The sequence below is a fragment of the Gorilla gorilla genome, chromosome 17, assembly GCF_029281585.2.
Source record: "Gorilla gorilla gorilla isolate KB3781 chromosome 17, NHGRI_mGorGor1-v2.1_pri, whole genome shotgun sequence".
Taxonomy (NCBI): Eukaryota; Metazoa; Chordata; class Mammalia; order Primates; family Hominidae; genus Gorilla; species Gorilla gorilla.
This window is the reverse complement of record NC_073241.2, coordinates 62,751,536-62,995,328: the sequence shown is the minus strand read 5'-3', so window position 1 is coordinate 62,995,328 and position 243,793 is coordinate 62,751,536. Positions and strand designations below refer to the sequence as shown.

The following is a 243,793-nucleotide window of genomic DNA, read 5'->3' as shown; positions in this document are numbered from 1 at the left end:
ATTTTACTGATAAATTCTACCAATCACTTAAAGTAATTCCCATTCCCTGCAATATCTTTCAGAAAGTGAAAGCAGAGGAAACACTTTCTCATTTCAAGAGTCCAGAGTTATTCTAATAACAAAATCAGATAAATACATTATTAGAAAGAAAACTATAGACAAATATCTCTCATGAACATAAATGGAAAGTTCCTTAAGAAAATGATGGCAAATTTAATCCAACAGTATGTAAAAAGAACTATACATAGAGATCAAGTGGCATTTATTCCAGGTACACAAGTCTGGTTCAACATTTAAAAATTAATTAATATAATCCACTGTATCAGTAGGCTAAAGGAAAAAAAGCATACAATCACATTAATACACAAAAAGCACTTAACAAAATCCAGTACACATTCACAATATGAACACTCAAAAAACTAGGAATAAAGGGGAACTTCCTCAATTTTATTAAAAAGAAAATTCTACAAAAAACCTACAACTATATCATAGTTAGCATACAAGGTGACCATACAAAGCCGCTGCTTTCTTATATACCATCAATGAGCAACTGAAATGTAGAATTAAAAACACAAAAATCATTCACAATAGGAACAAAAAATGAAATACTTAAGTATAAGTCTAACAAAATATGAGCATTATCTATATGCAGATACCTGTACAACTCTGACTTTTCAAAAAATAAAAAAAACTACATAAATGGAGCTATTCCATGTTCATGGATTAGAAGTTTCAATAGTGTTATCAATTCTTAACTTGATTTATACAGTCAATGCAAGCCCAGTCAATATTCTAGCATACTATTTTGTAGCTATTGACAAACTAATACTAAAGTTTATATGGGAAGACAAAACAAAACAAAAAAAAACAAAACAAAACTGAAGAAACAATACAATACCGAGGTAGAAGAACAAAATTACAGGATTGATATGACGTGACTTTAAGACTGTCTGTAAAATTGCAGCAATCAAGGCAGCATGGTATCGGCAAAATAAGAGACATATTGATCAATGGAACAAAATAAAGGGCCCAGAAATTTACCGACACAAATATCTTCAATGATCTTCAACAAAGGAACAAAGGAAAGTCAATAGAGAAAGGATAGACTTCTCAACAAGTGGTACTGTAACAACTGGATGTTCATGTACAAAAATAAACTAAATATAGACTTCATTTCTTTCACAAAAATTAACTCAAAATTAATCAAAGCCTAAATGTAAAATGTAAAACTATAAAACTTCCAGGAAAAATCTGGAAGAAAATTTATGTGACCTTTGGTTTGCAGGTAAGTTTTCAGATACAGCATCAGGAGCATAGTCCATGAAGGAAAAAAAATGTTAAACTTTACTAAAATCAAAAATTTCCACCTTTGTAAAAACTCACTATAAGATAATTAAAATACAGGTGATGGTCTTGGAGAAAATATTTGCAAAACACAAATTTGATAAAGTATATATATCCAAAATATACGAACAACCCTTGTTTATCTTCAGATAACAGAAATCTTTCACCTTTTACAAAATATACAAACAACTTTCAAACCTCAACAATAAAAAAAAAAACAACTCAATTAAAAAATGGGCCAAAGATCTGAATAAAGGACTTGTCAAAGAAACATACAAATGGCAAAGAAACATAGGAAAATATACTAAACAGAAAATGTCATAAGAGAATTACAAATTTAAAGAACAATAAGATACCACTACAAATGTATTAGAATGGCTAAACTTTATACTAAATGCTGGTGAGGATGGAGAGCAACAAGAATACTCATTCATGCGAGTGGGAATGCAAAATGTCACAATCATCTTGGAATACAGTTTGGCAGTTTTTATAAAGGTAAACACGGTCTTACCATACAACCCAATAATCAGGTCCCAAGGTATTTACCTAATTGATTTTAAAGTTTAGGCCTCACAAAAACCTGAACATGAATGTTTATAGCAGCTTTATTCATAATTGCCAAAACCTGAATCACCCAAGATGATCTTCAATAGATAAACTGATAAATTGTAATACTTCCAAACAATGGAATATTATTGAATGATAAAAATAAATGAGCTATAATGCTAAGTGAAGACATGGATGACCCTGTATCTAGCTAAGTGAAAGAAGCCATTCTGGAAAGTCTACATACTCTGTTATTTCAATTATACAACATCTGGAAAAAGGCAAGACTCTGGAGACAGTAAAAACATTAGTAGTTGCCAGGAGTTTGGGGAGAGAAGGAAGGGTTCAATAGGTAAAGTACAGGATATATTTAGAACAGTGAAATTATTCTGTATGATACCATAACGGTAGTTACATGACATTATGTATTTGTCAAAACCCAAAGAACTTTCCAGCACAGAGGGTAACATTAATATAGGCAAATTTAAAAACAAATGTTTCGGAGGCCAGGAGATTGCAGGGTGGAATGCAGACGTATCAAGAGAATCTACCTGTATACAAATTTATAAATAATCTCAATGATGGGAGTTGTGGGAATATCTGCTGACTTAAGTAACTTTGGGAGTGGCTGAAATTCATTAAACTGAAAGCAAGAGGAACTCTACATTAGTACTGTACCCTAGTTGATACAAATTATTTCCCATTGTGGTATAGGTTGAACTTCTGATATTGCTACACATTTATATTGAAATTGAACACTTAAATAAATGGATGGTGGAAGCAAGCTTCTCACTATGGAGTGGGAATTTGGAGATAAGCAAGGGATGGACAGTTGGATGAGTTGTATATAGTAATGGATCAGAGTTGAAGACATCATTATGAATTCATGTTTAGCTTCCTAGAGACATAGATGCTTACTTATATAAATAGGTGTGAAAACATGAATAAGTAGGCCCACATATACTGCCTTATTCTCTCAACTGAAAAGGCCAAGAAGAAATGACAACCCAGTAACAAGAAACCCATCTAGTATCCGATGTTGATTTCTAATACCATTGGTTTCGAATACCATTTTCCAATTAAAAATATCTTGGAGAAATAGCTGATTTTAAAACCAGGGCAGAAATTATACAAGATGAACAAGATGCATCTCTGAAAATACCTCAAAAGTACTCCTCAAAACTTATACTCATCAATAACTAGAAAGTCTTGGAATTATACACTATGAAACTCGAGTATCCTGTGTTGTTATTATAGAAAGTTAAGAAAGTGCTCAAAAAATTTTTAAAAGACCAAAAATATTTTAAAATCGCCAAAACACTCTACATTGATGTAGATATTCCAAAGAAACACAAGAGCTAACTGAAGGAGATCCCAATGGCCAAAAGTGGAACAATTTGAGCAAGAAAATGAAGTATTGGATTATAATTTAAAATAAAGATAAATATCCACAAGTCCATACTGGTATAAATGAATTATTGAATAAATAATAAATGAGGGAGAAGAGAAAAAAATCTGTCTTGAAATAATTTATGTAGATACCCTGTTCTCAAGGAACATATAGTGAATTGAAATGTGGCTCTCCAAAAGATACGTCTACCTGGAACCTGTTCATTTGACTTTATTTTGAAAAAGGGTCTTTGCAGATGCAGTGATGTTAAGGATCTTAATATGCAATCATCCTGGATTATCCAAGTGGGCCCAAATCCAGTAGCAAGTGTTCTTATAGGAAGAGGGAAAGACATTTGGGTTGGTTCCATGTCTTTGCTATTGTGAATAGTGCCGCAATAAACATACATGTGCATGTGTCTTTATAGCAGCATGATTTATAATCCTTTGGGTATATACCCAGTAATGGGATGGCTGGGTCAAATGGTATTTCTAGTTCTAGATCCCTGAGGAATCGCCACACTGACTTCCACAATGGTTGAACTAGTTTACAGTCCCACCAACAGTGTAAAAGTGTTCCTATTTCTCCACATCCTCTCCAGCACCTGTTGTTTCCTGACTTTTTAATGATTGCCATTCTAACTGGTGTGACATGGTATCTCATTGTGGTTTTGATTTACATTTCTCTGATGGCCAGTGATGATGAGCATTTTTTCATGTGTCTTTTGGCTGCATAAATATCTTCTTTTGAGACGTGTCTGTTCATATACTTTGCCCACTTTTTGATGGGGTTGTTTGTTTTTTTCTTGTAAATTTGTTTGAGTTCATTGTAGATTCTGGATATTAGCCCTTTGTCAGATGAGTAGGTTGCGAAAGTTTTCTCCCATTTTGTAGGCTGCCTGTTCACTCTAATGGTAGTTTCTTTTGCTGTGCAGAAGCTCTTTAGTTTAATTAGATCCCATTTGTCAATTTTGGCTTTTGTTGCCATTGCTTTTGGTGTTTTAGACATGAAGTCCTTGCCCATGCCTATGTCCTGAATGGTAATACCTAGGCTTTCTTCTAGGGTTTTTATGGTTTTAGGTCTAACGTTTAAGTCTTTAATCCATCTTCAATTAATTTTTGTATAAGGTGTAAGGAAGGGATCCAGTTTCAGCTTTCTACATATGGCTAGCCAGTTTTCCCAGCACCATTTATTAAATAGGGAATCCTTTCCCCACTGCTATTCACAATAGCAAAGACTTGGAACCAACCCAAATGTCCAACAATGATAGACTGGATTAAGAAAATGTGGCACATATACACCATGGAACACTATGCAGCCATAAAAAATGATGAGTTCATGTCCTTTGTAGGGACATGGATGAAATTGGAACTCATCATTCTCAGTAAACTATCACAAGGACAAAAAACCAAACACCGCATGTTCTTACTCATAGATGGGAATTGAACAATGAGAACACATGGACACAGGAAGGGGAACATCACACTCTGGGGACTGTTGTGGGGTGGGGGGAGGGGGGAGGGATAGCATTAGGAGATATACCTAATGCTAAATGACGAGTTAATGGGTGCAGCACACCAGCATGGCACATGGATACATATGTAACTAAACTGCACATTGTGCACATGTACCCTAAAACTTAAAGTATAATAATAATTAAAAAAAAAAAAAGAAGAGGGAAAGACTGACAGGGGCCTTTTGAAAACAGCAGCAGAGAGAGTTATGCAGTCACAAGCCAAGGAATGCCTGAAGCTACCAGAAGCTGGAAGACACAAGAAAGGATTCTCCCTAGAACTTTCTGAGAGAGCATGATTCTACCGACCCCTTAATCCCAGACTTCTGGCCTACAGAGCTGTGAGAAAATACATTTCTGTCATTTTAAACCATAAAGTTTGTGGAAATTTGTTACAGTGGCCCTAAGAAACTGTTATGGAGAGGGAGTGCACATTCCCACTCCTTTAATGCGGAGTGTGCCTAGTGATACTCCTTTCAAAGAGTACAGGATGGAAGGGGGAAAATGGAGTACTTTGCAGTAGAAAAACCTGTTGTTAATAAATACCACTTCAGTCAGGTAATCCATGTCAGTATCAGCAGTGACAAATCATGTTGATGTGACGAGGATTTCACTTTATCTCCCTTCTTCCTCCCAAAGCCCCATATCTGCATTCTAATCATGAAAAAGACATCAGATAAATTCCAATAAAGATGCATCTGTGAAGATACCTCAAAAGTACTCCTCAAAACTTATAGTCATCAATAACTAGAAAGTCTTGGAAACTCCACAGCCAACAGGAGCCTATGAAGGACATGATTACTAAGATAATATAATACCCCAGATGGGATCCTGGAACAGAAAAAGACATTAGGTAACACTAAGTAAATCTGAATAAAATAGAGACTTTAATTAAAAATAATGCATCAATACTGTTTCATTAATTATACTAAATATACCATACTAATGCAATTTGTTAATGACAGGGAAAACTGCATACAGGGTATATGGAAGCTCTTTGTATTATCTCTTCAATTTTACTTAAATCTAAAGCTGTTCTAATATATATATATCTAATATATATTAGATATATAATATAAACTGCTCTAATATATATTAGAATATATATTAGAATATATATTAATATATTAGAATATATATTAGAATATATATTAATATATTAGAATATAATATATATTAGAGCAGTTTATATTATTATATTATAGATTATATTATATATAGAACAGTTTATATTATTTTATATAAAATATAATTTATATATATTACATATAAAATATAATTTATATATAACATATAAAATATAATTTATATATAATATATAAAATATAATTTATATATAATATATAAAATATAATTTATATATATTATATATAACATATAATTTATATATAATATATATATTTTTATATATAAAATATATGTTATATATAATTATATATATATATATAGGGGTGTTACTTTAAAGGTAACTTTAAGTTATTGGATCAGACTGAGGTTACCAGACTTGGCTAAATTTAATTTTTGAATTTCCCTCATGCTAGTGATCTTTAGCTAGAACATAAGGAAGCATTTTATTTGCACTTTTAGATGGCGTATGTGCAAATTAGCCAAGGAAATTAAGAATCAGAGACTTAAGAATCACAAAGCTACTAATGGTAGAGCTCTTACTTGAACCTCAGATCCCAGACTGTAAAGTCCAGATTATTTAAACTTTACCTGTGCAAAGCACCACAGGAGGTTAACCAAAAATAAAAGTCTTTCTTTCAAACAAGCTACATTATACTTATCACAGATCCATTTAAATATGTTAAGTAGTAAATTTCAGGTGATCTGAGAAACCCAGGCAGGATAGTACAGACAGAACCATATTATGGACATAGAATATGTTAGATGCATAGTGGAGAAAATGAGTCAAATTCCCTTCTGTAATGATTGAAAGATCCATACTTAGGAAATGAAAGAGAACACAGTGAACTCAATTATCCGCATTAAGAAAATATTGCTGTGTCTTTTATGAGCTTTGTCCAAGGTCTTCTGGTTGATGTGGATCAAAAGCTTAAAGGCCTCACCTGTCATCTAATTGTTTATGTTTTATTACTATTTGATAATCTAGAGGGTAAAAAATGTAAGTAGTTCACTTTACAACAGTCACATTTTAACACTGCAGTAGTTATTTATCCAATATCTGAAGTATCCTCTTTTAAAATTCTAACCATAAGTACTTATTTCCACACCATGATTAGGAAAAATACAGAAGAGAAACTTAATATTGTAAAATTGTATATTAGCAAAATATTCATGAAGGCAACTGTTACACAATTAGCCAAAGTCTTTAGTGATCAACTGTGTGAAAATTCAAAAGTTACTTTAAGAACATTAAGAATATAAATAGATTAATCCTATGAATGAAATGCAATAAAGTTAACTGCATATTAAATTTGTAATATATGATTTCACATATATATAACAAGTATGCTACAAGATATTTAGAATAACATATACTTCTTCAGTGACAGAAATTTCCTTCAAGAAGTGTACCCTTCTGGTTTTTGCAAGAAGAAATAAATAATTACATAACTAGTTGATTCAGCATAAGGGCTGATGACAGGTTAGAAAATAAATTAAAGCAAAAAGCTTTCATTTTAACCAGCAGGACGCATTTTCTTTTCAAGTGAAATGCTCTTTAGTGAAAAGGCTAATAGAATATAATTATTAAGTACATTAAAATTCATAGAGTGGATTTTAATTCATCAAAAACTTGCTTTTATCACCCTACTCAAATAGCCTGTGTGGAAAACAGTCAAATAAATTTAAAAGGTAAAATGGAAGAAACAGAAACCCTGGAGCTGACACTAAATTAAAAAGGCAAGGGAAAGGAGAAATATCGTTTGCCTTTGTGCTATACTGGACACTGAGCTCATTTTATGTGTTTACCAAGTCCCAGCTCATATCTTTTTCCCACAAAATGAATAAATTATTCTTCTCAATGTAAGGTCACCTCTCCAGAGGTATTCATAATATGACTTTCACTGTCCACTCTTCTCCAGGAAATATTAAGTTCTTAAGGGATTATTATAGTTACACCACATGTAAGGATACTGTAATGACAGATGGCAATCACATATTTTAATCTCTAGACTATGTATATCAGAATCACCTGAGTTGCCTATTACATATGTAGATTCTTGGTTCCCATTCCTGATATGCCAATTCTGATGGCAAAGACCCAGAATCTACATTTTTGACAAGTATCCACATGAATTCTTGGCACACTAATACTTGAGAATCTTTGCTCCAGACTAATAAAATTGATTACAGTATAAGATACATAATTACTGAATAGGAACTGAAAATGGAAACATAAGATATAAAAGTTTAATGAGCTAACACTTGAATTTGTTTATAAAGTTAAATAAGAATATTTTTAAGAATATCACAATATAAAATAATAGTAATATGGATACATCACAAATGGATTTCAGTACTGTTTGAAGATAATTTGTGTTGGAAAATAACACTTCTTTCCTTCTTTTCTTAAGAAAAAGTGAAACAATCACTTATTACTATGCTGACTTTGAGATTTGAAAAATATAAAAGTATCGTATCTATGCTGTTTAAATGATTACTGTGTTTTAATATTTATCCAAGTCATTCTTCAAGCTTTGTATTTAACAGTTATAATTTTACAGAGAAAAATGAAGCAGGAAAAGTGGAAGAGAGAGAAGTGAATAGGGAAGCCTACTGTATACCAGTGGTCACCAAGCACTTAATCTTTTAGAAACAAATACTTTAATGGGTCTTAATGTATTTCCTGTCTTCTTTACTCAATATTTACAGTTTCATCAGTAATATAAATGTATATCAACTGTTATTGTTCTGAAACTACAGAGATAAATTTTGATTGATTTTAATAAGAGTTCAGAAGCATAATTAGAACAAACATGTACCAAGTCATTTTACACATTATTAATTTAACAAAATATAAATCACTATGTTTCTAAATTAGTCAATAGAGTACAATCAAGAATTTATTCCTTTCAGGTTTATAAGGCACTAATTCTCCAAGAAGGGAGAAATAAATGACAGATGGCAATTTGCCATTCAGGTAACAATCTTCCAAAGTCAAAATCTGACACAGCAAGCCATACCAAAAGGGTGACATAAAGGTAAGATCCCCGTAACCAAAGCAAAAACAAACAAACAACAAAAAAGTGAAAATCATGCCTATCCCTCTAAGCTTAAAATGACAGGCTGGTCCCAAAGAAAGATCTCTGCAAAAATGAAAGACCCTGAGATCCAAGTCTGTTTAACTGACCTTTCTTTGCCCTACCTTCAAATCCTCCAAAACCTGCTTCCCTAGTTTAGAATTAATAACCTGTAAGGCAACGTTCATGAGTGCGATTTTCACAATTACTGAAGGGTTTTCCAGTCTTCTGTATTCAGAACAACCATAGTAGATCACCATGACTTAATCAAAATTTGAAATTTGCTATTGTTTTATACTAGTGCTTTTGCATTCATTTTCTTCAGCTCCAAAATTACTTTTTGACAGTGGCTTTCCAAAATTTTGATTTAAGATTGGCTTCAACTTTATGAGTTGTCTTTTCAATCAAAAGATGTCTCTGTTTTACATTTGTCTGACCTGGTTGCTCTTTGGGCCTCAAATTGCCTTGTTTTGTGTTGAGAAATCTCAATCTTCACCCCTTCTGAAATTAATGTCTTCTTTTGGAAAATTGACCCATATAGAGGCCTGCCCAAGACTATTCCAGGTTGTTGGTTTTTTGCCTTCTACCCAAAGGAATGCAAGAAGAAGCCACTAGCCCAGTGCTTAATTATCTTTTCCTTCTGTCTCACAATACATATTTCATAGGCTTTAAACATTACATTTATTGTTGTGTATGCTCTGTAACAATTCAAAAACTAGAGAGGCGCAGGAAGGTAGTTTTCCTGTCTATCCCACACATATCCCACCACCACTGATGATATTTGGTTGTGTATTTCTTCATTCTTATGTCAAGGCTTTTGCAAATCTATGCAAACACTGACTTACGTAGTTAATTTTTGTATTTCTCATTTGGTTTTCTAGATGTGGTTTGTTTTCTAAAATGTCTTAGTAAATTGGAGAATTTCTTAGAATTGGAACTTGTTCAGATATATATTTTCTTATTTTTCCTTCATGGTTTTATATATTTTCATTTAAATCAAACTCTGGGGGCCTTGCCTCAGCTATTAGAATACCTGAAAGACTTTGTGTAGCTGTGCTCCTGATGAACTGCAGCCGGCTGTCTTCTCTTGCTGGTCCTGAGGGATGTCCAACTCTAATTTGGCTTCATCCACAGCTTTTGTCTTCTCTGAGTTAAAGGTGATTGGATCTAATTCGGCAAGCAGGTGTTAGCGACTGCTACTGTGGGGCAACTGTCCTTTGCACAGGACTTATGAAAAATTAGCTTAAGAAGGACTCTGTTATAGCAAGAAAAAGATTCTATAATTTGTAGCACAAATAATGTCTGTTGGCAGATTAGTCATGTGGACTCAAAACATCTTACTGTTGTTCTGTGGAAAGATTTCTCTCTTACTTGATATGCTTTAATTGGTTATTCCTAGACCTAGAAAATCACTGCTGCTTCAGAGCAAGTTGATTCTACTTAAAAGAGTGCTCTTTGTGAGCAACTTTACTGGACAATTAGCTAGATGAGCAATATATATAAAACAGATGGAGCAGCCACTGGGTGGCAGCAGAAATGTAATAAATACCCTGTACCAATGTACTATCTTATTGTTTAATCTTATCATTTATCGTTTAGCATGCTAAAAGACTATTATTTTCAATAAAATATCATATGATAGATAATATTCATCTAATTAATCTCTGTAATATAAACTAGCATATTCAACTATGAGAAAAATAAACATTTAAAACAAACTTAACTACCTAATATTCTATGAATATAATTTTTAATATTACCCAGAATGGCTTTGTGAATTTGCATAGTTGCTTTCCCAATACTTAAAAGTTGCTATTACTTTTAATAGCCATAGAAACCTGCTAACAGAAGTCACACATATTGAGAGAAGAAATGAAGAATTTAGAAAAGACAAATAAATTTACTCACAATCTTCGCACCTAGAATTAAACATTAATAGTCACTTGCGATTATATATATTCTCTTTTTTGATGTAGAGTTGTTTTTTCAGCAATACCAATTGGCTGGGTGCCATGGCTCATGCCTGCAATCCCACACTTTTGGGAGGCTGAGGTGGGAGGATCACCTGGTGTCAGGAATTCGAGACCAGCCTGGCCAACATGTGAAACCCTGTCTCTACTAAAAATACAAAAATTAGCCAGGCATGGTGGTGGGCACCTGTAATCCCAGCTACTCGGGAGGCTAAAGCATGAGAATTGCTTGAACCCAGGAGGTGGAGGTTGCAGTGAGCCAGGATCTCACCACTGCACTCTATCCTGGGTGACAGAGCAAGAGTCCATCTCAAAAAAGAGAATAAATAAATAAAGAGGTCATTTTTACATAACATTTTTAAGTGTTATTTTTCACTCAACATAGTACAAGTTACATGTCATTGGTTATTTTTCTCAATATTCTATATGATGATTGCATAATATTCCCACATGGCTAGACCAATTTATATAATCAGTTCTCTTTTGTTAAATATTTGCCAATTTTTCTAATATTTACTTTTACAGATAACTGTTGTTAATTTTGAAGGCTAGGTAGCCAATAATTTTCAGCCTTCCAATGTTAAGTAGTAAATTAATAGTTTATATAGAGAAAGATTCTGGTACAATGAATTTGTTGCTTTCTGATTAGAATTTTCTGATTAGAATCACTTAAGAGTCATCCTACATCAAAACCTCAAGGGTGAGGGCCAGAATTCTGCATCTATTTCAATGCACTTTAAAGTTTCAGAACCACTGGCAATCTGAATAAAATTATATAGGCAGATGACCTCAACAATAACATTAATAGAAAATGCACAAACTTGGAAGAACATTTAGCTTTCATTTGTCTCAATTTCTTCCTTTATTAAGTGGAAATGATGATATATCCTAACATTAGGGTAATATTAAGGGAACAATGGTGTTTATCAAGAGTTCATTTCCAACTTCAAAATGCAGGCTTTGAAGACTCTGTTAGGAAGAGTATGACTCTTTGAATACTAGAGATCATATATTGTGATCATAACATACAACAAACATTATGCTAAGCAGTATATATGTATTCTACCCCTCACAACAATCTTGCCAGGTTACCATAATTCCATCTTATAGGTAAGCTTGGATGGTCAGTTGGGTTAAGTAACCCAGGTTACATTGTTTGTAAATGTCAAAATCTGAATTCAAACAAGACTTTCTGGTCCTATGGTGCGTGTTCTTTCAACTCTAGTATTCTGTCAGGCTATATGTAGAAAGGTAGAGGTATAGCCAGCCAGACGAAGTTTCTTCCTGGTTCAGTATAGAGTTATTGTATGCTTACTAGTCTCTCTCTTCCCCATGGTACTTAAATATGGCAAGGGAGTATTCAGAGCAGATGCTTTTATAGACTTTATTGAAAGGCAAACCTTGAATTTATGTTTTTTGGATTTTTTAAGCCTTTGCATTTTACAGGCTCTAATTGTCAAGTACAGGTCAAGTGGTGTATACAGTGTTCAGAAGTTTTGAAAAAAATATAACGAAATACTCCATTAAACAAAAGCATATCTCTACTGACAGTTTTCTTAAAATTTACAGCTAGCCAGGTGCAGTGGCTCATGCCTATAATCACAGCTACTCTGGAAGCTGAGGTGAGAGGATCAATTGAGCCCTGGAGTTTGAAGTTACAGTGAGCCATGATACACTACTGCATTCCAGCCTGAGTGACAGAGTGGGGCCCTGCCTCTAAAGAAAAGAAAAAAGTACAGCTACTCACAACAAAGAAGACTGGAGCAGTCCACGCACGCTGACATTTACCTAAAACTCATGGTTTATAAAGGGCAGGACCTTTGGAGAAAGTGGATTCCTTCAGTTGACTTAGTATCTTTGACTCTTACTTTATCTGAAAATGAGAAAACCAACTTCTTAGTTCTCAGAGGTGGCTTTAGATCTAGCAAAGCCTGAGATAAAATGATTAATACATAAGGCCCTTTATTATCTTGCTTGGTGAATAAATAATCCAACTTTTCCTTAGAAGTCTAATGACATGGGCAAAGGAAAAATAAATAATTTAAATCATTTACTGAAAAAGTTATACTTTTTGTCAAGTTAGGTCTTCGAAAATAGCTGATCTCATCACTCATGCAAGAACCTTGATAAACAGACAGCCTTACAAGTTCATGATCTTACCTTCTATAGGAGCCTCCTCTTCTTAGTAGGAGATTCTGAAAATAATTTTATTTTAATTACCTACCATAGTACACTGAGATCCAGAGCCTTACATTTGTTTCTGCCTCTGCATAGGAAGTCTCTCCACTTGTTGTCCACTTGACATGGTCCCACTTCACACTTTCTTCCATTCTCTACGCAAATATTCTTTCCCTCTCAGTTATCTTGGGCTGCACAACAGAATACCATGGACTGGCGGCTTCAACAATAGAAATTTATTTTCTCACAGTTCTGGATGCTGGAAGTCCAAAATCAAAGTGCCAGCAGGGTTGGTTTCTGGAGAGGTCTCTCTTTCTGGCTTGCAGATGGCAGCCTTCTTTCTGTGTCCTCACGTGGTCTTTCCTCCGTGCTCACATGGACAGAGAGATAGCTGGTGTCTCACTCTTCTTATAAGGACACCAATTTTCTTGGATTACAGCCCCGCCATTATGACCTTATTTAAGTTTAATTACCTCATTATAGGTCTTATATCCACATACAGTTACATTGGCTATAGAGGTTCAACTTATGAATTTGGTAGGGGGGCCACATTTCAGTTCATAGCACCTTTTCAGCCAGGCCTTCTCTGGGAACCCTTTATACATTACAACCTCCATACTTTGATTTTTTTTATGTACTTACAATGCTTTGTTTTCCTTTATAGCACTTATCACTTTCAAATATACTATACATGTTTTGTATTTCTTTGTTACCTGTCTCCATCCACTGGAATAAAAGCTCAAGAATGATGACAATTTGTTCATTGTGGTACCCATAGTATCTCTGTCATGCTCTAGCAAAGAGGAATCTATGATACAAACATTTCTTGTGTGTATTAATGAACTATCCCTTTGTTATGCACGATGGAAGCTACTACAGATACCAAAGCAGAAGAGATACTACAACTTCTCTTCAGTAACTTTTAGTCCAGAGATAGATAAGGCTCACCATAAATGAATTGTAGCTCCCTGTAACCATAAGATATAACTCAGAGAATGACCAAAAAGGAATATAGGGATCTGTATCGTGCACAGTCCAGAAAGACATTTGCTTTCCACACAGAAACTAACTTCATCAGATTTGCATAAATCTGTTTGCTAAACTATGAGTCAGGAAATCAGATTTTTCCATTATTAAAGTTAACATTCATTTTTTGTAATATTTATATGAGCCAACTATGAAACATAAAAACAGGTCAAATCCGTGTGTGGAAGGATGTTTTAAAATCCACCTTCACAGTCACAAACAGAAATGTCCCATGACCATATTTTAATAAACAACCATGTGTTAGAATAACTGATTACAGAGCCCAGTTTTTCCTTTCTGAGAAATTACTTTGATAGTCTTTTTCTTAAAAAAAAAAAAAAAAAAAAAAAAAAGAAGGAAATTACTTTTAGGTCTTGACCAAAGGGTGTTCCAAGTGAAGAGGTCCCAAATCTTAGTAAGCGGGCAAAGGTGGTTTTATTTTTTTCAGCATCGCTTCATTAATCTGAATGTAAAACTATAGAAAAAATAGTCTCTAATTTAGCTAGAAAATAACACTCATTTGCTTGCTAAGGTCTAGCAACAAAAGAATGTTAATGCACATTACTACCTATTACTACAACAGTGAACACAAAATGAAATGAGCAGATGCTGATTTACCTTCTCTGGTGAATCATGCATGGCACGAAACTGCAATCCTGAAGCAAGCTAGACCATCTGTGCTGTTTTCTCCAGATGAGCCAAATTTGATGACAAACCATTCTCCATATATAGGAGTTTTTCTTTCTTTCTCTCCATTTTATATTAGAAAGTATAGTTTCCCCAGTAGAAGATGCAGAAAACTATTTTGCATCTTCTACTATATTGCTAAATATTTTGACTCTAAGCCTGGATAAAGCAGTCTGGAAATTAAATATAACTTCAAAAGAGACATCTTTTCAGAACTTGCATTCCTCAATTATTCTCTCCATCCACATGCAAGCTGTTCTGGGAAATAGGATGGCCCAGAAAGGTACATTTGAATGGCATTTCTGATAAATTTCTTCCACTTTATGATAATGTTTTATGGTACAAATTTTCTTGAAAAATCAAGTCATGAGAAAAACCATGTATTCCCTGTAATTCAGGGCCTAGCATAGAGATGGTGATGAAAAAAATTTTTGCTTTTGAACGTTGGATGAATTTTGGCACTGAAAGTGCCTTCATCTTTAGAATCCCTTGACAAGTATTAAAGGTCAAGGAGTGAGGTCTTTTTATATTCAGTGAGATGACATGTTTTACTTAAGTAGAAAGGGAAGTTAAAGTATCTCTTTTTGAAAATAGGAAAATGCAATTTCTCACTGAATCTAAACTTAAAATTTCTTAGTTTCACAATATCTTCAAATAAATACTTATCAAGATACTTAAAACATTAGGTTGCCAGATGGCTTTAAGATAAATATTTGCAAGCAAGAGGTGATAAAAGATGGGTTTGGCCTGTGGGCAAGATGATGAGTCAGACACGGAGCAGGAATGTGAATCACCCAACATCATGCTCTCACAGCTGGGGCAGGATGACAATGCAGCGTGGACCACTTGGTGCTACAGAGGAGGCTTCTCTATGGAGTGACAGTCATCGCTTATGTCCTCAGTCACCAGTGTGGAATTAAGAGAGTGGCAGGATTCACTTAAACAGGCGAGCATTTCTTGGAAAAATACTGATACAGGTGAAGCTAATCTCTGGCACTATATATATCTTGGTGTTATCAGCTGGATGACTCTTGTATGCTTTTTCATTTTCTGCAGTGATCAAAATATTTTCCTTCTGTGATCACCAGCAGAGTGGGGAGCTTTTATTTCTCAAAAGTACTGCATGACACATTTATAAGTTCCCTGACTTCAATCCAAACTTGTAGCTTGCATGTGTAACTCTTTGTTTTCTTATTTGAAACCTATTAATATGAAGTCAGAAGCAATTTCTTCTCCTTTAAAAAAATTAATTGCTCACATTGCAATTTATATCAAGATACTCCATTTTTTGGCATTGGTTTCTGTAATAGTCTCTGTAACACTAGTTAACTTTTACATACAGGAATATGTTTTATATTTTTTAAAAAGTATTAAAGTCAATGACCACCAAGGACATCAGGCACCATAAATATTGTTTCAATATGTTAACTTTTAAAACGTCAATTATTAACATTACCAACATCTGAACAAATTCCTAGATTCATGAAAGAAGGCTTTGGGGACAGAGCTCTGAACTATGTAAAGGATCTGTGAGACAAAGTAGTAAATATAGAAAGCCATGTTTGCTCATTTCTGCCTGCCAGCATAATTTCACAAAGCCCCTGACTCTGTGACAAGATGCAGTTCTCTGGAAGAATGCTTTGAAGACAAAACTGGATAAAGCACACGGTTCCCACACCTCTTGAATGAGTCACCATATTCCTTAAAGGATAAATGACCCTAGACCTTGCCTTTTCCTATAATAAGATAATGTCTGACAGGGTCAGTGATTATGCCTCTGCAGTCTATAACCAGATGTACTCTTGCACCCAAAATTTGATATGATTTTGCACGTACTGAACCTTCACTGCCTGTATATAAGCGATGAGCCAAAACAGTTTTGGAATAGTCTGATGGAACCTCTCTGAAAGATCTCTCCAGGGCTATAGTGCTCAGTCTACAGTCCCCAGTAAGACTTCTGAATAAAACTAACTTTAATTCTTTACAAGCTTGATTTTTTTTTTTCTCTAGTGGACAGTCATAAAACTCAAAAAGATCATTATCAGAAACAAAGAGTCTCGTTATTGATGTACCCTGTTCCAGGAAAGTAATTGGTATACTGATGGGGAAGAACTTGCTCTCCTGCCCCGTGGTACTGCCCTTAAACCATGGCAGATGAGGGGAAATATGTGCCCTTCTAGAGGTCTCATTCTCAGCCACTGGCAACCCTAGTTTCACCCACTTGGTTGCTTCCTTCCTTATTGAACCTCGCACATGTCTTGGTTATATTTTTGTCACATTATTTTATTGTTTTTCCCACTAACCTATATTTTTTTCAAGGTCTGAGACCCTCTGATTTTTCTTGAAATCCCCAGGAGTTAGCAAAATCTGTGCAGCAGCCATTGCATCTTCTAGCAAGTAAGAGGATGGGCTTTTGTTTCTGATAAATCTTTATACCCCAAATCTTAGCTGAGTGTTCTTAACTTTAAGCTCTCTAAGCCTCAGATTCCTTATTTATTACATAGATATACTAATGGTGCTTCCTTTATAGTTTTAAGAATAAATGTGATAATACCTGTAAAATGCTTTGCGGCACTTGTTACACTGCATTTCACTAATATTATCAATTATTTTTAAATTATTTGTTAATGCCTTCAATGTTATCAACTATTACTTTTTAATCTTTTTAATAGACATTTTAAAATAATGTTAACTGTTAAATAATTTAATAAATTATTTTTAATGTTATCAATTATTTCTAAATGAGTATTTTTTAATAAAGCCTTTTTGGAACAGCTCTGGAAAATCGCTGTAGTATACACTTAAAACTCTTCAAAGTTTATCGATATGAAGGGAACTTGTAAAATCTCCTCCATATTCAGATCGTGACGTCTTCTTTAGGTTTATTTTTTAAGGTAATAATATTACTGAAAGTCACAATTATAAAACTGGAATTGTAAGGACTGGTAGCTTTGATTATTCCCAGTTGTTGCCAAGCAAATCTTTTTGGACAGGAAAGTTTCTACCAAAGACCTTTCCAGTATCAACATATGAAGAAGAAGAAAGAAACTGGCTGTTACTGATCTCACAGTCTTTCTGATGGACAAAAGGTGAGGACGTTCAGTGAGTATTTATCGAGGAGAGGTAACAGATTATCCATAGAGTCCTACTCTGAATATAGTTTTTAAAAGCTTTAAAATTTGTTGAGGTTTTCTAAGCTACCAGCTAATTTTTCATTGCTTTTACTTTTCTTCCTGGAGATGTAAAGATTTTATCAAAAATATGCACTGAAAGAAAAAACGAAATCTACCCTGAGCTTACAGGTTAAGGGAAGAAGACCACGGGTATAAAACGTGTTAGTGGCTTCCACTTAGAAGCCATTATAGAACACTGTCCCTACTCCTACGCCAACCCTTTCAAATCCTCAATTTAAGACAAACTGATTTGCAAATGATGTTTATATTACAGTAGGAAATGTTTCATTTCTATATAAATGGACACACATAAATGTTGTCACCTATAGGAGGAGAGAAAAACCCAGGAAAAGCTCACATTTTCTACGGTTACTGAGGTCAGTCACACTTTGCTATATCTAGACGACGCTGTAACATCCCAGAATTGTACATTGAAATCAATCAAAGAAAACAGAACCATAGTTCTGCACTCCTTTGAGGTCCCTCTGTGTTCCTTCTTCATTGAAGAATGAAGATTCTGGGCACAGTGTTTTCCTGAAATAAAATCACAATATGAAACTACAGATACAGGTTGAATCAAAAGTGAAATCTATTTTCCATTTACGAACTTTTGACAAATAAAGACTTTGTGATGACCCTACAGAAAATGAGATGGAATGTGTATAACTTCAAGTGTCCGAGACCTTGTTTTAAAGTAGCTGGTGCCCCTACTCTCGGGCCAAGTTGTTACTTACGAGGAGTGTCCATTTGCACAGCATGGTGAGTATAGTAAATAAGGCCCTGTACACTTCAAAACTGCTCAGTACATTTCAAATATTCTCACCACAAGAACAAGTATTTGAGATGAATACGTTCACTAGCTTGATTTAACTACTCCATATTGTATTCATAAATTGTAACATCACTTTTTACCCCATAAATATGTACAACTATAATTTGTGAATTACAATGAATAAAAATTTTTAAATGAGACTTTAGCTGGTAATTTTAGCTTAAAAAAGAAAGTACCTCCGAAACAGACTTTCCCATAAATGCAATGAAGGTACTACGTAAAAATCCAAACTACCGATAAAAGCAGACTCAGGGGGCTCCTTCATTCACAGAACTGACATTCAGCCAGTCTTCACTGATTTGTTTTTATAGGGCCACTTCTTTTGTGTAGCATGTGTTTAGATTGGTTGGTTGACCCTTACAAGATTGCTAAATATTTTTAGTACATGCTTTACTTATATTCAGGTAGCACAATGGGATATTTACTATAGTTGCAAAACTTAAAACTGGTTAAATAAAATGGTCAAAACTTCAACCTTTGTTTTGTTAACTCAGGTGATTTTCCTCTAAGTAGTGAGTCTATGGTAGTTACATTGGCAACTTGGTTAAAAGTTTCTATAGGGATGAGTACTGGGTTCATCACTCAATTTAGACTTCTAAATTAGTTGTGATATTTGATTATTTCAACTTTTCGTTTTTGCAGATCACTGTGAAGCACTGTGTGTGATCTTCACTTGAAATATTCAGTCTAGGCGATCTACAGTTAAAGACTTCAAATAATTTTATGGGATGTGAAACACTTTCTAGGATTTCTGTTCAATTCTCTTCTCTAGCAAGAAGCCCAAAACTGTTCTATCAACTACACTGCTAGCTGGGTTCCTTGTAAATAACATAATTATGTTTGATTACAATGAAGTATTTATGTGAATAAATACTGGATAAATCACTTGTTCTTTGATAAGTGCTATGATGGATACAAATAAATACTTTAGATCCTAACATAAATTATTATTCAAATTAGGCTACATTATTGTATTAAAAATAATGGCACATTTATACAAGAATTGTGTCATTGTACTTTTATGAAAATAAAAACACACAAGCATTCAGATAAGTTTCACTATGTGACAGCTTAGAGAATGCTGAGCTGTTCAGTTTTATCCTAATAGGTTTTGGACTAGATAATGCCTGTGGGGTAATGCAATGAGAAAAAATTTTTAAAACAAACTGCAATTCTAAATAAAATTAAGAAAGCATTTTGTAAATATGTTAGTAGAAAAAACAGTGGAACAAAAAAGCATCATCATTGTCGTGAAAATAATGTAATGAATGTAGAAACATCCATCCTCTACTGGCTTACCTGAATAAATTTGACTTTTAATATTATTAAATTTGGTTTTTGGAGGAGGAAAAAGTAGTTTCTTTTTTCCTACAAAAGTAAATATCGTCTTTCGCCATCTGGTGGCTAAACACAACATCTTCTGTGTAGATGAAAAACAGGAGATTTAACAGCCAACTGTGTTTAATGCTTTGATCCATCTTACTGAAAAGCTATGCATATTTCTTTAACCTATGTAAATATAACTGAAGCAATTTTGTTTTAATGGCTCACAGCATTTCATTCAAGTAACTCTAGTTACAATGTTTCATGTAGGATTTTAAAAAATTAACCAAAGCAATTCTTCTAAGGGATCATTTTCTGAATTATTCATTTTGAAAGTTAAAAATACATGTGATAGTAACAATTTGTTTACCTGAATGCTTTTTGGTATAAAAAATTAAGATCTTAATGAAAACAGAAAGTCCAAATATAGTCTTAAATGATAAGAGTAACAGCTACAATTTCTGAAGTTTCAGTTTTAGCTTTTCCTGTTTTAACCATAGTTATAACCATATGTTGACAAGTCACCATTAGCAAAAAGAAGCGTGGGTAATTTAAGAGTATATGGTTTAAGTTGTCCCTATAAATTTTAAATAGAATTTCCAATTATTAGTACATTTAACATATATAAATTCATTTCATTAAAAAATTAAAAATGACAATTATTTCATGTTTAATTTCTTTATTTTCTCCAGAATATCTTAATATTGAAACCCAAGTTGTTACTTTGAGAGAGGGAAAGACAGAGAAACATGAAGAGACAAACATTTCATTTCATTTAACTTATGGTATTGTGAGCAGTCACTTTTGTAGGCAACACTTGTTTTCTTTGTAGAAAAGAAATAAAAAACAAACAGCACCATTAAAGAATGCATGATCCCTGAATTCTAAACAAAACACTGTCTAAAAATTTTTTTAAATGCTTGTTGCACTCAGTCACATTTAGTCAGGTATCAAAGCAAGCGTAACAGTATTAAATTGTCGCAGTCTTACTGAATCAACTGCTCCCCCTTCTGAGGATTTTACACACCTTTTCTGAGTTTTTCCTGTGGGAATAATATATTCTTTGGTAGAGGACTGAAGGAGGATTTTACTTTTCTGTATGCTGATATAAAATGTCTATGTAGGTTCAGGGCCTTCGCCCCCAATCTGTGTTTGTCATGCATGTTATGTTTGGGTTGATTTCACATTTTGCTGTTACACTGTAGGAGTAATACCGCCTTTAAAAAAGGCATTAAATGGCTAATGTCAAACAGATGTAAACATTCAGAATACTGACCAAAAAAAAAAAAAATTGTACAAACGAACACACATTAAAAAAAAAAAGAAACTACTGAAAATATGTATCATATCAGGTTTCCATGAAGCAGGGGAAGGAGGGGAATACAGCAGTACAAGAAAATTATGGCAACCAAGTAAAGCACTTTCTTTGAAACATTCAAGAACAGTACAAATACAACAAAGTTTTTCTACAGTCTAAATTATTCTGCAACTATCAAATATAGTACAAAGCGAAATAGTATGTGCTATAAAAAAGCAGCTCCTTTAAATTATAGTAAAAATGCTTTTTGTTCTCTTTACAGTGACAAAGCATGAAGACTGAAGACGACAGGAATTTTATATTTAGTAACATTTTGGCTACATAGGCCCCTGACAGTCTGATTCAGAGTTCCTGTTCTAGGACTCTTCACAATTGTTCTCTGGGAACGCAGATGGACAGTGACTCTGGGCTCTGCATGCTCAGGGGGTCATTCCCACTAGGCAGCTACCGCTGTGCTGGGCCTCACCACCATACAGACGATGCTACCCTAGGCTTGGCTTCAGCTTCTAAAACCTGGGACTTCATTACACCACGGAGGAACTGGGAAACCAGAGGCCACGGTAACTTCCACTTTTGAAATTGTGCGGGGGTTTGTAAAGGAAATGGGGCTACAGCAACGTGTATTCTTACTCTCGACTGCATTATAAAGCACCATATGCACCAGCTTGTTTTTGTGTATTTTGAACCAAGTAAGAATATCCAAGGTCCAGCAGTCAACTAAACTTTCTATATAGCTCATCCCAGAAACACATACCACCCCAAAGTCTTTATAGCAACCAGGCTCAACCTCATAGGTTTGTTTTCAAGTTTTTTTTTTTTCTTCAAACTAGACCTTCGCAGGGAAATATTATATAACTATGGTGCTCAGTTCACCAAAATTTCTGCTATTCTCACTTTGGGGAAGAAAAAATTATTTTCCTTTTGAAAATGAATTTGCATCACAATGCTCTTATTAACATGCCCATTAACTAACCTAAATGTCTTTATACACCTCAGGCATATGCATATCTTATAGGAGGAGGATTAGGGAATAGCAGTTTTCTTCCTTCCCCTGCTCCAAAAGTGCTACTTAGGGAAATACATCCTTTGTGATTAAACACAAAAATTGTATGGTACATGTGCAAGTTCTATTCCTGATAAGAATAAAACTGTGTCCAGTAATCAGGATAATGCACACGCTAACATTTGCACACTACACCACAATAACCATGTAGTAAATAATATACTACATTTGCACATAGCAGACACATGTAGAAATCAGAAAACTAAGAACCTACTCAGAATATACTGGATTTTGTGTGTATATATATATTAAATGGAAACCTATAAAATATCTGACCCACATTTTACATCTAAATTTCTCTTCTTCCTTTCCCTTATATTTTAGCTTAAAGATATTAATTTTTCAGTAATATAAACCATATGAGAACACTAGGAATTTGAACTGGAGCAAAAAAAAAAAAAAAAGGGTGCAGAAAAATTATGCTAATCGGACCTGGATGATAGAATCCATGCACTATAAACAATTGATTCTCCAAGCCTGTTATGTGAAAAATCAAAACATACAGAAGGACACTTTTCCTTATTCCCAATAAGCAACTTGCAGGCAGTATTCAACAATGAAGGAACTGATAATGAGCTCAGTATCTCATCAGCCTCAATTGTACCTCACATACTGAGTGCAAAGTTTCTGTAGACTGGAGTTTCTTCCGACACCATGTCAGTTACTGATGTGATGGGTTTCAATTTGCTGGTGTAGACAGTATCTGACACTGGTATAGCAGTGACTGAATTTGGAAGGAGTTGGCATGCAAGTGTCTATATTATAGGGGTGCCCCGCTGTAAGACTAACAAACAGCATGATCTTCGAAATCAGGATGATATCAGAGCCAGGCAGACAAAGACACCACTGATAAGGATGCCACCCCAACACAACCTGGCGTGCAGTGAAGAGAAAACTAAGGATCCACTGGAACTTATGCTGCTTTCCTCGGGTAAGGCTGGTTAAGTGCATTGCTAACTTTCTCAGTCATTAGTTTTGCCAATTTTACTGTGAAAAACAGAAATGACAGTACTGAAGCACCAAAATCATGGCTACAGCAGCAGGCCTTTCTTTTCTTTCTTTCTAAGATAAAGTAAAGTACCTCTCACTATCAGCAATTTGTTATTCGAAATGATGTCTCTATCACCTAAAGAAAGAAATTTGGCAACATCACAATAAATACGGAGAAAAAAACATATTATATAGTTGGTTATTATAAAAAATCACAAGTGTTCTTGTTTTCAGGAATGTAATTTCTGCTCATTCCAGTCAACTTTTAAGACGTGTTTTACGGGAATGTCAAAAAGTTTACAGTGATTAGGATGATCCCATGTGAAAATATTGGTCATTCTTACCCTGGATACAGATGATTCCCCACCCGCCCCATGTTTGCTTTTTAAATTCTACAGCCACAATCAATCAATGGGTTAATGGCACTCCACATTTTGTGCTCTGTCATCTGAAGTTAAATGGGCATGGTTGGTTTTTGTTTTCTTTCATCTTCCCTCAATGTGCATGTGCTTTTGAACTTGCTTTTGAAAACAGAGCCTCCTGAACTACGGCTGTCCTCTGGTATGAGGGTGGCCAAAATATATGGAATGTAGCTCAAATACTCAACACGCAGACTTTACTGGATGCACACTGAAGATAACTGTTAAGATGCAGTATCCCTTTTTCAAAAGCAGTTCCCCCAAATATGAAGAATGTATTGAATATACCTGAGGGAAAAAACAAAACATGCCATACCTAGAACAGTTTTTTTCAAAATAAGGGTTATTTCAAAGTTGTAAATAATGAGAAAAGCAATTGTTCTGAAAAATGTTGACGCTTTAGCCTTGGGTAGTCCCTTTTATCATCAATGACACTTTTAAAAAGATATGGCCAACCTCTGCAAGGTCTGAAGCCAGAATGAATGGGTGTCATCAATAAAGGGCTACAATGATTTCCACCCCCCGCTTTTAATATCAGTAATTCATTAGCGTGAATAGGATATTTACATTATCAACGCATTTATGTGTGCATATACAGCATCTTATTTCCTTGCTTTGAAGTTTAGGGTCTTTTTTTTTTTTTTTTTTCAAACCTGCTCTTAAAAGCCACACGTGAAGCTCTAAAATCCTCTGGGCTTATGGCTATTGGCTGGCCAATTGCCCTCATATGATCAGGTGTCAAAGGCCTAGAACCAGATTGCTGGGCATGAGTCCCATGCAATTTCAGATGTAGGACACATTTCACTACAATATGTGTACAAAATCCAAGGAAGATCCAGATATTCTGCCATAGTCTCTGAGAAAGTACAACAGGAGGAAAGATAATACTCAGGACAGTGGATTTCATTAATGGCATACCTCCTTTAATACATCTTTTGTGATAGGAGCAAATACAAGGAATCACACATTTAAATCAGATTCCCCTTTCTAAATAGGATTTAATCACTGTGGTAAAGCTAGGTTCAGAAAAGTCAACTGTAAAATTCCTTGCTGTAATGGCTCATCTATAGAAAAATGCATAACCACTTTAAATCATTCCTCTCATTCTCCTTACACATCTGCATTTCCGGTTATTAAGTAATTAAAAATGTCCTTTTCCTATCTACACCTCGGTTAAAAGAAAAACAAAAATGGGGCATTGACTTGTATACACATGGACGGATAGAAACTTTCCAAAGCTAGGAATGGCAACTGAACACATAAAAGACATGCCAGTGAGCCATTCAGTTGGGATGCATCCTCCCCTTTATGAGAAATGCAAGAAAATAATGCCACAGAGAAAAGGTACCTGCTCCAAAGCAAAATAAATTAGCATGATAGAAACCACTGCATTATTCTATTTGTTGTTGCTAATGCTATTTGGCTTTTCCGTGTGGAAAAGGGATACTGCATCTTTCACTCAGCTCTTATCGTACAACCAGGCATGCTACACAAAGTTTTGAAGGACCTATGCAGTCGTCATGGCAGAAGGCCCCACAGCCTTTGCACACAATCATGGCTTTCAGCCGGCAAGAGCATTTCAGTTCCAATTCATCTGCATTGCTGCTGTCGGCAAAGTTCTGAACGGGCATCTGAGCGTTCTGACCAGACAAGCCTGTGGCAGGATTGGAGCCACTTCCCAAAATCCCAATGGACTTTTCAATTGCAGATGCTGCCCTTTTGAAACTCGTGCTACCAAAGTGTATTGTTGGATAATTTCCACAGAGCTGCTGTTGTTGCTGCACCTGCATTTTCTGAGCAGCTAATTGGGTAAAAGGCTTTTGTGGCTCAGAAAGCAAATAGGAAGAGAAATCTGCATTTTTTAGCGCGAATGCTTTTAACTGTTCTTTCATTTCATTCTGGTCATAGGAAACTTGTTTCATGCCCAGTTCACAGCTGCTGCTTAAACCTTCCTCAAAAGAAAGAGGTTCCGATTTTATATTGCTACATATGCCCGTGGACTGTGGCCAACTAAGTCTCTTAGTGGTTTCCATGGTAACTGGAGGTTGTTTTTGATCGGATGGGACTTCTGCATTAGGGAGAGGTGGAGGTAGTGGAGGTGGTGGGGGGGGAGGCGGGGGCAAAGCCAAGGGTGGAGGGGGAGGGGGAGGCGGTGGCGGCGGCGGATGTACTAGTGCTTTGTTTGGCATTGTGTGTGCAGTGCCTCCCACCTCATCACCTTCTTTCATGGGCATATTGGGGGATAACATGTTGGCTAACCTTAGCTGGTGAGGTGCTGAGGAAAGACTAACCTCTCCCAATCCCTTCTGTTCAAGATGCCTGTTGAAGGCAAATGCATTACACCCCACTGGGGTCTTGGAAGAGGCCTGTAACAGAGCTGCAGTAGGAATGGGGCCCCTGGCAGCCATAGGCATTTGGTAAAACTGCTGTCTGTGTGAGGTACCAGCGTCAGTGTGGAAGCCGCCATTCTTGTCAACGTGAAACAGGTTCTGCTGGAAGCTACACGAGGGGAGCAGCCGCTTTTGCTGTTTGACCTCAGGGCTGTGAACAATTCTGTTCTGCATGGAGTGCTTGTTTAGCCATTCTTGCTTAAATGGCTGGCTGTGTCCTAGCTGACTGATGCCGGAATTGATGACACAAGGCACCCCTTTAACATCTGGCTCCACCAACAATTTTCCTGGTTCACATTTAACTTGAGTGTGTTCTCCTACAGTCCTAGCTACTCTCTTCTTGGGGTGGTTTTCTCGCTTTCTCATTTGGAGTGGTGCCAGAGTCCCTGCCAAGTAGCCCTTACCATCTGGATTTGGAGAGCTGGGCGGAATTTCAACGTTTCTCTCTGGTGCTGTTTTACCCACTGAGGTAGTTTGAAGAGGCAATGGAAGCCTGTTGATTTCAAGCTTGGCTCCCAATCTGGGCTGCGGCAACACTTTTTCCAAAGGCAGGTTGCCCTGTAGTAACTGCGTCACCAGCGGATTGTTAGCCTCCACAGAGGACAGACGACAGCCTGAGCTCCCTGCACCAGGGACTCTCTTCAGGGTGTCGGTAGCCAAGGAAATAGCCTCTTCCATGGGACTTGAGGTGGAAGCTTTCACGTTCTGTGTTTGTTGTACACTAGAGGCACCCTCTGCAGCCGGAGGAGGCAGCTCAGGGCCAGGGAAGTCTTCAGCGTCCATTCTAAAGCCCTTGTCCGCTTCATGAAGTTCAGATTTCACAGGAAGAGCAACATTTGTTACGAGATTCCTGGGACGAAGTTCTGACACGTTCAAGTAGTTGGCATGTTCAGTTTTGATAGCCTTTGGACAGCTTTGCTCTAGATATTCTTTTTGTTTACTTGAACCCGAGTGAGTAACCAGAGGCTGTCCTGTGCTCCTCATCCCATCATCATTCCAGCAAATCCGGTTACTTGGGTTATACTGATTGCTACAGGTTGTGTCTGCTTCACTTTTGAAAGGAGCTGGGCCATGTGCCTGCTCAGCAAAGTTATGACTGGGAGCAGTCGGCTCATTTAATTTATCTGGAACAAGGGGTAATTCTCGGAGACTTGTGCAGGTGGCCGGCAATGTTTTACTGTCTTGTTTTGCTGCCGAAGCAGCAATGAAAGTGGAACTGTGATCTATACCTTCATTGGCAACTGGCTCAGGCCTGCTAATCACAGACACCTGAGGACACGCCACGGGCTGTACGGATGTCTCTGTCCTCACTGGTCTGCCCTGCAGGTCCAAGCTGGCTTCTGAGCTTTCAACGGAGACAGTCAGAGACAAACTGGAGGTCAGCGTGGTGCTGTGGTCAACGATGACTTTACACGGAATTGATCGGTTTATGGCTGCTGGTGCAAAGCCCCCTGATGGTTGCTGAGGTTTTCCAGAATTATCTGCCCTGTTTCGAGGCCCTGAATTTTTGTCCAAGCTTTCAGCACTTAACTTGGGAGGACTATCATAAGAGTTTATTGTCAGCATGTTTCCAGTAAACATTGCGACGGTCGGGTGTGCAACCAGAGAGTCTGTGACCGCTACGGAATCACTGCAGCTGAGGGCTGCTCTCACAGTGGTACCCATGGATACAGTGGCCTGTTCTTCACTCCCAGGTATGGCTATCTTCTCAGAAGGAAATCTGTTGTTAATTCCCGTTGGGGGAATCAAGACAGAGCTAGTGGAGAGGTGGTTTGGCAAATTGTTTCCGATGGAGGGAGTTGGCACAGAGGTGTACTGAGTGGAGACTAAGTTACTAGCACTGCTGCTTGATATTAGTAACTGCTTATCATCCATGGAGCTTGATATGCTGGAGCCCTCTGTAGTGGCTGAAATGGGAGTGCTTTCAATACATTTTGGTATAATGGCTATGCATGGAGTGTCAGTTCCCTGGATGGTTTTTAACATGCTTATATTACAAGCAGAAATTGTAGTGTTTGCACTGTCAACAGACATTAGGACAGAGGATTTATCAACAGAACTCACAAAGGGATGTTCTTTAATTGCTCCCGATATAGCAGTGCTGCAAACAGATACAGGGACAGAATTTTTATTAAAAAGCATGGGCACACTGCTATTTTCAGAAGAGGTAGATGAAACAATTTTCTCAGATAAATGTGACACAGGTATGTTTTCATCAGAACTATGCACAGATAAGTCAGTGGCAGTTTCTGGAAGTTTACTTGGGTTAAGAGACTGCTGTAGTACAGTGGTGGTCTCCCGGAGGTGGGCAGACTTGTTGCTAGGAGATCTACAGTTTGGATTGACAATAATGACACCAGTCGAACCTTCCATTTTTGTTTCAGGGGTAGAAGAGACTTCTAAGTTTGGAGGCCCTTCCTTTGAGCTGAGCGGAGGAGGCAGCCGGGTCTCTTTAGAGGTCTGGAAGAGATGGGCTCGAGCTTGATGCTTTGCAAAGAGCTTAGCCTTTGTCTGCTCTTTGATGTGTGCCAGAGTTCTCGCCTTTCCACCCTCTCCTGGACTTCCCATGGCTCCAGAGACAATGCTTGCTGCAGCAGCCACAGCAGCAGCTGCAGCAGCCTCTCTCTGGGCCCGAGCTTGTTGGGCCCGGGCCTTGATATCTGCGAGGGTCCTGGCTCCTGTGTTCCTCCCGCCACTGACAGATGTGCTAGTGGATACTCGAGACTCAGGTTTGGAGACTGGTTGGCTCTTGATTATAAAAGGTGGCCCAATTTTGGAAAGTTGAATCTAAAAGGAGGACAGAAAAAAAAATATAATGTGCTTCATACATGATCACAGAGGAGGCACGTAGAATGTGATAATGCAAGGGAAAAGACTAGCTGCATTCTCTCATAATATGCCATGAACTACACCTAAATCCCTGGATGCACCTTTAGGGCATAAAGCAACAAGAAATATAGTATGAATGGAAAAAATTAAGTTTTTAATCTGTTTTTTAATCTACAAAAACATCCACTGTAACTTCATTTGGCATGGAAATGAAGCATCTTCTTAATGCATCATACAAATGGATACAATATTCATGCTTCTAGAAGTGTGGTAGGCTAAAAAGACTTCGAGATATTTAATTTTGAAATATCTTTTTTAGTGGCATAAAAAAGTGGAACTTCAACTCTATTTGAGTTTGTCTGTCTTAATTTGACCCAAAGAAAAAAGCCCTGACTGAGATATTGACAACTAGAATTCTCATTTTGACTTTACACAAAGGAACTTTGTGATCCTAGGCTTATCGTTGTGTACCTCAGTTTCTCCAATAATCTCTCTGAGCCAAGAACTCTATGATTTTTATGCACTCCCATGCTACCTTGCATGCTGCTTTATACATACAAGAACACAAGAGAAGTTTGTAAACTCAGTTGTAAAATGAGACTAGTTATTTCTGATCTATTTCCTTCAAAGAGCTGTTTTAAAGATGGAATGAGACTACATTTGTCAGCGTGTTCTGTTTCCCAAAGGGATTGTATTATCATTACATTTGCATAAAACCAAGGGAAACTCTGATTTTCTGTCTCTAAAGGATTTATGCATTGGGCAGTTTCTTTTGATATTGGTAATCCACAATCTGCTGAATTCTGTAAATGTCCCAACCCATACTGTTTACCAATTCTTGGTAATTAAGAGACTCACAGAGTCATCACCAAATTCATGAGGCACAAGGTCTAACAGCCAGCATTCCATAGCAAGGCTGTGTTGCTCTAGTCACTAAAAGCATTCTTAGTCATGGCTGTGTAGAGCTGGAAAGACTCTAGTTGACGTCCCTCATTTCACAGTTGAGGAAACTGAGGCTGTGCAGGTAAAGTAGTTTGCCTTGGGATTATATAACTAGTGAGTGACTAGAGCCTTTGGACTTCCCATTTGGTGTTGTTTCCATGTACTCTGTTTCCTTTTTCTCCAGATTATACATATCAATTTAGAATTATGCTTTGGAACTTTGATGGATGAAATTATCTTCCTGAGCTATCTTGTTTCTCATTTTCAAACTGCTTGTGAAGTCTCTGTTCTATTCCAAAGGCCAAAAAAAGAAAAGATACTTTTGAGGAGAAGATTCAATTTGCTCTTTTAATATTTCTCCTATGTAAAAAATTAAACAAACATATTTTAAATAAACTTAAATATCTTTAAGCAAGAGCTCTTAAGACCAAACATCAAATATTCTTGTAGTATTTACCTTTTTTTCACATCAGTGCTTAATTAATTAATTAATGTGCTCAATAATATGGCAAGATAGTAACATCTTGCAAGATTCTAACATATCACAACCAGGATACTGACATTGATGCAATTAAGATACAGAACATTTCCATGACTACAAATTTACCTCATGTTGTTATCTATCTATCTTTACATAAAGTCCATATGACTTTGAAAATAAGCTTTTGACAGACTGGCATGTTTAAAAATATCTCCTATGGAAAGTTTATATTATTATTTCTATTGCTTCGGAAATTAAAATGCATAGTAAGTTTTTAATTGAACTTAATGCTCATCTTTTACACCTCTAGAATCTTGCTTACTAGAGACTGCTTTATTAAAAAGAGTAAGTACAACCATAATTTTAAAGTCAGCCTGTGGAGAACATGAGTCATACATAAAATGAAAATTTTGTAGATTTTATATCTACATATAGAGCATAATATTTTTAATTTAAAAAGCTTGAGATGTTTATAATTCTAGACCAATGCTATGATGGAATAATCCACTTTACTGTACAACAGTATAAATGCACTTAGATAAAAGCATCAAGTCAGTATAAATGACAGAGAGCAGAAACTTAGAAAAAATTACACTGGGTTTATGGTGTAAGTTCTCTAAAGAACTTTTATAGAAAACTAAATTATCTTTCACATTTTCCCAGGTTTACATTGGTCTCTGTCCTACACCTTGAAATCCCCATAAACCCAGGTGTCTCAGTGGCCTGGAGACATTTCCAGGCCCTATTCTCTCTCAATTCTTTTTCCTTTAATGCTGGGTCTAAACATATGCATGTATCTAAACTGCTTTTATGAATTCAGTACATAGTCATAAAGAGGATCATTTACTATTAGAGGATTAGATTATAAACTGCTGCATAAAACCTAGAAGGAAGAAAATCTAATTACTCTTGAAAAATTAGGCTTCTAAATAGGAAAAGCCTATCTACGGAATTGCCTTTTGTTTATTTAATACCATACCTTGAGAGGGGGAACCCTTGGTTCCTCTCTTGGAGGCTGTTCTTTCTCAGGTGGGCTGCTAGATGATATGTTCCGGGTTGACTGATCATCTTCTATCCTAGCTCTCTTTTCCTTACAGATTCCAAAGCTGTGTTGCTCTGCAGTTTTTCTCTTTGATATCTCTGAATCTCTACTTTCATTTCTTATCCCATCAGGTGACTTGGAGGGCTCTGACGACTTGGAAGCATGTGAGGTTTCTAACCGACTCTGTGTACTCCCTTGCTTATGTGTTTTATTTCTAGAGCCTTCTGAAAATGAAGCCTTATCCACTGATGAGATATATTGCTTGTCCTGTAATTTAGCAGATGGAAGCTCATTTCCCTTATTATCTGTCCCTTCAGAAAAGACAGATAATTCCAATGGTGAAGATAACACTTTTTTTTCTGTTCTTTGCAGGACGCTATGATTTTTAACTTTTATCATTTCAGTAGAAGCAAGTTCTGGAATTGAAGCAGGGTAGGGCTTCTCAGTGTCAACATGTGACTTACAAGTTTGCTGACTCAGGGTCTTATTGTGCAAATCTTCAGACGGAAATGCTTCAGGAGCAATGGAAGAAGAACTCATTATGATGGGTTCGGGAGTATTAGACAGATTCTTCTGCTGGGAGGTAAGGTTCTCTCCCAGAGGTTTGGCAGTGGCGGAAGACTCATCTTTCTGCGGGGAGAGCGGCTCTTCAGATACAGAAGGTGACTTTCTTTGCTGATGTGCCATTCTCTCATTTATGGAAGAGTTGGAAATTGGAGATGTTTCTGAAGGAAGTGGCAAACTGGATACAAAAGTGGTCTCAGAGGTGAGAAGCATGGAAGACACTGAAGAAGTTTCTGATGTTAAAGGTAAGTCAGACATCGGTGAGGTTTCTGATGTTAAAGGTAAGGTGGATACTGGTGATGCTTCAGATGTTAATGGTAAGTTGGACATAAGAGATGCTTCTGATATTTCAGGTGAAGTGGATATTGGAGATATTTCTGACATCAAAGATGCATGAAAGTTTTCATCAGTGGAATTTCTCTGGTTGTATTTGTCTGTATTTTCAGTGCTAGATACCTCAGAACAAAATGTTGTCTCAAGGGAGGCTGGAGTACATGATTCTTCTGATGTGGACTGTGTTTCCCCTCCTGGAGAAGGCAGGCTGGTACAGGCTCCCTCTGGGCTCTCAGAAGAAAAGGACGTTTCAGAGATGCAGGCATTTTCTGAAAGCTGTTCTTCAGGGTCACTCTGTAGCTCCATATCTATAGCAATTCCTTCATTTGGAAACTGGCCTTCTAGAGAAGATGACCCTGTTTTTATTTTGGGGGTACTGGTCTCTACTGCAGTTTCTGACTCCTTATGTTCTGTGTCACTGACATGAGTCATAGATGAAGTGGAAGGAATAAGAGAGTCACAGACTTCTAACTGATCGATAACAACGGTCATTTCTTCCTGGGGTGATTCTGACTTCTCTTCTATCTTAATTTCAATATGAGGCAAAGTTTCTAAAACATCATTCATCATAACACAGGATTCCAAGTTATCTTCAGGAGGTGCTATTTGGGGTTCTTCATGAGAATTGGTTAGACTTTCAGCCTCCTCAGAAAATTCAGGTATTGTCTTATGATTTTCATCCTGGCATTCACAGATACTAGTCTCTACCTCTTCTGCAATTTCCTCCTGAATTACAGATTCTTCAGGGATCAAGATATCCTCTGACTCCAATTCTGCCATTATATCTTTAGGTGGAATTTCTACCATAGGGCAAAGAGTAGCACAGAAACCAGGCTCTGGAGAAGCTGGGCTTTTCATGCTTTTTGGCTGTTGTTCTGCCAAGGCTGTCTGTGCAGAAACTGGAAGGCCAGAAGTCCCACATGAAGAACTACTTTGAGCTCCAGCATTGTTTGGTCCAGTAGTGAGCTTCACAGATTCCTCTCTTGACATGCCCAGCCTGTACAGAAATTAGAAATAAATTATTGCTCAACCACAAAACATAAAAGGTACAACTGGGATCTCTCATGAATGTAGTATTCAATAGAAGTAAATGCATCAAATTACATTTATAATCATTAACATGCTTAATTTATGTAAACCAGTTTATAATGATGATGTTTCTTTGCTGCTTTATAATCTCAACTAATACTCTGCTTTTGGTTAAGAACAGTCTAGATCTTTGTTTTGTAAAGCAAGGAGATAGGAGCCTTACCAAGTGTTAGTAAAGGAATATGAAAATTACATACAACAAACTATTAGAAAATATTTATAATCACTAACATGCTTAATTTATGTAAACCAGTTTATAATGATGATGCTTCTTTGCTGCTTTTATAATCTCAACTAAAACTCTACTGCTGGTTAAGAGCAGTCTAGATTTTTATTTTGTAAAGTAAGGAGATATGAGCCTTACCAAGTGTTAATAAAGGAATAAGAAAATTACATACAACAAAGTATTAGAAAATATGAGCAGAAAAGCAAAATAACGTATAAAATATATATTTTTTAAATCTGCAAGTAGAAAGATGCTCTTATAATAGAAAATTATATAGTTTTCAGAGGATGCAAGAAAACCAAGAAATTAAGATCAACGGAAGATGAATGAAATTCATCAAATTCTGAAATTGAAATGATTACTCAATCACCTTATTTTGGCATCTAACTGTCTAACCTAAGACAACATGTAAATTTCATTAAAGAATAACAGAACATATTTGGGGTTATCAAAGTTATTCTACCAGCTTACATTTGTGTGAAGCAAGACTTTTAAATTCTTTTATGCAGATCTCTTACTGTAAAGATATTCCATACATGATAGGTACAGAAAATCAAGAAAATCAAGAAATAATTGAGCATGATGTTCAGGTCTTAAGGCAAATCTAATCAGAGTTACAATCAAGGGTACTGTAAATCACTGTTTTCTATCATATAATTTACATTGTCAGCATCAGATGGTAGAGAAATATGCTGCTCTAAATGAAGTTAAGGCAATGAGAAAGATAAGCAGGAGAGAGAACATTTCTAGAGGAAAAAGCACATTTAAGTGAAGAAATATAGTCATGGTAACATTGATGCAAACAATACCTCAGTGAAAACCACTTTAACGTTTGCTTTTTAAAAATCCTCAATGTGAAAGGGAAATAACGTTGAATACAGTTTTTGGGTATTTGGCCATAGCCTTCTTTATTTAAATTCAGAAATCTCTGAAAAGGTAGAAAATACTGCCTTCATACATATTCTCTTTCCTTTCAATGTTCTCTAAGATGAATTCAAACTAAGCTACAATTTATAACTATACTATACTGAGAGTATCAGAAAAACAACATTACAGGTAAATTTAAAGCAGAATAATCTGCAAGAAATAAGGTTCCTTGGGACTAGGTCAAGCAGAGGTACCACTGATACTAGAATAAGTATGTAACACTCAGAAATCTATCCACTGGCAGCCAAATTTCTGCTAGTTGGTTAATAATATTATTAAATATACATATAGGTAAGTGTATATGTACAACAGCACTGTATAAAATATACCCATGTCAACATTTTCTTATTTTCACGGAAAAATAGATTTAAGATTGCATAAGGCATAGGAGGAAGATGTTCACAGTTCCCCATACTACGCAAAGGAAAACCCTGGCCTCCAGAAATCTAGACACAAGTTCACAAGCCAATCCCTGTAATACTTAGCATTTATACAAGTGATGTAAACCAAATATACAATAATATATTACAAACAGATTAGGCAAGTGAGAATCATAATAAATATCTAAAAAAATTGAAAACTAAATCAGACAGATCTTAACTGGACACTAGTATGAATGTTTAGACACATTTTTGAAAAAGCTTACAGCAATGAAAAGGCACGTGGTGTCAGTCAACTAAAAACTGTCTGGTGGTGGGGGAATAAAGTTAACCTGGGGGCAACAAAGAAGGGCAGTCAATGAAATGTTCAAAATATATCTGCCATGCAATATGTAATGAAAGATAAAAAAGATCAAGAGACAAGTCCAGTGATGTGAGAGGACAAAAGCTACTGATAAACTACAGCAAAAAAAGGGCTAAGTAGAAGCATGCTTTGTATTCAGAGCTTGGTGACGGCAATGAGGGGGGTCATGTTTATTTATAATATCATAGCTGTCATCTTCTAGGGAAGGGGCCCTAGATCTGATATCCAAGGGAATTTGGAAAGCCCCTAAATTTCATGCAAAAATTGTGCATGTATGTGAATTTTTCTGAGAAGGATTTGCAGGATTAAGACTCCAAGCAAGTTACTTAATAACCTCACTGTTGTTATAAACCTGGGAAAATTACTTAGCTTAACTTTCCCTCAGCTTCCTAAGTTAAAAAAATTATGAATAATGGTATCCATCTTATGGAATTGTTGGGAGGATTAAATGAAATATTTGCAAAGCTCTTAGAAACATATCAGAGCCAGTGTATACTCAATGTTATTTTTTGCATGAAAGAAAGCTCTCTGTAATGTAGGTCCCTTGAACTGAGGCTCTCTGGGAGCAGAGCTTAGGTAGTCCTACAAACAATTGCATCCCTGGCATCCAGGAGAGTGTCTGGCACAGAGGAGATGTTAGATAAATACATTAAATTAATAAAAGAATGGGTCTATCACTAAAAAATTAAGAACCAATGCTTTGGAGGTACTATCTCAGTTATGCTTCCGCCATTACTAAAAAGAGAGCTCCCCGCATTTTCTTTCACAGGCAAAAGGAGAGGGAAGAAGGCTCCTAAGTGGTCTTTAATCTTATCCTCCAGGGTTCTTAATCCTGCTGGGCATCAGCATGACCTGGAAAGCTTCCAAAACACAGACTCCTGGGCTCAACTCCTAGATTTTGATGCAGCCAGGCTTGAGTGATATTGTTGGTGACTTCATGTGAAGACATATAACTAGCTTGTCACATTTTTAGTCTTTGAGAAAAGACATTAATTATCTCTATTTGGTTTTGCTTAAAAATATATATATCCTGGCACAGCAATTAAAAACAGGCCTTCCTACTCAAGAGGACTGCCATTTAGGAGAATTCATGAAGGCTAGCATACTCTGAGCACCCTATTCCAAGCAGTCTGTTAATTATCTAATTTCTTTACATGAAGAGCTCTCACGTGAGACTCCTTCTGGCATGTCTTTCTTTTCCCCATTTACGAGTGTAATTTTGTGAAATGAGATCACATGACATAGGTCTTGTTACCTGCAACCATCTGTGTCCTTTACACAAAATAACAACTTTCAAGTATTGGTTTGTATGTGGGAGTTGGAGCATAAGTTCCTCTAAGGGGGATCTGAAGTGACCATCAACAGTAAGTTCTTAAACCCCTCTTTATTTAGGGATCTGATTGTCTGAGACACTAATATTGCCAAAGCAGAATGTGTCTCTGTTAAACATGAGGCAAAGGTGAAACTGCTTTCAGGGTTAGTTCATTTACTACCACACTATGATGTAAACGCTCATGTTACTTAAAAAAAAGAAGCACATATACAGATAATAAAGACAGATGACATTTGAAGAGGAAGATAAAGCAAAAGATAACATCTCAGGCTCTCCCCAAAAGAAGGACTAAACAAAGATTAAAATGCATTAGACACAGTCAATATTTTTAGAAAAGTGTGAGAATTAAATACATGCCTAAAATTATTTATCTATAAAGCATTATTTCATGAACATACTTGAAAACAGGATAATTTTACTCAAATCTATTAAGAAATTCAAAAGTGACTACTTTAAGATTTCATGTGCTATTTTCAGCCCAAAATAAAATTTCATGAACAAGTTATAAACCCTTGAAAATGCATTTTTTAAAAATTTAAGTGCTGATATCCCACTATAATTTCATCTGCAATTTCTTACACTGAGGGACTATTGCCTTTTATCACAGGTTTATTAAGTTTTACAGCATATGAGTGTGCTATGTGAAGCAGAGAATTACATTTTCATTTCTTTCTCAGAGAAATGAGAAAAAATACTCTAGTACTTACTTTTCTCCATAAAACCTCTCAAAGAATTTTTCTTTCCAAGGTTCTGTTTTCTTTTCCTTCTCAATTTCTTGCCTTATCCGCAACTGCATTTCTGGGGTAAACTCTCCTAAAAAGAAAATGCTAATGTATTGAATAAATGTGGTCACATCTTTTGCCAATTAATAAAGAAAACATGTAATTCATTTGAGTAAACTTTTATGGATCTTGAAAAGTACAAGGACAAATAATGATAACATTTCTACATTTTCTCTTTTTATGAACATCACTCAAGATGTTCATAAAAATGCTAAAGCTAAATGCTTTAGAAGAACGCTAAAGCATTTAGCAAATGTATTACCTGCTAGGGGCTACAAATAAAAGAGCGTATATTCACTGTCCTTAAGGAAATCAGTCTGCTGGAAATAGACTATAATACAATGTATGAAGCCCTGTATAGGCCATAATAATAAATGTAGTGAAATATGGAAAGTAAAGTGCTTAATTCTGCTTAGGTCGATTAAGGAGGACCACATATAGGAGCTGATTCTTGAGTTAGATTTTGAAGGTTGCTCAGGCTTTTATAAAGTAATTAAATCACAAGGCACAGAGATACAAATCCATATGTTTATGATCTTTTGAGTGGCCAATTGTGAGTAAAACATAGCAAGAAATAAAATGGGAAATAAAAGCTGAGGCCAATTACCCAATAGATGTTCTAAAGAAACTTCTTCATTTTTCTATGAGAGACAGAGGGAGGTTCTGGTGGCATTCAGTGTGGAGGGAATATGGCCAAATAAGCTGCGTAGAAAAACAGGTCTGACAACAGAGTGAAGAAATTGGAGGACTGCAGCTATAGGACTGCTGAATACCACACAGGAAAGGTGGAGATTACAGCTGGGCCAGTAGCAACAGGAATGCTGAAAGAGGGGTCAAGTACAAGTAACAGTTCATGACCAGACAGGTGTGGAGAAAAGGAAGAGGGTCAAAGACATCAGTAAGGTTTTAAGCTGAGGAACTATGAGGACGGTTGTGACATTACAGAAATAGAGGAAACAGAAGAAGGAGTTGAGAGGGAAGAGAAGCTCGTGAATTTAATATTGGGCATTTTGGTTTAAAGTGCCTGTTATTAGCTAGTGAGATCTGCTAAGCATTTGAAAATAAAACACTGGGGAAGGAGTAGGGGGATTAGGCAAGGGGGTGAAAGCCAGATTTGAAAATTCTTGGCACGCTGGCAATAGCTAAAACCAAGGTGGTGAATGAGGCAGCTTAGGGAATAGTATGATTAGAAAAGAAAATGCTGGAGGCATCAGATGGAAGAATAGGAGATCCTGATGAAAGCTGAGCAAGGGCTGGCAGAAACGTAGCCCCAGAAAAATAATTTATAATCTGTTTTTAAAATCTAAAGTAGATGGTTTCAAGTCAGATGGGGTGAAAAAACAAATGAGATATTGGTGAAGGAACTTGAAATGTAAGGGCTGAGAACAGAAAATTGGAATTTGCCATCAGTAATTTTTTTTTTTTTTTTTTTGAGACACGGTGTCACTCTGTTGCCTTGGCTAGAGTGCAGTAGCATGATCAGTAGGTCGATCACTGCAGCCTTGACCTCCTGAGCCCAGGTGATCCATCCACTTTAGACTCCCTAGTTGCTGAAGACTATAGGTATGCACCACCATGCCTGGCTGATTTTTGTATTTTTTGTAGACATGGAGTTTCACCATGTTGCTTAGGCTGGTCTTCACTCTTGAGCTCAAGCGATCTGCCTGCCTAGGCCTCCCAGAGTCCTGGGATAACAGGCTCAGTGAGCCACCACGCCTGGCTAGTATTCTTCTCTAGCAGGAATATTTCAGTTGTGTAGAGTGAGCCCATCCCTGACTATAAAGTTTGAGTGTGTAAAGAGGAAAAATACAGTAGCATTGGGCATTTTGTAGTCTTTCAAGAAACTTGGTGATTAAAGGAAGGATAAGGTGAAGCGGTAACTTCCAGGGAAGAGAGCGTTAAAAGAAGTTTCTTTAGGTGCCAGGATGCTTAAGAGAATGCATAATGGATCAAACAATGTCATTAAAATTACCATCCGCAAGAAAATGTTGCTGCATCAAAAATTTTATGATGTCCAAGATAAAATTATGCTTTCTTCAAAAATATCTGACATCAATAATGTCAAGTATAACAAAAGAATCAGTGAACTCATTTGGAAAGGGATATGAGTTTTTACTAAATTAAAGTGTACTGTGTCGGGGAAAAGACTGAGAAATCAGAGAAAGGTACAAGCTCAGTACAGTATGTGTACTCCAATATGTCACATAATAATAGAAAATACAAATTTACCTTCTGCCAGTCGCTGTTTCCACCCTTGTGCTGCATATGCAAAGAATTCATTATTTAGAGCTGAAGTACTGAGGCGTAAAATTCCATCACTTCCCATCTAGGAAAATAAGCCAACAAAAACAAGGTTCCATCAGGAATAAGTCGAAGCAAAAGTATGCAGGAAAGAAGCAAAAATTGAGTGGTGTTGGGCAGTGTATGTGTGAGGAGGAGGAAGGGGGAAGGAGACAGAGAAAGGAGAAGGGAGAGAGAGAGCAGGAGCTCCAGTGAGAGCATGTGCAGGGTAGGAGGCGGAGAGGAAAGGGACCCAACAAAAGATTGGTCTCCTGGGATGAATACTAGGAGATTAGATGTATGCATTCTGCTTGCTGATGTGTAGGAGATAGAAATAATTAGTGTTCTCCTTGGCTGGCTTCTTATGTAGTTGGTGAGTGAATTTAAAACATATAACAAGTTAAACAATGTCAAGCATTAGGTGAGTGAGAATTAAGAAGTTCAAAATGTAAAAGCTCGGAGAATATATGTATGTGGACATGAGAGTGTAGGAAGAACCTGATGCAGCCTCATGAGAGTCTCAGAGGATCCAGACAGAATGGTTAGAGATAAAAGCATAAGGTATACTGTCAACGAGCATGAGCATTACTGTAGAAGCAGAACATAATGAACTATCAGTAACTGGGGCATTTATGAAGGTGTGAAGATGCTTTCACCTGGTACTAAAAGGCCTGGCAAACTGTAACCCCAACTAGATCTTCAAAGATTTCCTGTTACTTCCACATATAGAATTAATATATCCTAAGCACTAATTATAATTACCTGAAAACACACTTTTAGAGATTTCTTATACTCATTTTTTTGTTTGTTTTTGATCTTCTCTACACTCCATTTTCACCTATTGAAATACTATCACTCTTCTAAAATTTAACTCAAATAATGCCTTCATGAATGTTTCAGTTCAATCATCATTCAGGAGCAAAGGAGAATATTGAACATAAAAAGCAAGTATATTATCTTAAGCTGGATAATGTCTAATCAAAGCCAGCAAAGAGAGACACTGAGAACAAATGCAAGATACGCTTATTATTGACGCTGTGACATCTATAGGGAGGCCACAGATTCGAGATCATGAGGGTCTTCATTTAAGATGGCACTGGTAACCACACTAAAATATTCAATACATTTGAAAATTTTCAGGCAGGATTTCATTTATTAATTGATTTATTGTTTACTCATGCTCAATTATTTCATCTTATTCAACAGATATTTGTTAAGCCACTCATATGAACCTATGTGCAGGGCACTTGTATGGGTGCTGGAAATTCACTGGCAATAAAGAAAAATCCTCTGTATTTATATTCTGAATATATTCTACATAGAACAGATACATTTGGTCCTTGTACGTGCTTTTCACCCGCCTGGGTTCAGCATGACTGATGTACAGTTACGTTACATCACCATGCCAATGTCCCACCTCATAGGTTTACCAAAGCCCTGATATATGAATGAATGTCTCAGCTTCCCCATCCTTTGACTGGATAACTCTAGGACACTATCCTCTGCAGTCTGGTTTACGCACTCAACCAAATGGATGCTGTTTGGTGCTATGTTCCCAATGGCTAGACTACATGGATCTGGGAACTAAGGGGCAGAATGAAAGAACCTTTGCACTATCATTCCCAAACAACCACTTGCAGACTGCATGCATTCTGTCCCCATAGCTCTAGTCTCTGTAGGATTAGAAGTCCAGGTTCCCAGCGGTGAATCACTTCTATTAGAGCAGGGTTTCTCAAGATTGGCACTCTTGTCATTTGGGGCCAGATAACTCTTTTTAGTGGGGGCATGTCCTGTGTAATGTCGGATGTTTGGCACCATCCCTGAACTCTACCCAGTAGATCCCAGGAGCAACTCCCTATCAATTTGACAACAAAAAACATCTCCAAACATGGCCAAATGTCCTGTGGGGGCAAAATCATCCCTAGTTGAGAACAACTGCACTAGTGGACAATGTAAGGGCCCCATTGTAGCCAAAGCTTTGTCTGGTTACTTTGTATTATTCATTCTGTTGGACCAGTAGGCAAAGAAAGGAGACAGATAGGATAATCAATCAGCCCTAACCATCATGAGGAAATAAGACTGCTGCAATAGGGAAGGGATGGACAGAAGGGTGCTGGGAACGCTGGGGATTCCCTGGGACATCTCTTGGTGTTATTCATGCCTGGTGATTGACATCCTGACAGGGCAAGACAACCAATGGCTCAAACTCCTCAGGGATGGCAGTCTGGGCCACTTCTAGTAGAAGTGCCGACTAAGAGTGAGAAAATCAGAAATGAGTAATGAAGGAGGGAGAGGATGAGCTACAACATCCTTAAAACCAGCTTGAGACTGGCACAGCCTATAGCTGATCCACTAAGCTTCTGGTCATAAGTCTTGTTATTTTCATTTTTTTCTTCTTTCCAATACATTAATATTATGACCAGTTACTTTTTAAAGAGTTAAAGACAGAGGGAGCTTAACGTGAAGCACAAGATCTGAGTGGTACAAGAGGAAGTCTACACCAAACATTTCTGATACTCCACTTTATATCATCTTGGCTACATGAGTACAGAGCAAACAGGGTAAACAGTTGAATCCACTTAGTTCCAACATAAGTCTATAACACTCTAAGACTTTCTCTGAAGCAAAAAGAGCTTCAAGTTCCCCTGCAGGTACAGCCTGGAGATGCAGAGTTTGGGCACAACTCCCAGTTCATGAGAGACAACAGACTGTAGAAAAATGCTTCACTCTCCTGCTGTCCTCCTGTGGAACAGTTCTGTGGCTCATTCTACACATTTTCTCCAATAAATGAGCGACAGTTGTCCAAAGGGCTTCTCTCCTCCCTGTCTCACCCTATTTAACCCCTGGCTTTGGCTTTAAAATGACCTGTCCTCCAGTTCTTGTTCCAGGCCCTGTTTCGGGAGGAAAGAGCTGAGGAGGTTCCTAAGTAAGACACCAAACCTAAAGAGCTTGGGCTTCATGCTCTACATGGGAGCAGCCCAGTAAATGTACCATAGGCCCCAGGTTAGTGGCCTCCAGGTCCAAGTTTCCCCCTCAGTTTACTCATGGATATGTATTACCTTTTTCAATATAAGCCATGATGGTGGAAAGTTGTGAAGCACCACTCTAGGTAGTGGGAAACGTATCAAATTTTTGAAGCCAAGGAAAAAACCTAAAAGGTATGTGCTTAAAAAGATGACTTTGGTAGCTGTGTAACAGAAGAGACAAGGAAAAATGAAACTGAGACATTGCTTAGAAAGGGTATCGGAGTATTTCAGTAAAAGGCAACAAAAGAAAGACAAATCTGAGATATATTTATGACTGGGTGAAGGTCTTCAGGATTAAGAAGGTAAAGTCATTGGGCGAACATTTCAGGAGACATTAAAGTTGCTCAGGATGATTCTGGGAGATGGGGGTGGATGAAATGATGGCCAACCTTGAGTGTAAGTCTTTAAGAAATGTTATTAAGGAGTTTTGGTAAAGACAATAAGGATGAGGACAAGATAGTCATATAAATGATATGCCTCTATGAAATCTGAAATTTTTCTACAAATATTAACTTTGAATATATGTCCTTGTGATTCCAGCAGCCTTGAGAAAATGGCAACTCAATTTAGAAAGATTAAAAGGGAAAAGGTATTCATATTGTACAGATAGATTTCAATTAGGACTAATAGGTGGAAGGCAAGTTCTCTGAAGAGGTAGAAAGAGTTACTCATTGTGGAGTACATGTATAGAAGACACAGTGGATTAGAATTATTGTGCATTTGAGGACTTAGATTTTGTCTTATGAACTTTTATAGTCGGTGTAACACGTAGCATCTTGCAGATGGTAAATAAAAGTTTATTGTACTGCCCTTGCTTTGAGTAGTGAAGGATTTAAAATTTAACTCCAGTAGCTGATATACAGAAGTTTAGTTCCATATATCCTACCAAGCCAGGGGCATGATTAGTTAGTAATTAAAATTTCAGCATAATTTTAAGACACAAATAAATACCAGATCCAGATTAGCTCTGACAGATTCTCGAGATCTCAGCACATGGAAATGCAAGGCAGTGTGACATAAACACATTCAAGAATATGAAAGCTAGCCCTGGAGGAAAATATTTTTATTTTAAAACAGAAAAATAATTTTAACTGCCAGATCCCCAGGCTGTAACAGACAGTAAAATTAAATACTAGTGCTGAATTTGATTTAGGAAATAAATGCCAATAAAGTGTTTTAAATACACGATTAATTTTATGGGTTTTAAGAAATACTGTACAAAAGATATATTTGAATGAACTGGAACAATAAACATTTCTGAAAGATTCATTTATTCCTAAGTTACAATGTGTTTTCCTGATTAGCCAAAATAGAAATGTTCATTCCCAAAATCACCTGTCTTATAATGAAGTATCTAACTATTGATAAGTTATAGTTCCTATTTCATTAGGAGGAGAAAAACTCTGATCATAATCTTTGTTCCAAAGGAAAATAAACACTAATAAAGAAAACTTACTCACATAGAGATACTTTTATAAAGGTTTATACTCTTTCTTGGTAAGTATATCATTTGTCTTTGGTATGGATACTATTAACATACATTTTAAGGAATGGGTGCCAACTGGAATTCAAAGGGTTAAATAAACTTTCCTCCTTGCATATCATACAATGTTTGAAGAAGAATGAATGTTAATTCAGTGCAAGAATATATTTACATTTACTAATAATCCTTTAAACCTCTATTTTCTAAACCACTTTTATTTTGTGTTTCTTACAAGTGATTCTAACTGCATGGTATGAGAGTTGCTGAGAACAGTGAGTGCTGGAGTTAGAAAGTGGCTAAATAATAACGGTGCACCGAGAAATACTAAGCAATCTAGATTTCATTCTACAGACAACGAGGAGTCATTCAAAGTAAAGCGAAAACATGAAGAAAATATTCACACTGAGTATGTGCAGGGAAGATGATTGCGGCTCTAAATAGGGTATCAGGATGAGCCTCTCTAATAGAATTAATAAGAGACATTTGAGCAGAAAGAAATGCAAAAGCAAGCCACACAGCTAGCTGGGAAACAGTTAGCCAAGCGAAGAGAATATAAATGCAAAGGCCCTCAGGTGGGGCTTGCACGGAGGCCCTTGGAGCTAGAGAGCAGAAAGTGGAAGGAAGAGGAGCGGAGGGGACAGGATCACACTGGGCCTTGTCACCCACTATACAGACTGCCTTCTCCCTTGAGGGGCCTGGAAAGCCTTTGGAGGGTGTTGGTCCAAAGAATGATAAGAGCTGACATTTCCAAAGGGTAGCTCTGACTGCTGTGTTTAGAAAAATATTTAGAGTACTGCTGTCTAATAGTATAAAGGTGAGTCACATATGTGATTTCAATTTTTCTACTAATCATGCTGGAAAAAATAAAAGAAACATGTAATTAATTTCAATAATGCATTTTCTTAATCCAAACTATCGAAAATATTATTTCAACATATATTCAATATAAAATATTGTTAATGAGATATTTTACATTCTCTTTGAACATGAATTCTTCAATATCCAGTGGATCTTTTTAATAGCACATCTCATTTCATATTCTAGTGAGCCGTATTTCTAGTTCTCAAAAGCCTCAAGTGGCTAGTGGCTATTGTACTAGACAGCATAGCTTTAGCAGATAAAGATCTACCAGGAACACTAGTATATAGGGTTTACAATAATCCAGGAAAAAAATGATAGCAGCTTGGACTGGGATAACAGCACTGCAGGCAGCGTGAAATGGTTAGGTTCTGATTACATCGTGAAGGTCGAGCCAGCATAATTTGATGATAGATTAAATGTGTGGTATGAAAGAGGGCAGGCAAGGCTGATATCAAGAATTTTTGGACTTAGGAATGAAACGTAGAAAACTGCTAATTAGTTTTTAAAAGACAAGACTATAGGCAGAGGAGGTTTGTTTTAGCACTACATCAGGTTGAGATGCTGATTATAATTCCCAGTAGATGTCTTCCATATGTTACTCCTACTACAGTGTAGAGGATGCCCTGGACAAAGGCAAGACTAAGACAGGGATTTCTGTTAACTAGCATCAAGAGCAAGCGGAACCAATGATGAAAAGTCTTAAGATTGTTCAGGTAGAGGAAACAGAGAGGAAGGAGAATATTCAAGATAAGTATACAAACCAGAATTGATGGCACTGAGTGATCACTGGGGCTGAGAAAGATGGAGACAAAGATGTGGAAGATGATTCCCAGGAATAAGGCTTGCTAACTGGGTACATGCTGGCACCAAACATCAGGACAGGAAAAGGCACAAGGGGGAAACAGTATTTAGAAACAAGAAATGAAGGCTTTGGATATGTTGATGTAAGGATATCTTGATGGCATCCAAATAAAGATGTCTAGTCAGTAACTGAGAATAGGGCAAGATGCTCAATGGTAAATATTGTTTTCAAATAGGAATGATTAGCAAATAAAGTGTAGTTGGAAACATGGGTATAGATGAGAACATTGGAAGAATATTTACCAAAAGAGAAGGTGGCTTAAAGCAGAGTCCTGAGGAATACTAATGTAACAGGAATGAGGAGGTAAAGTAGATCCTGTTAGGAAGACTAAGCAAAAGTAGAAAGAGGTAGGAAGAAAATCGGAGCAAGTGGCATCATATTGATAGGTGTAAGGGAAGAATGTGTTTGCAGAAGGTGATCTGTATTGTGGATGTGCTAATATCTATCAAGCCTTTTAGCATTACTAAGGTAAACAGTGTGTGCAGTACAGTACATTAGCTGTTGTGTCCAATACAAAAATCAATAGGATCTTTAGAGCAAAGACAACCCAGACAGTGAGACACTAATCAGGACTCTAATACAATACAAAAGAGTAATGAGCATATGAACCATCATATGCTGTTATCATTGAGCCACTTATACCCTGCATGATCAAGCACCCAGTGCCCTTGTAGTCTACATCCCAGTAAGAATAAAAGTCAGAGTATTGACTCTCTTTAAAAGGTAAATTTTAATTTTTTCCTTACCACTAAGTATAATTCAGATGGCCCAGGAGACTCTATAGACATGCTCAAGATTTATCCACAAGGGAAAATATTATTGTTCTTTAGAATAACATAAAGATAGGCATAAAAATGAAAGAAGGCTGTTAAGAGGGATGGATTCCCTAAAGGAGATAGATCAGCAATATGCCAAAGACAATTTTGCAAATAACTTTTCAAAGCTATTTCCAAAATTGCAGTAAGACAATATTACCAAAATTGTGTTTTGCAAAATAGGTATTTTAATAGGTAAATCCATCTAAAAGAAATGCATTCTTCCATACAATAAATATAGCCTGACTGTACTAAATATGGTTAAGTAGTTTCATTTACTGTATTATCTAATATGCTAAAATTTATTTTAAATTCTGAAGAATAAATTATACAGTATTTCCCAAACTTTTAAACTTTATAATCCTCTCACAGAACAACCATCAGTATCTCATAGAACAACTATTTCCCAGAATAGTTTGGGAACTGATGCATTAAGAGTTGTAAAAGTATCACTGACAGAAACAGCCACATGTGATAAGCATGAGACAATGAATTTCCCCATGCTAGAGACTATATCCCTCTTTAACAAATGAATATAAGTTTCTAAGATCTGAAAATGGGACAATTTTGAGAATATTGTGAGAACCAAGTATTCAGAATAAATAGTGAAAAAATATTAAAGATGATGTAATAAACTTTAACCTACAAGCTTGAACAACCTCAAGTTCAAAGCCACTGAAGGGAACAATTCTTTGCAACCACTGTCAAAAAAGTCCTAATATATATAATTTTTTAAATATTGTGATTATAATGCTGTAATCAAGACTCTATCTAGTTATATGAGGACTCAGTAAAAAATGTTACACAGGCATATCACAAAGACATTGCAAATTCAGTTCCAAGCTACGACAATAAAGTGAATGTTGCAAAAAAGTAAGTCACATAAACGTTTTGGTTTCCCAGTACATATAAAAGCTATCACTATACTGTAGTCTATTAACTGTACAATAGCATTATGCTAAAAATCAATTTATATACCTTAATTAAAAATACGTTATTACTTAAAATGATAACAGTAATCTGAGCTTTCAGTGAGTCATAATCTTTTTGCTGACGGAGGGTCTTGCATGGATGTTGATGGCTGCTGGACTGATCAGGGTGGCTGGTGGCTGCTGAAGGCTGGAATGGCTATGATAATTGCTTAAAATAAGCTGACAATAAAATCTGCTGCATTAGTTGACTCTTCCTTTCCCAAAAAACTTATCTGTAGCATGTGATGCTGTAGCATTTTGTAGCTTATCTGTAGCATTTTGCCCATAGCAGAACGTCTTTCAAAATTGGAGTCAATCCTCTTAAACCCTGCCGCTGCTTTATCAACTAAGCTTATGGAATATTTGAAGTCCTTTGTTTTTACTTCAACGATGTTCACAGCTATCTTAACCCAGAGTCAATTTCATCTCAAGAAACCACTTTCTTTGCACATAAGAAGCAACCCCTCACTTGTGAAAGTTTCATCCTAAGATCCCAACAACTCAGTCACATCTTCAGGCTCTACTTCTAATTCTAGTTCTCTTGCTATTTGCACCACATCTGCAGTGACTTCCTCCACTGAAGTCTTGAACTCCTCCAAGTCATCTATAAGTATCAGAATCAACTTCTTTCAAAGTCCTGTTAATGTTGCTATTTTGACCTCCTCCCATGAATCACAAATGTTCTTAATGGCATCCAGAATGGTGAATTCTTTCCAAAAGACTTTCAATTCACCTTGCTCAGAACCATCAGAGGAATCACTACCTATGGCAGCCGCAGCCTTAGAAAATGCATTTCTTAAATAATAAGACTTGAAAGTCAAAAGTACTCCTTGATCCATATGCTGCAGAATAGGTATTGCATTAGTAATATGAAAACATTATTCTCTTTTTACATCTCTGTCAGCTTCTTCAGTGACCCATTGCATTGTCAATGAGCAGTAATATTTTGAAAAGAGTATTTTTTCTGAGCAGTAAGTCTCAACAGCGGACTTAAAATATTCAGTAAGCCATGTTGTAAACAGATGTGCTGTCACTCAGGCTTTATTGTTCCATTTACAGAGCAAAGGCAGAATAGATTTAGCATAATTCTTAAGGGCCGTAGGATTTTTGGAATGGCAAATGAGCACTGGTTTCCACTTAAAGCCACCAGCTGCATTAGCACCTAACAGAAGGGTAAGCCTATCCTTTCAAGCCAGGCATTGACTTCTCCTCTCTAGCTATAAAAGCCAGATGGCATCTTTTTCCAATTTCATCTACATTGAAAATCTGTTGTTTAACATAGCCACCTTCATCAATAATCTTAGCTAGGTCTTCTGAATAACTTGCTATGGCTTCTACATCAGCCACTGCCGTTTCACCTTGCACTTTTAGGTTATAGAGATGGCTTCTTTCCTTAAACCTCATGAGCTAATCTCTGTTAGCTTCCAAGTTCCCTTCTAGCACATCTTCACCTCTCCAAGCTTTCAGAGAATAAAAAAGAGTTAGGGGCTTGCTCTATAGTAGGCTCTGGCTTAAAGGAATATTGTGGCTGATTTGATCTTCTATCCAGACCACTAAAACTTCCTCCATATCAACAATAAAGGTGTTTCACTTTCTCATCATTTGTGTGTTCAGTGCAGTAGCACTTTTAATTACCCTCAAGAACTTTTCCTTTCCATTCACAACTCGGCTAATTATTTGGTGCAAGAGGCCTAGCTTTTGGCCTATCTCAGCTTTCAACATGCCTTCCTCACTAAATGTAATCATTTCTAGTTTTTGATTGAAAAGTGAGACTTATGCCACTTTTTCTTTCACTTTAACTCTTAGAGGCCATTGGAGGGTTATTAATTGGCCTAATTTTAATATTGCTCTGTCTTAGGAAATAGGGAGGCCTGAAGAAAGGGAGAGAAATGGGAGACAGCTGGTCAGTAAACAGTCGGAACACATTTATGGATTAAGTTCACTCTCTTATGAGGGCATGGTTTGTGGTACCCCAAAACAAATGCAATAGTAAAAAATATCATTGGTCATATATCACCATATATAATAATATGCTATCATATTTTAATAATGAAATATATAATTATAATAAAAATGCTTGAAATATTATGAGAATTACCAAAATGTGACACAGACACACAAAATGAACACATGCTGTTGGAAGAATGGAATGATGCCCATAGACTTGCTCAGTGCAGGGTTGCCTCCAACTTTCAATTTATAAAAAAACAGTATTTGTGAAGTGCAATAAAGCAAAGTAAATTAAAACAAGGTAAGCCTGTATAGCTTTCATCCTTCCTCCAAATAAGTTTTAAAAGTATGCATGGAATCAAGCAAAAGTGAACACAAAGTAAATTTTAGAGAGAAAATATTACCGAACAAAGCAGCACTTAGATGGAAATGTGGAAGGCTTTTTGTCATTATTGTTATGATGGAGTTTTAAAGTAGATGTCATAATAAAAGCCTCTCTTCTTCTGAGCTGTCTTTTTCTACTACTTACTGCTTTTGTGATATGTGTATATATGTACATCTCTATATCCATCTAAACATATACACACGTACTTTAATATACACATACATGGAACATGCATACACATTTATGCAATTATATACACACATACATATATATATGTGTGTACATATAATTTTTTCTTTTTCCTTTGCAAATAGAATTTTTAGCCAATCCAACCACTTGGCCAAAATAATGGTCTCCTTTTAAATGGAACCTTTTGCTGTTATCAAGAGAACGAGAACTATCCTCCTGATCCCACCACATGACCTGTCTAAATTTCCAAATCAGCAGAGGAGATAATCAATCAGATGTTGGGGAGGCTATTACTTAGAATAAGACTGTAGGAAAGCAATTTCTTAGGCTCCAATTAACGAAAGAAAACAATTCTCTTGTTCTAAGAGAAAAAGGTTTCCTTACCACTGCTGCTAAGGATTTCAGAATATATAATCAGGAAAGCCATATTTCAGGGATGTATGCAATGTTAAAAGCAAATGAAACAAGGAGAATATTAATATTGATTATTGAAAGGTTTCAGGTATTCAGTTTCAACTATTGTGCTTACATGGGATTTCCCTTAAGCTTTCATTCAATATTAGTTAAAACAATAATTATTTTCCAATGATATTATTCTACAGTTTAAAATTCTGACACCCTTTCTAAGAATCAATCCGTTTTCAAATTCCAAAAACAGGAATTGCTCAGAAGAGATGTAGCCTGTGGCAAAATCAGTAAAAACAACTGAAATAAAGGCATCTAAAGGCAAAAATAAAGCCTTTGACAGATCACACTTTCACCAGCTTCTCCACAATTAGAGAAGGGTTTGATGTTCACAGTATATCTACTTCATGACAAACTTGTGGAGGACCTTTGGCCACATCTTGGGACATTCTGCTGGGCCTCGATGAGAAGTGATGTTTTCAAAATTGGAACAAGTTGTAGCAAATATGAGAATGTGTATGTTTTAAAAGACAACGTTTTATAATTGTATTTTCTTTAATGTTCCCTCTGTGTGTAGCAGAGGGAGAAGGGGGAAAAAATTTCCAATGTACCCAACCATGAATACTAATGTTTTATTTAGTGAAACTCAAGCTCATGTTCTTGTATAGATAAAATAAGGTTATGTTATAATGTAGCGGGAATCAATGAATCACTGTTTCCATTTGTAATACACTGAACAGCTGTGTTTAAGTGACTATCTATTAGTCATTCCTTTCTTTAACAAACATTTCACAGCATCTACTATGTGCCAGGAACTGTGAAACAGATAGACAGCTTCTGCTGATCCAAGAGCCTTGCACCTAGGGTAGTAAAGGGTAAAATGTCTTTTTTAATAGCATGGGGCGTGCCTGAGAAGGAAAGGATGCTAGGAGAGCCCCCAAGTCTGGGTATCTAACATATCTTTAATTCCCCCTTGTAGCCTGGTAATATCTATGCCCAAAGGTAACTGTCTTAGCCTCTCCTCCCCTTTAACAGTGGCCCTGATCTACTTCTTTTTCCATAAAAACAATAACTAACAACAATAATAATAGACTAACTGAGTGCTTTCAACAACCCTGAAGATGGGTGCCTTAGTCTGTCTGGTCTGCAATAACAAAGTACCATAGACTGGGCAGCTTATAAACAACAAAAATTTATTCCTCACTCCTCCAGAGGCCAGAAAATCCAAGATTAAGGTACCAGCAGATTCAGTGTCTGGGGAGGGCCCGTTTTTTGGTTCACAGATGATGTCTTCTTGCTGTTGCCTCCATGGTGGAAGGGACTAGCTAGATTTCTGGGGTTTCTTAGAACTAATCCCATTCATGAAGACTCTGTCCTCATGATCTAATCATCTCCCAAAGCTCCACCTTCTAATAACATCACTATGGGAGTTAGGATTTCAACATATAAATTATGAGGAAACACAAACCTTCAGACTCTAGCAGTAGGTAAGCAGCAAAGTAGGATTTGACTCCCTAAAATGATACCTTTTCCATTATACCACATGACTTTCTTTAGTTAACATGCAGGCATTCATTCTTCCACTGAAAAAGTTTATATGCTAGATGCTGGAAATACAACAATGAACAAAGAAAGGCATGGTCCCGTTTTATCAAGTTGTAACTATAAATTGTGTTAAGGCCTCTGAAGAAAACAGAAATACAAGAAGGGAAAATTCTGGGTGCATGCGTGTGGAGGTAGGACTCTCCAAGGCATTTATTTTTAAGCAGAGATGTATGTGAAGGAAAGGCAGGAAAGAGCCCTAGAGTAAGGGCAGAAGGAAAAGCAACCACAGCTCTGAAAAGGGAGGTAAGGAACCTTGTTATGAAGGGAAATGATGCAAGAGTGTGGTAGCTGAAGGACTGTGTGGCATCAAGATTGTTGCTGTTGTTTTCTCCTGTTTATTTATTGGATGGATATTCTTAGCTAACAAGAATCCACTCTCCATGGTTCAGTTTAATTTCTAAACTATGAAAAACAAACTACTTCCTAGAGTTTTTTGTGAGGATTAAATGAATAAATATATGTGAAATATTTTGAATAGTGCTGGCTTACACAAAGTTCTCAACAAGCTGAGATATAATATTTATATTTGGTAGGAGGTGTAGCAGACATACTCTAGGAGCCCCTGATGAGTCACACACTTGTAGAATTCTCTTTCATTGATTATGGGAAGGACCTATGACTTGCTTATAGCCAATAGAAAATGGAGGAGGTAATGGGCTATTACTCCCTTGATTTTTTCATATTATATAAAATGTCATCTTAGCCAAAAGGGGCAGAAATATTCTCCTGCTGGCCTTGAAGGAAAAAAATAAAAAAAGACTGTAAACTGTCTAAGGGGATAACCTTTAAGAGCTGCGGTCGGCTTGGCACGGTGGCTCACGCCTGTAATCCCAGCACTTTGGGAGGCCGAGACGGGTGGATCACAAGGTCAGGAGATCGAGACCATCTTGGCTAACACGGTGAAACCCCGTCTCTACTAAAAATACAAAAAATTAGCCGGGCGCGGTGGCGGGCGCCTGTAGTCCCAGCTACTCGGGAGGCTGAGGCAGGAGAATGGCGTGAACACGGGAGGCGGAGCTTGCAGTGAGCCTAGATTGTGCCACTGCAATCCGGCCTGGGCTAAAGAGCGGGACTCCGTCTCAAAAAAAAAAAAAAAAAAAAAGAGCTGTGGGGGTCTTCAGCCCCACCACTGTAAGAAAATGAATTCTGCCAGCAACCTGCATGAGCTAGGAAGAGGACCCCATGCTGCAGTTAAGAATAGAGATGTCAGTGCGCTGATTTCACCATGTTAAGATCCAGAGCAGAAGAATCAGCAAAGCTGTGCCCAGACTCCTGACCATGAAAACTAACCTCACTCACTCCCAACCGATGGAGATAATAACTGCATGCTACTTTAAGCTGATAGATTTGTGGTAATTTGTTACATAGCACAGAAAACTAATACAGGGAAGGTGAGAACAACTCATTTGGGTGCTGCTCCTTTCTTTATCAGTTGAGAGACAAAATTGTATGTGTACATGAGCTGGGTATGTTTGAGTGTGTGGGATATGGGTCTATGGGATACATAATAAGGGACTTCCCACAGTACTAAATGCCAAAGACGACAGATTAGAAAGAGCAGACTATAATCTCCATGAAGGCAGGGATTTGCATAGCATGACACAGTAGGAACTTAATTAATGTTGAAGGAACTCGTTTTGCCATGATTTAGTTGTATTTGATGCCTCTACTTAACCCTACCCAGTTTTGTGATACTTTCGTTAGGGAGTATAAACAACAGATTTTATAAGGAACATATAGGTAGTAGGAGCTACTTTTAATCTTTGATGTAAAGTGACAAAGAGATACAGAAAGAAGACAACAGATTTTAGCTTTTGCCTAGGGGTTATCAATACTACAGTTACGTTACTGTTACAAAACCTTCCAAAGTGCAGACAATTTATGGCTTCTTATTAAATGAATTAGCTGTGCACAAACCAGAAAATGGGAAGTAAATTCCTTCCATTTAATTTGGTATTATTTTAATTTCTGTATATCCTGGTTCCTCTATCATCCTCTAAGGCCAAAAAAACTAAACCAAAACAAAACAAAAACAATAAACCAACGCCCAGCCTCTCCCAACCCACAAAGCATCCTTCTGATGTATTCAAGACATTCCATGGTAGTCTCCTTAAGTAACCCAACAAGTCACAGTGGAAAGAGAGCTTGATTTAAAGTTAGAAAATTGGTCTACTAAGCCCAGCTCTGTTATCTTCACAGCTGTCTGAAGATGCTCCAATTTCTTAACAGCTTTGAGTGGCGGTTTGTCTCATTATTCAAATGAGGAAGTAAGCATACTTGCAATGCTGTTACATGAACTAGAAATAATAAATGCAAATAACCTAATATACTACCTAACATATGAGGAGTAAACATTTAAAAAATTAATATATAATAATACTAAGTGCTTAGCTTGTGATCCTTTAAATCATAGCATTCTCAAATATGCCCTTAAAATGGAACACAGATATCATGATATTTAAGAAGCAACAATCAGAAGTGACTCTCTACTTTGAAACTAGGTATCACAACTGGAGAGTTTAATGTTTTGTTGCTCTAGTGCTGGCTGGTCACCCGACCTCTACTGTCACTATTATTCTACTGAGAAATCAGCTCTTTAGCCTTGAGCAAAATCAGTCCTATTACTAAGGCTATAGCTGATTGACCTGGAGATCAGTGTCGGAGCCAAAGCTGTACCAGAGACATATTACATGACTTAATTAATTAATCACCTCCTTGATGTATAGGGAACGAGGATCTGGGATACCAGAAGAGACACTGTGAGATGAACAGATACCCTAGAAATATATAACAAAAGAACAGAGGTAAATATAAATGTATGTTTAACATCACCTCCCCACTCAATTACTTTTTTTTTTTTTAACCAGAAAATCTCCATCTCTTGCAATCTGAGCAAGGCCAAAGCAACACAACCAGAAAGTATTATACATTTTCCACCTTGAAGACAGTATACAGTTCACTGAAGAAAGAAATTCCATTTGCAAAGAAAGCCTAAGACCATGAAAAAAGTTGGACTGCAAAGTAATTACAGGCCAACAGTTCACTTTATAGAACACTATAAGGGTAGGGTTTCATAAAGACTGCAAACCAACCTTTAAATTTTCCTAACAAAATGCCAAACATGCCACCTAAATTACACCAATCCCAAACACTTACACAAAAATCCTAAAACATACAACTCTCCTATTTCATTAGTAATAGAGAAAGCCTGTCATCTGACTTTCGAAACACCTATGCCACAATTAGCAACATGTCAAACCTTCATGCTTTTACTTCCTTGTTTCCCAAAATAGATTCTATTATAGCAACTGATGAGAAGTTCCTAAGGAAATAAAGGATTTTAAGATCAATTAAGTTTGGGAAACACTATTTATACAAAGTTTAAATGTTTTCTTCACTGCAGAGCTCTGGGACTTTTACTATGCAAATGAATGTAGCATTTCCCAAACACATGACAGCTCAGAACACTGCTCTCTATATTCCACGGGTCTGCTTTTCTACAGATTGTGTTCACCGTAAGAAATGTTGCTGTACAGTATCTATAAGTCAGAGCACTGGAGAATTATAAACCTAGAATCTACTTTTGCACTCTATCCCTGAATTGACACATCTTGCTAAACTTCAGTTTAATGAACTCTCAACTTACCATTAAAGGCCAGAATAAGAATTGGCCTTTATGAACAAGGTCTTTGCCCTTTTAACAAAATTGCCATTGAGACTTTATTCAAATGCTGCTTGACATGACTGACACTCAAACCAATGATTCCTTTTACTAAAAAATGAGGTCTATGTGACTTACTGTGTTTGTCTTTTGCCTTTGCTGTCTGCAATCTCTGAAATAAGTGTGTGTTCACATCCAGGGCCCTCACTCAAGAGCATTTCTGACATAATGGCTACATTCTATCCCCTTCCCTTTATTACCTACCACTCGTCTCTTTACCTATGTCTCAAAGATTTTATTTTTTGATACGTACCCCCTCAATTTTTAAATGTAAAGAGATCATAAGTAATAAAAGCAAAGTTTAATACCCTCAGGTTTTCTGTAGATATTTGATTTAAAACATTATCCTTCCCAAAACTAAAGATAAAAATTAGAAACGTTATTGTTAGTAACAAAAATATTAGTCACACAAATATGATGTTTTAGACAGTAATCACATTGAGTTTTCCAATAATTACAAATCAGCATTGGGCCCATTCCTACAGCAAAATCACCCTTCCTTCCAGTTACTGTGGCTTGACGGATAATAGAAGGCTAAGCTGAATGTGTATAATGTGTAAGTGACATTTTAAAAGTCTAATGTGAAAAGCAAAGTGATAATATGGGGCAGAATGTGTAGCCTACTATTTTTTAATATGCTAACATATATAGTAGATCTGTATATGCCAGATTGGCTTTAGAGTGTAAAGAATGAATTTGCTGAATTTTTAGAGAACTTGCTAGTTTGGAAGCAGGTAAATGAACAAGATTCTCGAAGGAACAGGGAATCTGGGAAGTTTCAATAAGGTCAAGTAGACTCAAGATAAATTAACACATCCACACATGCACAACCTAGTCATAATATTCAGCCCCAGAGTGTGGACACAATGACACTTTGAGAAGCAAGAATAAAGTAAACTAGAAAGTAAAATGCAGAGGCCTCACGTGACCTTCACGTCCATTGTCCTGAGTCAGTTACTGAAGGGGGTGTACTGAGGGAGGAGCGGGGCCTTCTACTAGCTGGAAGAACCCTACGCCTTCGTTCACTCTCACTGTGATTTGAAGCTTTGCAATCAGCTGTCCTTGTTAGGTAACTTTACCAATTACAAATTGAATTAAACCAGTCCACAAGAAAAAGTGGACAAGGGGTATGAAAAGGTTCCTACCCCAAAATGGATTCAAGATAACACTAATAAGCCAATTTAAGCAAAAAGAAATAGAGGAGAGCAGGCACAGGTCCTTCCCCTAGTATGAATTCATGTGTGTCAGATGGAGAGAAAGACCGGGGGAGGAGAATGGGGGAAGAGTTGGGGACCTGGTGGAACATGTACCCCACAGGTCCAGAGAATGCCATCAACTCAAGACAGGAGTGGTGGTCTAAAGCTGAGTTGTTGGGGAAAACTTGGACAGAATGAAAAGGGAGCTTGCTTCTTATGGGAAATACGAGAGCAATAAGAAATACCCGTGGCCTGTTTTAGAGTTAGAACGAACCATGTGTTTTGGGGCAAGTTACTGTTAATGTGAAAGTGATTAAAATAGAAGATCTCTTAATGTTCCTTCAAGATCTAAAGTTCTATGGCATAGGTAGAGCAAAGGAAAAAATGACAATAACTAGGTTCAAAGAAGCAGCAGTTAATGGAAAGAGGGTGAAATGGAGTTAGGAAGGACCTAAGTGCTGCTGGATGAGTGGTGATTCCATGATCCCGGGACCTGCCTATATTGAATTCAATTTGAGCCGTTGGCAATGTGCTGTGCTGAAATGTAACAGAGAGACATTGTTGAGACGCAAAGGAACACAAAGTATGAACACACAGTTTAAATGTTTTCTTCACTACAGAAAAAGAAAAAGCAGTGATGACATCCAGGAGAAAAACTTTATAAAAATAAGAAATACCACTTGAAGTGTGTCTGAGAGGGAGGGCAGTTTCCACAATTAAGGTGGATTGCTGGCCTTTTGTGGGCAAAAAGGAAAGATACAGAGGCCTTGTCATGTGCACACACTCACCCACCAGCAGGAATTGCCAGCACCTCTTATGTCATACAAATGACTCCATGGACACACATGCAAGTCAAACACCCACTATGATGACTTGAGACCAGCATGTAACACTGAAGTTTTGCATGGGTTTTAACACATACAAAATTTTCTTTCTAGGAATGTACCTAACCTGAATTTTGGGAGAACACTGCACTTTGCTGTGTTAGAACTTTTATAACTGTTGTTCACGGAAAATTATGTTATGGAAGTTACCACTTGTGGTATTCCCATCAATATTCTACCATATGTGTTTCAGTCTCTAACTGCAGCTCTTGCAATCATGGTCAGGTGATGTATACATGCAGTTATCCAGATGGCCTACGCCCCGTTATGTCAACATGGATGCTCAGGCCTGACTGCTGACATCCTAGAACACATAAGGTTTGAATATTAAACATTTCCTTTTACATAATATATGACATATATTTGATGAAGACAATGAATGAAAGCTCAGGCCGGGCACGGTGGCTCACGCCTGTAATCCCAACACTTTGGGAGGCTGAGGCGGGGGTGGACCACTTGAGGTCAGGAGTTCAAGAGCAGCCTGGCCAACATGGTCCATCTCCATGAAGAATACAAAAAATTAGCCAGGCGTGGTGGCAGGTGCCTGTAATCTCAGCTACTCAGGAGGCTGAGGCAGGAGAATTGCTTGAACCTGGGGGGGTGGAGGTTGCAGTGAGCCAAGATTGTGCCACTGCACTCCAGCCTGGGTGACGGTAAGACCCTGTCTCCAAAAAAAAAAAAAAAAAAAAAAAACCTTCTTGTGGTAGATTGCTAACTGCCTCTCTGTATTCTCCCCTTCATTCTTGTATTGTAACAAACCCTGATTTTGTATAGTAACAAACCCTGATTTTGACCCACACTAGAGATGATCTTTCCCAGACTCCCTTGAGGTTACTGGTGGCTGTGTCCAACTTCTCAACAAAGGAATGTGAGCACATGTGATGTATGTAACTTGTGCACTCCTAGTGTATAGCCAGTCATTTAGCTAGAACGTGGATGAGCCAGCTTCAACCACTGGGAGGGAGTGCAATAGCCTGGCAGCAGATGGGACAAAAAGAAGAAACAGAAGTACTGCACAACTTGAAGGAGGAAAACTGCCAAACTCCCATGGATGCACTGGCTACTTGCAGACTGTTATTAGAGAGAAAAACCACTATCATGTCTAAGCTACCATTTTCTGGGACTCTTTCTTACAGCAACATAGCTTCTACCTTGACTAACACACCTTGAAAACCAACTAACAAATGCACACATACACACAAACATATACACATACATACATGCAAAATACTGCAGAAAGTTTCAGGAGTATCCTGGATCCTTGAAGTCTTTCTTGGTATTCTGAGCTAAATATTTTATAGAAATTGGGGTAGCTAAAAAGTATCAGGAAAACTAGCTTCAAAATCATCAGAGGAGCTTTTGTTTCAGAACAATCACAAGAACACTCGTCAGCTAGTATTGTAAACTACAGGTGAAATAAGAGAGCAGTCTGAAATACGAAACAGATTAAATGACTGGCTCCTTCCCCAATAACCTAAATTCTTTCATATCTCATCTTTATTTTCAGGCCTGCAAGCAAGTAATCTCAATGAATGTCAAAATCTATTTAAGTGTGTCAATGTTAATGCCAGGAGCAACAATCACTTAGACTCTAAAAGTATAATACAATTCTTTTTAAACGACAGAAAGCATTAAAATACCATCATTCATATTCTCCGTCAGTAATCAAAGCTGAAATTTTAAAACAAATATATTCTACAATAAATAAATAAATATACCAGGTGGAAAACAAACAGCCAAAATCATACTTTATGATTAACTACTATAAACAAATACAAAAGAATTTTTGCAAAATAATAGCAACTGGAGGATCAACAACAGTTCTCAAATTTTTGCCAATACATTATCCAGTTTCCCTTTAATCCTGTATCTCATCTTAAACGAATAACACCTAAAATATAATACATTGTCTGTAAACCAGAAATTGGAGGAGTACATGGAACTGTTTTCATATAGCATGAACATTTAAGAAATAAAGATTGCATATTTTATGACATTATCACCATTTTTTCCAGCAACTGCAGGAATGTCTAAAATTTCAATCTTTTTGACACAGTTTTTTATTGCTGAGTGATATATAAGTGATTAGACCAAAAATGTAAGAGTGTGAGCCCTGAGATAAATTAGCAGGGAGGCAACTGCTATGACAATACAGCCCTGGCTCTGCAAGGGATCCCCATAGCCTCTCCCAGACACAGAGTGATCTAATCACACCATATGGTCTCACCCACAGGACTCACAGGATCTGTGCACAAACAACTCACCATCTAATTTATTCAAATGATAAAGGGGAGGAATGGCTTTTAAAATTCCAAGCTGTTTAAAAATCAGTTACCAGTTATTCATTATCATAACTGAAAAATGTTTCCATTTAATTAAATAATAACCATACACTGACAAGTTAACAATTAGTCATTTGGGAATTCAGATTTTCCATAATATGATTCTTACCTCATAAAAAGAAATAAAATGCAGTTAATATAAATGTTGTAAAACTCTGGACAAGAGGAGTCCAACCAAATTTTGGAAGAAGATCACATATATTTTGAAAGCAACTTTAAGGCATACTGCACAAAATCAAATACAAAATTAAATGAGAAGAATATTCATCAAATTTGCATACAAATGCATAAAAAAGAGAAAGCAAATGTGAATTCCATGGACATTAAAAATAAAAAATTGTCTGTTTCCCCAAAAGGAAGAGAGAAATTATGACAATAAAACAAATACAAACATCTGTTTACAAAGGAAGATGTAATTTGGTTATTTAGAAATCAATGCAAGAATAACCATGATCTCTACATTCATTCTAAAATGACAAAATTGGACTCTGGGGCTAAAATATAGGAAATGAAATAGAAAATCTAAACGAAATAATTTATCTGGCAAAATAAAAAAGTGAGAACATTTTAAAATCAACCTTAGAGAAAAGAGTACAATTATATTCATAAGGCAACAGCATTTTGTATGCAAATTTATTTTATCATAACATTTTTCAAGCATTTTATAAAATAAAGGCTTTGTTCTCCCCCAAACAAAAACCCATAAAAAATTCAGTAAAGAAATAAAATTAGAAGTTTAATATGATCAAGTGAAATGAAAGTGCATATATTTTAACTGTATGTTTAAAGATGATAGCTTGATGTACACTTCTTTCTTGTTTGAAAGAGAAAGTGAAAACGGTTAACCTTCACCAATAGATCTACATCTAAATAAGTAGGAAATTCTAAATTAGATCATTAAGGACAAAAATTCAAGAAAAAATTGATATTGGTTGGAATTGATCCTATTTAAGAGTGCCTAGAAAGATAATATGTCTTTAATAAGATAAAAAGAAATGGTCTAATTTTGATGTCTTTGAGCATATTCAGAAGCACACATTCAGAAGAACAAGTTCAGAAAGCATTCCTTTACGTGAACTATGACCCACTGAAAGAGAAAACTCAAATGGAAAAATGAAGTTAATTATGGACAATTCTTTCTAGCCCATACATTCTGCTGTCATAGTTTCTTAAACTAAAACGATTGCCAATAACAGTTTCCTAGCTAGCCTTAGTGAAGTGCCAAAGATACAAGGTACAAGTGGGGGAAAAATAACACATTGATCAATGACCACCAGTCAGTTTTGTTTTGTTTTGTTTTTTTGAGACGGAGTTTTGCTCTTGTTGCCTAGGCTGGAGTGCAGTGGTGCGATCTGATCTTGGCTCACTGCAACCTCCATCTCCTGGGTTCAAGCAATTCTCCTGCCTCAGCCTCCTGAGTAGCTGGGATTACAGGCATGCGCCACCACGCCTGACTAATTTTTGTATTTTTAGTAGAGTCTGGGTTTCTCCACGTTGGTCAGGCTGGTCTCAAACTCCTAACCTCAGGTGATCCACCCGCCTCAGCCTCCCAAAGTGCTGGGATTACAGGCATGAGCCACCGCACCCGGCCCATCAGTCAGCTTTTAAGTCAGACTTACTGTACATCCTGACAAGGAGCTAGGGGTCATGGTGGGAGTGGAAGTGATTAGGAAGCAGTGGTCAGAGTGGGGAGAAACATAACTCCAGTTGCATGTGTGACAGAACAGACTGTTCATTGCAGAGCCAAACAAGTTAGGGCGGAAGAATAGTCATTTTCTTTAATTTTTGCACATTTGACATATTTTCCTTGAAGTGTAACATATATAGAAAGTGAATGAATCATAAGCATGGCTCGAATCACTTTTACAAAATGAATACTTTTTTGTTATCAGCAACAAGATTAAGAAACAGAACATTAACAGCACTTGGAAGTGCTCCCTCCCAGGTACTAATCCCTAAGAGTAATCTAACACCACAGATTAGTTTTGCTTTTTTTGACCTTTATAAAAATGGAATTACACAGTAGATACACTTTTGTATTGGGCAGTTATGCTCAACATTGTATTTGTGAGATTCATCCATGGTGTTGCATGTAGATGTCGTTTGTTCATTCTCATTGTAAATTCAAACACTGGAATACTATACAGCAATTTATTTATCCATTATGCTGTTGATAGGTATTTTGGTAGTTTCCAAGTTTTGGCCATTGTGAACACTATAGCTATAATTTTTCTGCTCATGTTTTTGTGTTTTTTTTTTTTTTTTTGGTAAACATATCAATGATTTCCATTAGGTATAAACCTAGGGAAGAGTTTAAATGCTAGGTCAACTTTAATAAATACTGTCAAACCATTTTTCAAAGAAGCAGTTCACTCCCACCAATAGAGTTCTATTTGCTTCACTTCTTCACCAACATTTGTTATTGCCAATATTTGCTTTTTATATTTATGTATGTTTGTTTTTCATCCTCCTGGTCAAGCAGTTGTATTGCGCTGTAGTTTCATTTATGTTTACTTGATGACTAATGAAGCTGAGCAAATTTTCATATGTTTATCGGCCATTTAGATATTATATCAAGAGCTACCTCATGTATGTTTTCCCAATTGATAGAAATTATTAGCATTAATGAGTGACTGTAGCAAAATTGTTCAATCATAATATAACTGATAGATTAAAGTCAATGTCATTGCTAAATGTTAGCACCAAATATAAAATTGAATTTTGGAAAATTATATATAACCACATGAAAAATACCTTGGAATAAATAAATTCAAACGAAAGATGTGTGAGATCTCTACGTAAGTGGTTCTTCAATCTCTTAGCCTTGGGGAATTTTTCCTCCTGGAACCATTTGGCAATTTCTAGAGAATACTTTTGATTGTTAGGGACTGGAGGCAGGGGATGCTACTTATGTCTAGTAGGTAGAGGCCAGGTATGCTGGTAAATATCCTATAAGGACAGGTAGCCATCCCCAAGTCCATCCCCCACCACAGAGGATTATCCAGTACAAAATCAGAAGATGGGAGAGGGTGTTATATAGCACCTATGGACTGGAAGACTCAATATTGTATACATGTCAGAGTGTACAAAGAAACTCTCTGGAGTGAAAGATATGTTCATTATTTTGATTTTGATAATGGTTCCATTGAGTGTGTTTATATGTCAAAGTTTATCAACATGTACACATTCAATATGCATGCTATTTTACATCAATAGAGCTGTTAATTTTTTTATTCCCAGAAACAATTTATGAAAACTGAGATGATAGAAAAGTTCTACAACTATTAAAGAAATTGAGTCGGTAATTAAAAGTTTTCCCAAAAAGATCTCTAGTCTAGCTAACTTTACAAGTATAGTTTTCCTAACATGTTGAAAAGATATAAATCTTACACAAACTTTGGCATCAGAAAGAATATTTACTAGCTAATTTTAAGAAAGCATCATTACTTGTATTACCAAAAACCATCAAAGACATTTTAAAAAAATGAATATTACAGGCCAATCTCCACTTGATCAAAACTGTAAAAATTTACAACAAAGTATTAGCAAATTGCATTTACATGTGCATGCATGGGCATGTGTATGTAAGTTCATTCTAGGAATAAAAGGATCATTTAATATCTAAAACAATTGGTCATTTATCACATTAATATAATAAAGAAGAAATCATCTTAATAGATACAGAAAGCACTGTTTGTGATTAAAACTGAGAAAACAAGGAATGGAAGGAAATTTCCTTAATATGACAAAAAGCATCTATAAAATATATCTGCTTTAAGCATCCTGCATAAAGATGAAATAATAAAATCTTTACACCGAAGTTTAAAAACAAGATATAGATGCCACCTATCACCACTTGTCTTCAACACTATACCAAAGATATTATCCAGTGAAATAAGGCAAGAAAGGTATAAGCATTTAAAAATAATACATAAAACTGTAATTATTATAAACAACATAACTCTGTGTATTGACTGAGAGGATAAAAAACCGTACACTGTTAAAATTAATAAGTGAATTAGCACATTCACTGGAAAAAATCAATATATAAAAATTGATTTGTATATCAACAAAAATAGCAACAATTTATAATACCAGCAAAAATCAGCAAAGACACAAGAACAAATTGATCAAATGATGTACTACCTTTCCTAAGGGAACTATGAAATATTGAGAGAAATTAAGGAAGACCTAAATAAATGGAAAGACAAGTTATGGTCATGGATTGGAAGATTCAATGTGGCAAAAGTTTCAATTCTTCCCTAAGTTGTTCTATATATTAGATGCAATCCATAACCAAAATTCCTGTGCTTTTAGGAACATTGATATTATTATTCTAAAATTTCTATGAAAATACAAAGGGCTTCTAATCAAAGAAAAAGAACAAAGATAGTGAGCTACCTCTACAAGATACCAAGCTACCAATAATCAAGATAACATTGTTTTGGTGTAAGGATAGACAAAAAGACCAATGCAAAGGAACAGTGTCTATAAATAGATGCTCACATATAAGGTCAATTGTTATGACAAATGTAACATTACACTGTGCGGGTGGGGGGAAGAATGGCCTTTTAAATAAGATATGTTTGGTCAACTGGATATGCATCTAAAACAAATTAATCTCTATCTCATGTCATACTCATGTCAGGTGGTTTGTAGATATAAATCTAAATGTAGCATAAGTACATCTCTTTACATGATGCAAATAGACAATATATTAAGACAAATAAGCAAATTGGAGTACATTAAAATTAAGAACTTCTCTTCATCAAATGACAACACTTAGAGAATCAAAAGACAAACCACAATGTAAGAAGATACCAACAATATATTTGACAAAGGACTTACACTCTGAATTTATAAGATCTGACACAAATCAACAAGAAAAAGATGACCCAATTAAAAAAATACACTAAAGACTGGAACTGGTAATATACAAATGGGGATATCCAAGTATCCAAAAATGTGTCAAGTGTTGCTTAACCTCATTAGTCATCAGATAAATGCAAATTAAAACCACTATGAACAATTGTAAAGTTTGATAATATCCAGTCCTCGTTAAGGATGCTGAATACCATAAATGTTCACATATCACTGGTGGCAATATGAACTGGTGTAATTATTTTGAGAAAGTATTTAAGATAGTTTAATACTATCTTCAAAAGCTGAATCTATGCATACTCTATGACCCAACAATTAGACTTGTAGGCATATATCTCAAAAAAATTTGTATTTAGGTGGACCAAAATCATAGCTACTGAAATGTCCATAGAAGCAAAACCATAAATACCAAAATGTCCATGTTATCTTGATTATTGGTAGCCTGATATCTTGTTGAGGTAGCTCTTTGATCTTTTTCCTTGGTTATTAGAAGCCCTTTGTATTTTCACAGAAATTTTAGAATAATAATATCAATATTCCTAAAAGTACAGCTACTAAAAGTACTCCAAAATGAAAAAAAAACAACAACAAAAAAGTCCATCAAGAGAATAAGGAATTATTATGTCACTCAATGGAAATACTACACAGCAATGAGAACTGTTGCTACACACAACAAAATTAGCTAAATACAACAGAGTACATACTGAATGATTCCAGTATATAAAGTTCAAAAACAGACAAAAGTAGTTGATGGTGAAAAGTCAGGATAGTAGGTTCTTTTGTGTGGGTATTAACTAAAATGGCAACGGGAGTTTCCAAAATGCTAGGGTATGTTCTCTCTTTTTAAAAAATCTGGATGCCAGTTATAAGGATATGCTACCATTTTAGAAAAAATCATTAAGCTGTACAGCTATCAGGTGGGCACTTATCTGTATGCATGCTGCATTCCAATAAAACTTTCACACAAAAATAAATGAATGATTATTTTTTCCTTCCATAATTTCTTCACTTTCATGAATAACTGATCTGTAGAACAACAAAGATCAATACAGTAGTTGAGGAACATTTGGCATTCATAATATCAGAAACGGACAGGGAAAATTTGGAGCTTGTTGAATATAATGTGGGTCTTACATTTTTCTGCAATTACCTGTAGTTTGGCATATATTAAAAAACAAAAAATATATAGAGTTCATACTTGATTTTACTGCTGAAAATGGCTCATTTTATATAAATTAGAAGTTTGTAGCAGTTAACTGATCATGCTTTAAAATTTAGTAAATTGTCACACACATTTGATATAAGGAAAATATTTTCAGTTAAATTTTAAAAAAAAATTTTTCCAAACACTCGTTTGGGAAATGGGTCTATATAAAGTTTGTGGGATGGTATCCCAATACTGATTCTTCCCCAGTGAAATAAATATGTAGTAGACATTAAAAACATAATAAATGGTAGCTTCATTGTTATCTTATGTTTATCTTCTGTATTATAAATTTTATGCATGCATATTTTAAGATATCCAGAAAACAAAAATATTCATCTCTTAAGAATCAACTGTATATTGAAGTATTAAAATATATTAATATGATAAATATACCTAAGCTATTAAACATGTCAAATAATATCTGAATATTAATAATAGCTTATTCAATCTTGTTTAACCAATTTTTCTTGGCTTCTTTCCTTTCCTGTCAATAGAATTTCTGAATGGATAAAACATTAAAAGAAAAATTTAACTAAGAACACAGATGACAGAAAGTAACACTCTGGAAACTATCCCAAAAGGAGATTAAAGAAACTGGGTAAACTGAACCACTTAAAACATTTCCTCAACCTTCCATCAAAACAGCCTTTCTATACTCACCATTTATTTAATGACAATTCTAATGTATAAAACACAATATTTAAATAATCAGGATCTTGGTACTAAAATATTAATGAATAAAAATGAATCTGTACAGGCTTAACACAACATTACTCTAGGCAAGAAAATCATATTCTAAATATCATTAACATCTTTGACTTCACACATTATCAATGGCAATGCTTGTGTTTTAAAATACTGTACCATTTTCTAAGTTTGCATATCTGACTGCTTCTAGATTATAAAATGTTGAGCACAGGCACTATATCTACTCATTAATTTTAATCCCCAATGGCTGTCAAAGAAATGGGACACTTATGAGTAGCAAAATGCATTTATATTATTGTGATCACTGAAAACCTACCATAATACATAATGATAAAATAAAGGTAAAAATCAAAAGAAATGGTCTTCTTTGAGGAAACAGTACTTTAAACAATTACTCATTAAAATAGGTATTTATAATGGAAACTGTCAACCTCCCTGTGTTAATGACAATCTATACTTTAATATAATTCTTTTTTCAGAGGCATCTGTAATATCAAAAAGCTTGACAAACTGCAACTTTTCTTGAATGTGAAATGTAACTTAATAGGAAAGAATATAAAGGAGTTTTTGTGAGGTGTTTTTACTCATAGAAATAAGACGTTAATATGAATTTCATTAAAAAATAGTTATTGAGTACCTACTACATTATAGCACATATTGAAATATGCATACACTACTAATATGTCACTTTTTGGAAAAGAGCAGTTTATTTAACAAATGCCTTTGGCATACTTGGAAATCTAGCAGAGGAAAACAAATTGAAACCAAAATTTATTACCATATAAAAAAGTTACATAAAAATTCTAAAGGTAGTAGAGTTATTCTTCCAGAATGGTGGTGTGGGAAGCTCTGTGGAACTGTTCCCTGGAGAATCAATCATAATGGTAAAAAATATTTTTTAAATTACCCAGTTAGAGTATCTGGAATTTGCCCTAAGAGCATATAACAAATGAAGAAACAGTTATTCAAAAATTCTGCTAAATCTTGGAAACTACTGCAAGAATCTGTGTCACTTAAGTTCTGACCCATCCATTCCACCCAATAGATTCATGTGAGGGAAGCTCCTCTCCAGGCAATTTTGGCCAAAAAGTGAGGAGAGGGATGGGGGTGGGGGTTGGGGGGGGAGTGATTTATCCTCCCTCAATTCCCAGTCAGTTGACACAGTAATTCAATGGGAGAGGCAGAGGCAGGTCCGCAGCATTTCTCATCCCTTCCAACTTCGAGTTCCAAAGGCTAAATACCTGGCAAGTACAACCAAGAGGTCAAGGGCTCCTTTCTTTTGGGCAGTGGGCCACTCTAGGGTGGTGGCTCCACCGCATGAGTGACAGGCCAAGAATACTAGGGCCTTTGCCCCAGCTCATTCATAGGGTGGATGTTTCATTCCAGAAGAGGTAAACTGAGCACCCCCACCCAATGCTCTGCTACTAAAGCAAAAATGTTACTTCTGTCCCCATCCGAAGCAGAGACTCTAGATTTTGTCCAGGTAGAGAGAAAGACCATAAGAACAGATTTCTACGGTCTCCCTAAAGCAACTATTTAATATAGAGTACAGGTATAGGGAAGTTTGTGCTTAAGAGTGATCTTGAAACCAACGGAGATTTTGGTCGTGAGCAATTAAGAGGAGACTGGTAGCTTTATGAATGTAACAAGCTAAAGAGTAAATCAAGTAATGTACCAGAGAGAACCAGGGAAAGAGATAACTAAGAAGAGCTCCCTTGGGACCTGAACCACCTCAAAAACTGGCCTAAAAAATACTCTGCAAAGGAACTGAAATTTAATTTTATCAGACTATGGAGCAATTTATGCCCAGCACATTGTTGAAAACAATAAAGCAATCAGGCAGCAATTAATGGACCTAAGGTCTGGGTGTGATGTCAAAGCAGATTATAAAATCTTGAGCAGTGATTATTATCTCTCTAATAATTTTATCCCCATTGCTTATCAAGGAAATAGTATACTTAGAAACAGGTTCACAATGGCAAATGTAATTTTACTGTGAATGGCAAATGTAATTTTGCTGTGACCATTGAAAACCTAATATAATTTATGAATGGCAAATGTAATTTTACTGTGACCACTGAAAACCTAATATAAATTAATTATCCCATTCCCCAAACCAAATATAAACAAACTCCTAAAAATTATAGTATATAATGATAAAATAAAAGTACAATTAAAAGAAATACTCTCCATCTCTGAGGAAAATATACTTTAAGTAATTACTACATTTCACTTAGCCATTCATAATAGTTTAACAGAGGGATCAGGGAAAAGGGGAGTTCCATGGTGACTGTGCTCATGGCCAAGGCTGTGCCCCTTCATGCTGCAGAGAAAGTAGCTTCACTAAAATAATACAGTCAAATCTCTAACAAAGTTAGTAAAAAGACAACAATAAAAACAATTCCTGAAGGAAAAGAGGAGTAGTATATATGGATGCTATAAGATATAGCCTACAATATCCACTTGCAAAAAAAAAGAGTAAGAGAGAGAGATGCAGATATGCAAAGAAACTGGAAAGAATGACAGTCTAGAAAACAATCAGACAAGAAAATCTTCTATGAAATGCTTGATGTTGGATTTAACAGAAAAGGTTTTCGAAGTAGGCATTTTAAATATCTTTAAATATCTAAAGTAAACCATGTTTACATAAATTAAGGAAGGTATAATGACAGTGTCTCACCAAATACGGAACATCAATAAAGAGAGAGCGACAATGAAAAAAGTGAGATGGAAATTCTGGGTTGAAAGGTAAAATAATGAAAATGAAAATTTCATTAAGAGGGGCACAATAGTAAATTTGAACTAGCAGATGAAGGTGTCAGCAAACTTGAAGATACAGTGATAGAGATTACGCACTCTAAAGAAGACAGGAAATAATTTAAATAAGGAACAGACATCACAGATATGTGGCGCACAAGTACTACTATGGGTAGTAGAAGTGGTGAGAGAGGAAAAGGAGAAGAAAATAATAAAAAAAAGTTTAACTTTCTATATTTGATGAAAAACAACCTACAAATTGAAGAAGTTCAACAAACGTTAAGTAGGATAAATGCAAAGTGATTCATACCCAGACACATTCTGGTAAAAATGCTGAAAGCCAAGGAGAAAATTCTGAAAACAGCAAGAGAAAAAGGACTTGTCGTGTACAAGAGAACTAGAATAATATTAACAGCTGGCTTCTCATCAACCCAAAAATCAGTGAAGAAAAAAACCCATATACAATAACACTAGAAGAACAAAATAGTAAGGAATAAATTTAATAAAAATGTAACACTTATACTCTGAAAACTAAAAAGCATTGTTGAAAGAAGTTAAAGATCTAAATAAGTGGAAATTCATCCTCTGTGGACAGATCAGAGGACTTGGTATTGTTAAGCAATGACAACACTCCCTAAAATGATTTATAGATTCAAGGCAATTCCTATCAAAATTCCATCTGGCTTCTTGATAGAAATTGGCACACTTATCTTAAAATTCTTATGGAAATTCAGGGACCCAGAATAGACAAAACCATCTTGAAAAAGAAAAGCAAAATTGCAGAACTCACACTTCTAAAAATCTAAAGGGAAAAAATTTTAAATATAAAAAGATTAGAATATTTTGGAGGATATTCATATATTATTAATGTAGGGAACATATTCTTTAACTAGACTGAAAAACCCAAATCATAAAGAAAAAGCTCACAATTTTTTGTATAGCTGCTAATAACTTTAAAAAAAAAGACAAAAAACAACAGATCTTTTGGAAAATACTGGGTAAAATGCCCCCAAACTGCTTTATTACTGTAAGTTTTAACCCCTATCGTGCTCTTCTCTCTGACCTCGCTAGCATGTTAACTTCCTCCTACCATGACCATTCTTGAACTTGTGACCCACTGTGTCGACTCATCCCTTTACTTTTACCCAGTTCATTGTTCTTTCTTCATTCCCCTAGTTTTCAAGTTCAGCTTTTCTGGTCCATCATGTCAACAAGATTCTTGCCCTTCCTGTCTTTTGGATACACCCACATGGCTAAAGCTCAATCTATAGTGGATGGTTCCATTCTATAGCCAACACTTTTGGAAAAATTTAAGCATAGAGGTTTGTTAATAAAGCCTTCAAATTCAGGGCCCTTATCGCTCTCTAAGGTAGCCTGATGTGCTGCTTTCAGTGAACTCACTTTCTCACTTTTCAGTTGCTATTTCAAACTTCATTCTCTTTTCAGTTGCTATTTCAAACTTCATTCTCTTCTGCTCAAGCTTCTTACCTTCCTCCCTACCCTCATCCTACCTATCACTACCAGTACATGATCCTGATATCTACCTTCCTGGGGAAAAAAAAAACGAACCTGTGGTGATCGGGCAGGAATGCCCTAGATTTTCCACTAGGAAACTTCAAATACATTGTATTTACCCACCATCTTCCTCTCTTCCAGTTTTTCTGGAAGCAGTCCTCTGTCTCCTTTCTATGAAAAAATATCTCCACCAGTGCCTCAATAACCACCTATTCCACCCCTGCCTTCAGGGATCATTACAGTAAGCCACCAATTTCTATTTTTATCTTGATTACTTAATTGCTCCCTCTCAAAGGGAACTCTATCACTTTGATCTCTAAACATATTAAATCCTCTGCCACATGAAAAAATAAACCAAACAAAACCCCATCTCTCTCCTTAACATGCTGTTCCAGTTACCCCTATGCCTGCTCCACTTTCAGGCAAATTTACTAAAAGACAAGTCTGCATTCTCAACTTCTTTCTTCTCTAACTTACATCTTATTTAACTCCAATCTGGATTTCTCCTGAACAAATAAATGAAATGGTTCTCAAAAAGTATGCTAATTATAAAGGAGATAAAATTATCATTCTTATAAGCGATATATTTATCTGAAAAACTCAATGATATAAATAAAAAATAATGTATAATTATCAAAAATTGAGTAAAATGGTCTAAGAAAAAAATAGCTTTCACATACACAAAACACAACTATATTATGAAATAAAATACCCCATGTATTACAGCAATTTTAAAAAGAACAGTGGCCTCAAAATACTCAGCAAGAAATTCGAAGATCTAATGCTCCATTTTGTTGTTCCATTTCACACGTTCCATTTTCATATTCTTTGTAGGGGAACATGAAAGAGTTCTATGCAAATATTCTCCTTCCAGTCTCTTCTGAAACCACTCCAAACTAGTTTTTCACCCCAAGAATGCTACTAAAATTGTGTCTGTCAAGATCACCAGTGAACCACATCGGTGAAATGCATGGTAAACTCTCAATCATCATCTTACTCAATACATGAGTAATACTCAATAATCTCTATCACCCCATCTTCAAATTTGCCCATTCTTTCATTTGCCAGTTCAAATTTATTACTGTGCCCCTCTAATGAAATTTTCATTTTATTCTACTCTTCAACTAATAATTTCATTATTTCTCATTGTCACTATTTCTTTATTGATGATGTGTATTTGGTGTGACACTGTCATTATACATTCCTTAATTTATGTAAGCATGGTTTCCTTTAGATATCTGAAGATACTTACAATGCCTGCTTTGAAGCCTTTTTCTGTTCAATCTAACATCAGAGCATTTCATAGAAGATTTTCTTGCCGGTTTTCTAGACTCTTGAGTCATTCTTTCTTATTTCTTGGCCTATATATGTATCTCTCCCTCTCTGTGTCTCTCTTTTGAAAAGTGGATATCTTAGACTATATTTTGTAGCATTTCTATATACTGTTACCCTCCCCTGCCTTCTTCAAGTCTTAGTTTTATTGTTGTCTTTTTATTAACTTGGTTAGAGATTTGGCTGTATGATTTTAGTGAAGCAACTTTCCCTATAGGACGAACGGGCACAGCCTTGGCCATGAGCACAGTCACCCTGGAACTCCCCTTTTCCCTGATCCCTCTGTTAAACTATTATGAATAGCTAAGTGAAATGAAGTAACTACTTAACACATATTTTCCCCAGAGACAGTGTTCCTTTCCCCTCTGAAAAAATAAATCATGGCCTCCTTCCTAAATATTCACTTTCTAAATATCATTGGAAGTGTATTCAATGATAGAATTCTGGTTTTATGCTACCCCACTTCACTGATGATTACTTTTCTGTCTCCTCTGTAAGCTCATTCTCTTTTATTCAGCCATTAACATTTGGAAATTTCAGACTTTCATCTTAAGCCCTCTTCTAAATCTATTCTATAGCCCTTTGTGTTTATATTCATGGTTTTAATTAACAGGCATACATCAATGGTTCCCAATTCCTTTTAAATCCACCTTGGAAGTTTAACCTCCAGACCTGTATAGCCAATTAGTTATTCACTACTTCCACACAGATTTCTCAAACGCACCTCAGATCCAACACGTCCAAAATGGAAAACATGCTGTCTTTTTCATTTGTGCTGCTAAAACAAAACACTCAAGGCTGGGTAATTTATAGAGAACAGAAATGTATTTTCTCACAGTTCTAGGGGCTGTGAGATCCAAGATCAAGGCACCAGTAGAGGTGATATGTGGTAAAGGATATTCTATGCTTCCAAAATGGCACCATGTTGCTGTGTCCTCACTTGGCATAAGAGAAAGAAAGTCCAGGCCGGCCTCTAAAATCTCTTTTATAAGGGTTTAATCCCATTCACAAGGGCAAAGTCCTCATGACTTAATCACTTCTCAAAAGGCCACACACCTCTTGATAACATCAGCTTGGAGTTGAAGTTCCAACATTTAAATTCAGGAGGGATACCTACATTCATACCATAGTACATATTCTTCCATCTTTACCTATCTCAGTTAATGGCGCCACTATCCATCTACTGGGCTAGCAATACACTGAAGCTGAGTCAGGGAAAACAATGTAGTTTTATAGTTTACAGGAAGAGAATAGGAGAAGATAGAGTATCATAGAGAGAAAATTCTGGAGTTCTTCAGCTGAATGTTTTCTAAAATTATTATGATTTTTTTGAGAGACAGAGTCTCATTATGTTGCCCAGGCTGGTCTCAAACTATGGGGCTCAAGTCATCCTTTCCCCTTGGCCTCCCAAAGTGCTAGGATTACAGGCAGGAGTCACTGTGCTGGGCCATCAGCTGAATGTTGATCAGCTGTGTGAGAAAATTGCCCAGAGGTTGGGCAACAACCACCTGAAATGTACAGAGGTAACAGTGTCCTGTGCTCATACAGGGCCAGGAACAGTGCTTGTTCTCACTAGTCAGATTGGAAAATCATATGCCTTAGTGGTAGGGAAGACTTCACTATAAACTGAGCACAAATCTGGTTCTGCCTAAGATATCATAAGATTCCAAAGTATCAAACCGTTTCCAAAAATTCAAATTCACTCATGTGCCAGCTCAGAAGCTCTCTTTTCTGTTCTTCAAATTTGTATTTCAGGGAGCTTAGTGCATGTTCACTACTTCTAATGTTGTTTCTCTTGCTAGACTATAAGCTCAATGAAGGCAGGACTCATGACAATCTCATGCAACATAGTATTTCCAATGTCTAGAACCTTGCATAGCTCACCATAAAATTTCAATTGATATTTGTAAAATAAGTATATTCTTTTGAATCAACTCAACTTTATTAATAGATACTGTTCAGATCATTTTCATCCTATTTCAGTAACACATAAAGGGTCTTGTTCTCTGAATTGTCACACAGGATCTCTTTATTTAAACTGCCAAATCTTTTCTATGTCTAGTTATTGATTTCTGTCCTTTCCTTCTAAGAGGGTGAGGTCAGTAGGTGTTAGATCAGTCATAGATATTGAGATGGTTTCCATCAGAAACTCTGTTGGACCCTGTACAAATATTTCATCTGCAAATAAACAATCAGGAAAAACTACATGTTTATGTTTATTTAGCTGATATTTGTCCAAGTTGAGGTTTGGCACTTGTGAGGAGCAGAGATTGATTCTTTAACAAATAACATTTTACCCATATGTTTGGTGATATATCATTGAGGCTGAGCCTTCCTTTGGCTAGCAGGTCAGTTAGGCTTTGGATAGAACACAGGACAACTCCATAGCAGGCACAGCCTGGAAACATTTTCTGCAATCGCATCTTGCTGTTATAGAGCATAAGTCCTGATGAACACTCCGAGAAAGCAAGAATGATATTGAGATGTGCTCCTCCTGACTGCTCCACCCTTGCCTCCAGCCCCCATCACTCAGAGCTAGTTCTGGACAGGACAAATCAGCAGTCCCTTCCAGTCACATCCCACAGAGTTTCCTCCTGAGGCAGTCACTCCCACCCATTATCCCTCTGGTTAATCTAATCTCACTTTCATTATCTCCTGCAGAAACTCCTCACAGTTTTTGGCATCTGGATGGCATTCTTCCCCTAGGTTCCATGACTGATAAAGAAATATATTAATGGGGAAAAGCCAGTGTCACTTTAATGAGGAATTAGAAGTGGTGAGGGGAATTAAATATGCATATTTATACTAACACTTTAATCCAGAAGTTCAAATGTCATTACACTGTTGATTTCCTGCTTAGAATTGATCCTTTATTCCTTTACAATGAACTTTAAAAAATTTTACAACTGGAATCAAGGTATTTTCTTGGGCAAGTATATTTTTAATAGGGTATAATAACTACTAGGAGTTGTAAAAATGACTGTATAAGTGAAATCAGTTTTCTTCTCTCTAACTTTGACCCTAATTTAGGGGAGACTCACTGTATGACACCTGTTCATAATGGTCAGTGGTGACCTTGGCCTTAGAATGCTCCTTACTAAAAGAACAGGCACTAATGTGCAATCTACCACATGCATGATTCTCCCCGTCAAACTGTCTCTTTTTCATATTTAGGACAAAGCTAATGTTAAGTCATTTACCATTCCTGCATAAACTGGCAGCTAAGAATTACACATACATATATTATTAAGTAAATTATGTAAGAGAACAAAAAGAGAATTATGTAAATATTAGAGGGCAATACTAAGTATTTAGTAATCCAATATGCTAGTGGTAGTGGATTATACATGGACAAAGATACCCTTCCAGGCTATGAAGCTGCCACTTAGTAGCCTGTACAAAAGAGAAAGAAAGTGGCTTAATGCACAGAATAGTATGTTATTCAGGTTAAGTGATTTTGTGTTTCTCTATTAACTGCCTTATGTGTGGACTAGAATCAGCTCTGTAAGTTAGATTGCCTATTATGTGCAATTACTTGAAAATCTGTAATTTAATTGAGTCTATAGTTATTTTACATACACTGAAGCAGATACCGATGAACAGGATTTGACGTTAAATATCAGTTAGCTAAGAAATGAATAATATATAGGTAAAATTACTTTCCTCCATAAAGAATTTCCATCTTATTAAATAAATTATATATACCTCCATACCCACCATAAAGCCCAAATGGTGAGAATGAAAATATCCAAGCATGATTGGCCAGAATATCTCTGGCTATGTATGATTTACTATCACCAGTAAGTGACTTAGGCAAGAAGAAATAATGGATCTTCTAAGTACTTTTAGATACGCTTTCAGACTCAGCGAAAAAGCCAAAGTGTCAGTTCCATTAAAATAATTACATTTCAAACACACACTTACTTTTACCTAAAGGCTTAAGATACTAGTATTTTTCATATATTTAATACTTTTGAATTTTATAATCTTTTAAGTAAATTGACATTTCATTATATACACTATTTGTAGAATAAAATAACAGTATAATTTTTAAATCAATATATTCAGTACATAGAGCAATCTCTAAGAGGAGCCTGAGTTATCGAAAATGTATGAGCTATTTCCACGGAGGGAAAAGACGGAAAGCCCTTTCGCATTTGCATTTATAAAGGCTGCGTGACTTCTTTAAATATATACACTGATGCCAACAGAGCCATCAGAAATCAATAAATCACATTCTCCTGTGCTGTAAAATGTCTGACAGACACATCCATTTTCCTAGTCCAAAATTCTCTGCAAAAGGGACTGTGTAAATGTTCCATGTTAGTTTAATGACATTCTCCACAGTTAAAATTATGTGCATTATTGCCAGTGAGTGCAGAACCGGAGGAACACAAAGACAGATAGGATTTTAAAGAGCCTACACAGTACCTACTCTTCAGTGACTAGTTATTTAACAGACCATAGACAACACAGATATAAATGCAAAAGAATTGAGAGTTTAGTAAAAATTGACTAAAATGCTGCAATTACCATTTGGACAAAAAAAAAAAGGTAGGCACAACTTATTTAGAAGCAGTTGGGGGATGGTCTTATAAACATTTGCAAAGATAGCCGCGTTAGCCCTGATAGCACCAAATAGAGGGAGTCAGAGAAGAACATCAAGTAAAAATGATATCGATGACAGAAATGACAACAACCTACTCATCAGTGAGGTTCAATTTGAAAGTGTAATAAAAACTTTAATAGGACTCCACTTTAGTTGACATTTATTCCACCAGCTGCCATATATTTTTAAAAGGTCACAAAATTGTTCTATGTAGACACACTTTATAAAGTACAAATTCTTAAAGAAAGGAGAGATCCGCTATGTATAATCAAGGAGGTTCTAAAAATTCTCCAAGCACATCTTGCAGAATGCTATGCACAAAGGCATGTCTGGCTACAAACCCAAGCAGTGAATTTATTAAGCCAATATTCCCATATGGGGGATTGAGGGAAGAACTAGTTATAATTCTACCTATCTGCTACCACTGACCAATCCTGCTCTGACTTCATGGTTTCTCTGTATGTCATCTCTGAGCCAAAATGCTGTGGTCAAGAAGATGACTTTGACCCATGTGTTTGCCTAAACCTGATCATATCCAAAGTGTGTTACTCTAGGACCCCATAACACTTCATTTATCAACATACTTTGCTTCCTTCCAACCTATATTTTCCTCTCCGCTCAATCAGCCCAGCTCCTCCAACCTTACTTTCCTCCCTATGCTGCCTGAACCTCATAATCAACCACATCTAATCAGTCAGCAAGAACCTTACAAGTCTCCTAAAATCCATCAACTCCTTCAAATTTGAGCCTTTGTAAATCTCTGACTTTTGCAAAATCTAACTTCTGGCACATGTGTTACCAAGATAAATGCATAAATATTTAGCATTGCTGGGGTGAAAAACACATAAATAGACCAACTGTGTCCACTGCCATCTCTTCTCAAATGTGCCCTCAATGATTCTCAGCAACTACTTTTTTCTGCAGGATGAATCTCTGAAAATACACCAAGCCGCTTTTCACGACCTTTTTACTCTCCTGAAATCCCTGATCCTCTAGTCTCTTAGCAGACACTTACATACACTACCATCCAGGAGAAAACTCTCACTTTCTACTGCATTTTTCAAATTTACTTATTTTTTGCTCTTTCTTTCCTGCTTCCCTATGATCTCAGAAATCAATACTTTTTTTCTTTGTTTTTCTAAATAAGCTTTGTCTCCAATTTAAGTCAATTCTTTCTTATGTACTCTAAAACTTTTGTCAGTAAATCAAATCCTCTCTCTTCCATCTTAAATTTCTCCAATTAACTGCCTCAATTTTAAGCCAAAAGTATGTTTAAGTCTACCCTAGCTTTAAAAACTTACCGATCTTTTGCTATTCTCAAATGCACAATAAACATAATACCAAAAACATGTATTCAGCACCTCCTTCTCCCCTAAATCCAACTACCAAGTTTCGGATGACTACTTCCAAAATGTTCAATATGGACTGAATTGCGCCTCCACAAAATTCACATATTGAAGCCTTAACCCCAACATGATTTTCTTCGGAGATAAGGCTCTTAAAGAGGTAATTAAGGTTAAATGAGGTCATAATAGCAAGGCCCTAGACCAACAGGCCAAGGAGAGAGGCCTCAGGAGAATCCCACCATGCTGGCACCTTTATCTTAAACTTCAAGCCTCAAGAACTGTGAGAAAATAAACTTCTGTTGTAAGCCACCCGGGCTGCAGAATTTTGCAATGGCAGCATGAGTAGACTAATGCAAAGTTCTTTTCCATTCTCTAATATCTGTGGCTAAGGCTTTTACATTTATTAGACAAGTTAAATTACCTTGCTAAGTCATTTCCCAGTCTATATTCACTCAATCACTCATTTGGAAAACCTTTACTGAGCACCTACTATGTGCTAGGCAAAATGAGGAGGAGAAACAAAGGACTGTCCTGAGGCCATTATTCCAATGAGGAAAACAAATACATGAATAAGTTAATCAGAGACTATAGTGAGTGCTAGGAAGGAAATAAACAGAAAAATAAGACAAGAAACAACTAAAGAAGGTGTTTTAGATGGGAGGGGAGGCAAGAAAAGCTTTTGTGAGGAGGACTTTGAGCCCTGGTGGATGAGAAGGAGCTGGTCTTGCCAAAAGCATCCCTGTCAGGAAAGCACCCCTGCAGAGCTAGCAGGAAGCACAGAAGCTGAGACACAGAAAAGGCTTGGGTTTGAGGAACAGAAAGGAGGGTATGGCTAACTCCCAGCAAGGTGGAGAGTCTGGGACTCCTCCTCCTCTGTTCTATGCTTCAGTCCCTCATCACAGCTCTTTTTTTAAAAAACATAATTATACGTATGTCCTGCTCCAGTGCAAAATCCTGGCATGCTCTACATAGCTTACTGACATTTGAAGCCTTTTTAAGAAATGCTTGTTCTAAGCTACCTTTGTGGCCTCAATTTACTCACATTATATCCCAACCATTTCAAATTATGTGTTGACAGACAAAATGTACTTTTCTGCCTTTGCATCTTGGGGACAAGGAACATCATGTGGAGAAAAAGCATAAGCTTGGAGTTGGACAAACCTGTGCTTCCATTCTCACTCCCATGGTTTTACTTGGAAAAAGTTGGGTTAGACCTTTTTCCTCCCTGACCCTCAGCTTCTACATATAGAAAGTGGGGTTGATAATACCGTTTAGAGCATTATGGTAAGAATTGCTGATAATATATGTAGAAGACCTAGCAGTATACATAATCATTATTACTGGCACATATTGTTTCCTCTATTGGAATGCCCTCCACATTTCTTTACCTGATAACCTTCCTGTATCTTTCCAGACCCGGCCCAAATGACACCTCCCCTTTCAAGCCTTCTCTAAATCTTACAGATAATGTAATTATCTCCTCTATGTTCCCATAGCATGATATATAAACTACAATCAGAGCACTGTTCTGTAATTACAGGCTTTTACATCTCTCTCTCTCCTCTAGAACAATTCTCTCTTTCAGGATAGGAACTGTAACTTATTAGCAGTTACATCATCAGAGCTAGCAGAGTCTGGTGAATTGTAGGCATTAAATATGTTTTGGTTGAATAAATGAATGAAATATACATTCCATTCCTACCCCAAACCAGTATAATTTTCTTACACCTCTATTACTCAACTTCCTCACAAGGTCTGCCAGTCAAGAGTCTTAGCAGCCACAGACAGCTCCTTCAAGTTAGGATCATTTGAGGAGAGTAAAGTGATGACTTAAAAAGGTATGGCCTAGGTGCTGCAACACCACAGAGAACAGTGAAGTAAACTAGAATTAACAATGGGAGTTAGTGTGTGACCTGAAGTGTGAGGGGACGCAGGGCTTATCAGACCATGGGCAGAGAGGGGACTGTATGGAGAGGACATCCTGATAGGAGCTGGCCAATGAATGAAGCCTGTGCTGTCATTGAAGGGAGGATATGATGCTCAATCTCACTTTTCTTTCTCCATTCAATCCATTGCTGTGACTACCCAACAGCTGAACCTAATCAGAATCCAGACAGCCTTCTCTTTCCTCTTCTGAACATTTAGGTATGACGCTTAAAGCATTGTAAGCGTGTAGAGAAGGGGAGAGGGGTACAGCCATGATCATGACAGTCCAGGAGGGAATCACAGAGCCAAGTGGGGTGAGGTAGCACAGAGAGGTGGCCTGGAGAGGAGTTTTAGAGTCCAACCATGGTGAGGAGGGCACCTGCACTGAGGAGTAGCCTGATGTGCAGTGTTAGAAGTCTAACAGGAAGAGGAAAATGCAAGGTGGGTGGCCTGTCATCAAGAATCACAGCCTGTGTGTGATAAGGAGACCATCTACATGGGGGAGGTATGGTGGCCAAGATGGAAGACTGGCTACCTACAAGGCAATAATCAAATATCTAGATATATTAAGAGTAAGAGGAGCTGGTTTCTCACTGTCAGAGAAGTAAGAGACATCTATGGAAAGACAGAAAACTAGAATGGACCATGGGGTATTAGATTAGCATTGGGGTTAGTAGATTAGGATTGGAGGTATCAGTGTGAACTCATGGCTTACAAGATAGAGATATCTGGAAACAAATGTAGATATAAATTGTGTTATGTTTATATATTACGTAAATAGGCCCACACACTTTCTTCTACATGATGTTCCTTGTCTCCAAGACAGAGAAGTTAAGGAAGCATTCACACACACAAATACAGGTGCATGTACATGGGTATTCATACATATACATAAGTGTAGTTTTCTGAGATCTCTCTTAGATCTAGGAACAGCAACATCCTAAGAAAAAAAGAGCACACCTTTCATGACATCTTGATTTCATGACATCCTCCACTAATGGGAACCATGGCTTCTTGAAGAAAGGGTTCATTCCTGGACTGGGGCAGAGAAAGTATACTATAAGATCAGAACACTTTAACGTGCTTCAAAATAAGGAAGTGATCAAAGAATGACTGAGGTTGAGCATGGTGGCTCACCCCTGTAATCCCAGTGCTTTGGGAGGTGAAGTTGGGGGGAGGGGGGGACCACATGAGGACAGGAGTTCAAGACCACCCTGGGCAACACAGTGAGACCCTATCTCTTAAAAAATAAATCAATAATAATGGAGACATGTCAGAGGGCACAGCAGCCAGCTTTAATGGGCTCTTATGGACCAAATGTGGGACAATTTAAGCATAATAGCCTAGTGAAAAGAAGGAAATAATGAAGGCATACATATAGATGCACACACATGTGTGTCTGTGTGTGTTTGTACATGAATTAATACATTGAAAATCTGAAGAGGAACAGGATATTTACACAGTTTAAAAGAACTTCCTCACAAAATACTATTTAATTACAAAAGGGAAAGGAGCAAGTTTACACTGGAAAAGCTTGACAAATACACTTTAATACAATGATCAAGTTAACAGCATCAGTACTGAGTCAAATCAAAGTTGTGTGCCACCTAACAGGATGCAAGAAGAACGCAACATCATTTACTGTATTTCTCCCAAAGGTACATAATCTGAATCTGAGTAGGAGACATTATGAAAACTCAAATTGGTTTATAACATTCAAAAGTGTCAAGGTCATGAACATCATGGAAAAACTAAAGAACTGATCCAAATGAAGGAGACTACAGAGACATGACAACTCAATGCAGTGACAGATTTAGTACTGGATGCTGTTGCTAAACGTGACATTACTGGGACAACTGGCTAAATTTGGATAGAATCTAAGAATTACATGATAATCATCACTGTTAATTTCCTGATTTTCACTGGTTACACTGTGCTTATGTAAGACAACACATCCTTGTTTATAGAAAATACACCTTTTGGCTGAGCGCAGTGGCTAATGCCTGTAATCCCAGCACTCTGGGAGGCTGAGGCGGGTGGATCACCTGAGGTCAGGAGTTCAAAACTAGTCTGGCCAACATGGCAAAACCCCATCTCTACTAAAAGTATAAAAAATTAGCCAGGTGTGGTGGCAGGCAGCCATAGTCTAGCTACTCAGGAGGCTGAGGCAGGAGAATTGCTTGAACCCGGGAGGCGGATGTTGCTGTGAGCGGAGATCACGCCACTGCACTCCAGCCTAGGTGAAAGGGTAAGACTCCATCAAACAAACAAAAAAAAAGATAAAAAGAAAATACACCTTTCAAGTCATCATATATTGGGGGAGAAAGTGACACTGGATCATCTGGCTGCAAACTTATTCTCAAATATGCCTTCACATTTTCTAAAAGTTTATGATTATTTCAACACTTTTTTCAAAAGACGATGGAGGGCACAGGCCCTCCTGATGCAGTAGTCCACATACAGGCTAGCCTTCTGGAGAAAAGCAGCACAAAGAAGACTGAAGTGTGGATGTGAAGGGATAAATGAAAGATATCTTACTTAGTCTCCAGTGACTTCCTATTGTACATTTGACACTATTGCCTATATATGATTGGCACATTGTACATTTGACACTATTGCCTATATATGATCGGCACATTGATTATCTCTCATGGATTTGTTATTTTCTATCTATTTTCTGGCTCTTTCCCATCCTCTTTTTTATCCACACTCTCCACAAATACATGTACTTCTCTGTGATGACTATGCTATCTCCCAATCTCATCAAATCCCATAGCAGACACAGTAATCTATGTATATGTTATCGTTAACTCCATCTTCTACTGTCTTAAAACCTGCACACATAATGATTGTCTGGACATTTCAAATAATGGAAAAATTTCAATCCAATATGTTAAAAATAAAACTCAATTTCGACTTGTCTTCAACAGGCGCTGTTAATTGCCTACCAAGCATCTACCCCAACTTGTGTATCCCCTGGTAAAACTTCCAAAAAACAGATTTTTACAGTATCTCTGACCTCTACCACAAGTGCACCATTTTACTTCAGGAGATGATGAACACACTCTCTGAGCTCCAAGGACAGGCGTATTGGGTTTAGGCCAATTTGTATATTCCATTCCCTTGGCTACAGTCATTGTTTAAGAAATGCTCATGTGATCTAAACGGTACTATTAGTGTGAATCTTAGGTCTTTTGCATGAAATACTAGTATTCTCCCCATGCACTGAGGCAAGTGCTCACATCTTGATTCAGGTAGCCATCCTACACAAAGGGATTAGGGTTTAGAAAACGTCAACAAGGCAGAAGATTTTATGAATTATTTATTTAAATAATGAAATGGTCCTTCAATAATAACTGAGACCTAGGACCAAGAACAAGAAGCCCACTCAAACTTCTGTCTTCTAATTAACTGAGCCAATAAATGTCCTTTTATGACTTAAAAATCTTTGAGTTGGACTTTCTTTTACTTGCAGTATGTGTGAAGAATAAACTTAAGTATAAAACTAGATGCAGCAATGTGATAAAACAACTAGGGGTAAATTAAAAATATAATCTAAGATAAACAGAACTCTAAAAAACAGAATGAGAAGTACAAATATAGGAAAACAAAACACCCAGAAAGATTGCCTTAACAGTTGGCATTGTCAAGATAAATGGGAAACTCAGCTCCCATATTTTGAGGATGTAATACTGGAATGAACCCGTTTCACTTGGGTCCAGAGTAGGAGGCCCTTTTAGGACTACTTCATACTAGAAAGCAGCAGAAACTTGGGGTAGTCAAAGGAGGAAAACAAGAAAGAGAGGAGTTTCAGATTTTGTAAAATATGTGAAGACGTAATTGAAATTTTAGGTATTTCACATAATTGTAGGACCTTCCACTGGCTCAAATAAATCTATGTAATCAAATTCACATTTCCATGCCATCTCCACTCATTATGGCCATGAAATAGTGGTATTCATCTTCATTTGGACATTTGCAATAAGCTAGACTAAAACAGCAGCAGTTTTGCTTGTTTGTTGCACCAAGTCACCCGTCCCTTTCTGCTAGAAAAGAGGGTTGAGCCCACCTTGAGCAGAAAGAGAGCATACTAGCTCTAAATTTCTTGCTATAAAATGCTGACAGGCCCACAAAGCTTCTCTTTCTTAAGTTACTCTAGAAAAAATCTCTAGTTGCCTTCTAGACCTTTAACAATCCCATTTCATAGCTGTCATTTATTCCTATTCATCCTGGGTAGAAAATATGTCTGGAATTCATTCCTTCCATTTCCAACTCCAATACCAAGGTCAAACATTTATCTCATATCTCAACTACTGCAACTGTCTCCTAACCAGCCTCTCTGTGTCTTATCTTTCTGCTGTCCAATCCATCATTCACAGAGATACCTGCTCCCAAAAAAGAAATTAAGGACTGCATTTTATTTATCCTTTGGATTCTCTTCCCTTCTTCTACGCCCAGGCACAAAAACATGTGTTTAAACTATTTCTTGCATGTCATTTCCCATCCGTCAAGTTTTTGATGGTACCTACTGGTTTCAGAAAAAGTTCAAAGAGTTTAGCCTACAATCAGGCCATCAAGGTTGTAGACCATATTCCCCCTCAGCAGAATAGCCCACCATTTTCACCTTTAGGTGGCTCCAGTCATACAGAGATACTAAGTCTTCTGGAACATATAAGCAATATGTCTTTGTAAATGGCATGCCTTTCCTTTGTAAAATTCACTTTTCTTTGGCTCTACTCAAGAAACACCTACCAGTCCTTTAATGTTCAACTTAAGCATCCTCTCTACTATAAAAATCTTCTCCAATACTACATTCAGATTAAACTTCTTCATCCTCTACATCTTCAAAAGACTTTCTTCATACTTCTATTATGACATTTATGTAATTCTAACTGGTTTTATACTAAACTTGGTAAAACACTTATCCATTTATTAAACTTGTTTGCTAGTAGTGAGCACAGAGTATTACACTTGCGTATGAAGTTGTTTTTCTCCCTTCTGTTATTCTTCCACAAGATTCATTCTTGTATCCTCCACAAGATCCATTCTTGCGTATAGTACGCAACACATGCTCAGTAAATATTTCTGAATAAAAAAAGTTTCTCAATGGACTAAGTGTTATTCAAGGATGAGCACTGTGCCTTATTCAATTATATTTCTCACAGTGACTACAAAATACTGAGTAACACAAACTGCTAGAGGTTGAAGAAAATATTAGGCTTAGATTCTGGCCATCAATATTCGACTAAAACTAAGACAATCTGTTATTTCTTCATTACAAAAATATTTATTGAGTACATTGTTGATATGTTTTGGGGGTTCTGTCCCCTCCAAACCTCATGTTGAAATGTGACCTCCAATACTGGGGGTGGGCCTAGTGGGAAGTGTTTGGCTCATGGGGGCAGATCTCTCGTGAATGTCTTGGTGCTGTTCTCATAGCAGTAAGTGAGTTCTCCCTCTGTGAGTTCAAGACAGATCTGGTTGTTTACAAGAGTCTGGCACTTCCTTCCTCTCTCTCTTGCTCCCTCCCCTGCCATGTGACATGACTTCACCTTCTACCAAGAGTATAAGCTTCCTGAGGCCCTCATCAGAAGCAAATGACAACAGTATGCTTTGTGTATAGCCTGAAAAACCATGAGCCAAATAAATCTCTTTTCTTCATAAATTACCCAGCCTCAGGCATTTCTTTATAGCAATGCAAATGGACTAATGCAGTTGTAGATGCCAAACCTTATTTCTGAAGCTGGAGACAGATTTGTAAACAAGATAAACTACACCTGTGTTGAAGTGGAAGAAATTGTTGTATAAGCTAATAAATCAGATCTTTCCCCTAAAAGTTTCTAACACCTAAATGCTAAGTCACACAAGCTTATAACTGAAGAATCATCAGTGGTTCCTCCCTATATCTGCTTCAAGTGTTATTTGACAAAATGTAAAATTGTGACTACTGGAGAACAAGGTCGTGAAGGAGAATGAGGATAAGGGTGATGACGGCTGCATTTTTCTTCTCCTCTTTAATTTCAATTCAATCCTCTAAAATCAAACCCTCATTATGCCTTTAGGGAAAAACTAAAATTCTTTTCTAACTATTCTTTCTACTTTCATGTTTCCCATGCCTATCATTCTCTTTCAGTACTGTCAGGATAATTTCCTTAAAAAGTAATGGTCTTATTACATCACAGCTCCATTCAAAATCCCTCAATGGCTTTGTATTACAGACACAGGGAGAACACCATTCAGACTCCTCAGCTTCATATTCAAGGAATCTTCCAAAGTCAACTTCCAATCTGTCCTTCCAAAATCATTTGCACCATTCTTCCTACAATCCAGACTTCCACCAAATTAGCTTTTGATTTTGTACCCCTGGACTCTCACTTGGCACTTTTCCATTCATTTTGTTCAAATTCTACCTCTATATCTCAAGGCCCAATTCAAGAATTTTAAATTTGACTCTGATATTTCCCTTCTGCATATAAAAGTACAATATACTTTGTACTTTTCCCCTCAAGCTTACCTGTTTCTAACTCATATTTTGGTTATTTACAAACACAGTTTATGTATCCAACTACAGTGCATTTAATCACTCATTCAATAAGCATTCACTGTCTTGCTATTACTCCAAAGCACCCAGAACATATCATATTCAGGGTAAATATTAAGTAAATGTTATTGAAAGAGAAAAAACTCCTATTGAAATGAAAATGTACCCAAAATCAAAATAATCTCTTTCTAAATATGAACAATAATCACCACCAAAGAGATACATATAAATTGTAGCAAACTGTTGCTTATCATATTTAAATATGTATGAAAGAAGATGGGTAAGTCAATAGAAAACAGAAGCAAATAAAAAGCTAAGAAAACTTATTCAAAGTAATATGGAAATATTGAATGAATTTTGTCCACTTCAATTCATGGATGTACCTATCATCTCAAGACACAAATTCATAAATATACATGCATGAAGTCCATCAATTGAAAATGATGCACAGTTTCAGAATTTACTGAAATAAGAATCATAAGGGAATGTTTCCTAGACAGCACTTAATAAATTTTGTGAAATTTAATAAAAGTTTATGTGATAAAATTTTTTTCCTTTTCTTTCCTAAGCAAACAGCTTTAAAAGATGATTGATGCCTGCCATTATGGGTCTATATTTGTATTTCCTCATTTTAGAAGCTTTTCAAAAATATAAAAATGCACTTAAAGCATTTCCAGTTATATTTTAAAAATGGTAAAAGGTGATTATTTATAGGCAATCATATTCATACTGATAGACTCTCAGAGAGCAATTGCAAACATAAATTTTAAATGCCTTTTGGAAGTAGTTGAGGATGAAAACATTTACATAATTTCTTAGAAACCCTGGCTTTTTACTGCTGCATTTCAGTATTCCCTCTGGGCAAAGGAGCAGCTACTCTAAAGATTTATTTGATAATGGAATGCTTGATTTCTTTGTTTTCCCTTTCCAATGTAAGTTTATAGTTTTCACTCTACCACAATGTACCGTATTTTAAAATTTGAATTGGCTCACTATTAAGAATAAAAATGGTTGTGTTTTAGAGGATTAAATAAGCTAATGACAGCAATAAATAGATATGCATAAATTACAGAAATTACTATATCCATATATAAGTCATCTTTGATAATAGACCTTCCACTTCATCATAATATAACTAGTGGCTGGTATCAAATGTCTAAAACTTCTACTTACCTGCCTATCCACTTCTGGGAGCAAAAGCAGGAGGTATTGTTGAAAATGCTGAGGTAAGGAAGCAAACGTATGTTTATTTATTAATGCCCTCAAGTTAGTGTTGACAAGAATAGATCCTGGGGTTTCTATGTCAATGTCCTCAGCTTTGGTCCATTTCAAGTGCCCTGTGATGAACAAGCAAGAGGCATGAATTTACTACAGGTAGAGGGAAATGTGTACGTACGTACACACAAACACAGCCACATATATCTAGTGAACATGTATATTCAATTATATGTTTACTTCTACCCCTTTTACAAATGGTATTTCACAAAAGAAATTCCCAAAGCTTCTTCCATTATGTGTCTGTCTGTCTTCAGTTATCTTTAGTTTTCATAATGTATACTTCACTCAATATCTTCTCTATTTTTAGCTCAAAGTAGCACCAGGTTCCAATAAAAAAATTTTAATTGTGAGCTTCCAATTAATCAGCATTTTCAAAAACTCTAAATGCCTGAATAGTAGCAACTACAATTTATGTAAGTTCTATAAGACCTAAGGCTAATGATAACAGAAACAACAGTACTGTTAATTTTAATAGAGATACTGATAGCAAAAATAGCTGTGTGTTCCTCATGTGTCAGGCAGTGCACTAAGCACTGGATTATTTCAGAAGGTTCCTATTCAGGGCATTTCTGAGGGTGATAATTTAAAAAGCATTGTTTTAAAAAAACATTAGGTTGGGCACAGTGGCTCATGCTTGTAATCCCATCACTTTCGGAGGCTGAGGCAGAAGGACTGCTTGACCTCAGGAGTTTAAGGCCCGTTTGGGCAACATGGTGAGACTACATCTGCACAAAAAAAAAAATTTTTTTTAATTAGGTAGGTGTGGTGGCATGCACCTGTGTTCCCAGCTACCCCAGAGTCTGAGGTGGGATGATCACTTAAGCCCGGGAGGTAGGGGTGCAGCGAGCCATGACTGCGCCACTGCACTCAGCCTCAGCAACAGAGTGAAACTCTGTCTCAAAAAATAAAAAATACAAATAAATTAGCCACTAGGTCTGAAATGCAAATATGCTCTGCAGGATGATTCCACAACTCAAGGCACACTGACCTCCAACAGAAGGCTGTATGTAGAGTTCACATCTCAAAATCATGAGACCCAAGAAAATAACATACCATAAGGGACAGTCAACTGATGCATCAAACACAGACAGAATTACCATTCTGTTACTTGAGCTACGATAATGACTTGAATGTGATTTTATATAAAGAGTATGTTTTAAATCAGAGGTCAGAAAATTATGGCTCATGATTTATATCTGGTCCAATGCCTGTTTTAGCAAATAAAATTTTACTAGAACACCATCATGTCCAATTGTTTATATGTTGTGTATGTCTGCTTTTGCACTACGATGTGGAGCTGAAGAGTTGTCACAGAAATCACCTGGCCTGTAAAGCCTATAGTATTTACTCACTGGCCCTTGACAGAAAGAGTTTGCCAATCCTTGTTTTAAATAACTAAAGACAAAAGAGTGACTTTTTTTAATTATGAAAATATAGGATACCATGATAAAAGAACAGTCAAATTTTAAGGAGAACCAGATAATACTTCTAGAAATACAAATTAAGAAATTTAAAATTTTTTCAGTGGACATAGCAGGGGAAAAATTATTGAGTAATTAAGATACCAACTTAAGGAAAATATATAGAGGGCAGTATAAAAATGATGAGTCAAAATGTGATAGGGAATAAATACAAAGAATGTAATAAGTCAAAATGCATATTTATAGAAGTTTCTGAATTTAAAAAAAAAACAGATTGCAGAGAGGCAATATTTGAATAGCTAATGACTGAAATATTTTTCAGAACTGAAATAATGATTAAAGTTCTTAAATAAAGCTACATACCAAATCTCAAGAAAAATACCCATTCCTCCACCTAGTGTGTTGAAATCTCCAAACATCAATAATAAAAGGAGTATCTTAAAACCATTTTTAATAAAAAATCGATTATCTCCAAGAAATTACAATGTGATGGATAGAAATATTATCAATAAATCAATAAAGACAGTGACATCTCTTCAAAAGGGCAAGAGAAACTCTGTCAATTTAGAATTTCATTTGTAACTATGTCTCTAAAAAATGACAATTATAGCAATTATAAGAATGTTTTTGGTATCCTAAATCGAAACTCTATCCCTTAGAGAATCTTGCTGAAATAACCACTAGTGTATGTTCTTAACAAATAAAGCAATTATATCAAAGAAGAAATGCAATGGCTGCAGAGGCAATGATAAGCAAAGTGACTAATAATAGACATGAGTAAATCCAAACAAACATTCATTGTAAAAAATAATACTAATGACCTACGGAGGAATCAAACAAAGTGGAAATAAAATAATTCACAATAACTGTATGCAACATGGTAAGATGTAATTGAAATGAGAGCACTATAAAACTCTGGTATGCTCTGGGAACAAGAGAGATATGAACTAGTTCTTTATTTCATTAAAGCTCTGTAAGTAGCTATTGGAAGAAAAGAAAAAGAATTATAATTTCCAAATAAATGGATAGATGGAAAAACTCAATCAAAAGGAAGGCACAAAAGGAGGAAAAAAATTAAAATAAAATTAAGCACAAAACAATCACAATAAAGGTAACTGGATTTTCACATTAGATTTTAAAAGTAACAACATCCATTTACTTGCTGCTTAGAAGAAATACACATAAAATAAAAATTATATGGAAAGAATAAAAATTTAGAAAATGAACAATAAACTAAAAACTACTAATCAGAAATTCAAAACAACAAAAAAGTCATACTGCAATATTAACATCAGACCACATAAACAAAGGTAAAAAAATATATATTATTAGGGATGAGAAAGATCATTCCTTAAGTGTATAAGGAATAATTTACTGGAAATATATAGTGACCTTGAACCTACATTCATTTAAATAGCACAGCCTCAAAATGTCAAATTCAGGTAATAAAAAAGAAATTGACATCACATAATGTTATCAGAAAGTCTTAACATACATTACCAAAACCTGATAGATTGGATCAAAATAATTGTCTTAAGGCTACAGAGTACTTTTACAACTCAATAATCAATCTTGAACCAATGACTTTAACACAGGGCATTGTACTGAACCATTAGAGAAAGCATGTTTTTCCCCCAGGATTCAAAAGCAGCAAGAAAACAAAACACAACACAACTGTCCAGTGAGTCTCAACAGACACTGAAGAATAATATACAGCCTCATCTTTCTGTCCCAAATTAAATACAGTACCATATTAGAAACGTATCAATTATCTAATACCCTACATATCCATTATATGTTTAGATGTTCAAAAGCACACTTGCATGTGCTTTACACGTTACAGAAAAAAAAAATTGTAACGGAAATTATAAAGTATTTGAATTTTTAATGATACCGAAATTTTTGAAATGCCACTCAATTGGTTTTAAAGGTAAACTGCATATATTAGAGGGTAGAAAAAAACTGAAAATTAAAGGCTTATGTGTAAAAATAATGAAATTAATAAATGAACTAAAGAATAAGAAAGAAGGAAAGATGAGAAGATAAAAGCAGACATTCGTTAAACAGAAAAGAATAATGAAAACCACCAACAATAAAAATGTATTTTTTATTAAGCTATTAAAAGACATCTCTGGCCTGAGATGGTATAAACAAATGTGAAGAGGAATGAAAGGTAAGGACACAATACTTGACAGAGTACATATCTAAAGGCAGATGTAATTGAAAGTAGATTTTAAAAAGCATACTATTATGACTCTTTGCAATGTCATTGAATACAAATATTTTAAGCTTTATACATTTCCAAATTTAACCTGAAAAGAGAATGATAAATGTGTAAAAACTTTTTAAAAAAATGAATCAGTACGCAATGCCCTCTTTCCCACATACACACAAAGCACAAATTATAAATGGCTCTAAAGATAAACTTTATGTGAGGTGGGAGACTTACTTTCTTGACCTAGTCTCTGGAACTCCCTATTTCATTATACACATATTTCAGAAAAAAAGAAAAAACTTCTTCAATTGACTTTATAAAAGTAATACAATCTTTATTACAAAAGAAAGAGCAACAAGACAATATGAGAGAGACTGTATTAGCCAATCTTACTTATAAATACATAAAATTTTACAAGTTGTTTCTATTAAAAAATCTAATATTTGCTGAGTTGAGATGTTGGGTATGTAGGTGTCTGTTCTACTAGCATCTGTATTTTTCCATATCTTTGAAATACTTCACAATAAAAAACTTAGACCAGAATTAGGAAGAAGCTTCTTTTCTCAGAAGTAGAGGCAAAGGCCAAACCTAGAGGCAAAAATGTTAAAAATATATATAGAGAAAAAAATTTGCTTAATTCTTATTAAATGGCATAAATATTCTCATGTAACAGAGTTGAGGTCATTTATTGAGAGTAACTCTGATTGGAGGAAATGTTAGAAAACTGAGAAAAATGTAAAACGTTTTATTTTCTACTTCCGAAACATGTTATGAGCAATGTGAGAAATAGGAACTTACACTGCTATTATTTAGCACGGTTCAAAATGTTTAAGAGTATCATAGAATAAAGACACTTCAGAGAGGCACACAGTCTTTTATGACAAAGTCAAAAGAAGATCTATTTCAAAGATGTCCACCTAAGCAAAAATGTGTTTTATGATTTTGGAACAAAGACAGAGAATATGAACTAAATTTGTTGCCACAGAGGATGTTTAATTCCATTTTAATTATCCTTACACGTGTACTCTTAATTGGCTTAAGAACAATCCAATTATATATGATTGTCTTATCTCATTAAAGTTGGTACCTCATATCTCCCTATAGTACCCAGAGAAGGAAAAAAGATGTAGTCATTTTAGCATTTAATTCCCAGACACTTAGCCTAGAGGGTCTGAGGTAGGGCAAAGGGGAAAAGAACCAACAACTGCTACGTTGCCACAGTCTATGCTACACAAGAAGACACCTGACTGATCTCATGATAAAAATCATGGGGAATGTGTTCCATTAGGGTCAGGGAAATTCTCTATTATCTTGGCCACAAGGAATTTGAAGACCACAATTTGTGAAAGTTGCAGGCTCCAGAACACTTATTGATCACTGGGTAGTCTGCTGGCTTCAGGACTCACATTTCCCAGAAGGGAACCCACACAAGGATTATGCATGAAGTGTGCACACACAGAGATGCAGACACACTCACATAGAGAAGCAAACACAAAAGGCAGACCAGGCAGACAAGAAGCACTGCTCAAACAAACACAGAGTTCAAAACCAAAGAGTTCTTCATGATCTCAAGGAATTAGAGAGGAATGATTCTGAAAAACAGCTCTGCTAGGTGTAGTGGCTCATTCCTGTAATCTCAGCTACTCAAAAGTCTGAGGTGGGAGGATTGTTTGAGGCCAGGAGATCCAGACTAGCCTAGAAAACAGCAAGATCCTGTATCCTAAATAAATAAATAATAAATACATAAATAATAAAATTAACATTGGCATAATGGCGCATGCCTGTAGTCCCAGTTACTTGGGAAGATGAGGCAGAAGGGTTTCCTGAGCTCACGAGTTTGAGGCTGCAGTGAGCTATGATGGTATCACTGCACTTCAGCTTACACATTAGAGCGAGACTACGTCTCTAAAATGAAATTAAATTAAATGGCGCTCAGAGAAGAAAAATTGGCTTTCAAAGAATAAAGTCTAATGGGAAAAATATCTATCAGAAGGCAAAATCTAATCAGTACACAACATGACTCCACGTAGTCTTCACAAATGAAGAAATTGTGTAAAAAGTCTACATGGAGCACTGAGTCCATTAAAATATAGTACCAGGGTTAATGAACTATAGGAATTATGGTTAAACAAACAGAACATGAATGTTATCAACTTCGATATTCAAAAAGTATTGTAACAAAAACATGCAGGTAGGAAGGTCTGTAGTGTAATTATTTCCCTATCTTTTTATAATACGTTGTCCAAAGTTGAAATGAGTAGTTAAAAAGGTAATCACTCTTATTTCAGTTTCTCATATTTGTAATAACTCTGGAGAAAACTTTTAGATATAAATATATCTTGTGGCAATATTTAACAATTTTGTTTTTTAGTTTTACTTTTTTATTATTTAATCTAAAATTAATTAAATTTTGTACTTTTAATTAAAATGGTATAATACAGGTTTTCTAATATCTCTGGCTATAGATACCCAGTAAGAAATGTCAAATAATGTTTATAATGCACTGGAGATAATTATTTTGTATGAAAAGATGTGGGGTTATTATTCAAACTTTATTTTTATATTTATGCTTTGATTTATTTAAAGAGTATGTACCATTTTATAAAACCAACAAAGCTATAATTCTTCACTCCAAAAACATTAAACCAAATAAAATACATTGGAATGAATCCCAGAAGTTAAGCCCACCAAGGACATTTATTAAAACCCCCTTGGAGACATCCATTAGAAGCTTAGATTTGTTTAGCAAGCACTTTTTAAACTCTTACTATGTGACTGGGTAGGAAGAAGTATAATTAAAACTAGTTTAGGTCAATGACCTTGAATTCAAGGAACTTACGTTTTAGTTAGAGAAAATTGTAAGATATCAAGATGTAGAAAACAAATGGTAAGAGTATATTACTAAAGAATTTTTAAAGCATTCACAAATCTATGTTCTAAGTGCCATGAAGACAGCGAGATGATAATGTATTAGGGTTGTCTCAGAAAACTTCATGGGGGAGGGTTTTAAGTGGTTTATCCTTTGCTAAGACAAGGAGAGAGGGTATTATTAAAACAACTGATTAGGCAAGAAAAACATATGCTTCAAACCGCATTTGCAGCAGGCACCTACCCTTCATCCCAGCAGATAAAGTTTCTACTGCCTGGTTATTTGGTAGTCTAACATTTACTGTTAAAATAATTTTCAAGGTCTATAATAAAGGAGTCCTTGTAGACATTGTTAGCATTTGTTTTATGCATATCAGAACAGTGTTTTCTATTGTACTTGATTAAGAAATAGGAAAGGGACCACCAAAGTTTTGTTTTGTTTCATTATAACCTCATCAGAGAAATACATACCATTTTAGAAGCACTATATTTTTCAACTGCACTCACCCCGTGACCAAGTCTATTCAATCAGTGGGCTACTCAGAGAAATATCATCATAGTTTTCATACACAACCCTGGCCATGGGCAAACAAACAGAACAAAACAAAAAACCTACATCAACAGTCGTAGCTTCCTAAGCTGGGTGGTATATTTCTTAGGAGAACTTCGAGGTTACCATCAGAATTAGAATGACTGAAGAATTTTTTTTTTTTTTTGAGACGGAGTCTCGCTCGTCACCCAGGCTGGAGTGCAGTGGTGCCATCTCAGCTCACTGCAAGCTCCACCTCCCGGGTTCACGCCATTCTCCTTCCTCACCCTCCCGAGTAGCTGGGACTACAGGTGCCCGCCACCATACCCGGCTAATTTTTTGTAGTTTTAGTAGAGACGGGGTTTCACTGTGTTAGCCAGGATGGTCTCGATCGCCTGACCTCGTGATCCGCCTGCCTCGGCCTCTCAAAGTGCTGGATTACAGGCGTGAGCCACCGCACCCAGCCAACTGAGGAATTTTTTTCTTTTATTTTCAACTTAAGAATTAAAATTGAGATTGAGGAATTTTGAAGCTTCTTCTTATTATAGTTGTTTTATTGTGTGCTTTAACCCTCTCTAGGGAAGCTGAGCATGAAAGGGTCTGAGGGGGTCCATGGTGCCTCCTATACTGAAGAGTGTTGAGAGAACATACTGGGGTCCATTGTCTCTTAGGCTACACTCCTTAGATGCTAAGGCCCAAGTGAAACTCAGGCCTTGCACAGGGTGAATATCTTGCAATCTGATAAAGCAACTAATTGCTAGAAATCAAGAGGAAGCACTTAGGGGACAATCAGAAGAACTTTCTATCCTTTTAGGAAAATATCACAATGAGAAAAAAATTGTAGACTAACACCCTGAACTCTGGTTTTCACTGGACTTTGTTTCAGAATTATTAACTTAAATTAGAACTGACTTACAGTATTTGTTTTAATTCAGCATGGTTTCAACAGGTTAGGACTTATACATACCTACCACTACCTAGAGAAGGCAAGGACAGTAAAAAACCTCATTTCCAAGACCATATGGATTAGATGTCTAACTCAGGTGGAAAAAATAGAATAGGGAATACAGGCTGTCTCTACCTGGCTGGCTAAAGGATATGAGGTGGGATCACTCCTTTGCATTGATTCTGCTACATGCTGGTATGCAAAGAATGACCTTCTCCACAAACACAGGATCATTTTTATTCAAGAAGATAGGAGGAGCTTCACTATGGACATTCATCCAAACTTCTAGGCCATTCAGTTAATTAGAATCAGTCATTCATTCCAAATTCATTGAGAACCTACTAAACAGAAGGGCTATGATGGTTGTAGTAAGGACTACAGATGTAGACAGAAAGGCCACTGTTCCAAGGAGTTAACAACTTAATGGCAAAGAGCAGAATGTATGTAAATAACCCTTACAGAGTATTAAATATCAGTCTGATTCTAACAGGGCATTAAAAACATCATTGTCTAAAAAAGACATGGGTGGCTGGGTGCGGTGGCTCACGCCTGTAATCTCAGCACTTTGGGAAGCCGAGGCAGGTGGATCATGAGGTCAGGAGATCGAGACCATCCTGGCTAACATGGTGAAACCCCGTCTCTACTAAAAATACAAAAAATTAGCCGGGTGTGGTGGTGGGCGCCTGTAGTCCCAGCTGCTCAGGGGGTTGAGGCAGGAGAACGGGGTGAACCCGAGAGGCAGAGCTTGCAGTGGGCCGAGATCGCACCACTGCACTCCAGTCTGGAGCGACAGAGCGAGACTCAGTCTCAAAAAAAAAAAAAAAAAAAAAAGACATGGGTTACTTTCTGGAGATGGTTACATTTAAGGCCCGTCCTTTCATTCCATGTTTTTTCATTTTCTACTGCTGGGCATATATTGGAAACTTTGAAAGTACTACTGACTTCATTTGCACAAAATAAGCCATTCCATTCAGCTGCTTGATAGGTTAGTCAGCCAGTCACAGTTCCTACCCAGTAAACACTTGCAGTTTATTTTTGACAGAATTGTACTTCAACTGGCTTATTTTAAATCTCACCTTCTTCCTCCTTGTGTTTGATACAGGATAGGGTGAGAAATCTTACAATTGCTAGCTCTCCTTCCATGTGTAGTTAGACCTGCACTTTAACACCTATGGTAGTCTCACCATGTCATTTCTTGTATTTCCCTCAGTGGCACCTACAGGTCTAAAATATAGGTTAGATGATTTGACATTCGGATTCTATCCAAAATGAATGGCTTACACTTTGGAGTTAGATATGCCTTGGTTTGTATCACTTAGCTGTGTCATTTTCATGTAACCTCCTTAACCGTTCAGGATCTCAGCTCCTTCAGCTGTGAAACAGACGTCATTCTACTGTACAAAATTGAAGTAAAATTAAAAGACATAACTTATGTCAAAATACCTAGACCATTCCATTATATATGGCCAGTGAATGTGACTTCACGTCTCCATTCCTCCGTTAAAGTAGTTTCATTATCTCCATTACTTTGTAGTCTAGAACAAAGCAGGTTTGAAAGATCAGGGGGCGCTCTTTCATTATCTTTTAATTTGCTAACAAGTCAGTGGAAATACTTCAGCAACACGATATTTAACACATAAGGTATTTAGTGGCATGCAGGATTTCCTAAAAGCAGGCTTGTGTATCAGTCTTTATATCTTTCAGTTGACTTTCAGTATTAAAACAAATTCTGATTCTCTAATTCATTGAGCATGGACTTCAAGGTACAAAAATCAGAATACAAGAGATCCCGGGCCAGGCATGGCGGCCCACTGCAATCCCAGCACTTTGGGAGGCAAAGGCAGGCGGATCACCTGAGGTCAGGAGTTTGAGACCAGCCTGGCCAACATGGTAAAACCCTGTCTCTACTAAAAATACAAAAATTAGCTGGGCATGGTGGCAGTGCCTCAGCTACTCAGGAGGCTGAGGCAGGAGAATCACTTGAACCTGGGGGCAGAGGTTGCAGTGAGCTGAGATGGCAACACCGTACTCCAGCCTGGGCAACAAGAGTGAAACCCTGTCTCAAAAAAAAAAAAAAAAAAAAAAAGACTGAAGATCCCAGACCCTGAGAGGATACTGATAAGGGTATACCTTAGTAACTTTCGCTCCTGAAGTTACTAAGGAAATAAATGGGGATGCCCCATGTGCCTTAAATTTTCGTACACTCATTACATGGCACTAACTTTACAGAGGTTGGTAGCTGACTGTTTTTAACTAAAGGTCGCAGATGTTTAAATCCCTTAGTGTATGATAATGTGGTACTGTTTTGGATTTTTGGTATATTCTTTATCTATCATTCTCCCACTATAGTTTTCTATTTCAGAAGCTACTTATATTAAAATACTTACAACACCCAGAGTATTAGGAAAGAATATGTCCATGTATAGGTAAGTATGGTTATACACAAACATACATTTTGGGATAGAGAATAAATAAAATTATTTGGCCTTAAAATAATGCAAAACAAGTATGCTATATTTAAAGACTTTAAATAAAAAAGAGATTCTTCTTTCCTAAAGGTCTCTTATTTAAATATAAATAAATCCTATTTAAAGTCTTTTTATTAGAAGTATGTCCCAAGATTTAGCAAAATGTCTGTCATATAGTAGCAACTGACAAAACTTTACTAAAAAAAAAAATCAGATAAAATCTTGAATTTTATAAACAAATACACTCTGCAAATAAGAATTATCTCAAGTTGCCAAGAAAGTAAGTGGCAGAACAGGTAATAAAGTTCACGTCAATAAATTTGCAGTTTCTGCCAAACATTTTACAAAATATTATAACGATCCAGGTTACTATCATGATCCTATTCACAGGTAAAACAACTCAGAGAAATGAAGCCACCAGGATCTAGGTGCAGCAACAAGCCAGTGGCAGTTGAGAATTCTAATGTTCAAACCAGGATATGTTTATTTTTGTCTTTCTAATTCTCATGCTCTTTTCTCCCTGAATGCTGTTGGGGGTTCCTGATGAAAAGTTATCAGGAAAGAAGTATGTCGAAGAAAACCTGGTGCTGATTTGAAAGACCCGTGGCCTGTGTCTCCCACATTTCTCAGCAATTTTACATTATTTTTTCAGACAGGCACTACTAAATATTTTAAGAAGCATAGACAAAAAGCAAGGAAGAGCAATTTTACTGCAGCAGACCCCACTGACAATGTACTCTCCAGTTCAGTGAACCCTTTATAAAGATTGCATTTTTTTCTTCCAAGACAGCATATTCCAATAAAGTGAAACCTAGTTGCACAGACAAAACACTGCACATTAGATAGTATCATGACCCGGCAGATAATTATTTTACACGTATCATTTTAAGTCTCATCTTTACCCTCTGCTTCATCCAATATTATCATTCACAAATTTAGTAATAGGCTTAAGACCACTCAGTTGTAACTACAATGTTTCCTTATTTAGCATCCTTTTTGATTTTGATAAATGGAGGGAAATTTTAATTTCCTTGTTTAATCATTAAAAAATGTTCTGAGAATTTTAGATAATTTATTTGAAAAAACACAAATTTCTAAAATGTGAAATGGCATAGTCTATTAAACACTCACCTAAACCAGACTTTTTTAATCGTTTTAAGTGCTGACTTGTTTGTTTTCCAGTGGGAGATTTTTGCCCATGTTTCATTTCTTTATCTGAACTGTCTGCTTCACCATTTTTAGATTCAGATCCTAAAAAAGGAAATAGTTATTATGTCATTATCTTCTCTAGCTGTCCTTGAAAAGAAAAATCTAAGATTGTTTGAGGAACTGTAGATATAATCTCCTTTTCTAGAGTTAATACACTACCTTTGGCCACAATCTGATTCCCCTACTGGATATAAAAAGAGAAGCCCAATAAATCAATCAAACAGAACAAAAAGCAAGAACAGATGGCCTAATAGTGGAGTCAAAACTACGTTCACTGATCTGATAGCTTTTAAAAGAAATAGAGTCAGGTCTTTTGTAAAATACACGAATAAGCTTGAACAATACTATGCCATTCTGAGACAACACAAGACAGACACAGAAAGATGAAAAAGAAAGGAATCTTGAAGAGAGGGAGAGATTATACCTTTATAAATAGCTTTATGTTGAAGTATGAACAGAAAATACAAACATTAATCTACAATAAATAGAATAGTACATAGCCGATAAAGTGACACAAGGTAAATTAGAAGAAAAGGTCAGGGCTGCACTGGGGTGAGAAGAATGCTGCCAGAACACAAAAACTAATAAAAGGATTTCTGACTTTGCAGCACAGCACTGAAAAACAAGTTCACACTCACAGAGAACTGCTTTTGATGGTATTATCCATCAGCATGTGGTCCACCCTTAAAGTTCAACATTCAAACAAAAGCCAAAGCAACAACAACAACAAAATTCACCTACACATTTTCTTACACCTACTGTCATTAGCAAATGAAGACATTCGCTGATGATGAGCAAGCAAGCTGGTACCTTTTTCTTTTCTAAACTGGAAATAGTCTATATTTCTGAATCACTGAGTCAAAGGTACAAAGAAATTAAACCAAACCTCAAGTGGAAGTATTATTCAGTTTCAGAAAAAAATCATGACATCTCTTTCAGTGAGGAAGTCTCCTCCAGGAAGAAACTGGCCAAGCATATGATATTTCAGCTCTTTACCTGAAGGCGAATCCGACTGCTCATCAGACACCTTTAATGGTGTCAAAACAACACGAGGAACAGTCTTGTTTACCATCATTGAGACTCCATTTCTTCTTTTCTGCTGCTGCCTCAAAGCCTACAAAACATAATAAAAAGATATAACAAAAAATATAGCCAAAATAATTTCTCATAATTGAATTAAGTGACTCATTTGTCCATCATTACATAGAACCTCTTAAGAGACTTAAATTCCACAGAGCCCCTAATTTCTCAGGATTCTTAATAGTTACCTTCATGTCATTTTCCCTCAAAAGCATAAAATCAGGCTTTGGCAAAGGGTATAAGCCCGAGACCATTTTCGGTATAATTCTAACAACAAAGCAGCACTTAATGGTTTCTTCTACCTTAGCACTGTGGCTTGAGAGTCCATGGAATTTGAAACTATGACTCCCAAGTCAAATGAATGTAAAATAAATGTTTCGAAACCAGGATAAAAATATATGTGTCTGCACTTCTCTCGCAGGTGCGTCCTCTCCAGCGCACCGCTCAGTCAATCAAGTTAACACTGAGTGTCATCAGTATGTACAGCATGTAAGGACTACAGTATTGATGCACTCACTCAGCCGTGGGGAGCACTGCACAAAATCACTGAACATGGCAGGAATCATTTATTTCTGTGAAGGGAATCAGTCCTAATCTTGGAAACCTTGCAGCACTTGGCTTCTGTCTGCTTGACTTTGGGCATTAACCTTCAGAACACGAACATGACAGATTCTAGCAAATCCAGGAAAAAATGAATATAAGAATAAATCTCTCCAAATGGGAGCACTTTGTGTTTCATAAATGAATCGACCACGGTGATGATAATGTAATAAAAGACATTTAAAAGTTTTGAAATACAGCTTATCTAGCTGATCACTTTATACAGAAAATTACCTGTAATAAAAAGGGTCTTAAGCACACGAAACTGAAGAGCCATTAAATTCACAGCCACAGGAATGCTAAAACTCCTCAAAAGGTTAAAAGGCTGGCTTCATACTGCCTCAATCCTTTTTATTCCTAGTTTCTGTGTAATTTCTACCAATTTTACAACATCCCAGTTACTTGATTAATGTTCTTCGACTGAGAGTTGTCAGAATCTCCTGAAAGACTGCCTTGACTGTATTTCCCCTTGCTATCAAAAAACGATGTCCTTTTATTTGCAAAGGGTATTAGCTGATGTCCAACTTGTCAACCATAAGATTTAGCAATCAAATAATTATAGAAGTGAAAATTAAATACCATTTAAATGAGAGAAAGCATTTAAATTATGCAGACAACTTATTCAGATAAGATTTAAAGCCTGATGAGAAAGTAAAGGATCGGGAAATCCATTACAAATGATATGGTTGCTAATGATAACATAAGACATATTTTCTTTGATTCTTACATTTATTAAGTTTTCATAAAGTACCCAGGTACTATATATGGGAGAGGGGCAAAAAATACAAAGATTAATAAGATGCCATCCTTCTCACCTTTAGCCTGCTGTTATTAATATATTTAATGAGGACATATGTGTTATAAAATATTTAAGACATTTACTCTTTCTTCAAGGTGTATACATAATTGCACATAAATTTTGCACATAATTGAATCAATCTGTCTAGCATTGTATAAGAATTCAAAGTACTTTATAGAAATTAACCTATCAATCCAATAATAAAACAGAATACAGCAACATAGCATAGCAATTTAAATTACAATTAAGTCCATCTTTGCCCATTATGTAAGACTTCACAAAACAATTAAACCTGCATAAAGAGTGATCAATTTTTAGGAGTCTTTATAGCATATATTTAAACTACTTCTCATGGAAAAAAAAAATAGACATTTTAAAAATAGTTTGTGTGTGTGTGTGTGTGTGGTGTGTGTGTGTGTGTGGTTAGAGTTTATTTTAGAAAATATTTAGGGAAAAAAAGATGAACTAACTAGAAGCTGGAATCATGAAGTCAAAGCTGGCATGTCTTTTTAGAGCATTTGTGGTAAATAATAATTAAAGCAACGAAAATTCTGACCTCAATTTCTAGAGCTGAGAGGACTCTGCTATAGAAAAATTAGTAATCAGACAGAAGAAAACCATAATAAAAATAAGAATAAAAACCCATAGCAATTTTTAATTTTAAAAAGACAAGGTACAGTCAAGGCAAGGATAAAAGAAGGTGACCAATATTGAGCCTGTTTGTATGATGTTTTTTGAATATATGTCTCCTGATCAGACAACCTGACTATTTCTTAGTACAATATTTTTAAAAGCACTGACACACATCATGTGCCTGTAGGCAAACAAAACTAAATGCCTACTATATAAAAAGATTTTCTTTTTCCTATTTTTTTTTTTTTTTGAGATGGAGTCTCGCTCTGATGCCCAGGCTGGAGTGCAGTGGTGCAATCTCGGCTCACTGCAAGCTCCGCCTCCTGGGTTCAAGCAATCCTCCCACCTCATCCTCCTAAGTAGCTAGGATAACAGGTGTGCACCACCACCCCTGGCTAATATTTTTTTGTTTTTAGTAGAGACAGGGTTTCACTATGTTGGTCAGACAAGTCTTGAACTCCTGACCTCAAGTGATCTCCCTGCCTCAGCCTCCCAAAGTACTTGGATTACAGAAGAATTTTATAGAATTTCAGAATTTTCTGAAAAATTGGCAGTATGATGCAGTGGTTAAGGAGTTGTAGAGAAAGATTTAACTAACTAGCTGCTGGGTAAATGACTTGGGTCAATGTCCTACAAAACAGAGGTAGTAGTGCAGGCAAGATGCTTTAAACAGAAAATCTGCACAACAGTGGTTAGCAGAGTTTACCTTACATAGTAAATACTCAACAAATATCATTTTTTGTTATTTATATAACTTATCCTTTCTGCAACCAATGCATTTTTGAGACCTTATTCAGTTCTATGGTAGCATAAGTGCTGCTGATTTATAATGGTGAATAGTAGTTTTAATTATTCCACATTTTAGTGAAGGATTGACAAGGAAATACATGAAATAATATAAGTGTTTCACTCATATACAAGTGCTAAGAAAATTATGCCAGAAAGATGAAGTAGGGTAACTTGGGCGGGGAGAACCAATTTAGAGTGGGATGTCAGATATGGCCTCCCTGGAGGCAACAAAGGAAGTGAGACATAAATGACAAGAAGAAAGTGGTTGTGTGAAAATTGTGGAGTCTCCAATAAGTAAAAAAATAGTATCACATCCACTAGCAGGGATAACTTTTCACTATTCCAGAAATTAAAAAACAAAAAACAAAAAAAGAATGGAGTAGATGGAAAAAAGGAGTAGGGAGTTTACAGAGAAAGCAAAGAACTCCAAAATGGTTGCCAAGGCTTTATAAATTAGTTCGGAGGACTTATATTCAGGATTAAAAACATGAGGTCAAATATAAAGCTTCCCTTCTAGCCTCCCCAGACCATGCCTATGTCTCAAATCAGAAATTTCACTGGGAAAGGGTTTCCTGATTTTGTTATTCCTTTGTTTCCTCTTTCTTTTTTTCTGAGATCCCCAGGATTAGGATTGAGAATAGGAGTGAGAAGACTAGAGCAAAGTTATCTTAACCAGTGTTGTCATAGCCATGACATCATAACCTTCTGGGAGGCAGAAGGCCAACTGCTAGATTTTTATGGTCTGCATTAGTGGATACATAAGAGGCTTTTGCTGGGAGGCCTCTGAAACTACATTCAACACTGACACAAACCACGCTCTCTCTAGCTGACCTCCGCACTTCCCCTCAGTGCAGGCTCTATACACAGGGCTCCTCTCACCTAAGTAGGCAGCTTTCCTAGGCAAGGTCTTTACAAATTCCCCATGCTTGACTAGCTGTTCAGCACCTGCTCAGGCCACAAGCACAGTCAGCATCCTTGTCCCACTGTACGACGTGTAGCCTAGCCATTATGGTCAGCCCTCTGATTTAACAAATCTCATAATCCTTCAAAATACAAGGTTTGGAACACACACACCCCAAATCTTGAGTTATTTTTTTTACATCTGTTGGGGGTTGCTCAATCGACCATCTGGCCTTCTCTTAGTCCTGTGAGGCTATGTCTAACACCTCTCTTCCAAACAGGGTTACTGGTATCATACTGTCTGCAGCTTTGAGCTGTTGCTGAAATTCTAAGAAAACAAGAAAATTCCTATTTTACTTTATGCTACATATATAATAGAAATCATCTGCAAATTAACTTGTGATTATCTATATTTGGGTATCTCACAGCCTGGATATTATAAATTCATGGAATAGATTAAGAAAATAGGATTAAGAAGATCACTTTAGATAGTCATGGATGCTGTGTCCTGCACAGGGGTACCCTAAAAGAGGGGATGTTATATTTTGTTGTGACAACTTGGAAGGGGCAGCTTTTTCTATTACACATCAGAGTCTTAATTAGCTAGTGGTGGCCCTGTTGATTTGTCTATGATGTGATTTATTTTGACAGATATTACATAATCAGTCTATTTTAGTCTAGATTCATTTTAGGGGGGGAATATAAATGAGACACCTCCAACTGTCTCAAGCCTTAGCTGTACTGTGGAATGCTAATGGACTATTCTGTAGAACAACTTTAAATTCTGTCATTTCAAATCCAGAAAGAAGCAATATCAGAATCAAAATAAACAAGCAGATGGTGAGTGTAAATGCAGTCTACTATGAAGGAATGTACCTTCAAGCCGGTCATATGTATAATGTTCCACTGTCCAAACCACACAGAGTACAATTTCAATATCGATGGTGTTATGAGAAGGAGTATAATTGGATTTCAAGTTTAATGCTTCCAGGTATTATTCAATATGAAAGAAATTTACAAGCTTAACCCTAGAAATAAATGCACTTTTTAAAGCAAACACACACAACATAGCTAACCCAGTCTAGGAAAAGTAAAGATCATATCACACTCACATCAATTCAATTCTGGCTCTAAGTGCAAGGAAAGAAATCAAAACATGCTGACTGTGCATGCTTTTCTCCAGTGACATATTGCAATACTTTCTTGCAAAAAGAGAAAAAAAAACCTTTAAATAAACATTTGATTTTTCAGTCAGAAAGCCTGTTAGATAGTTCTAAAAATATGGATTGGTTTCATTCCTATCCTAATGGAAAAAATAAAATAAAACTTCAAATCAGAGGCTTTTGTGTTAACTTGGAATTTTAAGCAAGTAATGCCTGCTTTATTTTAACAACAAAAAAACACAAGCAATGTAGCTTAAGAATGCATCGAATGCAGTAACTCTTCCACTGAAAATCTGAAAATATCACATGCTGTGAATGCTAAAAGTCAAATGATTAGAAATACACATAGAAAACAGCGGGCTGTTTCAGGCACCAACAACTTGCATTGCCGCTAGTGTGATAAATGTCAATGTCCATGTTCAGAAACTACTATCATGCAATATAACCTTTGGAATTTCACAGTATTGGTCAAACATATAAAGCTAAAGCAAAATACCAAGAATAGATCTGCTTTGCAATATCAAAAAGAAAATGCATCTGCAACTTTATGAATAAACTCTACCACCCTAAATAAATAATGAAGGAAGTCAAATAAACCAACACAAACAACATAGAAAGGTTATGTTCACTACCATGTCACTTGCTGTAACAGAACTCATCCTTCTTTAACCTTTAATTATCTTTTGCCTGTTTAAAATTTCCAAAATTTAATCTTTCTGAATTATATTTTAAAATTCAAAATCTAATCTTTTTACACTTTTTAGGATCATAACTAAAATACCCAGGCAGAAAGAAGACAGGGAACAAGGTAATAATCAGCAATCTGCTGCTCTCCAGAGGCTTCTGAATATGCTTATGCAGAAAAAAAAGACAACTACTGAAATAACAATATGTTATTCATGCAATTATGCCCAACATATGATGTTAACTAACGTTTTGAGGATTAGAAAATAAAAGGGACTCAAATATTTGGGAGCAATAAAAATATTCCATGTCAATCGTCAAGGGACATTATAGCTTCCAGATTGTCCAGCTTACAATTACACTGCAATCAACAGTGCTATGACATCAAAGAGCCCTGTAAACATGTAGCCCTCTCTGTAGCAACATGCTTTAGGCAGGGGTAGAAAGTACGGGCCTTCAGACTTGAGAAATTATGCCTGGCATATTTTGTAAGACAGTTTGTTTTAAATTATTTTTTTTACCCCACTTATGATTATAAAGCTATTTGGTTTTAGGAATTTTTTAAATCTACTTATTTCTAAGAGTCTACACTGTTTAATGTATACACTACTAAAGCCCTACTGAATCACAACATATTTCTAATAAAATAACAATGACATATATTTGACTGTGTGTTATCAATATGGGCTGGTACTGAACATAAGCAGCCTGTGTTCAGAAATGCTATTTTTAATAACTATGCTGTATTGCTTTCCATATGCTATATAACAACTCAAGTATGTAGATTTTCTTGGATAGTATCAAAAATTTGTCTATACTATTACATAGCATATGCTGAAAGGCAGTATTTGTGAAGAGGGCAGAATCTGAAACTACGGTTCTGGATTCAAACGTCATCTCTAAGATTTACTTGCTGGGTGATCTTGGGCAAGTTATCTGACTTGGGTCTTAGTTTTTTCCTTTGAAAAATGGGGATATAAGTACATACTTCAAAGCATTTGCATGAGAATTAAATAATATATCCCATGTAAAATGGAGAGTACAGTGTCTAGAAACCATAACAGCTAATTATCAGCTAATGTAATTATTTTTAAGATCATTCTGCTGGCCCTAGGTTCATATGATTATGATTGTGCATGTATACATACACAAGAAACATATATTCACAAACAGATCACATGTATATGGAAATATATATATATGTATTTAATACACTTATGAAAAATTCTACACGGTCATAGCCATTCAGCTATCCAAAAGAAAAGAAAGCTGTAGATTTGCTGAGGTTGCTACAGTTTAAAATGCTGCATGTTCAGTCAATTTTTGCAATGCTGTCTTAAGAAATTCAGCAATTACATGGAATCTGGGCAAAATTCTGCAAGAATAGCTTTTCTTCTAAATATATTTCCAATCTGAATTTGATTATTAATCAAATATTAGCATATTTGCTACATATTGAGCCATATTCTCCTGGTTACTAATTTGCTATAGGTTAGAAAATAGAAGTTTTAAGAAATGAATTAATAACTCTTTCAGGACATTAAGAAGCTTTCAGGACAGGATTCTTAAAACAAAGCTTAGACTCTAAGCAAGCAGTGGCAGTTCCCATGAATATATGCTCCACAAAAAACACAAAAACAAAAAAATCACTTAAAATTTTGTAACGTTTTAGTAATCATAAAAAATGTTCAAATAATACAAAACCAAAATGATGAAAGTACAAATTAATGATATAGAACAATACAGAGAGTTGTACCTTTATATTTCCATTCATATACAGGAAGATTTCATGGTGTGCACATTTTCCAAGTCACTGAACCTCAGAAGTATGAGTTTCATTTATGATCCCATTTATGTTTCTTAAATGCCACAGCCACAAGTGTCCATTTTTGTATCTTTTGTTCTATTCTGGTTAGTATTTTATTACCTGCATCTTATTTGCTGTCTGAATGAGTAGCCCAGGCTTTGCTACCTACATCCGTTTTTTATTTCATCAATTAAAAAGGGATCTCAACACCAATTTCAGTTTTGTTCTCTGGCATCTAAAACATTTCAAATGCAGTAAGTGGCAAGCTTTCCAAAGGGTACTTGACCTATGCAGGGTGAAATACTGTTACTACCTTCAATATAAATGCTGCAATGTCAATAATATGAAATAGGAAGGTAACATAATTCAGCATAACCATGTTAAGTTTCTTTCCTATGTTTTCTTGTCTGAGGTACAGGAGAAGATAGGTAGAGATGTCTAAGTCTAGAAGTTTGGACGTGCATATTAAGAAGCTTCAGTGGTTGGTGGAACTTAAAAAAACTCTATTTTAGAAAACATAATTTTTCTTTTCCTTGTGATAAATGTATCGCTAGAATGATACCTCTAATCCTGGATCTGGTAAAGGTCATCAATGGGTGGCTGAAGGGGGAATTGTTATAGAAGGATCAAAATAGATGATTGTAGCAGAGGAAAGCACTTAAACAAGGGGAAATTATGAATTCAGAATTAAATACGTGAACCTTCCATTTACTGACACTCTTTGTGTTATCATCATACGATGGCTCCATCTAACCATAACATCTCCTCCTTTTCTTCTCTGCACAATTTAGCATTTGCCAGTATGACAGAAGTCACTATTATTTCTATGAGCCACTCACTCTACCATGTGCTTTCATCCTATTACCTCAGCTAATTCTCGGATCAATCCCAGGAGCAAGATACTATTATTTCCCACATTTTCTAGATAATGAATTTAAGATTCAGAGAGGAGAAGTGGCTTGCTAGAGACAGCAGGTGAGTAGCAAGAATTCAAACCAGGCCATGTCCGTGCCCAGAGCCCAACCTTGTGTCTATCCCTGCACCATCTCAGTGCAAGGCCACAAAGGCCCATACTGCCTCTGTGACGGCAGAATAATATGGCAACTTTAACTGCCATTCAGCACCAAACAACACTCATAAATGAATATTCCAGATATAAGTAAGCAACACTCACTATTTTTCTTATTTGTAACTTAATGTATCTCAGTAACAAGAAATAAATTATCATTTATTTTTATACTATCAGATAAGCACAAAAAACATAGAGATGTTATTTTTTAAATATGCAATGCATTTATGAACCCAACAGATTTACTACTATAAATCACACATAGACACACAAAATGTTAATACAAATTTTTATATATTTTCAGTGGGTGCAAATTCCTTCTTCTGTTTTACATCAAAGTTCTCAGTCAAGCCTCTCCTAGTTTTTTTATCACAGATTAAAATTATTGAACTGAATATCATGGATGGGGTTGAATTCAGGAAGATTCTGCTTTCTGATTGCTAGGTTATTATTTACTTGATCAGCAAAACACACATTACCTTAAGTATGTAGAACTGAAGGACAAAGAATAAATGGCAGCTATCTTACCTGTTTAAGAGCCTTTTTGGTGTGCTGCTGGAAGGAAGACACTAACTTGCTTTGCACTGCTGTGTTAGTAAGGCTTGAATCTCGAGTGGAAGATGCTTCATCAGTTACCTGCTTCGAACAAACTAGAAAGAGAGAGAGATAATGATATTACTAATTTGAATTCCTTTTTTTATATCCACTGTAATTACACACTTGGAGCTTTTCTCCAATTGAAAATGGATACCTAAAATAAAGCAAAATAGCACAGTAAAAAGAAGAGTATCTACATATGAAGAAAAGGAATCATTTAATAACTGTGTGGCCGCAATTCCACTTAACCTTTTTAAGCTTTCCTGTCCTAACCCGCAAATTGATGATAATTTCTATGTCATTGAGCTATTGTATGGACATAAAAAATAGACAATATCTGCCTCAGGAGTTGGGAGTCAGTACGTACCATTTGAATTTGAATATGGAGATTAGGCAATGCATAGTATTCTGAACACAAACAAACAAAAAAACAATCTAAATTAACGCAATTGTTTTAAATCTACCCAGCCTCACAGGTATTATGACTCTTCTGCTTAACAGCCTTACTACTATAGATCTGTGACCTATGGGACATGTTTATTTTCTCTTATGGGCTGAGTCATAAAGCATGGATAAGGAAAAAAGAAATCTGAGATGCTTGTTATCAATTCAAGATAATTATTTTGAGGAAAATGGTGCTCTCACAGATTACAGTACAACTGCTCATTTTTATCAGAGTCAGGCTTGCATGTTGTCTATTCTACAGAAGACATTTTCTTCCAAAAGACTGCTTTTTAGGAGAATCAATGTCTCACTGACTTGGGTGACCAAGTAGAGCCCACAAGCAGTGTCTGCTCTCTGAAACCTATGTTTGAGCCAGAACTCTACCTTTAGTTCTCCTCAAACGGACAGACTTCTGAGTCCTCATTTGACTCCTTCTCAAACTGAGAGACTTTAACACTGAAATGGTTTGAGTAGGAGCACAGATGCAGGCCCTTTTCTGTATACACTGGGGGAGAAGGAGTTTGGAAAATTAAAACGAGGAAGTACTATGATTAGCGACAGAATGGAGGCATATGTCAAAGGCAGGAGGCAAGAGGAAGTCAGAAGAAAATAACTTGAGAACATATTGTAAAAAAGCTCAAAACATGACTTTTTAAGGGCACCAGGGTTAATGCTAACTCAAGAAAACTTTCCAAGTGATGGTAACTTGAGAGGGTTCTGACCTGAGTTTTAAAAGAAGGTCAAGAAGTAAAAATTATTGTAGTAACAAAGGAAGCACAGGCATATGCACCTTGAGAACACTCAAGTGGCTTCTGATAGACTCAAGCACACCTTGCCTAGAAATAACCATGCGGCCCGTGAGAGGCAATTCTGGGGAAAAAATAATCAAATTTTTTGTTAATACAGAAAGTAGAAAGACAAATGAACAAATTTAGGAAAATAAAATAACAGTTATTAATGCCAGACACTTCCAACATGTGATCTGATTTAATCCTTGCAGCTTTCTTGTAACACAATAAGGTATATATTTCTATAATGGAGGAAGAAAACTAGAGCTCAAAAAGGTGAAATAACTTGCCCATGGTCATAGGGCCAATGGAACTGCAGAGATGGGATTCAAGGCCAGCCTAGTCTAGCTCCAGAACCCATGATTTTTCCACTTACAATATTTGGTTTCAAAAGTCAAGATCTGATACAGAAAATATCATATCTAAAGAAGCATAATTTAGTTGCATGATACTGAAACTAGAAGTTAACAAAGGCAGGGGGAAACAAGTCACTCAGCCCCCGACAAGGAAAAACTTAGAATTGTAAGTGATGGGTCTAGGAAATACTATGGTTGAAGTAGCAAAAAGATTTGCGGATGAATATAGTGAGAAAAGTCATTGAATTAAAGATCATATGACTTTTTTTACTTAATATGATTTTTTTGCTTAAGACAGTCTAAATGTTCTAGCTAAGAAACAGTTTATTACATTGATCACATAAACTATGCTTCCTAGGCTTCTCTCCTTTAAATAATCACTAGAATAATTTTTAACACCTTACCAAAGCTTATTTATCAAGAAATATTAGAAATAATAATCAGTTTATAGTCTAAACATAAATTTATGGTATTTACTGATAATACAGATAGCCTTTTCAATGTTCTGAAGTCTCTATGAAATGTGACCAACTGAGGAGGTGACAGAGAGATGGCAGATAAAATATATGATCCCAAATGAACAGATCTCATGTATGCCCAGCCAAAAGTAAAGTGTGCATTAGCAAATATGTTTTATTACTTTCACACTCTTATAATGGTATTTACACCTAGAAAATTGGAAACTTACAGGTTAGTTCGTTTAAAGGAGAACTAAATGCAGTCCATAGATATTAAGGAACTTAGGGAAAATATGAGAATGCTTCTGCATACTGGGCGTCTAAATGTACTTCCAATTTGTTTAGAAAATGCTATTATTCCTCTGTCTTTCAAAGGCAAACTCCACTTCAGCAGGATTAAATAATAACAAATTCTGACCCAGTGTACATGTAATTAAGGCCTCGCATCCCTCCTATTTTCTGAATAAGAAAATAAGCAGTATGCAATCATCTGTCCTTCCTGAGGGTAACTGCTACATAGCTCACCAGTTGCTCTATTTCTGACCTAGGAAACCATCAGACATTGGGATACCTATTTCAGTATCAGCATATACACTGTACATTTTGGGTTAAATTTATTACGGCACTATGTTGATAGTGATTGACATCTATTTATATATGTTGTATCCAAAAGAAAGATTCTATTCAATTTAGAGCCCAGAACTTCAGAGGGAGGGCAGGACAACAGTTGAAACTGCACTAAGGAATACCATGCAATTTGTTCTAAAAATGATTCATTTTCCTTAACCCAACTTTATTTGCTTTATCTTACACTCCATTCTAGACCCAAGAAAAACATCAAGAATACCTGTCCTAGGTAGTCAATTTTCTCCCTAATCCCTCTTTCTGGAAGTTGTTCCTTACTTTATTTCTCCGGATCAAACCATATTTCCCTAATTATTTACTGATACAATAACTATAGAACTTTAAAGAAAAGCAAAATGTAACAGAAAAAAAGTATGTGATTGTTCCTTTGGGTTAAATAACTTATTTTTAAGAACAAAAAATCAGGAAAGAAAAAATGGGTAGGACATATTTGCAATTCACCCATAGGCTTCAATCAGTGTGCTCATACACATTTTTAAATTACTGACAAATACGGACCTTTTTTCATGGGCATTTGACTTGCTTTATTCATTCTTTTTCCATGCATATGACGTGAGAATAGCTGAATCTAAAAACACTAATTCACTGAGTACAGTTGGCTGTGCAGGTTCGTGCAGATTCATATTCTGACAAAATGCAAGGTTTTCACTTTTACTTATTCTTGCAGCTTTCTTAATAATAGATGTGATAAATAAATAATGAAGGACTCATTTTAAACAGTTGCCTGAATATTTATCTAAGAGACTGACTTTGGCCTCTGAAATACAAGCCAAAGGAAAATTAATGTTAAAGAAAGGATCAGGGAAAATCCCTTGCATGTAAAATTACAACAGGAGCCAGGAAACTGAAGAATTAGGACAGATGTTTTATCCAATAAATATCAAAGACTGACATGCAGCTTAGAAAGTGATATCTTCTTGGCATTCAGAACAGAACAGGAGCTATCTTTTCTAACTATGTACTGGCATGATCACAAAACTAATGCCAGGACCTTATACTTTGAAATCCCACAATACAGCCTGTCCTTTTCAAACTGAAGATGAGGAAACAAAATGAGACTAGTTCTCCCTAGAATTTTTATCATTCCACATTTTTTAAAAGGTATAAAGATACTATTTCTGTCTACATTTTGCTTGCCTGCCAAAAATAGGCAAGCCAAAAGCATAGTTAAAAGCTCATCTGCTGATTTTAAATTTGCCTCTCAATACCTCTACTCGCACTCCCCAAATCCTCCCTCAAAATACTCTATTTAGAAGATCAGGGAGCAAAAGGAGGTAGGAGATTATAGGTAACCATGAGACAGCCTTGAAGGCTAGAGAACTGGTGACTGCTCCAGCAAAACTGCGGGCTTCAGTGTCTCCAAGTTGTCTGTCTCTCCTTTTAATTTACCATTCAACTTGAAAATACTATGGAACTAGAAAATGTAAATTAGAGTTCCTATTTTTAAAGCTGCATGCTAGGGAGGGGATATGGTTGGTATTCCCTCCTAATGTAATTACTAATCCACTGACAGGTGTACAAGAGGACATCCACAATTGTAACTGTGACTTACAACCCAGGATATACAGAAAGGAGCAATCAGAATACAAACTTGATCTATCTCTCTTGTCTCACATCCTGCCAGCCTCCCAATTCTCAGCCTCTATAATCCAGCCAATCTGGAGACTCTTCAGTGTCTTCTGAACACATCTACTTGCTGTGTTTGTTGTACTTGGTCTGATTGTCCCTCCTCCAAATATCCTTTCCCAGCACTCTGCCTGGCAAACTCATCTTGGCAGTCCAAATTCTGAACAGCTTCCCCCAAAGCTTCTCTGACTGTCCCAGCTTCTGAGGTAGACTTGCTCCTCCCCTAGCCATGCTTTCTTGGAATTTAGTGTACAAATTCATGACAGTCCCTGCAATTCTGGTGCTGTCATCTGCCTCAGCAGCCACAGGCTTAGAAGCTCAAGGACTTACATGTGAAGATGGGCACAGAGCAGTCGATCTATTAATGTTCATTGAATTTTTTAAAAATCAAATTTTAAAGTATCAAATTCAAAAATTTTGTTTAAAGTATTTTTGAAGTTAACTTTCAACTATGATTTTTAATAAGAATTCATGAAAGTGGAGGTCAGCAAAGCTATTTTTTATGAAAAAGTATGTATAAAATGAATTGTTGTAAACTTGAAAACAGAAGCCTTCTTAAATTATTTTCTCAAATTATTCTAAAGTCAATTAGGGATAATATGAAATCCAAATGACAGAATTTCCTTTGCAAGACAGTAGGAAGTTGCACGACCTGCCACTAATTATAGATAGATTTCTCTTTGCCATCTTTACTCATTGTCTTATTTAACGAGTAAAGTCAGTTTTGTGCTTTTGCATGGGGAAATAAAAATAAAATTTAAAAGTCAAAATTAGAAATCACAATGCTTACATAAAATGGCAGAAGCTGTGTGGGTGCAGAACCACAACACAGACCAGGATCTGTACATTATATAGTCTCTGCAACACCGATATTGTGTACTATTAATTGCTCTCTGTCCCACTGAGCCACCCAATAAGTAACAAGCTATCTGAGGGTGCTCAAAGACCTAATAAAGACAAGGAGGGGAGCAGCCTTTTACCAATTTCATTTCTGTAAGTTCTCTTTCCAAACACTCCCTTTCATTCTTCTGAATAATCAGACTAGATTTGCTCAAATCACAACAGTTTTCTGTATGAATGATCTTGACATATATTATAGGTTGGTATTCCCTCCTAATGTAATTTTAAAACGTTATATGAATAAAAAATTTAACTCAAAGGATACATAGTGTATTAGGAATAACACTGTGGTACATTGTTACAAGTCAATAAAATCTGAATAGAGGGCTGGGTCTTAGAGGAAGTTTATTGGTTTATTGATTAATCATTCAGTTGCACAACTTTTATTGAGTACTTTCCCTCATGCCAATCACTGTATAAGATGCTGGGGGAAAAACAGTGAAAAAGATCGAATACCTGAGTTGGAGGCCATAAGAATTTTTTAAAAATGTTTTCAAAGAACAATGGTCTAGATATAGACCATTAATTCTACCTGAGGAGAACTACTGATGAAAACTTAACAATAATAAATTTGTTTTGAAAGATCAACAAGCAGACAATTCAGAAGTATCCCCAAATGGCAAATAAACACAACAGTTTATATTTGGGTTATAATTTGTTTTATGTACAGTATTTACATTTGAAATTCTGTATATCAGATATTTTGGATATATACAGCCAGAAAATACATGCTACAAATTGTTAAAAAGACTTGAACAGGGAAAACCATCTGACCCCAATTAAATCATTCCTGAACTCTATTTTTAAAATCCTTTTTGCATTCAGCCTAAGCAGAACTGCCTTTTCTAGAAACATTTGTTTCAAGATAGGTATAGGTATTTGGGTTTAAGCAAATTTCCTTATTATATTAAAAGAAAATCCAAAGGATATAAGTTGCCAAGAAAAGTCAGTAAATAGATTAATAAATTGCTAGTAATACTAGCAATAAAATAATGGAAACAGCAATTTTTTCCTAAGACCCTTTCAAAGGACATGGAGTCTAAAAATTATAAGCACTGATTCTCTTGATAACATTTAGAACAATATCTTCTATAATGAAACATACCTAATGTAACTGGAATGATTACTATATTTTATAACCTGCTTCATTAGCCCAATTAAGCCTCTTCTTATTCAGAAGAGATTTTCAGAAAAAACGCAAAATAAACCAAGAGGAATGTTGAATCAGATAATAATTATACCAACCATATATGAGTGAGAAAACGCTGCTGCAAAATGTCATCATGCCAGAGACCTTAGTGCTTTGGGTGGCTGATATCATATGATGCAAATGTCGTTCACCTGCCACAGAAATGGATATGCCACCACCTCATTACAATGGCTACAAATGGTTCACAAACATTTTGGTTAGAACACTGAAGCTCCAAAGGTAACTAGGAAGACCATTGTATACACAAGACGTAGCTATAAGAATCTCTCCTACAAGTACTCAATTTATCAGCCAGGCCAATTTAGTTATACTATTATCTCTGGATATTCATAAAAATATCTCCTTAAACACAGAAGAGAGAAAACTCAAACCAAAAATAAATATATTTAGTAGGAAAAGCATATATTGTAGTTACCAGCCTTTAGCCACCTAACCTCCTCCTACCATAGAACCAACAAGGATTTCGCTCACAGGGTAATGGAGAGTAATAATACTATATGCTGTTTGTGTGGGAAAAATGACATCAGAGGCTTATTTATTTTATACTGGTATAACCCCTGTGATCTACACTGCATCAGGTTCCTGAAACATCTGCACAGAAGTAAAGCAATCAGCCTAGAAAATGAGAAACAGAAAAAAGTGGACAGGAAGGAGATCAGCAAAAGGTTGGCACAGGTCAAGGTTAAGTGTTTCATTCATGGGCATCACTACTAATTATTTCATACTTTATCATATAAACTATAAACTCCGATAAAGGGGAATCATGTTAGCTATCCAGATGGCAGTTTGAGAAATGCTCATACAATATAACTAAAGAAAAGTGAGAACGAATTATCTGGCATCAATGAAAAAGTACTTTTTTTAAAGAACATGAGTGTTTTGTTCATATCTACAGTCACAGATTATATAAATCAAACAGAAAATTGGCTAGTTAAGATGTGTAATTGAGGGAATACCTTCAATTCTGTTTTTGAGAAGTAGTTTGTTGTTTTATTATGAGATCATATTCTGTTCTCAATCTTTAGTTTTATGAGATCATATTCTGTTCTTGATCTTTATATTATGAAATATTTATTTCACAATTCAAGAAGAGAGATGAAAGTATGCTTAAATGGGTCACTTCATCCCATTTAAAAAGAAAACGTTTTCCTACATGACTCTGGACTGTTAAAATTGACCAAAATCCATCTAGACAAGAATGAAGTTCACAGTTCAAGAGGAAATATGTAAGAAAAAGAGGTCTCTAAAAGATAAAAGAAATGAAAAGTGTCTGTAAGTAATGTTTGAAAGAGTTGGGATAAGTCATTTGGAGAAGTTAAGATGAAGGGGTGACCATCTGTTGTTTATCATCAGAGCACAGAAAAAAAAAGGAGCAAATTAGCTTAATTAAAAGCACAAAAGATTTCAACATAAAGAAAAAAATATTCTCTATAAAAGTTATCAAGAACACAGGGAGAAGTATAAGGGGGACTGTGCGATTTCTATCCCCCGGATCGTATACTATTAGAATATTGTCTACTTCAATTGAGTGGTTTAAGAAAAACACTGGCAGGAGAGAGGAACCAGGGCTTCATGATCTTTTGAAATTCCTCACACTTCTTGTGAACTGTATAATCTGGGGGCTGGAATAAAAGAAAGGAGAAGGAGAAAGAGTGGGCAATGGAAGTTCTATATCCTGCCAATGGTCATTTCTGACTGTGAAGTGTATTCGCTTTCCTCTGTGTTTTCTTCAATGTGTAACTAAAACAACATAATTTTCACATACTTAAGTTTCTCTAGGCCACCAATGTAGAGCAGGTGTCTCCATGAGCAAACAAAGCTGTTGCCTAAAATGCAGAGCTGTTGGATGAAAGACAAATTAGCTTAATCTCCCAAAATTAGGGGACCTGGTTCAGGCATAGAAGGAATATCCTTCCTGTCCCCTGCAAGATTCTTAGGAATGGCTGCCAGGTAGTTGGTCACACTGTGTTGTCTTTCTCCACGATCATGTAGAAGCCTGTTGACACTCTCCTACCCCCACCCTCCTGAACACAAAGATGCAGACAGAACATCCAATATAAAACTACACTGGAGCATTCACAGGCAAGTTACTGTAAAACCTCCAGCAAAACAAGACCAGAATACCAACTGACACTGGGTAGGTGGGCAACATCTTCCAAAGTTACTCAAAACACTCCCTTCACAACTCCACAGTCACCCTCATTTTCCTTTTTTGTAGCCTTGTATAAAATTGCCTCATGAGCTGTCAGTGTGACTACTCCCCAGGGTGTCCGGACCTTTTAAATGTATGCCCCAATTTCTCCAAGAAGCTTCTCATCTGTATGTAACTGATGTCTCAATTGAGATTATATTCACACACTTCAGGCCTCCTTAACACACTTTTCACTTTTGATAAAAGACCCCGCAAACTGTAGCCTCTGAGCCAATGAAAACAAAGAGTGAGCTGAGTAACGTTTCATTAAGTTAACACAACTCTGCCAAGAATCACACAATCAGAAACCCACTTATAAAACTGGCCATAAAGAATAATGAAAAAGGACTCCATAAAATTCTTCAAATGTTGGAATCATTATTTGCCCTGGGATCTAAGGTCTAAAACATAAGATTCATGTTCTTTTTTTTTTTTTTTTTTCGCCCCAATAGAAACTTTTAAAATACTAATTCCCTTGCTAGAGTGCTGCTTCCTCCCTGAAAGCCATTAGGGTTAATAGCAAGCAGAACCTTTTTTGATCTCTGTGGATAAAATGTGTACAATCTCTAGTTTCCTCATTTAAAAGAAATATATAGGATGGTTGCTGTTGATTTTAAGCATGAACTATATTAGGGCCACAAAAGGAGAAACTTAATTTTTCTTGTTAATAACAATTTATAGATAGACGATGAAGAGAGCGAAGACTGTCTACTGATGGTATCATCTCACATAAAATATGTATGAGTTCTGCAGACCAGCAACACATTGTGAGTCAACTTAATATGTGTTAGGAAACTCATGATATATCAATGTATTATGCTCAGAAAACAACTCAGACACAAACATACCCATAAATCTCTGACTAAAATAGACCATAAAATTTATAATATTTTACTTGGGTGGCACAGATTTATACTTATATAGGCATAAATGGTCATGAGTTGTCAACACAGATGTATCAAGTAATTCACCTAAATCATTCTTTGATCTCTAAAGCTTAGCTTGTAAAATGTGAAGTTTACATTCTCAAGTCTAATTATTATTAACTTGAGAAACTCTTCAGAAGTCAAAGAAACACATAACCATAGTTCTGTGTCTTGTAAATTCCACAATTAAAAATATACCACTTTTCCTACATTGTAAAATTTTTCAACAAAACTTTATAACAAAGTACCTTGGCAACACATCTCCCATTTTAAAAGAACGTTTCCCTGCCCAGTTGATCCCAAGAAGAGGACTAAAGTATTATAATCATTATCTTAACTCTGCCTAAGGACTCAAGTGTTAATGACTGGAATCAAACTAAGATTTCTTATCAGTTTTTACAAAATACTTTCTTCTCAAATACTTCTCTGCTTATCCCCTAAATGGTACAGCAAATGTCAATAAATAGTTGTCAATCCGATATAACACTATGGTAGCAGCGGCTTATTCTTTCAACGCATCAAGGGTATGTTACAAATTGATGGTTAATATTCTTCTCAATACTCCCCAGTCTTTCATCCCAAAGGATGAATATAAGAAGGAAAGATGAATAAAATAGCAAAACAGATGGTGTACTCATCTCCCACTCCCTCTCTCCCTCCTTTCCAACTTTTCTCTCCCACACCCCTCTCTCTTGCTCCCTCACACACACACATCCACTCATATACCCAACCTTCTCTCTCTGATCACATTTTCAAAGTATATTTGTACAGCTGTAGGAAGTGTGGAAAGTATATCCTTTCTAACTTTTGGTTCAAATATATATTAGAAACAGAGTAAGCAAGGAAATCACCTAAAGCAGTTCAGTTTCCTGAAATCTATTATTGAATTTTAAGAAATCATGTGGTATCCCACTATTTTATTGGGATAAGCCAAGGGTTCCTCTTTGTCAAAGTCTTAAGTTTAGGATCTTAATGGATGTGAACTAACATTGGAAAGGCAAACCGTACCAATGATGACTGGCTAATAAGTGTTCCCTGTGGTTCCAGGCAAGGTATCAGAGTAATGAGAGTCTGGCCTTTGGTGTCACACCTGGGCTTGCAATTTGGATGGGACATTTAACCTAAGTTTGTTCCCTCAGAGGTGAAAATAAAACAAAATAACAAAGTACTCAATACATTTTCAATATCTAGGTTTGAAAATGTGTCCTGAGGCTAGATTAATAAGCTATGCATAGAAGCACAGGGTGCCTACATGGAGATGCAATTGTGGTTTGCAATAAGATGCAAAAGTGAGCAAGTCAAGGAATACTCAAGGAAATAAGCTATTTACTATTCTTTCACTGATTTCCCAAAGTAATTTCCCAAATGCAACTTCAAAGGAGAGGTCAGGAAATCTAATTTTTGTCACATTAGCTGGATATGTTTGGGTATGTGTTATCTGGTGAAGTGCCTATTCACATTTTACATTAGGGAAGTTTGCTTATCCCTGTTTTGGTTTCACTATTGGCTGAGTGCTCTCATGCTATCTGTCACCCTTTCTCAGCTACTAAACTCCCAAGGATTCCTCTGGAATTTAGGATGTCATTATCAAAATCTCCTGCAGCCTCCATATTTTCTCTGAAAACTCCCTTTACTTCTTAATATACAAAATCTGGCTGTCTTCCCAGCCAGGACACTGGTTCCTCTGGAATGCTCTCAGGTGGTAGCCTTTTTCTTTTCTACACCTCTTGTACCACTGGGCCTGGAAATGGAATAAGTGACCTATATTCCCCTCACTGTTCCCTCCAAACCATTCTCCCTCCCTGGTTCCTATGATGCCTCCAGCATTGTATCTCATGCCATCAGACTATATTACTAACTATTCAACCTACTGTACTTATCTGCCAACTCTTGGTTACTCTCCTTGATTTTTTGAATATGTTAGCTGCTAATATGACATCTTGTCAATGTTAGTTCTACTATAATTGTCTGTTTCAATATCCATGCTGATGATTCTCTAATATCTTATGCAAGGGCCACCACCAGCCTTTAAAACATCTTTGTGCAAAAAAGAAAAGGCAATCTTTTTTCCAGGTGGACCCAGTCCCATCCCACAGCACTAGGTTGGGCAAATGGAGGAGTGCTGAATTTCAGCCGCTGATGCCACCTCATCCAGGCAACTCTTGAGTGCACACATGGCCTAAGCACTCTTGATAGCCTGAAACCTAGCCCCCTTCTTTCTTATCAGCTCTGAAAATACATCCCATAATAGTATCCTAAATTCAATCCATGCATTCCACTCTCATATCACTTACACTTCCAACTCATTTCCTTCAGAACACCAAATCAAATAACCTTTTCACACCAATGAGACTTCCTTCTTCACGCTATCCTTTACTCACCTCCACATCAGCTTAAATTCTATGGACATTTGCCTCATTACTCCACTTCATATACCCTTAACTCCTTTCTTCCTCTCTTGCTTCATCATTTATATTTGGCAAAACCCCAGCTTCAGTCACTATACACATCTTCTGTACTTGTAGAGTGGTCCCGAACATGACTGGAGAAAAATGGACAACCATGTAGGTTGGTCTCCTAGTAAATTCAGGATGACTAACCTTAAGAATGTCCTTAATGCTGTCAGACTCTCTCAGACAAATATTTTCTATCTTCTCCTTAAGTCTACAAAACTACCTCCCCTATTCTCACCCTTAACTGATGGACTACTTTTCTATTTTGCTGAGAAAAATAACACACACAGAAGCAAACTTCTACGAGCCCCTTCCACAAGTACTGGCCTACCTTCACTTCTACTGAAACACCCTCGCTTTTCCTACTGCCTCCTTTAGAGCACCTGTCTACATCTCTTGCTAAGACCAATCTCTCCATTTGCTGAATAGGTCCCATTCTCCCTCATCTAACCAAAGCATAACAGAACACCCCTGCCACATCATCAATTTTCCTTAACTGAAATGTGCCCATTAGTGAATAATTTGCTAATAATTGTTTCCCATTTTTTTAAACTATCTCTTGATTCTTTCCTTTCCAGCCATTTTCCCATTCCACTCCTTCCCCTGACCTCAAAATTCCTTGAAAGAACTGTCTACACTTGTGGTCTCTAATTCCTCTCCTCTCATTATCTTGAACCCACCTTATTCAAGCTATGGTCTTACCATTCCACAAAAATTACCATTGCCAAATTCATCAATACACTCATAAAGGTAAATCCGGTGGTAATTTCCTAATCTTCATCATGAATTCACATTTCAAAAGCATTGACACATTTGAGTCACTTCACCCTCCAAAATAGTTTCTTCATATGGTTTCCAGGACAGAAAATCTTACCGTGTCCATTTACTTTCAGTCTCACTGTTTTCTATACTCTCTCCAAGCTCGTAAAATTCAAGTGCCCCTGAGCTCAGTCTTTGGGTCTTTTTTCTTTTCTATTTACCTTCAGTTCCTTGGTAATGTCATCCAGTTTCCTGTCTTTAACTACCATCTATAAACTGGCCACTTCCAAATCAGTATCTCCAAGAAGGATCTTTCCCATAATTTTCAGACAGATAAAATCAGTTATTTAACACATCCACCTAGATATTGAAAAAGAATCTCATGTCCAGAACTGAGCTCCTGATCAACAACGCCCCTCCCCTTAACTGGTTCCCTTGAAGATTCTTCCATCTAAACTAAGGACAATGCTATTGTTCAACTTGCTCACATACTCAAACTCTGGAGTTATCCCCAGCTCCTTTCTCTATCTCACACTCACATTTATCTGCCAGCAGCTTCTGCTGGATCTACCAGAATCCAATCACTTTTCATCCCATCCACTGCTAGTACTTTCCTTCAAATCAACAACACCTCTCCTCTAGATTACGACAATAGCTGTCTAATGGGTCTCCCTGCTTTTTTCCTTGTTCTCGTATCTTTTTCGTAGTTAGTGATCCTGCTAAAACCTACATGTGGCCATTGCCTTTCTAGCTCAAAACTCTACAATGGCTTAATATCTTACTCAAAACAGAAGCCAGCATCAAGGCACCATATAACCTGGCCCCCATAACTTCCCTGGCTTTGTTTCTTACCATACTCTCCCTTGTTCACTTTGGCCTCACAGCCACACCAGCCTCTTCCTATCTCTGGAATATTCCAGGCACTCTCCTGCCTCAATGCCTTTGTAACTGCTGTTCCCTCTACCTGGAGTTCTCTCCCCTGAATGCCTGTTCTCTCATGCTCCTCAGGTCTTTTCTAAACGTAACCCTCTCCCCTACTCCCCCACTCCCTTATGTATTTTGCCCCATATCACTTGTCACCACTGAATAACCTATACATTTTAGATATTTATTTTGCTTATTTTCTGTCTCTCAAAGAAAATAAGCTTCATGAGAGATTTGTTTTTGTTTTTCACTGCTGTAACTGCAATGTCAAGAATAGTACTTGGCACATGAAAGAAGCTCAGTATATATGTTGAGAGAGCACATGAGCGCTCACCCAGGCAAGAGTACCACACTAGGAGAAACTGCAGTTAAGATTCTCCTTCACCCTCCTGAAAGGGAAAAGTATGCCCCACTCACCTCCCCTTTTAGAAAGCCAGAAATTACTGTGATTCTCTGCCTTTTCCCCTCTCTAATCACAAAGACCAGCCAGGGTTCACACCATTACCACAACAATTGGGGGGATGCTCAAAAAGCCTGGGAATAGGGACAACAAGTCATATGAAAAGTAAAACATCCATAAAGCAGTCTGCAGCCATTCTTGTAATTTCCTTAGGGCAATAAACTGTGTTTTTCCTACATTAAATTCACAACCTTTGCTACAGATCAGAGAGGAACGGAAGCAGTAACAGTCTTACAGGGTCTATCAGCACACAAGTTTAAAGAGAGCATTCAGTGAGCATGCAGAGGACAAACAAAGGGAATCTATGGCCATTAATAAAATGAATGACTTTGGGTTATTACTGAAATACAATATTTCTGCAAACATCCTTTAAGGTTTGTTTGTTTAAAGGTAATTTACTGATTCCTATGAGTCTACTGACAGAGACTTTAACTACACAGTTTTCTCTCAAATCATGATCTGGGTCCCTTTGTGGAACCAGTGGGTAGAGTAGAAGAAAGCACTGCAGCTATTGTGGGACAAAGATTTGCCAAAATTGCAGTGCAGAATTACATACACTGAAAGGATCACAATATAATTGTCTTAAGGAAGACAAAAATAAGTTCACATATAAAATTCAGAGGATAAAATTCAGAGGTGAAAAATGCCCCCCCCCCCCGCTCCCCCTTAAAATTCTGGAAGGTTCACTCACTTCTCAAAAGTGTCTAACAAGAAAATATCTTATTTGGCCCTCTTTTCACTGTGAGGAATGATAACACTGAGCTTCATTTGCAAAAGACAAACCAAGGAACAAAGCTGTTATAAAACTACTTGTGATTACAGGAAAAATCAGCACAATCAGAAATAAAACATTAGCATTCTCAGTCCTCCCATAGGAATGAAACCACTAGATGCCCCCAGTAACCCTCTCACTTTGCAGGAGAAATATATTGATACTTAAAGAAGTATTTAAGAAAATTATTCAGGGAAATATATATTGTTAAAAAACAACAAAAGCAAAGAACTATATACTTCTTTTAGATTTTATCCTTTTTGAATCAAAACACCTTGATGATAAATCTCAGCGGTAAAAATTTAGAAGAAAACTGTATTGATAATGGTGGGAAATTCAATTAATGAATCATTGGCATTCCATATAACTTTTAAGAGAACAAGGGATTATATTTTGGAATTCATCACACTTACCTCCATTTTCTTCTCCATGGGCATTTGCCTCGGCCATATCTGTACCATCCAATTCAGATTCACAGACTAAATCCAACGTGCCATCTGCTGGGCATGACAACTCCTCTTTCTATATTATTTTGAAAAGTGATGATTTATGGAGAAGATGTATTAGCAACTAAAAACATTCAAAATACTTGCAGAATCCTACAGTATGATCAGTTATTTGTGACTTAACATTTCAATAATGATTTACTTTTTAATGTAAAATCATTCTTCCGTTAAAAAAAAAAAAAACTGGGTAAAGCCCATTGCTACTGTTGATTTTTTTTTTGGATAAACTTTTAAAATCTATACCCAAAAAAAGTTTCCTTTTGACATATGTTGTTTCCATCTTTTTTCAATTCTACATTTTTCCTCATGTAAAGAAATGGCTTACCAACTCAGAATTTTAATCAGTTACTTAAATACCCAACTTGCTACAAAAAGCAATGGAAAAATTGCAAGTCTTTCTGATTAACCTGGGTTATTTTCTGAAACACACACAGTAGACCACAGCCTGATGCTTAGTAGCTAAAGAAGAATCCCTGCTTTGTTGTCTAACTTTTGACATTAAAAAAAAACTCACACGTAGTTAATGAACTTTAAATATAATCCATGACTTATTAAAGCAGAGACTTCTTTTTAATTTCTAAGAAATAACACAATGAATGTACTTATTCCAAGTTACACAACCATTTGTAGATTATAAGCTTTTGTCTTCTGGAATGTTGCATTTCAGGTGGCATTTCCCCTAGATAAAAATGGGAATGCCTTTAAAATAATTATACTAAAATAATTAAGACTCAGTTATCTGAAGCTTTTATTTCTCTCTTCTTCTCATACAAGTGTGCATTAGTAAAACTTCCTTGAGATCACCATTTGTTTTAAAATTGAATACTAGATTTAATTCAATGTTTTCAAGCAGAATGAATAAATGTCTTATTTTTATAAAAGACAAGGGCATACAGGTGTGAAGCCTGTATATCAACTGACGGTCATTAAGTCAAAGAGTTCATGGTAACTCTGATCATCTTAAACTCCTGGCCAATGACCCATGACACTCCTCCCCATAAACTTTAAGGAATCAAGAATTTTAAGGAAGCTACAACTATTCTGCATTACCATATGTCACGGAGTGAAACCACAGATATGCTTTCCTTAAAGAAAAATGTCATTGTTTATTCTTAATATGAAATCATTTTTAAGACATCTGTAAACATTTAAAGGCATAGGAGTCATTCTTCTACTCTTCAAATCTAATTTTGTTTACCTTCACATGTCTGAAAAAAATGCATGATAATAGTAATAACAATATGCAGAACAATGCAACTTACTTTGAGAGCATAGAGGCCTGACTTTCCAGGGATTTTGAAGAATGTTCCATCCCCTATTCGAGTGTTAGTGTGAAGCATTGCATTCAGACAGGCTAATGGAGAGGTTCCACTAGAAAATAAAAGTGTGCAAAAATGAAGCAGTCTGAGGTACAGCTTCTATTGCAAAACTGTTCTCTGAGTCTCGCTCTCTCTCTCTTAAAAAAAAAAAAATAATAAAAAAAAGACCTCTTTGCATGCCTTTTAAAAATACCCTCTCAACCCTGAAAACATCTACATTACAATAAAGGGCCAGTCCAGTTTCACCAAAGTTAATCAGATGCATCTGTCTTATAAGGCTTCAGGCAAAAGTCTCTTGAATTGAAATTATGCTTTTATTCATAGAGTAACCAATACTATATTTTACAGAAACCAAAGCCCAAATACTTATGTGGTGTTATTTTACAAATAACACCATGAAGCCTTAGCTTTTAAATATTACAGACAACTTGATGGTTGCACTTGAACGATCAAAAAAAAAAAAAACAAAAAAACCCACCAAGTTCAAGAGCAGCTCCATCCCATTCGTTTAAAAGCAACAAAAGAATAATAAACCAGGGAAGAACTGATTTGAAATTATAAGTATTTAAGTTACTCACAGGACTGCATTTCTCACATGGCAAAATAAGAATGTACATATGTGTTTCTATCTCTGATACAGCCTCTACAATGACATCCTTTTCTCAGTTAGATATGTCAAAGAAATATGTGTTGGGAAATTCTGTCCAGCTAACAGAATTCTGTAGTAAACATGCAAGTGATTGGAATATCAGATCACTTTTTAAAGAAATCAAACGGCATTAAACTAACATTTAAAATATCAAAGTACATATGTATAAACATTATTAGAATGAGTTCATATACTTGAATGATATTTATAAAATATAAAGTACATATATATTTCCTGGAGTAGATTTTGGAACAAATTTTGTGTTTTGATTGCAAACTAATATTTAGAAGCTAAAATTTAGAGCTACAATTATTGCCTTTTAAAATTATACATCCATATACATTTTACTTCCTAATATGCAGAAATATCAATATCTGGTCAAACCAATTTTAGTTAAAAGCCCTAACCCCACTACACTCACATGCTTCTTAGGAATTATGGGTACTTAATTCACATTCTGAGACAATACAGCCTTTAGGATATGAAGCTTTCAAACTTTGAATTCGTAAGTTCAGAATTCTAACTTTAAATTTCGAGGATAAAGACATAATTTTGCTCCTAATTAAAAGTTTTCTAAAGATCAAGACAATCAAATCTCTTACTTATAATGAAAACTCACCAGTAAAATGGAAAAGTCAAATATGCTGAATTGCCAGAACACACTTAATAGCAAGGCAGCATATATATACATCATGGTCATAAGGATTTATAAGTATTATCATCCAACAAAGACAATTATTTTAGGAAGCAGCTTCTCTGTGCCAACATATAAATATGACTCCATTGAATCTGACAGGAAACAAGAATCTTAATATAAATTTGGTCACAGAACAATGCAGTTGTAACATTAAAGTACACATGGAAATAATGTTGTGTTTAGGTAATATCTTTCCTCATGAAGCTCCTACAAGTTTGCAGACCTCATTTCATTATTTTCTCTCACAAAAGATTTTTCTCGTATTTAGAGAGGGCCCAGGCATACCTATAAAGTAAAATATATTCATTTCCCCAGAAATGTCTTTCCATGAATAAATTCCAAATAAATTACGCAATACATGTTATACTGAACATTGCAAATACATATTTTTACATTATAGTCTTCAGACAAAAGCATAGAAAATTTGAAGCTAAGAATGATTATGCCAGATTTTTGGAGTTTTAATTTAGTAGAACTGTCAGAAATACAGACTTTCCGTAGGGACTTGGCAAGAAGATGTTAACACGACAAGTAAAATAGAATCCAATACATAAAAATGACACAATGTAGAATTTTAAAAATATAACTTAATAAAATTGTTCACCTAATATGAAACCTCACAATGCTGTTTCTTCTCTTTATTCCTAAGGCCCTAATGCACATGACTCCAAGAACTCAGATTCAGCACATTAAATAACAATACAGATTTAAAGGCAACGACTAAGTACTAAACAAATGTAACATTACTATAATTTACATTTCCTTTCTAAGGTATAGCAAGCTAAAGATAATTGTAGAAGATAAATTGGCTATTAAATAGCAATTTAATGCTGTGCTTGCTGCAAACATATGTGATAAGCACCCAGTTTTCTACAAATAATAAGCTCTATTAAGCATGAATATATTATTAAATTATACTGTTTAGTAACTCAATAAACACAAGATTTACTATGGAAAAATTTAAAAATATGTAATTCACAATCACAACATCTCCAAAGTCTCAATAACTATTGCAATTTCTATAAATCTTTCCCAAAAGAAACTTGTTTTATTTCAAAACTATACAACATTTGCATTAGAAAATAATTTGCAATCAAATGCAAATTTTACAACTAAAATCACTCACTGATTAGTCACTTAGTTTTAAGCACACGGGTTTCATTCCTTTATGGAGGAAAAACTAGTTATTCTGGTCTGTTTTTTTAAAAAAACAATGAAAAATACGCATCAAATGAGCTAAATGCTTATTAAAAGGTAACTGATTCATCCAATGTAAAATATACACAGGAAAATGTATTTCAAAAACATTTCACACCATTTCCTTATTGCTGCTATCCTCATCAATTCCATAAACTACAGAAAACTTAGACTACATTTTCTGCAGAAATATCTTAACTGCTATTGAATAGAAATAAATAGAAGTCTTATGTAATTTTATTATTTTTATATTCAGAAAAAACAGAATTGGCATGTATACTATATATTGTATATACACATATATATATCTTAAACATAATGATTAACTGTGGGTAAAAAATGAGGCAGATGTACATGCTTTAAAAGTCTGTACTCTTAGATAGAATCGATTGCCTTCTATGTAATGGTTCTTATTTTTAATTTATTCAACAAAATTTTCTTCACAGTTAATGCAAAAGCTCATCACCTCAGTCAGAATTTAGAAGTTTGAAATCCTGTAACTATATGTGTGTGTATATGAAATAATAAAACATCCAAGTTTTAATTTAAAAGTCTCTGAAATTTCAAATTTACTTACTTTCTAACAAGATGAATTGGAAAAACCACGATATCCCGATTTATAGAAGGAAAACAAAAAGAAAGGAAGAAAACAAAGTTAGTTTTCCAACTTAAAACACAATTCTTCATCTTACCATTTCAACAAATAGGACAATGCACAGGAAACCCACCAAAGCCAAATTTGGCTGCCTATGGGGAGGCTGGGAAGAAAAAACTGGGGCACTGGGCTAAAAGGTGGCTTCGATTTTTTCCCCTAATACTTCTACGATGTTTTCATTTTGTTCTGAAAGCCCATGTATTTCTATATAATAAATATAACTAGAAATAAATAAGCAGGACACTATTTGTCCCCAGTTATTTTCTTTCTCCCATCCCCTACAATTGGGCCCTTTCCTATACACCTGCCAGGGTAGATATACAGCTTATTCTACTTGTTGGTTTTTCCCCCTGGACTGTAAGGCTGTGGACCCTTCTGGTTTGTTTTCATTTCCCACAACCCCTGAAGCAGAACAGGGGTGGAATCTGGAGGCAAGGGAACAGGCATAATTTAAACTGTCTAGACATCAAAGAACCCCTAGAGATGCTTTACAGAGCCCCAGTGCTGTGTGAAATACAGAAAAACTATTGCTTTATATTATCAAATTGCTGACGGAATACACACAATTTTACCAACAGTGAATACTTAGTGAAAGGAATGAAAGGCCTATCTATTAAATAATTTTAAAAACCAGACAGAATACCTGGGGAATGCAATTGGAAGACTATTTGCAGGCATGACAAAGAAAATATAATTGTGAGCCACTATTCCTTTATATATAACATAATGATTTATAATATTTCAGTAATATATATATTAAACTATTTTATTATATATTGTTATGTCTTAATAAAAATTTCAGATGTAATCTATTTCCTGCTAACATTTCTTTTAGCCTCATTTTTTAAATATGGGAATGTAAAAAAATTAATTCTGTACAACAAAAGCATAAAAACTGAACAAATTCAAGCAGTTATTAAACACCATAATTAGTTACTGTGCTTAGTGCTATTAATATAAATTAATATAAACAATTATATGCTCATTCTTTCAAAAAAATTAATAATTGCTTCTTTCAAGCATTTCAAATGTTAGCTTTGAGAAAATATAAAGAATATATTTTAAGAGTAAGTTAGGTGGGTCTCGGGTGCAAGTAATATTTTAATTCTTGATACAGTATCTGTGTTCACTTTGTGAAAATTGTTTAGAATTTGTGGACTAAACTCTGTATATACTTCACAAAAATGATTTTTGGATGTTAAAAAATTAATAATGTACACTTAGATTTATTTATTTAATGGGCGTGTCTCTACTAGTGGAGAAGAATGAGGATAGCTCCTAAACACACATAGTAACCCAGTGTACATCAACTGACAACTCAGTAACCTAGATGATTACAAACCACCCTAGAAAAACCAAGGCCAAATGAACTTATTACTCTTGGGAGATATTATTGTCAATAAGAAACTCTCTAAAATGACTGAAAATAAAATCTTAAAATTTAGAGGGCTTTATATATGTTATCTAAATGATATATATATGTTTGTAATATATGTATATAGTTATATAAGTTATCTGAATAATTCCAATAAAAAATGATCTATACTAAGCCTCAAATTTGATAGTGAAGAAACAGTGTCCCAGACTTCATGGTCTCTCTACAATCACTAGTGAAAGCTTTTATTGTGCAGTAACATAAGAGGAATAAGAAAGATTTAGAAAATATAAACATAAATGGGAATAATCCATCAAATAAGAGACAGGTCACATTTCAAAGGAAGATATTTTGTGATTTTCTATGTGAGGATATGTGGTTTTTGATATTCAATATGTCTCTAAAGTAATGTTAAAATGCAGTATTGGCACTCTTTTGTCAGGAGGGATTAAGACAAAAAATAGTTATCAAATAATATATGTTGTACACTTTAATTCTTAAATTTAGAGAAAGAACTTCGAACTCCAGACCTCAGTGTGTATCTCTGGTTGGCATGAATATGTCTGTTTGTACAACAAGTAGAGACAGACATTTGAATTTAGAACTCTTATCCTATTAAAAACTACCAAGATATCATTAGATAGACTATAGCGATTCGTACAGCCACACTCACTAAATGGACCTATTGTTTTAGGAATCAAAAATTCAAAAACATTAATACAAGGACAAAAGTTTGCTTAGTATTATTTTAAAACAAGATCTACAGGGAAATTAAGAAATAGCCCTACATAAGCATAAACCAAAATATATGATCTGTATCATAATTTTCGAAGATCCTCAACTAAAATAGGAGGTGAGGTGGTTATCTTTAATTATAGACATCTAGTAAAGAACATGCCACATATACACCTAGACACTGACAATTGTTCCTCTACAATTACACATGCCATGACATGCTATATTACCATCCCTATGCTGGGGAGGGCGGTGGCGAACAACGAGGAAGACTGTGGGCTCTGGAGCCAGTCAGCCTGAGTTCAACAAGGTTGGGACCATTTAGGAGCTGTGTCACATTGGACTTCTCTAGGTCACAGGTCCCTCGACTCTAAAATGTGGATAATAAAACTCACTATGTCCTAGAGAACCAATCCGAAGATTAAATGCGTTAAAACATATAAAGCACTTAGAACTGTGTCTGGTACGTGGTAAATGTTCAAAAATTGTGACTTATTTTATTAATACTACTACTACTAACCATAGTAACCAACATTTAAATGTAAAAAGAATGACAAATGGAAAGAAATTAATATTTCACAGCTTGTTTAAAGAATTGGCTCAGGTAATATTTTAATTTTTAAAAAGATTTTAATTTCTAATTTCATTTTCATCTCAGTATCAAAAATAAGTGAAGACACGGGCATGTGTACACAGCTCGTCCATAGTCTGTCACATGTGGATAGTATTAAAAATAACTGATAACGTAGTAAGGGGACAGGGAGAAGAATGATGGCAACACGTCTATTACTATAGCTACCATTTATTGAGCATCTATAATGTGCCTGGGCTTTCACAACTATTATCTATATGCCTCATAGCCACTCCAAAATGTAGGCATGATTCCCAGTTTTATAGACATGACTGAGATTCAGAGATGAGGAATCTTACAGAAGTCAGATAACAACTAAGTGATACAGATGAAATCTAAATTCTAATCTGATTCCAAAGCCCGTGCTCTTTCCACTATCTCACATTCTCTCTCCATAGAACTGCCTCCTCTATTTAATCTAACTTGAACACTTAAGCAAATATTTAGCACTTCAAGGAAATACATTTTTAAAGCCAGATGCTGCTAAATAAGGTGACCCGCTTCATTGTCAATTCTGACTTCCCCAGAGTAGGTTTCAAATATAAAGAACTAGGCTGCAGAAGATGACATTGTTGGTTATCTTCCTCTGGTAATGTCACCAATGAAAACAAAGGAAGAAGAAACTTAAAGAAAATATGATAGAGGCCAGGCATGGTGGCTGATGCCCATAATCCCAACATTTTGTGCGGCAGAGGCGAAAGAATGGCTTGAGATCAGGAATTCGAGACTAGTCTGGGCAACACAGTGAGACCTTATCTCTACAAATATATATATTTGTGTATTTGATAATATATACATATCATAAATAAGATATATACACACATAAGATATATATATACACACACTATGTGCATGTATTTTATATATATATATACTATACACATGCACATATATACATATATATGTGGTAGAGAATTCAGATCCATAATTGCGATGCCTCTTTATTAAACTGGATCATTAAGAAAAAACACAATCCTTTCACTGAACAAACATTTATTGAGCACACTATTTATGTATGTCAAGCTAATCTTGAAATAAATTTGTACTCTAACAGTGTTTTGCACATAATAGAAATGTAGGCTGAGCTGAACTAAATTTTCTGAATACATATGAAATGACAGGGGACTCAGCAGAAAGGCAGCCTTGAGGCATGCTGCAAACAAGAGAAAACCATTTGGAATTTAAATGTTATCCTTAGTTTATTCCAAGATGACTGAGATGTGATCATGTACAAACATATCATGTCATTGACTCCTATGCAGAGGCAGTCAACCCATGGCCATAGGTGGCTCTTCAGGACTTTTAGCCTATTTCCCCACCCCTGCAAGCTCAAAAAAATTATTTCCAATTAGGTCAAAAACTGTATCCTATAAAATAAAATAGTAAATTTTATATATTAAAAGAACAGACATTGTAATTATATCTGGTATAAGTTAGTTTCATACTAAAATGTAAGTTTCTATATTCAACCTGTAGCTACTCATTCTCTCCCATCGTATTAGCAATGGTCAATACTCCACCATTTCCAGAATCTGTTCTGTGGGATATCTGTCCCAAGTGTTGCTCAAAAACATTCTCAAATGTGTTTGAGAAATGTATGTTGCATTCTCCTTTTGCACACTCACCAAATACATTAATATGTATTATTGAAGTCTCTGAAAAATCCTGTTTAACTCTGTGTTTCCTGATCATATATAATGAAAGAATCCTCTCCACCATAATATTTAGCAACAACACCTATCATGGCATGCCAAAAAATATACTTAGAGAAATGTTATACCATATTTATATGATTAGGATAACTAGGAATAAAACACCTAGCAGTCAGCACTCCCAGGAATGTTTAATTTTATTAAGCAAATGTTAAAAGATTACTTCAAAAATGTGCAAAAGCTCTCTTTTTCTGTGAAAAATACAGTGTGATGATTATTTTCCCTGTATAAATTTATAAAATTGAAAAACACATCCAGGAAGTGTAAATAGCATTGAAAATTCACAAACGTATCTCTATGTACTTAAAAATACTATGTATTTGCAATACAGGTTGGGTAGCCCAAATCTGAAAATTTGAAATGCTCCAGAATTTGAAACTTTTTGAGCACCGACATGATGCTCAAAGGAAACACTCATAGGACCTTTTAGGATTTCAGATTTTTAGATTTGGGATGCTCAACTGGTATAACACAAATATTCAAAAAATTTTTTTAAAAATCCAAAATCCAAGACACTTCTGGTCCCAAACATTCTGAATAAGGGAAACTCAACCTGCATTATATTATCCAACAGATGCCACATCTGACATGAAATGCATCTCCTCAGAGCAGATCTTCCTCCTGATCCCCACTAGCCTCACTCAGCCATGGGCACAATCTTCCTCCTCCAGTACCCATGACTGATGCATCACAAAGCCCCAGCTACGTTCCCCTGAAACCTTACATTTTTACTTCATTACATTCTATTTCAAAAAATCTTTACCTCATTCACAAGACAATTCTATAATCTCTAACTGGTCTCCCTGCTTCAACTCCCAGGTCCAATTCGGCCTACACACTGGTGCCAGATAATTTTCTTATTTAAAAACAACAACAGAAACACTGCTCAGACTGCTTCTTAGCCATGCCATTCACTGTGGCTGTTGTTGTTGTTGTTGTTGTTGTTGTTGTTGTTGTTGTTGTTGAATCAGTGGTTTTCACTGCCCACCAAAGGAGGCACAAAGTCCTCAGGCCAGCATTAGGGTCATCTACAACACAGTTGGCATCTACCTCATCTTCATCTCCAACTCTCAGACCGCTCTCCTATAATCCAATCCAACTCAGTAAATCACCAAGCTTCTATGGTTTCCCGTGTCTGCTCTGGCTACCATCCGTATGGGGAAGCCTTTTACGACCTAAGATAGCCCCATTCCTTTAGAACAATCACGATACTTTGCATATCTCTCATGGTTTATTTTCTTTGAAAATTGTTTACACCTTTAACTTTCCTGCCCTTACTACTTCCAACAAGTTTGGAAATTCCACAGGAGATAGACATATTTATTTTTATATTGCCTGACAAGCAACACCAATGTACTCAAAAGTTGTTTGTTGAAATACATTTAATCACTAAAATAAAAGCTGTTATGATCATGGATGTGTAGACATAAAATACATGCAATGAACATCACCAAAATTCTTTTTAAATTCATGGCTGCAATCATGTCTGTGAAGGACTCTATATACCAAAAGGCTGCAGTGGTCATCTTATATTTGCATACCTTGCATTCTTTTCTTTTAGGGACTCTCCCTTTCATAACAATGTGATTCCAGTGTATGCATCGATAAAATAGGATTGATTTCATCACCAGTAAGGCTGGCCAGATTAAACTATCTACTTGGTCACAGAAATTGGTAAGCTGGTGGAATTTTGAGTGTCTTTTCAAAAACAGATACAGAAATAAAAGGAAAGAGTATAAATTATCTTCCAGTAATAACATTAGCTATAAAGACACAAAAGAGAATAGCTGGTGCCTATCTCTGCCTCCACAAGGCCAGGGCCTGCAGGGAATAAAGCTAACCAGAGGAAAGCAGAGTAAAGCATGGAAAGAAAAGGGGAGAAAAGATCATGGGAACTCCCGTATTGCCTGGTCATGTTGAAGATCAACCTGATGGATGTCCAAGTTAAATAAGCCAATAAGTCTCTACCTAGTTTTATTTTGGATGCCAAAGAGAGAGCTTATATGACTTGTACAAGCTGACTATTTTTCTAGGCCTCATTTACATAGCGATAGTGAGCTTAAAATACACGTGTTTTGAGGCTCTATTAATCCATTTCTGGTTAAGGTTTTAAGGGCAATTAGTAATAGTTTGACTATTAGCTTTCTAAAGTCCATTCCAATCAGGCTGCCTCTCAGCATGTTTCTCTCTTCCTCAATGCCCACTGCTCTCCTCTCTTCCTACTCATTTGTCAAGATCCCCTCACCTTCACCTCCTAAAAGCTACTAATTACCTCTGCAGTCCACAATGATGTTCTCTGCACTTCCAAAGGCATTACAGCCTATGCTACTATTGTAGCATTTAGTTCTGTGCAGTCTACCACCACACTGCTTGATGGCAACTAGCTCCTTGAGGACCCTGACTTTAATAAAGATTCTTGGTGTTCACCTCATAGCGCCTTGCCAGGTTTGAGTGCTCAGAACACATTCAGGGGCTTGTTGATAAGCTAACATTTTACCATTTACAGAAAACAAAATTTCAAGCCTGACAATTCCATGTGTTGGCTGAGGACATCCAGAAATGGGAAATATTAAATACTCCAGTGAGAGCATAAACTGATATAACCAATTTGGAAAGGCATTTGGCAAGATCCAGTTTTTAAAAAAACTGTGCATGCTCTACAGATCAGCAATCCACTTTTTGGTACAGACCGTAGAAAAACACATACTTTCACAAAAAGACATTATTAGTTATAGGAAAAATAAACTGTAAATAACTTAAATGTTCAATAGGTTATAGCTATAGATTTAGATATATTTCCCCTATAGATTCATAATAAAAGTATAAATTCTGAACTATGACAATACCCAGCAAATCTATGACACTGCTTCTGAGGAGAAAGAAGAGCAAATCAAAGCAACTTCAGCTTTTTGTTAGACTTTATTTAAAAAAAAAAAAAAAGAAGCAACTATGCCACATCCACAACTGTTAATTCCAGCTACTGTTTGTTGGAACGTGGGTACTCTGCTGTATTTTCAAAGCAGAAAAAAATTGTTTATTATTTTCTTCCTCACAATGTGACTTTTCTCTAATTCTGTCAGATTCTTGCCTTGATTCAATTAATGTTTTCATGCAAGCAAATGTAATTACATGGAAAGTGCAAAAGTACATCATTATACCCAGTTAAAAGTCCTCCTCAACTCCCCTCAATGCCATCCACTGCCTCAGAATGAATAACTATTAAAGGTCAACCATGACTTCTTCCAGATCTTTTTGTATTTACATTCATATATATGCATATATTCAACTTTATGGTTTAGATTTTTACATTTATTTTCAATACAAATGAAAACATTTTTTGCTCTTAATATTCTATAGAATTCTTTCAATGCCTTAACATTTTACTTTATTAATTGTTACTTGAATTTTTTTTTTTTTTTTTCGAGATGGAGTCTTGCTGTGTCGCCAGGCTGGAATGCAGTGGCCTGATCTTGGCTCACTGCAACCTCTGCCTCCCGGGTTAAAGTGATTCCCCTGCCTCAGCCTCCCGAGTAGCCAGGACTACAGGCACGTGCCATCACGCTCAGCTAATTTTTTTTTGTATTTTAGTAGAGACAGGGTTTTGCCATGTTGGCCAGGATGGTCTCAATCTCTCGACCTCATGATCTACCCCCCTTGGCCTCCCAAAATGCTGGGATTACAGGCATGAGCCACCGCGCCATGTGTGAATTTTTTACAAGTGTATATTCTGCTTACAAATAGTGGAAAATTGATAAGATGTATAAGGCATTAATGTAATTTGACATTACCAAAAAGTAACATATCAAAAATGCAAATTAGTTTAATTATAAGATTTTGAATGTTTTTAATATCCACGTAATGTTCTTAAGAGTCTATAAAATATATGTACTGTATCATAATTCGTTTAAGTATTTCCTTATTACAGAACACTTAGTTTGCATTTAATTTCATCCATGAAAAAAGTGCTACAATAAAGAGTTTTATATAGTGTTCTCTTTGTTTATGTACAACTATCTTCCTACAATAAATAAAAAGATTGTATTTCCAGTTGGAAGTGTGCTTTGTAAATTTTAATAGCTACTTCCAAATTACCTTCTAATGAAAGTAACTAGTTAATGACGGATAGTATCAATCTTTAAATTTTTGCTAATTCACTCCAGGGGTGGAGATGAAAAGGCTATACCACGTGGGAGGAGCAGCACAAGGGAAGCACAAATGGACAGAACTGAATGTGGTGTGCAGGAACGTGATTCCAGAGTGAGGAGTAGAAGAGCAAATAGGATAGGAATCAGATTCCAGAGGGAAGGTCCACACCACTTCATGGCTCATGACATTTAGTTCCACAGTTTAAATGCCATGGCAAGGAGCTTATACTTCATGCAGGAGATGATAGAGAGCCCCAGAGGACTTTAACAAGGAAGGTGCTCTTGTCCATTTATTAGCACAAAGATAGATTTCAGCTGAGATACACCTAGAAGACAGACCAGTTAGAAGCCTGCAGGACTGGCCTGCAGGGAAGATGGAGCAAGCTTCGCCAGAGAACTAATGGTAGGCAGCAATGTGGAGAAAGTCAAGAAATACATGCAAAGACAAAAAACAAAACAAAAGAGTAGGCTGGTTTTTTATTGTTGTTTTTTGGACAAAGACACTGACAAAATGTGTGAGATAAAGGAGAAGAAGGAGTTTAGGACTGGGAACTAGAGAAGAATGGTGGTATAATTAAGATGGACAATACAGAAGAAATTAGTTTGACAATATGATGAATTTAGTTCTGGACTCAGTGATTTAACAGTATGCATCCAAAATTCAGATATTTACATGCATCAGAGAGTTAATGGTGGTGTTCAGGATAAACACTGGGGCAGCTACCAGTATACAGACAGTATTTAGAAAATGGTGACAAGTGATTGTCATGGTTGTAGAGTAATAAGAGAAAAATGACTGATGTGAGTTCTTTATATTCCAAACTTCAGAAAACTATATGAGAAAATATTACTAAGATCAAAGAAAGGAAAAAATCCTATAAGAATTTTATTATAATATGATATATACCCTAGCATCAGCATATAATTGTTTTATAAGCCAGAATAAATCTCTCTACTCATAGGTAGAAATAACCTGTAAGTAGGAAGCTATCTAGGAGATCTGGCCAGAAGGAACCATTCCTTTAAATACAGTTTTTTCTTTGTAATACAAGAACATTACTAAATGCAAATTGAAGAAAAGATGAGAAAAATCACTCAAAATACCAACTCCTGAACATAACTCTAAGCACTTTGTAAACTTTCTTCCAGCCTAATTATTTCCATTTTAAAGTTATAATTTATTTAAATGCTGAATAACAATATTTATATCATTTTACATACTACCACAAAACTATCAAAAATATCACATCAAATGGTTTAAAATATTCTGTAAACTTGTTTCAAGTTAGTGCTCTTCAACCTGGCTATATATTCGAATTTTAGGGAAATTTTAAAAAATGCAAATGTCAGGACCAACTTCACACTTATTAAATAAAAATATCTGGATGGGGCTGAGGTGTCAGTGTTTTCTTAAATCATTCCAAATGATTCAAATGTGCAACCAAGTTTGAGAGTCGCTGATATCAGCAGCGAACATTTAAATTGTCCTTTAATTACAATTAAAATAGCACTGCTGTGAATATCTTAATGCATATTATATTCTTATATAATCAAGAATACTTTATATTAGGTTTGTAGAGTGGCATTATTAATTCATGAGATATGGGTTATTTAATGACCTTTGTGAATAATGCCAACTGACTTTTCAATGTGTTGTTTTGGTTTACATTCTCACCAGCAGTATATAAGCAAGACGCATCACTTGGAGTCAAGAATGAGATGCAAAGACTGATTAATTTATTAGGTGAACTAAAAAAACAATTCTCGAGGGTTGCTTTAACTCTGATTTTTAGGATTATTAGTAAGACTGAATGCTTATCCACATATTTGTTTATTCCTTAGTTTTATGCGTTAGAGCTCCTCTGCTGTTCCTGTCCTTTGACCATGATGCTAGAGGGTCATTGGTTTTTCTTGTTGTTTTAATAATCTCTTCATATAATACCTCTAGCATATTAACTAAAAATATTTTCTCCATGGTTTATGACTTAATGTTTTGTTTTTCATATGCAGATACATAAAATGTTATGTAGCCAATTATCTCCATCTTTTCCTTTGTGGTTTATTTTACAGCTTCTAACTGAAAAGTTATTTCCCTGTCAAAGGTGGATTTAAATGTTACATTTAAATTTTTTCTAATTTTTTTCTATTGGTATGACTTTTCATATTTACATTTTTGATTGTGTCTGTATCTTTCTCAACATAAAACACATATTACATGTTGAAGAAAAAATTATTTTCACAATGTAAAAAAATTACATGTTGAAGAAAAGCATATTACATGTTGAAGAAAAAATTATCATTTGTAATTGTTTTCTATGGTTCAGAAAGAAAAACAGCAGAGTTCCCTTGTTCATTATCTAATTTTTGATTCATCCTCCTATCCCTTTCTCTCCAGAAAATTCTGATACTACTCATCTGAAATTCCTTGATCAGCAGAATGTCAAAAGAATTCAGCTCAGCGTTTTGCTGGCTATGGGAAAACCTTTACCTTTAAATGTTTGATAAAGGAAATGTCTAAAAATAACTAACCTAACCACTAGTGTTAAGACTGGCATTCATAACACAAGACAAGTGCCAATTTAATTTAGCTTCTTTCTCCTCTCTCCTCCTCCTTCTTTATCCACCTATATTCACAAGGTACTTTGTCCACTGGTGGTTTCCATTTTGATTAGAAGTGCTACCATATAAACATACTTTTTAAAACATAAGCTTTCTAGAAAAAAAAAAGCCATAGGTTTCTGTAGTAAACTGAAAGTTTTGTGAAATTCAAACATCATAGTTATTTAGGATGGTGTGAAATATATATATGTAAAATGCAGATAGAATTATGAAGTAAAAACAAACTTTACAAAAGGACGAATTTCAAAGTAAGTCCTCTTATGGAAACAAGAGGCTTTGGAAAGGAAGTATAACTGGAAAGAGCAGTGAATTTAAGCACCCTTCCCTTCCCCAAACTTAGTATGCGACACTTAAAAATACATCTTAAGAATCCAGTAGTAAGCCTAAAAGAAATTCAATACACCTAGTTCTTGTTTTAATTTCACCCTCAGGGAAATATGATTCATGAGAAACATAAGTTCAGAGCAGGGGGTCGCAGAAATGCCTATGCTTGCTACAAGCCAATATTAATACTCTTCTTCCGTACATTAAAACCAGTAAAATAAAGGTCAAGATGACTAGGATCAATGTAAATGTTTAAAGAGAATAAATAACAATGTTGCAAGCTAATAGTTTTTAAAATTTATAAAATTATACATACATATTAATAAATTCCACAAGCAATGCTACTTATCAGTTATATAAGTATTACTTTTGTTTTACAGAAATATCTTCCTTAGGAAAAAATGTGTGTTTTGATTACCCATGAGGAGAAATGTATCTATAAACAAAATAAGATTTCCTGTGCATTATTTGACAGCAATATCAATGTTCCAACCAGACGCACAGAGACTCTCCAGAGAGCAATTCCAATAACGAAAAAGGAGAATATGTAAATGTAATCGGGGTAGAAAAGAGAATTGGAGAGCCAAGGTAATAGTTCAAGAAAAAATTATCTTAAACCTGGGCCCCTATTTAATCAACTAACTAAATGGCAACTGATTAAACCATGGCTAAAATTATAGAGAACTACCTAGGTTTACGTAACAAAAGGATAAATATTCTTCTGTTTCCCTTCATTTTTCAATCTTCCTAAAAACACAACTTGGGATATCACAGTTTCTGGCCATTTGGCAAGCATCTTATTTAAGTAAGCACAACTCCAACCAACTCATTGAACTTGAATTAATGTTCTTGGTCTTTTATATTGCCACTTAAAGCTTTCAGGAAATAGTTTCTGGATACACCTGCCACCTAATTTCATGAAATCAATATTTCACTAAAGCTAAGTCAGGAAATCTTAAGGTGCTGAATTCAATTACAAATGTTACTTCAGGAGTTGATAGTAGATAAAATATAGCATTGACATTGAAAATCATTACAGTTAAAGGGCTTTACTTCTTTTGGCATGTGGGGGGATTGTTTTCTAAGGTACTAGTAACAATCAGTAACGACAACATGACGTTAGGATAACAGTAACAGCTTTAACCTTTCTAGTGTCAACGTCCATTTATAAGCACAGAAACAACATCCTCTCTGACTACACCTGAAATAAATCTATTGTAATGATGAGAGACAGCGATCATCAACATAAAAATGAAAACTGCTAGTATGAATTCAAACTCCATCCAAAGATGAAAACAACCATTTACTGAAATCCAGACAAGTTACTCTTTAAGTAGAACACAAGAATTCACCACATCTCTGTCATATGTACCATGTTATACTTAAAAGCAGTGGTAAGCCAACGTTCCACATAGAAAAATTTTTGCAGACACATTAAAAACAAAAAAAGCTTTTATAAACAGTAAACACCTGATATTTGTCTTCAAATGCTGTCTTTCCTCAGATAATTAATTACTAACCACCTGATTGCCTTCCATGCACAGATCCTTAGAGTAAGTTTCTAGGATCCAGTGTGGGGTATCTTTACTTCATTTTCAGCATAGAGTGTGAAGAAATGTCAGAACAAAGATAGAAAATCCAAAATTCTAAACCTGTTCATTTGATAATCCTAAAATTGTTCCTTTTATCACTTGGCTTTTCAAACTAAGTGTGAGGAAAACTCTGGAAATTTTCAAAATCAACATTATCCTAATACATTCCTATGTCTCTCATTTCCTCCTTGGTTTGTTCATGTCTCCTAACCATCATTTTCTTCTTCTTTTCAAAATCTTTTCTCTAGGGACCCCACTTCAAGTCTAACGCTTGCCTGTGGCCCACAGTGACGGAAATACTGAGCTTTGGAATGGGCAAGACCGAGGCCAAATAATAGATCTTTCCACTTATCATTGTGTGAAGTTAGGCAAGATACCTAGCTTCTCTCAGCACCAATTTCCTCATCTGTAAAATGAAGAAACAGCACCCACTTCTCAATGTTACCATCAGGAATAAATCAGCTAAAAAAAATAGAAACTGCTTGGCTCAGTGCCTGACACTGATCAGTTACTACATAAATGTTAGTTTCCTGCCTTTTTGCCAAAATGACATTGAACAGACAGTTCTAATGATATTTACAGACACATACATCTGTGTTTTCTTTTCAGTTCTTTACCTGTATTCTACTCTTAGACCTAATAAACTTCTTTCATGTTCAACACTCAGCAAGCTTTTCATTAGTCTAAAGGAAAATACTGAAATCATATTATATAAATAAATAACCAAGAACAAGCACCACATTTCTAAGCAACATGTTCAAAATTGGAGAAACTCTAGTATATTCCTTGTAAAAATTTAAAATGCATGAGCAGTTTAAGGCAAAGTAGAGGCAGTATTTATGCTGCAAATTCCTTAAAACTACAACCCAATTTGATTCTTAGGAAAGCAGAATCAGAATAATGAAGTGCTTTCAGTGAAGATAAAACAGTCACCGGGAAAAATCAGCCTCAAGAATATTTATTAATGTCATCATGCTACTTTGCTTAAAAGGGTCCCAAGGAAAAGAGTGAACAAGGAGACTACAACTTCAGCAAGAAAGATCATGGAGATGCAGTCAATGTTCACAGGGAAAAAGGCTCTGGATATATACAAGAAAGGAAAATAAAACATTTCTATCTAATATTACATAGGATTTTCATGTTTAGATAAATTTGTGGTTAAAATATGGCCACAGTTTACACAAACTGTTAATTCAGACAGAGAAATTAGAAAGCACACCAGAGCCTCTCAAATTTTCACTTTCCAACAATTCACACTTTCTCACTTTCCATTCTAGACTGCACTGTCACACTGACAAAACAGAAATAACATATGTGAGCGACACCAATCTGGGAATCACTCTCATAACCTTCTACCCAGTCATTCAAATCACACCGCCTGGCCTTCAGTTGTCCATTTGTCCTCTCATGCCCACTAAATGACAGGGGAATGAGTGACTCTTATGGGGTTCCTTACGGGAAGACCCTCAATGTCCATTTTCACCCAACGTCACTAGCTGGTACCTACCCGGAAGGAATGAACGGAACCACTCCAATGCAATCCCAGCCACTCCTGCTAGTTCAAGCATTCGGTTCAGCATCACCTCATGACCAACACGAAAGCAGCTGAGGCTCTAATATAATCATCATGGAAAGTTGTCCCAAATCCTTCATTGGAGGAAGATCCTTCATACACACCAACGCTGTCTCCAAGCCATGCCGGGGTCTGAAACCAGACTGGAAAATATTATATATGTGTATATATATAGTAAAACTCCCATAAACCACTCTTCTACTTTGTCATATTTATTTACAGCTGCTTAACCAATCCTATATATATATTGCCTTCTCAAGATGAAAATATGAACATTCAAGGAAAGATCCTTTCCATAGCAGAAGGTAAACTTAAAAGCATATGAAGACCTGGTGCTGCCTGTTAAGGTAGTTGAGGTGATCCCAAATGGAAAATAGTTTGTCCTGAAGGGAAGAAAGAAAACACAATATTGGTTTCCAAGGCTAATCTTCTGAACAGGGTGGACAGAATCCAGTATTTAAAAGAGCATGAGGGAAAAAAAAAAAAAAAAAGCCTTGACCCAGCAGATAGAATAGCAATGCCAGATTAACCCCTGAAGGTCTATTTGATATTATAAAATGTGCCTTGACTCCTCCTGAATCCCACCACTTTCATAATTCTAACTACCATCACCTTGACAGCATTATCCGACTCCCTCCTGATCAAAGAGCTCTAGACTGATTGCACTTGCTTATAATGGAGCACGGCCAGGAACCTTAGAAGGAACAACAACTTGAAATGGTAAGATTTTTTTTTTAAATGATCAATGGAGCTCCAACAGCTATCATACATAAAAATCAAAAAAGAATTCAAACCAAGTAAAAGAATTTCCGTTTTCCTTCTCCTTAAGGAATAGGCTTTTTAGAAACAAAGTAATAGACATTACATAGAGTATTTAAAGTTGAACCAGAGAATTCACTGTTTTTTTTTTCATTGAGTCCTTTATTATAAAAAGACTGAGGACTATTTCCTTTCCGCTTGCCCCTTTCACCTAAACTACCATAATAGTGACAACTGGAACTTTTAGTCCCACTGCCAAATTTTACCAACTTCCTCTAGTTCCAGAATACATCTAAAACACAATTAAGTGGGTTAAATCACTGCAGCATTATTTTCTATGTACTTACCCTAAATTACTTTCGAGTCAAGCTGCTATCTATAAAAATGCTCATCATATATAACTGCATTTAAGGTTAACAGAATTCTGTCTTCTTATCTCCACTTAACTTGCTCTACTTGACCCCATTCCATCCTTGTCAAGTTATTTTCTATCTACATTAAAACAAAGAAAACTTGGAAATATCCATTTGGTGTACTGCCTCCCCTACCTACTTGGTATATATTTTGGTTCCTATGTCAATTATTCTGCTGATGTCAGATACCTAGAAACCTTTTAGATAGATTTGGACCTGAGATAGCAAACATAACATTCATTATGTTTTTCTGGACATCTTCACTAACTTCACTATATCTCATAAAGAATAACATGTCTCTCACTAAGGATAATGCAAAGAATTGACTCACCTAGGCATAAAACTCAGAAAACATTATTTTGAAAGAGAGAGTTCACTTGGTTGCTTAGTAATATGAAGTAGTTTTCTTCCTAAAATTTTAAATTCTCATGTTTGACATACTGACTTCCTGTTGCATAACCTGAGGTTCCAATCACAGTCAAGTACAAGAATCTTCTCAAACCATTCCTTATACAAATATTGGCTAAAGATGTCTAAGTAATATATGTTCAGTCAAATAAACATTTGCTGTGATGGCCACTATGATCTAGGAATCATACAGGACGTGCAAACGAGTGAGATATGCTACCAGCTTTCTTGGAATTCATAGTTTAGTTGAGAGAAAGAGTTATTAAAAAAACAACGATAATGATACACTAGAAATTCCCCCAAGGAATACAAAAGAAGAAACCATATTTCTTGGGGGAAGTTTCCCAGGAGCACTAACCATCTGTATCTTAAATGATAAAGGAGTATTAAGGTGGCAGTGACCCTAATAACCAACAGAGGCTAAAGCATTAGTGTATGTATGTGCAATTTACAAGAATCTCGGAAACCAGATTACTGTTCATAATTAAAATATATTCTATGCTGTATTTAGTTTAACAGGCAGCAAACTATTTCAGTATAATGGAAAAATCCTAGCATATAATGAATGTTCAATAAATATTAAACTGAGGATCTCAAAGACAGAAGCGCACAAATAATGACACAGATTTTCCAGAGAATTATTTCCTACATACTATGCACCTCCTAAGAGACAGCAAATTGGTTTTGCTCCCTAAAGTCTCTTCTCCAAATTTCCATTTTGTGTATATGAAGCTTCATAATCACATTTCAAACAAAATTTGGATGACGGTGCAGACACAGGACTTTAAGACACATCCCTTTTCCCCAAAAACATACCCATCAGATAATGGGCAGAAATACTGTCGGGATACTACTGTTAACACTTATGAGTATGGACGGTGGGAAAGCAAGGGAAATTCTACATCAATATCATACATTCAGAAGACTGAAGTGACCTAAGTATGAAAATAGCTAAAGAAATATCACCACTGCCCCCACCAAAATACAACAACAACAACAAAAAACCTGAGCACTAATATGTTAAGTGAATTAGGATTTATTGTAAATGAACTGTCATTATACCAAACATGGCAAATTAGGAAATATCAATAGGTATAATTTGCTACATAAAGTTTTAACTTCACAGTAAAAAAAAAAAAAAATGCTCTCTGAGTTACAAATAAGATCCAAATAAAGCATCTCAGTTAATAAAGGATAATTTACTTATAGGTAGAGTGTACATCAGGAAAATCCCAGTCCCTGATATTGGAGTCCCAAAATTAGTTTTTCTTTTTAATTTTATTTTTGAGACAAGGCCTCACTCTGTCACCTAGGCTGGAGTGCAGTGACACAATCACAGCTCACTGCAGCCTGCATCTTCTTGGCTCAAGCAACCCTCTCACCTTAGTCTCCCAAGTAGCTAGAACCACAGGTATGCACAATCACACCTGGCTGTTTTTTTTTATTTTGTACATAAGGGGTCTTGCTATATTTCCAAGGATAGTCTTAAACTCCTGGCCTCAAGCCATCCTCCTGCCATGGCCTCCCAATGTGCTGGGATTACAGGCACAAGCCAGCATACCTAGCCCCAACATTAGTCGTTAATATATATTAAAAACAACTGAGGCTCTGCTTCATTAAGTAACAGTAGTTTTATATCCTGTCATGGAATCTGAATAAAGAACACTAACTAGACTCCCTTTTCTAACTACTGATGAAATTTTAGATAAAAAATAAATATCAGATATTTTAATATTTCTTATGGAAACATGAAGCATTTGGCACCAGTATGCCAAAATACTGCTGTAAAATATCTTAGAATGCAAATTGGATTTCATTCTATCTTGATTATCTTTCTCCAAATTTCTAACAATGGCAGCAAACAGTGACATCTCATAAACTAAATATCTTACAACTGACAGAACATTTTTCAAGTTTTTGCAAATTATTTTATTTTTATAATAGTTTGATGCAAGAATTACGATTTCCCGTTTTACTGGAAAGACAAGAAAAATAGTCTAAGTGACTTATCCAAGATAGCACATTACGTTCAAAGAAGAAACAGAGCTAGAATTCAAATTTCCACTCATTCAATCTGAAAATATCACAAGTCCAGTACTAACAAGGACACTATGGGGAAGAGAAGGATCAATGAGACGTGAACTCTACCAATTAAGCAAACTGCAGTCCTATTACAAGAAAAACTGAGAGAGTTTATTAGATACTGCAACAGAGGAACATACATATTATGTTAAAATGAAATTGCAAAGATAAAGTGATTAATTGAAGCTAAAGGAGTGAAAGAATTCTTCACAAGGAGGTGCTATGTGACATTTGAATTAGGCCTTGAAGGTGGGTGTGGAGAGCAAAAATTGGTGAAGGCCATTATAGGCTCAGCATTGTCAGAGAGACCTAAAATATAAGGAGTGTCTGTGTAAACTATATAGGTAATTTTTTTCAAACGTAAAAAGTGATAACACATCTTTAATATAAATCAAGCTCACACATGGGATTTAATGAAAAAACAGATTTGGCAGAGGCTGGTGGTTGTTCTCCAAGAAGGGCCCTTCCCTACAGTTAAGATCCTCCACTTTTTATCTTGGAACATGCCTCCTCGAATAAAGATCTATTCTCTAGCCTCCCTTTCAGTTCAGTGCAAGTGTACGTCTAACCAATGGGACATGAGTAGAACTGTTTATTCAACTTTCAGAGCATGTCTTTAAAGGGACTATGCATGCCCCTTCTTCCAGCTGCAAGCTATCTGAGACCACTGGGATAAGAACAAAATCCTAGAGACAGCAAAGCAACAAGACAGAAGGACCTAGCTTCCTTGATATCCTGGGGTAACACAGCTATCTCATAACTCATAGGACTACCCACCTTCAGACTGCAACATGCAAAGTGAACTTCTATTTGATTATGTCATTTAAATTTTGGGACTCCATGATACCCATGCAAACTTACACATCAGCTTACAGAATAGATTGTGCTATAAAGTAAACAGCTAATTTCTTGGATCTTGATTCTCCAAACTAAGAAAAACAATCTGAAAATATTTAAATTAACTGCAAAGGGTTTAATAAAATCAGCAGCATACACTTGTAACAGGCTATCAAATGCATGTTTTAATTTTAGTCTACATAGCAAGCCTAGACAATAGGAAGGTCAGGGGTCAATATCACCATTTTGTATGTGATGAATAAGACAACACATAATGAATTAATTACACAAAGCATTTGATAGCTCTGAATTATATTGGATTTAGCTGCTTTTAATCAGTAAAATAATCATTACATATATTACATACTGCATTTGATACACTAAAGATCCATTCATGAAGAAAATTTAAATGTTACTAATGCCAGAAAAAATAATCAGTAAATGAAAACTTGATTTTTACTGTCTCTTCACATTACCTCACAGTGTTTTCATTTACTGATTGGACTTTTCAGACCATTATATTTTACTGTGATTATATTTAAATATTTAATTGCTATCCGTTTTATTTTTTATAGAGAAACAGAAGGAAAATTCAATCAGAAAACATAAAATATAATGTAAATAAAGAAACAGAGTGGGTTGTTAAGTCCATGGGGAAAATCTGAAAAGAAAATAGCTGTTGGACAAACCCTCTTAATCAAATTGTCTACAGACAAATCTATTGGCCCTTGCCTCACATATCCCATAGTTAAATGCATTCCAAACAAAAACTGGAAAATAATACTCAATTCAATGATTTCTCTCTGCGAGGTCGTCATTGGCTCACCATGCCTTACTGAGCTCAATGGCTGTCTCCACCAACCCACGGTGGGAATCTGAGCCAGTCACAGCCCCTTCCTTGTTCTTTTCAGTCTTCCTTTGGGCGAGGTCCTGGTGGCAACAAGAAGCCAATGAGACCAGAATCAAAAATTTTAGATCACTATTTGAAGTACAAATTATAGTACAATCCCTCTTGCATCCCTAACTCCCGCCAACAGTTTTACAACTATTTACTATTAGGTAGGTGCAAAAGTAATTGTGGTTTTTGCCATTCCTTTCAATGGCCAAACCCACTGAATAGTACCTAAGAACTATTTCAATAGTTCCATTTCAATAGTACCTAAGAACAGAACATTGATCCTTCTTTCTTTACACAGGGTTCAGCCTTCACTTACTTTTGAATATACTTTTGTACATTCTTCTTAAATTCTGAAATAATCAGCCTCTTCTAAGCTTAAAGATGAGTCAAATATTCATTGACTATCATTGTGGACAACTCACTCACTTTTCCTAAGCCTTAGTTTATTGATTTGTGAAACAAAAGTCTAAAACTATATGATCTAAAACATCCTTACCAGAAACAAAATATAATTCTCAGATAAACCTCATTCATGTCTTAGTTTGCATCCTAATGTGGTAGGGGCTGTTTTGAATGATCTGCTTTGAAGAGGAAGCTTCCTCTCAGATCAATTCTCACAAGCATGGTTTAAAATTGGGATAGTAATAAACAACAGTAAATGGTCCATGTGGAAACTAGTCCTGGCCTTCTTTTTACCAAAGGACACAACTCCTTAGCTATTAAAAATTATGTATCCCCCTACTCTCTTATCACAAAGGTACCCTTTTAATAAAGACTAGAAATTGTTGGGGAAATTAGGTGGTTGGAAGTTGGGTACAGGGAAGACTGGATTTAAAAGTTTAAATAATTATCTGCTCCAAGTTACTCAAAATGCTTCAGAGACTATTTCACAATCCCTCATCACCTTCTTATGAGAAAAGGAGAGAAGACTTTACCACTCTACGTACTATAAAAAGTAACTTATAAAACTTTGGGAATTAAGTTATAATTGGATGACTTTTAGTAATACAATAAAAAAGAATGGAATTGAAAAATAATAAATAATTCTCATCTTAGCAATCAAGTTAAAATTTCAAAAAGTTAAATAAAAACAGAGTAAGCCGTAAAAACTTTGGCAATTCCTACTAGTACTTCCTGTATTCTTGTTCAGTACTTTCCTTCTCGTAGTGGGGGAGAGTGGGAGAGGAGGCTTCCAAAGTAAGCCTTGCTAATCCTAACATTTAAGAAATTAAGATCTGAGCTATTCTTTAAACCACCTCACTGACAACAATCTGTTCCAACAAATCTTAATTAATGCCAATTTTCTATTTCTAGCAACCATCAGGTCATCTTCAATGAACACAAATTAAGCTACAAACTGAATAATCACTGTACGAATTGTATTTCATGCAGACATGCTAGAGAAGAACTACATTATGAATTTAAGATAGCCACAGTGGCCTGAAACATGCCCTGCTTGGCAATTATGCATATGTCTTTTGTAAAAATAAAAAGGAAAGGGTGACGTTTTCATACTTCCCAGTGGGAGTCTAATAAATGGGTGATAGGAGAGTGGATGAACAAGTGGTCATGATAAAGATTCTGCTTATTCTCTGCTTAAGAACACTTCCTAAAGGATGCAGTCATGCTGCTTCTGAAACTATACTGGGGCATTCATTCAGGCCTCCTTTTCTTTGCCTAGACACGTATCTCAAAAGGAAAAATGATGTTAATAACTTAGCCTCCCTCTACCTCCACCTAAACATGGTGGACCTAAACATGGTGGAGGGAGACAATCTCAACTATTTCCATGCAATTGTTTCCACAAGTGTAGAAATTGAGACCTTCTAAAATTACCTTTTGGATTATCTACATTTTGTTAGCAATTATGATTTGACTAGTAGGTTAGCAAGAAACAAGAATTTCAATCTGTAAGTCCAAGATCAACAACAAAAAATTGAGTTTCATGAAGTCTTTAGTTCTCCCATTACCCACAGTATGTTTCCTGCCCTCAGAGCACCATCTTCTAAAAACAAACAGTATGAAGTTACATTTAAAATATGTCATGCTGCTGTCCATAAGCCCAAATCTTTACCCAAAATGGTCGTCTTCATGTTGCACAAGCAAAACGGTGTGAGGTTTTGCATCCTCCAAATGTAAGTGGGTTGTGGAAATGTTTTTTTTTTTTTTCACTCTTCAAAACTATTTACAACTAGGGTATAAACTGAAAGAGTTTCAACATACCTGTCTTTGACAAACCAGACTTTCATTTTGGTGAGTAATCATATAGGATAGCAACAATCAAGCAGAAAAACTGCCAACAGCAATAGGGGAGTGTTTATTCGATAGAATCTTAGAACCAATACTTTTTTAAATCACAGTTTTATTAGACTTAGGCCACAAATGTTTAAAAAGGTTAAGAACAATTGGCTCTAAATCAGACATCAAATCCCAGGTTTATCATTTTCTAGCTTGATGAACTTTTTCAAATTACTCACCCTCATCTGCCTCTGATTCTTTACTGGTAAAATGGGGAACATAGTATCCACCCATCTCAAATCTTTTGTTTCAAGGTAATTTATGTAAAGTCCTTGGCATTAAGCCTAATATAAAGGATCAATAGATGTTAGGTATTATTTTTATTATCATGTCCCTATTTATTAATTTGCTTGACATACTATATAAAACACAGCATTTCAGCACTATGCCAAGAAAATTAATGGTACAAAGGTATGAGTTCCTTACCTTTAAGAGCTTATATTTGTGTTGGAAAGACAACACTTTTTAACATGTTGGAATATCATATACATGAATAATTCAAGAGATAATTTAGAAATTATCAACTTTAAAATCAAAAAATAACATCAAGTATGAGGCTTAAGATATGCTTCACAGAGAAGAGGCTGAAAGACCTCATTAAATAACACAGAAAATGGTCTGAAATACTCAAAGGCAGAAATGGCATTTTATTCATCTATTAACCCCCACAACTTCTACAGTCTCAAGAACACAGAATGTGCTGAATAAATGTTAATGGAATGAACATATGCCTTAAAACTTCCAAAAAGTTATCAGGATCTTACACAGTGAACACTGAGTAGGCGCTTAGTAGGTATTTAATTAACTTAACAGTAATATCTACATCTCCACAACTTTATCTTAATTTCTCTGAGGTCCTCTAATTTCTGTGATGTTCCTCTAATTTGACAACTAACCACCCTGCATATATATACCTGAGTACTAAGAACAGGCCCAGGAGATGATTACTAGCAGACTACAGAGAATCCAGAGATCATATAGACAGACATCTTGCACCGCACCGGCACAGGCCTTAACATTTTAATAAAAAAGAAACTCAATAGAAAAACGACCTGAGTTCCAGTAAACAATTATCAATTTCATTTTTGCTTGGGTGTGTAAGAAGACAAAGGATAAATAGTCTTTTAATGGTCCTAAAAGAACTAAGACTTATTTTTAAGAATTATGTGCTATTGCTTTTAGAAAACCTGGCTCAACAAAAATATAATTTTTATTCCTTCTGAAAACAAATCAACTATAAAAAGAAGTCCCTATGTGAGCATATCAACTGTTTTGCATTTGAATTATGTTGTCAAGTTCAAAACAATGAAGCAAAACTAAAATCATTTAGGCGTGTGGCAATTAAGAGCACAAGCAATGAAATAAGAGAGGAAGAGAAGAGCTGCACTTAGAAAAAAAATTAAATAAAATCATCCCAGTTAAATGCCTATTCCTCCTCAAAGATTTTCACCTGATAGGATACTTGGAAAGACTCATACACAATGTAATTTTACATCCATTTTGGGTCCTATTTCTGCACTGAAATATTTATAGAGTGTTCGATGTTTCTGGAGTAAATTATACCTAGATCTTGATAAAGCTGAAATCACTGAAATTACCTTTTTTTGCTCAATTATTTGGAAGAATGGAGAAAGAAAGCTTGACAGCATAAAAAGGTATATTAAGAAATGGCCATTTCGTAGCTATAATTGCATAGCTTAGTGGTTATTGATGCCTTGAGGCATCAATATATATGCAGTCACCACAGCTATTTTTACCAAAGGTTTCAAATAAAATCCAAGTGAGTTTATGTTATGTGAACATACACATTATATTTGTTTTGTTTTGTTTGAGATGGAGTCTCGCTCTGTTGTCCAGGCTGGAGTGCGGTGGCATCATCTCAGCTCAATGCAACCTCCGCCTCCCAGGTTCAAGCAATTCTCCTGCCTCGACCTCCTGAGTAGCTGGGATTACAGGTGCAGGCCACCACTTCATGCAAATTTTTGTATTTTTAGTAGAGATGGGTTTCACCGTGTTGGCCAGGCTGGTCTTGAAGGCCTGACCTTAGGCAATACGCCCACCCCAGCCTCCCAAAGTACTGGGATTACAGGTGTGAGCCACTGCACCCGGTCAATATTTGAATATAAAACTTCTTAATTTTATTGGTTTATATGTTAGGAATAACATATGAAAACACATATGAGTAGTAAGCAAAAATAGAACCATGGTACTGTGTTAAGCATATTGTTATAAATAACTTTCAAAATGAATCAGATACAAAAAATTTCTAGAAATATTCTTATGTTATACTATGAATTCTATAAATCTTCCAAATTCTGAATCACAGTTATGGACTGAATGGCTTTGTACTTTCAAAATTCATACATTGAAACCTTAACCCTCAGTGTATCTGCATTTGAAGATGGGCCCTCTAGTGAAGTGATTAAGGATAAATGAGGTCCTAAGGATGGGGCCCTGATCCAATAGGATTGGTGTCCTTATAAGAAGAGACAGTAGACAGCTTGCTGTGTCTCTGTGCAGACATATGGAAGAAAGGCCAATGTGACGACACAGCAAGAAGGCAGCCAGCTACAAGCCAGGAAGAAAGCCCTTACCAGAAACGGACACTGCCAGCCTTAATCTGGGCTTTCTGTCTTCCAGAACTGTGAGAAAAAAATTTCTGTTATTTAAGCCACCCACTCTATGGTATTTTCTTACAGCAGCTTAACCTGACTAAGACAATCACAATTAGGTCTGGGAGGACTTAATAGTAATTAAGAGTCCTCTTTCATACTTACTGCATTACTGTGAGGCATTCTGTATAAAAAGTATTTCCTTCCCATTCAGCAATCCAATCTTACATCAACAATGTGATAACTACCAGAAATGTGAGTGCCTATGCATGCACGTGTACACACACACACACACAGGCACACACAGCAGTCCTTGAATTTCTTGCGGGGCTCGACTTCTACTTTTATATCATGAAAAAAATAACAGGACATTTCACAATGAACCACAAATACTCAACTATGGCTGCAGTATCAGATGTTTGACTATAAAGGCTTTACAGTTACCCAAGCCCAAGTCGATTAGGATTGTGCTGAAAACTTGAAACCTGATCTTGCTGGGTAACATTTCACATAATGATTTTCTACTCAGAAAATGCTACCACAGTAATACCTAATCTTATCATCCTCCTCAAGAACTACTTAATTTTATCCCTACATTTAAAAATAGTTTAAGTTAAAAGAAGCTTAACTTATTAGAGATTACACAGTTATTTTAAACAATTAGTGATATTCATGTGCAGACTATGACTTATTTAATCAATGTTATACAATTTAACTCAAAACTAATTAAATATGTACAGAAGACATACAATGCCCCAAAACATCTTAAGTGACATATTTTGGGTAAAACCAAATGTATATAAAAACGGCCAGATTAGAAATTCAAAATTTTATCTAAATGTAAGGGGTAATGTAGGCTTTATCATTCATATATAAGCCCTATAGTATCAGAGTATTATATAATAGATTTATCCAGATACCATCTAACTAGAAAAAGCACCATATCCAATTTAATCAAACAATCATCAAACATACAAAAGACTGTAGCTTTTGATTAATCACATTAAGTGATTAATATGTGTGATACAGTCTCTGGAATTTAGGGATACTTCATGTTTTGTGTGTTTCACTTTATTATGCTTCGCAGATACTGCATTTTTTACAAATTGCAAGTTTGAGGCAACCCTGCATCAAGCAAGTCTATTGGTGCCATTTTTCCAACAGCATGTGCTCATTTCCTGTCTGTGTCGTAGTTTGGTAATTCACAATATTTGAAACTTTGTCATTATTATTATATCTGTTATGGTGTTCTGTAATCAGTTATCTCTGGTGTTACTACTGTAATTGTTTGGGGTGTCATGAACAGTGCCTATATAAAATGGTAAACTTGGTCAAAATTCTATGAAGGCTAGGAGAGGTAAGGAAGCCACAGAAGAAAAGTTAGAAGCTAGCAAAGTTTGGTTCATGAGGCTTAAGGAAAGAAGCCATCTCCATAACATAAAAGTGCAAAGTGAAGCAGCAATTACTAATGTAGAAGCCCCAGCGAGTTATCCAAAATATCTCGCTAAGATCATTGACAAAAGTGGCTATATGAAATAGATTTTCTATGTAGACAAAACAGCCTTCTATTGAAAGAAAATGCCATCTAGGACTTTCATAGGTAGATAGGTGAAGTCAAGGTTTGCTTTCAATGCTTCAAAAAACAGGTTCACTCTCCCGTTTGGGGCTAATGTAGCTGATGACTTTAAGTTGAAGTTGATCATTTAGCATTTCGGAAATCCCAGAGCACTTAAACATTATGTTACATCTGCTACACCTGTACTCTATAAATGGAAAAACAAGGCATGCATGACACCACATCTGTTTGCAACATGGTTTACTGAATATTTTAAGCTGTTATAGACGTACTGCTCAGGGAAAAAAAAAAAAAGATTCCTTTCAAAATACTACTGTTCACTGACAATTCATCTAGTCACCCAAGAGATGAGGGAGATGTACAAAGAGACTAATGTTGCTTTCATACATGCTAAGATAACATCTATTCTGCAGTCCGTAAATCAAGGAATAATTTTGATTTTCAAGTCTTCTTATTTAAGAAATATATTTCCTAAGGCTGTAAAAGCCATAGATAGCAATTCCTCTTATGGATCTGAGGAAAGTAAACTGAAAATCTTCAGAGAAGAGTTCACCCTTCTAGATGCCGTTGAGAACATTCATGATTCACAGGAGTTGGTCACAATAGCAACATTAACAAGAGTATGGAAGAAGTGGATTCTGATCCACTTCAACACTTCAGTGGAGGAACTAACTGCAGATGTGGTAGAAACAGCAAGAGAACTAGAATTCGAAGTGGAGCCCAAAGTTGTGACTGAACTGTTTCAACCTCATGATAAAACTTTCACAGGTCAAGAGGTGCTTCTTATAGATACGTAATGAAGGTAGTTTCTTGAGATAAAATCCTCTTCTGGTGAAGATACTGCGAACATTGTTGAAATACAAATAAATGATTTAGAATATTACATTAACTTAGTTGATAAAAAGCAACAGCATGGTTTGGGAGGGCTGACTCCAGTTAAACTAAGTTCTACTATGGGTAAAATGTTATCAAATAGCATTGCATGCCACAGAAATCTTTCAACAAAGGAAGTGTCAATCAATACAGAACACTTCATTGTTGTCTTACTTTAAGCAATTGCCACAGCCATTCCATCCTTCAGCAACCACTATCCTGATCAGTCAGCAGCCATCAACATCAAGACAAGACTCTCTCTACCAGCAAAGTGATTATGACTTGCTAAAGGTTCAGATTATTGTTATCATTGGTTTTCAGACAGGGTCTCACTCAGTCACCCAAGTTGGAGTGGAGCGGCACCATCTCAGCTCACTACAGCCTTGACCACATTGGCTCAAGTGATCCTCCTGCTTCAGCCTCCCTAATTAATATCTGGAACTATAGGCATGTACCACCAAGTCTGGCTAATATTTTATTTTTTATAGAAACAGGGTCTGTTTCTGTTACTGTCCAGGCTGGTCTTAAACTCCTGGGCTCAAGTAATCCTCTTTCCTTGGCCTCCCAAAGTATTGGGATTATAGGCATGAGTCACCATGTCCAGCATAAAGTATTTTTTTAATTAAGGTATGTACAGTGTTTTAGAGACATAATGCTACTGCACACCCAACAGACTACAGTATACAAATACGACTTTTATATGCACTGGGAAGCCAAACAATTTGTGTGACTCCCTTTTTTGCAATATTCTCCTTATTGGGATGGTCTGGAATCAAATCTGCAATATCTTCAACATATGCCTGGATTATGGATTCCTTATTAAGAAATGCTACTATAAACTGCAGTCGGTTTTGAGGAAAAAAATAGATTTGTAAAGGGGGAAGGAAGACTTGGGATAAGATAACCAGATAAGAAGATAGTGCAATAATCCAGGTAAGGTAAGAAATAAGTATCTGAAGAATTGCAAAAAGTATGGTACACAGAAAGAAAGACGTGTTTAGGAGGATAAAACTAACACTACCCAGAACCATCTGGCCATGATGATATAGGAGAAGGGAGTTAAGAATGGCACTGATTGAGATTTCTAATCTGAGTAATGATGACAAGTAAAATTTTATGTCAACTAAGAACTAGATTATTCTCGAAGCTTGCTTATACACATGTACACACACAAATATATGCAAATTGCCCTATGTTTCTGTTTAATAACACCATTGTCTCATACATCCCTCTCTAAGTAGCTGACTGTGCACACCACTTACACAATGAGAGAATTAGATGTTAACAAATGGCAGGGATGACACTGTGAGCTAACACTGTAATTCTAAAATGCCCAACACAAACAAACTAGACCACCATTTCAGTATTAAAGGAAGGGCGCCAACATGGAGTCTGCAGATAAGAATTGATTTTGCAGTAGAAATTACTTGCATTTATTTCTTATCTCTAGGCAAAACATTGCAGCGGCAAGAAAGAATCATCTCCTAAAGCACTAATTAGCAACGTAAATCTCACCAAGAGCAATGCCAAGAAATTTTATTGTTTGTCACTATACATGGTAATAGAATTTCTGACATGTTATCCCCCTAAAGAAATGCAACATATTTAATAAACCACAGTACAAAGTGGAGATTCTAATTTCAGCATATCGTAACAGAGACTGCAAAACAGAAAACATAAAAAGTCTTAAACAAAATGAGGTAAAAATAAATTCCAGAGTTATCAGTGGAATAAAGAATTCTCATTGATACTAGAATAATGACAATATCTGGGATGTCAATGCATGTTCTACATCATGAAATCTAAAATATGTCCATTATTCTGAGGAACGCTAAACACAATAGATACTGTTTATAAAACTTTTTAAAATGTCCCTACTGGAATATATATTTATAGTCTGCTTCTCTGTAAACAGTTGATGAAATTTAACATAGTTTTTAAATCTAAAATATGGCATCTCTAATATTGTTAAAATGTACTTCATAGATATTGTCTTGCTTTCAACCCAACAGAGGTTTTCTTAATTGCTTTGTGTGGTTTGTGTATATATATATATATATATAAAACATATATATATATATGTTTAATTTTATGACTACTTCACCCTCATTATAAACTATTTGCCTATTACCAAATAATATAAAAACTAAATCACAGTTCATGCTACATTAATGACAGGTATCTTGTAATGATAATGCCCAGCACATAAAAAAATTATTCCTCACTGATGAATGGTTGTTTTGCTCTCACTATGTAAGTCATGCAAGCCTTACTCCATAACCTTGCAGCCCCTGGATATGTTACTATAACAGAGCACACATTTCTCTGGAAGCACCACTTTAAAAATTACATAAGACATGGCATCAAAAAACACATCCTCAGGCATCAAAAACCCCATAGTCCTCTTGGTAAAGAATGATAACTTCTGAATGAGCAAATCAAAAACAGAAAATCAGAATTGGGATGTCCCCCAAAATCACCCAAAGCAACACTGTAACTAGACGTACTCCTCTCTTCTAAATAAATAGTTTCACTTACTGCAGACAAGAACATATTCCATGGCAGCACCCTAACTCCCTAAGGAAGTGAGGATGTTTATCTAAGAAGTCCAAAGTGGGATATCAAATATCCATCCACAAAAGCAGCAGACTGGAATATTCACATTTTAATCCCGTCTATAGAAGCAGCATGGCCATTTGATTATATGATTCCAATCATCTGAAAAGCCTTCCAATAACTTTGATTGATCAACTGTTGACAATCAATAAACATAAAGGGCAGAAGCCCTAAAAATACTCAGAATCAGTGAAGCAAGCACACAGAGGGACCAGAAGAAAACGACATTAATAAAATCTTCTACCCTATTATACAGAGGGAAAGTAAAAATTACCAAGAGTATTTTCATAAGAAAGAAAACCAGATCTTAAAAAATCATTCTATTATTTTTTTCAACAAAACCACATGTCCTTCTGCCAATTTATTATATTCATATTTCTTTTTTACCCACATGGAAGGTACTTATTTCATTCTGGCTTTTCCAAATAGAATTCAATCCTACTCTACACATTTCATCAATAATATGAAGATGAGACACAGAACATGATGTAAAAATGTTGTCCTATCTTTATCATGTCTACATGAAAATTATATTATTTAAAGTGTCAGTTGTAAAGAGGAAAATAGAGCATACAATGTCAAATTTCACCTCAGTCAAATAACAGTAACATATATACTGAACACATTCAAATATCCTCATTAGTTTTAACAAAATTATAATGTAGTTTTTCTATTACAAGTTGCAAGTTTAAACCAGTGGCTTTCACAGTGTTTGAAAACAAGCAACAGCACCATAACTTTAGTTGTTCACAGATAACCTGCTGGAAACTATCAGCATACATATATTTAATGGGATTTCCACAAACGTGTTAAGTTTCTTTTGATGTTAAAAATAACTACTATTAAATATCATAAAAATATAACATGTAATGTTAAAAAGAAGCTTCTAACTCTGAATGCAAGCCGAAGTTGTTACTAAGCACCAGCAAATTAACGTCTTGAGAATGAAGATTACTGACTAAACAACTGTTTATTGAGTATCTGCCGAGAGCCAGGATGTTAGGTACCCTGCCCTTAAGGAGCTCACACACAGGCAGGGAAGACATACGAAGACAAAATTACAGTACAGAGAGGTAAGTGCTCTCGGGGACCTGCCTGGCACACATAGAATGAAGGACCCCGATAGCACTTGAAACAAATGGCCTTGCTTTGAGTACAGATTGGAATGATGATGGCTGAAGACCTTATCTTCTACTGTCTAGAAATGCTAGGTACAGTGGAGGACTGTTTGGGGGAGGACCATTAAAACATTACCTCTCATCCATAGAAGAGACCACCAGAGGGTTATGGCCATATTAGTAACTTCACAAGCACTTCCCTGTATTTAATCAGGCATATTACCAATGTGCATTTCTTAAAACATATCATTAGTAAATACCTAGAAATCAATCAGCTATGTTTGACTTCATGAAGGTGGAATTTCTAAACTTTACTTAAGAAAAATACATACAGTTACACTTCATTTACTCAACTGCCTTAAATATTTGGAAAACATTTAAAAACTTGGAAAGTAACAAAACAGTACATTAAGTAGGCAAAATAAATGTCAGTATCTGCTCCTTGAAACAACATACATACATACAGGACAGTCCTAAACTTACTCAAAAGCTAGGTATATATATTTTAGAGGTGACTCAAATAAGCAAATTAGAACTAGAAAGCAAGGGAACAGTGAGCAGAGACGCATGAGCCATAAGTAATGGATTACCATTGACAAGAAGCGGGAAATTTAAAGAAACAGAATGAAAAAAACAAATGGGAGCACAAAATGCATAGTCTGAGGCCACTTGATGCAGAGCAGATTTTACAGAAGAAAACTTTAACTGTGTTCTCTTTCTTTGCCTTTCCCTTCCCTATTCAAACTGGTAATTGTGTGCAGGTACTTTCATTAATACTATACTGGTTCATGAGTGTTTGTAACAAAGGACTCTTTTTCCTTACAGAAGGACAAATAGTGATGTAGTGGGTGAAGTGGGGAGAGGGATTCAATTTAGATGACTAGGGAGTTATGTTTCCCATTTCAATGTTCTTTAATTACTCTTTGAAGAAGTTGGTTTTTAAAATTTGTTTGTATTTGTTAACTATGCATGCTGAAAGCCCTCTTATATACCATTCTGGGAGGACCAGCATTTTGAAAAATTTGAAATAATGCTATAATGATAACAAGTGTAATTAAAATGTTGTGAGCCACGGTACTGGGATTTTTATATCTCTAGCTTCATAACAACTGATAACAGCAGAGTCATTCCTGTGGAGAAGAATATCTTAATGAACGAATTTCAAATGTCTGCTTTTAGGAGGTGCTTTTTATGTCCACGTTGGCAGATTCCTCTGGCAACAAAGCCCACATAAGACAGTTGACATCCTTAGATTTTTAGCCCCTCTTTTCTTTTGACTGTGGCACAAATATTTTCAGTGCTTTCTAAATGTCATAAATATTTCCAGGGTTACTGACAGGTGGCAAGGAGAAAATTAATCTCCTGTTTTCCTGATTTTGTTCCCTAACTCCTTAAACTGACATCCGGATTAAAATAGGATCCCCTTTAACAGAGTTGTTAGGTACTGTTAGCAACTAATCTATCCACTGCTGCCTCCACTTTGTGGGGGAACAACTAGCACAAACACAGCGTGGTTATATTATCTTAGGCTATTTCTCCAGAGTAGGCAAAAAAAAAAAGTCTCCAAAATAAAAAATGAAAATTTGAGCATAGGTGTCCTGTACGCCAGTAAATTGTGATGTCCATGGACCTACCTTGCAAAATAATACATTTTAAACAGCTAGAGGCTGATGTTACCCACACATTAAAGTTACAGGAGTTATAGGTGAAACCTATTTTTCACAAAAAGTCAGCCTCAGAAGGATATTTATTTATCTTAGCAGTTTCTATATCCACATCAATGAAAACATTCAAAAGGTAGTTCAGTAGGTTTAATTTCATCAAGTTGCAACTACTGTATGCTCAATGGCTTACAGATGGACAATTCATGTACACAAATCTATTCTATGTAACATGGCTGATTACATACACATATGACAACATCATAGTTGTTTTATCCTATAGTAAACCTTTTTCTCCTTGAGTAGTATCATCTATATGGCCCTAACCTGCTATCTAAAGCCAAAACCATAAAATTAATACCCAAGAATAAAGAATCATCAGTGAAATATTACCTGCAACCAAAAGGAATGAATTCCTGATATATGCTACAACATGAGGAAACCTTGAAAACATTATATGCTAAGTCAAATAAGCCTTTCACAAAAGGCTACATATTAGATGATTCCACTTATATTAAATATCTAGAATAGCAAGTCCATAGAGACAGAAAGTGGACTAGCAGTTGCCAGAGGCAAGAGTAGTTGGGATATGGAGTGACCGCTAATGCGTACAGGGTTTCATTTTAGGGTGATGAAAATGTTCTAAAGTTTGATAATGTTGATGATGCAGAACTTTGTGAATATAACATAACCCACTAAACTGTACATTTTAAAAGGATAAATATTAGGCTCAACAGCTATTACGGGATGCACCAAGTAGAGTTCTTAAATATAAGAGGACTAGATTTTCAACCACATTTATTGGCACTGAATTTTATCAAAGTGAGCTCATCTTTATATCCTAGGATCTACCTATTAAACCTGTAAAAGTGTTTCTCTTTCACCACTCGGTTTCAGAAACACAATCTCCTCTTACAAGAAAAAGAAACAGGAATAACTTCAATGAGGGGCTAAGTCACACAGTGCTGTTCTTTGTTAAGAAAGTACCTCCTGTATCAATCCATCTAACGTAATGTATTAAGGTAACAGGCAAGTCCAAGGAAATCTTAAATCATCCAACGATTTCTCAATTAGAAAAGAATTTGTGGGGAGTTAATTCACAATCAACTACAATATTAAAATCTAGATACACCTATTGCTTAGCAACAAGTGGCAATTATTATTTAATGAAAACAGAAAATGTTTTAAATATGGATACTGACCTTGTTTCTTTTAACCCTTCTTTCTGAATGACTTCCAATATCTGCTTTGCTGTCATTGGTGAGTTGGGGTGTTTTTCTAGTGCCTAAAATATAAACATAAGATTCCTAGATTATTGCATGGCAGCATACAAAATGAAAATGTATGTGAATCATGCATTCTCTGCTTATTTTATTAGAGGGGAAGGGGCTTTTACATCAAAGTAACAGTCCATCATACAGATCAGGTGTCCAAAGGAAGAACGTAATTTTTTTGGACATTTAAATCGGAAATTTCTGCAACAAAAAGGGGCCATCCTTCAAACATGTAACAAAGGCCTACACACCAAAAAAGGAATGTGAACCCTAAAGAAAACAAGTTAACAAATGTATATAATTTCCTTTATTTAAAAAGTTTCCAATATTTTATGGTGAAAGTCATGTTTTCAGGCTGTTAAAATGTTTCCTAAGATTCCAGGTCCTTGGAAACATGGAGCCTGAATACTACCAATAGAAGAGAACGGAGTGCTGGTCACAAACAGCCTCACTGGATTCATGGCCAAAATATTGAAAGAAGCATACAGGAACCCAAGTAACTCATTACAGTGTGTTTTCCAGTTCAGCTCAGTTTCCTTTCCTTTGCCTTTTCCAATTAATTTCAAGTAAGCCCTTTCCTCTTCCCATTTAGCCTATCTCAGTCATATGAACTCAGTCCCATTCTCTTTCTCTCCTCTTCTGCCCTACTTATCTTTTGTGAAAGGGGTTCTTTTAAACAAAGGGTGTGGAATACACAGGACATAGCTGATTATTTCCACAGGTCTTAGACCACCAGCCCTGGAAAACAGGTTCCTTTATTTTGCAGGGACTTAACCCCATGTGGTGGAAACAATAAGCAGCAGTGCCCCTATTGTGCACCAACATGAACTACAGGGACCACATCTGGGTACAAGAAACAAGTTACACACATCTCCACAATGACCTACTCCAAGGGTAGACGACACCTAATTAAAGATGCTATGCAGGAGCTTCATGCTCAAGTCATGGCCTCTTGTAACTTAGAGACACTAGAGTTCTAATCTATGATTATTGGAAGAATCATAATTATTAAGAATTAACAGGGTCATTCTGAAAATGTAAACTTGAAAAGGCTTCCAAATCTGTTCAAAATGGCTCTGTGATCTCTTATACTGTCAATATCCAAATTTCAACTGATTCACAAGTGAAGGCTCTGTTCATCAAGGTCCTTCAGTGTGTTGCACACAGCCTGCCCATCCTAACCTTTCAGACACTTTCCTATTCTCTCTTTCTAGTTCCCAGGAAATTTCCTCCTTTTTCCCAATCCTGATCAGCCCCTTCCTTACTCATGTTATAAATTATTTAAAGAATACAGAAATATGAGCCACGCTACAACAAGGGTATGGCAACAAGTATGTGAACGGGAAGGAAGGAAAATGGTCCTTGCAGAAGAGGACACTGTAGAGGTGAACTGAACACTGGAAAAGGGGAAACAGAAACATAGGCAAAGCTGTTTAGGGAAGAGGAGTATAAATATATTGGAAAAAAGGCAATAAGGAAACTGCATAATAGAACTGTAAAGGAGGAAAGAGTAGAGCACAGGGAAAAGAGGAAGAAGCTGATATGAAAACAAAAAGCTGACAGAAGTTTTAAAATAAGAACTGTAAGTAGAACAGTACATAATTATGAATTACTGAAAGGAGATGCTGTGTTCACATGGACTATATATAGCGTGGGCACTGCCTCAAATGAAAGGCAACGGGTCTCTCATAAAAGATATGGGCAGGAGGTCAATAGACACAGACACACAGGAAGCAAGCAAGGAAGAGGGCAACTGGAGGGAAAGGCATACGATGGGGAAAGAGGAGACAGATAGGAGGAGGGTGAGAAAGGAGGAAAATTGAGCTGAACTGGGAATGTCTAAAGGCAAACTGATTAAATCTAGAAAGGGCCAAAGAAGAAACTCTAGTGTACTAGACAATGTTTAAATGGAAATTTGGGCGCACTGGAAATTGGGGTTACTCACTGTGGAGGATTCCCTGTTTCTCTTCCTGAGTACAGGCCCCTCAGCACACCTGGGCAGCTCCTCCCAGCAATTGAGAGAATTTGGATAGCCCTGTCCCCTTCTCTATGACATCACATCCTACTCTACAAAGGAAGTAAAAGTGCCAAGAATTACATCATGAAGTGGATGAGAGGCAGGAAGGAAATGATGAAGCCACACAAAACACCAGAAGCCACCCTCAATTCCTGCAAGACAGAGAACAGAGAGAAGGAGAGGTTCCTGGGTGTGAACAAGCTTTATTGATTGAGCTGTGTAAACATTAATAGAACAAAAGATAAGGAGAAATTATCTTCACAGAACAAAACATTGATGCCATCAAAATAATGTGACACATGGCAGAGACATGAATCAGACTCACAGACAGCCATACTCTAATACACTGAGTGGGGCAAGCCACAGTCAGAGCACAAAGGCATCTTAAGCTACCAGACCCAAACCTTAGACTAACTGTCCATTGCCCCAACAATCTCTTGACCATAAGGCACTACCTGGTCTTGTTGTTGCTTACATTTTGGATGTTTTGGCGGGAGATCTGTTTTATTTATTGTTACACAAGCAACTATTCATCAGGCTTTTCCATTAACTTCTTTAATGTTTAGAAATTCCTTTTATCCAGAGAGCATGCAAATACCTACAAGTATTTCTTTCAACTACTTATTTTTTAATTCATCTCGAATTTATATTTTTTGCTAAAGTGAAATATTAACATCTGCCCCCTCCTCCCCACAGTAAGCCTCATTTCCCCAACGTAATTTGTTTCATATGCCACACATTGGCTAGTGAGGCATCCTCTACCATATGTTAGTAGTAGGGCAATAAAAACTTTTCAAAATGTGAAACCTAAATAGAAATGTGGGAACCCAATATATAAAACATACAAATGCAGAGCTGTTCATGTTGAGCTGGAGATGAGAGAGCTTGGACCCCCACACTTACTCCCTCTAATGGCTAACGGCACTTCTGGGAATTTTAAGAGTCTCCAGAAGAAACTGCATAACGCTGTCCTTGGGGGGCTTTGTCCAGGGGTCCCACTAGGTTCCACTGATCTTTCCATCAATTGCTGAGCCAACACTACACTGTTTTAATTGCTGTAATATTATACTTCACTCTCTGAACAGGACACTGCTCTCATTACTCCTTCTTAAGTTTCTAATTATTCACTTTATTTTTTCCAGATGAAATTGAGATCGGAATTCAACGAAACATCTAATTAAATTCCGAGGAATTTTATACATCATTCCACTTAAGATTTATTTTGTAACCTGTAATAAGCTTTCTATTATTTTATATTTTCAGTTGCAACTTTGAATATACTTTTTTCATGTAATAGTCCCACGTTCTATTGCTAATACATATAAAAGCCACTAAGTCAGGGTAATTATTATCTATATGAATAGTTAATTGAGTTAATAGTTTTAATAGCACAGAGTATACAATCATGTTTTCTACAAATATTGTGAATTGCTTCTCCTTTATAATAGCTGTATGCTTTATCTTTCCTACATTATTTATATTTGCTAACAATTAATCTTTCTTAGTCCATTTCAAAAAAATTTTTGCTGAAAATCTGAGCACTTTACAATTCATTTCCTCAAAAACAGTCCCCTAAAACTGCTGAGTTTCGCTAAGAATATCTGTAGCTAGAATTATTGGAACTAGCACTGCCAGGAAGATTGTAATTACAAACCACTGGCCACATACCACTGTCTCTTCACAAATCAGATTCTGAAACAGTGCTCAATTTTTACGTAAAATGTCCTTTCTTTCTTTGTAAAACAAATTGTTCTCTTGTGTTAAAACTATATTTGTGATCTTACTTCACTCAATCTCTGAGATGTCTTGCATCTCTCATGTACTGAAGTCTTTTCAATTCCCAGCTACTTTCTTTTTTCTTCACTTTTACTCCATGAAAGGTTTCAAATTCAACATTGCTCTCCACAAACGGGACTCTCCACGGCTGGTGCACAAAGCATACACACAACTAGCTGCCTTCCTAGTGGTGGATCTATTTTTCACAGGAGGTAAACAGATGTACAGAGCTAGCAAACATACCATTACATTCCACCTTCTTATCTAACTAACTATCAGGGCCTATCTCAAAGACATATACATTCATACAGTTTTGAGGCAAGATAGTCTCATTCCAGAAATTTCCTCCCCTAGACTACTACACGTCCTAGTATGGGGAGAAAAAAATGCAAAAAAGGACCTGTAATACTTGCAATATAATTAAAGGAAAGAGAGATGATTTGCCAAATCATTTAGGGCCAAGTTAAGAATGCAATTTTCTATGTGTTAGCTTTGGTCCTTAAGTACCTTTCTGGCCCAGGAACACTGGCTCAAGCATATTAAGGCTTACTCAAGAATTCCTTGGTGTCTCTCAAAGAGAAAACTCATTCTAAGTATCTCTAAGATAAACACATTAGACCAGTGTTCATTTAAAGGTTAAAATTTTCACCCTTTTGGCCCAAAATAAAACTTTCTGAGAGAGCTTACTTATTTGACGGCAAAATAAAAAATAATCCCTACAATTTAACTACCATTTCAATGATAGATGTCCACATTTGTGGAATTCTAAGTGGGTATCAGTGACCAGGCTTTCTCCCTTTTTCTAACATTAATGTGTCATCTTCCCTCAATCAATACTGGCAGTTCATTAAAGTGTTCAGATGTTTAGGGCCTCATGTCCAAGGTAAACGATTTTGGGGTTATAACAACAATAAACCATTATATACCTCTTTACAATTACAGATGACTTTTATACAACATATTTTATTTCATTTGCTTCACACAACATATATTATTTTATTTGATCCTCAAAACAACTCAGTGAGATGCATAGAGAAGTATTATTAACATTCTCTGAGATGTACAAAGCTGAACTGGCTCAAGGCCATTAGGCTAGTGACTAGATGAACAGGACCTGTATGCATTACGATACTGATGACAATGTTTAAGTATAATAAGAGCAGCTAATATTTATTAGACAACTCCTATGTGCTAAGTCCTCTCTGGGGGCTTTCCATTATTACAAAAGACTTAGAATTAATATATTTAACATTCCCTATTTCTACTACTCTTGAAAACCTCAAAGGTCCATGTCATTTTGATGAAACATGAACTTGGATTACTGATAGCCTTCAGATGAGAAAATAAATTACATCAAAAGTGACAGCACCTCAGCAAATGCCCAGTATTCACAGCTCAATTAGGTTGTTCTTCACTCCCAGCATATGTGGCTGCTGGATGAAGGGTTAAAGATGATACTAACAATTTTCTATTCTATTTAAATATACTTTATGGTAAAAGTATATGCTATTGTATAGCGGTCCCCTACCTTTTTGGCACCAGGGACTGGTTTCATGGAAGACAATTTTTCCACAGAATGGCAGGGGGGAACAGTTTCCGGATGAAACTTCCACCTCAGATAATCAGGCATTAGTTAGATTATCATAAGTCAAGGTATCATCGCTCTCACAAACCCCAGTTCAGCAAGTTCACACTTAAGAACAATCAGCCCAGACGTGGTGGTTCATGCCTGTAATCTCAACAATTTGGGAGGCTCAGGTATGCAGATCGTTTGAGCCCAGGAGTTCGAGACCAACCTGGGAAACACAGTGAGACCCTGTCTCTAAAAAAATAAAAATAAATAAATAACAATAAGCAAGGCATAGTGGTGTGTGCCTATAGTCCCAGCTACTTGGTAGGCTGAGGCAGAAGGATTGCTTCAGCCTAGGAAATTGAGGCTGCAGTGAGCAGTGATTGCAACACGGCACTCCAGCCTGGATGACAGTGCAACACCCTGTCTCAAAACAAACAAACTATATATATATATATATATATATATATATATATATATATATATATATATATAAGCAATCAGATATTTACTTAAATTCTCAGATAATGGTTTAAACTATACATTCCCTTGGTATAGGACCTGTCAAAATTGTCATTAATTAGTGTTATCTTGTTTAATGATATTCTTCCTGCTCACTGTAAACCTCATGTAATCCTGGGCCGTGGTCCTCATTCACATCTATATCTCCAAATTGTAGCACTACTAAATAGGCTCCAATAAACAAAGACCAAGTTAATTTGGGGGAATGTTTTGAGTCATTCTATATTTGGAACTTTTTATAGAATAATAATGAAGGTTGTGAGCTCTGGAATCAGATGAACCAGGAATCCCTACTCACTAGACGTCTGATGTTAGATAAGACATCAGAAATCTCTGAGTCATAATTTCTTCTCTTCCTTACTCACAAAAATATTGTGAGGACTAAATGAGATAATGAATATAAAGCACTTATTATTCCAATGAGCCAAATGACTGCCTACAGCAATGAGTGTTAATAAATAGTAGCTAATATTACTGGCTAAAAAAAAAAAAGCTGGCCCCTTTGAACACAGCCTAGAAACACAGATTTTTTTCAATACAAAGAAGAGCGCTACCAGAAAATCATAGGAATTAAATGTGGTCTGAGATTTCCTAAGTAAACTTCACTAGTTACTACAAATCAGACTAGCCACATATTCTCATCCCTCGTTGCCTGACCAATTCCAAACGTATTCCACCAATGAGGCACAGGAAAGCCTGCACCATACTGTGCCTGGTTTCCTCATGGCATGCTTTTAGATACTGTTCAGATGACTAGGAAGAAGAGCATACTAAAGGACCAATTATCTTGTTTTGCTTGTTACAAATCAAAAATATAGAATATCAACAGTAACAACTTCCAACAACATATACTGAAACTTTCAAGCAATTATGATATATGGTATCATAGAATATTCATGAGAAGGAAATTCTGTTTTATAGCAACATACTTCAGTTGCCCAGGGTCATAAAACCTGAGCACAGCTGAAAGAAATGGTTTTTGGAGTTTCACACAAAGTGGTCATTCCCTGAATTTGCAGATGAAATTCTATGCAATTGAGAAGTAAATTCTAATTTCCTGCAGGATTTTGGCAACTTTTTTGGATCTCAGTAAGTTTCTAATCATTTAAAACACTTCGCATTCCTTTTTCACACAGAAAGAAAACAAAGTGGCAGACACTCAGAATTTACACAATGTTCTAAGAAAAAGTAAGAAAAGAATAATTGTTTAAATAATGATATGTAAAACTTGTTTTACAAAGTAAAACTTCTCTTAACAAAAAACAGAGAAATCTTCCTACTACAGAAATTTGCAGGCAGTCTATTCTCTTAAGAGCTTAGTAACTATTAAAAAGTTTTTTCGGTACTTCAAGTAAACATTATGCTTTCATTTCTATCAATTTTGCCTTTGAATATAACAATAATTATTTAATGTTAAATTACAAACACTGTTTTATCACATAAGGTCAAAAGGCAATTGTGTTATGTAAGTTTACAATTATGGGATTCAATAAGTTATACACAAAATACGTTGCCACATATTTTTAAACACTATTCAGACCAAGTCTCCCTTTGTTTCCAGACTAATAGATCCTTAGTTTCTTCATCAATCTTCATATAAAATAGTTTGCAAACACAGTCACCCAAATCATCCTTCTCTGAACATTCTTGAGTTTTCCAGTGTCACTTTTAAAATACATTTAAGAATTACACTCATTAAAATAAATGAGCTAAAAATTGATAAATATTTTAACTGTAGCTTGATCCAAATAGAATATGGGAAAATCATTTTTTTCTATCTGCAGTAACTACATTAACCTAATATGACATGTGCTTTTTTTCAGCAGCCACCTCACATTGTCACTCAACTAAAAGTTCCAGATCTTTCAATATTTGCTTCTGAAATTGCACCCACAGCTCTGTGGTGTGTTTTCCAAACTTGCCAGGCATAAGCATATCTTTGTTTTAATGCACTAGTGTTTGTTTAATCCAGTTATTTAGGCTCTGAAATCTTATTAGTGCCAAATAGCTGATTATTGAAAGTAACAGCTAAACTCATCCCAGAAATCTCCACTGGATTTCTACATGCCCAAAAAAAACCTGCTGCAAAAAAGGACACTGTGATCTCAAGTAAATTTTATCTTTTAGTTACATATTATTTTCTCAAGCTTACAAAGTTCTTTTGTAATCCCCATTGTTTTCCAATTGCTCGGTTTCCCTTATTTTATTGGCCACCTATTTGACAAGCATGATTTTGACTTATTCCTCCAAGTTATTCATGACAGAGCTAAACAAAGCAATGGAAAACAAACTGTTGTGGCTGCCACTGGGATCTCTTTTCAGACTGATACTGACTACTCAATCTATATACTTTGTCTATACATGTTCAATCCACTACAAATTCATTTAATTATACTACCACCCAGTTTATAAGTGTCCGTCACTTAAGAATGAGTTTTACAGTAAACAGACATGTCAAATGACTGGCTGAAATTTAGCTCTAACATATGCATCTTCCTGATGTATAAGTCTAATAATCTTATCAAAAATAAATTAATTTAGTTTGACATGAATTAGAGAATCCATAATGCCTTCCAGGGATATGATCTTCCGCTTCTATATGCTTACAGTCATCTGTTTAACAATACACTCTTGTATTTTACTGAAGGTTGAGATGAAGCTCAACAATCTATAATTAAAAATTTTTCTCTTCTCTTTTTTAAAATGCAGTTACTCTGCATTAAGCATTATTCTAACATGCATATGAGTTCATTTAATACTTTTAACAACCCTATCACATAGGGCCTATTGTCCCCCTCATTTTATAGATGAGTTAATGAAGATACAAAGGAGTTAATTTAATTTGCCCAGTGTTACACAGCTAGAAAGTGGGAGAACGAAGATCTGAACCCAGGCCTTTGGACAACTGCTCTCCTGTTCTCCATGATTATTCCCATGGTTATCCACAATACTTCCTGGTCATACCTGCAGATTCTTACAGTGTCTTGTCATCGAGGTTCATATGTCATCATTTCTTATCCCAGATAACTTCTCTCATGTAACTTTTCTTATCACATCTCCTTGAAAGAAACTTGCACTAGTTTAAAAGAGACTAATCCAGTGAAATGCTTCAAAAATGAGAAATCATGCCCGATGAGAAAGTTGCTGTGACTTTGATCTTGAACATTGTCCCAATTTTATGGCAGTTAAAATGTAGAGGCAGACATTAGTTAACTCTCATTAGCTGAATGAAAAAAACATGAGTTTGTCAGAGCAGATAAACGCTTTCTTATTTCTAAAGTAAGAGAAGCGTCTCACATAGACATTCTTATACAGAGGCACTGGGGGGCAATGGACAATATCTACAAGGAGGGCTAAGTAAAAGCAAACATGGGACATATAATAAGTTTTGTTATAGAACCTCCCATAAAAATCTAAACATAACACAAAAATATAAATGATAATATTAGATGAAATAATTAAAGTAGACAATCTTCCCAAGATCTAATATGATTAAATCAAGATTAGATAATCTAACAATTTGGGGTTTATATTTTACTACTACTAGTATAGAAAGATATATAACAACTCTGAAAACAATATTTGCAGATGTAGGATTAATACAATATTATGAAAATTAAGGTGCTTAGTGTATATTTTTGCCTACATATGAATACTAAACCCCTGTCCTTATGGAAACAGACAACAGGGATACCCAGCATTCCCTGCAGGATAACGTGAAAAGCAGCAATCAGTCAAGACCCTAAAGGTTTAAATCTTGGGAATCCATATAAGATGCTGGTGTTAATAAGAGCAGCTAATACATAATGCTAGGAAGCATTTCATAATCAAAATAGGCTAGGCATTTTTCTAAGAACTTGACTTATATTAAGACATTTAATTTCACAATCACTCAGGTAGATTTGTTTCGTTTGTTTTTTGGTTGTTTTTTGTTTGTTTGTTTTTTTGTAGATGAGAGAACTGAGACACCAATACATTAATTCACTTTTAATTCACTTATACCAGGTTATTCCCAGGTAAGAAGCAGAACTGGGATTCAAATCCATGCCTCCTTGTCCAAGTGTTTCACCATCACAATATACTGCCTTGTATCAAATGGTAAAATCTCACTTGGAGGGTAATTTAACAGTACTATTAAAATGTAAAAGGTAGGCAGTCTCACTTATTGAACTTCATCTACCTTTAGGTATTTTTCTTACAAAAATCCACAGCCTATCCTGCATGTACAATGAAGCATTACATGAGATTATGACTCCAAAATAATGAGATGTAGTCTAAGAGGGAGATGGTTAAATAAATGAAGGTACATACATACCATAAAACAATAGAAAGAATAAGGTAAGGAATAAGAAAATATGTACTGACATGGGAGGATGTCCATGAGAAAGTGGTAAGTAAAAATAAACATGTTGAAGAACAATACATAGAGAGGACGCATATATTCCAGTGTCTGTGGTGTACATATACATGTACACCACAAAGTCCCACCCACATCCCCACCATATAAAAATATTAGCGTTAATAATTGTAACCCTGGAGACTCTACATATTATGTAATTTATATGACTTATGCATGTATTATATAAGTTATATAGTTGTTAACAGCTGATTTAAAAAGTCAGCTCAAGTCTAGGCGCAGTGGCTCACGTCTGTAATCCTAGCACACTGGGAGGCCAAGGCGGGCAGATTGCTTGAGCTCAGGAGTTCGAGATCAGCCTGGTCAACATGGTGAAACCCTGGTCTCTACAAAAAGATAAAAAAATTAGCCAGGCGTGGTGGCACGTGCTAGTCCCAGCTACTTAGGAGGCTAAGGTGGAAGGATCTCTTGAGTCTGAGAGGTGGAGATTGCAGTGAGCCAAGATCATGCCACTGCACTCCAGCCTGGGTAACAGAGCCAGACCCTGTCTCAAAATGAGTAAATGAATGAATGAATGAAACAGAGAGAGAAAGAAGGTCAGCTCAAAAACAAAACAAATATGAATACTCAACCAATAACAGAAACAGTTACATGCCTTATACTGTAATCATAGTGAAGAAAATAAAATACAGGAAGACTGAAATTTTTCCAAAGCAAACATTACTCATCATTCAATCTGAGTCAGAAAAATTATTCAATGTTATTCCCACAAACTAGTCTGAAATGACACAGCATCCAGATGTATCTGCCAGAAGAAATTAGTTGTAAAATATATCTTTAGATAATCGTATAAAATGACTTTGTTATATGAAATTATTTGATTCTGCCTACTTAAATGTTGAATAACAATGTTTATTTTGTCACAGTTAATAGTAATTCTTTTCTCCTGACTATAGATGGACACCACCACCACCACCTCAATAATCCATTCAGTTAACAAATATTTACCAAGCATACACATACACTAAAATGAAATACAATAAAATCTGCCATTACCATCGCTGGAGACATTTACTCTCTGGCTTACTACAGTGGGGGAAGGGAGGGTGGCAAGCATCTAATTTACTTAGAAATAGATTTAAAATGAAAGGAAGGAACTAAGCTATATGTCTTCTTTCATATTCATTCAAAATGCTAATCTACTCTACATAGAAATGACCGCTGCCTACCCTGTTTCTAGTGGTGGTTTTATAATTCAGATTCTATGGAATTGTTATCTTGATATGTGTTTGCTGCTATATTTCCAGTAACTAGCACATGTAGGTGTGTAATACTTGCCTAATGAAAATAAAAAGAAGACAATGAATTGACAAGAAAGAATTGATGTACTCAGTTTATTATTCCCTACTTCCTTCTTCCAAAGAATGCCCTTTCTCATTTTGATTTGAATGGAAGCTGTTACATTCCTGAAGCTGACATATTTATTCCTGTCATATTCCTTCAGGAAGAAGCAATTCCTGAAGAGCTTCCTATTAAGGATGGGAAGGAGGGATGGCTGGAGTTGGGGACACAGGGAGAGCCAATCATTAATCTTCTCCAGGATGTACAACCCTAAAACTCAAGAAAACACATCTTGATTACTTTCTGGTAATGATACCATGTGAGGAGAGCCTGAGATTTGCTGGAAGCTATGTTCGTAGGCATGTGAGCCAGGCTCAGAAAATAAGCATACTGTGCAGAGAGAGGATGGGAGAGTCCTAGTTACTTTCATTCTTACTTTCCAAGTATTACCTAGAACCTCCCATTTTGCTGCAATGGCTTCTAACTTATGAGTCTTCCAGTGAATTCTCCTTTTCATTAAATTGGTTAGATGACCAAAGTTTCATGACCAATGTGCTCATTATACTAATTATTGAGCCTATAGTTGATTCCTTTCATAGGATATTTTAAAAAGATACAGGATATATAATAAATGCTTTTAAGTCAGATGCTAACTTATCTGCTTCCTTTAGATTAACAGAAAGATAGCAATTTCTAAAACCTCATCACTGGCAATGCAAACTCTTAATAAACAAAAATTCTGAGAAGCAGGGTGTATTTCTTTGTTAAATATGCACTTGATCCATCCAGAAGTAATATCTAAAAAAATAAACATTTTACAACAATGGGAGTCCACGGGCAAAGTTATAAATAATTCTAGCGGTAAAAGTTATTTACCTAGAACTTTGATGAGTAATAGGTGAAGAAATTCCTGATTCCAAGGCTTCAAAAATAGGACTAACATTTTAAAAATATGAAGCAGGTATCCTAAGAGTTTAGAGTTTAGACCACAGGCTTTCTACAGACCAGTAGACTTAAGCAAAATGTGTGTTCCTGCTTCCAATTTGAGTCATGCATAAATATTTACCATAATGGTTTATACTACAAACCAACTCAAAGAACTCCCAGCCTGATTTACTATTCTCAATTATGATGTAATTAAAATATCTGCATCAAGATTTGTGCTAAATAGGCCAGGCATGGTGGTTCATGCCTGTAATCCCAGCACTTTGGGAGGCCAAGATGGGAGGATCACTTGAGGTCAGGAGTTTGAGAGACCAGCCTGGTCAACATAGTGAGACCCCATTTATTTATATATATATATATATATATATATATATATATATATATATATATATATATATATATATATATAAATTAAGATTTATGCTAAACGAATTCAGGGCAAATATTTCTACATGCTTCTTGATGTACTACTTACCTTAATATTACCCAAGTTTTCCAACCCTCCCCAGTTTACTCCTCATTTCTGGTCTTGCTTCTTAAACTATGTGCTAGAGGATTTAAGGTATATTTATAAGCAAGCAGGACTGGTTTCAAACAGCCAATGTTTGTTGGTATGAAATAGGGGTTGGATCTCTTTGAGAAGTCAATGGAATACTAAAACTTGCCTTTGCCAACAAAAGATCCTGCATAAAATCAGACAGTCCCTGTTGCTTCCTAGCCTTTCTTAGTCCTGATTTTACAAGCTGAGTTCTGCTTACAACCAGGTTGGGAGCTCATTATACTGTCATATCACATTTTGATGACAGAAGGAAGAAAAATTATTAATTTTCATGTGATCAAAATACCCATCCCTTTGAAAAAAGAAATACAAAGTAAGAGTTACCTTTAGCCAACCCTAAATCAGGACTCACAACAAGTCTTACTTAGATTTTTCCCAGAGGTTGCCATTCAGCATTATTAAATTTTGCCTAAAGATAAATTAGGCCAGATGTTGTTCTCTTATATTCGGTCAACTGCAGACAGTAGGATTTAAGCCCACAAGGATTCCGTCTTCTCAATGCAAGCTATCTACAGAAAAAGTTTTGAGAGTGTTGTTAATTACCCCTGCATTCAGGTTTAAAAGATAACTATGCCTGCCATCAGGTATGGAGGACATATAATAATACAAACATCTGGATAATCTGTAGGTGTTCCAGTAATAGGGGATACAAATGTAAAATATCTTTTATGGGAAATTAAAACAAAAAGATGGGAGATTTTGTTTTGTGACCTTAGCAATTCAGAGATAGCCTCACCTATAATAATATTTCAGTGGCTGCATACCCATATATAGGCTGAAAATTTTAAAGATAAAGGAATTTGCTGTGAAAATCAATGTCTCCTGCAGATAAATTATGCCATCAACAAAATTACAATTTAATATGTAAGCGTCTGTGTATTTACAACTTAATCCCTGTTTGTGAGAAGGATTGGGAAAATCCTCCTGGTTTTGAGGTTTTAATTTACAGCATGAAACAGATATGGCTGAATATCAGTAAGTTGAAGGACTGGACAAACCGCTCGTCTGGTTTAAGATGCATGTGGTCAACACATTCCTTGTGGTATGAAAGTCTGCGGGCTTTCAAGACCAGTTTTCTTCATTTTTCCCCCTTTTCCTACATGAAGGGGTTGGGCTCAATGGGGAATCTGTGAGCTGCCAGGAGTTTCTGCATGGGATATCTAAGGAAGAGTGGAAACTGGTGGGAAACAGCCCGAGGGTAACTGAGCCCTCAATGGATGGGAAACATAGACTGAAATCTCTGAGACAGACAGGCTGGGAAATATAATCTGCTGGTGGGGGTACTTCTCTCCCAGCACTCCCCTAGGCCAAAAAAAAAAAAAAAAAAGTGGGCATAGGGGGAGAAAGAAAAGAAAAGAAACGAAGAAAGAAGTATTGTTACAGTGTCTGCTTTCCCCTTCTCAGTGGTGTGGAAATCTGGCCATACCTTTTCAATGAAACACAATTTGTCTCAGCTTGGGAACCTGAACTCATTTAAAATGTCCAGGTGCCCTTCCTCTATCTTTTCAACAATCTTGGAATTCAATTCCTTGTTTACAACGATTGTTCTACTCTCTCTGGTTAAAAAACTTTCCTCCTCAGTAGACAAGCGGGAGAAAAGGCAGTTATTTTATAAGGCAAAAATATAAACAAGATTATCTTAAGACGGAATATAAAAAGATTTCCCTTGTAATGAAAAATTTTTTACTGGTTTTACAAGTTTAAAATAACAAAATATAAATACTGGAAAGGAAGATTTTACAAATCAATTTAATGTAATGGAGAAGGAAAAAAAGGAACTTAACCTTGTTTTCCTAACAGATCTCTGAAGCATGTAATTACATATTTTAGTGCCTCATAAACAAAAGTAAAGGGTGGCCTGGAATAAAAACACCTGTTTTTCTTATAAAGATTGACTCTGTCAGGATAGGCAGAGATACGCAACAGTAAAAATCAACCCTAAAATCTCAGCAGATTGAAACAAATGCTTATTTCTCACTAACATCTACATTTCCAGCCAAGAACCAACTTAACTGAAATTCCATCTTGTCACCAGCTTCTGCAACCAATACAACCAGAAAAGAAATAAAGTGAATAAAATAGTGACCCTCAAAAGCTGCAAGTGAGAGGTAACAAAACAAAAACAGTTATGCCTAATTCAAGGCAGCAAAGAAGTATGATGCCACCACATGTCCCTAGGGAGGAAAAATGAAAAAACTGTCCATCAACCTAATGCTTATGAGGTAACATCTACTTGCTCATGTATTAAAGACAGAGAAATATTTTTATTTAAATAACTTAGAAGACTTTTTTCTTTGTAGATTCTATTTAATATAAACATGTACATACAAACACACATGAAAAAACTTCAAACACTGTTTTATTAAAGTCCTATTATTTGTTTCCCCATCACCCATTTCTCTAGATGATACCTTTCATGTGCTTAGATTTGCTTTCCCCATCTGAACTGCCTACCACTAGCACCTAGCACCAAGAAGACAAAAGATAAAATTTCATACAAAGATAGGAGAGGGTAGACTCCCCTAATTAAGGATTTCATTCTCCACTAAAGCTTTTAACCAAAGGAAAAATGTGTTTAACTTTCATGAGTTCATTTCCTACTATGAAGTTGAGCTCAGAAAATAGTGAATTCCAAAAAAAAAAAAAATAAGTAGTGTTGCCTGTAATCCCAGCACTTTGGGAGGCTGAGGCAGGCGGATCACGAGGTCAGGAGATCGAGACCATCCTAGCTAACATGGTGAAACCCCATCTCTACTAAAAATACAAAAAAGTAGCTGGGCGTGGTGGTGGGCACCTGTAGTCTCAGCTACCTGGGAGGCTGAGGCAAGAGAAGGGTGTGAACCCAGGAGGCAGAGCTTGCAGTGAGCCGAGATCGCGCCACTGCACTCCAGCCTGGGTGACAGAGTAAGACTTCGTTTAAAAAAGAAAAAAAAAAAAAAGTAGTGTCATTAGAAGATTGAAAGGAAATGCAATATCTAGATTTATGCATTCATTTTTCTTTTTCCTGCTGACAGTCCATCTATTCCTATTTAGTTACTGGAACTTGGTTTGTAAACAGAGCATTAGCAAAAAATGACAAAGAAATTAAAATTGGAGAAAGGATGAGAATAGGAGATAATATTTTTGTTTATATTCAATAGCATGTTTCTTTTTCTCATTCGCTCACTAAAGATCCTGGTGGATCCAGACTAAATGTGTATTCTCTTTAAATAGTAGCAACTCTGCCCAGGACAGAGCATGAAAAACATCGATTCTCAGAACCATCCACTTTCCAAGCTGAAAAAGTAGAGATAAATTTCCACAAAGCTAAGTAAAATGTGTTAAAAAGAGGGAGAAGGAGAGAAAAAAAATTTCTGAAACACTATATTTGATTCATTTGGGCTCTAGGAAAGGAGAAATGTTGTCAAATGAATAAACAGCAAATGGCAGCAATAAGACTGTGATGTCCATAAATTCCTACATGAAATAAGGAATCATTATCTGATGCTGACCTAATCTCAATATTCAGAAAATGAGTGAAGATTCATTCCATGGAGAAGAAACATTTGTTCTCTTCGGTAAGTTAATATCATCTAAGGATTATGATCAATAAAGGTTCTTCTTGGGCATTTTAGACAGTGAATAAAAATATTTACTTTCATCCAGAAGGTACCTGGAAGCTTCACGAAGAAATGTATATTTTAGTGTGTTAAGATCTAAATAGTACTTGGATCCTAAATTGTGTCAAACTATATTATAAATATTATATATATACTATTCCTATATAACCATAAAGAAACTAGTCTGTGGGGGAAAATAGAACAGAAATCATCCATGGTAACTTCTAGCTTCTAAATCAGGAAAGTAGGTTTCAGTAGAAACAGACCAAAGAGATATTTAGGTTCTTTGTAATGGATGCCTGAGCTTTAACATATATTTAGTGCAAAATAAATATTATAAAAATAATACCAGAAGTAATGAATGAAGAGTACCTACATTAGAACACTTAAGGTCTAAAGTCAGGCAGACCCAGACTGGAAACAGTCCTCCACAACTTACTAGCTAAGCAAGTTAATTCACCATCTATACAGCAAAGGCAATGTCATTTATAATTTGTTTTTCCAGCATACTTTCCATCTGCCTTTTGTTGGTGCTTTTTTGGTAATCTTCCTCTTCTCTACATGATCCTTGTGTAGCAATCAATCGTGATACCTGATCTTGGCAACTGCTGTTGGTGCAGGAATGGGCATATCAGCCAAGCAAGGATAAAGTAAAATCTTCTTTGGCATTGGCACTTAAAAAATAAGACAGAGATATGGGCTGGGGAGGGGAAAAGAGACTGAGATTGTCTTTAGGCTGTCGTGGCTAAGGTTGGACAACACACGGAGGTTGTGCCAGTGGCCATCTTATCTTGTCCAATACCTGAATAGAATCCTGCCTACACCATGAAGCCAAGAAAAAAACAAAGCAAAAAAAAAAAAAAAAAAAAAAAAACATAGAAAGCAAATACCTTGACGACATTCTCTAAGTCCCTACCTCACCTAGAACTGAAGTTCATTCCTGGATTTCTCAGTTATGTGAGCCTTTTTCCTTAAACTAATTCGAGTTAAATTTGTTTCACTTGTAACCTGGAGAAACTCAACTAATACACACTCTAAATCTCAATTTCTTCATTTGACAAATGTGAATAATATTATAAAATGTCTCCTAAGTTTACTCACAGGATTAAGCAATATAATGCATATAATAAGTTTAGTTCAGCATGAAGCACATAAGTACCCAATCATTATTAGTTCTTATTGCTATTTTTATTAATTAGTGATAAAGGTATTACTGTCCTTTAGTAATAATTTTATTATGATTGATATACTAAGGTTATTCCATCATATAAAATTCCTACACTCTTAAAAGGAGGCTATGACACTAAGTTTAAGAATAGTTTACTAGCACATATAAACGAGATTATTTACCTTGCAAACATTCCCAGTCTGTGTTGTAATCAATGTACTAGACAATAGTTATCTTGATTTGAAAGTCAGAGCAAGCCTTTTTTCTCTCACTATATCCTGTTCTTTCCTTTTACTGTGCCCTTTCTTCAATCACCCCTTCAAGGTAATGCCATCTATTTCCTACAGTACTTAGACTCAAAGCGGGTACCATGAACCAGTTTCACTTTTAAATAAGTGATTATAAATGCAAAAAGAATCATTCTGAGTGAAGGCAAGTCTAGAGTCAGTGAAACAAATTACAAAGTTGTTGCAGGAACTTCATAAGATGGAAGCTACCAAATACTAACATTAACTGGCATCTTATAACGTCAGACACAAAACTACACTACATACATTATCTTATTTAAATATTCCAACCACTCTTTAAGGTAGATATTATTATTCCTTTATTAGACAATAGAAATAAAATTGAGAGATGTTATGTAACTTTCTCAAGGTCAAACACATAGTAAGTGGCAGACTTTGGACTCAAACTCAAATCTGCCTGACTCTTAGGACCATCATTAATCTACACTGTCTCCATAACCCATATAACAGCCTGAATTAAGGTAAATGACAGTGGAAATGGATGTATAACTGTAGTATTTAAAAACAAGGATCTGAAGAGTAGAAGAAAAAAAGATGAAGGTGGCAGAAGTCAGTGATTTACTGGGTATAAGAAAAAAATATAAGAATGTATAACACTGACAAGAGGGTTTGTGGCTTGAACAAATGTGGAAATGGTGGTGGCTTTACTGGGAAATGAAAGAAAGGAGGAGAAGACTTGATGGGAGTGGGAAAGAGATAAGGCATTCAGCTTTAATGTTGTGGACGTCATTGTTGCTATGAAAATGCAAATGGAGATATTTCACTACAGGAGTTGAAGGGGCCATATATACTTTATCATCGCTCTCTGGCACCTAAGGTACAGACATGGGACCTAGAGTCTGCCAATTTGATTCTCCTGAATGTGTATTTTAATCTTCAACATGGGGTGCAAAGACAGCAAATTACGAGACTATTCATGACACACTGGGAACAATGGCAGTGTCTCATGAAATAAGCATGGAGTCATGGTGGTGACTATTATTGATGATATTAGTGCCCACAGCAATATTCCAACTAGGCTATTCTTGAAGCATGACCTTGTCTGTGTGTTTTCACTGCCCAGCCTCTATTTATCCCTATTTATCAGGCCTCATTCTCCAGATCCTTTTTGATTATATGAAATACTTTATGACCTCCAAAAAAAAAAAAAAAAAACCTGCTCCTTTTCTACTTAAATTAGGAGGAGTTGTGTTCTGTTGCTTGCAGTCCATAATTCTGAATAATAAAACCAATACATTCAGCACTGCATCATGTACAGGATTAAGGGAGGCCTTTCCCCATTGTTCTTGTATCATCCCCAACTCATAAGCTAGATAACGATCTGCTAGATGTTAAGGGAAATCTTAAAATACTTCAAATAATTCATAGACTAACAGTGATAAAATGCAATCAATAGGTTATAAACCACAGCATGATCCACATTTTAAAGTAAATATATATATATATACACACATACACACTAAGTAGAATAAAGATAAGTCCACCCATAAACATTAAGACAGATTATTAAAACTGTACAACTTCAAAAATAAAGAGAGCATGTAGCAACTATCAGATACAAAATGTATATTATACCTCTTTAAGAATAACAATTTCACTCATGGACATGACAAATGAACATTTCCAAAGTACTAAGGATAAAAAATAATCAGCCGACTTTTATAACTAGCTAAATTATCATTCAAAGGTGAGGGTAATATGAGATCTTTTTGTTTTTTCCTACTAAGTTTCTCCTTTTTTTTTAATTGTAATCTACAAATTCAGCGGATACTGCTTCAAAAGGGTGGCTTTTAATTATTTTTGTACCCAATCTTGACTGTATTCAGATTCAATTTTTTGAGGATAGGAAGGATTTCAGGAGAGGGTAAGAATGACAGGGAGAAGATATGTGACCATCTATTCATCCTTTTATTTTCTAACTTTTACAACTTCATGTGAGTCTGTATCTCAAAGTTAAAAAGTTTAATTAAAACATATTTTTAAAGGTGAAGGCAAAACAAAAACATTTCACCATACAAAAACTAAGAATATTTGCTATCCAAAGACTTTCACATAAAAATTATAAAGCTGTGAAAAGCAATTTAGAAAGAGGGAGTGTGATATAAGAAAGTTGAACAGAGAAGTTGATTAAATAAGCTGATAAATGTAATCAATTAACTAATGTTAAAAATAACTAGTTTGATGTGTTTTAAAAGAAAATAACATAAATCTAAGGCTGTAGAAATTGCTATAAGATTGCAGGGATTGTGTGGTGTATAACAAATAAAACATGCTAAATTATGCATATTATTAGAAAATTCAATGATATATCACTTTAAAACAGTGTTGTCAGTTTTGAAAAGGGCTTCTTACGGCCTGGGGTACTTTTGGTTAAAGGTAATCACAAACGTTTTAAACAGGAATGATTCAGTAAAATTATATCTGTTCTTGAAAAATAACTACAGCTTCAGTAAGATTTGGAAAAGAGGTTAGAGACACAACTATTTGGAAGGTCAGAACTAAGTAAGATGTAGTGAATGAATAGAGGAGGAGTTAAATGTGAGCTATACTCGGAAGACAGACTCTACCACTTTCTCTGGACACCATGTGCTTAGGGACATATAGATAACCCCCTAATAGACAGGAACACTGTCACATTCTTCTTTGCCCAATGCATGACACAATTGTTGAAAGTATCCAATAAATGTTTAAATGAACTGGATAAATTTCATTTGAAATATCCGCAATACATGAAGACAGACAAAAGGAATTAGTAACAAAATTCTAAAATTCAGGGGAAAGATCAGGGCTGACATCCTCATCAGAGAAGACTTGACATTGGGCTAGGCAAGCTGGCCAAGGGTGTGGGGCAATGAGAATAAAGAGGAGGGGGAGGAAACATCCTGAAATACACCAACACTAAAGGGGCAACTGAGAGAAGGGGACACTCAAGTGAGCAGGAAAGAGTTAAAAGTGATGGAAAGAGAAATGAAGCTATCAAGAAATCTGATTTTTAAAAATTAAATAAATCTCTAAGATTTACAAATGAGAGAGACAAGAAATGAAGAAGAAAAATATTACAACAATTTCTAACTGCAAGGTTTTGAAGACATAATACTTTTTTTAAAAAAAAAAAAGGAAGGCAATTTTCTTATATATACTTGTTAAAATAAGGGTTTATTTGTTGTGTGCACATTTGGGGTGGTGGTGGGAGTGGAGGGTCACAAAGAGTCCTGATGTTCCAGACAGTGACTTAGTTCTGGGGCTATATCAACAAGGATTTGATGTATGTAAAGATTACATATGTAGTAATTTATTTTGACATTAAAAAAATAGAGAATAAACAACAGCCTCACTGTATCATGACTCTCTATGACTGAGCTGGAAAACAAACCCAAAGATCCAATTTCAGTTTCTATTTCCTGAAATTTATTAAAATAGGTTCTAATATATTACGGTTAATAGTATCTTAGAAATGCCATTCACCTTCTGAATAAAGGATGGTCCATCCTATTGCCTTCTATAAGTCATAAATAATTATGATTGACTTTGATTTTTTTTAAATCAACAGATGCATAAAGAATAATGGAATACGTGTACTTGCCAAAAATACCAATTGTGCAATTGTTTTAAAAAATCATAATCTAGTTTTCTCTGGACTAATTTATGCTACATATATGCAAAATGAAGCAACAATAATTGTATCATAAATTATACATGCATATATTTAGGAAAATCTTACAATTCCTAAGCCTGTCCACTGAGTCTAAATTGCACCGCCTTGGAGAATTCCTCAGATTCTAAAAGTTCCTCCAAAGCTAAGGTCTTGGATGTCATTTAAGTTATATATTTCAGCTATTAAAGGCAATGTTCTGACAAGCCCTTTGGCGCTAACCCCAGGGCATAAATTTGCCTTAAAACTACATAAGAATGTGTCAGAGGGCTATATGTCAATCAACCAGGAGACGTGCCTATTCCCAATTTAGTGTTGTCAGTTGCTGACATTAAAACCAGCAACAGTTAATTGTTACTACTTCAAGTGGGAATACTGAGGGAAGAGGAGAGGTAGGTGTCTAAGTTCAGACTGATAAAGCTGTTAATTGCTACCCCTTTATGTAGATTTGTTTAATAATGAAAACAACGTGGTTAATCATATAATGTTTCTATTTGTTCCCCAAGGGCTCTTCAGGGAAAGTTTCCGTCAGGGCTAGATTTTGGCAGCTACCAACTGTGCAGGGACAAAAGCAGAACAATCAAGGCACTCAGTGCTGGCAAATAGCTGAAAGTGGTTGTATACAGATGCCCCTCCTCCTGGCCCTATCAGGAAGGAGCCAGGATCTGCCACTGATGAGCTTTAAAGGAAAAGTTTAAAATGTAAAAGAAGATAATAATTTCAAGCAGAATGTCAGAAGGAAAAGAGGGAAGGAAGGAGGAAGACAGAGTGAGAGGAAGGGACTGAGGGAGGAGAATACATATGTAGGCAATCCAAAAGGCAGGGAATAAGTATGACATAGGCTTGGGCCCTCCCTATGCTTCCATGCAACAGATCAATTAAATTCACATCACTTTAAACACCCAAATTGTTTTTTTAAGAAATGACAGGTTACATAGAAAAAAAAAAGTATACACACACACATACAGACACACATACACACACACATATATACACAACATATAAATATAAAATGTGTATGTGTATGTGTGTGCATGCACAGACACACATATATATATATTGTCCCAACCTTGCTTTCATAGACAGGATGATGATATTGGGTGTATCATTAAACCACTCTCAGAGACAGTTACTGGGATAGTCCTAGCTACTGACTAATCTCAAGAGGGTATTTTAGGGAACAGAGTGCTCTATGTAAGTCTTATACAAATGTAATGTATATAATTTACTGATTTTTTTTCACTTTTGCCTCATTTGGTAAAGAACATGAGACAGAATTAAATTGTATCATTTAATTTGTTTTCAGATTCTTTAGTATCAAGTAATGAAAACATTCAGAAACAGCCTCAGACCACTCACTGGTGCATCCCCCATCACTGTACAAATACATATCGTAAGACTTATGACATAAGTGATATTCATTTTGTTTTGTGCTTCTTTGTGTGTGCGGGGAGAATAGGGGGTGAGTCTTTAATTCCCTTTCTATTACCACCTAACTACAACAGCCCCATAGTAAAACTCACTGAATATTAAAATGGCTTTAAATCCCTCCCCAATCTGATCGCAATTACATTTTCAATTCTGTCCCAGTGCCTATGCCCCCCAAGTCTTCTGGTATTTCTAGATTCCTCCACTCATCACCCCCTGAACCTATCCTCTTGCCTGCACCTCACCTCTGTCCATGTCGTTCTCTCTTCTTAGAATGCTCTCTCTTCACCTGCTTAAACTTACTCATATTTCAAGGCCAAACCAAGTTTCACCTAATGCATTGAGCATTCCACAATCACCACATACCACATAGCTTTTCCCTTCTGTAAATCTGTAAATGAGCACCTGCTTGATCACTCATGTGTCACCTACAGATGGTGTCAGCTCAGTCATCCTCCACTTTTTCTTGTTCCTCCACCAAACTTTATACTGCTTAAGGATATATCTTTGTATCCTCAACAGCATCTGAATCATATACGTAGGAGCCTACAAAGTGTTTAGGGGCCATATTTCACTTTTCCAGTGCATTTCATTGAAGTTTAAAAATTATTACATTATTAAATGTTGAATTCAATTCCTCTATCAGTTAACTTTTCTGTGGTGAAATTCCCTTCCAGGTACAACTCTACAAGTCTAAAAGCCACAGTACACCAAGAAAATAGTTCATTTCTGGCATCTAAGAAATCATCTGTTACCCATGAATTTGTCAAAAAAATAGAAAAACTTAATGTCGGCAGGAAATAAAACATTAACAACCTAAACACCAGGTCTAAGTTCACATTACTCATTCTTTCAAGTACATTTTTATCCAGCTTGAAACTCATTTTCTTTCTAAATAGGCATAGAGATCATTAAACTCTTTTTTATCTTTCAAACCGTAAAACAGAAATTTAGGTTCCATGTTTGAAAGAAAAGGTGATGAGATATAGATATAAAGAAATGATGCTATGTGCAGACCACAGAAAAGAGCTGAATCAAACCAACTGAAATTTTAGGGGTTAAAAATAAAACTACATTTGCAAAACTATATTAGCCAGGCTCATGATCCAACTGCATTGTCAATTACGCTCTTGTGTACCTTTGGAGTGACCCAAATCACACGTCAAAATTCTTCAACTCTTAAGAATACCTGATTATAACCTGAAATCAAAGTACCATTAACACAGTGAGAAAATGTCAAAGGCAGTACACACGCCCTCCCCTATCACCATGCTTATCACTCCTAAAAAATTATATTTATTTCCCAAATACAAAGACAAAAGGCAAGGCAACCAGTAAATTACACAATTATGAATTGCTTTTTAAAAATTTTAACAGCTACCAATACCATTCAGCTTTATTTTATAGAAATCCTAACAGTTTATTTAGAATGTAATGTAATGCATAAATAAACCCTAACAGTTTATTTAGAATGTAATGCATAATATTTCCTCTATTAATTAAAGGAAATCTGTGTGAATCTTTTGTACAATGTAGATTAATTTTTAACACAATATGATTTACCAAATTTTAATTTACTTAAAACCTTCAGTAACCCTGCTGTGTCGTAAAAGGTTATGTGCCTGTTTTCTTCCAACAATGAGGTGAATTTGTCATTAAAAAATTTTTACCCAAAGGTCACCTTGAACTACCAAGAAAAACACACACACACACACACACACACACACACACACACACACACACACACAGAAAAAACCCAACCAACAAACTCATGTTCATTATCTGTGTGCATGTATCTAAACTACAAGTAAATAAATCAGCCATGTTACCAAGCACAAAGCTATTGAAATAGTTAAGATTTATTTTCAGGTGTCACTGAGACTAAACAAAGATTGTAAGGAATAAAACAAATAAAAGGAAACTCAGGGAACAAATTAATACATTAAACTATTATCTTAAAAGCAGCATTCCCTATAGAACAAAGTGACGAAGATATCAAAAAGCACTTCTCAAAGCAATATTTTTGCATGTCAAAAAAAGAATTAACCTAGAATAAATATATAAATAACAGTATGTTCTGTGTTAAGCCAGTAACAAAGAAACCCCTTAGTGCTGTAAAACAAAGTCCTGTCAAATCCCCATTTTTTACAAAGAAGCATGAAGATCGTTTCACAATGGTTTAAACTGTATTTATAGTAACAGAATGAAGACTTGAGATAAAAGTCAAAAGGATTAAAGTCAAAGCCCCAGCTCGACATGAGTTATGGTTTTGATTTTTATTCCTATTGTGGTCTACAAATATTAAGACAGAAGATACTTCCATGTGATTGTGGGATCCTCTGAGACTCTACAACCTTAGAAGAGCAGATAAAACAGATGAAAATGCATCTGGTTTGGGAGCAGACTCCATATTAAATGGCAATGCGCAAAGTAACAACTACAACTGCAGAAGGCTGTGGGGGAGGGGAGGAGGCTAAAGCCTGAAATTTCTGCAACTGATGCAGGGCAGAAGAAAAAAGAAGGGGAAAAAAAGATGTGGTATTACTGTTTTAAAATGGCAGCCTGTTAATAATCACTGCATTCCTGAAAACACAGGCAAATTGTACCACCACTCCTTCTTTCATACACTAAGCAAGCCTAACACATACAAGCATTACATACTTCTTTGAGGAAAATGATACAGCTTGATAGCTGCATCTATATCTAAAACAAAATCCCTAAAGTTGCCACTCCAGAGTTTACAAATTTGGAGACCATATACTTTTTCTCACAAAGAAAGAAAATAGAAATTCTGTTGTGAACTGGAAAGTCTTAGTTACACTAGAAAGATTCTTCTTCCACATATATTTTTCTTTAAGCGAAGGCAAAGCCACATTTATACATAAGCTTTTGGTCATGGTTCAAAATATCTATTTTGCATTTCCTCTCCCCTGATGTCCTATCTTTCAAGAAAATCACACACACACACACACACACACACTCACTCCAGCAAGAAAGATATATATAACATATTCTGCATGAATTGGAAGATCATTCTTAATGTTAATTTGAGTACTCTCTCTTTAGTTCATTTATTGCAAAAACCACATATTGAGTTATATATTTTCTATCCATCCTGAATCTTTACTTTTAAAATCAGGCACCTCATTCAATATTTGATGAAGAAAAGGCTAAAGTCCCTAACAACAACAGCAAAATCATCAGAAGCATTGTGAAATATGAAATGATAGTATCTATATCACAGAAATGCTTAAAAACTTTTTTTAATTGAGTGTTAAGAAATACTATCAATTATAAAAGTAAAAATATTTTATCATGCAAGTTTAGAAGAGAATTCAAGTCCATATGCATTCACGTAATCATAAAGAAAATATGAAAATTAACCAAATATTAATTTGGTTAATGGTGACCAGTTATCACCATTAACCAAATGGATCAATTTCTCCTTTCTTCACAAAATAAGAATTAGATAAGTCACTTATACAAATCATAAATTTCTGAAAATTATATTTCCAGTACGATTCCTTGCAATTTTATTCAGTATTTGATTTTAACTGACACATTTTGAATACATACACATTTATACAACTACCAGGGGAAAAATAACTTAAACCAAATTGAAAAATTACCATAACTACTAGTTCAATATGTCTGGTTAAAATAGAGACATCTGGTCTATCGTTCTTTTGTGTTGATGACTCCTAGTGTGTCTTTTCCCATCAACGAACTTTTCGAGAGGAAAATCCAACTTTTAACAAAAATCTGTGACTTAGAAATCTCTTTCAAATAGTGTCAATACAGATATATCATTATTAGATCAAATAAAACACAGTACCTTCAAGAATAGTAGCATATACTGATTGAATACAAATGGCTAGCTTTAAATTCCATCAGAGTAATGTTATTTATTAAATAATTCTCTGCAGGCAGATATGTCTAATTCATGACTCATTATTTTTAAATATTTATAAATCAACTCATTGTTCACTTGCTTAAAATATACACTAAAGCTCTCTAATAGTACTTGATTGCCACTCCACGGAACCTGAATAATGCATTTTCAGAAGCCTTGCACATCCCCACACTATTCTGAATTAATGGCCGAGCAAACAATAAGTAATGTACTATGCTCCAGCAAAAACTCAGTGATAACATCAATCTGGCATCTACTTAACACTTACTGCTTACTTCTCACATATTCCCCACAACTTAAGTTTCCTCTTCCAGATGCAGTTCATTAAAGAATCACTATCACCTGCCCATTCATCCACAGAGTGAGAGATTTAGCGATTAACGCAATCACAGATAAGTGGAGAAATAACATACAACACTACAAAATTAAGAGATTAAGTAAAGGGACCTGGGCACTCCAGCTACCAATAACTAGATTGCAATTAAAAAGGACTTCGTCACTTCTTCGCTGGGCAATAGGGCCAATTATCTAAAACCCTTTGCTAGAATCCAGATACATACCAGAGCAAGGCCCTTCAACCAAACTCCGATAATTACTTTTGACAAATGTTCTCCTTGAGCATAATCTAGTTACTCAAATGCTTTTCAAAATGACTACAGTTACAGTAAAACAATCTTTACAAAGTCAACCCAACACGTCCTGCTCCCCCCTCCCAAAACCACCGCTGCATGCAGTCTGCTTTCTTTTGGCCAATTTATAACAGATAGTAAGTTGGCGAATAAATGTTTAATTTATGCAGCCAAAACCCTGAAAGGCTTAGCTTCAAATGTAATGCCTGGCATTCCCGAGACACACTGTACAGAAATATCCTTTTGAAAAATCCTTTTACAGCTGTCCTTTAAAAGAAGATGGGAAGAAAAAAGAAAGAAAAGAAAAGAAAAACCCACACATATACATGCATCAAACCAAAGACGCCGACGCCCCTCTGCCAACCGGCATTTCTATAGAGACATTCTTCCGATGATTAAAACGTAAGCTCCGAAAGGTTAAAGAAAAGGAAAAGCAGCCAAGTAACACCGCCCAGGAAGCCAGCAGTAAAATACACCTAGCTGTACACTCTTAATAACCTCCCACTACAAATGACACTGACCCAACTTCACCAAACACACACACACCCCGAAACACACTCACAAATTGCACACACGTGCACAGAATGTACACACAAACATCGAGCAGAGCACAATACCTACAAACACAAACGAACTGGAGCCACACAAAACATGCACGTATCAGTGTGCACACATAATGCACACGACACGGCACACAGACACGCAACCACCTAGCCCACATGCACACGCCCCACAAGTCCGTGTCGGACACACACCGTGCATGCACGTGTAAAATGTTTGAACTCACAAACGCCGAACATACACACAGACTGTGCACAGAGTTATTGATGAAATTCCGGGGGGTGGAGGGGCCGGGAGGGAGTGGTAATTGCCACACAAAGGTCTCCGGAGCGGCAGAGAGGGAAGTCGAGCCGCGCCGAGCGCTCGGAAATTCACCCGTGGAGAAGGCACAGCAGAGCCCCGAGAGCGAAGTACGGGGAGAAGTGTCCCGGGCGGTCCCGGACGCGGGGCTCCCGGAGATAATCGCTGCGCCCCTCCGCGCGCGCACGCACACACACAGGGGCCCCCGGGCGAGCCCACTCCCGCAGAATAACAAAGAGCAGGAGCCCGGCGAGCGGGCGGCGGCTCGGGCTGGAAGTGGCCGTCTCCGACGCCGCGGACCGGCGCGGGGCGAGCGGCGGGGCCGGCGGGAGGCGCGGGCGGCGGGTGGGGGGCGGTACGTACCAGGCGGGCAGCCTCGGCCCAGGTGCGGTCCTTCTTCTTCCTCTTGTCTTTCATGTTTGCATCTCATTGATGGTTCTGATGATGACGTGGGGGATTCCACGGGGTGCTCGGGGTTCGGGCGCGGAGACAATGACCCAGTGACCCGGTGACCCGCACTCGCTCCGCGGGGGGAGGCGCGCGGGCGGCGGCGGCGGCGGCGGCGGCGGCGGCGGGTGGGAGGGATGGAGCGAGGGGGTGGGGTGGAGTGGGTGGGGGCGCGCGACGGCGGCGGCGGCGGCGCGCGGCGGGCGGGCCGGGGGCGGGGGCGGGGGCGGGGGCGGGGGCGGCGGCGGCAGCGGGGCCCGGGCCAGGGGCGGGGGCGGCGCCGGCCGGGCTCGCTCGTGCGGGGCTCGCGCTGCGCCACCGCCGCGGCCGCCGCGGTGACAGCTCCGGGGATGCTCCGCTCTGCCCCGCTCACAACAATACACTCTGACGTCACGGGGAATGGCGACGCGGCCGCACACTCACCGCGCTCACACTCGCCGCGCTCACACTCGCCCTCTCGCGCGCGCACACCCGTGCACACTCGCCGCGCGCCCCCTACTCCAGCCACGCCCTGAAACCCTCGCGAGACCCCTCTCCCTCCAACTCAGCCCCCAAATTCCTGGGGCGCTGCCTACTCCGTGCAGGCCGTTCCACCCGCTTCCCGCTGTCCCGCTCAGGCCGAAAGCCGCGGACACGGTGGCCTTTGGAACTTGTGTAGGAGTCCGCCCCGCAGCTCGACGCCTCTGTCCTGTGCGCTCACGCGTGCACACTCACTCACACACACACCGCACTACTCTCCTCTGTTGGACTGCCTTAACCCTGTCTCTGCTTGGCTGGGGGAACTCCCAGAGCCTTGTTGAAAGGGTACAGAGCCAGTGTCTTCGGATACAGAACTAATAATGTACATGCAACTTAACACAATGTTGAACCACCTACAGCATCTCAAACAATGCAGGACCAAAGAGCCGTGACCGTGGATCCACGCGGTGCCATACCGTAGGGCTAATTATATTTAAACAGCGTGTAGTCAACATTCTGTAGAGTAAAACATGATGCACATGGAAAAAACTGAAAAGCTAACGCTTGTGTATTTTTTAAATTTATAATTTTCAGGTCTGGGATACATGAAGTGTTGGATTGTTATCCTTATTAGCGAACTACCAAAAAATATGTTAAGACTTAAAAGTTTATGGTAATCTTTCCAACTTCATACATCTCTAGTGAATTGTTTGGGTCAGTAGAGTTATTTAAGCAAAGAAAAAAATGACGCTGTGACCCACACAGTAATTATGTGTATTTGTCTTGAGTATCTGAAAACAAAAAGGTCACTTCTACTGGATTATTTTTCTGAAGTTATTTCCTGAATAGGATATTAATGGTATATAAATAGTACTTTGTGTTTTTTCATACACATTATCTCGTTTGATCCCCAAAACAGCTCAGTTAAACATATATTTCCCCTCTACTGTACAAATGAGGAAATGAAACTCAAAAACATGACAATGTATCCAAGATATCTTGCTAAATCATTTTTTAATAACTCAAGTCTTTTGACCCTAATTTCATGTTGTTTATTCAATTCTATACTGCCAGTTTAAAAATAGTCTTGTCTAAAAAATGAACACTTACATCTAATGAAGAGATTTATGTCTCAGAATGAGAACAATTATAGTAAGGTGATTCCTTTGAGAGCACTGTCAAATGACTGGAGTAATAAAAATGTTTGATTACCAAAAATTAAGCAGAGACAGTTCATAATCATAAAGAGCTGCATATGGTAATTCTTTTAGAATATTTGTTTTATTAATTCATTAGACTGAGAAAAGACTATGCATCAGTTTTAGAAAATATCAAAAGATTATCTGCACTTTTTCTTTTTTTAAAATGGATTTAGAGAACACGCTGAAGTTATCCCTAGGGGAAAATTTTATCCATGCAATTTGCATAATTCTATCCAGGTGTATTATATTTTTACTTTACATTTCAAATATATTAAATTTGAATCACGTTCACATCTGCTTTTATTTTCCAGAATTCTCTTTATGGCTAAAGTAATTGATATATTTTCAAAGTATTTTCATTCTAGTGTTTTTCCTTCTACTCAGAAATACCTATTTTAAGCAATCAGACATAACATATAATTTGTTATTTTCTGTGAAATAGTGCTTAATAAGGAGTTTTGGAGCCAGCTAAAGGAAAACATACATATTCAGTTATTTCACAGGAAGGCCAATTTCTGGTTATTAAGAGAAAATATATTGTCCTACTTAAGCAGATGTAAATTGATGGTTTAAAAAAGAAGCTATTGTTTATGCATTCATTCTCTGACAGAGAGCTAAGTATAAATAACCAATCTTATGAACTCACTCTTAGATTCTACCTCACCTTTTGGGTACTTGAATATAAATAGTCCATAGCAGGTAAGTCTGGTTAAAGACTTTGTGAATAGTCTATTTCAAATTAACATATTTTACAGAGCACCTCACCTTTTGGGTACTTGAATATAAATAGTCCATAGCAGGTAAGTCTGGTTTAAAGACTTGGTGAATAGTCTATGTCAAATTAACATATTTTACAGAGCACCATTTCCAAGAGACCATTGTTAGACTTCTTTCTTCTACATTTACTTTGTGTCAGGGGGCAGGAAATAGATTAATCAATTACAGATGTTTTATAATTTCGTAAATTATATGAATAGCTTTTCAACATAAAGTGAAATACATTATAAGAAATGTACAAGTAAATTTCTGTGAAAATTAATGGGAGAATTAACTCTGCTGGGGAGATTAAATAAAGCTTTAGTAAAGAGAAGTTTTCAGGTGGGATTTGAGGAATGGGTAGGATTTGAATATTCACACTTGTAGGAATGGAGAAAAGCTTTTTCAAACACAAATGTAATAAAGTTCAGTCAGGACAATTGAAAACTAGGAAAATATTAAATTAGATAGATGACATCTACCAAGCACTGCTTACATTCAATTAAATTCATATCAGATCACATATATTTCAAGAACTCTTTTTTTAAATGAGTGGAGAGGAGTAACTCAGAGAACAGGCTCCAGTTAGAATTGCCTATAAATCCTCCCTTTTCTGAATCCCCATCCCAATTATACAGTAATGGAGATCCCTCCAGAGTTCAATTGGCATGTAACAGCACCTTCTCTGCATTCCACTGCTTTCTTCATTTCCATTCCTACTAATAGTTCTGAATTCAACAACTTAAACATTTGTGCATATCTCCTCTCAAGAATTCCAACATATTTTTTTCATTTCCTGTAGTGTTTATTGCAACATGCTTAACAATCAATAGAAATAGGTATATAATCCAAAGAGTAAGAAATATCCATTTCCATATGACAAAATAGAGGTGCTGGAAAATGGTTTACCGTACAAAATGGAGGTTTACTGGAAAATGGGCTAAGTTAATGTGAGGCTCCAAGAGCAAGAGAAGAGACATCTAAGGATTTGAGGACAGAAGTTGTTTGTTCATATCTGTGGTCCCTCAGGAGATACAAGCTTTTGCCATGGATCCTAGTCAAAGAGTTCACCAAATATGGGAAACTTTAGGTGTTTCAGGCAGGGATAGGGGGCTGGGATTCCTTCGGATTCAGACTCCTTGTGTACATGGCTACCATCCACATGCCTGTTGAATGTTGTGTGAGGAAGTCTGGATTAAATAAAAACACCTTCCATTCCTCTCCAACAAAATCCCACCAGCAGGCACAACACAGAACAGGAGGTGGAGTGGGGAAGGAGTAATAAAAGATGAGGGGAGAGAATGGAAGCCAGGGTTGCAGGGGAGATGGAAGAGGTCTTTGTTGGTCTGATGGCCATGCCCCATGGGTTTTATTTTTGAAGTAAGTTTGTTTACTATGCATAAGCTTAGAATCTCTGAATTTTCAAATAACATTTAATAATTTCAGTTTTTCTAAACATCTTTTGTTAATGATCATTTAGAATCTAACTGGTCTGGAAAATCCATGAAGGTGATCCCCTTGTCTCCTTTGTCCACTGCTCAATTCACTAAATTTCAAGCAGTAAGCAAATTCCCTGTCATACTCTAAGGTGCAATAAATATTTACTGAATAAAAAATAAACCATTGGAAATAAAGGAAAATGATCCCTTTTGTTTTTAATACAATAAACGTCCAGCAAATCAAGTTATAGTTTTATCATTTTACTCTTAGTATCATTTTTTCCTGTCCTATTTATAGTCCACTGAACAGTTTAAGAGATACAAAGTAAAGTAAAATAAAGCCAAGTATCACTATTATTCATTATGTGTAGTCAAGTATTACTGAGTGATGCTCTTAAGGGCAAATGAATTTTGACCTTGTCTTTTTATTTTTTTATTTTTATTTTTTTTTTTTTGAGACGGAGGCTCACTCTGTTGCCCTGGTTGGAGGCAGTGGCGCGATCTCGGCTCATTGCAAGCTCTGGGTCCGGGTTCACGCCATTCTCTCGCCTCAGCCTCCCAAGTAGCTGGGACTACAGGTCCCCGCCACCACGCCCGGCTAATTTTTTGTATTTTTAGTAGAGACAGGGTTTCACTGTGTTAGCCAGGATGGTCTCGATCTCCTGACCTCGTGATCCGCCTGCCTCGGCCTCCCAAAGTGCTGGGATTACAGGCGTGAGCCACCGTGCCCGGCCTGACCTTGTCTCTTTTATTCTACTCCTACATATCCTTAACTCTTTGAGTCCCTCATTGTATCTATTTAAAGTCAGTTTATCCCATGAATATAAACAAATTAGCTTCACTTCAGGAACGTATAGAAGTCTTAAAAATATTATCCGAAAGTAAGATTATCTAAACTTGGGACGATTCTTCCACTACGACATGAGTAGGATAACTGTGATCATTTTGTTTTTACTTGCAATCTATAACAGTTTAATACTTTAAGATTTCAGCATATTTTAATTATGAAGATATGTGTAGCTATAAAGACAATTAGATTTTCATTTTCTTCAAAAATTTTCTTTAGGTGATTTTATTTATATTGTGAAAGCATATCATTAAAAAGGTAAATTAGAGCTATTTTGAGACTCATTTTTAAATCTCTGGCCAATTTGTATTGTTTGTATATTTCAGTGCACTAGTTGAAACATAAAATTTTTCATCATATATCGAGACGCTTAGCAGCTAAAGTGTTCTTGAATCTGAGGAAAAATAGAATAAAGTAGCTAAAAATATTTCCATAGTTTCCTTTTTCACTTTCTTAAGTTGCTCTCTTTTCTGCTTTATCTTTCTCCTTTCTTTGTGCAATAACAAACTCTCCTTCTGAGTAGAGCCCTTCATTCAAGAATTTACCTTTTTCCCCTTTAAACCCTTAATTAGCCATAGAGAACACAGTCTGATTTATGGCCTAGCGTTTAACAGGACTCACACTTAATCCATTACACAAAGAGGGATACACATATTCCCTAACAGCACCACTCATTAGTTTATACAAGATGAAAAAAAAAAAAACCACTTAGCAAATGTAAATAAAGGGTTGCATGATACTATCTTCTTATGCATATATAATGTGATCAGAATTTCAACATTGCAGTCTAACAGCTTTTTGCTTATTTTCAAAACTACAAATTAGATTTCTCTAGGTAAACTCTAATTCAATCCCACATTTAGTGGATAAGAAGGAAAATTACATGCTGCTAAATTCATCTTTATGTAGAAAGAATTTCTTAGTTCACAAAGAAGACTAGAATTCTGATTATCGTTACTGTCTCAGACATAATGGAATCCTGGTCATTTACTGATATGATGTTTCCCTCTGTTTTCATGTTTACCAAAAGAGTAAATTTTGTGATGGAGACCCCAAAAAAAGAACTTCAGAGGGATCATTAACAAGTAATTTATTCCAGTAATTTTGTACCTAACTGCTATTATAAGTTGTACAGTAAAACATATGAAGTATACCCCTTAGATAGTAACCTGATATTGGAATGTCCTCTCCTTTCTATGCATAGCACCAAAAGCTCAAAGGAAGGTATAAAGCTATTCTGCAAGTTTTAAAAGGATGGATTGAAGTGATGGGGAGATAGGGCTCCTTTTGTAACTGAAGAATTCTTATTGCTTTCCCATTGAGTTTTATTGCAGGGGACACGGCTGATCATTTTAGCCAACACACTTCCAGTAACCGTGGGGTGACATGATTGATTAGTTAAATAGCAGGAATAACTGGAAGATCTCTTAGGAGCCCATTGTGGCCAAGGAAATGTCATCCAATTGTCCATTGGCTTATGTGGGGAAAGAAAGAAAGGCAGGGGGGAGCACAGGAATTGCCAGCCCCACTGAGGCCCACCTATTAATGAGTAAAGCAGTAGGACTATATTTAAGAAAAAAGAGAACAATGACTCTGCAGTGGCAGAAATCTGTTCAGCATTTTCATAGCCCCAGTGAGGCTGGGGGTGAGAACAGAGGTAAGCCTATTTATCTTCTGTGTGGGAATAGAGAGATCCAGAAAAAGAGATTCTTGCTCACCCACTCTCCGTGACTTTCTACCACTCTATCACATTTAGGCAAGGTATCCCCAAGGAAAAGGATCAAAGATAGTTATGACATTTAGATGTCAAAATAATGAATCATGCATTTTAAGAATATCTGGATTGAGTTGCTGGTAGGAATTTTAATCAATGCGCATTTTTTAGCAGAAAATTCTTTTCTCTGGAGACCCTCCCCTTTTTTAGGCCAAGAGGCGATTAACTCCATAGTAGATTGTCTAGATCACTTTTCTGCCTAACCTATAATCATTTAATTAATTTCTATTGTATAAAACTAATCTCCCCTTTCTGTTTGTGGGCTTATTGCTAAGTTCTCTATGTAGTCAAGGAGTGTTTCACTTTAATAAAATTTCTAAAGTTTGGAAAATTTTCTATTCTTTTGTTTTTTACTGGAAGTATAATTAACATAAAATAAAAGGCATAGGTCTCAAATATTTGGTCTGATGACTTTTAATAATTGTATATTCCCTGGTAACTATCATCCAAAACAACATACAGAGCATTTTCATCACCCCAAAATATTTCCTTATGCCATTTCCAGTCACTCCTCATGCCTTCAGAAACAACCACTCTCAGACTTCAATCACCATGGATAAGTTTGGCCTGTTAATAGTAATTTCCCCTATTGGTAGCTCCATCTATTTATTTTTGTAATGGTGTCAGGTGTATTTGATGAAGTCATATATATATATATTTTTTTTTCTTTTATGGTTAGGGTTTTTGAGTGTTACCCGAGAAATCTTTGCCTACTCCAAATTTAAGAAGCCATTCTCCTTTCTTTTATTCTAGAAGCTTTATGGTCTAGGTTTTACATTCACATCTATGATCTAACTATAATTAATTTTTGTGTATAGAATGAGACAGGGATCTAATGTTTTTCATATGGCTATCCAGATGTTTCTATACAGTTTATCATTATTACTCTTACTAATTGAATTGACTTGGCACTGTGATCAAATGTTAATTGACCATATATGTATGAGCCTATTTCTGGCCTTTACATTTTATCGTATTAACCTGTATGGTTACACTTATACCAATAACAAACTGCTTTGATTTCAGTAGCTTTACAGTGATCTTGAAATCAGATACATAAATCCTAAAATTTTATTGTTCTTTTTCAAGGTTGTTATGGACTTTCTAGATTCTTGCATTTCTGTATAAAATAAATTTAAAGAATCAGCCATTTTTATATGGATGACATTGAATTTGTATACTAATTTAGAAAGACATTCACAATATCAAAATTGGTATATCCATAAAGTTGAATTCATTTTTGAGGGACTTCTTGAATTTGTGTCAGCCATGTTTTAAAATGTTTAATGTAGTACTCTGGGATATGTTTGTTACATTTATTCCCAAGTTTTGATATTTTCTATGCTATTCGAAATAGTATTTAAATTTGATTCTTGGATTATTAGCTAACAATATATAGAAATAAAATTGATATTTGAATGTCGATCTTGTACACTGTGATGTTAAATTCACTTTTGGTGTTATAGATTCAAGTAGTATTTTTATATGTATATGTAGAGTAATTATGTTGTCTATGAATAAGGGAAGTTATATTTCTTGATTTAATAAATTTTGTTTAGTTTTCTGGCTTTATTGCACTGGCTAGGACTTATGGGACAATTCTGAACACGCGTGGTGAGAGTAAACACGCTTACCCTATTTACATCCTTAAAGTTGGAGTAAAGAGATACATGTTTCACTTAAGTATCATATTAGCTGCATGACTTTTGCAGATACACTTTATCTGATTCAGAAAATTATCTTCCTTTCCTAAAAATCTCACAGTTCCTTCCATCTTTTCTGAGTAGGTCTTAAATTTTGTCAAAAGCTTTTCTGTATTTTTTTTTTTTGAAATGGAGTCTTGCTCTGTTGCCCAGGCTGCAGTGCAGTGGCACGATCTCAGCTCTGTCTCCCGGGTTCATGCCGTTCTCCAGCCTCAGCCTCCCAAGTAGCTGGGACTACAGGCACCGACGACCACGCCCGGCTAATTTTGTTTTTGCATTTTTAGTAGAGATGGGGTTTCACCATGTTAGCCAGGATCGTCTCAATCTCCTAACCTCATGATCCACCGGCCTCGTACTCCCAAAGTGCTGGGATTATAGGCACTTTTCTGTATTTATTGATACGATCATAAGATATTTTTGTTCTGCTGATGTAGTATGTTACATGGATTCATTTTCTCATGTTACACCTTATATTTCTACAATATACCACTCTTGTTCTTTTTAAGTTTACTTTTATATATTGCTGGATTTATTTTTCTAATATTTTGTTATGATGTCTGTCTTTATGCTCATGAAGAATATTAACCCTTTATTGTTGATTTTTTAACATCTTCTAGATATCTTATTATAGTATTGTCAACTCATAAAATAAATTGGAAAGTTTGTTCCTTCTTTGTATGCCAAAATGCTGAAAGAATAGTTGTTAGGTTAGTATTATTTCTTCCTTAAATGTTTTGTAGAATTCATTCCTGAAACCACATAGGACTGAAGTTATAACTGTGTATGTACAACATGTGTGTGTATGTATGTAAAGGGTTTTACAGCAAATTCAATTTCTATGATGTATGATAGGCTATTTATTAATTTTCTCTTTTGTTTCTCCATATTATATTTATTAAAGTTTCATAAATTTGGCCAGGCATGGTGGCTCTTGCCTGTAATCCCAGCACTTTGGGAGGCCGAGGCAGGCAGATCACGAGGTCAGGAAATCAAGACCATCCTGGCTAACACGGTGAAACCCCGTCTCTACTAAAAGTACAAAAAAAATTAGCTGGGCGTGGTGGCGGGCACCTGTAGTCCCAGCTACTTGGGAGGCTGAGGTAGGAGAATGGCGTGAACCCTGGAGGCGGAGCTTGCAGCGAGCCGAGATCGCGCCACTGCACTCCAGCCTGGGTGACAGAGGGAGACTCCGTCTCAAAAACAAAAAAAGTTTCATAAATTTTATTGAAATTTATAAATTTATATAACTTGCATACCTTGCATTTACCCAGTGTAATTGTATAATTTGAGGTTTTTATTTGTGTAAATATATACCTTTATGCAACCACAACTTTAAACTAATTTTACAACAGTTTGACCATCCACCCAAAAATGCCTTCATGCCCATTTGAAGTCAAATCCAGTTTCTACTTCCAGGACATGGAATCACACAATGTGCAGCCTTTTATGTTTGGTTTCTTTCACTTATTTTGCATTTATCCGTTTTTGTTGCATTTATCAGTAATTTGTCTCTTTTTTTATAGTACACTACTTTATGGATATGCAACATTTTGTTTATCGATTGACAAACTGAAGTATATTTAGAAGTCTACAGCTCTTGGCAATAATAAATAATAGTGCTATGAACATTTGTGTATAAGTCTTTTTGTGGTCATGTTTTCATTTTTCTTGGTAAATGCCTACAAATGGAATTGTTGTATTTTATGGTAAATATATGAGTAAATTTTCAAATTGCTGCATCTTATTTTAAGTACATGTTTCCAAAGTGACACAATATTTTTGGTGAAATGTGTATTCAAATATTTTATCCATTTTAAAATTGTGTCTTTCATCTACTTGTTATTAATTTTCAAGACTTCTTCATATATATTGCATATAAGTATTTTACCATATACGTGATTTATAGCTAGTTTATCCCTGTATATTACTTATCTTTAATTTTCCTAATGGTATCTTTTGAAAAGCAGAAGATCTCAATTTTGATGAAACTCAATTAGTCAAATTTGTGTGTATGTGTTTGTGTGTAGAGTATGTTTATAGCATCATATCTAAGAAATCTTTACCTAACCAAAGGTCATATATTTTTTCTCATGTTTTCTTCTAGAGATTTTTTAGGTTTAGGTCATAAACTTATGCATATGACTTACTTTGAGTTAGGGTGTGGATTTTATGTGTGCTGTGAGCTAAAGCTGTCAGTTTATTGTTTTAACATATGAATATCCAATTATTCCAGAATCATTTGTTGAAAAGAAAATCCTTTTCTTGATTGATTTATCTTGGCACATTTGTCAAAAACTTGATCAACCATGATTATATGGGTGTTTTTCGGCACTGTTTATTGGGTTACATTCTTATACTTGACTTCATGCCAATATCACATTATTTCAATTAGTATGGTATTATTATAAATATCGAAATCAGGTAGTATAAGATATTGAGCTTTGTTATTCTTTTTGAAGTTGTTTTAGCTTTTTAGGATTCACTGATTTTTCACATAAATGTCAGAATCAGCTTGCCAATTGATTTCTGCCCAAAAAGGGGGATAGTGAAGCTGCTGATATATAATCTGTATCAAATCCTTCCACTATCTTCTCACTTGCATTATTTATGATGAAATATCTGTAGTCATCCTCATCTTTGCCCTCTGTTCCTAACAAGCCTTTTTTCTCCCTGGCTGCTTTTAAGATTTTTGATTTATCAGTGGTTTTGAGCAATTTTATTTTAAAATCTGTGGTATAGTTTGCTTTCTGTTTCTTTTACTTGCAGTTCATTGAGGTTCTTGCATCTGTGAATTTATAATTCTCACCAACTTTGGAAATGTTTCAGACATTATTTCTTCTAATGTCTTTTCTTTTTAGTAGTTAATCCTCACCATCCTCCCCAGTAACTAGATACATTCTAAGAAAAGGAATTTTGTCTTTATTGCAGCACTGTGACACCATGATTAACCCAGGGCCTAGTACATATGACCTGTTGACCATTATCTGAATAAACTAATATATGTATTTCCAAGCAATAAAGATACCATTTGTTTTGCTCACTCATTTTGCTTTGGCAGTGTGTATCTGAATATTACTATCTTTGGTTAGACACAATTAAGTGATTATATGTCACCAGTTTGGATTAATATAATTATCAGTCTTTCCCAAATTACCTCCCACCATCTCAGTCCAGGACACTACAACGTGACTTCTCCATTTATCCTTGTATTTCTTTAAAGTCATTGTCACTCCTGTATACAAAAGGATCATGATAGAAAAAGGAAAAAGTGAGAGAAAAAGAAGTAAAGGGAGAGGAGAAGAGGGGAGATTCAGTTGGACTCTTCCTTTCAATGCTCTTATGATCAATATAAAATGTTCTGACTTTCACATTCACAATGCTACACTTAGAGAAATTTTATTAACATTTTTATGTATCAAAATAGTCAAATATTTGTTCATGTTAAGGACAATACACATGTAGAAATAGATGCTTCTTGGGAATGTGCCAATTATATTAATAACACTAGCTAACATTTATTGATCACTTATTATACCATTGGCATGGTAACAAGTACTTGATTTACTTATTACTTGCAACAATATTATAAATTATGTACTATTGAGACAGCCAAATGCCTTGGCAGATAAAAAGGGGTCCCCAGAGAATCTCCAACCCACCCTGCATGTGTTAACATCAGGTGCTTTTGTGTACATGAGGGAACCTGCCCAGGGCGTTGTCTGAGCATGCCCACATGTGCACTGGGGTGGAGTGCACCCATTGGGGTGGAGCCACAAGCTGAGAGAGGAGCCTGGCCTCTTTAGTTCCTGTGTGGTGGCCTGGAATAAATCTGTGAGGTGGGGGACCTAGCAGCAGGATTCCATCTTGCTTTGCTGAGGTATTATTATTTTTTGCTTTTTTTTGCCCAATAAAATCCTCTTCTACTCACCCTTCGATGTGTCTATGTGTCTAGCTACATTTACTGGTCATGTGACAAGAACCTGATTTTAGCTGAACTAAGGAGCAAAATTTTGCAACATTTTGGCACCCAATGTGGGGCTTGAGAAAGGGTGAATAAGGCGTGAACCAAAATATCTTTTGCTTTTTTGCTTTTGAGCCTTTTTGTCCTCTGACTTCTTCTGAGGGTAGAAGAAACTGTGCACCACCCCACCCCACCCCAATGACTGCAGGCACCAGCGGCTCCCCCACCCGCCTCCCAGCTGGGGTTAGGAACCCATTTGTACAAGAATAAGAGATATTGCCCCCAGGCTCAACACTGCACTTTAAACTTTTTTCTACCTTTCCTCTAACCCTGAAAGAAGTCAGCACAGTCCTGCACTTTAAGCTTTTCTTTTTTCCTACATCAGGTCAGGAGTTAACTTTTTTTTTTTTTCTTTTGAGAGGGAGTCTTGCTCTATCGCCAGGCTGGAATGCAGTGGCACAATCTCAGCTCACTGCAACCTCCGCCTCCTGGGTTCAAATGATTCTCCTGCCTCAGCCTCCCAAGTAGCTGGGATTACAGGTGCGTGCCACCACGCCTGGCTAGTTTTTCTATTTTTAGTAGAGATGGGGTTTCACCCATTAGCCAGGCTGGTCTCAATCTCCTGACCTCATCCTCCCAAAGGTGGGATTATGACCTCATGACCTCATGATCTCCCACCTCAGCCTCCCAAAGTGCTAGGATTACAGGTGTGAGCCACCACGCCCGGCCAGGAGTTAACTTTTAAGAGAGAGGTTTGTTTTTTTTCTTTTTAGAAGATGTTTTACTAGGCTAGGTAAGATAAGAATCACTGTTTGTATCCTCTGTAAAGTTTTAATTATGAAAACGGATTTGTGAGGTTGGTCTTAAGCTGTAGCCAATCTGATGTGCTTTGCATGACTTTCTGTATGGTCAGTAGGAAACTTTGCTGCAGGCTTCCATCTAGTTTTATGTTCTTGGGAATGTGACCCGTAACCACGTGGCCATGTTTTGTTTAGCCTCCATCGTTTTACAATGGCGGCCAAGTTCAATCTTGGCTTAGGGAATGAGTCCTTTCTGGTTTGATATCTGCATAACTTTTGCTGTTTGTTCTCTTCCCCTCCGTGAACCACCTTGTATTTTCATTTCTCCGAGCACCTGGGGGTCACCTTTGGTAAAGCCAGAAATATTGTCCACTTGGTGCAGCTAACGTCAAGTAACAAGGGATTTAAAAGGATTTTCTTAAACAGCATGCAGCCTAATTAAAAGTGGATATCCAAGTTACAGGTATATTTAAAAGGCCTTTATATTTTATTTTCTTGAATCTTGTTTTGCTGGCAAAAGGGTTTTTTCTCAGTCAACTGAATTCTTTTTCTCCATTTTGTCTTGCCACTCTTAATGCATGCATGAGAAGCCAACAATTCAATCAGGAGATCGGCAAATGAAAAATCTTATGGCTACCAGTTTTTTCCTGCCTGTTTGTGTAGTTATATATGTGTTGTTTGTGTGATGTCTATAAAAAGAACTCTAGTTAATTGGCCTAAAGGAAGACAAGTGCTTGGATCGAATGTTTTTAAAGGGAAGATAAAAGCTGTGGTACCTTTCAGTTCCTGTGACTTTAATCTTTGAAAAATAAAAACAACCTTAAAGATTATTGTTAAAATGCAGATGTCACCAAAATGTAAATAGGTAGACTAAATTATGTAGGTCAGATACTAGGTTTGATAAATTGTTTAAGGTTAGAAACTGCTTTTTTTGGTTTTTGAGAACTGTTCAACTTGCCTGCTTAACAATTGGTAAGGCCTGGGACATATGGAATTAACCACGCCCTTAATTGTTCTAGAAGGAGTCAAACTTTGGCTGCACCTTATACATAATTAAAACAACTTACCAGGTTTTACGTTAAAGTCAAAAATTGCTAGGAGTTACCATTATAACATGTAATTGAGAGCACTGGAAATAGATTTACGTATGAAGTGTGTAAGAACAGTAAGATGTATATTTAGTAAAAGGTTATAAGAAGGTGGGGAGATGTAAATTCTTGCCTAGAGTTGGTTGAAGGATTGTTTTGAATTAGATAAGATAAAGCTGAAGGTTTAAACAAGTGATGGAAGGATTGTGAAAATCAATCTTGCAAAAATTCCGTGTGTGGATATATTGACTACATTCAAAAGGGTATAATATGGGTTTTCTGTAAATTGAGCATTGAAAGAAAACACAACTAGGTACTTTTAAGGTGCTAATCTGCTCTTCAGCAAAATTTGTAAAGGGTTTTATTTTTTGCTTTTTAAAATGTCTGAATCATCATTTTGGCAAGATAAATAATTTAGAGTCATCTCAAATTCTATTTCATAGCATCAAGTGTCTTAAACCTCTAACATATTTAACAGACTTCTCAATATCAACCTTCAGTTTCAAAATTCTCTTTCTTAATGCCTGGCTTTTGGATGCTACAGAGCACCCCTGGAGTTTCCAAAAGAGAGGTAGACAGGAGTATTTGACATGTTTAGTTACATGAGATTGCCAAAATGGTGTTCAATCTTATTTAGGTTACATTTTGGGTGAATAATACTAATATATGTTCCAAAATTTAATGACATTTCTAAAATTCTAATGTCTGGGTATACGCTATCAATCGCAAGGTTGTTATGTTATTGTGTACCATAGAGATAACCAAATTTATGTGCCAATTGTGATTCTGACTATAACCATCCTGGACATTTTGTGCTTCAGAGATAATTGTCTTGTTTTGATCCTCTTCAAAGCATGGTTTATAATCAACTATAGAACTTTGACAGATGCTCTCAAATGCAGATTTCTGATAATTTTGGAGATTGTAACACTAGAATAAAGGAAAAATGTACAGGACTCAACTCATGAAGATCTGAAATGTTCACAAATATCAAGCAAAATAAAAATTAACTGAGTGAACTGAACTAATAGAAAACTGAATTAATCTTTTTGACTTTTGCTTGGAATATTACTGATCCTTGTTTTGTTTTTCAGTAAGTCAAGGAAACTTATTTTGGGTTATTTACAGCCTTTAATAATTAATAAAGCTATACTCCCGTCTAAACAAAATTTGGAGCATGTTTGTTTCTCTCTGCCTGGTTCCTCTGGAATGTGGAAACTATCTGTGAGTATTTTTAACTTATGGCAATATAGTTGTTTGCCTCAGTGTAATAAGAATGCATTTTCTTTTGTAACAGGGCACATTTGGAGAAACTGGTTGTTTTACCAAGGCTTTGACTGGAAGAGTATATTTCCCTTTAAGGAGACAAGCTCAACTTTCAGAGCCGATAAGAGCCTGTTGGAAAAACTGGCCTCCTACCCTTGTTTACACAGTCCCTGTACAGGGTTCCTAACTTGCTGTGAGTAAAGATTGTCACTTTTCAACAGGCCCAGGAACCACATGCTCTTGGAACCTCAAAAAGAGAGGAGTTTACACAACTTACAGGTATTTGCAGATACAAACCCATGGCTGGGCTAGGCTTTAAAAGGTCTTATCTAAGATTCCTTGTGGAACAGAACAAAGTCAATCTAAAAGACCTACATAGAAATAATTATTCTGCTGCACATTGTATAAATAAAAAGGCCAAGTGTAAGACTAAAGTATATTTTGCAAAACAACACAGTCCTATCATGATCTGTTTTTAACAGAAATGAGGACTAGAGAGAGACAAATTATGTTGCACAACTTATCATACATTTGTCATTAAATTCTAGACTCAGTTGTTTTTTAAACTTTTGCGTACATTTTAAACCAATTGTGCTTATTCCTGTAAACCAACCAGCAATTTGCAGCTGCAGCTCAAAAGGAACAAGAGGGATTGTTAATGTAAAAATCTGGATCAATATTCTAGTTCTGAGCAACTATCCTGCAAATCTTGCCAGTTTATGGATATAAATAGGGTGCACATTACCTGGAGGTTTCCTTTTTGGGAAAGTAAGACCAAGGGAGCTAACCAAAGTCAAGCTCCACGCATGCAAATCTTAACAACATGACTATAGCCACCAGTTATCTGGGCACGTCACAAAAGATCCTTTTTTCTCTCCCTTGTTGGGGGAGGACTCAATTCCACAGCTTCACCTTAGCATTTGGCTTATGAGAAGGAGTCCATACAACACCCCTAAAACACATTTTTGTCCCAAACTGAATTCCAAGCTTCAGGTGAAAGCCCTAGGAAAGAGAACTAGATCTGAGGGATCCAGAGGCAGATGATAATGGAAGTTAAAAGGCATAGAGCAGGTGAGCATGACTAATTTCTGCCGATTAAGCCAAGCTTTGTGTTTCATGGATAAAGATCATGCTAGTATCCATGGCATAAACGAGGTCTAGGGAATTCTAAGGATACTGACAGCAGGGGAGGTGGGGTGTATGTGGGTAAGAGCAGATATTCTCACCCTTGTACCTCCTGTTAACATGGGTGAAATCTGCTTTGACACCCTGGGTGGCACTCTGTTGTGGTTGCCAGGACTCGGGGATACAAGGATGTAGGAAAGGAAGAAGATTACCTAGTTTTCTCTCCCTCAAGTACCCTGGGTATTTGCTAGGAAGAGAAAGAAACCAGAGATGCCTGCTCCCCACTTCCTAGATAAATAGCCATTCATCTTCAGTCTGTACCACTTTCAAATGTATCCTGAACCCCTGAGACTCCTCTGAAAAAAAAAGCCTTCTTTTTTCCTTTTTATTCCTCTGTCCCCTCTTCACTAATAAGTAATTGTGTCTCTGTACTATGGGAAACTTCCCTCAGATGCATCCTCCAAATTGGGAAGAGTTAATTTCCCAAACCTTACACTGGTTGGCTTAGGATTGGGCTCAGGAGAATGGAACCCAGAAGCCTGACATGACAGCAAAAGGGTAAATGGTTTGGTTTGGTTTTGTTTCTACCGGTTATGCTTTTGGCCTCCATTTCCCTGTGCAAACTGGTAAAAAGGCATCAGGATTTTTCAGCTGTACTTACCCCACATTTATTTTTGATACATGTTTTCTAATAACCCAGTTTGTCTCTTGTCACATTCAGGCCATCAAACTCCAAACAGTCATGCAACCAGAGCCTCAGACGATGGCCCCTTCTGCTAGGGACCCTTAGATAGGCCTCTCAGGGAGCTCTAACTCCCGTTTTCCAAAAACAGAACCCCCTGTTGGCAGGGAGCTGTTAAGATCAGTCTTTATCCTTATCCTTATCCTTATCCTTATCCTTATCCTTATCCTTATCCTTATCCTTATTCTAATGGCAGTTAGATGTACATCTTTCAAGCAGAGAATGAGACAGCCAAATGCCTAGGCAGATAAAAAGAGATTCCTGGAGAATCTCTGACCCACCCCACAAGTGTTTACATCACATGCTTTTGTGCAGATGAGGGAACTGCCCAGGGACTTGTCTGAGCATGCCACATGCACACTGGGGGAAAAGGTGGAGCCATAGGCTTGGGGAGGAGACTGGCCTCTTCAGTTCCTGTGTTGTGGCCTGGAATCTATCTGTGAGGTAGAGGACCTGTAAGCAGAACTCCATCTCACTTTGCTGAGTTTTTTTCTTTTTTCCCCTTTTTGCCCAATACAATTCTGCTCCACTCACCCTTCAATGTGTCTGTGTGCCTAAATTTTCCTGATAATGTGACAAAAACCCAGTTTTAGCTGAACTGAGGAGCAAAATTCTGCAACACTATTATTATTCCTGTTTTAGGGAGGAGGAAGCTAAGCTGCAGATAAGTAAATTGCACAAGGTCATACAACTTGCAAATGACAGAGCTGAGATAAAACTTGATGTGATGCGAGTCAAAGTTTTTTACTTGCACCTATTCTGAGAAACTACACCTTTACACAACAGAATACAATTTTCCACTATAAAATATTTCTTTATTTTCTTAAAAGGTGAAAACAAGGATACATATTATTATATCTCGGATTCTGTTGAAATATATTTGCCACAAAGAGATTCTGAGTCAGTTATTGACATATTTTATTCACATATATTTGTAAAGAACATTTCTTATTTTCTTATTCTTTATATGTGTATATGTTTATTTAGTAAAGCATGCTCAACATGTACTTGATTTCCTTAAAAACTTTTATATAATCATTTTAGAAATAAACTTTGTATTCTAGAACCGTTTTAGATTTATAGAAAAATTACAAAAGTATACAGAGTGTTTCCCTATACATCAGTCAAGAGTCCCATATTATTATACTATTATGGTTTGTTTGTCACAGTTGATTAATTTATATTATCAATATCTACTTCATATTGTTATAAACTAAGGCCCATACTTTATTCATGCTTCCATCATTTTTTACCTAATGTTCTTTTTGTTTCAGGGTCCCATAAGGGTACCATATTCATATAGTTATCATATTATCATATCTCCTTTGATTCATTTTGGCTGTAACAGTTTCTCAAACTTTTCTTGGTTTTGATGACCTTAACAGTTTTGAGGACTACTGGTCAGGTATATTTTCAGATCTGTGATAGGATGCCCCTCTATTGGAATTGGTCTGATGTTTTTCTCGTAAGTAGAATGAGGTTACTGTTTTTAAGGGAAGGCCAGAAAGCTTAAGTGTCATTTTAATCACAGCATATCAAGAGTACATACTATCAATATGATTTATTACTTTTGATGTTGACCTTGGCTACATTGCTGAAGTAGTGTTTGTCAAGATTCTCTGTAGTAAAGTTCTTGTACCCACCTTCCTTTTCATGCTGTACATTTTGGAAGGAAGTCACTATGTGCAGTTACATTTAAGAAGGAGTGAAGTGTCTACATAAATTATTTTTATTCTTCTGCATAAGAAATTTGTTTATTTCTCCCATTAATTCAGTATTAATATCCTTTATTTATTACTAATATCACAGTGAGGTAATTGATATTTATTTTATAGTTTGAGTTATTTTCTTTCTTTTTTTTTTTTTTTCTGAGATGGAGTTTTGCTCTTGTTGCCCAGGCTGGAGTGCAATGGCACAACCTCGACTCACTGCAACCTCTGCCTCCTGGGTTCAAGTGATTCTCCTACCTCAGCCTCCTGAGTAGCTGGGATTACAGGTATGCGCCACCACACCTGGCTAATTTTGTATTTTTAGTAGAGATGGGATTTCACCACATTGATCAGGCTGGTCCAAACTCCTGACCTCAGGTGATCCGCCTGCCTTGGCCTCCTAAAGTGCTGGGATTACAGGCGTGAGCCATCACGCTCAGTCTGAGTTATTTTCTAATACACATTTATTTATTTTGGTGCACAAAATGTTCCAGGTTTGGTGATTCAGAATTCTTTCAGATGGTTCCTGTGTCCTTTTCACATACACCCATCACTATTTTTTTGAGCACTTCCTTATTTGCTGGCACTTAGAAGATGCTCCATTGAATCTTGTAAATTGCCTGTCCTAGTCCTAGGATCCTCATCTCCTGAGGAGTCCTGGTTCTTTTATTGGAGAAGAGTGTTAGAAACCAAGCTTGCAGTGCGAGGTGCACTTGTTGCTACTGAAGTGTTATTTTTAGCTCCTCTCAGCTGAGAGTTCAAAAAAATACATGTATGTATACTAACTGATATACAGTCATGAGTCACTTAATGACAGGGATACATTCTGAGGAATGTGTCATTAAGCAATTTTCTCATTGTGTGAATATCATAGAGTGCACTTACACAAACCTAGATTGTATAGTCTACTACATACCTATGCTATATAGTACACTATATAGTATGTTTATATAGTATGTAAACCTGTACAGCATGTTACTGTGCTATTTCCTATAGGAATTTGTAACACAATGGTAAGCATTTATGTATCTTAACATATCCAGACATAGAAAAGTTACAGTAATAATATGATATAAAAGACTACAAAAGATACAGTAGTATAGGGAACTTACCATGAATGGAGCTTGCAGGACTGGAAATTGTTCTGTGTGAGTCAGTGAGTGAAAAGTGAGTGAATATGAAGGCTGAGGACATTACTGTATACTACTGTAGTAGACTTTATAAACACTGTACACTTAGACTACACTAAATTAATTTAAAATATTTTTTATTCAACAATAAGTTAACCTTAGCTCACTGTTATGTTTTTACTTTATAAACTTTTTAATTTTTTAAAACTTTTTGACTCTTTTGTAATAAACTTTAGCTTAAAACACAAACACATTGTACAGCTGTACAAAAATATTTATTTATATCCTTATTCTATAAGCTCTTTTCTATTTAAAATTTTTTATTTTTATTTTTTACATTTTAAACTTTTTGTTAAAAACTAATACTGAAACACACGCATTAGCCTAGGCCTACACGGGGTCAGGATCATCAATATCAATGTCTTCCACCTGCACAACTTGTTTCACTGGGAGTCTTCAGGGGCAATAACATGCATAGATCTGTCATCTCCTATGACAGCAATGCCTTCTTCTGGATACTCCCTGAAGGACATGCCTGAGCCTGTTTTACAGTTAACTTTCAAAAATAAGTATGAGTGCACTATAAAATACCAGTAATAAGTATAACATAGTAAATACATAAACCAGTAACACAGTCATTTATTGGTATTATCAAGTATTATATACTGTACATAATTATATGTGCGATATACTTTTATACAACTGGCAGTGTAGTAGCTTTGTTTATACCAGCAGCACCAAAACACATGAGTAATTCACTGCTCTTCGATGTTATAACAGCAATAATGTCACTGGGCAATGGAAATTTTTCAGCTCTATTATGATCTTATGGGACCACCCATATTATAATATATGCAGTCTGTTATTGACCAAAACACTATTATGCAGTACATGACTTATATCCAGATCTCTGTAAACATTTTTGGATGCAACAATCTATATCTATATTAAGGCAAACATGAGTTCATATTGATGTCTCCAACTCTTAATTCATTTCCACATGGATCATACTATCATTCTCTTCTTACTTATTTATGACCTCCTACTACAACAATGAGAAGCTTGGTTCCCACCATCTGTCATCTATTTACTTGAATTGTTCTATTCTAGTATACATGCATAGCTATATCAGATATTATTTCAGCTATCTTATGGCTCCTAACAAGTAGGAGTTGGCCTCTTGTCCTAAACTTTGTGACTACAGCAACTTATGCTACTATGCTATCCACCCCTCAGTGAATAACAGTACTTATGATCATCCTCAGCCATCCTTTTCTTTCTTTTCCTCCTAATAAGAAATACTGCGCCTTGAAATTCCTGTGGCAATAAAGAATGTTGAACCACAAACTCCTAATGGCAAAACAACAAAAACCTATCCACATTCATTTTACAAAATAAGTCACTTCTACTTATAGGCATGTAAAAACAGCACCAGCTTAGACTCTGTCCTGCCCCAACACTTTTGAAATACATTGAATATGAAGAGGTTATGACTATGTCTGTCTCTGAAAGTGTTGCCTTTCTTCATTAAGTATACAATTAACACAAATGTAATAGTAGGCACATGCATAATAGAGTTCAAAAACCTCAGTTTGGAGTCCAGATCGATGCCACCAAATCTCTCTCCTGTGTGATGTACTTCTTTATAATTTTGTTAGCATGTCAGATGTTTTATTAATATTTTATAACAGAAATTAAATGTCTTGAGATTTCAAAATCATCACAAACTGCTCCAGCTCCACTCTGTTGGTTATTATAATGTCATCAAAATCCTTTCATATATGTGTAGAAACCTCCTTACTGGAACTAGTTTTAGTTCCCAGTTTGTACATATACAGAAAGGGGAAACCCTGTGACATTCAATTTTAATGACATTGAAGATTTGGAAGGGTGTTTTGGAAATCTGTGTACATTTTTGTCTTCTGGATGGTTCCATGAAGAATATTCAGCACTTTTTTTTTGTTTGTTTAAGGAATCAAACCTCTTGAGTTTTATTTTTTTAATCTGGCCTCCTCGTTAAAAATTGACAAGGAAAAGATTACAATAGAATGAATATAAATAGCAGCTATAGAATACATTCTGCCAGGAATAAATCCTGTGTTAGAATAGTTGATATATTAAAGCTGCTTTATAGAAAAAAATACTTTTCTTTGGCACTTCTTACTCCGTGAAGATCCCACTCTCTCTTTCATTGAAACTAGGAACTGTATATATATGAACAGACAGAAATGGGAAATTAAGGCATATATCAAAAAAATCATTTCAAATGAACGTCTTTATATAACAGCAGCCCAATAATTACTGTTGAATAGAAGAATATTTAGGAAATATATTAATAAAGTTATTTTTTATACTAGATATATGGATAAAGAGTTTTATTCTTCAAGCTTTTCACCCTAAAAATATTTAAACAAAACTAAAAGCTAAGGAATAAACACATATATTTTCCACCTAGATTCAATAATTATTGGTAATGTATTGTTAATTTAGCACTCGTTCTGTATGTATGTATTTATGTATTTGTGTGTAAATAGCTTTAGCTATAAGTTTGCAAGTTTGTGTGAAGAGCTCTTTTATTGTCCCCATTTCACTGTGGCATGGAGTTCGAGGGTGTAGTTAGTCTCAGAGAGGATTTAGAAGGCAGCTGTAACATCAGAGGCAGTGTTCTTGCAACTTACTTTTCTAAGCATGTAACCCAAAGAGTTAAAATGATATATAAAAGATATATCAAGACATGTGCTACTACTATACAACTGTGTACTATATTAGTACAGTAGCAAATTTATATATTATCAAACATAAATAAAATACAAATTACAAAGTTCTAAAGATTAACTAAGATTCTGGGTGTGTTGGCTCACGCCTGTAATCCCAGCACTTTGGGAGGCCGAGGCGGGTGGGTCACCTGAGGTCAGGAGTTCGAGATCAGCCTGGCTAACATGGTGAAACCCTGTCTCTACTAAAAATACAAAATTAGCTGGGTGTGGTGGCGCATGCCTGTAATCACAGCTACTCAGGAGGCTGAGGCAGGAGAATCGCTTGAACCTGGAAGGCAGAGAGAGGTTGCAGTGAGCCGGGATCACGCCACTGCACTCCAGCACTCCAGCCTGGGTAACAGTGACACTCTGTCTAAAAAGAAAAAAAAAAAAAAATTAAGATACATTTATTTTTTATTTTAGTTAACTTATTAACAATAGCAAGTATTTCTGTTCTCATTAAAATATCAAATAATCAATATTAGTTTTTAGTGAAAGCACTGTAATTAAAATTAGTTTATTTTTTTAAAAGCTCATTTAATTCTAAATTAACTAATTAACTAAATGAGAACTAGAGCTACTTTTGTTCTAAATTAGACTGACTTCAAGTCCAGTTTCTAATGGTTTTAGAGCTGAAAAGTTACTTCAAAAAGATACATACAACTAATGTGAAAGGTTTCATTGGATACATCGTGATACACATATTTCAACCATATTTGCCAGTGATGTGAAGAGTTCTGTAGAAGTTCAGCTAATATTTACATCTTCTCCAGTGCCAACCAGTTGCTTTAGCAAACTACTTGCCAACTGGAAGATGCTAGATTTTAATAATTTTAGCAAATTGGTTAAAAAGACATTTCTGAAATTTTCATTTGGAAGATAAGAGGTTAGAAATACTGTTTCCACTTTTTTTTAATTGGCCATGTATGGCAATCTTTTTACCAGAGTTGAAGTAATTATCATTTTGAAAACAGAACTGCATAATAATAGTAACATTTTAAACATGTTCCTTTATACTATGAGATTCTTAGATTCTTTTGAAAAAGAAGTTATTTTTCTCAATTATTGTTAAAATGGTATCTATCCCATTTAGTTAAATAAGTAACTAGGTACATATATTTTTATTTCTTCAAATGTCTGTAGACAACATACTGCTGACAGTGTTACCATATAAAAGACCTATAAAATTGAAACAAATGTATTTTTATTAAAAAAAAGAAGCATATAACTCATCTTTAAGCTCAATGACTTTTTAAAGTACTTCACTATTGGATCTTCAAACTGCTGTATGGTACAAAAGGTTTTCAATGTTACTTCTGATATCTTTACAAAGTGTTACAAGGATTCTACCATTTAAAACAGTATATTCCATGAAGCCAGTACACTCAATAACTTGAATCAATGAGTTAGAGGACCACTATCAGGGCTTTCATGTTGTATAACTTATTTTCTTCTCTTCCCCAGGTTACTTCACATTGTCTCCGTGTATATATACCAGCATCACTCTACATATTAAATGATAGGGAAGTATCCTTTTTTCCATTTTCCTTTTTTATTAAAAAACCTATAAATATGAAAAATCTAATATTTATTTGCAGCTCCTCAACACATGATCTTACGTGTTCCCTGGGATATGTGCATCTTTTTGTTGGCAACCATAGATGTAAAAGATATTTGCAAAAGATATTTCAAACTTGGGTGTAATTCAAGCAGTCTCCAATAGCAGAGACAATATGCCTTGAAGAACACCTATGTCAGGAAGGCTCACCCTGCAACCGTTCTCAGGAAGATCTTTCCAGGAGATCTGCCCGGGAAGAGCAGACATGCAACAGATTCAATCCTGTGGGAAGATTACTCTGTCAAGAAAGAGCAAGGATAGCCATTCACAGGATTGCACCATGAGGCTCATGGATTAGAAATTAAGATGATAGCAATGAGATCAAGAGTGTTAAAAGCAGGAGCAGAGTGTAGTTGTGGGGCTTGCCTGCAATATCTGATTGGGCGTTAGCTCACAGTGGAGAAGTCTGATGGGAGAGGAGTGCAAAGGAATGAAGGAACATAATATCCATGGTGGACTTTGGATCCCAAGTATGACTCTGTTGCAAGACCCATTGGAAGTTATAATAGAGGTTGTGCTACATACTTCTTCCATCAGTCTGGATTGGCTCTGAATTGAAGATAATTATTCCTGCAGTATGTAGAGAAAGAGCCAAGAAAGAGATTGATTACAAATGGAAGATAATTGCATTAACATTTTGTGAGATATTATTTAAAATGTTTGTCAACCATAAAAGGTAGTATGGTGAAATCTGCCAACTTAGTTAAGCTTCATATTTCAGTGTAACTGTCAAGTTAGCTTATATGCTGATCTTTATCTGTTAGATTATTTAGTAGTATCTAGGTTATCTACTAGATTTCCTAAAGGCAGTCAGTCACAGGGGCTTGCAAATAAAAAATACTTCAGATTATGACCTGGATTTGAGACAAAATTCCACCATTCACTATCTGTGTGAACTAAGGAAGTTGTTTATTTATTGTGAACCAAAGTTTCTTTCTTTCTTTCTTTTTTTTTTTTTTTTTTTTTTTTTGACAAAATCTCGCTCTCTCACCCAGGCTGGAGTGCAGTGATGTGATCTCAGCTCACTGCAACATGTGCCTATCTGCCTCCTGGGCTCAAATGATTCTCGTGCGTCAGTCTACCTAGTAGCTGGGATTACAGGTGTGTAGGTGTGTGCCACCACTCCCTGGCTATTTTTTGTATTTTCAGTAGAGATGGAGTTTTTTCCATGTTGGCCAGGCTGGTCTCGAACTGCTGGCCTCAAGTGATCTGCCTGTCTTGAGCTCCCAAAGTGTGGGGATTACAGGTGTGAGCCACCCCACTCAGCTCCCTCAGTTTCTTTAAGTGTGAGGTGAAGATAATGATCTGTATCTCATAGCTTTCCTCTGAAGATTAACTATATTATTTTAAAAGATTTTTAACACAGTGTTTGACATACACTAAGTGCTTAATAACTGATAGCTATTATTAATATTATTTTTAAAGCCTCAATATTCTATGAATGAAAGAACAAATATATCTAATCTCAAATGTTTATATTTTGAAAACTATCTAGGCTTACACTGATCTTATTCATGCAGTAAAGAGGATAGTTCTGGAGACTGCACATTCAGGGAAGACAGAATGGGTTAGATGTACTTTCCTATTCCTCCTGGTAAGTACAGTTAAAAATCCTGGACATCTTATATACACAAAAATATAAAAATGTTGAAAGGTGAAAAGGAAGAAGTAAATTTGCTTGAGAATTTGGGGACCCAAGGGACAATACCTAAATGAGTTCCCTGGATTTTGTATTTTGCTTTTTGTCTCATATATCCTAGACAGGGTATTAAAGAAGCAGACTACCAAGAGATGCCAAGGTGCAGGAAAAAAGCACCAGCAAAGGTCTACTGTCTCTAAGCAAAGGACCAGGAAAGGGACAGCCAAGCAAGACACAACACTTACTGTGCTATGCCAGCCAGATACCCGAAGAAGAAACCCATGGCTCTGTCCCTACTCATGCCAGCAAAGACCATGTGGGCATCCTCGACATCTATTTTTTGTTTTTTTTTGAGACGGAGTCTCACCCTGTTGCCCAGGCTGGAGTGCAATGGCGCGATCTCGGCTCACTGCAACTTCTGCCTCCTGGGTTCAAGCGATTCTCCTGATCCAGCCCCCGGAGTAGCTGCGATTACAGGTGTGTGCCACGACACCCAGCTAATTTTTTGTATCTTTAGTAGAGACGGGGTTCCACCATATTGGCCAAGCTGGTCTCAAACTCCTGACCTTGTGATCCACCTGCCTCAGACTCCCAGAGTGCTGGGATTACAGGCGTGAGTCACTGCGCCCAGCCTGGATGTCTATTCTTACCTGACTATGATGAGGTGCCCCAAGCCCTCTTATTTCTACACCTCCCAAACCCTTATGCCAGGGTTGTATCAGAAAAAGCTAATTGGGGCCTGAGACTTTCATCCATGCCAGGTGTTGAGAAGGTTCCCCTATCCCTGCAGTGTCAGTAGAGACCACATGGGGAGCCTGTACCTTCACCTTCAACTGGTGGTAACAAGGCATCCTTTCTTTTCCCTGCTGGTGTGGTGTTGGAGTAGGCCTAAGGAAGAGCTTAGGCTTTTACCAGGGCTTGGGTATAATAGCCAAATCCTCATGATGGAGGTCACATGGGGGGCCTGAACTTCCAGCCCATGCATTAGTAACAAGGAGTACCCTCCTCTCATCCACCCAGGTGTTAAAGGAAGCTGAGTCTAGGCATAACATTATATATACATAGCTTACCACAGTTTTCTAGTGTTGAAATTTTATCAGTTCAAGTAAAGTGTAGAAACCATATTTTACATCCCTTTACCCTCCCCCATTTATAATAAATTGTTTTAAATAATATCTATTATCTCTGTATATAGTAGAGAGTTATTGAGAGCCACTGTAAGCAGTGTTTATGCTGTGTTTATAGCTGAGACTATGCCTAGACTTCCACCTCATTTGGCAGTAAGGAGGCAGAGTCAACCTTTACCCCACAGGAGAGGTGGGTCAAAGTGTTGCTAAAACACAGGATTTAAATAAGAACCAGAGTCTCATAGAATAATATAAAAATGTTGGGTATTCATCAAAAGTTATCATACCCAAGAACAAGAACATCTTTACTTACATATGAAAATGTAATCAACAGATGCCAACACTGAGATGGCACAGATGTTGGAATTATCTGCCAAGGATTTTAAAGCAGTCCTCACAAAAAATGCTTCAACAATCGATTGTAAACATGCTTGGAACAAATGAGAAAATGGGAAGTCTCAGCAAGAAATAGAAGATATGAATAAGAACCTAAAGGAAATGTTAGAACTAAAATATACAATAACTAACATTAAAAATTAAATGGATAGGCTCAATAGCAGAATGGAGAAAACAGACAAGAAACAGTGAACTTGAAAATAGAACAATAGAATTCACAATCAGAACAAGAAAGAGAAAATAGACTAACAAGAGCTGAACAGGGACTCAGGGTATGTAAGACTTTAACAAAAGCCATAACCTTCAGTGTTGGCATTCCAGAAGGACAGAAGAAAAAGAATGGACTTGAGAAATTATTTGAAGAAATGATGACTGAAAACTTCCCAAATTGGGAAAAGAAAAAGAAAGTCTGCAGATTGAAGAAGGTGTGTGAACCTCAAACTCAAATAAATCCATGTTAAAGCACATCAATAGTTAAATTTATGAAAACAAAATACAAAGAAAAAACTCTTGGAAGTATCAAGAAACTGATACATGACTTACATACACAGGAACACGAATTTGAATGAAGAGCAAATTTCTCATCCAGAGCTATGGAGGACAGAGGGAAGTGACACACATTTTTAAGTGCTGAATGAAAAGAACAGTCAACTCAGAATTTTATATCCGGCAAAAATCCATAAGAATCAAGACATTCTCAGCCAAAGTAAACGACAAGAATTTGTTGCAGACAGACTTACCCTAAATGAATGGCTAAAGAAAGTTCTCTAAACAGAAATCAAATGATAAAAGAAGAAATATTTAAAGATTAGGAAGGAAGAGATAATACAGTAATTAAAAAGACGGATAAATACAATAAACTTTCCCTCTCTAGAGTTTTCTAAATTATTTTACATCTCAAACAAAAATTATAACACTGTTTATGGTGGTTCTCAATAATGCTCTACTATATACAGAGATAATAGATATATTATTTGAAACAATTTGTTATAAATAGGGGAGGGTAAAGGGACGTAAAGTATGGTTTCTACACTTCTCTTAAACTGATAAAATTTCAACACTAGAAGACCATGATAAGCTATGTATATATAATTTTACGCCTAGAGCAACCACTAAAAAAGTATGCAGAAAGACACTTAAAACACTATAGATAAATCAAAATGAAATCCCAAAACAAAAAATGTTCACATAGCCCCAGGAAGGAAGGCATGAAAAAGATTTAAAAAAAAACTGTAGACATACACAAATTATTCTAAAATTTACATAGAAAGGCAAAGGTCTTTTCAACAAATGGTTCTGGAGCAATGGGATACCCAGAGGCCAAAGAATAAGCCTTGATTGAAACCTCACACCATTTACAAAATTGTCTAAGAGTTAACTGGAAAAACTTGAGAAGAAGCCTAACGATGAGCATTTAACATAGACAGTTGTAAATAAATACTAAAACAAAGGTGGGGACATGAACAGAAGAATAATGTATAAAGGGGCATATGTTTTGACAAAACAGATAAAAGAAAACTAAAAAATAGGAGAAGGAAGAGAGAAAGAAAGAAATAACATAAGACTTGTTAATTTTTACATAGACAATATGTAAGAATTAAAAGATATCATCACCAACTGATAGAACAGATACTAAAAGATTGTATAAAAATAGAGGACAAAGTGCAAGCAACAGGACAAAAAGCAAAGCTTCCTTAGTAAAAATAATAAATTTTAAAAATAAAACAGCAGGCTGGGCGCAGTGGCTTTCGCCTGTAATCCTAGCACTTTGGGAGGCCGAGGCAGATGGATCACCTGAGGTCAGGAGTTTGAGACCAGCCTGGCCAACATGGTGAAACCTCATCTCTACTAAAAATACAAAAAAATTAGCTGGGCATGGTGGCGGGCACTTGTAATCCCAGCTACTTGGGAGGCTGAGGCAGAAGAATCGCTTGAACCCAAGAGGCAGGGGTTTCAGTGAGCCGAGATCACACCATTGCACTTCAGCCTGGGCAACAAGAGCGAAACTCCATCTCAATAAATAAACAAATAAAACAGCAAAGAAATCAAATCACATAAAAACAAACAGGAAATATAACACAATACATGCAGTTATAAGATAAAATGGCAAAGCTAGTGACTAAGCATAACAATGCAATCAATAGATCACATTTATGTTTCTACAAATAAGTGAATGAAATTCTTACCTCATAAAGCAAGAACTAACTCTTCCTGTATACAGAGACAATCCAAAAACAGAATGATGCAGAAAAGCTATAAATAAAGCAAAAATGTATTAGAGAAATAAAACATGATAAAAGCAGAGTTTGCAATTCTGATATCAAAATAGAATTTAAATTAAAAGGCATTAAGCCATGAAAAAAGAGGAAATACTTTACTTGTAAAGGTCCTATTTTATAACATAAATATAACTGGTAATGAATATTTATGCTTCAAATAACAGAGCAACCACCTTTGAAAACAAAAGATGGAAACAGAAAACTTTCTCTTCTGGAAATTTAAAAACCTATTAAACAACTTTTGAGTGAAAGGGGAAATAAAAACAAATATTATCAATTTTTTTTTAAATAATGAAAATTCACCTACTACATAGCAGGCCTCATGGGAAATAGTAAAAATGTAGTGCAGATCACATAAAAATAAAAAAGAAAGGTTAAAAATAAGGGCATTAAATTTCCAATTAAAGATGAACTAGAAAATCAACAGCAAAGTAAACCAAAATACCATATTAAGAAGGAAATAATAAATACAAAAGCAGAAATTATTGAGTTAAGCCCAGAAAATTGATAGCTCTGAATAATAAATAAAAAATGTTGTTTGAAAAACAGCAAAATATTCAAATGTCTAGCTAATTTAATAAAGACAATGGAGAAAACACAGACATACAAAGTAATAAATGACACAAATTATTTTGTAAAATATTGAAAAAGGCCACTTTGTAAATCTCTATGCAAATAGATTTGAAAGCCTAGATGAAATTAATAAATCATTTAAAAATGATTGTTACCAAAATTGGCCCCGAGTTAGGAAGTTTAACCAAACCAATTTCTGTAGAATAAATAGAAAAAGCTATTAAGGAACTACTCTACAATTAAGCACCAGGCTCAGTTAGTTTCCCAGAGGAAATCTACCAAATCTCCAAAGAACAGATAATCACAATATAATGTAAAATGTATCTAGCAGAGTAAATGAGGAAAAATGCCCCAACTTTTACTTTTGAAGTTACTTTAACATCAGGAAGTAAACCAAATAAAGATAGGACAAGAAATAAAGCTGCAAACTCATTAAAAAAATCAGTAAAGATATACTATAGAACCACATTTAAGTGGTATTTATTTCAGGAATGCAAGATTGATTCTCTCTCCCTACACATGCCCACCCACACATATATCTGTAAACAAGAAATAAGGCAAATATTCCCAATTCCCCCTCTATTTTTTTAACACTGTACTAGAGGTATTGCCCAAGCTAGTTAAATAAATCAATTAGAAGCATATGAATTAGAAAAGAGAAAGTAAACAATTCTCTATTAGAGGAAGCTAGTATAGTACACCTAGAAAACCTAAGAGAATCAATAATATTGCTAACCAATAAAAATAAGTCAAGTAGCGGGACATACAAATGATATACAAAAATCAATAAGCTTCATCTACAGAAATAGCCAATTAGAAAATAAAATGATAGAGAAAACTGTTTTCAATCGCTGCAGAAAAAGAGATCATTAGAAATCAATTTAACAGGAAATGAGCAAAACCTATAAGAAGAAAAGTTTAGTCCTAAAAGTCATAAATGTAGGTTTGTACACATTCTCTAACAAGTCAATATCATAAAGATGTCAGTTCTCCTCCAAGTAATTTGTAAATTTTACACAATTCAATAAAGTATCAATGAACTAGTCATACAAAGCCAGAAAACTTGATACAAAATTTAATGTGGAAAAATAATCATGCAAGAGTAGCAAGAAAAACAATGAAAAAGAGAAACTATAGGGGACTAGCCTCACAAAATATTAAATAAATCAATACTCTCTCTAACAAAAGCAATATAGTATTGGCCCATAAATAGAAAGACCTGTACAGAATAGGTTTTTCAGAAACAGACCAATGTACATGTAAAAATTAAGTGCATAATAATGTCATAAGAAATCACTAGGTTAAAATAGGCTTTTTAATAAATGGTGCTGAGATAGATGGTTAACAATTTTGAAAAAGATTAAGATTCATTTCTCACGCTATACATGAGAAAAAGAAATCTCCAAATGAATTAGTGACCTACATTTAGAAACTACATACAGTTAGTAAAAGGAAACACTTGTAGGTTTCTCGATAACCAGGATGTTGAAAAGGCTTTTTAATGATGACTCAAAATTCAGGTGTAATATTTAAAAGTTGGTAAATTCTACTATATTAAAAAAATGCAACACTTTTGCATGGCAAAGTCACAGCAAAGCACATCTAAAGACAAATGAAAAACTGGAGAAAAAAATTACAATTTATAGCACAGCTAAAGGGCTAGTATTCCTAATATGTAAAGAACTATAGATGGCTTCATAGTGACTGTCTTGAATAGAAGTATTAGAATAATTATTCAGTTTATTTCTGACACTTCCTTGTCATAATCATAACCATGTCTTTCATATAAGAATCATCCATGTGTAATTTTAAAGAAAACATACACTTCCCTTATTTAAATTACATTCGAGTGTAGCTATAAATTCAAAATACTGGGCCTTGGGCAAAATTGTCTTTTGCCAAATTGAACTGAAAATCATTTGATTGCAAAAGTCATATCCACAACTTGATTTTACGCTAATTAGCTAGGTAATTCAGGTTTTAAAAGCAAGTTCCTTTGCCTCATCCCCTAATCAATGTATTGCTTTGTCTTTGCAGTTCTACTATGTGTTCTGGATAAGTCTATAGGTAAATCCACCACAGTCTCTTTCACTAAACGGATGTTAATGAATACAATATTGAGCTTTTTTTCTTGGCTGAATTACCTCTAACAAGACATTTTAGAGTTGATTTAATGAAGTGCACTAGGAAGTTAAGTAAGTGGCTTATTTCATTAAATGAGACAGGTTGGAAGAAAGTAAACACAATAAATACTGTAATGTGTAGGTAATTCTATTGTTTACAAAGTATTTTGAAATCTTTCAAGCATTGCGGCTTTTTCTACTTTAGGATACTATTTGGACATATCTATTATTAAGTTTGCATAGCCACATCCATATACTATTATTATACAGTTTAAATAAATTAGTAAAATCATCCTGGACAACAATAACAACACATAAAATAAATTCACCAATCTAATATTCAGGGAGATAAGCTAGAATAAAGTGATTAATGACAGAAGTTTGCATTTTCATTTGAAGGATTTCAAAATACTTTGTAAACATTAGAATTACCTACACCTTACAGTATTGTGTTTATTTTCTTCCAACGTGTCTCATTTAATGAAACAAGCCACTTACTTAACATCCTAATGCACTTCATTAAATCAACTCTAAATAATCATTTCTGAGATTCCATATTTCTTGTCCTTTATCTCCACATAGAGCAATAAATTATGTGGTTGGAATAAAGATTAATTTAGATTTTTCTCTGGAGTTTCTATTTTCAACATGTTTTACTAAAGCTAACATTGGAGCAATCTGGTACATTATTTCTAAAATTATAACTCTAACTGTGTAAACTGGAACTTTTCTCCTTAAATTCATAAATTCTCCTTAAATCTAACTCTCCTGCTATGTACATGGATGGTCATGAGTGATGATAAGCCCTGGCAATTACTAATAGTTTTCTGGTGAGGGCCCTACTGTAGGGTCTGGCGAATAAATCTGCTCTAAGAGAATACGCAGTCCTCAACCTCTGCAGGTTGTTTTGCATTGACATATTGGGATATATTTTTCAATGAGAAGAAACTATTATTCTCTTCCGATGTTGTAGACCTTACTGCCTAGGTGTCTGCCTGAGTTCTTGTACCACCTCCACCAAAACGTATAAGACTGGGAACAGGGAAGAACCAAAATTCTGTTAAAATATCTAGGTAAAACTTTTAGAATTTTCATTACAAAATTAACAGTGCTTAACAATGTGTTATCTCATAGATCAATGATTTTCAAAGTGAGGTCCTGGAACCAAATAGCAGCCCATGGAAACAGATTCTCTGACCCAACCTCATACCCACCTACTTTATGACCTACCATACCTTAATCTAGCAGTGGGGCCCAGGACTCTGTATTTTAATAAGCTTTTCAGGTGACACTGGTTACAGGTCCAAGTTTTTAAAAATTGCCTTCTTAGAACAATCATCATTAAAGTGGAAGTACTTTTATTCTGTTTTCTCCTCCATTGATTTATTGAATCAAATTTCAGAAAGAGCTATAGGCATTTTTCTTGGTGTTCTTTCCTTATCTGAATTATTTTTTCTCATTTTTTTCGTCTGTATTAATCAAAATCTTAATTGCTATCAACCTTTTAGCTGTTAACTTCCATGACTGAGTACTTCTGGGGTAAACTCATTCTATTGAGAAAAAGTTACCCGAATGTGCAAAGGCTTTCAAGCCACTTTACCCTCAGATAATTCCCACTTTAAACACAGCGCAAGTAGATATGAATTCCAAGGATGTAAGAGAGGTGTTTAATTTTTAGCTAATAAAGCCCGAGGGAACCCTTCCAGAAATTTCTGCTTGAGTCCCTGGTCTAACACTTTTATGTGAGGAGTCTCTTTAAGCTAAATTTTAGGTCCTCAAATGAACAGAGAAATCCTTTCTTTCCCCTCCTTTAGTATGTGGTATAACTTGCTAGCTCCCAGCTATTCAGGGATGAATTTGGAAGCAATTACTTTGATGCATGTGTGATTGACTGAATTGGGCTCCTCCTGAATACTAGCTGTATTCATTAGAGAGAACCCAGTTTTCCTACTCACTTATAAAGTCAGGCAAAATTCAGGTTTACTTGGCCTCTTCTCCTTTGTATTTCCCTAGATACTATACTTCTGCTTCTTTTTTTCCCGCTTCGACTCTTTCCCAAACCACTTCTTTCTATTCTTTCCCAGCTTAATTTTTACTTCTCACCCCCCTTTTTGTTCTAACTCTACCACTTTTCTTTCTCCTAATTTTATCCTGATTCCTTTGTTATGTACCGGCTGGTTTCAATTAAGGAAACCTTATGTTTACTCTTTTAAGATTCACACTTGAAAACAGGCTCTGTCATAGATAAGTATACTTATTGTTAAATGTACTAATCCTGTTCAGAGATACAACAGTATTAACAATAATGAGATTATTGGTTGTGGTTTCAGATGAACCGGAAAATAAAAATCTTGCCCAAGATCTTGATCTGCTAGGCTTCCCCTGCCCCCATTTTCCTTGCTCAATGGTTTATTACTTTTTGAAGGTATGCTCTCAAAGCCAGAAAGCTTTAAAACCATCCTCTAATGAGCCCTACCCATTCCTTATCATTCTTTACAAAGTGCAGACTCTGTTTTTTTCCTCTTGCTTTTCTAACAGACAGCATTCAGATTATTTTGAAGGGCTTAGCATCTAGGAAATACTATAAACTTGCAGTGCTGCTCTAATACCCCAATGCCTTGAACAAGATCAAAATATTTCTCTTCATCTTTTCTTAGACAATGGAAATGTCACATATCCCTGGAGATTCTTTAGTGCCATACTTTAATAAGTTCACAGAATTCAACTTCACTCTTCCTTTGGCTGAGTAATTACAAAAAGGACTGGGCTGATACATATTAAAGTCTGCCAGTAAAAGCTGCAATCTCACTCATTGGTGATATGAAATGCTTCTAAATGTTCTTAACTTAGAGTTTTCCAATTATGTTAAACAAACCAGTGTCCTAAACTATCAGTTCCCTAAGTTTGAAATGCTGTAAAAATATGAAATACTTATTTATCATATCACTAATTCTTTGTTCCTTCAGTTCTGAGGTATTCATCTAATGTGCAAATATGTGGAAGATTATGCTACAGCTCCTCTCCCATGTCAGTAGTTGAGAACTCTAAAACAGTTTCTTGGCATTCTTCAGATTTTGTATCCCCAGATTACACTTAATTCTCACCAATTTGGTTGAAGGAAGTTCTGTGTCACATTAAATGAAATAAGAGACAGTTTGTTTATTTTAGTTTATCCTGTCACTTGCATGACCAGAAAATAATAGTTTCAACAAATACACAACAATCTAGTTATACACAATATGATTAACTTGTTTAGATTACTAAGTGCTTATATCTACTTTGAAGAATATAAGTACTTAAGTATACTTATAAATCAGATATATACATATATTTTTTTGAGATGGAATTTAGCTCTGTCACCCAGGCTGGAGTGCAATGGCACAATCTCGGCTCACTGCAACCTCCACCTCCCAGGTTCAAGTGATTCTCCTGCCTCAGCCTCCTGAGTAGCTGGGATTACAAGCATACGCCACCATGTCTGGCTAATTTTTGTATTTTTAGTAGAGACGGGGTTTCACCATGTTGACCAGGCTGATCTCGAACTCCTGACTTCAGGTGATCCGCCCGCCTCGGCCTCCCAAAGTGCTGGGATTACAGGCATGAGCCACTGCGCCTGGCCTAAATCACATATTTTCTAAAAATTATTTTTAAAAAAAATTAAAAAAGAAAAGTACACAGAAATTGTATAAACAACTGTATGTACATACTGAAATTTATAAGCACTTACATTTTATCTTATTTGCTTTGTAAATTATAATAAAAAAATTATAGGTACAGTTATAATTTGTTATAACTTCTATGATCAAAACACCAAAAAAAGTGTATTGTCCACTATACCCATCACTTATATTCTTCACTATGATGAATTTGATGTAGGTTCTATCAGTTCCTAGTGTATATTTTCACACACACACACACATATATATATATATGCATTTATGATTAAAATACAATTTGCAAGTGGTGTTTTAACATTTTTATTTAAATTGTATCATACTATTTAGTCATTCTGTAACTGACTTAAAAAAATTTGTACTTTCCAATGTGTAAACCTGGTTTATATAAAATAATTTTCTACTGTATACTATTATTCTGCTAATCTACATTCTTAAATCAACTTCCATATTGATAGCTAGTTTTTTGCTGTTACAATTTTACAGTAAACAACTTTGCATATATTACTTTTTATGACCTTATGGGGGTGTTTTTTCATTAGGGAAGATATCTTTAAAATTGTTAGATCATAGGTATGTATATTTTTAATTTTGCTAGATTTCATTAATGTGTTGAACAAAGTTGTTATACCAATGTATACTCCCACCAGTTGTGAGTAGTTTCAGCTTGTTCACTTATTAGCCAATACATAATAATGTCAAACATTTAACAATTGTCAACATAATGAGTGACAGATTTCATTACAGTGTTAGTTGCACTTTTTCTGATACTCAGACTTCCTCTTTTGTGAATTTCCTATTCATATCCTTTGTTCGTTATTTTTGGATCTTTCGTCCTTTTCTCACTTATCTGCAAGAATTGTTTTATATATTCTAGATACAATATCTTTGTTTACTGTACTGCAAATATCTTTTAGTGTGTTGCTTATCTTTTAACATTGATTATGGTGTTTTATACATACACCTTGTTTTTAATTACTATGAATTTAGACTATAATGTTTGTTCTGATTGACCATGAAAGTATAATAATAATTCTTGTTCCACTTCTTCTTGCCATATAATTCCAACTTGACATTCAGGTTGAGAAGTAATATTTTAATTTTTAGCTAAAATGTGTTTCAAACAATGTCCTTATTGAGAATACATTATAATTATTATTATGCTTCTTTGGTAAATAACATCAGTAAGCTTTGAATTCATAAGGGACATAGAACTATATGTTACTGATTAAAGACTAGTTTTACAAAGTTTCTACATCCTGGGGCAGAAAAGGCCCTTAGAGATAGCCTTTTCCTCCCTTTACACGCAGTGGAAATAAAGTCCAGGAAATGCTGGGACCAAAGGCCACTGATCATGGGGAACGTGCAGCTAGAATCGATCTCTATTTATTCCTAGTTCAGAGCACTTTCTATTGAGCCACAATCTAAGTATCTCTAAGAACAAATGGATGTTTTCACTTCTCAGATTTAAAGTTAGTGTTATTCCTAAATGGCCTATTTCCTTTCCTTCCAGGAGAGTGACAATGGACTCAGTACTCAGATTTTTAGGTAATACCAGCTTTCTTCATGATTGGGAGAAGGTAAGAACACATCAGTTAACTTAGGTTCTCTAAACCAGTGAGTTAAGGAGAAGGGCAAGTGTGCACATTAACCACACATGCTGCTTTTCCTGTGGGCTCCACTCTGCAGGTGGCAGGGAAACCAAACGGAAATGAATCTACCAATTTCAGCTCCTAGCAAACTGTTCCCACATTCAGAGAAATTCTCTAGTAAAGGCTGAACAAATCCCAGGTTTCCATATACAAAAGTTAATTTTTGGATGTTTCTCATATTAGGGAGAATGTTAACCATGGAATAATTACACTGTAATTATCTTGTTTGAATTATATGCTTACAACAAATTCCTGTAGCTGGAAAATTACTAAAATTTGTAAATGCTTAATTACTTACTTTTTCCTTTATTATATCTATATTATAGATGCACGTCCATTAGGAACAACAATCCATGTATTCATTCAGTTTTGTTACTTTTTCTACAGAAAGAGCCTGTGGTTGATATGGGGATTAAATACATATGACTAAGAATACAGCTTTGGGTCAGTGTGCAGCTATTTTGAAGGGCAGCTGAAATGCTCTCAGACATAACCTGAGCTTTTTATTCCCTGAGCTGTTTGAAAGTAGGAGTCCTTTCATCTTTCTGTGGCAGTTCACCATTTATTTACATCTTTTAATAGTAGGTTTTCTAGTTCTAACATCAAGGACTATGCCTTCTTTCTAGTTTGTTCGATTAGCGATCCAAGTAAAACTACAGGGTATTGGAAGGAGAAAGAAAAAAATTATAATTGTCATAACACTGTAGTACTGTAGTGGGTGAAGGATATGAACAGACACTTCTCAAAAGAAGACATTTATGCAGCCAAAAGACACATGAAAAAATGCTCATCATCACTGGCCATCAGAGACATGCAAATCAAAACCACAATGAGATACCATCTCACACCAGTTAGAATGGTGATCATTAAAAAGTCAGGAAACAACAGGTGCTGGAGAGGATGTGGAGAAATAGGAACACTTTCACACTGTTGGTGGGACTGTAAACTAGTTCAACCATTGTGGAAGCCAGTGTGGCGATTCCTCAGGGATCTAGAACTAGAAATACCATTTGACCCAGCAATCCCATTACTGGGTATATACCCAAAGGATTATAAATCATGCTGCTATAACGACACATGCACACGTATGTTTATTGTGGCACTATTCACAATGGCAAAGACCTGGAACCAAGCCAAATGTCCAACAATGATAGAGTGGATTAAGAAAATGTGGCACATATACACCATGGAATACTATGCAGCCATAAAAAATGATGAGTTCATGTCCTTTGTAGGGACATGGATGAAGCTGGAAACTATCATTCTCAGCAAACTATCGCAAGGACAAAAAACCAAACACTGCATGTTCTCACTCATAGGTGGGAATTGAACAATGAGAACACATGGACACAGGAAGGGGAACATCACACACCGGGGACTGTTGTGGGGTGGGGGGAGGGGGGAGGGATAGCATTACGAGATATACCTAATGCTAAATGACGAAGTTAATGGGTGCAGCACACCAACATGGCAGATGTATACATATGTAACAAACCTGCACGTTGTGCACATGTACCCTAAAACTTAAAGTATAATAATAAAAAAATTATAATTGTCACAACACTGTAGTACTCTCACATAGGAAGGAAATCTACTTCACAAGCGAGTATACAGATGCAAATCCTATAGCATAAAGCACTCTGAATTTTAGAGGTCGGTCCGTGTCCCACATGATATTTTCTAGTTGCCATGGCAATTACTTGTTTTCATTGGGTAACTGAGCGAATGACCACATCTGTTCTTGCTGTGCTCTCTTTCCCCGCACCTAACACAGAGCATAGGGAATAGATTCACTTCTCAGTACACAAAGACTTATATGCATAACTGTCTCCACATCAAGGGGAGGCTGTAAATCTCAGGTCAGAGAGACACACTTGCCCTTGAATACCCTCCTTTTTTGTGCCCAAATGTTCTTCTATTCTTCTATAAACACAGCTAAATATGCATTTATTCAGTGGAGAAAGATACATAACATTCCCCTTAGGCAATACATAAATAAATATACATGTATATAGATATATACTGAAGACATGATAACTTGTGCACTGGTACAATGATATTCTGGAATTCAAAATAAAAGATTCATTTGGATAAACTTAGTTACATCTGGGTTTTTTTCTTTTACATAAATATGTCTTAATTGGTGAGGTCCTTCAGGTAAATAAGTATTCAGATACTTTAGTTCTGGTGCTAACTGGAAGTAGAAGAGCTTTGGCACCTTGTTAAATTTGTACCAGCCTCAGAAATAAATAACAGCTGCACAGAGTCAATTCTTTTTTGCTTTTCTGCATCCCCAGAGTGAGACTAGTGATAACAAATGTGTGTAGAGATATTCATTTCAAAATTAGACTCGATAATAGAGTCATGAGGGAGATAACTTCTGGTATTAATTTCATGTCCTTTTTATTTTTGAAAAAAGTATTTTATTTAAATTTAATTTAGTTCAATTTTAAATTTAGGGGTATATATGCAGGTTTGTTACATGGATATATTGCCTAATGCTGAGATTTTGGCTTCTAGTGAACTCATCACCCATAGTGAACATAGAACCCAGTAAGTAGTATTTAAATCCTTCCCTGCCCCCCAACCCTCCTCTCTTTCAGAGTCCCCAATGTCTATTATTTCCATCTTTATGTCCATACGTACCTCTTGTTTGGTTCCCACTTATAAATGAGAACATGTGGTATTTTATTTTCTGTTTCTGAATTTTTCACTTGGGATAATGGCCTCCAGCTCCATCCACGTTGCTGCAAAAGACAGGATTTCATTCATTTTTATGGCTATGTAGTATTCCACATATATATGTGTATATGTAAAACATTTCCTTTATTCAGTCGACTATTGATTGACACTTAACGTTGGTTCCATGACTTTGCTATTGTGAATAGTGCTGTTATAACAGCACAGGTGGCTTTTCCATAAAATGGTTTCTTTTCCATTAGGTAGATACTCAGTTGTGGGACTGTTGAGTTGAATAGTAGTTCTATTTTTAGTTCTTTGAGAAATCTCCATATCGTTTTCCATAGTGGCTGAATTAATTTACATTCCCATCAACAGGGTATAAGCATCTTGTTTTCTCTGCATCCTTGCCATCTGTCAACTTTTTACTTTTTAATAATAGTCATTCTGACAGGTGTCAGATGGTATCTCAATGGGATTTTAATTAGCATTTCTCTGATTATTAGTGATGTTGAACATTTTTTCATATGTTTGTTGACTGCTTGTATGTTTTCTTTAGAGAAGTGTCTGCTCATGTCCTTTCTCCACATTTTAATGGGGTTGTTTTTTCTTCTTGGTTTAAGCTCCTTACAGATTCTAGATATTAGTCTTTTGTCACATGCATACTTTACAAATTTTTCTTACATTCTGTAGGATGTCTGGTTACTCTGTTGATTGTTTCTTTTGCTATGCAGAAGCTCTTAAGTTTAATTAGGTCCTATTTGTCAATTTTGGTTTACAATGCATTCGCTTTTGAGGTCTTAATCATAAATTATTTGCCTTGGCCAGTGTCCAGGAGAGTTTGTCTAGGTTTTCTTCTAGGATTTTTATAGCTTGGGGTCTTAGCTTTCAGTCTGCATCCATCTTGAGTTAATTGTTGTATATGGTAAGAGATAGGGGTCCAGTTTCCTTCTTCTGCATATGGCTAGCCAGTATTCCCAGCACCACTTATTGAATAGGGTGTACTTTCCCTATTGCTTATTTTTTGTCATCTTTGTCTAAGATCAGTTGCTTGTAGATATGTGGCCCTCTATCCAGTTCTTTTGAGCTGTGTGTCTATTTTTGCACCAGTTCCGTGCTGTTTTGGTTATGCCAGCCTTGTAGTGTAGTTTGAGGTGGGATAAAGTGATGCCTCCAGCTTCATTCTTTTTGTTTAGGCTTGCTTTGGTTACTCAGACTTTTCGGTTTCATACAAATTTTAGAATTATTTTGATTTGATGAAATATGACATTATTAATTTAATAGGACTTGCATTAATTCTGTAGATTGCGGTGGACAGTATGGTCATTTTAACAATATTGATTCTTCCTATTCATGAACATGAAATGTTTTTCCATTGGTTTGTGTAATCTGTTATTTCATTCATCAGTGTTTAACAGTTTCCTTGGAGAGGTCATTCGCTTCTTCTATAAGTGTATTTTTAGGAATTTCCTTATGGCTCTCATAAATGAGGTTAAGTTATTGATATGGTTCTCAGCTTTAGTGTTTGTTGTTGGTGTTTAGGAGTGCAACTGAATTTTTTTTTTGCATTAACTTTGTATCTTGAAACATTTCCTGATGTCATTTATCAGGTCTAGAGCCTCTTGGAGGAATCTTTAGGGTTCTAATTGTAAGATCATGTCATCAGCGAACAGAGATAATTAACTTCCTGTTCGCTACTTTGAATGCCGTTTCTTTCTTTCTCGTAGGTAATTGCTTTTGCTAAGACTTCTAGTGTTACACTGAATAGGAGTGGTTGGGGTGGACATCCTAGTCGTGTTCCAGTTCTTAGGGAAAATGCTTTCAACTTCTCTTTCAGTAAGATATTGGCTGTGGGTTTGTTATATGCAGTATTTATTACTTTAGCTATGCTTCTTTGATGCCTAGTTTGTTTAGGATTTTTATCATACGGGGTGTTGGATTTTATCAAATGCTTTTTTCTGTATCTATTGAGATGATCATATGTTTTTTGTTTTAAATTATGTTTATGTGGTGAATCACATTTATTGATTTGCATATGTTTAACCATCCTTGCATCCCTGGAATAAAATCCACTTGATATTGATGAATTATCTTTTTGATGTGCTGCTGGTAGTATTTTGTTGAGGATTTTTGTGTCTATGTTCATCAGAGATATTAACCTACAGTTTTTATTTTTTTGTTGTGTCCTTGCCAGATTTTGGTATAGAGATTAAAGTGGCCAGGCCTAGTAGCTCACATGTGTAGTCCCAGCACTTTTGGAGGCCAAGGTGAGAGGATGGCTTGAGTTCAGGAGTTCAAGCAACATATCCTGGGCAACATAGCAAGACTCCATCTCTACAAAAAAATAAAAATAAATACAAAAGAATGGAATGCTTTCATAGAATGAGGGAGATATCCCTTCCCCTCTATTTTTTTAGAATAGTTTCAGTAAGATTGGTACCAGCTCTTTGCACCTCTGGTAGAAGTCAGCTGTGAATCTGTCTGGTGCTGGGCTTGTTTTTAGGGTTGGGAGTTTTTTTAATTGCTTCAATTTCATAATTCATTATTGCCCTGTTCAGGATTTCGCTTTCTTCCTGTTTGAATCTTGACAAGTTGTATGTTTACAGGAATTTATCCATTTCCTCTAGGTTTTCTAGTTTTTGCACATAGAGATGTTCATAGTCATATCTGAGGATCTCTTGTATTTCAGTGGTATCAGTTATAATGCCACCTTCGTCATTTCTCATTCTGCTTATTTGTCTTCCCTATTTTTTTTTTGTTTGTTTTTTTGAGACAAAGTCTCTTTCTGTCACCCAGGCTGGAGTGCAGTGGTGCGATCTCGGCTCACTGCAACCTCTGCCTCCCGGGTTCAAGTGATTCTCCTGCCTCAGCCTCCTGAGTAGCTGTGATTACCAGTGTGCACCACCATGCCTGGCTAATTTTTGTATTTTTAGTAGAGATGGGGTTTCACCATGTTGGTCAGGCTAGTCTCGAACTCCTGACCTCGTGATCTGCCCACTTTGGCCTCCCAACGTGCTGGGATTACAGGCGTGAGCCACTGTGCCCGGCCTTCCGTCTTTTTCTCTTGATTAATCTATCTAGCAGTCTGTCAATTTTGTTTATCCTTTCCAAGAACCAACTTTTTGTTTCATTTATTCTTTGTTTGAATTTTTTGGTCTCAATTTCATTTAGTTTAGCTCTAATTTTTGTTATTTCTTTACTTCTTCTAACACTGGTTTGGTTTGTTCTTGTTTTTCTAGTTCCTTGATGTGTGATATTAAGTTGTTAATCTGATATCTTTTTAATCTTTCTGATGTAGGATTTTAGTGCTATAAACTTTCCTCTTAACAGTGCTTTTGCTGTTTGCTGAAGTTTTGGTGTGTTGTGTATCTATTTTCACTTGTTCCAAAAATTTTTAAATGTCTGCCTTAATTCTGTTGTTTCCCCAAAAGTCATTCAGGAGCAAGTTATTTAGTTTCCATGTATTTGTGTGGTTTTGAGAATTCTTCTTGACATTAATTTCTAATTTTATTGCAAAAGGTCCAAGAGTATACCTGATATGATACTTGGACCACTTGGACTGTGGTCCAAGAGTATACTTGATATGATTTTGATTTTTTTGAATTTATTGAGACTTGCTTTGTGACCAAACATATGGTCACTTTTCAAGAATGTCCCATGCCAGTACCAGCTCTTCTTCTTTCTGAAGGATAGGGATATTCAGGAAAATCTACCTAATTTTGCTATCTGGGTAGACATCCAGAACAAGAAATTAGAGAACACCTGTGAAATATTATAAAAGATGAACATCACCAAGGTATATAGTCATGAAACTATCCAAGGTCTGAATGTTGCCCAGTCTGTGTTTCTTGAACTCCTGTGCTCAAGCCATCCTCTCAACTTGGCCTCTGAAAGTGATGGGAGTACAGGCATGAGCCACCAGGCCCAGCTACCTTCATCCTGATACCAAAATCTGGCAAGGACACAACAAAAAAGAAAATTACAGGTCAATATCCCTGATGAAAATAGGCACAAAATTTCTCAACAAAATACTAGCAACCCAAATCCAGCAGTACATGTCTTATGAGAATGCATACTCTGTGGTTGTTGTGTGGAATGTTCTGTAGATGTCTATTAGGTCTATTTGGTCAAGACTCCAATTTAAGTCCAGATTTCTTTGTTTGTTTTATGCCTTGATGATCTGTCTAATGCTATCAATGAGATGTTGAAATAGCCCACTATTATTGTATGGCTATCTATCTCTTATGTTCAGTATTGTTAGTTTTATAAATCTGGATGCTTCAGTCGTGGGTAAATGTATATTTATGATCATTAAATCTTTTTGTTGAACCCTTTGTCGTATAATGCCCTTCTTTGTATGTATGTATGTATGTATGTATGTATGTATGTATGTATGTACGAATGTATTTATTTTTTACCATGATTGATTTAAGGTCTTTTTTTTTTCTGATACAAGAATAGCTGGCCCTACTATTTTCTATTTTCGATTTGTGTGATATGTCTTTCTCTATCCCTTTACTTTGAGTCTGGGGTGTCATTACTCATTAGGTGGGTTTCTGAGAGGGAACAGATGGTTGGGTCTTGTTTTCTTTTTGTTTTTAAACAATTTTCCAATCTATATCTTTTAAGTGGAGAATTTAGGCCATTTACATTCAAGGTTAATATTGGTATGTGAGGTTTCACCCCTGTCATGCTTTTCTTAGCTAGTTGTTTTGAGTCTCAATTGTGTAATTGCATTATAGATTGGAACTTTGTACTTTGTAGTTTGTACACATGCTTTTATGACAGCAAGTATTATCCTTTCATTTCCGTGTTTAAAACTCCTCTGAGCATTTCTTGCAGGTCTGGTCTGGTGCTTCCCTTAGTGCTTGCTTGTCTGGGAAAGACAATATTTCACCTTCATTTATGAAACTTATTTTGGCAGGATATAAAATTCTTGGCTGGCATTTTTTTTTTTTTTACTTTAAGAAGGCTAAATCTTCTAACTTGTAATGTTTCTGCTGAGAAGTCTTCTATTAGTCTGATGAGTTTACCTTTATAGGTGATTTGGCCCTTTCCTCTAGCTGTCTTTAAGATAATTTTCTTTAGCATTGACCTTGGATAGTCTGATGAATATATACCTTGGTGATGTTCATCTTTTATAGTATTTCATGGATATTCTCTAATTTCTTGTTTCCACCTTAGAAGCAAAATTAGGAAAATTTTCCTGAATTATTCCCTCAAATATGTTTTCCAAGTTGCTATCTTTTTCTTTTTCTCTCCCAGAAATGCCTATAAGTTAAGCATTTGGTCACTTTACATAATGCCATATTTTTCAGAGGACTTGTTCATTTTTAAATGTATTTTTTTTCCAACTGGATTAATTTGAAAGACTGGTCTTCAGGCTCTAAACTTATTTCTTCTGCTTTGTCTAGTCAGTTTTTAAAGCTTTCAACTTTTTGAAATTTATTTGGTCAATTTTTCAATTCCAGAAGTTCCAGTTTGTTAAAAATATATCTATTTCATCTTTTATATCCGAAGTCTTTTTTTCTTGTGTGTGTGTGTGTGTGTGTGTGTGTGTGTGTGTATGTATTGTTTTTCAACTGTCTCTTAGATATTACTGAGTTTCTTTGCAATCTATATTTTGAATTATTTATCTGTCATTTCAGAATTTTTATTTTGGTTCAGATCCACTGCTAGAGAGCTAGTGAAGTTCTTTGTAGGTGTAAAAATATTTTGCCTTTTTGTACTGCCAAGAAGCTTGTACTCATTCCTTCTCATCTAAAGAAACTGCTGCTTATTTTTGATTTTGCTATCATTTGGATGGGAATTTTACATTTTTATTCTTTTTTTCCTAGATGGTACAACTGTGATGTGTATTATGTTTGCTTCGTTGGCTTCGTTTCTGGATGTTTTCAGGAAACCAAGGCTCTGTATGTGTTCTTTGCTTGTAAATGGCTTTTGTGCAGTGGCTTTCTCAAATGCTGCTTGTTGTAGTGATGTGTTGGATGTATGAGCTGACACATTATGTCCTGCAGGGCTGAGAATGCAAAGGTTTCAAGAAGCTTATCTTGAACACTAGCACTATGCTTTTATGACAGCAGATTTTTTTTCAACTTCTATTTTAAGTTTAGGGGTACATGTGTAGAATGTGCAGGTTTGTTTCATAGGTAAAGGTGTGCCATGGTGGTTTGCTGCATAGATCATCCCCTAAACTAAGCATTAAGCCCAGCATACTTTAGCTATTCTTCCTGATCCTCTCCCTCCCCCAGCCCCCTCCGACAGGCACCAGTGTGTGTTGTTTTTAATCCCATGTATCTGTGTGATCTCGTCATTCAGCTCCCACTTATAAGTAAACACATGCTGTGTTTGGTTTTGTGTTCCTGCATTAGTTTGATGAGGATAATGGCTTCCAATTCCATCCATGTCCCTGCAAAAGACATTATCTCATTCCTTTTTATGGCTTCCTAGTATTCCATGGTGTATATGTATGACGTTTTCTTTATCCAGTCTATCATTAACGGGCATTTAGGTTGATTCCATGTCTTCGTTATTGTGAATAGTGCTGCAGTCAACATATGTGTACATTACAAGAATAGGCTTAATGCAGAACCTTTTCCCCCAGTCCAGAGCAGGCAACACTGTGATGCATCTGCCCTGCATTCCTCTGATGGTGACACTGGGTGTAAGGAGGGGTAGATGGGCTTTGCCCTTCATGGAAGCCCATGAGGTGCAGGCTCATGTAAAACGGGAATGCAGCCACTACATTAAGCACTGGAAGGCTTTCTCTATGTGCACACATGCTGGCCTCCAGTAGGGAGAGCCTCTGCTGCATCCACAACAGTAGGCAGTGGGAACAGAAGATACCCCCACTCCATGTCTGTTCCCAGCAGCCAACGCCACCTCCCTCAATGACTGGAACCATGCCTGCATTTCATTTCTCCCAAGGAAGCGTTTGGTGGGCTGGGACCCTCTTCTCTAGGAGAAGCCTGCTCAGAAGGATAGATCTCCAGGGAACCCATAGCTTCCTAGGGACCCAGTGGTCTCCTGTGGTTGCCAGAGCCAAAGCTGGTCGTGGGGTGCCTTTGTGGGGGATCTGGTGATGTGACAACTCAGAAGTGTAGTTCTCCAGGCAGGGCAGTAGCCCACAATGGGTACACAACAGCTGTTGATGGAGAAGGTTCTGGCACCCCACTATAGGACTATACAAAAGGATTACAACATTTTATTTAGTCATCTCAGAGGGCTTGAAATCAGCGAGTCCTGATTTTGAATGCCATAGCTCTACATTTATTAACTACTTTGGGGCATGTTACCTAATCTTCTTGATCCCCAGTTTCCTTATTTCTAAACCCTGAAAAATTATAGTTACGTATCTGTGATGTTTAAAATGGAAGTGCCTGGAATCATTTCATGTAGGTGCTCAACTGAGACTTTCCCTCTTTATACCATTCCCTGCTGACTTCTCCAATCGTCATTAGGCTATTTTATTTCCAATTCAGTTGATTTTTGTTATTGTTGCTAATGGAAAAGTACATTATTTAAATACATGATATAAAACTTAGAAGATTTGAGTTATGAAGAGAATTCTGGCAAATAAATTCTGAGTAGAATGCAACAACTGCAGAATGTTTATTCTTTTCATCAGCACACGGGACATTCTCCAAGGTAGACCATATGATAGGCCATAAAATAAGTCTCAATAAAATTAAGAAAATCTAAATAATATCAAGTATCTTATCAGACTACAGTGGAATAAATCTGGAAATTAACTCCAAAAGGAACCTTCAAAACTATACAGATACATGGAAATTAAATAATCTATTCTTAGATTGATCTTTGGGTCAACACTAAAATCAAGATGGAAATTAAAAAATTATTAGAACCGAACGATAATAGTGATACAACTTATCAAAATCTCTGGGATATGGCAGAAGGGGTGCTAGGAAGAAAGCTAAGAGCTTTGTGATGTGGCATTAAGTGCCTACATCACAAAATCTGGAAGAGCACAAAGAGACAATCTAAGGTCACACCCACACCTCAGGGTGCTAGAGAAACAAGAACAAACCAAATCCAAACCCAGCAGAAGAAAAGAAATAACAAAGATCAGAGCAGAACTAAATGAAATTGAAACTAAAAAGACCAACAAAAAACAAAAAAACCCAATAAAACAAAAAAGATAAACAAAATCGATAGACTGTTAGTGACATTAGCCAAGAAAAGAAGAGAAAAGACTCGAATAAGTTCAGCTGGAAATGAAATGAGAGATATTACAATGATATCACAAAAATACAAAAGATTATTCAAGGCTACTGTGAACACAAACCAGAAAAATCTACAGGAGATAAATAAATTCCTGAAAATATATTCATACAACCCTCATAGATTAAATCAGGAAGAAATAGAAACTGTACAGACAAATAAAAAGTAGTGAGATTGAAAGAGTAATAAATTGCCAACAACAAAATAAAGCCCAGGACCAGATGGGTTCAAAGCTGAAATCTTTCAGACATTTAAAGAAGAATTGGTACCAATTCTACTGAAACTATTACAAGAGATGGAGAAAGAAGGACTGCTCCCGAAATCATTCTATGAAGCCAGTATCACCCTACTACCAAAACGAGGAAAGGACATAACAAAAAAGAAAACTACAGTCTGATACCTATGATGGACACGGATGAAAAATATTCAGCAAAATACTAGCTAGTCCAACAGCATATCAAAAAGATAATACACCATGATCAACTGGGTTTCATACCAAGGATGTAGGGATGGTTTAACATATGCAAGTCAATAAATGTGATACATCACATAGAATTAAAAATGAAAATTATGTGATCATCTCAATAGATGCAGAAAAAGCATTTAACAAAGTCCAGTATCACTTTTGGCACAGAAGGGACATACCTCAAAGTAATAAAACCCATCTATGACAAACCCACAGCGAGTATTACACTGAATGGGGAAAAGTTGAAAACATTCCCCTCGAGAACTGGAACAAGACAATGATGCCCAGTTTCACCACTTTTGTTCAACATAGTACTGGAAGTCCTAGTCACAGCAATAAGACAAGAGAAAGAAATAAAAGGCATCTAAATTGGAAAAGAAGAAGTCAAACTGTTGCTGTTTGCTGATGATATGATTGTATACCTAGAAAACCCTAAAGATTCATTGAAAACCTCCTAGATCTGATAAATGAATTCAGTAAAGTTTTAGGATACAGAATCAATATACACAAATTAGTAGCACTGCTATACATCAACAGTGATCAAGCTGAAAATCAAATCAAGAACTCAATTCCTTTTACAATAGCTGCAAAAAGAAAAACCAAAAGAAAACAAACAAAACAGAAAAATTAGGAATATACCTAATCAAGGAGGTGAAATATTGAAATATCTCTAGAAAGAAAACTATAAAACACTGCTGAAAGAAATCATAGATGACCCAAACAAATGGAAACACATCCTATTCTCATTGATGTGTAGAATCAATATTGTGAAAATGACCATACTGCCAAAAGCAATCCTTAGATTCAATGCAATTCCCATCAAAATACCATCATAATTCTTCACAGAACTAGAAAAAACAATTCTAAAACTCGTATGGAACTAAAAAGCAGCCCGCATAG

The 243,793-nt window shown here is 35.9% G+C and overlaps 1 protein-coding gene across 4 annotated transcripts; it reads right to left on the bottom strand.

Moving 5' to 3' along the window:
- Positions 1–20,863: 20,863 nt before the first annotated feature.
- On the bottom strand, positions 20,864–193,776 carry ASXL3 (ASXL transcriptional regulator 3). 4 transcript variants are annotated; one of them, XM_055367993.2, is made up of 12 exons: positions 193,586–193,776; positions 164,502–164,588; positions 127,192–127,300; positions 125,837–125,945; positions 110,443–110,564; positions 101,387–101,504; positions 100,313–100,432; positions 88,630–88,793; positions 39,889–39,985; positions 37,585–37,690; positions 31,599–33,555; positions 20,864–29,154 (listed from the first exon to the last, which is right to left on the bottom strand). In XM_055367993.2, the coding sequence occupies exons 3-12, from the start codon at positions 127,267–127,269 to the stop codon at positions 25,444–25,446; spliced, it is 6,582 nt and encodes a 2,193-aa protein (XP_055223968.1). In that variant the 5' UTR covers positions 127,270–127,300; positions 164,502–164,588; positions 193,586–193,776; the 3' UTR covers positions 20,864–25,443. The 4 variants fall into 4 exon arrangements, with proteins under 4 accessions (XP_055223968.1, XP_055223970.1, XP_018869834.2 ...); XM_055367995.2 differs by having other exon boundaries at positions 164,506–164,588; XM_019014289.3 differs by lacking the exons at positions 164,502–164,588; positions 193,586–193,776 and having other exon boundaries at positions 127,192–128,088.
- Between the last annotated feature and the right edge of the window lie 50,017 nt (positions 193,777–243,793).

What these genes read in the sequence shown, in the direction of transcription:
- ASXL3 (XM_055367995.2), bottom strand. Translation starts at nt 193,639, where the DNA reads ATGAAAGACAAGAGGAAGAAGAAGGACCGCACCTGGGCCGAGGCTGCC. An exon ending in GCAGTCGGATTCGCCTTCAG is followed by an intron (nt 100,433 to 101,386) that starts GTAAAGAGCTGA and finishes TTCCTTTTTTAG; the next exon opens with GATCTGAATCTAAAAATGGT. An exon ending in GAGAGGTTTTATGGAGAAAA is followed by an intron (nt 33,556 to 37,584) that starts GTAAGTACTAGA and finishes ATTTCTGTACAG; the next exon opens with GCTGGGCATGTCAAGAGAGG.